We start from the raw sequence: 288358 nt of genomic DNA on the forward strand, positions 1-288358 counted from the left end.
GTATTGATGTTTATGCTGACAGAAGGTAGCCTCAGTTGAACTTGCCAGAAGAGTTTATTTGGTCCACAGTCAATCTTCCAAAAGGGACCTTTGTCACAGACTTTCCCTGGGAAACAGCACTGGCCCCTATGCTATCCTTTCCAGCTCCTCTTTGAGTGCATTGTTTTACGTATTAAAAAGCACTGTGATCCAATCACAACCCCCTCAAATTGCAGATGACAAACGGCAATATACTCATGTGGCCTGGAGGTGGGGATTGCTGGCGAGCGCCGAGTAGCCTGGCCTAGACCCGTGTGGCCCAACCGGGCTCAGCCCAAAGAGGCAATGTTGGTCCCCCTTCCCGTGGACTCACCATCTATGGGAGGGGCCAAAGGGGTCGGTTGCAAAGTGAGCTTGGTGCTGGCCGATGATGGGGACCTTGGCGGTTCAATTCCCGGCTGCAGAAGCTAGCTCTTGGCACTTGGAATGTCACCTCTCATGTAGAGAAGGAGCCCGAGCTGGTGTGCAAGGCAGACAAGGTCCGACTTGATGTCGTCGGACTTTCCTCACTATACAGACCCCCACGGTCTGGTATCACTTCTCTCAAAAGGGGTTGGACTCGCTTCCACTCTGGATTTGCCCACGGTGAGAGGCGCAGAGGAGGTGTGGGCATCTTCATCGTCATCATGTTCGATCAATTATCAAATAAAAGAGTGTCCATATGTGGCGGTAGTTCGATGATTGACTTTGTGGTCATACGTTTTGGACACCCGGGTGAAGAGATGGCTGGAGCTGTCAACTGAGCTCTGATGTCGGGAACCTGGCAAGCCGAAATGTATTGCCAGTGTTTGTTGGGAGAGTCCGACAGAATGGGTCTGTCGGGAATTCGAGTCTCAGATGCAGGATGAGCAGTGTGGTTTTCGTCCCGGCTTTGTGGACTTGGAGAAGGCGTTAGATCCTATCCCTCAAGGAGCTCTGTGGGTGGTGCTCGGGAGTATGGGGTACCGAAATCCCCTCCCCTGATATGGGCAGTTTGGTTCCTATACCACCGATGTCAGAGTTTAGTTCGCATTGGCTGCAGTAAGTCAAATTAGTCCCAGTGAGGGTTGGATTCCGCCCAGGTTGCCCTTTGTCACAGATTCTGTTCATCACCTTTCTGGACAGAGTTTGTAAATGCAGCGGAGGCGTTAAGGGGGCCTGGTTTGGTGGCTTCAGTGTTGCATCTCTGCTTTTTGCAGATGTGGTGCAGTTGGCTTCTTCAAGGCAGGATCTCCAACTCTCACTGGAGCGGTTCGCAATATAGGCGACAGGCGGATCGGTGCAGGGTGTGCTATGATGCAGACTTTGTATCGGTCTGTCGTTGTGAAGAGGGTGCTAAGCCAAAAGGCAAAGCTTTCAATTTACGGGTCAATCTACTACGTTCCTGCCCTCATCTATGATAAGGATCTTGGGCTGTGACCTAAAGAACGAGATCCTGGATACAAGCGTCCGAAATGAGTTTCCTCCGAAGAGTGTCCATGCTCTCCCTAAGAGATAAGGTGAGAAGCTCAGTCATCCCGTAAGGGCTCAGAATCAAGCCACTTCCCCCCCCATGTTGAGAGGAGCCGGATGAGGTGGCTCGGGCATCTGATTAGGATGCCTCTCGGACACCTCCATGGTGAGATGTTCAGGGCATGTCCCACTGACAGGAGGCCCCACGGATGATCGAGGACACACATCTCCTGGCTGTCCTGGAAATACCTGGGCTTTCCTGCTAAACCTGTTAAACCCGCGACCCAGATAAGCGGTCAAGAATGGATGGATGAATGTATGGAATACACCCAAGTGATCGACCACTTCAGAAGATTTATGTAAAGGGTTCATGAAATGATTGTTTGACTCTACTTTTGTCACAGTAAAATGAACGGCCACAACTTTTCTGAAATACCTGCGCCCTTGGGTTACACGGCTCAAATGTATTTTGTGAGAAACCTTTTGATGCCCCCCCGTTTCTAGATCACATCTGAGGGTGGCCCGCAGGCTCAGTCCAATATTCTGTTTTCGCTCACTAATGAGGACATCGCTTCTGTAAACGGCATTGGTCATATCAAGGGTATGACCACTGGTCATGTCACGGTGACGGGACTCATCCAGGCTGTCGATGCTGAAACGGGCAAACTGGTTGTTGTGTCAAAGGTAGGAAAAAGAAAACCAAAGATGGGTTCATGCAGAGTGAGTTTTCTTTGAACAGATGCTTGAACAGATGAATTCCTCACATCAGTCATGTGTCTTCAGGATCAAGTGGAAGTTGAGGTGTTGCGTTTGACTGCCATTCGAATTCAAGCACCCATTACACGAATCGAGACGGGAGCGCAGGTACAACCTTGTGAATGTACATTTAAGTAAAGACTATTTCCAAAGAAACAACAATTTGGAGATGATTGGCATTGGCCCTTGTTGCATCTTGCTTCCTTCTGTAGATGCCTGTATCTGTGATGGGTGTGACCAATCGTCAAACAGCCTTCACATTTGGTAATGTTCTGCCGGGACTTTGCTTCCACTGGTCCACTACCAAAAGGGACATCCTGGATGTGCAGTCGAGACTCTCTGTGGTATGTTTCTCTTTAGTGGTTCCTTTTATCAGGCTGACCGTGCTGTCTCTCCATTAACTGAAGTAGCTACCCTCACTGTTGTACCCCATGCACGTTTTACATGATTTGCTCTTGTAAAATCTCAGAATAACATGGAGCTCAACTCGGAGTACAATTTCGGCATGACTGTAACTGGTCAGACAAGAGGGTGGACTGGGCTCAAGGTTGTCCTCAGAGTTGTCGACCCTGTTCTTGGTCAACTTGCTGAGAATCAATTACAGCTCGAAGATGAGGTCCAAATTCAGGTACATCTCTAAAAATGGTCTTGTATTAAGATTTGACACAAATATGCAGTGAAGTTATTTGTCCGTGGAATATTATGAAGGGATAAGAGTGTATATTCAAGACCAATGCACCCAACTTTACAGTGTGTTAGACTCTGACGTGTTACTTGTGCCCAAATAATGATGTTGTCATGACGTTTGCCTAAAGGTCTATGACAAACTGCACATGCTTAATCCCAAAGTCCAGGCCGAAGAGATTCTCATGACCCCAAACGCAGTCCTCAAACTTCAAACAAACAGGTTAATTCAACTTGCATGTTTATCTTGTTGCTCAATGAAATGCTGAGGCAAATCAGATCTGTAATTATTGTTTTGTCTTGTGTACTAGAGACGGTGTGGGTGCACTGTCATACCGTATCCTGGATCACGCTGACCAGGTTGCTGTTGCTCAAGTTGATGAAAAGGGCTTCCTGGTCTCTGGATCAATCACTGGCATTTCATCCCTGCTCGTTACTTCCCAAGAGTCTTTTGGTGTCAATCAGACTCTCATCATTGCAGTCAAGGTCAGTTTGACCTGTGTGACCTGTTTCGGATTTTCGGATCACGTTTTCGGTGACCGAATTTTCACTACATCTTTAATCCAGAAAAAATACTTGTACTGCTCCAAGTGGACTAATTCCTCAAATAGTGGTCATCCATAATACGAGATGCATTGCCCCAGTTAGTTGCCACGAACATGCTTTCATAATTTACCCTAGTTCATAAGCCCCTCAAATGATCTTAAAAAGAAAGTTATCGGTGATGTTTTTCAGTTTTGTCTAGATGGCGTTTTTGACTGTGTTTCCTGTTCCAATGTGCACCCACGTTTATGTTCAAGGGAGCTTTGTAGGCCGTCTGCTGCGTGATAAACAGTTGTACAAAGTCTTGAGTTGACATTGTCTCTGAAGGCAACACTGCCCTCCTTACCCACCATCCTCATCCCTCAGGTGGTGCCGGTGTCCTATGTGCGCTTCAGTCCGGGTCCAGTGTTACATACGTACACCAAGGAGAGCCTGAAAGCCCTCCCTTTGGGCATAGTCCTCACCTTCACCGTTTATTTTCACGCCAGCACTGGAGAGGTCTTGCACAGCTCCGACAGCCATCTCACCTTCTCCACTAACAGGTCAGTTTCCACTCTCCTTGTCGGTGTTCGTGAATGTTTTCTCGCTTGTCGCTGAGGAGTGGTGCGCCAAAAGCCACAAGTCGCTCAAACGTGTTTGCTCGATGAGTCCGTTGTACGATGCCAACAACTTTGGATAATTAACATAATTATTTCTTTCCAAATGTCATTGAGCATAACAGTTAATTAATAACATAAATTCACTTAGTTGAATTGTCACTCTCGATCTTAAATGTCATTCACCGCAACGAGCGAGACCATGCACATTTGCAGGCCAGGAGGGATAGGGATTGGTGGTCGGATTTGATCTTGCACAAATGCTTCTGCATCTCTGCGCTGCGTTTGAGGGGACTCTGCGCCTTGCTTAAGTGCACAGGCGCCGACAACAGGCAGGATGCAAACTCGTGTCTCTCAAACAAGTCTTTTTGCTTTTGGTGTTTTCACAGCAGACTGAGCTTCTGTCGCCCCAATCTGTTCCCTAATTTAGCCAGTATTCAAAGAATCATGCCAATTACATTTTTAAAACATGGTTGATCATCATGAGTTTGTTTGATCTGATTGATACCTTGCTACCTTTTATTTGAAAAGACAAAACAAAAAGGACCAACAAAAATTAATTGCTGATGTTTGCTTTCCAATGTACAAGCAGATGTTTCCAAATCTAGATTTTGATTTGACACAAAGATTTTGAGTCTGCTTTCATGGAGGACAATAAAAATCTGAGAATATTTTAACCTGTTCGGTCTGAAATTCTGAGGTCTTGGACAATCTACATTTAAAGAAGGTCTCCGAACAATTAGTTGGTTTTCAAAAATAATTTTCACTTTATTTGATAATCGACCAGTTGTCGATTAATCATTACCCCATCTCCATGTATAATTTCCAAAAGGCAATCAAGCCAAAATACTGACAATTCAATGCTGCTTTCTCACACAAATTCTAACAAGGCTCTGTGTGTAATGAAGTCGGCAAATCAACATTTCAACACTGCCAATATGGTTTGGATTCATGAGGCAGACGCGCCTTGTAATTCACTAAGTTAATTTACGAGGCTGTTCCCTCTCCATGGTTTCAAACACAAGGAGTTCTGTTGTGGTGTGAGTGACTTCAATGAGTGGGAGTGTTTGGCACGGAAGGAAAGTCTCCTCATCGTTCTTCGCGACAAATTAATTCTGTTACAGTGCACTCAAGGTGCTGACATTCACTTTGACGGGAAACCAATCAAAATCGGTGTCATACAAGGCGTATACTCCAGAGACAAAAAGAATAGGCTGTGTTTAATTGTTCTAAAATCTTCAAGAGACACTCGGATTTGACAGGTACATGTAGTTCAGCTGGGAGTGCGATGCTCTTTCGGTGGAGTCAGACGGCAACACCTGTTTCAGAAAAAAATATCCGCAAAATTGAAACACTTCGCTGCTCGTTTTCTTTTCAAATATTATTGGCCACAGCATTTGGTCAGATGTTCAATTTGAGATTTCCAATGGAAGACTTATATGCCAAATATAAGCGACAGCAGCAGTTTTTTAAGCATGTTCATAAGCTAACTGCTTCCTGAGTTTAACTCATGTCAAATCAGAGCACCAATACGAACAGCGTGTCGAAATATGCTGCTGTATCTGCTTTACCACCAGTACAATCATGGCTTTCTCTCTTTTTTGTGCGCAAAATTTGAATCATGGTTTATGGTCAAAAAAGAAAAAGTTGAACAAGCCTGCAGTTTTTTAATGGCTATTTTGTTTCTGGCTGTCAGGGATGATCTGGTGCAGGTCGAGTTTGGGCCCAGTAACCATACTGTGACAGTCCGGACCGTCAAAACAGGTTTCACGCTGCTGTCTGTATACGACAGTGAGAATCCTCGTGGCAGACGCCATTGCACTTCCTGTGGAGCATGCCATTCAGCCGGAAGAGGCCCAGAGGCTGGTGGTGGGAGACGTCATTTGCTTCACTGCTCAACTAGACAGGCAGGACGGTGAGAAATATGTGTACAGTATATAATTATCTCAAGCCCCCTGAATAGTTTTAGTTTCATCATCTCGGGCAATTTTTTCAATTTCCTCTTCTCTGCAGGAGGCCACGGTATTTGGAGCTCCTCAGCCAATGCCGTACTCCAGGTCGACTCCCAAACTGGTGCGGCTGTAGCCAGAAACTCTGGGGCAGCGACTGTGTACTATGAGATACCTGGTGTTTTGAAAACATACAGAGAGGTAAAGTACGTTGACTTGATCCACCATAGCTACTTATTGTAATCCATCTGATAGAATTCACTGAAATACCTCATGCCAAATTAGCGAAATTTATTTATTTATTGATTGATTGATTATTTTATTTATTTATTCCTTCAGGCCGTCAGTTGTTGTGATGAAAGAGGTAACCGATTCTGTCTTAACAATGCATGGTGAAAATGCATTCTCAGTCATTTCATAAGCCCGTCAATGAAGTGGTATCAGTGTGCTCCCATTTATTTCCCTGGGACGACAATAATCACTCAGCTCAACACATTCAAATAAACTCAGTCTTTTTTTCTGATAAATACAGTTTACTGTATTTTGTTTGGATCAAGAGCATACGGAAGTTCATTCATGACTTCGATGTCATTTTAAAAAGAATATATGAACCTGTTTATTTTCAGTTGTGTTACGTTCTGCTTTTAGAAGATTATCAACTGAAATGAGTGGTGGTACTCATGGTATGACACAAAGGTTCAGGGGTACACAAGACAAAAAAAAGTTTAGAACCCTTGCCTTTGTGGTCAAGTGCCTCCTCATCAGATTTTGTCCAATTGCCTGACAATTTTTGTGCATCACTGAATGCAGTCCACTGTGTGTATTTCCCCAAAGATGATCACCTGCATATTTATACAGACACTGTATCTCTTATTTTATGTATTATCAAACCATGAGGTGTTTCCTCTTTTTTTTTTTTCAAATGTGCATCTGACCCTACCAAAACTGAGAAGGTTGTGATTGCTAATGGTATTCATTGATTGTTTTTCTCCTGAATGTTAGGTTGTGGTGAAATCGGCTACCAACACAGCTGCAAAACCACAACAAGCCTTGCCAGTGAAAATTGGCAAGCAGACTGAAGTCTTTCTCACGACCAGAGGACAAGGAGCCAACCTCATCGGTATTGAAAGGACCCAACTTTAGTCAACCTTTTGTCACTACTCATGTCAATAATCACCAAATCACCACACAAAAATAAAAAGTATCACTTCATATGATCAGTATGTAATTAAGCAGGGTCCAAGTACAAAACCATTCGTGTCCCCTGGCTTCATGCAAAAAAAGCACACTCTTAAAGCGAATAATATTTTTCATCATTGGACATTAAAACTGTTGCTATTTGTCTACTGATTTTACTGACCCAATACAGAGCACTGTGTTCCATGTTCATTGAACCTTGCAAGCCACTATCTCGGGTGAGGAACTAAGCATATGTCAACAACATATATTCACAACACTGCTCTCCGATGTGATCCCTCAGACTCGATGAAATGAAATACATGTACGGACTTACCTCAGTTTGCTGTGTGAGCCCTCAGTTTCAAATATTTATTGAACAGTGAAGCATATTAAATCTCTCACTCAAATCCTTTCTGCACAGCCCCTTCCGCCTTCCCGTCCTTCATCTAATTCATGTAACCGCGGTGTTGATTGTCGGCCTTCGCTCATGCCACTGTAATGTATCCTGCAGGAACCTGCTCCTCTGTCCAGACCGAAGCCATTGCGCAGCTGCAGCCAGAAATCTCCGTCGCTTGCCACCTGAGCTTTACAGGCTATGATGTTGATGTCTCTGCAAGCAGCGTCTTTAAAACGCACATCAGCTTTGACACCAGCAGTGGTACGTCTTTTCTGACTTGACATTCCTGTGGAAACAGCCAAAGACAACCCCCCCCCCCCCCCGCCACGTGGGTTTGACATGAGCGGGAGAATGCATTTTCATCACTCCATTTTTGATTTGTCAGTCTTCATTCATTTTAAATCCCACTATTAATTTCTGGAATATGAAAACAAATCATAACACATCAACGTACATCTTTTTGTACATATAATTATAGGTCTAGTAAATGGCTAATTGTTGTGACTTTTTTTGCCATTATTTTTTTTTCTGCTACGGAAATCCAAAGGAGACAAACGTGGTTGTTTCAAAATCTTGACTGCAGCATGTGCAACAAATGTAATGCACTCATTCACTTGAGGTAGGTCTGCTTAAAGTCTAGAATCCGTATCGGCGTGGCCCAAGGAGTGCTTTTAACGTTGCCCATAAAAGGCGCCAGGTTTTAAGTATTGAGCTCCAAAGGCTCCCTCATGCGTGAAAGCTTGTCGAATTGTGTTTCGGACCCCTCGGAGGGAATCCGCAACCTGGTCAAGGAGGCACCCATTTTGCTCATTCTAACGGAGTGCTGATGGGAACATGTGACCAAATTACTTTTCACTAAGAAATTCAGAGATGAGAGCAGAACAGAAATTGATGCGCTTTCTAATGTATTATGTTACCACTTGGAGGGGAGGATTATAACGGCCTTTTTTTAAACTGTCATTTGTTTATGCTAACACATTGTTTGTCATCATTTTGTCACCCAAGGCCTCCCGTTTCCCTTTTGTCCTTGCCATAGGTTTATACACGTGTTCCGTGACCTTGCAGCCAACGGCAGCCCTACTGACCAGAGTTTGCAGCATGTCCATGAGTAACCTGCTGGTGAAGGCTGCCCTGGAGGGCAGCGCCTTCTCAGGGAAGCAGGTCAGCGCCACCGCCGGCCTGTACTCAGACCTGACAGAGCTGACGCTCTCAAACCTGCGTCCAACTGCGGAGCTCACAGTCTTTGATCCAGCTGCTGCCCAAGCAGACATGGAGGTCAGAGGCAACTGTGGTTTTCAGAAAAATAACGATGCCCTGGTCTGTGTGAGGAAATCGAATCGAGTGAAATATCTTTGTTTTTCGTAGGTGGTCACCAGTTCTCCACTCATCAGTATTCTAAAGGCCGAGGCACAATGCGACTCCCCAAGTCTGTCAAAGTACACCATCGGGGCTTTGGACCTCCAAGCAGCCGGCTCTGCTTCAATTACCTTCAGCAGTGCCTCCTGGGGTCAGAGTCTCATCATCCCGGTCACTTTGATACACGTGGCTGATTCCGATGCAGACCTGTAAGGTCAGTAAGTTTTCCTCTGCGAGTTCATGGCTAAGGTTGCCTCTTAAAAATGTTTGACGCAGAGGAATACCTCAATTTGTTGTCAATAGTATTTGACTCGCACAAGCAAATTCTGAACTGTATTGTTTAATGACATAGTTGTGTGCTTCCCTTGCTACTTGTGCTGCCTCTGAGTGACCAATTGCTGTTGTCAAGCCAAGAGATTCCAAGTGTGCCGGTTGGGCACTTTTTTTGAAGTGTACTATTTTTGTGTTTGACTGAATAAACATGCATTCTGGGTACCCTGCAGCTGTGTACATTGGAAATAACTCACGAGCTGTCTTGCATGAGGCTGCTTTTGATTGTATACTCAAATGTTCGTTCAAATGTAAACAAATGCAAATCCCCCAAATTAGGACGTAGATTAGGGGTGCCCATTACGTCGATCCTGATCGACCGGTAGATCTAGGACTGGTCCGAATTAGATCCGAAAAGTGTAGAGGAGAAAAAACAAAAACATTGTGTGTCTTTGTATGTGTTAATAATATATTTTTTGTGTGAATGTACACTGCACCCTAATCATCCTATCAATCTCATTCCCCCAACCCCCAAATATAAAAAAATAAATAAAATAAAGCAGGTAAATCTTTAACCTACAGTGGCGCGTGACCTCCGTCACCGGAAGTGGTTCGCGCTCAGCAGTCTGCAATTGCTACTTGTGATCGGAGCTGTTGCGCTGTATCTTTTATTGTCATTATTATCATTCAGGTTGCTTAGTGCCCAATTCACAGAGGGCACGGGCAAAAAATAGGAGTCTAGAGGGCTGAGGGAAGCACTTTAAAACGGCACGTGTGAGCTACGATAGTCAACAGGCTGCAAAAGTGCATCGCTTGCTTCCGTGTTTGGCTTCTCATCATGGCGCACGCGTGTGCCTGTGTGTGCGTGTGCGTGTGTGTGCGCGTGCGTGCGTGGTAAGGGGCGATCCCGGGAGGTTGGTTGAACGAAAGGTCGATCTTCGGTCCAAAAACTTTGGGCACCCCTGACGTAGATAAACACCCACCAGAGGTTCAACGAAAAACCGAGAAGTGGCGGGAGGGTGATGTGGTTGTAACCCTGGGAAATCCGGGAAAAGTCCAGCCATTCCAGCCATCTCCGGGCAGTAACAAGGGGACACCCTGAACCGGTCACCAACCAATTACAGGGTACACAGACACAAGCACAACCACTCATTCCCATGCTCACACCTAGGGACAATTTAGAGTTTCCAATCAGCCCGCCATGCATGTTATCGCAATATTAATATTAAACAAATCAACAAACACACAAAACGGGAGATAAGACGAGACAAGTTTGTTGTACTTCCCCCTACAACCTCTCAAATCACTATTATCTGTTTACATTCCAACAAACAAACAAACAAACACCCATCAGGAAGCAATAACAAGGTAGCACGGTTAAGCACTGTGCATTTTTCCAGCGTTAAATGGGATCGACATAACATAGACACGCAAAATAAATGCCAACCAGGCGACAAAAAAACGTCATGCTAGTGTTTTTTTTTCCTAGCACTCCTCCAGCATGCAGAGTTCGCACCATACACTGCTCAAGGCTGCCAAAAGGCTTATCTATGCCACAACTGTCTTTGATAAACACCACCTAGGGTGCGTGATTCTCAGAAATGCCACTGTTGACCTTAAAACGTGCAGTCATACTAAGTTAACGAAGCCAATTGTAAATTATTCACACGTGACCCTGAAACACGCTGATTAAAGCTGGAAGATTTTGCTCTTGTGACAAATGAAATTAGAAATTCAGCCCGTGTATGCACAAATGAGACATGTCTTAAAATCTGACGGGTTTTTTTATGACTCAAACCAACAAGAATCTGTATGTTCGACGATAGCTTCAACTCTAGTCATTAAATTTCCGAATGACGGAAGGCACAACACAATCCACGGATAGCAAAGTTGTAACTGAATTTATAAAATTTCATGAGACAAGACCATCATTTCTCCGACATCAGGAGCCGTGATGGCTCTTCTCATGTTTCAAGAGAAATGTGCATCTTATGAACGTAATCTAAAAGACATTGGAACATAATCGGAACATTCTGGCAATTAGCAGCATAACAGAAGCATTGAAAAAACAAATAAGATAATTGAAACCCACAGACAGATAACATTTATAAATCATCCAAATCAAGGCCTTCACTGTATACTTACACATTCTAACTCCTCCCAGAAAGTTAACAACGTCCCACACACGTCCACTGACGACCACTCAACACAAACAAAAAATTGTGTTCACGACTTACAAACAACCATCTAAGCATCTCGTGACCTTCCGGCCCTTTTCAACCTAAACACACGGTGACCTCCTCATTCGTAGCATCGCTGTGTCAAACCTCACCTGCCTGCGCCTTTCTGTATTCTCAACATACTCAACCTCCATCATCACCTTACGTCTCACCATCAATATTTTCACTTGCCTTTCAGTGTTAAGTATCCAAAACTCTCTGCGTCACCACACCTATACTCAACCATTTTATTTTTTTACCTGATTTACACATACTTCATGTAGCGCCGGTTGAAATAATGAAGCTGAAGTGCTGTTAATAATTATAATAAAAACACTTACAATTACAAGTAATTATAAGAGATGCCATACAAACCTTCTACACTGCAAAAGCCAGAAAATAAAACAAACAGGACTCCATGAGTCGTGCCAAGAGTCACGCTTATCTACACACCCACACGCAAAGACTAATCCAACACATACTCGCAGACACAACTCTACAGACTAACCAAAATATTCACCTTGCTAACACTCTCAACCAAGTTAAGCATCTACAAACTTCTGTCACCTGCTAGAACACTTCACTACATCCAAATATCGATATACAACATCAATTTACCGTCAAACAGGCCGCTATCACGTTCCGTGTTCCTTCAAAATGAAACTTCCTTCCATCAAGAAGCCAACAAGGAAATTGCTATCTCTCGCTGAGAAGCAGGAATGTCTCGTCGTGCGCTTACAAATTTACTCTTGGGACAGTCACGGGAAATGTGGCCTTCTGCCCCACAACACCAACAAATAAGAATTATTACTTATTAAAAAATAATGGTGGAAAAGGAGATGTTGAAGTTGGAAGGGATGAATACAATGATGGTGTAACGGGATTTGTGGATGTCATCTCAAGCTCACTTTCGCTCTCCACTTTCTGTTTTACTCCTGTCCGTAAACCTACCGGTCCCAACTCATCATCCTCTCTCCTGTGAAACATAACGTTTCCATCGCTCTTGTCATGGTTAAATTCCATCTCACTGACGCGCTCCCTTCTTTCAACTTTCGCTATTCCCTCTTCCTCATTCACTTTCTGCTTCTTTTCAGACAAGAACATCCAGAACTCAATGTCTTCATATCCATTTTCTCTCTGTCATTTTCGCACATAATTCTCATATTATCCTGCAGGTGCAGTAATGTTTGCGTGTTCAGCCGGTCAGCAAAATTTTCCTTTTTATATCCACAAATTTAGATGTTTTATCTTAGAAGGACATTGGCTCTCCACGAATTTCCAGTCCGTACATGTTAACTTCATTTTAGGATCCATTTTATCCATTTGGTATCCCCCATTTCACAAATTTGAGAGTCAGCAGTTTACCTAGGGTAACTAGGCTGACTTTTCCCTTGAACAGGGTGGCAATTTCTCCGACTGAGGTAATTTCCAACCTTCTACCACCAAGGTGGCGGGAAATTCTTGCATCTGCTTCCTCAGACAGTTGCCACAACAAATGTCCTGTTCAAATGAGGTAGCGAACCTCCACTCACACAGTTACACAGTCATTCATTTATGCGCATTTAATTTGCTTTTATCCGACTACCTTCACCCGAGGTAACGCACTATATACACATTATTTATACCCGGAGTTTAATACACATTATTTACACACGGAGTTTAAGCACGTGCAGGACACCGTCGCCCTCACCAGTTTATGAGACTTGCCGGTCTATATGCCTGATAGGGACTAGTATGGCTCAGGGCTTTGCGGCTTAAAAAGACCACGTCCTTTTTTGCCGGTGCGCAAACACTCAATCAACGTTGAAAGAGTCCCTTCTCAACAAACCCCTCTCAGGCTCAAATAGGTTCTCAAACCAGGTGTAGTCTAGCTATTAGGATGTCGCAAATCTGCAACACCTGTCCTGAGAGGGTTTCAATTAAAAACAGATTTAAAGACCACCCCAACCTAGAGTGTTTAAGCGGAGTTTAAGTACGTACAGGACACCGCCGCCCTACTTACCACCAAGAGTAGTCCTCTCTCCTCTGGATTAGCTTCAACCCTCAGCCCCCAGACGAGGAGCCGAAACCCAGTCCCGGAAAGGGTGTTTTTGCCGTGGCCACGGTCTTCCTGGCCGTGGACTCAGCGTCTGGAGGCGTCAGGTGTATTGCGATCCCGGACGAGCCCCCAAAAATGTCAGGTTTGTCCAATTTGACACTCAGGAATAACCAAAAGGAGGAGACAGGAGGAGACAGGAGACTCGATTCTGGTACCAGGAGGGAACGAGGAGGAGCGTTCGGTTTCAATTCTCGGCACGTAACCCTAACGATCTCCCCCTTCACCTCCTCATTTATTGGGAACGCTACTACATAGGTGTGTCCAACCTAAAGGGTGGGGGCTGTTGAACACACACTGAACTTCTTTGACTATGTGTGTGTATGTGAGTGCAAATTACGTACATGTGTGCAATTGTCACAAAAACATAACGCCGCAGCTGGTGTTGATAGCTCCATTCACTGTTCACCCTTGCTCACTGTTTAGTCTTAACATTCATCTCTTCCCAACCACGTCCTCGGAAAGGTGGTTGCGTCCCTAAACTTCCACACAGTGCACCAAGCATTCTTGATTATAAAAGTGAGTATATAATGGATAAAATGTGAGTACATATCTTCCGTACCACTTGATCCTCACTAGGGTCGCGGGGGGTGCTGGAGCCCATCCCAGCCGTCTCCGGGCAGTAGGCGGGGGACACCCTGAATCGGTTGCCAGCCAATCGCAGGGCACACATAGACGAACAACCATCCACGCTCACACTCACACCTAGGGACAATTTAGAGTGTTCAATCAGCCTGCCATGCATATTTTTGGAATGTGGGAGGAAACCGGAGCACCCGGAGAAAACCCACGCAGGCCCGGGGAGAACATGCAAACTCCACACAGGGAGGCCGGAGCTGGAATCGAACCCGGTACCTCTGCACTGTGAAGCCGACGTGCTAACCACTGGACTAACGGGCCGCCCCTGTGAGTACATAAAGAATGTAAAAAATTGAAAAAATGTTAAAAGCAGAAGCGTTCTTCATTGCAGGCATAGTCAATTAATGATTGCAAGCATAAGCGTTCTTCTTTGCAAGCATAATCAATTTATCATGTCAGACATAAGCGAATGTATGATGACTAAAAATAATCAATCCAACATGTATGAACTTCCAAGTATGTTAATAACATACATGTGTGACAAGACAAGCAACAAAGTACAACAATACAGTATATTGCCCAAAAACAGCAGCATACAGTACAGGTATGTGACAAAATAGAACAAAGTTAGGACTATTTGCTACAAAATGAGATGAGTAAAAGACCTGGTGGCTTTCTTTCCACTCACTCACTGTCTCGAACTTGACCTCCCCTTGATCACCACACAAGACAGCGTCGCTCAGCTGATGTCGTGCAACAAATGTTTGAAGCCAGCCACGGGACTCTTCGACGTCTTCGATGCCCATAGTTAGCGCGATGCAACTCATCTCCTCTCTTATTAGTGGTCCAGTTTGCGGAAAGGTTTTAGCACAACAACAGTCAAACCATTCCAGTAAACGTTGATTGACTCGATCCTCAAGCAATTCACTCTGAGCATGGAAACAGCCAAAATCGGACTGAGCAAGAATCGCTTCCTCGTTTTACAAAGTCTCGTAGATTTTAGTCTTTTTGACTCCAAGCGTCTCCTGAATGTTTCGTTCTTTGTAACCCGCTTCGTTTAATCAGATACACTTCACTTTCTCTTCCGCAGCCATTACTGTTCCTCTTCGTTTGGATGCCATGATCGTAAAATGGACGTAAAAATGTTCGCGATTCCAGTAAAACGCACTGCATGTCGCTGTTTTGGATCCAATGATATAAAGTAGCGCCATGGACACACTTATTCCGTCGTATCGAGCGGGTGTTGCTTGAGTTGGCGGTCCTGCGGGCTTCCGTATCGTCTCCCCCTCCCTCCCTTTTTTCTGCAAATTCAAGTAACTGCGCCACCTGGTGTTGAAATGCCTGTCATTACAAGTCCAAATGAAATTAATGCAATCATTCATTCATTCATCTTCCGAGCCGCTTGATCCTCACTAGGGTCGCGGGGGGTGCTGGAGCCTATCCCAGCTCTCTTCGGGCAGTAGGCGGGGGACACCCTGAATCAGTTGCCAGCCAATCGCAGGGCACACAGAAACGAACAACCATTCGCACTCACACTCACACCTAGGGACAATTTAGAGTGTTCAATCAGCCTGCCACGCATGTTTTTGGAATGTGGGAGGAAACCGGAGCACCCGGAGAAAACCCACGCAGGCCAGGGGAGAACATGCAAACTCCACACAGGGAGGCCGGAGCTGGAATCGAACCCGGTACCTCTGCACTGTGAAGCCGACGTGCTAACCACTGGACTACCGGGCCGCAATCATTTACATCGAACTTTAAGTGTGTACCAACCTACGGCAGGCCGGATTAAAAAGACCAACGGAACCCAGTTTCTCTTGCCCGGACGTGGGTCACCGGGGCCTCCCTCTGGAGCCAGGCCTGGGGGTGGGGCTCGTTGGCGAGCGCCTGGTGGCCGTGCCTGCACTGATGGGGCCCGGCCCATGGGTGCAGTTCAGCGTACCCACCCTTTTTGGAGTCCTTGGAGGGTGTGCTGGAGCGTACTCCTGCTGCGGACTCACTTGTTCTGCTGGGGGACTTCAATGCTCACGTGGGCAACGACAGTGAGACCTGGAGGGGTGTGATTGGGAGGAACGGCCCCCCCGATCAGAACTTGAGTGGTATTTTGTTATTGGACCTCTGTGCTCGTTAAAGATTGTCCATAACGAACACCTTGTTCAAACATAAGGGTGTCCATATGTGCACTTAGCACCAGGACACCCTTGGCCGCAGTTCGATGATTGACTTTGTGGTTGTATCATCGGATTTGCGGCCGCGTGTTTTGGACACTCGGGTGAAGAGAGCTGCCAATTGATCACCACCTGGGGGTGAGTAGGCTCCGATGGTGGGAGAAGATGCCGGTCCGTCCTGGCAGACCCAAACGTATAGTGAGGGTTTGTTGGGAGCGTCTGGCGGAATCCCCTGTCAGAAGGAGTTTCAACTCCCACCTCCGACAGAGCTTTTCCCATGTTCCGGGGAGGCGGGGGACATTGAGTCTGAGTGGACCGTGTTCCGTGCCTCTATTGTTGAGGTGGCCAATCTGAGTTGTGGCTGTAAGGTGGTTGGTGTCTGTCGTGGTGGCAACCCCCGTACTCGCTGGTGGACACCAGCAGTAAGGGATGCCGTCAAGCTGAAGAAGGAGTCCTATCGGGCCTTTATGGCCTGTGGGACCCCAGTGGCAGCTGACGGTTATCGGCTAGCCAAATGGAGGCAAAAACTCAGGCGTGGGAGGAGTTCGGTGAGGCCATGGAAGCCGACTTCAGGACGGCTTCGAGGAAATTCTGGTCCACCATCCGACGTCTCAGGAGGGGAAAGCAGTGTACCACTAACAGTGTGTACAGCGGGGATGGGGCGCTGTTGACCTCGACTCGGGATGTTGTGAGCCGGTGGACAGAGTACTTCGAAGACTTCAACTCCACCAACATGCCTTCCTTGGAGGAAACAGAATCTGGGGACTCTGAGGTGGGCTCTCCTATCTCTGTGGTTGAAGTCACCGATGTGGTTAAAAAGCTCCTCGGTGGCAAGGCCCCAGGGGTGGATAAGATCCGCCCGGAGTTCCTCAAGGCTCTGGATGTTGTGGGGCTGTCCTGGTTGACACGCCTCTGCAACATCGCGTGGTCAGCGGGGAGAGTGCCTCTCGATTGGCAGACCCAATCCCTCTTTTTAAAAAGGGGGACCGGAGGGTGTGTTCCAACTACAGAGGAATCACACCTCAGCCTCCCTGGTAAGGTCTATTCAGGGGTGCTGGAGAGGAGGGTCCGTCAGGAAGTCGAGCCTCAAATTGAGGAGGGGCAGTGTGGTTTTCGTCCCGGCCGTGGAACAGTGGACCAGCTCTACACCCTTAGCAGGGTCCTCGAGGGTATGTGGGAATTCGCCCAACCAGTCCACATGTGTTTTGTGGACTTGGAGAAGGCGTTTGACCGTGTCCCTCGGGGAGTTCTGTGGGGGGTGCTTTGTGGGTATGAGGTACCGAACCCCCTGATACGCGCTGTTCGGTCACTATACCACCGATGTCAGAGTTTGGTTCGCATTGCCGGCAGTAAGTCGGAATCGTTTCCAGTGGAGGAGATCTTGCCCCAAGTGGAGGAGTTCAAGTATCTTGGGGTCTTGTTCACGAGTGAGGGCAGGAGGGAGCGAGAGATCGACAGGCGGATCGGTGCAGCGTCTGCTGTGATGCGGACGTTGTATCGGTCTGTCGTGGTGAAGAAGGAGCTGAGCCAAAGGGCGAAGCTCTCACTTTACCGGTCGATCTACTTTCCAACCCTCATCTATGGTCCCGAGCTATGGGTCGTGACCGAAAGAACGAGATCCCGGATACAAGCGGCCGAAATGAGTTTTCTCCGCAGGCTCTCCCTTAGAGATAAGGTGAGAAGCTCGGTCATCCGGGAGGGGCTCCGAGTCGAGCCGCTTCTCCTCCACATCGAGAGGAGCCAGATGAGGTGGCTTGGGCATCTGATTCGGATGCCTCCTGAACGCCTCCCTGGTGAGGTGTTCCGGGCATGTCCCACCGGGAGGAGACCCCGAGGAAGACCCAGGACACGCTGGAGAGACTATGTCACCCAGCTGGCCTGGGAACGCCTCGGGATCCCCCGGGGAGAGCTGGAAGAAGTAGCTAGGGAGAGGGAAGTCTGGGCTTCCCTGCTAAAGCTGTTGCCCCCGCGACCCGGCCCCGGATAAGCGGTAGAAGATGGATGGATGGATGGATGGATGGAGGTCTGTGTTCACTTACAAACATATTCCCGATGTGTACAACAAAACAAAGTGAGAAGTTAGATTACTGTGTCACTGAACAGTGCGCAAAGAGTTGCACTTACAGTGGATGGGTGGACATCTTGCGCTATAGATTCATATATATATATATATATATATATATATATATATATATATATATATATATATATATATATATATTATTTCATATAAGAAACTCAGTGAGAATAGTCTGTTTGTGTTTACACTATAGCAACAGCTGTGAGTCTCAGGTGCCAAATTGTTTACATTTCTTTGCACAAAACCCAATTGTGAAAGGGCTTAAATAAGTTGTTTTACAAGTTCTACTGTTTATAAGGAATAAAGTGGTATCCTTTTTGTAATACCAGACATACTGAATTCCATCTTTTTAAAAGCTTTTTTTCTTTGCTTATTTGCATCATGTTTAATTGCACAATATCGCAACAAATTGCATTGTATCGTATCGGATCGCATTGATTTGAATTTAATGTGTATCGACGGTGAAACGTATCGCATCGTATCGCCAGAAAATTCCATGTATCGTTTAAGTATCGCATCGCTGGCAGTGGATCGAGATGTGTATCGAATCGTCCTCAGTGCTGAGATTCACATACCTACAGCCCACGTGTTTTTCTCCACGGCTCCTTCGGGTATGCAGTGAGTAAGAATTAAGTTTGATACTAAAATGTTGGTAATCATCAGAATATAGTCGTTCTACTGAGTCACACAGACCATTTTCTCATCCGCTTATCCTCCAAGCGGGCATGCTGTAGCCTATCCCAGCTGTCTTCGGGCAGTAGGCGGGGGACACCCTGAACTGGTTGCCAGCCAATCGCAGGGCACACATAGACAAACCATCAGTCACACTCACACTCACATCTAGGGACAATTTAGAGTGCTCCGTTAACCTGCGATGCGTGTTTTTGGAATGTGGGAGGAAACCGTTGTACCCGGAGAAAATCCATGCAGGCATGCAAACCCCACACAGGAAGGCGGGAAGTGAACCCTGCACCTCTGCACCGTGAGGCCGACGTGCTCACCAGTCGAACACCGTGTCGCCTTGTCAACAGATCAGGAGTAGCGTTAATCGTCATGGGTTGGATTCGTTGCAGTCTGCAAGAACATCCATGGCTTGAAGATCCACCGAGCGAGGATGAAGTGCCCGTTGGGAGCAGAAACAACACAACGCACAGGTGTTACACCTGGTGAGACGCAGGAGGTGCCGGGCCCGGAGTCACCCCACAGTGCCCAGAACCTCCACGTGTTGCACACTAATCCCTCGAGCATCAAGTCTGAAACGAGGCGGATCAAATGGCCTGCAGCTAGCATGACCTCTCTCTGGAAGCAATTCGACGACGATGTCGACCAAATTCTGGAGGCTATGGCGAAGGGACACGCCGACGGGAAGCTAAAAGCTATGACAGCAGTCATTGTCAGCTTCGCAGCAGAAAGGTTTGGCGAGGAGGAGAAGAAAAGCCCGGGAACAACATACGCAAAGAATCAAAGAGCGGTAAGGATCCACAACATCAGGCAGGAGATGAAAACGCTGAAGTCCCAGTACAAGGCGGCAGGACAAGAGGAACGCACTGGCCTGGCCCAGCTAATGTGCATCCTACGGAAAAAGATTAGAGTTCTCCGCCGTGCAGAGTGGCACCGGAGGCGGCGACGCGAGAGGGCACGGAAGCGTGCTGCTTTCATCGCTAACCCCTTCAAGTTCACGAAGGATTTGCTGGGGCAGAAGCGGAGTGGCAAGCTGGTCTCCTCGCAGGAAATCATAAACCAACATCTGAAGCAGACGTACAGCGACCCCGCAAGAGAGCAGGAGCTGGGAGAATGCAACATCCTCATAGACCCCCCTGAACCTGAAGAGCAGTTCGACATGTCGGAGCTGCAGCTAAAGGAAGTCAGGGAGGTTGTCCGCAGAGCAAGGGCGAGCTCTGCTCCAGGACCGAGTGGCACTTCATACAAAGTGTACAAGAACTGTCCCAAACTCCTGCTGCGTCTGTGGACAATCCTGCGAGTCTTCTGGAGAAGGGGAAGGATCCCTGAACAATGGAGAATGGCTGAAGGGGTATGGATCCCGAAGGAGGAAAACTCCACTCAGCTAGACCAGTTCCGCATCATCTCCCTGCTGTGTGTTGAGGCAAAGGTTTTCTTCAGTGCTGTTTCCAAGCGGCTGTGTACCTACCTGGCAAAGAACTCCTACATCGATACATCCGTCCAGAAAGGTGGCATCTCAGGAATTTCAGGATGTTTGGAACATACCGGTGTGGTCACACAGCTTATTCGGGAGGCCAGAGAGAACAAAGGTAACCTATCAGTGCTGTGGCTTGACCTGGCAAATGCATTCGGCTCCATTCCACACAAGCTCGTCCAGCTCACTCTGACAAAGCATCATGTACCCAGCAGATGCAGAGATCTCATCGCTGATTATTACAGCAATTTCAGGATGAGGATCTCTTCAGGAGCAATGAGTTGGATGGCTGTCTGAAATCAGTGGACAAGTCAGGCCTACCGGGGAAGTTTAAAGCCTGGGTATACCAGCACGGCATTCTTCCCAGGATCCTGTGGCCCCTCCTGGTCTACTCCGTCCCCATCTCGACAGTTGAGACCTTAGAGAGGAAGGTCAGCAGCCACCTCCGGAGATGGCTAGGACTTCCAAAGAGCCTGAGCAGCATCGCTCTCTACGGAAACAGCAACAAACTGCAACTGCCCTTCAAATCCTTGGAGGAGGAATTTAAGGTCACCAGAGCCAGAGAAGTGGTTCAATACAGGGACTCAAGAGATCCGAAGGTGGCTAAGGCTGGGATCCAAGTGAGGACTGGCAGGAAATGGAGGGCAGAGGAAGCGGTTGAAGAGGCAGATGCAAGGCTCCGGCACAGGTGCTTGACTGGAGTGGTCACACGAGGTCGAGCTGGGCTAGGATCCTTTCCATCTCCCCAGCTGAACACCAAGGGGAAGGAGGGGCGACGTCTTGTCCAGGACGAGGTGAGAGCAGCAGTGGAGGACACAAGAACCTGCAAGGCTGTGGGAATGAAACAACAGGGTGCTTGGACAAGATGGGAGAACGCAGTTGAGAGGAAAGTGACCTGGGCAGAGCTTTGGAAAGCAGAGCCTCAACGCATTAAATTCCTCATCCAGGCAGTTTATGATGTGCTCCCAAGCCCGTCAAATCTGCACACATGGGGCATAGCACAGACACCGGCGTGCCCACTGTGCTCCAAGCGAGGAACCCTGGAACACATCCTCAGTGGCTGCACAAGGGCACTTGGAGATGGACGGTACAGGTGGAGGCATGATCAAGTCCTTAAGACTATCGCTGAAGCCATTACCGCAGGGCTGGCATGGGCTAAACAGTTCCGCACCTCCAATAAAACCATTGCCTGTCACGTCGCGTGTCCGCCAGCAGGTGGCGGGTTTTCTCCTCCACCATCGGCACACCTGCCCGTAATTTCGGGCTGATTACCCCCCTTTATTTAGAGACTCCGGCAGTCATCTCACTGCCGGAGAATTCCTCGCCGAGCCATTATTCGCTCTCGTTCTCTATTTGCGCTACTGCTATTTGCCTCGTTGCATACTTGCCTTACGACCTATACTTGTTGCCCACTTATTTCGACTTTCTATATTTCGTATTTTTCTACTATTACCACCAGCGCGATTATCTCCTCGCGTTTGCTTTGCCGCGAGCGTTTTCTGTTTGTTTCCTGATCCTTATTTGATCAGCGTTTTCTGTTAATTTCCTGATCCTTATTTGATCAGCGTTTTCTGTTACCGTTTTTCCCTGTCGGGCTCTTTCTGTTGTTTTTTCGTTCTGTCATTAAAAGACACCTTATTTTGTGACAATACTCTCTCTTGTCTGCTTTACCTGGGATCCAACTTATTTAATTCATTGTTCTGCTCGGAGCGATTTATTCCCCTCGAGCAGAACGTGACAGAATTCTCCGGCCACCATGGATCCCGCGGATGTAGAGAGAATATTGTCCGCTCTTACCCGAAAAGAGCAGCAAATGAGTCAGCAGGGCCAAGCCATTTCGGAACTCCGAGGCACGGTCTCCATGCTGGCTCATCGGTTCGATGAACTCGAACCTCGTTTGGTGCGGGTGGAGGAACGGAGACTCCTCCCCTCAGGGAGCTATCCAACCACTCCGGAGGCACCCCTCTCTCAGACCACTATGTCGAGGGAACCCTCGCTCCCACACCCCCCTCGTTACGGGGGTGAGCATGGGCAGTGTGGTCACTTCCTCCACCAATGCTCGCTCATTTTTTGCCAGCAGCCGTCTGCCTACGCTAATGATGCCGCCAAGGTGGCCTACGTTATGAGTTTGTTGACAGGTCCGGCGGCGTCATGGGCGATTGCGACCAGCGAGGCCAAGCCAAATCTCCGATCATCGTACCCGGAGTTTGTGACAGCATTCCGCCGGGTGTTTCACCATCCCGTGCGGGGTCGAGAGGCAGAGGGTCGGCTACTCGCCCTCCACCAGGGGAGACGATCGGTCGCCGATTACTCCATCGAGTTCCGGATCCTGGCGGCGCAAAGCGGCTACGAGGATCGAGCGTTGTGTGGGCTGTTTCGCCGAGGATTAAACTCCCAACTCAAGGACGAGCTGGCGACCCGTGATCACAGCACCGACCTGGAAGAACTGATCGATCTCGCCCTACTCATGGACAATCGCCTGAGGGAGCGAAGCCGGGAACGTGGGGGAGTATTCCGGGAGACAGCACCAGCAGAGGAGCCTATGCAGCTGGGAAGCGAGAACATTGGTGGCGAGGAGAGAGATTCCCTCTCAACCATCACCAATCACCCGGGATCATCTGTTTCCTTCGAACATGAGTACTGTGAGTCACCGTCACGCGCGTTAAACCCCAAGTCTGATCGAGTCGACACGCAACCGAACAGACTAGTACTTGAGGGAACGATATCTGGGGAATCCCGGTCTAAGCGGGTTCGGGCCCTGGTGGACTCAGGAGCGGACGTATGCCTGATTGACACCGAGCTCGCTTCCGAGCTAGGTTGTGCGTTAGAGAGACTGATCGATAGGAAGCGGATTCGCGATCTCGATGGGCGTCTCCTGGCGGTCGTAACCCACAGAACGGAGCCACTGAAGCTCCAACTTTCGGGTAATCACATCGAGCTGCGGCGCTTTCTGGTCATGCGGTCTCGCAACGCTCCCCTCGTCCTCGGGTTACCATGGTTACGAGTACACAACCCCGTAATCTCCTGGGCGCGCCCAGCAATCAACAGCTGGAGCCCTTACTGCTATAGACACTGTCTACAGTCGGCCGTCGGGGGGTACGAACATGTCACCCCCTCCGTGGAAATCTGCCTTGACGGAGTGCCGGATTGCTATCGGGACCTCGGGGAGGTATTTAGTGAGGATCGAGCGCGTTCTTTACCTCCACACCGCCCCTACGATTGCGCTATTGACCTGCAGGCGGGCGCTCCGTTACCGTCCTCGCGGCTGTACCAGGTGTCTCAACCTGAGCGCGAGGCGTTGACGGAATACATAAACAGCTCGCTCGCCGCAGGCCTCATCAGACCGTCGCGTTCACCGTTAGGGGCGGGTTTTTTCTTTGTGAGCAAAAAAGATAAGACTCTGCGCCCCTGCGTCGACTACCGTGGATTAAACGACATCACCATAAAGAATCGCTACCCACTACCATTGCTAGACTCCGCCTTTGCCCCATTGCAATCCGCCACTATATTCTCTAAATTGGATTTACGCAGCGCTTACCACCTGGTCCGTATCAGAGAGGGAGATGAGTGGAAGACCGCTTTTAAGACCCCTCTGGGCCATTTTGAGTATCTGGTCATGCCCTTCGGACTCACTAACGCCCCCGCTGTCTTTCAAAACCTCATTAATGACGTTTTAAGGGATATGATCAACATTTTTTGTTTCGTTTACTTGGATGATATTTTGATTTTCTCCCGGTCAGAAGAGGAACACCAGCAACATGTCAGGCGGGTGTTGCAGCGCTTATTAGAAAACCGGCTCTTCGTCAAGGCGGAGAAGTGTGAGTTTCATGTTCCCGTCATTTCCTTTCTGGGGTTTATAATCGAGCGGGGTAGAATACGAGCGGACCCCATCAAGACGCTGGCAGTCAGGGACTGGCCAGTCCCGTCTAACCGCAAGGAACTGCAGCGCTTTTTGGGGTTCGCAAACTTCTATAGACGATTCATCCGCGGCTATAGTCAGAAGGCGCTCCCCCTGACCCGCCTTACGTCAACTAAGACCCCCTTTAAGTGGGACTCTACCGCGGAGGCCGCATTCGTTAGCCTAAAGGCGGCGTTTACCAGTCCCCCCGTCCTTCAACATCCTGACCCTGATCTTCCCTTCGTTGTAGAAGTGGACGCCTCGGATTCAGGGGTGGGGGCGGTATTGTCCCAACGCTCTCCAGTCGACCAGAAGCTGCACCCCTGTGCCTTCTTCTCCCGTCGACTCTCTGCTGCCGAAGCCAATTATGACGTTGGCAACCGTGAACTGTTGGCGGTTGTCTCGGCTCTGCAGGAATGGAGACACTGGCTCGAAGGGGCAAAAGAACAATTCACGGTATACACGGACCACAAGAACCTTGCTTACCTCCGTACCGCCAAGAGGCTCAACTCCCGTCAAGCCCGGTGGGCCTTGTTCCTGACCCGATTCAACTTCTTACTCACATACTCCCCAGCCTCCAAGAACACCAAGCCCGACGCTCTTTCCCGTCTCCACGACCCCCCGGAAGTGGACCGACCCCCAGAGACCATCCTCCCGGCTCAGTGCATCGTGGGGGCCGTTCAATGGGAGGTGGAGCAGCGGATCCAGACCGCCCTGGAGGGGGTGCAGGTACCGGCGGGGTGTCCGGCGGGGAGACTGTTCGTGCCTCCGTCCCTGCGGTCGGAGGTTCTTCAGTGGGGACACGGGTCCAAGGTGGCATGCCATCCAGGGGTGAACCGGACGGTACAACTTGTCGCCCAGCGATTCTGGTGGCCGGAACTCCGGAACGACGTGACGGAGTTCGTCAGGGCCTGCACCTCCTGCGCATGCGGCAAGTCCTCCCATCGACCCCCGGCCGGATTGCTCCAGCCGTTGCCCATTCCACCTCGCCCCTGGTCACACATCGCGCTGGACTTCGTGACGGGTCTTCCCTCCTCCCGAGGTCACACAGTCGTGCTCACTATCGTGGACCGCTTCTCCAAAGCGGCCCACTTCGTGCCATTGTCCGGGTTGCCGTCGGCATTGGAGACCGCCGACCTCCTGGTTAAACACGTTTTTCGTCTCCACGGCCTCCCTACAGATATTGTGTCGGACCGGGGCCCCCAGTTTGTGTCACGCGTCTGGAAGCGGTTCTGCCGGTCCCTCGGAGCCACGGCCAGCCTGACGTCCGGCTACCACCCCCAGTCCAACGGACAGGCAGAGCGCGCCAACCAAGATCTGGGGTCGGCCCTCTGCTGTGTGTGCCTCCACCAACCCGCGACATGGGTCGACCACTTGCCATGGGTGGAGTACGCACACAACACCCTCGTCTCCTCCGCAACCGGCCGATCCCCGTTCATGACGGCGTACGGTTACCAGCCGCCGCTGTTCCCGTCGCAGGAGGGGCAGGTGGAGGTCCCTTCCGTTCAACACCACCTCAAGCGGGCCCATCGCATGTGGAGGGAGGCCCGGGCGGCATTGTCCCGCACGGCGTCCCGAAATCGTCAAATCGCGGATCGTCGTCGGCGCCCGGCCCCCTCCTATGTGGTGGGGCAGAAGGTATGGCTGGCTACTCGAGACCTTCGCCTGGCCGGCTCCTCGGCGAAACTGGGTCCTCGATTCACTGGTCCCTTCGAGGTCGAGGCCGTCATCAACCCGGCTGCTGTCAGGCTCCGTCTACCTCCTACCATGAAGGTGCACCCCGTCTTCCACGTCTCCCTTCTCAAACCCGTTTCTTCCAGTGACTTGGCTCCTCCTCCCACGCCGCCGCCCCCTCCGCGGGTCGTCGACGGTGACCCGGTGTACACGGTTCGTGCCATCCTGGACTCTCGGCGCAGGGGAAAGGGGTTCCAGTATCTGGTCGACTGGGAGGGCTACGGGCCTGAGGAGCGGCAGTGGGTGCCTCGCTCCTGGATCCTTGATCCGTCCCTTTTGCGCGACTTCCACGCTGCACACCCTTCCAAACCGGGTAGTCCGCCGGGAGGCGTCCGTTGAGGGGGGGGTACTGTCACGTCGCGTGTCCGCCAGCAGGTGGCGGGTTTTCTCCTCCACCATCGGCACACCTGCCCGTAATTTCGGGCTGATTACCCCCCTTTATTTAGAGACTCCGGCAGTCATCTCACTGCCGGAGAATTCCTCGCCGAGCCATTATTCGCTCTCGTTCTCTATTTGCGCTACTGCTATTTGCCTCGTTGCATACTTGCCTTACGACCTATACTTGTTGCCCACTTATTTCGACTTTCTATATTTCGTATTTTTCTACTATTACCACCAGCGCGATTATCTCCTCGCGTTTGCTTTGCCGCGAGCGTTTTCTGTTTGTTTCCTGATCCTTATTTGATCAGCGTTTTCTGTTAATTTCCTGATCCTTATTTGATCAGCGTTTTCTGTTACCGTTTTTCCCTGTCGGGCTCTTTCTGTTGTTTTTTCGTTCTGTCATTAAAAGACACCTTATTTTGTGACAATACTCTCTCTTGTCTGCTTTACCTGGGATCCAACTTATTTAATTCATTGTTCTGCTCGGAGCGATTTATTCCCCTCGAGCAGAACGTGACATTGCCTTTGTCAGAGCTGGGGACAAGCCTATCGCGGCCAGCAGAACATCATCTGCAGGCATCCTGACATCTGCAAGAGACTGGCAGTTGTTGGTGGATCTTGAAAAAAAGCTGAAGTTCCCCAGCCATATTGCAGTTACCACCCTACGACCTGACATTGTCCTCGTATCGGAGTCCACCAAACAAGCAGTGCTGCTGGAGCTGACAGTGCCGTGGGAAGATCGCTTGGAAGAAGCCTTTGAGAGGAAGCTCTCCAAGTACGCAGGACTGGTCAGCGACTGCCAGCTGGCTGGTTGGAGAGCAAGGTGTTTCCCTGTGGAGGTTGGTTGCAGAGGATTTGCAGCCCGTTCCTTGGCCAGAGCCTACTGTAGTTTAGGCATCGATGGAGAGAGGAAAAGGAGAGCCATCCGCAATACCACTGAAGCGGCAGAAAGAGCCTCAAGATGGCTGTGGCTCAAAAGAGGAGATCCATGGAGTCATGGTAGCTAGCTAGCTGTCTGGACACAAGCCGGGACTTGATCAACCCCGGCTGGGTCACCTGGAGGAGGGCGTCTGATAGTTGAAAGACCCGAAACGTCCAGTGAATCCAGGAACATCACTGATGATGTGTCCAGACTAGGCATCAGTAGATGTATGTACACAGCTTATGTTTCATCAAGAAGGCTGGCTCATTTATATTGTTTGATCGGAATGTCTTAGCACAGAAGTCAATTTCATCTGTGCTTTATGTGGAACATTTGACAATAAAGTTGTACTGAACTTGATTTGAATTAGATTAGGGCAGCTATTGTGTTGTCATTGATGAGAAACTAATTTTAACTGATGAGGACCTCTCAATTTTTTCTTCGCTACAAATTTGTATTGTTGGCCACAAATGAATATTTTGCACACATTATATTGATACTGTGACCATTGTTTATTTTTCTCCATGTCATATTAAGATAAGATAAGATATCCTTTATTCGTCCCACACTGGGGAAATTTACAGCCTCCAGCAGCTAGAATGTATGTAGAAAGAAGAAAGGAGAAAGAGAAAAAAAAACAACAAACATCTTTCAATTAAATACAATATGAACACAAATGGATAAATTGCAGTACTATTTACAATTTTCCTTCACAGTAACAGGGCAGTAACACAGAAGCCATTTCAGTTACACTATACAGACAACACAGTACAGTGACTTTCATAATAAAATATGTTTCTGTTCTTCCGTGTACTCCCTTTTAATTTTGAGCGGGCTTCCCCTCCAAAGGTTTCTACATGTGACAGCTGTACATGGTCTGGTTCAATTTTCCTGACAAATATTATTTAGGGCTTCGGGTGCAAGGAGTGTTTCGTCTTACCGACAGCACTTTGCTTGTGGTGGAACCTGCCTACTTAGGTTAGTTCAGTCACTCCTGCTTGCTTTTGTCTTGAAAGAGAAAAGTGAGTGCGAAAAGTCTTTTTCAAACCTGTGTGTTTGATTTCAGCTTTAAATTGGGTTCTGGAAATGGGTTGAGACTATGATATCCTAATTGAAGTACCGGTACTCAATAAATCTGGCAACAAGCTGTGCTGATCTGATGTACCGTAAGTAAACCTCAGTCGAAGAGCACCTGTCGATGACACTGTCACAGTAAAATGAATCTTGTTGATGAACTAGTCCATGAAAGAGGTTTGGAGTGATTGGAAAAATAGTTCCCTATGTCAAATCCTTTTGAAAGAACAGAATAAGGGTGCTTTTTCAGAAAGAGATTGCCTCATCATCTCACATGGTTACAATTTGATCTGTCTCTTATGGATGAGATCCCGGAGCTTGGAAGAAAGGCTGGCTTTTACACAATCGTTAGTTAATCACAAATAAGAGTGAGTAAATGTCATTCAAATTGTTCACCTGATTTATATATGCAAAAAAGGTTCATGAAAGACACTGGTGGGGCACTGGTATTCTATTCTGGCATTGTGCGTCAGTAAAATCTTTCTGGTGTCACCTATGTATTTTTGTGACAAGTTTTATTGAAAGATAACCTTTGGTTAATTTTAGAAGAATACACATTTTGGTTTTGCTGGCGTGGGGTGGGCTGAGCGAAAATCAAATGTGTAATCGGCTTGCCTTGAATCTTAGTATTTTTGCATACACATTGAATGTCTGTCATATTAGTTATTAGCCCCTTGGCGCTAAGTTCTTTGTGTCTGTGCAAATATGAAACGTACATTGTACATTGAAAATGTGAAATGAAGTTATGAAGAACTGTTTCCGTTCGTAACTTCCGGCTCCATCCTCAACAGCGGGAAAAATAACGGACTGAAAGAAAAAGAGTAAATGACATCCTTTCATCCATTTTCAACAACGGTTATCCTGAACGGTTTCGCTGGGAGTTGCTGGAGCCTATCCGAACTGAGTTCAGGCGGAAAGCAGACTGCACTCTGGTGGTCGCAAGTCAGTTGCAGGGCACATGAAGCGACTCTTCGCATCCACATGCACACCGTCACCGAGTCGGAACCGATCCTACGCTCCCCGCCACCAAGTCAGGCGAGTGGACCACCACACGGGCAAATATAAAAAGGTGAAATGTAGTTTTGACATCCAGCCGCTGTAATAGTATAATTAGCAGTGGCCATTTTCATACAGATATAATTCACAGCCCGCAGTGGACTGGGAACAAAACTAGGAGGGTGTTAGTTATCGAAGCGCTCTTTTATTTTCTGTGCGTTCTTCCCTTTGTTGCGAAGGAGCAAAAAGTGAACGCGGAAATTCGAAATGTGAAATTCACAAACGAGATCGGTAATGCGTCACGAATCCGATTGCCATATTCCATGACGGGATGCCAGCTATGTGATAACGATTGTTTCTGCTCACATATGACACACTTTCAAATTCAGCTCACAGCTTTACTGTGACCACCTTCATTACAATGCTACATAAAGCAAAGTTATTGACGTTGCTTTTCTACCTCCTCTTTTGGCAGAATATCCGAATCGATTCTGTTTTCCCTCTGGAATTCTTTGACATTTTGCACTCTTCCCTGAATGGATCTTACCATAGGGTCAAAGCTATCAAAGACGGCCTGAGTGTCTTTGATGCTACCTTGACAGCTGTTGAGGATGAAGTAAGTTTGATTTATACTTGTTCACATTTCAAAATGACAATAATCTTTAGTTTATCCCGAAAAAAATGTCGTCAACTTGATCAGTGACTCTCTTCTGCTTCTCGAAGGATGGGGTCCATCCACTCGCTAAACCAGTCCACAATGAACACGATGTGGACATCTATCAACCTATTGTTCTCAGTCCAAGTATTCTCACATTCCCATGGCAACCCAAGGTCGGACCTTATCAGTACACAATTAAGGTATAATTCATTTGGATGAGCAAGACGATGACTGATTATAAGCAAAGGTGTGTTTTTTTTTATTTCTCATACTGTTCCATTCAATTTCATTGAAAGGTTCTTGCTCTTTGCTTTGGATAGGCAACAGGTGGCAGTGGAAATTTCAGATGGTCCTCGTCCAACCCTAATGTGGCCACAGTGACTGTGCAAGGCGTGATGACGACAGTCAGTGACATTGGTGTCAGCGTCGTGAAAGCACAGGATATGCGCAAACAACTCCACTTCGGAGAGTTGAAGGTCTGGTGACTGACAGCATCATTGATAATGTCTGTCATTTACTCTTCAGCCAATTTAATTCAGAATTATGAATCTATAGTTGTTAAATGATGATGCATGGCATGCAGGTGATTCATCACCTTTTCAAAGAGATTTTTTTTTTGCCACACACAACGTTGGCGCATATCAGCTCTCAACTACGTTGCGATTTTTCTGCAGCAGTTATCACATGCATTTTTTGGGTGGGACAACTTGTATATAATGCTACGGTCGGTGCTGTTGGACAGTCTGCGGCTGGATGGATGCATGGCTTGAGGAGCCGACGATGAGAAGAAAGGAGCGTCAGCGCAGCGCGCCGGTGCGTTTGTGCAACTGGGAGTCGCGGCTTGGAATTGAAGCTGATTTACAGGGGACATGAGATGAGAGACAATCTCTTTTTCGTTAATGGATGCTGCAGGTTCTTGTTGCTTTCAAACTTAGCTTGTAGCTGACTTGTGCACATTTTTAGCATGACGTCTTGGATCACTGGTGAAAAGGACACTTTGATTCGCTCCTCTTTCTTTCATCTATAACTGCTTCAAACAACAAAGTGTATGCAGGAAAAGTGGTTCAGATGTCACGACTATCTGTGTCTTATGTGTTGTGTTGTATTATTTTGTCATCTTATGTTAACTTTTCTATTGATGGCGGCGCGGGCATCCGCAGCGGCTCCTCTTGTTGTCTTGTCTGGTTGAGAGGAAAGAAATTTCATCTGTGCTTTATGTTGCACAAACAGCACATTTGACAATCAAGTTGTACTTGACTTGACCTGACTTGTCTTGAACTGGTCCTTTTAAATTCACATTTTCCACTTTTGTTAGCATCAGCTGTCTTTTATGAAAAGGGCCGCTCAAGCCTGTTATCATTTTGATGTGCAGTGCGCTTGTTATTTTGCTGCTTAATACCATTAGATATGATGCCAATGACATGTATTACAAACAATGAATGTATCTCAATGCATAATCTGGGTCAGGTCTGGATCCATTTTTTTTTTGTTTGACACGACGGATTGTGATGCTGCCTTCAGTTCACAAAAAGTCACTTGATTTGGCACACAATCGAGCAGTGACATTTCCTACCATCCTAAATCAATCTTACAAAGAATCAAGTGACATTTTCTAAGTCTTTAAAAATGTTGTCAATGGATTCAACACCGAAATTTCATGTGAATGAAAAATCCTTGTCACAATATCCAAAAATGAGCCAAGGAATATGAAGTATTTGCAAAGTAACCGTGTTTTAATTACAAATGCAAATGATGAATCTTAATGCAGATGTTATTAGAATTGTTTCTTTTTATTAGATAGTTGAAAACAAAACTGTTTGGAGGCATCCAGTTTTAACAATGCACTAACTCACTCACTTCACTGGACACTCTGCGTTTTTGCCGACAGCAATTTTTTTAATGTATTAATCTAACATGTGCAGTATCAGATTTATAGAAAAATGTGTAGTATATTTTTTTTATCTTAAAAAAAAGACAACTCTTCCATTTTTGGGGCTGTCAAGGTTGTCAGTCGAATTACTTCGTGATGTTGTGTACACCTTGATCCCCAACTTTGACACTAATGTCTTTTAATATATTCATTCCCGTAGGTATACGTCGTTGAACCTGTGGCATTGGACTTTGCTCCTTGCCGAGTGGAGGCCCGAGTGGGCACGATTCTAGAACTACCGCTCAGAATATTTGGCGTATTGGAGGAAGAGGGGATGGAGCTTGTCATGTTGAGTGACTGCTCCCACTTTGACCTGCAGGTTGATGAGGAAAACCAAGGCGTCTTTCAGCAGCTTGAAGGTGAGTCTGCAAATGGATTCTGATGTCTAGCAGCTGCGTCAATGCAAAAAAGATAATTTTCTCCTCATGTTGCCATTTGCCTCACTCATCGGAGAATTGCCTTCAAGTGAAGGTCACTCACTAATAGATGCTCATTCGTTGATCATCCTGTTTTAGATAGTTTGTCAGTGCGATCTACTACTGGTCACAAGCTATTTTACTGGAACAGACCATTTAAGTATTTCATGTGTTTGAGGGTAAACGTGCCGTCTATTTTGCTTCTTCTTACATTCATTTGTCGGTTGAAGCAGTAAGGCCAGCGATACATTAATTCTACGTCAATGTTTTGGGTGGGACCCATTTATGGGGCTTGTTGAACATTGAAACAATGAATCTCTTCAAATTTCCATTTCAGATTCAATTCAATCTCGAATTGCTAATTGAAAAAGTACACTAGGAAAAAAAGTAGTCTTTTGTTTTTGTTTTGTTTTTTGGTGAACAATGGCGGATATTTGCATTCCTCTCTCCCCCAAACACCTCTCTTTATGCCTTGCAGGTCGACTGTCTCCCGGCGAAGGCCACTGCAGTGGATTGATGGCCAAAGCTCTGACCCCAGGCTACACCACGCTCTTGGTCAGCTACACCCATGGCAACGTTCACCTCAGTGCAAAGATCACCATTGCAGCTTATCTTCCCCTCAGCGTGAGTCTTAAAAAAAATAATTCTTGCTGCCATAATCCCCTATTAAAAATAAACTTCAAATTTAACTAAAATATAGACAAAAGGAGAGAAGTGGAACGATACATATGTTCATCTCCACCATAAATATCGTCACATTTCCCTGTGTCACGTTGAGCCCGAGGCGATGAGAAATCGCCTCGTGCACAACAGAAAAAAACGAGGTGGATCCCCGGAAAAGCAGACAACGAAAAGATCTTGTGAGAAACAAAGGGGTTTTAATAAAGAACAAAAGGAGCCCGAACAGGGAAAACGGTAACAGAAAACGCTGGTCAAATAAGGACCAGGAAAAAATAAGGAAGACAACCGAAAACGCTCGCGAAACGATAAAGGGCGAGGAACTACCGAGACAGGAGAACCGATGATAACAATTTGATCACAATATGAAGTACGCGAAGATTGAGGCCGTAAGGCAATAGGGCAGAGAGAAATTGTCAAGCGACGAGAATAGCAAATAGAGAGCAATGGCACGGTAAGGAATTCTCCGGCAGTGAGATGACTGCCGGAGTCGCCTAATAAAGGCAGGTAATCAGCCCGAAATAACGGGCAGGTGTGCCGAACAGGCGGAGGGAAAAACCCGCCACCTGCTGGCGAGCACGCGATGTGACACCCTGCTTGACCTGATAGTCTGTTTAAATAAATAATCTTTAAAAAGAAAAAAAAGACACTTTTCTGTTTTAAGGACGGCGATTGTCCCGATGATCTCATTTGTCAGGCTATTGACCCTGTGTCCGTGGCTGTGGTGACGCTGGGTTCCTCGAAAGACATGCTGTTCGAGGGAGGGCCTCAGCCTTGGGTTCTGGAGCCCTCTAAATTCTTCTGTGAGTTGAGAGCTGAGGAGGAAGAAGGTGTGAGCCTGACTCTGACCAGCCCGCTGTCCCATAATTCTGACCAGCATTTGGTCAGAGCAACTTGCAGGGCCTTGGGAGAGCAGGTAATTCCTCCATGCTGACCAAATAACAAACCGGATGTAGATCATTGGGACTAGATGGACATGACTTTTTCTTCATTTAACAACACCAATAAGTGCTCAACATTTTATTCTTCAAAGATTTCTAGGTTTATACTGTAGCATTGGGCACAGCATTGATGTCCCAACACACTACTAATCCAACAGAAAGTTAGTTCCAACAACTTTATGTTAACTGTTTTGTTGAGCCCTTTGTTACAGCTGCAGCTGTTGTGAAAGCACTATATAAATCAGGATGTATTGTATTGTATAAATTGTATTCTGTTCCCAGAGAAGAAATGTATTCTCCATGGTGACCCAGTGTCAGAGCTTTGCAGTGATCCTTCATAAATGTGCAGATGCTGGAGGTGAGGATGCGAAACAAGGCCAGTGTGACCAACCCTTACCCCGCTGTAGAGCGAGCATCAGTCAAGTTTGTTTGCGCTCCTCCGTCACGCCTCACCCTGGTCCCGGTGTACGTCATTCCGCAGCAGGAACTAGCATGCCGTCTGTTGCAGCAGAACAAAGACCCGGTACGCATGTTGTTTCCCCCTCCTCAATATGACAATCCCACCTGAGTATTGATAAAGTGGTATTTTTGTAAAATGATCAAATGTGATTTTGAGTGATTATGTTTGGGTTGTTCTTTAAGGTCCCAGTTTCAAATTGCCGCAACTCACTTCTGGACCTCGTAGCTTTTGACCACCAAGCGCGGACGTTTGACAACTTCAGCTCACTGAGCATCGTGTGGGAATCAAGCAAAGTGTCCCTGGTCAGTCTCGAGCCTCTGACGCTTCAACCCTTTGAGGATGAAAACAAACAGATGAAACTACACGGTAAAAGTGTCTGCGCTTAAAAGTTGTTATAGTTGTATACTTGAAGCGACCTAATCCCAAATATCTCTTGATGAGCTTTTTGGAAAGAAGCTTTCACTGAATTTTCATTGCTGTCGTTCTTTGATGTCCAAAATTATCAAACTGATTTTTGCATCGCAGTTCCTCTCTCTGTCATCTGTAACAGGCCGACAGACCGTTGTTGTGCATCATCAATCGGGGATTGTTGCCATCACGGCAACAGTGCTGGATTACCAGCTGTCACATATGAAAGCAGCCAAAATTCAGAGTCGAGTAAGTGTCGCATTTTTCAGTTGATCTGATCATTGAGCAGTCTGTTTTCTCTCCTTGCTGTGACTGTGACCTGCTGGCCTGTGCGGGGTGCTGAGAGATGTTAAAACCCTCCTTGGTACACATCTGCTATATAACTGGAACAAATTCTCCAAAGTACAGTGTTTTGTGTATTCACTTTTACACTGGCCTTTTATTGTCAAGGCCTCATTGACAGCAATGCTTTCTACCAAAACGTTATCAGCCGCTTGACAAGGAAAGGCGCATGTTAATGTTGGTTGTAAATATGAAGTGAGTGCTTTGGTAACCAACGGCACCGAATGTGGCTGCTCAATTCCTTCATGTTTTCAGCTGTTTGTTTTTGTTCGATTTTGTGCAATGCCTCACAAAAAGTAGAAATACATGAGTTTCTTTTGCCACAAGAATTTAGCAGCTCCCCATCTTTATGGCACAATTACAGTCAATATCGCTTGACTTTTGAAATGTATCAGATCATTCTGCAGATTCGGTCTGAATGCATTGTGATTATCTACCAGTACTTGATCATGAACTTTTACTTTTTACATAACGCATTTTTCTTTTGTGATGTTGTCAAACGTGTGGACTCTTTATGCATTTTATATTCATCCAAATTTGTACTTCTGTATATCTTCATTCTGTTTTGACTGTTCTTGTGATAGGTTGGCACATTTGCACCTGTGTCAGCAACATTGGAACTCATTTTAGTTGAAGATGTGCACATCTTTCCTGACACACTGACCTTATACAACCACCCAGATATGCGGGTAAGAGAGAAGTTTTTCTTCTACTGCTTGATTACTGTTTAGTCCATGCATTTGGTGTTAAGTATTCTTTCTTTCTGCAAATGACTTAATCTTAGCTCATCTTAGTTTGACCCTGCTCATTCTTCTGAGTGGGGCCCCGCTAGCCTCAGACATGTCTGGAGAAATAAACAGAATTATGGTGGGGTCCTGTTGATGCGACTAACACAACCATACAAGTGACCTGAAATTGTGCAATGAAAGTCTGATCCAATACCAATTTTGACTTAGCTCAAAAGCTTTACGTGTGTGTTTTCCTTGCAGGGTTACCTTACCTTGCGTGAGGGATCGGGCCAATTTGTTATTGAAACCAGTGTTAAAGATGTTGCAGAAGTGGTATTGCAGGACACCCAAGGAAGAGCTCTGGTATGTAGGGACATCTGGAGTTCTAGTCAAGTGAATTAGGAAATGGGACATTGAAATTCACAGTCTAGATGCACAAGTGATAAAGAATGATTACCCTTGCCAGTTTGAATTTCTCTCCTGAATTTCTTCATGTCCCCAGATTGCCCCCATCCACCCAGGTGTGGTGCAAGTGATGGTTCATGACCTTTGTTTGGCATCCCCATCGACAGCCAAAGCCACAGTGTATGTTTCTGAAATCCTGGAGGTGAATTTGAGAGTGGTCGACAAGGTCAGTTTCCAGTCTGATAATTCCTCTTTATGGTTGATGCTGGAGCCGCTCGACATGATGATCCTTGGTCCAGGATGAATAAAAACACACATTTGTGCCCAAGTGGCACTCGCTCTGTTTGTTCTGTCCGAGTGCTCAACTTTTAATCTTTATGGAGTTCAGTTGGTCTTAATTTCCCTCTTGAGTGGCCTCATTTGTCTCCTCTACAGGTGGAAATTGGCAAGTCAGTAAGATGTTATGTCAGACTGTTGGATGATAACAAGAAGCCTTTCCCAACAAGCTATTTCCACTTCCTGAAATTGAAGGTGAAGGCAGCGTCTTCAATCGTGTCATTGAAGTAAGGGCTGTGAGACTCTGTGTTTTTGTTGTTCAAAATATCTTAACCTTAATGGGCACGCCTTTATGTTCCTTTTCCAGACCAGTAGCAGAGTCTACAGAAAAGGACACTGCGGTTTACCTGGTAAAAGGTGTTTCTATTGGCCAGACAACCTTGTCAGCTGTTGTAGTGGACAGAAATGAGAGAAAATTGTCATCTGCCCCTCAACAGATTGAGGTATTTTGTTTACTGGCGTTTCTGAAGGAATAAAGGATTTTCCCGGAATTCCGGATTTTCAAATCTACATGAAAATTCCTCTGGAAAATTGAGGAAAAATTGCCTAAAATTAATCCGGATATTAGTTGACAACATTGAACGAACACGCGTTTGAGTTCGTTGTTTTGCTTTCACGAGCGTAGACATGTTGAGGCACGAACACTAGTAACAGAAAAGAGATCTCTACATAAACACAATTGCTAAACCCTAGTGGAACGAATAAAAGACACAATGGACAAGACAGTTGTCGTAAAAAATCTGTATTTGGACAAAAAAGGAAACGCACAGATTAGCAGAAAAACGTGTCCGCCCGACTTCGAGCGTTGTGTCGTCTCGGGTAGCTTAGCTCAGTTGTTGTCGTCTATCGACTGCTAAAGCGCGCTTCGCTCAAGTGGCTTCGCTACACCCCTCCCCTCGCATTGTCATTGCCTCGCCATGTCTGAGATTTTGAAATTTCGGCGAGAACGGAAGTCACAAATTGTGCACACAAAAGGCAGATTAATCATTGAATGTCGAGTATTTGAATAGCGTTTTGTGTAAACTAATTTATGCGTGATCGGACAGGTACGGCCCCGTATATATATATATCAGGGATGGCAATTTTCCACGGATACGCGGAAATCCGCCGTTTTATTTCTTAAATTGATCATTTTTGTGAATAGTATAAATCTGTTGAAAATTTTTTAGGGGGGTCAGGTAACTTATCGTCGAGTTTTCACGAGCTCTCCCGATCAGTCTTTCCATCTTCCGATTGTAAACAGCCCTGCGATTGGACGTGTATGATGTCTTACTTGTTGTGATTGGTCGCTATATCGGAAATGCAAATCACAACCAATCCGTGTTCGCCTTCCTAAACCCCTTTCTCGTGAATGCCGAATGTTATCGAGACTCGCGACGAAGCTAAAGTGCGTCAGATAGATGCGGATCTGAAAAACACGTTTCAATGGGACTGGTTGGATAGAAAGCTGACGGTGTCCCCAGTAAACAGTAAAGAGGAACCATTGTGCTTGTGTCGGATTTCGTGAAAAAGCTCGATGTCGCCGGGAAAGCTCTATGTACAGTGTGTGACAATGTCATTCTATCCGGATCGAGAGGATGGAAAGCTTTACAGAGTCACGCAACCTCTGTGAAACACCGAAAACAGACATTTCTACTGAAAAGTAGTACTACTCGATCTCAAACTCTTTTCGACAGCCTGGAGCAGTGGTCACCAACATGGTGCCCGCGGGCACCAGGTAGCCCGCGGAGACCACTTGAGTAGCCCGCCAGTGCCTGGACATTGTGATTTGCTAGTAGAAATTATGATTTAAAAATGCAAACATTGGCAGTACTGTGAGACATTTCGAAAAACGATCAAAGTCTGACAATTTAAATCATCAAGTATTAAAAATAACACATCCTCATATTATTGAAGGTATTTTGGACAAATATGTTATTTCAGACGTGTATCAATTTGGTAGCCCTTCACACAATCGGTACACATGAAGTTGCTCTCACCCTCAAAAATGTTGGTGACACCTGGCCTGGAGCATGTGTAAAAACAAGAGGAGTTGGCTAAAAAGAGAGTGGAAAAAGACGGAGAGGACCAATAAGCTATTAGCGCTTGCTAAAAATCTGAAAATGAAGAGAAAATAAACTATTCTACCTCATGAAACTGTATATTGTTATATATACTGTAAATAGACATCCACTTTATATAATAAAATACATTCATAACATGTACATAGTAAAGAGTGTGGGACTTCACTATCCCTGTATGAGATAAGAGTCAACAGCTTTTTATCACATTTACACAACACTTTATGAATACAAGTAATGAACAAATCTTAAATATGGCAGGGAATGTTTTCCTTTTTTAGTTTTGATTTTGAGCAGCAAATTTGAAGTTACATATTGGTGCTCACCAGGAATGCATAAGCAAAATTGCACAAATTTTCACTTGAAAGAATAGTGAACAATGTGTTCATTTTTTTCTGTTCAAGTTTCAAATAGTGTGGAAATTGAATACACTTCATCTTCAGCATGTTTCGTGCCACTTTTGTAAGTGGCCACGCCCCCGTCCAGGCCACGCCCCTTTCTCTATTTTCATCACTAGCCATTGCCATCCCTGATATATACAGTATATATATATATTTCCCCCCCCCCCCAGGAATTTTCAGGAAAGTTCACTTTCATCTCTGCTTAAGTCTCATTATCAGGACTGCTCACAACGACTGTATAAACTCTGTCACTGGTTTCTCTCAATAGGTATTTCCACCATTCAAACTCAGCCCCCGGAAAATGACTCTGCTGATTGGAGCAATGATGCAGGTGTGTTTGAATGCGGCGTATTGATGTTTATGCTGACAGAAGGTAGCCTCAGTTGAACTTGCCAGAAGAGTTTATTTGGTCCACAGTCAATCTTCCAAAAGGGACCGTTGCCAGGCTTTCTCTCGGCAACAGCATTGTCCTCTATGCTCTCCTTTCCAGCTCCTCTTTAAGTGTGCTGTTATGCTTATTAAAAATCACTGTGATCTAATCACAACCCCCTCAAATTGCTCAACATTACAAAGGGGAATATACCCAAGTGGCCTGGAGGTGGGGATCATTGGCAAGCGCCTTGTGGCTGGGTCTAGACCCAAAAGGGCCCGGCCGGCCAGGCTCAGCCCGAAGAGGCATTGTGAGTCCCCCTCCCCAGAGAAGTTCCGATTTGATATCGTCGGAATTGCCTCCACACACAGCTTGGGCTCTGGTACCACTTCTCTCGAGAGGGGTTGGACTCTCTTCCACTCTGGAGTTGCAGAGGCGCAGAGCAGGCGTGAACATACTCTTCGCCCCACCAGCTCAGCGCTTGTCATTTGGGGTGGTCCTGATTGTTTGTGCCAATGCACCAAAAAAACGTTCAGAGTCCCCACCCTTTTTGGAGTCCGTGGAGGGCGTGCTGGAGCACTCCCTCTCAGGACTTCGTCGTGCTGCTGGCTACTTCAATGCTCATGTGGGTAATGAAAGTGGGACCTGCATGATTGGGAGGAATGGCATCACCAATCAGAAATCGAGTCTTTTTGTTCTTTGACTTCTGTACTCGTCATGGATTTCCATAATGAACTGTAAAAGGCCTTTGTGGCTTGTGAAACCCCAGAGGCATCAGATGATGGGTACAGGCTGGCCAAGCAAAACGCAGCTTCAGCTATCGCCAAGGCTATACCTAAGGCGTGAGAGGAGTTTGGCGAGGCCATGGAAGCTGACATCCGGAGGGTTTCGAGGAAATTCTCTTCCACCATCCAGCATCTGAGGAATGTGAAGCAGTATACCATGAACACTGCTTAGTGCAGATGGGGCGTTGTTGACCGTGATTCAAAACGTTGTGAGTCGGTGGGCAAAATACTTCGAAGACTTCCTTCACTCCACCTAGGACTCTGAGGTGGGCTCTCCTATCATGGGTTTGAGAAGTGGATTAAAAAGTTCCTCGGTGGCAAAGCCTTTGGGGTGGATAAGATCCATCCAAAAGTTCCTCAAGGCTCTGGATGCAATGGGCTGTCCTGGTTGACATGCGTCTGCAACAACACGTGGTCATCGGGGAGAGTGCATCTGGATTGGCAGACCGGGTTGGTCATCTCTCTTTTTAAGAAGAGGGACCGGAAGATGTCTTCCGACTATAGGGGGATCACACACCTCAGCCTCCCTGGTCATTAAGGTAATTTCAGGGCAGCTGGAGAGGAAGGTCCATTGGGAAGTCAAGTCTCAGATTCAGGAGGAGCAGTGTGTTTTTTTTCTGGGACTTGGAAGAGTGGATCAGCTCTATATCATTGGCAGGGTCCTCAATGGTGCATGCGCTTTGTGGACTTGGAGAAGGCGTTCGACCGTGTCCCTCGGGGAGTTCTATGGGGGTGCTTTGGGAGCATGTGGTACCGAATCCCTGATACGGGCTGTTTGGACCCAATTGCATCAATGTCAGAGTTTGGGTCACATTGCCGGCTGTAAGTTAGATATTTTTCCAGTGAGGAGGGGACTCCGCCAAGTTGCCCTTTGTCACGATTCTGTTCAAAACCCTTATGGACAGACTTTCTAGGTGCAGCCGAGGCGTTGAGGGGGTCCGTTTTGTGGCCTCAGTATTGCGTCTCTGCTCTTTGCTGATTATGTGGAGCTTTTGGTTTCTTCAAACTGCGATCTCTAACTCTCACTCGAGCGAAGTCAAGTGTGAAGCAGCTGGGATGAAAATCAGTTTCTCCAAATCTGAAACAATGGTTCTCAGTCGGAAAAGGGTGGACTGCCCCCGACGGGTTGGGGATGAGATGCTGCCCCAAATGGAGGAGCTTAAGTACAATCTTGAGGTCCTGTTCATGAAAGAGTGCAGGATGGAGCAGGAGATTGTCAGGCAAATGAGTGCAGAGTCTGCTGTGATGCGGACTTTGAATCAGTCTGTCGTGATGAAGGCGTTAACTCAAAACGCGAAGCTCTAGATTCACGAGTCTAGAGTTCCGTCTACGTTCCTCCTTTCACCTATGATCACGAGCCGGGGCCGTGGTCGAAACAATGAGATCCTGGTTACAAGCAATCGAAACACGTTTCCTCTCCACGGTGCCCGGGCTCTCTGTTAGAGATAAGGTGAGAAGCTCGGTCATCCGGGAGGGGGGGCTCAGAGTTGAGCCACTTCTCCTCCACATCGAGAGGAGCCAGATGAGGTGGCTAGGGCATCTGATTAGGATGCCTCCTGGACGCTTCCACGGTGATGTGTTCCGAGCATGGCAGGAGGCCTCAGAGCAGGGGTCGGCAACAAATGTGTCTGGAGCCACAACAAACTAAAAGCCTCATAAAGAAGGTAACACACGCTGTATGTATCTATATTAGCCTACAGTCAAAATGACTAAGTTAGCTACAAACACACAATGAGCCTTCGCGATTAAATGTTTTTTTTGTCTGCAATGCATCCTGGAGAGCAGGGGGGCCCAACCTTTTTTGACCAAAGCTCTATTTTTCGATCAACCAGCCTCACGCGATTGACCCGTGGCTGCATACGCACATAAACACACACACTTACCATAATGAGCCAACAGCCAGAACGGCGGCTAACATGAACGATGCACGGGACACACTTTTCTCAGCATGTTAACTTTCGTAGCTGACATATACCATTTTAAAACGCTTCTCTCTCTTCTGATTGCCATTCTTTGCCAGTTCCCTTGGTGAATTGGACATGAAAGGCCGTTTCTTCTTGAAACAGCCACCTGTCTGGCATACCGCTCTGCCAAAAACGTGTGTCGCAGGCTATGACGCAAATATTCGTTCACAGAAATGTTGAAATGTAATATTTATTTGACATATTTTCACAGCATTGGAAAATGTTAAGAATGTTTGTCCTCCTACAGAAACCATATTCAAACAAAAAATATATTTTCACTCCCCCATCTTTTTGCATTTTCAAACATTTTAAAAAGCTCCAGGGAGCCGCTAGGCGGCGCTAAAGAGCCGCATGTGGCTCCGGAGCCAAGTGTTGCCGACCCCCGCCGTAGAGGGATAACCCAGGACACACTGAAGAGACTATGTCTCCCGGCTGGCCTGTGAAGAGCTAGATGAAGTGGTTGGGGAGTGGGAAGTCAAGGCTTCCCTGCTATTGCGCCGCAACCCAGATAAGTGTTAAAAAATGAATGGACGGAAAATACACAAGTGATGTACCACTTCAGAGAGTTTATGGAAAAGGTTCATGTAATGATTGTTTGACTGTAATTATGAACGACCATGACTTTTCTGAAATATCTTGGCTCTCGAATGACACTGCTAAAATCTCTTTTGTGAGAAACTCAATTATACCCCTGTCTCCAGATCAAATCTGAGGGTGGCCTGCAGGCTCAGTCCAATGTTCTGTTTTCTCTCACTAATGAGGACATCGCTTCTGTAAACGGCATTGGTCATGTCAAGGGTATGACCACTGGTAACGTCACGGTGACGGGACTCATCCAAGTTGTCGATGCTGAAACGGGCAAGCTGGTTGTTGTGTCAAAGGTAAAAAAACAAACAAACAAACAAAAAGATGGGGTGATGCAGGTGAGTTTTCTTCGAACAGATGCAATTGCTCATGGCAGTCCTGTGTTTTTCAGGATCAAGTGGAAGTTGAAGTTGTGCGTTTGACTGCCATTCGAATTCAAGCACCCAATATCCGAATCAAGATGGGAGCGCAGGTACAGCCTTGTGAATGTACATTTTAAGTAAATACTGTTTCCAATAAAATAAACATTTGGAGAAGATGATTGGCATTGGCCCTTGTTGCATCTTGTTCCCTTCTGTAGATGCCTGTATATGTGATGGGTTTGACCAATAGTCAAACACCCTTCACATTTGCGAATGCTCTGCCGGGACTTAGCTTCCACTGGTCCACTACCAAAAAGGACATCTTGGATGTGCAGTCGAGACACTCCGTTGTATGCTTCTCTTTAGTGGTTCCTTTTATCAGGCTGACTTGCAGCATGGTGTCTCTGCATTTACTGAAGTAGCTACCTTCACTATTGTACCCTCATTCATGTTTTACTTGATTTGATCTTGTAAAATCTCAGGCTAACGTGGCGCTTAACTCGGAGTACAATTTCGGCATGACTGTGACTGGTCGGACAAGAGGGCGGACTGGGCTCAAGGTTGTCCTCAGAGTTGTCGACCCCGTTCTTGGTCAACTTGCGGATAATCTTGCAGAGCTCGAAGATGAGGTCCAAATTCAGGTACAGCTCTAAAAATGGTCTTGTATTAAGATTTGACACAAATATGCAGTGAAGTTATTTGTCCGTGGAATATTATGAAGGGATAAGAGTGTATATTCAAGACCAATGCACCCAACTTTACAGTGTGTTAGACTCTGACGTGTTACTTGTGCCCAAATAATGATGTTGTCATGACGTTTGCCTAAAGGTCTATGACAAACTGCACATGCTTAATCCCAAAGTCCAGGCCGAAGAGATTCTCATGACCCCAAACGCAGTCCTCAAACTTCAAACAAACAGGTTAATTCAACTTGCATGTTTATCTTGTTGCTCAATGAAATGCTGAGACGAACTGATCTGTGATTATTGTATTGTCTTGTGTACTAGAGACGGTGTGGGTGCACTGTCATACCGTATCCTGGATCACGCTGACCAGGTTGCTGTTGCTCAAGTTGATGAAAAGGGCTTCCTGGTCTCTGGATCAATCACTGGCATTTCATCCCTGCTCGTTACTTCCCAAGAGTCTTTTGGTGTCAATCAGACTCTCATCATTGCAGTCAAGGTCAGTTTGACCTGTGTGACCTGTTTCGGATTTTCGGATCACGTTTTCGGTGACCGAATTTTCACTACATCTTTAATCCAGAAAAAATACTTGTACTGCTGCAAGTGGACTAATTCCTCAAATAGTGGTCATCCATAATACGAGACGCATTGCCCCAGTTAGTTGCCACGAACATGCTTTCATAATTACCCTAGTTCTTAAGCCCCTCGTATTAATGAAATAGTCAAATGATCTTAAAAAGAAAGTTATCGGTGATGTTTTTCAGTTTTGTCGAGATGGTGTCTATGACTGCGTTTCCTGTTCCAATGTGCACCCACGTTTATGTTCAAGGGACCTTTGTAGGCCGTCTGCTCTGTGATAAACAGCTGTACAAAGTCATGAGTTAACATTGTCCCTGAAGGCAACACTGCCCTCTTCAGCCACCATCCTCATCCCTCAGGTGGTGCCGGTGTCCTATGTGCGCTTTAGTACCAGTCCAGCGTTACATACGTACACCAAGGAGAGCCTGAAAGCCTTTCCTTTGGGCATAGTCCTCACCTTCACCGTTTATTTTCATACCAGCACTGGACAGGTCTTGCACAGCTCCAACAGCCGTCTCACCTTCTCAACTAACAGGTCAGTTTCCACTCTCCCTGTCGGTGCTCGTGAATATTGATGCGCCAAAAGCCACAAGTCGCTCAAACGTGTTTGCTTGAGGAGTCTGTTGTACGATGCCAAGTGCCAACAACTTTGGATAATTAACATAATTTTCTGGATTTCTTTCGAAATGTCATTTAGCGAAACATGTTAATTAATGATATAAAATTCACTTCATTGAATTGTCACTCTCGATCTTGAATGCCATTCACCGCACCGACCGAGACCATGCACACTTGCAGGCAAGGAGGGATAAGGATAGGTGGTCAGATTTGAACTTGCACAAATGCTTCTGCATCTCTGCAGTGTGTTTGAGGGGACTCTGCGTCTTGCTCAAGTGCACCTCGACATCAGGCAAGATGGAAACTCGTGTCTCTCAAACAACTTTTTTCTAAATTTGTGTTGACACCGCAGATTTGGAGACTGAGTTGCTGTCGCACCAATCTGTGTCCTAAATTAGGCATTATTCAAAGATCATTCCAATTAAAAATTTAAAACATGGTTGAACATCATGAGTTTGGGTGGTCGTATTGATAGCTGGCTGCCTTTTGTTTAAAAAAAAAAAAGGACCAACAAAACTTAATTATATTTCATTTGCTAGTTTGGGTCTTGATATACAGTGGGGCAAATAAGTATTTAGTCAACCACCAATTATGCAAGTTCTCCCACTTGAAAAGATTAGAGAGGCCTGTCATTGTCCACATGTGTAAAGCTCAACCATGAGAGACAGAATGTGGGGAAAAAACAAATCAAACAAATCAGAAAATTACATTGTTTGATTTTTAAAGAATTTATTTGCAAATTAGAGCGGAAAATAAGTATTTGGTCAGCTTCAAAAAAGCAAGATTTCTGGCTGTCAAAGAGGTCTAACGTCTTCGAATGAGGTCTAACTCGTTACCTGTATTAATGGCGCCTGTTTTAACTCATTATTGGGAGAAAAGACACCTGTCCACAACCTCAGTCAGTCACACTCCAAACTCCACTATGGCCAAGACCAAAGAGCTGTCGAAGGACACCAGAGAAAAATTGTAGACCTGCACCAGGCTGGGAAGACTGAATCTGCAATAGGTAAAACGCATGTTGTAAATAAATCAACCAGTGATGGGACGAGTGTCTAAATTGACACTGTTGGTCACCCAATGGTGACCCCTGCAGTCGTTATAAAATCATTGCAGGTAAAGAAATTCCTCGTTTGTGTAAATGCTAAACTGAGTTGGCATGTAAAATATAGCAAATGTGATTTACAATTCAGCTTTTATCTTATGTCGAAAAATTTGCTTAAATCATGTGAAATAAAAGACAAAAGTGATTCGTTTATGAATTTTTATTGAGCAACAAAAGTTTTTGGAGTGTCTCTGCTCCAAGGCAATTTCTCCTCTTCGACACCAGCTCTCCAGCCTCAGAAAATACTCTTTCATATGGTTCAGATAACGATAGTGAGCAGAGTTTTAAATAAAAGTTGATGCAGATGTGTATATGTTTTCTGGTTCTATTTCCTATATTGTAACGGGTCTTCTTTTCTGGGTGTGTTTGCCTCTGACAGTCAGCGTTGGACTTAATTTATGGAAGATCTCGCAATTATAAAATAAAATGAATAAAGCAACTGTAAAGCTCTTTAACTGACTATCATATGTATAACAGGTCATTCACTTGATAAACTGATAAAGTGGGTGCAATGTGCCACCGTAAACAAAAAACGGTATATAACAGTAAACAATGCTCAAAGGAGAAAAAGATTCACCAAGATCAAAATTATTCCACACTGGGGAAAACTTCTTAAAACGATCCATAATTTCTCAAAACTCCAGCCAACAAACCCACGACATGTTGATACAGTTTGTGTACTTATAAACACACTTTGGCGCAGCACATTCAAACGATTCAGTTCCCGGATTGGTCACGTGATTCTTTCTTCAAGTAATACACGCATGATACAGGGTTTCACTATTGAGCTCTCGGCACTGTGCTACGTACCAGTGTCGCTCGCCCCATCACTAAAATCAACTGTGGGAGCAATTATTAGAAAATGGAAGACATACAAGACCACTAATAATCTCCCTCGATCTGGGGCTCCATGCAAGATCTCACCCCGTGGTGTCAAAATGAAAACAAGAACGGTGAGCAAAAATCCCAGAACCACATGGGGGGGGGGGGGGGGGGGGGACCTAGTGAATGACCTACAGAGAGCTGGGACCACAGAAACAAAGGCTACAATCAGTGACACAATGCACCGCCAGGGACTCAAATCCTGCAACGCCAGACGTGTCCCCTTGCTGAAACCAGTACACGTCCAGGCCCGTCTGCGGTTCGCTAGAGAACATTTGGATGCTCCAGAAGAGGACTGGGAGAATGTGTTATGGTCAGATGAAACCAAAATCAAACTTTTTGGTAGAAACACAGGTTGTCGTGTTTGGAGCAGAAAGAATACTGAATTGCATCCGAAGAACACCATACCCACTGAAGCATGAGGGTGGGAACATCATGCCTTGGGGCTGTTTTTCTGCAAAGGGACCAGGACGACTGATCTGTGTAATGTATCGAGAGATTTTGAGTGAAAATCTCCTTCCATCTTTCAGCATGACAGTGATCCCAAACACACAGCCAGGGCAAGAAAGGAGTGGCTTCGTAAGAAGCATTTCAAGGTCCTGGAGTGGCCGAGCCAGTCTCCAGATCTCAACCCCAGAGAAAATCTGTGGAGGGAGTTGAAAGTCTGTGTTGCCCAATGACAGCCCCAAAACATCACTGTTCTAGAGGAGATCTGCATGGAGGAATTGGCCAAAATACCAGCAACAGTGTGTGAAAAGCTTGTGAAGAGTTCCAGAAGACGTTTGGCCTCCATTCTTGTCAACAAAGGGTACATAACAAAGTATTGAGATGAACTTTTGGTATTGGCCAAATGCTTATTTTCCTCCATGATTTGCAAATACATTCTTTAAAAATCAAACAATGTAATTTTCTGATTTGTTTGATCTGTTTTTTTCCCACATTCTGTCTCTCATGTTTGAGCTTTACCCATGTGGACAATTACAGGCCTCTCTAATCTTTTCAAGTAGGAGAACTTGCACAATTGGTGGTTGACTGAATACTTGTTTGCCCCACTGCATCAGTAAATTTGATAAAATGCTGATGTTCGCTTTCCAGTGTAAACGCAGATGTTTGCAAATTTTTTATTTGGGTTTGGCACAAAGATTTTGAGTCTGCTCTCATGCAGGACTCCAGAAATCTGAGAATATTTAAACCTGTTGGTTGGGTCTGGACGGTCTAAAATTAAACAAGGTCTCTAAAGAATTAGTTGGTTGATCAAAAATAATTTTTACTTCATTTGATAATCGACTAGTTGTCGATTAATCACTGCTCTATTTTCACGTGTAATTTCCAAAAGGCAATCAAGCCAAAATATTGACAATTCAATGCTGGAGCTGTGAGCAGTTAGAAATTTCTCACACAAATTCTAACAAGGCTCTGTGCGTAATGAAGTCTGCAAATCAACAATTCAACACTGCCAATATGGTTTGGATTCATAAGGCAGACGCACCTTGTAATTCACTAAGTTAATTTACAAGGCTGTTCCCTCTCCATGATTTCAAACACAAGGAGTTCTGTTGTGGTGTGAGTGACTTCAATGAGTGGGAGTGTTTGGCACGGAAGGAAAGTCTCCTCATCGTTCTTCGCGACAAATTAATTCTGTTACAGTGCACTCAAGGTGCTGACATTCACTTTGAGGGGAAACCAATCAAAATCGGTGTCATACAAGGCTGAGACTCCACGGACAAAAAGAATAGGCTGTGTTTAATTGTTCTAAAATCTCCAAGAGACACTCGGATTTGACAGGTACATGTAGTTCAGCTGGGAGTTCAATGCTCTTTCGGTGGAGGCAAACAGCAACACCTATTTAGGAAAAAATACCTGCAAAATTGAAACACTTTGCTGCTTGTTTATTTTCAAATACTTGTTTTATTGTCCACAACATTTGGTCGGATTTTCGGTTTTCGATTACCAATGGAAGATTTATATGCCAAATACAATCGACAGCAGCAGTTCTTTGAGCTTTGTTATGCTTCATATGCAAACTGCTTCCGGAGTTTAACTCATGTCAAATCAGAGCACCAATACGAACAGCGTGTCGAAATATGCTGCTGTATCTGCTTTATCACCAGTATAATCATGGCTTTCTTTCTTTTCCGTGCGTTAAATTTGAATCATGGTTCATGGTCAAAAAAACAAAAGAAATATTTGGACAAGCCAGCACAGTTTTCTAATGGCTGTTTTGTTCCTGTCTGTCAGGGATGATCTGGTGCAGGTCGGGTTTGGGCCGAGTAACCATACTTTGATCGTCCGGACCGTCAACACAGGTCTCACACTGCTGTCTGTGCACGACAGTGAAAACACTGTTGTGGCAGACTACATTCCGCTTCCTGTGGAGCATGCCATCCAGCCAGGAGAGGCCCAGAGGCTGGTGGTGGGAGACGTCATTTGCTTTACTGCTCAGCTGGACAGTGAAGACGGTGAGAGACTTTGCGAATGTAAATATGTAAACTCCCCTGAACGGTTTTAGTTTGACCATCTTGGGCAACTTTTTCAATCTCCTCTTCTCTGCAGGAGGCCACGGTATCTGGAGCTCCTCAGCCAATGCCGTACTCCAGGTCGACTCCAAAACTGGTGCGGCTGTAGCCAGAAACTCCGGGGCAGCGACTGTGTACTATGAAATGCCGGGTGTTTTGAAAACATACCGAGAGGTAAAGTATGTTGACTTGATCTACCATAGCTACTTATTCTAATTCATCTGATAGAATTCAGTGAAATACCTCATGCCAAATTAGCGAAATGTATTTATTTATTACGGTGCTTCAGGTCGTCAGTTGTCATGGAAGAGATAACAGTTTCTGTCTGAACAATGCATGGTGAACTCCGCAGAATTTGGACACCGAAGCAGATATGACACATGAGTGGCAAAGTAAATTGTTTACATACGAAACTACACGCCAAAGTCGCCCAACAGGTGGTGATCGGCACCAACAAAGTAACAGCATAGAACGCTCGACTAAGAACCATGGAAGGATATTAGACGTTTTGGAACAAGACCTAAAATATCGAAAGGCACCAGATCACGTCCAACCCCCTGACAAAATAAAGGGTCAAAGCAGTGCCTCAACACACTGGTTGCTTTTTCACTGTCATCCCACTTTTCTTTTCCAGAGACATTTGATGACTTCTGTCATTGTGTCCCATTGAGTGTATTTCCCCAAATATGAGTGTAACCTGCATATTTATACAGATACTGTATCTCTTATTTTATGTATGATCAAACCATGAGGTGTTTCTTTTTTCAAATTTGCATCTGACCCGAGCAAAATTAAGAAGGTTGTGATTTCTAATGGTATTCATTGATTGTTTTTCTCCTGAATGTTAGGTTGTGGTGAAATCGGCTACCAACACAGCTGCAAGAGCACAGCAAGCCTTACCAGTGGAAATTGGCAAGCCCAGTGAAGTGTTTCTCACGACCAGAGGACAAGGAGCCAACCTCATCGGTATTGAAAGGACCCAACTTTAGTCAACCTTTTGTCACTACTCATGTCGATAATCACTAAATCACCACACAAAAATGAAAATTATAACTTCATATGATCAGTACCTAATTAAGCGGCGTCCAACTACAAAATCATTGCTGTCCCCCGGTTTAATGCAAAAAAGCACAGTCTGTGGCCAAATAACATTTTTCATCATTGGACATTGAAACGGTTGCTGTTTGTCAGGTGAATTGGTTTGCTTTTCCTCAACCCAAAACGGAGCACCGTTGTTACATTGGTTCATAGAACCTTGAAGGCAACTTGCTCAGGTGAGGAACGAAGCATAAGCATGGTAGACTGTTGATGTGAAAACCCGCACAATACTGCACTCCAATGTGAGCCCTCATACTTGATGAAATGAAATACACGAACCAACTTCCCTCAGTTTTCTGTCTAAGCCCTCAGTTTCAATTCAAATAGATATCGAACAGTGAAGCGTATTAAATCTCTCAAGCCAATCCTTTCTGCACAGCTCCTTCTGCCTACCCTTCATCTAATTCATGTAACCACGGTGTTGATTGTCGGCCTTCGCTTATTCCACTGTAATGTATCCTGCAGGAACCTGCTCCTCTTTCCAGACCGAAGCCATTGCGCAACTGCAGCCAGAAACCTCTGTCGCTTGCCACCTGAGCTTTACTAGTGATGCTGTTGATTTCCCAGCAAGCAGCGTCTTTAAAACGCACATCAGCTTTGACACCAGCAGTGGTACGTCTTATCTGACTTGACATTTCTGTGGAAACAACCAAATGTAATGCACTCATTCAATTCAGGTAAGTAGTTTGCGATGACATATGCTTGCACCTCTGTGGAAGGAATTGGGGATGGGTTTGCAAAGTGTGCTCTTGCTGAGGACCCGTAGCACGCATGCTTTGAATTTAGGTCATTGCATTCTATTGGTTCACCACCAGATGGCAATTGCATTTGACACGCTGTGCCTTTAACATTAAGCAGGTCAGTCAAGTTGAGAACCAGTTCTCATATACAGTGATAACCCTGGCAAGAGACAGACAATTTTACTTCCTTGTGTGTCATAATTCAATTTTTAAAAAAAAGAAAATCTGAGGCTTTAATGTCCCCTCAGTCATAGTGCGTCTGATAACTTTGACATGAGGGCTCTGTTGAACAAGGTTGCCATGAACCAAACTTGTGCTGTGTACTCCATGTGAAGGTGAAAGGTAAATACTGCTTACAGTCTGTAATCAGTATTAGCGTGGCCCAAGGAGTGTTTTTAACGTTGCCCATAAAAGGCGGCAAGTTGTAAGTATTGCGCTCCAAAGGCTCCCTCATGCTTGAAAGCTTGTCTCATTGTCTTTCGGACCCCTCGGAGGGAATCCACAGCCTGGTCAATAAGGCACCCACTTTGCTCATGCCAACCGAGTGCTCATGGGAACATGTGACCAAATTACTTTTCACTTAGAAATTCAGAGATGAGAGCAGATCAGGAATTGATGCGCTATCTCAAGTATTATGATCCCACTTGGAGGATTATAACTGCCTTTTTTACACTGTAATTTAATAATACATTGTTTGTCATCATTCTGTCTCCCTCAGCCTCCCGTTTCCTTTTTGTCCTTGGCATAGGCTTCTACACGTGTTCCGTGACCTTGCAGCCAACGGCAGACCAACTGACCAGAGTTGCGAGTATGTCCATGAGTAACCTGCTGGTGAAGGCTGCCCTGGAGGGCAGCGCTTTCTCGGGGGAGCAGGTCAGCGCCAGACTGCCAATAGAGCCCGGCATGTACTCGGACCTAACTGAGCTGACGCTCTCAAACCTGCATCCAACTGTGGACCTCACAGTCTTTGTTCCATCTGCTGCCCAAGCAGACATGGAGGTCAGGGGCAATCGTGGTTTTCAGAAAAATAACGATGGCCTGGTCTGTGTGAGGAAATCGAATCGAGTGAAATATTTTTGTTTTTCTTAGGTGGTCACCAGTTCTCCACTCATCAGTATTCAAAAGGCCGAGGCACAATGCGACTCCCCAAGTCTGTCAAAGTACACCATCGGGGCTTTGGACCTCCGAGCAGCCGGCTCTGCTTCAATTACCTTCAGCAGTGCCTCCTTGGGTCAGAGACTCACCATCCCGGTCACTTTGATACACGTGGCTGAGCCTGGTGCAAACACGCAAGGTCAGTTTTCCTCTGCAGGTTTATGGGAAGTCACAATAAGGTTGCCTCTTGAAAATGTTCGACATGGTTGGGTGCTTGTCCCATTGCTTGTTCTCCCTCTTAGTGACCAACTGCTGTTATCAAGCCAAGAGATGCCAAGTGTGCCGGTTTGGCCTTTATTTTATTTTATTTTATTTTTATTTTTTTATTCCCGGTACGGGCACGTTCGATTTTTCCTCACAGCTCAAAGATGTTCTCGAAATGACGGGTCGACGCGCGCAGTAGATTAACTTGAAGTTTGCAAGTGAGTCTGCAAGTGCAGGGGGTTGTGCCTGGCTGACACAAGAGTTAGACCTACTCGCCAACCGATCCTTTTCATCAAGAGCTGCACAATAAATGTTCTGAAAATGACGTATCTCAAATAGGTTTTAAGATTTACATTGTACCTTGTTTTGCCTTTTTTTTGGAAATTAATTGAACCTTGCAAAATGGCTCTAAACCTGACACTACTTGTAATGTTTTATATACATTCATTCATTCATCTTCCTAACCGCTTGATCCTCACTAGGGTCGCGGGGGGTGCTGGAGCCTATCCCAGCTGTCTCCGGGCAGTAGGCGGGGGACACCCTGAATCGGTTGCCAGCCAATCGCAGGGCACACAGACACGAACAACCATTCGCACTCACACTCACACCTAGGGACAATTTAGAGTGTTCAATCAGCCTGCCATGCATATTTTTGGAATGTGGGAGGAAACCGGAGCACCCGGAGAAAACCCACGCAGGCCCGGGGAGAACATGCAAACTCCACACAGGGAGGCCGGAGCTGGAATCGAATCCGGTACCTCTGCACTGTGAAGCCGACGTGCTAACCACTGGACTATATATATATATATATATATATATATATATATATATATATATATATATATATATATATATATATATATATATATATATATATATATATATATATATATATATATATATATATTTACATTTTTTGTCCTATTTTTCACCCATTTTAATGCGCTCATCAACATGGAATCATGAATCAGTTTTCTATGTGCCAAATGCAAATATTTACTGAAATAACAATTTTGATTTTCAATTTTGCATGAACATTTTTCACTTGGAGCAGTTATTCACACATAATCTCTCACACAATATTACTGCCCATCAACAACAGTGAAAACAATATTTTTTCACACAACAGCTGCTTTACCAGCTTTTTTTATAAATTCAAAACAGAGCAATATAACATTATAAAGTGCACATCTAAGGTAAACTAGTACTCAGCCTATAGTAGATTTAAACCATGGTTGCATACTTCGTTTTTCTCAAGTTTACTTTGAACACAGCAGTCTGTTTCTGTATGTTTGTTGAAGAATAACGAGACACCGGACACCAGTGTTCATTATGTGCCGCTGTATTCAAAACTGCCCGCCGTACAAAAAAGCGCACGCACTTCTCCCGTGCTGCTGGGCCAAACCATTCTGAAAGGGGGACGGGGGGGTCACTCCCCCTAACACAGTCAGGCTATGTTGATTGTGTTGGTCCTTCTTGTGCGGAAGTCTCTCTACAGTTTTTGTGTAGACCTCATTTCGAATGACAACACTGGAGACGTTTTATTTTTGCTAGGTCGCTACCACTGTCAGACAAACACAGAGAAGCTCTACCCGCTCTATTTATATGGACGCAGAACAATGTAACCTTCCATACAAAATATTTCCAAACAAGTAACATCCGCTTGTGACGTGTCCCGCGTTAATCTCGCGAGAAAAAATTTAATCCCGTTAAAATTCATTTAAATTAATGCCAATAAAAACGCGCTAAACTGACAGCTCTAATATATACATATATATATATATACACTGTATATATATATCTAAGCTCTATATGTAACTTTTCCCAGGCCTTGGAAAACATTTAGTCTGTAATTTCATCCTGCTCTCTTCCCGAGCAGATGCGACACCACATGTAAAAGTGGAAGAGGGCCGTGCTTCCCACCTGATGCTGTTCTTCACGTTTGCTCTGCTCGCCTTGTCATCCATCGTCTTCCTCGGTAGGGTGCCAGTTATTACAGGACTGCCATATCGGTCTCATCTGGACATGTTCATCGTCATTGCAACACACCAGTACTGTATGGACTTGTTTTATAGCCTTTTGTGTACAGATTCCCGCACCCTTTCTATTTGAGCGCTCACCTGAGGCTCACGCTTTCATTTTTGAAGCACGTTTGTTGTGAGATTTATTTCAAAGAGTGGCTTTGTCGGTTCCTTTTGCCAATATGAGGTGGTAGTTTTTGTGTGTGGACAGAAAATGTTCGGAAGCGAACACGTACAGTACATTTCAAAGCTTGGGATTGAATGCCCTTTTCAGTATCTTATTTCTATGGTACCTACATATGTACATAATGCATTGTTTTCTCGATGAGAGAATTTCTGGTGGGCTACTTTGTGGCCGTCTCCCCACCATACATCTTCTGTTTTCCGGTTTGAACGCGGTGATTCTCAGCTCTTCACTTTTGTTCCGTTTTTGTTAGGGTGGTTCTGTTTGTGACCCGCAGGTGGCACTATGGCACACCTGCTGTTCATTTTGTCATTAGTTTGTGTTTTGTTAAAATGACTCCCTGCCCAACCAGTCTGTGTCGGATCATTGTTGCTGTTGTGTATTTCTCTGTGCATGTGTCATGTTTTGTTTTGTTTTCTGTCTCAGGTTTTTTTTTTTTTTGCTACTTTGGTTTCCTGTGATTTTCTGGACTTTATTTGAGTGAGTTTCCGAGTTAGTTTCTCCTGTGTACTTCTGTTTGCATTTTAGTTAAATACATCTCGGTCAGCCACCCTGCCTCTCCCTGCCTCCCTGCTTTTTAGTATAATAGTTTTGTCTCCCGCAGTTGTCCACGAGTTGTGCCCTCGCAAGCAGCAGCCGCACCCCTACTCTTTCGTCATCAGGAAGCCTCCGCCTGGTAGGACACACTCGGAATGATATATCCTGTCAGAAAAAACAATGAATGAATACCGTTGCAAGAAAAGGTTTCTAAGCTCTTTGGAATTGCCTGTGTTTATGATTAACTCCAGGATCAAATGTAATCTGACCTTCATCGCATGTCCCGAAAACAGATTTATACTCTGATGAAACTAATGCCATATTCGCAATTATCTTTTCACACACATCCATTTTGATTTTTCCAAAAGCATTTCCCGATGCAGACAAATGCCTCACAAAAAAGGGAGGGGGGGCTCTCAGCATACCTACAATTTAGAATTAAGAATTTGCCTCAAGATGGAAGGCATTGAATATGGTAACTTTTTAAAAGCTGTGATGCTGGTCACTCCATGCTAAGCTGAATGGTGTAGAAATGCAGAAAGTTCAGCACCTTTGCTCCTCTCTGCTAGGAGTGATCGTCCTGCAAAGATCACCACAAGAGCACAGTGATGCTCCTGCAGTCAAACAAACGTGTACGTGCTTTCTAAGCCACTTTAACTGAGTAGGTGTCAGTCAACAAGTCAGTCTTATGATAAATTAACACCAGAACTACGAGAGCCGTCATGTTGACTGTTTTCAAACTTAGTTGTGTTATGACTCTGCGTGTGTAGAGACACAATGCTTCTGGCCTCTTGACTTTTCCTAATCCTACATATATTGCATTCCCATAGTGCAATTTTATGGTATGAAGCAATATAAACGAGTCATTATTCCTTCATACAAGACAATACATCTTGATTGATATTGCGCTTTTACAACAGCTGCAGCTATAACAAAGTGCTTTACAGAACAGTTAACATAAAATGCCAAAACAATAGAACAGAACACCAAACATGGACAGTCATACAATCGTCACAACTTTTCCTGCACACACAGAATGCTTCCTTTCACCAGTGAATCAGAGACGTCATGCTCAAAATGGGCATAACTTGCCACACGTCGACTACAAGCTCAGTTTGAAAGTAAACCAGAAGCAGTCGCGTGCATTGACAATCAAAGAATTTGGTTCACTTCCGTCAAATTTAGCTGGGCTTCACTTCTGAGCAGCAACTCTCAGTTCCAAATATGCATCTGCGCTACGCACCAACGCTTCTCTCTCGTCACCCTCCACCCCACCAGCCATTCATCCAGGAGCACCAATGCAGTATGTCCAACAGCGCTGACATATCCGCTGAACAAAACGGGACTGTGAAAAATGCTGCCCATTACAGGCGCAAAAAACACCAGCGCCCGCAAGGCTGTCAAGCTGCGACAGTCAAATAGCGCCGGCATTGCCCTCATCAAAATCAATGCTGGTCCACCATGCATCATGCCGAGGAGACGCAACCAAGACACACATCTCCTTCTTTGACAAATGTTGTGGAAACGGTCCACAAGTGGCCCACACAAAGATTAACAAACACCATATGAAAAAAACAAAAGACAAAACTACAGGAAAAAACAAAAACAACTACAAAACCAGGGCGCCTGTCAATTTGACAGCTCTACTTCATTTTACGCACGGCGCCACTGGGTTTCCATAGCAATCAGTGGCTGCATTGAGAAATACTGTTGGTCACCATGATCTAAAAAAAAAATCTAGAGGAATCGAGAAAGCATTACATCTGCTTCAAAATATTGACGAGTCTTGAGGATGAGTTGCTCGACTGACACACCGCGCCTGAGTAAAAAAAGTCACCCCTGGCGGAGCCATGTTTTGTCTTGTTAAAAAAAAAAAACAACAAAAAAGGCTGTTAGATGTGATCTTGTGTGATGCTTGCTGAAAGCATTCCTTTGTGGAAAAAAGAGATGCAGAGTGCGCTCGGGACAGAGTTGTTTTTTGTGCCATACTTATGATTTTGATCCTCTACGAGGTGAAGTGCAATCAAATCTTTTGCGACACGCGTCTCCTTTCATTCGGCAGTAAACTATTTTTTATTTTACTCACAGCTGAAGCGCACGCAGCATGAAAGCCGCATGGGACAATAGGCACCCCACCTACTGTTGCTGATTCATTTAGGACATAAATGACATGAAATACTCCCAAAAGAATTCTAAAAAACAAGATACCCTTATGAGACACATGAGTGAGTAATTTATCATTTTAGATGATGCCGTCACAGTCAGAGCGCAACAGAGCACCATCCGTCAAACTGACAGCTCGAGTCGGCCTCAAAATCCCGGTAGTCCGAGCGTTTTAAGCACTTCTGTGAATTTAATCTGCTAATTTTACCCAGCGCATGCTTTGCCAACCTTTTCTCATCTGAGAAGTACCTTTGACTTTACCTGCACCCCTCCTGGCTCTTTCCTCAGCCCCAGATTCCGTCAGCCGCCCCTACTACCCTACACCCTGGTGCGATGCAAACAGCAGCGTCAGGTTGCGTCTCTATTCTACAAGACACTGACGAATCCCACATCATCCCTCCTGTCCCATAGACGGTCATCACTGAATGCACCTCATCCGCCTCAGAATGACAGCTGTTGGATGTGACTGCAAAATCGTTTCATCTTAATAATGGTGCACTTACAAAGTGCTTTTAATACCTGCTTGCGCAGGTGCGCGTGTGTGTATAAACCAAAGTTTCTTCAGCTGAATTGTCCTTGTGCTGTTATTTGCTGGATCCTGTTTTTCAAGCCCTTGTATGGAGAATGTCTTTTTTTTTTTGCTGCCTGACTTTGGTTCATTGTGTTAATTTGCCTCTTCAAATAAAAATGATTCATCAAAATTGAGCCTTTGAGTTGTCAAGGAGCAGCCATTCAATGTTAGAAATAGAGTGAACAAAGTACATACATTAAGCTCGATTGGCAATTGAGCTTCTCGATCAATGACAATTTTGAACATCCCAATGATCATTTGGCTTTTCCACATGGTGGCTCCTTGGCACCCGAATCAATTGCCACATGTCAGCAAGTTCCATACACAATATTGAGGAGAATAGTTACATTTGAATGTTTATCACATGGCGCATAGAAAATTTATCATTCATACTTGGTATTTTTTTCTTACAATTATTTTATTGACTCAAGAGCTTCTGGCAAATGACAAGTCAGTGAATGCTCTTTTTGGATAGAGATTCTGCATGTTTGCGCAGCTGACATGAAATACTTTATTTTCTGCACCGGCTACATTGTTTTGCAATATTACTGTCTTCCCCAGGGAAGGTGTAAAACCAAAAGAGCATCAACTCATGCATGGGAGGGCCTTTTACAGGAACGTTCAGGCACGTAACGCTGGAATAGCCACAACTGAGGCCCAAGGGTATTCTTAAGTGTAGTATTATCGCCAAATGTTGGCTGAATAAACATGCGTGCTGGGCACCCTGTGGCTGTGTACGTTGGCTGGAAATAACTCACAAGCTGCTTGCATGAGGCTGCTTTTGATTGACTACTCAAATCTCAGTTCAAATGTGAATAAATGCAAATGTGGAAGTGTTTCCAAATGACTGAATTTAATGCTTGTGGCATGTAGCGGTGTAAATGTGAGTGTACAATCCAACTAGGACTCATTAAGGCAGTCAATCCCACAAATTACGATCGGTTTATTCTCTCTGTGAAGGCACATAGTTTGCAGAAAGGCCACCTGTCCCCCCATCAAGCTGGAAGCTGTCGAGCGACATCCGAGGCGAAGGCAAAGTGATGCGGTTAGTTGAAAGGGGATCCATGACTCTGCGATTGATACCCGACAGGAATGGCAAGGCGGCCACAGCCGCCACCACTGGATTTTGCCAAATGGTTTTTGGCAAGCAGTTTATACCAGAGGTCCGAGATTGATCTTTTGAATGTAGATTGGGTATGGGCAACTGGGGGCCCTTGATTAATTACAAAAAAAAAACGTTTTTGAACATCCATTCCATCCATTTTCCGAACCGCTTGATCCTCACTAGGGTCGCGGGGGCTCACTAGGGTCGCGGGCAGTAGGCGGGGGACAACGTTTTTGAACAAATCCCCCAAATTATGACGCTGAAAAACACTCACTATAGGTTCAACGAAAGAACGAGGAGAAACAACTGATGTTTGTGATGTTTTTACTTGTGATGTGGTTGTAAGCCCCCGAAATCCAGCAAAAGTCCAAAATATTTAAAAAAATGTAAAAAGCAAATCTGCGAATATGCAGGGAATAACTGTAGATTGTAATATCAGCAATCACCATTAGATGGTGGGCTTGTCTTAGTTGCCCATACGCAGGGTCTTATATGGCCCTCTACATCTTGAGTCGGACTATTTTTGGGCAGATTTGGAATGATATGCAGAAGACAGCCCTTGTCTTAGAAGACAAGGGGGGGGGGGGGACACTTCGGTTATTTTGTTCTCTGCTGGGTTTGGATAGTGAATTCATTGAGACGTGTATTGAGAAAAGTAGTATGAAATTGCCCATATTTTTCAAGTGTGCGCACCTATTTTGTCCATATTGAAAATGGCCTATTCGCCGTACATCTGGTTAGGAAGTGGGTAGTCCCATGTGGCCCCCCGGTTGCATTGATGAAAAATGGTGGCCTCTAGCATTGAAGTTGCCCACCCCCTATGTCGAGTATCCGAATTTTGATCTTGGTGCGTTGTATGTGATAATAAACGGAAGCGAAATGTGGGTCACCGTGTAATCGTTCTTGAGCTATAATGCGCTCAACGCGACCTGCTGTCAGATTCATAAAACTTGTAAACTCCGCCCACTCGACAGCCGGCGTCTATTGACAGAAAGTCGCGGCGGCGGCGTGGACGTGCAATCCTCGCGGAGTCAGATCACCGCGTCCGCGATAAGCCCGTCACATGTGGCCACCAGCTCATTGTGACGTTGACACTTTTTGTACGTGACCGACAGCCGACAGTGTCGCGACCAGGCTGGCTCCGAAGAACGCCTCCATTCGGGATTCCGCTGTCACGAGCAATGGAGAGGCGTAAAAGGCGCAACAACCCGCCCAAGCGTTGTGCTTGAAGCTCCCCGGCTGGAGCGTCGCCCAAACACGCGAGCCGCTTCCTGCGCCACGACGACATGGACAACCCGGCCGCCGAGAACCCCGGCAGGGCTGCGGAGTATTTGCAAGAGCTCAACAAGATCATCGAGACCCAGCAGGAGCTACTGGAGAGGCAGCGGGCGCGGATCGAGGAGCTGGAGCGGCAAGTGTGCGACTTGTGTACCGAGAACGGCTGCCTGAAGGAGCGCTACCAGCGGCACCTGGCGAGCTGCAGGCTACTACAGGGCGCCGAGAGCCCGCAGTCGCTCGGGGCCATCCAGGAGCATATCGCACATGACAAGTAAGCCTTAAGCCTCTTTGCTTACCGGCTCAAGCGTTCACTGCAGCCAACAAAGATAAAGTTGGCCGTCGGTGTTACAATGGGAGCCAAACTACCTGCCTTGCGTTTTTGGTGGACATTTGTGCTCCAAATATGCTGTGCTTGCCCCCAGAGAAACTTTTTTTTTTCATATTTGGATTGGTCATGGCGTTTGTCGAGCCCCTCGTGGTACAGGCAACAAACAAACAAACAAAGCAAAGACGATGAATACGACAGGATATTTTTTTGTAAGACAACTGAAAAAAAATCTTAAAATCGTAGGTCTAAAAAAATATCTCAAATGTGCAACATTTTCAGAATAATAAAAACACGTCCAAGTTACAGTACTTAAGAGTTGACAAGGGGGTGGTTTAAAACGCCGCTTTTTAAAAAGCTTTCTGAAAGGTTTGGTCCAAACTTTACCGAAATTCACATGCACATCATACCCACTCCAACCTCTGCTGAAAATATCAAAATAATCACCACTGTATTTTTTTCATTTTTATGCGTATCAAAAGGTTTTCTTCCACATAGACACTCAAGATAGAAAACATGTTTCACGTTGTTTAATTGTGGAAAACTACGACCAAAAGTCACCAATATTCTCTGTCGATGCCCACAGCAATCTCTAAAAATATCAAAACTATCAATCGCCACAATATGTAGGAATTTATGGGCATTCATTGTTTTCCTCTCCATAAAAAAGCTTCACGTCACTTGATATCAGAAAACTGCCATAAAACGTTACCAAAATCAACATGGACATTTCTACCTACGGCCCAAATCAATCTCAAAAACGATCACACCAATATTTTGCACTTGGTGGACATTAAACATCCTCCTCTCCAAAGGTGGTCACCACAGCTTAAAAGCGAAGTCAACCCCAAAAAAATATACTTACAATGATAAGTTCTATTAGTCTAAAATTAATATTGTGTTTGTTGAATATGAATTAAGCCGCAAAGTCCACCCGTTTTTAATCCATCTGAGGGGGCGGCCATTTTGTCACTTGCTGTCCACTAAAAATGACATCACAGTTGCTCAGGTAATGACAAATCACGGCTCATCTTGCGAACGTCATCTGACCAAACGGAGAAAACAGCTTGTAAAAATCATTTATTGCTCTTCCGTACTTTCCTCTAATGTCGCTTAATGAGGAAAATCCCAAATACGGTGGCGATTGTTTTGATATCTTTACAAGCTGAAGTGAGGATGAGTAGAGATGTACATGGGGATTTTGGTGATGATTCATAGCAATTTCGTGACACTAAGCAATGTTAAATTTGTTTCATTTAGACTGTGCCATTACCAACACCCTGGTACACAGTGCAATAGTGGTGTCGTTTTTTTTAAGAGCTGCTGCTTGCAGGCTTTGCTTGGCCTGTGAAATGCAGCCACTACGTCTTCCATATCCAAGGACCTTCGGATCTTGCTTTTGATTGAAATCGGTTCCGGTCCCGTTAGCCTCTCCTAACACATGGTCGTGTCATGCCACTATCTATGGAGTTTTCCACTCGTGCTGTTGATATGGACTAATATCAGTCATTTGTTTGGGGTCCCGTACTAGCCAGCAGTAACTGACAGCTAGGGTCAACACAACATGTTTTCTTTGCGGTGCCATATTTTTATCACTAATATGTTAGTTGGCTCTCGGGAGCGCCTTCAGCTTGGGGCCTGAGGCAATTGTCTCTCTTGCTCAGTAGACACTTGGTGAGTGTAGAAATGACAGACTCGTTCATTGACACTGGCCACGGGCTATGTGGACATAGACATTTTGAGTGACAGTTGGTATGTGCTTCATGCAGCACTAAAGAAACAAATGAAGCCAATGCCACAAAATCCGGGAGAGGTCCTAAAAGTCCATTTCACATGCATGGCCAGCCACATTAATCCATGATATACGGAATGCAAAGGCTGCAACCTCGGGGGGGGGGGGGGGGGGGGGGGGGGAAGCATTCTCAGCTCAGATTTGTTATGTAACCAACAGGGCATTAGAAGAGTGCAAATCTCTGCCAAGGTCCATGTAATAGCCTCACAGACACGAATGAAATTGTCCTGAAATGACCACAAAACACAATAGAAACTTATGCTCCCCCTCAGCACTTTTGGATACATCCGTGAAAACCAATGGAAATAAAAAGTGATCAAGAGGTCAGGGCACTTTGACAGTTTTCATTTTCTCCACCCTTGTCCTCAGCCTATCCCCGCTGACTTGGGTGGGAGACGGGGTACGCCCCGGACTGGACGTCAACCAAGAACAGCCACTGGAAAGTGACATTTTAGAATCCGTTAACTTTCAATGACATTGTGTCCTTCTTTGGTGGCATTGTTGTTTGGTGGCCACGTCTGCAGGCAGCAGCACAGCAGTAGACAGGGAGTTTCTATACTGTCATGTTCAACGTGCCTTTCGCTTCACTCTCGCAGAAGACCGCAGCATTCAGATGATGTTTGACTTCTCTTCTGACTCTCTGCAAGGTCACATGATCGTTCCTTGGCCTTTGTGGCTGGTGTCATGAAGACGCATGACAGCAAATCCATAGTAGCGGTGACAAATGGACAACATGTTTTTGCTAGCTCATGATACCAGAAGGTGACTGAGCTTTCTGATATGGATCCGATTTTGGTCGCAGTTCAGATTTGTGGCCAAAGTTTGTGTCTACCCGTTAAACCGTCAAAACTATTAGACAGAGGGTTTCAAAGACTTCCATTCTCTGAAAGGGACCAAATACGAGCGCTGCAAATATAGGGTACATTGAAAAAAATCTCATCATCACCATAATGGCGTGTGCAGTATGCGAATGGCAAAGATAAATACGATAAATACTTGCGTACTTTGTATGCTTTTTATCTGACGTTGACCAATCAGATGCAACCCTAAAAGTGCATCGCCATCCAATAGGAGTACAGTATCTAGGTGCATTGCTCATCCGATTGCTAAGTTTGAAACAATCAAGAAATTAGTATGCAGAGAAGACATTTTGTTAATTTCGTTCAGCCCCAATTTCAGGGGCCCCCCAAAAGACTGAGATCAGGTGACGGGTCTTCCTACATATCAAATGTAAAATTAAACAACCAAGTCAATATTTTGTGATCCGTTCAAGTCCTGAAATAGTGTTTGCAAGCGATCTTTTCTGAATTTACAGAACTGCTCTCACACCGAGTTTCTCTTGGCAGCGGAAATGGGTGAAGATCCACAATTTTCAAGTGAGGGCCGGAGTCTTGTCGCAGGACTACACGAAAGCACGATTATATCAACACCAAAAGGTTGGCTTTACTTAGTCGAGTTTTGTTGGATGCATAGATTAGCGTTTGCTAACAATGATAAGTGGCACATTTTTGATTGCTCAGTGAAGGTGTCGCCACGGTGGTGGTGTAGGAATGCAAACTATTATTACGCAAAACCAATTATTTGTTTAATATGTTGTTAGAGTATGAAACAATTAGAATCGACATGGGCATACATGAAAATGTGCAAAAAAAACTGAACACGCATCTTGTCATCGGAAAATAGTCCGTTTTATGTAATAGTAAGATCATATTGTGAGACAAAATGGCTTTTCACCTCTTACATGTACACACAACCTCGTAAAGTTGATTATGTAACGATGACCCAGCAAGTGCTAAAAGCATAATGGGAAGCAACAACTGTGTTGAGGGCTGGTAAAGTCTGAAATAACAAATTTGCTGAAATTACCTTCAGTCTTGTTTGGCGTTAAGATTAGGGGATGTGATTAATATTTGTCTACTGTGGGCTTGTGAAGTCCGTTGAGACTCTTTTGTGATTAAAAGCGACACAAATACATTTGACTTGAGATGACTTAATAGCCTGTGTCATTCTTAAGAGTGTAGTGGTATTCATCTTTCAGACAGACCTTGCTCATGTTGATGAATTGTCAGAATAATTAGAAAACAGACGAATCAATAGGCGATACTATTTTCATAAATTTCTGCTAGTGTTCACATTTTGAAATGATCACTTCTAAAACATTCGTTGGAAATCACAATTTCCTATGCACCGTTTCCTATCACTGGTGAGCTCTTTTTGCAGCAGCCCCCGGGGCTCCTCATGTGGTCCTCATGGGCCCATGGGCACCACTTTGGAAGCCCCTGCTGTAACACACTGCAAAGTGTAACTTATTCTAAGCTCGAACATAGGTGCAGAGTCTTTTTTTTTTTTTTTTAACCACTGAGCAATAAAAGAGAACTACAACTGCTCGCCTTCTCTCACTGTGGGCAACTCCAGAGCACTGGAGTGTCCTGGTACCAGAGTCCAAATCGTGTAAGCTTGACTATAGCTAGTCCAAACTTCCCTGCCTCGCACACCAACTTGGGCTCTTCCCTGCCTGAGAGGTGACCATGCAGTTACCTAGAGTGAGTTTCTGTAGCCGGGCATTGGACCGTCCAGCTCACAGGGCAGCTGACCCCTTTGCCCCTCTCATGATGGGTGAATCTATTGGAAGAGGCACCCAAGTTGCCTTTTCGGGTTTGCCCAAGCGAGTCCCATAGCTGCAATCCTAGACAGCAGGTACTCGCCGAGCCCCACCTCGTTAGTTAAACCTTAACCTTGGGCCCCTTGAAAGGTGATCTAAATATGTTATTATTATTTGTTGTTGTTGTTGTTGTTGCTGTTATAGGCCTACTAGCAGTCGTAATGGTGACTTGTAGAAGTGGTTCTACTACACAATTCTCCGACTTCATGTTCCTATTCAAGGCAAAGTTAGAGGCTACTAGCTAACTTCAGTGCCTCCCATATTGTTAGGCCGGGATGTACTTTTCAGTTTTTTCTTTTGTGTGTTTGTTGTTTTGGGCTGGTCTAAAAGAATTGTGAAGCTAGCTACCTAGCTGGTTTAAAGAAACCATATCAGCGACGCAATGTTGTCTTTAGTGTCCTAGATCACTAATCTATCAAAAGTCAGAGCGGAAATAAAGACCATTTGTGAGGAGGTAATTCATCTTGTACATTTGGTTACATTAGGTTAATTGCTTTCAATCCAATAACTAAAGGAATCAATATGACTGTCATGTCTGTACGCCTCATTATCAGGGTGGCGTGCCTCTGGGAGATGGATAGCTTTGCTCAGAATTGAGGCTGTTCACTATTCAAGCTATCTGAATCTACTTCCACCTCTCAATCCTTCTAATTAACATTTTATATCCGATTTCTTTTCCTCCAGATGAGTTTACGGATGTGTCTTTCTTTGTTGATGCTGAAGGGGAAAATTAGACACGATGCATCTTGCTGTGAGGCAGAGAAATTATGAGCTCAAGTGGGGTATTTTATTTGATAAACAGTGCCGCTTAGTAGCGAGCCTTTAAGCTCAAACTGTGTATGAAACACTGTTCCATTGTGCAGTACAGTATTCCCATCTCCAAATTACCTCACATTACTTACATCAACACTGAACTTATTTTATGGCATCAGTCATATTTTTATTTTGACATTAAGTAGCATGTAGGTTGTTTATGATGAATCAAGTTTCATTTAGTGTCGAAAAACACACCACAATTGTGAATTTGGCTTTATACCAGGTCTTGCATTAAAGAGGTTAACGGCTTACATTTCTTTGTACCTTGGGTGCGATGGGTATTATGTGTAGATCTGGATCATCTAAATTGAACTTAAAAAAAAAACAAAGAAGAAGAAGAAATGTAAAACTGAAAAGATCAAGACGGTGATCTTTACGGTTTCAATTGGAAGCGCAGGAATTGCCAGGCATTCAGTGTGGCATACACATAGCAAAATTATTAGCAAAGTGGCATATCATTGCAAAAAAAATGCATGTGAATAATTCTCACTCGTGTTAAACATGTTTGAGGCTTGTCACACGCAGCTCTTCTTCACCCGAGCTCTTCTTGCCAGCACAGTGAATCCAAATTTAAGTCAGTCACCTGTATTGTGTGTGATATGAGACTCAATGATAATTTGCCACGAATGTAAGTAGGCACGGTACAAATACCACCGTTGCCTTTTTGCAAGGTGGTGTAGCATCATTTTGCATTGTCATTTCTCATAGTTGTAAGGAAAGAAAATGGTTGTTTTTAAATGTATTATTCCAAATACCTTTTAAGAAGTAGTTATTGACCATATAGAAAGGAAACAAGAAATTAAGAGAGGAGTCTTGGCCCAAGTTGTGAGGTGTAAAGAGTCCCACACCTTCTGCTTTAGTTTGCATTCTGTAATATATGGAACTGACACTTTTTCCCTCCTTTGCATCTCCTACGGTATGTCTGTAGACATCTGCATCCGCCCTCCTTTGAAATCTAAGTGCAGAGAGCAAAAAATTTGATGCACTGCTCTGCTGATCGTGAGTCCTGTAGGTGAGTCAAGAGATTGTCCTTGTGATTGCTGCACAACAGGAATTTGGCCACATTGCTGATCAGGAATTTGGACTATTCAAGTGCGGCTCAAGTCTCGGAATGAATGCCGACTGTTAGAATCTGTCCTCTCTGTTTTCTATCCTGTAGTTGTGTTGTGTTGTTGTGAGGGGCGTAGTATATGCCTTCCAAGTGGAAAATTCTGCTTTCCCAACTTCTAAATAAAGGCTGTGTAATGGAAAGTTGGCGTCAAACTCGGGTAAGGATTCAAATTCACACGCCTATCGGGTTTCCTGAGAGTAGAGTGCCTTATCAACTTTGGCTTGATAATATTTATGCTGACCCGAAAGAGGCTTCACTCCTAATGGCGTTTGTTTTAGCAGCTTTCTGCTGTTGGCTGCATCATGTTGGAATTAGCTGCCAGGCAACAGCAAATAGGCTGGAACATTCCTGCTCTTAACATGGGTGGCAAGTGGCATTTTTATGCAGTCCGCCTCCCCCACATGTGGCCTGCTCCATTACAGTCACTGTCAAGTGCTCACAGGTCACAAATGAATCTATGGATGAAGTATTTGTTTGATGAATGTTTTTTTTTTCCATGGCTCCGGGGAGAAAGGTGGTTTCATCAGAGTTCTACCAAAACGATCCTCTGGGATTTAGAATAGCGTCTGAGATGACTTTGATTTCATCTGGTTGTGCATGTTTGGCATTCAAAACTTGTCCCAGGCCTGGTAAGCTCGCTGGGGGAAAATATTTGGCATGCGAATGTGATGGCGAGACAAGTGATGCACCGATGTGACACTTCCCACTTTGCTTGGAGCTTACAAAAATATTTTAGCTTCTTCATGTTATTTATTTTTTCTGTATAATTTCATCTGTTGCTCCATCTGAAATGAGTTCTGGTGATAATGACAATGTGCTGTCTGCAAATAATGAATTTAATTGATAACACTGAAAGAATTATAGTGGTCAACACGTTTTTACAAAATTTTTGCAATCAGAGATGTAATTCGACCTTTTTTTGTGTTAAATCAGAATTTGCCCATGTTTTCTTCTTTAGCACTTCATGATTTCATAATAATATTAAGAATAATATAACAACAATTGTGTGTGTGTGTGTGTATATATATATATACATCATGTATGTATATATATGTATGTAATGTGTGTGTGTGTGTGTGTGTGTGTGTGTGTGTGTGTGTGTGTGTGTGTGTGTGTGTGTGTGTGTGTGTGTGTGTGTGTATATGTATATATATATATAGTTGTGCCTGTGGTGGTCGGAGCACTCGGGGCAGTGACCCCCAAACTAGATGAGTGGTTGCAACAGATCCCGGGAACAACATCGGACATCTCAGTCCAGAAATGTGCATTGCTGGGAACAGCAAGGATACTGCGCAGAACCCTCGAGCTTCCTGGCCTCTGGTAGAGGACCCGAGCTGAATGAGGGACGGACACCACCCGAGGGGGGTGAGACGAGGAATTTTATAATAATTTTAATATTGTGTGTGTGTTCGTATGTACGTGTGTCACACAGCATATCTTGAGTAATTTTTATGAATTGCGGGTTAGGTTCAGCAACAGGTGGATTTTTCTTCCTGAAAAAGTTACAACACAATATCTGTATTGCCCAAGTGTTTGTAGTCAAACTTCAAAACAAAAAAATATATTAATATCTCAAAAATCTGATGAGCTAAAAAAAGTAGACTTTTTTTATTATTTAAAAAATAGGTTAACGGTTTTAATCATCATCCAAAATAGTTTAAGGGACACATATAAAGCTATCGCTGAATAAAATTTGCCGTTGACCAATGTTATGAATTAAATAATTAAAAACTGTTTTTTGGGGGCCCGGGGGGGTTTGGAGCGCCTTTGCAAAAGTGATGATGCTTGACAGATATTCATTTCATAAAGTAACATGTGGAGTCTAATATTTTGGTTCCCTCAAAAGAGAGTCAAAGACATTAGGAACAGTTCTCAGTGTTGCACTATTCTGTTCTTGGTTTAGACTAAGCAGACGGAGGGGAAAAAAATCGAATCACTCAATTCAAAATGGAAACAGGAAAAACACCAACAACAAAGGAAGATTTCAACACACCACTGGTAATTTGTTGCACTACCTCAGATGGCAGTCTCAGAGGCAAGGACATCATGAGTGATCAACGTTACTCTTCATCAATCTGACTCCAACTTTAGCAGATTGCTTTTGCCAGATCAGGTTTGCACACTGGAGCAGGCTGCCACCTCCCCAGTGCCTGTCCCCGACATGCAGCCGCATATCATCAATGACTGTGGAAATTCTTCAGGCAGTCTTGTCCAAAAATCTCATTGAAACAGCACCAAACAAAAGTTCCAGCATTTTCACCTTACCCAGTGCAGATTCGCCATTTGTCACTGAATATGACTTTCTTCCAGTCATCCGCAGCTCACGATTGCTTTTGTGTAGCCCATTGTAATGACATTTTTTTTTCTGTTGAGGTTGATATGATGGCTTTCTTTGAGCTTTTCTGGACATAAAGCCCATTTCCTTTGGGGGCTTTCTCACAGATCGGTCACAGACGTTGACGATTTGTTTTGCTGTGCATTTTCTGTGTCAAGACATATTGCTCGAAGTTTTCTGCCTGGACGCTTTTGATGTCTTCCTTGGTCTCTCACTAAAATGCTTGCCTTTAACTGGCTCCACATGTGGTTTGGACTCGGTTAAGATTTTAGACACAGATGACTGTGAACAACCAACATCTTCTGCAGCATTGCGTGATGATTTCCCATCTTGAAGAAGTTTGGTAATCCTTTCCTTTCTTTCAATTCATCATACATCTCTCGTGTTAGAGCCTCTTTCATCTCGGTCCACTTGGTGCAACTGCTCTCTCTCCAAGGTGAGATCACGCCTGCTTAACTGCAGAAAAACAAGTAGATCTAAATTTGATGTAGGTGATAGTTTTGGGAATGGAAATTTCCATTGTTTTTTTTTTCCTCAGAATTGAGTGATTCCATCATTGATTCCTTCTGCTTGGTCTAAAAATGTAACTATAACCACCCTCCCTCCTTCCTGTTGATTTTGTTGAGTGTATCTTAACGCCAGAAGGTTGCCTATTGAAATTACTTTCATTTTGTGTCACGTCTGTGATAAAAAAAAAATTCTCACCAATTTAAACAACTGAATGAACATCCTCTGAGACTAGAGATTGCATCATTTTTGCCAGGGTTCGTAGTTCAGGCAAAGCCAGGTTACGACTTCAGCATGTTTTGGTCCTCCATGGTAATGAAGGAGAGCATTAAGGAGAAGGCCCTTTCTTGTGTCCGGCAGCACACACTCATGATGTGCTGAACAATCAGTGCGTCAAAGCATATTTACGAGCCCATGAACTGCCTCTTGCCACCGGAGCCCCCGTTAATGAAATACTCCTGCTAGATTAATGTCTTCACCGGGATGATTTGCATTCAGGCGCTACCAATAAATCTCAAGCAATGGGCAAATACAATTTTCAACTTACACTCCAAAACAACTGCAAGCGTCCTGTAGCTGCGCCGCTCCTCCTGAACTCTTCCTATTCTATTTGAGCCTATTAAGAGGCCGCCTGGTGGGTGTTCATTGATGCGGCCGGTCGTCTGAAGAGGATAGTCATGATTTTAATGAGCACCGTTATCCCCCCTCTGATGGCTCTACTGGTAAAGGCCAGCACACTGAGGGAGGTCGGAAGGTATGCCACTGACCTCGTATTAGTTGATGTCACTGTACTCATTGTCTTTGTGTAACTTCTAATGAGAGGGAGGAGAAGAGGAAGGCTGCGTCGGTAATTGGGGTACCTCAGAAACCAGGGGACTTTAAAATTTGGCCTCTGTCCCCGGTTTTCCTCCGCATGCCGTTTTCCTGTTGGGCGCAGTGCTCCAATGATGAGTCCTTTCAACCTTTTTTCACAAGGCAAAGCAGGACTCGATTCACCTTATTGGCGAAATGGCCGAGGTGACTGAGCTCACCGCCCACTTGGGTTTGATTTCTTTGTCCAAACACATTCATTTCAAAGTAGAGGGATTCCAAAGTGCCTTGCCACTGACGGCTTAGTGATTCACATGCGTCATTTTTGTGCAAACAGCGCGGGTCCAGTTCCCACTCAGGGATGATGAATGCTTGTGTGTTTTCGCTGGATGTGTCCTGTGACTGACTGGCAACCAGTCCCAGGTAGAGGTGTGCAGCATCATTGCTCTCACACTTTCATTCGATTGTCAGTATCATGGCAACAATTGGATATTATGCTTGGTACTTGTATTATTCGAGTTTTGTTTTCATCATAGTAACTATAAGCAGTTGGATGCAAACTTCCATCTGTCCAACCATCCATTTTCCAATCTGCTTATCCTCACAGGGCTCTGCAGGCGTGCTGGAGCCTATTCCATTTATTGTTTAAAATAAGTGTAACAGAAAATTTGACCAAGGCATGAAATCACAACAATAATGAATATTATTGGTCTCGGCTGCTTTTAGTGTAATCATGTTCAAGTTTCCAAAACAAAACATACTGCTTTGCACGAGTCAGTGAAATCGATACAATAAGTACACAGGGCACTTCCTGAAATGAAAAACTGTTATTATGATTATACACCCCGTCTATTAATGTTTGAATTGGATTTAAAAAAAAAAATCCATCCTGATTTAAAAAAAAAAGAACATGTTTAATTGACACCGCAGAAAATGCACAAACAAAATGAATTACGGTTGAGATACTGGTTTGGTCCATGCCAGAAACCGAAACATGCCAGAAAATAGACAAAGCTGTTGATCGTTTTCCAAAAAGCAAAAGCAGATGTTTGCCAATGTTTTATTTTTATTCAACACAAAGAGAAGTCTGCTTTCATGGAGGATCGACAGAAATCTGAGAATATTAACTGTTGAGAGGCTGATATTCTGAGCATTTGGACTATTTTCAACTAAACAAGATCTTTAAACGAACTTTATCCCAAAAAATGATTGATTCATCTGTTTGATCGATTACATTACTCCACCTCTCATACAGCGATGAGGGGTGGGACAATTCACTTTCCTCCCGATTCGATTGAAGTCACAGTACTTGTGTGACGTTGAGATTTATATCACGATTATAGATGACACTGCGGTTTGCGATTCCATATCATGGGCATTGGTAATTTTCTCCAACAATACATTGTAAAATAATTCTAAACTGTATAAACCATCAGCAGTTTCTACGTTGAACTTTGATCAATGTGGCCAGATGAAAGTCAGTCATTCTTTTTGACAGTTTGGTTTTTCTATTTGTTTTGCTCTGGCTGATTGGCTAAGGCACTGCCTCATTAAAATGATGTAGTGTGACTCTGCCGAATGCTTCAGTCGACTGACTCATTGCCAACAAATTTGCTCAGCGCTGCCAACTGCTGGAGGAAAGCGGTAGCTTCAACTTTTGCTTCTAGAAAAATCATGAAAATTAATTCTGAACTTTGACATCGATTCATTGACTTTTGGCATATATAATCCTGATAGTTGAGTGACTCGATTTTCTTTTTTGCACCCCACTAATAGTGCCCATACTTCTGGATTTTCTCCACTTGATGGTGAAAATCTGCTCTGGAAATTCTATTGTGAAACATTCAAAATAAGAACTGTGCAAGTATTATTGTTCAAAATCTAACAATAAATGCTATTTGGCAGGATTGGTGACCCATCAGGTCTTGGCTGCGTTGGCTGTGCACTTCATGGTGGAAATGGTTCACGTGAGTCTTAAGGATGATGAGCTCTGAATTTAATTTTAGTGCAACAGGCTTTAGGGGTTGCTGTCCTTTCAAAAATTGGATTGCCAAATGTGTTCAAACATCAAACATTGTCTGGGGACCAGTCTAAGTTGAACCCCGCTTCTCAGCCAAAGTCAGCTGAGGGAGGCTGCAGCTCAAGAGCAACCCCGTCGGATAACAACTGAAGAAAATGGATGGATCGATGCTGTACGACGACTGCTTGCAAACTTTGTTCGCTTGTGGCCTAACATGGCCTGTTTGTTCTGTCACTCAGGCACCGAATGACAACACTCAGTTGAGACCAGAGCACAATGCTGGATGACAGCCTTTGACACGAGGGAATGACAGATGAGCTACCAAGAATTTTGATGTTGCAAGCTGAAAATCAACCAGCAATGTCATTACTTCTTAATCAATTATGATCTGGCACAATGTCCATGCCGAATCTTTCATGTCCGGATGATCATTTTCCGGATGATCATTTTCTTCACCCACATTCCATCTATTTTATACTGTACAATTGTGACCGTCCCAAATAACAGATGTACTGTCGTGCGAAAAAAAAAGGGCCAGTGTGACTCACCTCCATGTCTGTTTGTAACACGGACATCTGAAGTTGGCCCCTTTTCCTCAGTCAGGAACGTGACCCCACTTTTAGCTTCTCCTTCTGCTTCTTTTCTTTTTCAACCCCCAAAAAACACCACAAAATTCCAGCTCGGTTGTGTCAATGTGTTCGTCTTACTGCAAAGATGTTTGTGTCAAACAGGCTAAAAGCAGAACACTGGAAGGTCAGGGTCAGAAGGCTAAAGCTGCCTTTCATCGTTTTGACTTCCTCCCTTTCCAATTATTCTCCTCACATCTGGCAAAGCAAGAAGACTCTCAAGCCAAATTGGACACGATGTGTCACACGCTACCTACAGTGAGATTCTTGAAAAGCTGCCGCTTGTTGTCTGCCGGGTGGGATTGCAGCGTGGTTATGTGGGCCACTGACGATGAGGCGGAGGCGGTCGACAGCGGAACACACAAACGCAGATGAGAAGCTTGTGGTCACACATCTTGGCCACCACAGACGGATGGCCAACAAACCTCGCCGTGAGCCAGCGTGGCTCGTGACAACCAATGCCTGATGGGCTCGGCATTTTCCGAGATGCAGATTAACTGTGGGCGCTGGCTTGTTTTGTAAACATTTCACATAAGCGACTGGGATGAACTGAACGGCTGGTGGATTCTTCTTTTTCATATGCGGCAACCGCACATAAATGGGGAGTGCGGCTGTGGCGCGGCGTGTAGTTTGAGTTAAACGTTTGCAGACTTTGGTAATCGGCAAAGTCTGAGTTGATCTTATTTTAATTCAACGTGATTGAGGTATTTGATTAAAAACTGGCTGTACGTATGAAAATGTAAAATGTTGAATGAACAAAACCAGATTTTCCATATCTGCTTCTTAATATCACTTTTTAAAAATGTTTTATTAGGAATCTGTCGGATTCAGCAGGCAGTATTGTATAAAAAGCTTAAGGCCACCTCTAACTTGGTTTTAACTTCTCCACAGCAAAATCTTTGAAAACATTAAGAAAAAAATAAATAAAGAGGCTCACAGCCTCAAATCCTCAGAGATGCAAATGATAAAAAGACATTTTTGTTTGCGGTGACTCCTGGATCTCCGCGTGTGGGTGGGATGTCACCCTGGCCGAGGGAAAAAACATGTTGGGCCGCCAGAGATCCCTTCAACTTGTTCACTTGCATTCATACAAAGTGCACAAAACAGTACTGTGAAAAAGTGTTTGCCCCCCTTCTTGATTTATGTCTTGTTTGCATATTCATCACACACAAAGGTTTCAGATCCAGGACGACTTGCTGTAATAGATAGAAATAGATGATACATAATTCTGCTGTCTACCAGAACATCCTGAAGGAGAACATCCGACCACTAGTTTGCGCTGTCAAATGCAAGTGCTCTTAGATCATGCAGCAGGACAACGGTCTGAAATTAATCGGCTAAAAAAAAACAAAATTAAGGTTTTGGAGTAGCCAAGTCAAAGTTTAAATTGGAATCCAATAGAGACGCTTTGGTGTGACCTTAAACGGGCAGCACATGCTAGAAAACGAGTGGGCCGAAATTCCTCCACAGCGATGTGAAAGACTAATCGCTAGTTAATGCAAATTCTTGATTTCTGTTATTGCTGCCAAGGGTGGCGCAACCCATTTCTAGTTTCAGGGGGCAATTACTTTTTGACCGAAGGTCAGAAAGGTTTTGATTTTTTTTGGGGGGGGGGGGGTCTTAATAAATTGATGTGGCAATTAGCAACCGCATTTTGTATTTCTTTGGGTTGTTTCTGTGTGATATTAAAAAGGGTTTGACGAACTGAAGCCTTTGTGTGTGACAAATATGCAAAGAACGCAGAAATCAGGAAGGGGGCTAATGCATTTACACGGCACAGTGTCCATATTGGTTGCTGCTGTTCATCGCGTCATGGGGTGTGCATCACCCCTGAAACTTTAGGATGTCTAAAAATCTAAATTAGTGAATGAGTGCAGAGTCAATGAGAAGTTTCTTGATACAGTGTCTACCTTTCTTCAGCGTTGAGCTGTCGGAGTCGAACTTTGATTAACAGATCTGCCAGTGTGAAGAAATGCCACAGGGAATTGTAATGTTCGGGACACCACTTTAAAGTGACTTTTAAAGTCCAACTCTTTTGTATGTTAAAAAATGTCATTACCAATCAACTTTGCTGTCAGCTTTGCCACGGCTTTGACAGAATTCCCGGGTCACGTTCGCTGCACGCATTTTGTTTTCAGTTTGCAGCAGGAAGCAGACACGGCGAGTAATCTGCTAGAAAACACGGCCCCCTCATGCAGGAACTATCAAAGCAAAGCAAAAACACAAATGAGACAGACAGAGGATTCGGTGGCCAGATATCTGGCTTTAGCGAACGAGTCTAAGATAAAATCAAGTGACTCAGACTTGAGTGCAAAACAATGTGAGTGGGACGTCATAATTGTAGTTTGAAACTTGCGATTTGGTGAACACTGAAAAAAAAAGTATTTCATTGAAGAAATGCTCAGTAAACAAGCAAGGCTAAAATTTCGACATAGTCACTGACCACATGGTGCGGTTCACTCACACGACTTCCATGTGGGCAGCGTGAGTCGTCTGAATGATCGTCTGTGTTTATCTGTGCCCTTTGAAGGACAAAAAACAAGTCCACGGCGCGTGTCTGCCTTTCGTCCTACGTCAGCTGGAATAGGCTCGAGCTCACCTGTGACCTTGAGCAGGATAAGCCGCAGAGAAAATAGACGAATGGATAATTGTTGCCGTAACCGTAACGGAGGACTTGACTAACTCATTAGAGCTGCTTAAGCGCACACATTTCTTCCTGTAATTAGAAGCTGATGAATAAAGTTCATTTACATCTCTGGAATGCGCCGAGAATCCTCACACATGATGGATGCGCTCCATCGATGCACTGGGCCAAGAAACGGAGGCACATACTGTATGCGTGCGCCTCATCAAAGGCGAGGTGCAGACTGCAGCCCTTTGGTTCGGATTCGATACCGACAATAAACATGAAATGGTTCCTGAGAGCGTTGCGCTTCAGATGATGCCGTCAGTGTGAGTGAGCTGTTGGAGTTGACCACAACTTCAAGTCAGTGATTGTTTTGTGCCACTCTTGTGGAGGCAGGCGCGAGGCACCAACATTTTGGCTGAGATGTATTCTTTTCCATCACAGCTTGAAGCGTAAAGCAATTCATGGCTGTCACTCAGTGAAACTAAATGCCTTCCTGTTGGAGTCACTTTGAAAAGCATGCAGGAGGCTGATGTATTGATCCATCGCTACTGATTCCCTGCTGTAATGCGCACTGTAATACATTGAGAATGTACATATTTTCCAGTTTACCTGAAAACGTAACACGCCGTCCATGCTCACATGGAGAGAGAGCAATATCATACGCAGTGATAACCCATGCAAGTAGAGCGGGAACATGCAAATCCATGACTGAAATGTCAGAGCTGAAAGATTTTTGCTCTTCTAATGGGTTGGCCCTTCCTCCTATATTTGAGCAATATAGGCCTGTTATGATAACTTTTATTTTGCACAATATATTTTCCCAGATGCTACCACGATACACTTCATTTTTTTAAGAGCAAAGGCGCAAGCATTTTTCCAATTTTCAAGGATACTGAAAATTTGCATTGAAATGTAGGACAATAAAATATATTTGATTAAACAAAAGTAAATAAAAACCGCTCAGCCTCTGTTAAAAAAAAGTGCATTTCAACAAATATTAACACAACACATACAACCACACTCGACGTGTAAGTGGAGTAAAATGAGTTGTGTTTTATCTCCTTGTATGTCCTCTTTCCCCTGCTTGTAGAAGGCTGCAATGGCTGTTTGGGAAGTCCACATTTCTTCGGGCAATTTGTACTGCCTAGAAGGTCTACGGTTCAGTTAAAAATAAAGAATGATCACAGGAAGGATGGTATATTCACATAATCATCATTGTCATCATTATTGTTATTGCTGATTGTGTATCACTGGACAGTGATTTCAAACTCGATCGGCAAATTGGTGCCGTTGTTAAATTCAGCTTCTTTCACCTTAAACAGCTGGCCAAAATAAAACCTCTCCTCTCACATGAACACTTTGAGACAGTAATTCATGCCTTTGTCACATCCCGGCTGGATTACTGCAATGCCCTGTACTTTGGAGTCAGCCAGTCCTCCATTAAGCGCCTTCAGCTGGTCCAGAATGCCGCTTGATTGGTACTCGTAAGAGGGAGCATGTAACTCCTACTCTGGCATCCCTTCACTGGCTCCCCATTCATTTTAGAGTTATTTTCAAGATCCTCCTCTTTGTTTTCAAATCTCTAAATAATCTCGCACCATCTTACCTCTCTGAGCTCATCCGCCCCTACACACCTGCCCGGCGCCTCAGGTCTGTGGACCAGTCTTTGTTAGAAGTACCAAGAACTAAACTGAGGCTCAGAGGGGATCGAGCCTTTTCTGTTGCTGGTCCCTCTCTCTGGAATGACCTCCCACTAAACGTTCGGCAAGCCTCCTCGCTGCCCATCTTCAAAGCCCTCCTCAAAACTCACTTGTATTCTTTGGCATTCGACTCAGCATGACTTAGATTTGTTCTTGGTTTTACTGTTTGGTGCTTTCTACCGCCTTTATTACCGATTTGTCTTACTGTTTATTGTGCATGTTAAATCGCTCCATGTACAGCACTTTGTATGCAGCGATGGCTGTTTGAAAGTACTCTATAAATACTGTTGACTTGACTTGACTTGTATTGTCGATCCATTCGTTATCCGAGCCGCTTAAACTTCATCAGGGTGGCAGGTGTGCTGCAGCCTATCCCAGCAGTCTTTGGGCAGTTTAAAAATATATACAGTATTTTGCTTCCATTGGACAGCAAAAAGTATAATCAGCCAGCTGTGGATCCAACTGTTGCCATTCATCCAACAGGATTAGACGTGGCTCTCTGCAAATATCTCAGCTTTGTGGCCAATTTAACAAGCCCCAATTTCACACCGAGTAAGTGCATCCCTTCGTAATTTTTTTGTTTGTTGCACCAGCAAGACTGGCATTAAAACACAGCAAAAACAGCATGTTCAGTGAGCATCAGTATGCCACTCTATGCTGGGTGCGGTTGGAATTGAGTTGTGTTTTTTTTGTCACAAAATTAGGAATCAAAATCATGATTTCTGTTTAAATAGTTTAATTATTTTGGTTTGGTGCTTACCTATGATATTTTTCTCAAGTAAAATAGTTACCTTGGCTCAATAGGCTGTTTGCCAACTGATCTAATCATTACTCTCCTAAATTAAAGACTAAGTTTTAACATAAGTATTACATGATGAACATAGATTGACATTTTTATAATCATCATTTATAGAGGACTGCGGTTTGAAAAATGAATGCGTGAATGGATGTAATCTCTCAATGTACCAGAGAACTTGCATTGGAGAGATACGAATTCTCAGCATTGGTCTCGCTGTCAATTCAGACACTCGAAATGGTTGCTGATTGTCAGTCTTTCCATTTCTGGAGGGCGTAGCGCATGCTTCTAGGATCGATAGCCCACAAACAAGCAATGAAATGGTATAAAAAAGAGGACCGTCGCGCCGGCTAGCATTAACACTGCTTGGCTTTTATTCGAGCTGCTGTCCTCTGCTGCGCCTCATTGAGAAATGAGAAAAAGAGCTGCACGTGCCTCTGAACCGACGCGACACACGCGAACCGAACTGAAACAGTCGAACCGAACCGCTGGAGTCCTCGTGTGCATGCTTGCGTGTGAGTGTCATCACTTGCGCAGAGGCGAGCTGGAAGTAAAATGATTGACAGCAGAGCAAAGGAGGCAGCGCGACTGAATCTTCATGCATTATGTAAACCAACACGCATGTAAATTTATTGTGGCTGACCCCCCCCATAGCTCATTGAGTCAATATAGTAATTACCGCGATGGGCCCAGTTATGATAAAACTGGAATGGCATCATTTCCTACTGCGGTATCATTTTTATGATACTGCGCAGCACCTTTATTAGCAGCACGCAAGTGTTTCAGCTCATTTAAACCGCAGCCATCAAAGGATGCTTCAAAAATAGGCTTTGACAATCCAGTTTCCTCACAAAGTTCAATGACATTCGGCCCTGTGGTTTTATGTAATTGCCCTGAGAAACGGATAAGACTCTTCTTCCAACTTAACTACATTGTATATAATTTCCGCTTAACTCGGCAGTGCAAATAACAGCAGATGCATTTCACTTTATGCCCCAGCTATCTGCCTTCCGCTTTATGCAAGAATAAGATGGAAAGTGACTCCGCAAGTCCCATCACTGCTCGCAAACAGAAACAGCGGGTTTATAATTACAATGAAGCAGGTCTTCCCTGGTGATAAAAACGCTTTTGGGGAAAGTGCCTGCACCTTCAAGACCACTCAGTTGTTGCACAGTAGATGTTGTTCCAGTTTATTTGAAGCACGGTAGGCAGCTATGATTAAATGAGCGGTCCTGTCCATTATGGGACTTGTGTCCAGTTGCACTCAGTCTTGCAGAAACGCAGATTGATAAACTCTGAGTCAGCATCTTTCAGGGGCTAGGAGTGTTCTCTGTCCGTTTCCTCCCCCCGGCAACAGGAAACAGGCTGTCATCCCTGCAAGAGACTCAGGAAAGGGGCAGTTGCATCAATGTGTGCGCAACGAAACAGAGCTTGATATGTCACTACAGATGTCAATGTCACATTTTTTTCAGAAAGCAGCTGAGATGCAGATGTGCCACAGATACGCGGTGTGCAAAACGGCAGGGGACCTTGAGTGGGCCTCGCAGTGGAGTCATATCTCCACTGGGATTTGGCATTTACATCATGATTGAAATGGCTTAGGGAATGTGATAGATTTAAACCTCAGCAGCCCGTGCGTATTTTCAAAAGACCTCAAAAGTTGTTTGCACATATCCATCATCTTCTAGATAGATTCTGTTTGGGTCAAGCCATGAAATATGGGAACCATTTATTTTACGCCTCGACAAATGAGCTTTGTCTGCTCTACAAGAATGCTTGATGAATGTGCAATACAGTTCAGGAGGAGCTTTTTCACTTTGCGACCATTGACAGCAACTTACTGTCTAGGTCAGACGGGTCGATTGATTCAGCTTCGCACAAATGCAAACTGCATTTCAAGTATTACGACTTCCATGGTGTGGAGTGTGGAGTAGAGGACGGATCCAAGTGACTCTCGGACAGAAAGGACATGAAATGATGACGGGTGATGCCACGGAAATTTGTCACAGTAGATGGAGCTTCCTCCTGAAACGTTTCAACATTGCTGAGCAAAAAAAAACATTGCAAAAATGTGGACATGCATCGCTGTCCCAACATATGCGAGAAATGGTTTGGTCCAGTCTTTCATTAATTTCAGTGATGCATTGTATACACAGCAATCGATAGCTTCAGTAATTGGCTTTGGCTCTGGACTCTGGCTTGTGTGTCAATGAATCTCATTGCGTTCTATTGACCCAGCTCTAGTTTTCAGCTTCAGCCCTGCTGCACCCTTGCGAACGGGCTTGCTCTGATGAGAACGCCAAAGTCTGATGTACGCTTTTATGTCATAATTAGGACATCTTTGTTGATATTTGCTGAACAGACAATCACTAGTGGATCCTTTGCTGTTACAAAATTCTGGGTCGAGAGGAGGTTCACAAAGGCAGAAATAATACAGAATTACAAAGAAAAAAAATCTTCACTGAAAGTTGTTTGTAGCTGTAGCTTATTTGAAGTTTATTAAAGTGTGAGTGTGTGTGTGTGGGGGGAGGGGGGGGGGTGATGAGAGGCGCCAGTCACTGAAGGTCTTGAAGGCAGACAGTTAACAGTGAACATTGTGATGTTTCTCATCCGGATATTTTTCCCACATGCATCATGAGGTGGGTCACTGCATATGTCTTCCGTTTCAAATCTATTCAAATATTTTGCTCTGGAAATATTGCAGTCATTTTAACGATACAGTAATATCAATCTGTATATCTTTGTTCTAGCTTACCCGTAGCAAGACAGGGATGCAATTGTTTGGGCGGTGTAGCCTTTGTTCCACCACATCTGTTAATGGTGTCCATGTTAAATGTTGCTGCTGGGCCAGTGAAGCCTGTTAGCCTTGTCAGCAGTTGCTATGGAGAAAAGGCAGGTTACTCGATGTTTGCCCACAGCCATTATGTTGTCTGCGGTCTCGTCCTGGAATGTCTTCAGTCATCGGATGGTTTTGCACGCTTTTTAATGCCCAGCATTGATTAGCTTCTCTTGTCATCCACACTCATTATTGTAATGAGGCATGATTGTCATTCAGATTTATTTATTTGTGTGTGTGTGTGTGTGTGTGTCAGTGCTTTAGAATGAGCACTAATGCCAATGTTGGCGATGGCAGAAACGACACAGATTGTGACGGCGGCATGCACCCGTTATTCTTGAATGAAAGAGTTTTACATTTTGTAATTATAAAAAAAATTAAAAAAGATAAATGACTGGTTCAATCAAGATGATGTCCAATGTTAGGAATGGAGAGTGAGTGGTATTTTGATCCTGAGGTAAAAATGGACTTCCAACCAAATCAAACTGCTATATATAAAAGTCAACACAAACAGCTCATCTGGCAATTTGCACTTAGACAGCAGTCTTTCTTTCTGACCCCCAATATTCACAGAGGATAGTGACTGGGCCAGCCCATGAATTGCAAAAATCTGTGTATAATTGACGATCAATATAACATCTATTCATCCATCCATCCATCATCCAAGCCGCTTGTCCTCACGAAGGTCGCGGGTGTGCTGGTGCTTATCACAGCTGTCATCGGGTAGTAGGCCGAGTACACCCTCAACTGGTTGCCGGCCCATCGCAGCAATCAATATACACCCCCCCTTCCCCCCGCCCCCCAAAAAATTAAAACATTAAAAAAAAAACGTACAAACTGTGAAAATAAATTGACTGCAGTATCAATAGGAACCATTCAGGTGCTAGATATTGACGTGCCAATGAGTTTAACACCGTGAGGGCTACATTTGTATGTTTGTGTCTGAAAAACAACACTTCAAATAAGTTGTGTCTTTGAGCCTGCATCAATCTTCTCCATAGAGTGCCGTCTTCTACCAATCGGCTACACCTGGCTACTTGAGTAGAAAAGCGACTGATTTAAATGAGGCGGTGAATGAAGTAAGGCATTTTATAATGCTGCATGCTTATAGCTGGATTGCTGCGTCATCGGGATTTCCACATGCTCAACAGAAATCATTCAGCCACTCTCTTGTTTCTTCTCTTTCAGGTCTGATGGTGATGCATCCAGGATGATCAGGTACACTTTGCACTTTCCTTTCATTCAAAAGCAATCTCTCCATTTTAATTGAATTACGGCAGCATGATGCTTAGTACAAATCTGTCTTGCACATCCTACTTTTGAGATTTTTAAAAAAATCCATCATAATGTATTCATTTAATTCCACAAAACGATTGTTTCCCAGTTGATGTTAATTCTTCACGAAAATACAACGTTATATCCATACCTGAAATGTGGCGAAACATCAAAAGGTTCAAGGGGGGCGGGGGGCTAATAGTTTTGCAAGGCACTGTCCTTCATTCATGGAAAGGAAGTTATTGACTGAATTTATTCTGCCCAACTTAAGCACCACTTCCACACTTAAATTTGACTCACTTGTCAACAAAATGACGTTTCTAGGGTCACACAAATGATGTATCATCGAGATGCGTCGTATGCATGAATATTTTCACCAGTATTCCACTACACGCCACACTTCCCAATGGACATTGAAATCCATTTGCACATCCCTGCTGCTTTCGTGTGCTATTCCTCAGGTCTGAGTACGAGCGTTTCCGAGGAAAACGGCGGCACCGCTTCCAAGTGGAAGTGCAGACAGTCGCCGCGATGTGAATTTCTCCATATACGGCTTGCCTTTCTGTTTTTGTCGCCTTTCATCACAGCTCAAAGCTGAAATCACTGGAGCAGATAAACAGTGCTCTGCACACAGTAGACCTGTTGTCATGACATCATCACCGTGCTCATATGCCACGTTGTGACACAAGTCGGACCGCCTGGTTTAACGTTTTCAGTGTTCCATGCACTGCTAGCTTTCCTGATCATTAATAATGAAGAAGCAACTGAACTTGGCACAGGCCCCACAAATTTAAACAATTAAATAAATAAATAAAACACTGCTCTCCAAAGAGTCGTGGTGAGCAGATTTTGTTGAAGTGTGCATGTCGGGAGAGCGAGAAGGCCATGGCCTATAATGGCGGATTATTCTCATGCACACGCTTTGGCTAATGATAGAGGAATAACAACAAGGCGCTGTTTAATTGGTGTGCTGTTTTGTAATCAGGATGGAGTGCTTCATTTAGATGTGATTAGAACCAAGGCGAGGGTGTCAGGGAGGCTCTCGACAGCCTCGCTGACCAGCTTGCATCGGATTGTTCTTCAGAGACCGTCGAGCAATAAAGACGCGCATCTTTTTTTTAGTGGGTCATTCACAAAGTCCAAAAAGGTGACCGATCACTATGACACTGAGGAGAATTGAGCTTTATTTGTGTGTGACAGCTGACCAAATTTCCACTTGGTTGAGATGATTTATGGATGATCGGGGTTCTTCCGAGCGGTGCAAATTCCATAATTCTTCAAAAACGTATTTTAGCCCCCTCAACATTCCTGCAGACAGTTGTGGAAAGAAGCACTAGGCCCTAGGTTTTCTTTAAGGAATGCATAGCGATGAATAAATCCTTCCTTTTGAGGCTCAAAACCTCTTTCAGCATTCCTCCAAAGAATAGAAGGCAACACGTTATTCAATTAAAACAATAACGGGCTAACTTGTTGATGTACTTAATGCAAAGTTACAAACAGGGTTAGACCAGAGATGCTCAAATTGAATGAGTCTTTGCTTCCAACTGGTCGTATTTGCTGAAAACAAACTTACACAGACACACACACACACAAACTAAATAAAGCTTGTCCGATTGTCAACAGTTAAGCTCTGCCAGCCTGACTTGAAAACTGATTTCAACTCTGCAACTGTTGTGGCACCCTGAAAGCAGCACTCAAACATCCCAATTGCTGCATGATTGGCGGTGAGTCTATTTGCGGTCCAGTGACAGTCACATGTAACGGCCATGCCTACAGAGACCAGACGTGACTGTTGTTTACGTGTGTCAATGTCTGTCAAGTGCCGCCTCCCTCTCTGTTCTCCTCAGCTCTCGGTTGCCATAGAGAGCAGTGCTCCTCTTCGCAGAGGTGGGAGACTGAGCCTTCCAGCTTGTCTTGTTTTCGTTCCCTTTGACCCACTGAAATGGATTTCAAGTCGCTCTGATCAGGCATTACTCTATAGACGCTCTGCAGAGATTAAACAATACAGCGTATGAGTGTGAAGTAGAACGAGAGAACAATAGAACCTCCTGGTGCTGGGACATCATTGTTAATTGTAAACAAGGACTGAGTGTCTCACTCTGCTGGCCTTGGCTGATGTCAGACTGATGTCGTTGATTGAGCTCCTGAAGAGTGACTTGCCCTAATGCAACCATTTCTATTGAATTAAGTGACGTTTTCAGCAGAGCCCATTTTAGCGCCTACATCTGATGAGTGCGTATGTGTGTGTGTGTGTGTGTGTGTGTGTGTGTGTGTGTGCGTGTGTGTGTGTGTGTGTGTGTGTGTGTGTGTGTGGCCTAAAAACACCCATTATGAAAAAAAAAATATTGACATTTGTACATTAGTACTGCTTTTGGGGCCGAAAAATGGCCTATGGAATAACAAATAATTGTCGCTAATTTTAGACTGTATATATTTTAAAAAGCTTGATACTGAAAAGTTTTCAGCTTTATCCTGATTTTTCTTGCTCGCCCTTCATGGGATGGGGTAATAGCAGGAACGTCTGCTATTACCCCATATATCACGTTCCCAAGCCACGATATTAGCACGCTTCCATTTTTTTTTTTTAACCTTGGATGCTAAGGCTTAGGGCTTGACAAGAAAAAAAGCTGTTTACTGTAACAAAGAACATTCCGTGTGAAAGTGCCTTAGCATGAATTAAAAATGACTCCCGACCCACACCCCATCACTAACCCACGACAACACAGTCCCGCATAGCGGAGCTGAAGCTATTGAATGAAAAACACTGAAACCATTTATTTCCATTCTAAAAATATGAATGCTAGAATGATCAAACCATTCATAACAGACCGAAGAATATCAAAGGAACATGTGAATGGGAAACATAATGAAAAGTTACGGTCTTTAAAAGTAGGTATTATTTTTGTTACTTTATGTTAACTGTTCTATAAAGCGTTTTGTTACAACTGCAGGTGTTGTCAAAGCGCTATATAAATAAAGATGTATAAATAGAATAAGCAGGTATTAGTGAGAAGCTAACTGAAAACTCAAATGATATGAACAGGTAGACGTGACACACTCTTTCTGAACTGCGTGCCTCCGGCGATGCCAAAAGCTAACGTCCTTTACATTGCCTTTTCTGGAACTGTTGGCCCTGCCAACATGACTGTCACATCTGTCCGCGCATTGCCTTTGATACGAATGTCGCCCTAACCAACATAGCAAGAATTCGGGATTCAGCGACCGAATTTTCATATTTGGTTATCCCACTATTTCTCTAGACCAGGGGTGTCCAAACTTTTTGCCAAGGGGGCCAGATTTTATGTGGTAAAATGTCGGGGGGGGGGGGCCACCTTGGCTGACATTCTTTACATTGAACAACAATATTGTTCTACAAATTTTAGTAAGCCAGTCTGTTTCACATTTCCATTTTTATTTTAATTTCAACAATCTTAAGAATTTCTTTTGGTTCATTTGAAACAGGTACAGTGCACTCCGCTTAATAGAACACCATTGGGCCGAAGCGCTTCTGTTCTACTAAGCGGAGTTTCTATTAACCGGAGACACTTTATTAGGTACACCTTCAGACACATCGACGACCAAGTTATGAACGCAGAAAAACCCCTGCTGACGAGTTAGAAGAGATATTTCGACTGTGGACGTCCATTTCTTTAATCAAACAACAAAACAACAACTTTAATCAACTTCAGGCAAACATCTCAAATCACGAGAAAAATTTCGTTACTTTTGTCTGGAAACAGGAGTCCGTAATTTTGCGGTTGACTTCCCTCTCAATGCGCTGGATAAGAGGGAAGTCCTGGAAACCGCGGGCGTACCTTCTGAGAATCCGGCAATGCATCGTATCGTCTGAGTATGTCCTTCTTCTCGCCTTCGTCTCTTGAATGAAGTTGAAGCCATTGTGACATGCGTGTGTCTATGTGTGGAGTGACGCGTGCTACCTGTTACTGTATACGGCTAGAACTACCGCGTTTTCTCGCGATAGTGGTACAGTATCGCGATAGCTACACTTCGAAAACCACTAGTTTACAATGTTCATTGCTTACGGCCTGTTCTATTAAGCGGAGATCTGTTCTACTAAGCGGAGTATCTTTATAGGAAATTGCATTAGGCAAATCCGTTCCAGAGCCTTTTGCTCTATTAAGCGGATTACTCTATTAACCGGTGTTCTATTAAGCGGAGTGCACTGTATATCACATGCAACTGCTTATTCACTTGACTTTTTCTTAAACAGAAGTCTCCTGAGTGCAAATTGATTGATTTGAAACATAAAATGTATCACCATGACTTTTCAATAGTCACAAAACCTTTGAACAAGCAATACACATTTCCACAACTGCAAGGATCATTTGAAATATGACGTATCAGTCAATATTTAAACACGGAGTGATGTCTTGTTAACTCGTGAGTGATGCCCACTAGTGTCTAAATGCTATTACTCATTTAGCCACTAGAGGGAAGCAGTACTCTATGAAACATCATTCACCAGTCTACGAGACCTCAGTCAATGCAACACGTGTTCCATTGCGCCCAACCTGCGGGCCAGACGTCACTGATTTTATGACAGGGGCCGAGGGCCGGATGAAATTCGACCGCGGGCCGGATTTGGCCCCCGGGCCGGACTTTGGACATGCCTGCTCTAGACTAATCACGTATATGGATAAAATCAAATCTATATTTTCTTGGTTAGAAGTATGGAAGACAAAAATTACATTTCCACTGGGAAAAAAATGAAAACTAGATGTATGTTCTTTATTAGGTATTCACGATTTTGTACTTAAATTAAAGCAGCATATTGTTTTCCTCTCGAGACACATTGCTGAGATTTTAGACAAATCTCTCATCATGAGACCAAGTGACGTCATAACCTCGAAGAGATTTTAAAACAACACACTTGAGTAAGTCTGGTTTATTCAAAAATGATCTGGTGGAACCGTAACTGTGTCGGGCTGGCGCTTGCCACGAAACACTGGCAACAGGCACCATAGAGTACCCTATCAGCATTATTAAGTTGTTGTTGTTGTTTTTTTTTTTGACGGGCTCTTAATTGGCGATTGAACGTTATTTCAAGGGGCGGCACGATGTCGACTTGATCGCAAGTTCGTCTCACAGTGCAGATTCCGGCTGCGGCCTTCCTGTGTGGACTTTGCATGTACTCCCCGTGCCTGTGTGGGTTTTCTCCGGGTACTCCAGTTTCCTCCCACATTCCAAAAACATGCGAGGCAGGTTCATGGAACTTTCTCAATTGTCCCCAGGTGTGAATGTAAGCGCGGATGGTTGTTGGTCTATGTGTGCCGTGCGATTGGCTGGCAACCAGTTCAGGTTATACGCCTACTACCCGAAGACACTCGCATTAGGCTCCAGCACACCCGCAACCCTTGTGAGGAGAAGCCAATTGGAAAATGGACGGATGGATGTTATTTCAGGACGTCCTCGTGTTGAAGTCGGTAGGGACATTTTAATGGCAAACGGTTCCAGAGTCTGGAATGTGAGTCATGTCAGCCGTTACGCCATGACATGCTTCCGGGGAACAACTTCAAAATAAAAGCTTAACCTAGAAATTGATGTCCCAAATGGTAAGGTATGGTTTATTTTGAAATTGGCCTTCTTACTGCATTGGTGGCATGTTACTGTCATGGACAGTATATGAACAATGTTGATGCGGTTGTTCCTCGAGCATTTTTTTAAAAATTGAATGACTTGAGGACTCATTTCAGCTCGAGTTAGAATCCTCAGTGGTTGGCGGGTCAGAGCCAGAGTCCAATTCCATGCAGCCTTATCTCTTAGTAGAAATCAGAATAAAGCTCGAAACACCAGTCAAAAACAAAAGCCAATGCAGCAAATATGTGGATCAGCAAGCAATTTCCTCTTCAGTGGCTGCAGCCCTGTTTTGGAAAAGCAAGTCTCATTGAAATTTCTTGTTCATTTGGTACATTCACTCTGGTTCCTATCACTTGCTGGTACTTTTCTCAGTTTTTTTGCAGCAGAATGCCATTCATGTAAAATGAGGGGGGAAAAAATAACTATTACTGTAATTAATGCAAGGCAGGAAACTACTTCAAGCTCCTTGCATTGTAGCTGAGAGCAGACATTTGCAGTTCGGAAATGAATTATTCATTAAACCAAAACAACAGCAAACGCCGGCAGCTGTGGCATACTGAACTCAATGATATGACTCAGTGCCTCAGTGCAGCATTCATCAAATAGTAGCTGATTACAGCGTGAGCCGCACGAAAGAAACCTCTGCCGATTGCTCATTGGCTCGTGGAAGCTTGGCAAAGCCACAAACCAAATCTTGAAGAAAAAAAAAAAAGCCACCGTTGTGATTTGTGTGCTGTGCTGGGCCGGTGACTTGACCAGGGTTGCCCGAAGTCACCTGGCGCAGACTCCAGCTCACTCGCAAACCATAATGATGACAAAGCAGGAATGAAAATGGAAGGATGGGCGATTGGGTATTTGAATGACCATGCCGCGTGAGCTTTCTTTTGTTTTTATAGAGACGTAACTCCTTTGAGAGAAGCCGGTAGACCGTGGGAGTGGCAGTGCGCGTGCGCGTTGACAGTTGGAGAAACATGCCTGCTTCGTGTCTGATGGGGGCACGGCTCAGGAGTGTCTCTGGGGAAATAGTGTCCAGTGAAAGAAAGAAGATGACAAACGTCACAGCTGTGATCAGGGGAGGACAAAACTGCTCACGATGCATCGCGCTGAACATCAACTATCGTCACAAAGAGTGTTTTTGTCGCCGCTGTTGTATTTCCACAATGTCTTTATTTTGACATGAGCGCATAAACATGGGTTGAATGGAGGATGGAAAGAAGTGCGGTTGCAAAAGAGGATTGCTGGTCCGGTTGGTGTGTTGTGTTTGTGTGTGTTCAGCAGTTTAAATTGACTTCACAACAGTATGGCGTTCATTGTTATTCATCGTGCGGCGCCGTTTTGCAACAAACACTCCCTTGAGGCAGACATTTCGATTCAGTCTGCACAAGTTTAACATTAGAGTTGATTTAACGTTGTCATTTTAGAGGTTAATCATGGCACCTCCTTTGCAAATTACTCCAGTATTCCGTGTTGCAAAGTCTTGTCAAATGTTGTTGTGCTTACACAAATGGAATTCAAGCACCTTGGAGTGTAACCTGGAATGTTTTACTTTCCGTATGCGATTCAAAACAAATAGAATGAATACAACAACTTACCACAGCCGTGCCTCACGCAGCTTCAAAATCTTGTTACCGGTGCACTGGCTTGCCACGAGGAGAGCAGTTTCTCTGCCGTTGCCACGGCGACCCCAGATCAAACACTTGAATGGCCTTAATGTTCGCAGACCAGCCAGTACGCCGCTCGCGTTGCATGCACCAGCTTACGTGGGAGCGTCGCTGCTATGACAAGAGTCTGAGTCTGAATGCAAATCTGTACAAACAAACAAGTGGTGGTACAAAGGAAAAAAAGGACTGAAGGAATGATGCGAATGAAACATTTTAAAACACAATGTCGTCGCCGCATCACCTCCCGGTGGAGGCGGGCTTTTCACTTATTTCCTGAAGGTGATCAGACTTTTTCGGCTTCTTTTAAAGCCCGGAGCACTGGGCTCTTCCGGGATGAAATGCACAGAAAGAGCACCATTTTTTTTTTCTTATTTACATCCACCAAAAATCTGCCTGGACTCATTCCTTGTCAGTGCATACCTTGCTATCGGACTCCAAACTGCAAGTCATATTCATAGTCCTATTCACAGCTACCCCACAAGCAACCCGGACCTATTCTCCCAGTGCAACCAATTGCAATTCAAAGGTGGTCCCTAGGCCAGGTTTGAGACACTGAAGGGCAGACAGTGATTTAGATAGCGTGTCGGCATATATTCAGTTTCTTTACAACCTGTAAAATATTTTGGAACTCCATTGTGCGGAATAATTTGAATAAGTTTTTTGTGAAAAAAAAGGACTGTTATCACGATGAGGTTTGTTCAAAAATATTCAAATCTTCCTCTAACAGTGATGGCAAAATTATGCCGAGGGTCTTTTTGCATTCACTATTTTGTGAAAATGATAGAAATGTCATTAGCATCATTATTTGGAGCACATAAAAGTGAAAACGGACTTAAAGGATCAAATTTGCCTTGTTTCCTCAAAGGGAAAACGAATGATGCGTGAATGAGGCGGAATCACATTGTTGGCCTTTTTGTAGCGGCCCTTCCACGCTGACAGTTGAGTTATTCTTTCCTGTGACCTTTGTACCCGTAACCTGTTGTCACCTGTTCTCCTACAGGCGACACGCCTCCCTGCCTGTCCAAGTCTCCGAGCCTCCTGGAAGCATCGTGTCTGTTGGCAGCCGAGGAGTCGTCCCATGTCGCAAGTGGAAGTCTGCTTCCTTTGGGTACAGTACCATTTGACTTGTTTGTCGCCGTGCGGCCACAGGAGCATGGCGCAGTAGCGTGTTCCCCACTGTTGTGTTGTTAACTTCTCAAAGTCACCCCCCCCGACGCATCAGCCCGAGTGTGGCCGATGCGTCACTTTGTTGTGTGGTAACGTCCCGAGTCGTCACCAGCTGTTCCTCAGCCTTTTATGACCCAAAGCCGCATCGCGACTTGTGTGATCAAATGCGCAGCGAGCAGAGCTTACTAAGCTTGGTCTTAATGAAATATGACGTTCATGGTGACTGGATGTGCCCGGGAGCTCTCCTCACCCATTAGCCCAAGCCGAGCTGCGAGAGCGTCTTGCGGCAAATGCTGAGATGTGAGCGCAGGCGGCGCCATCAGTGGGGACAGACTTAGGGAGGCTTCAAAAGGTTGGTGATGGTTTTCAAAAGACGCCTCCCAAGGCTGCGTGCTTCGTCATCAAACAGCCAGCGACTAATCCATAACCCACTTTTGGCTCGTGCACAGCACAGCCCACAAATAAATCCCAGTGTATAATAGGAGCTTGTTCTATTTTTAAACAGCGGCGTTCAGAAGTTTCTGACGCGTCAGATCATGGGTGGTTTGTTTTTGGTAACGCAGCAGCAATGAGGCCTGCTATTTCTGGCGCATACCTCGCTCATATGTCTTCCTTCCATTTGATAAGCTTCTATTTGTGATTGTTTCCGAGGAACTCGGTTGAAGCACGTCAATGGTTTACAACGTTCAAAGACATAGACTGTCGTTTGATTTGATTTGTTGTTGGCTTGGATTGTTTGCTAATGGAGGCAATCAATCCTCCAACAAAGAAGAAGAGGCTTCACCCCAAGAACAAAGCTTTTGAAAATATTTGATCATAGATTGGGGTCTTCCCTGAACACGATCCCTCCCGTCCCCAGAATAACACTCCACCCAGTTCATCTGATATTTTTTCACTTTTAACAAAATGTAGTTCATATGATTGAATCCACACTCTGCATTTGATGCAAAGTTATGAAGATTTAAGCCCCCCCCCTGCCCCCCGTCCTCCCACAAAAACACAAACTTTCCTCTGATACAGATTTTTCAACAGATAACAATTGCTAAAATTTGCTGATTCACAGAGCTACCAATTTGACTGAACTAAACTCCCTGGCGGCACTTTGGGTGATTGGTTAGCACGTCCGCCTCACAGTGCAGAGGTGCGGGCTTCGATTCTGGCTGCGGCCTTCCTGTGTGGAGTTTGCATTTTGATGGCTGTTATGTGCATGTTCACAACAGAGGTGAACTTGTGGCATATTTGAATGTGGAATGTTAGCATGGCTTCTGTTGTAGGCTGGACAAAGCAAAAGAAAACTCGGTGACGAAGGGAAGTGAATTAAATAATGTCGGTTGGCAGATTGTCGCACAATTTACAGAATGAGGTTGGATCTTGGAACTGCTGCGAAGCCTAAAACAGAGCATATGTGTGTACTGATTTACATGGTTTTCATCGCGCTATTACTCAAGCCTTCCGTTGCCTCGTGTGCTGTCAAGGAAACGCTGAAGATGCGTTTTGCAAAATTGCAAAGCAATGAGTGAATGTGGTAAATATTGCAGTCCTACAGATGGCGGTAATGTGCGTTATACTGTAAAGAGCCTGAAATTGTTCAAACAATTTGTAGAAAACCCGTACCTTCTCTCCGGGATTGAGATTTTCACAGCTATGAAAGGAAAAAAAAAGGATTTAGTAGTTTCTACCTTTGCCCCAAAGTTTATGCAAATCCGCAAAGGAATATTTGCGTGATGCTGTAAACAAACAAAAAATAATCTTAGCTAGGTGCTGGAGAGACGCGAGATGGCTTCTGAGGACATAGCAAGACAGCCAATGCCTTCCTGTTTTTTATTTCTCTGTACAGAAAGGTTAGCTGGACCAAATGCGCGAAAATACCAATTTATGCTGGCGGTGTCGAAGGTATGAGTCTTCGAGTGCATGCGGGAGAGGCGCAGACATTGTTGATTTGTTTGGGACAGGCCCCTGCCGTTTCCTTCGCTCTGAGAGATGTGGTTTGAAAATGATAGAACGTAGTAGAACCAAATGCTGTTCAGACTCGATGCAATCTCAAGGGGCACATTCATCGCTATCCGCGCAGCTGCAAAACTGAAATAGTCAAACATTTCCCACAGGGCTGACTTAAATCTGTACCTCTGTTCTTTTCTTGTCTGCCTCCACGCTTTCTCACTGAGCTGATTTTTTTTTTCCTTTTCACTGTCTACCTTTCAACTCCCCTGTACTCTAATAGTTGCATTTGAAGAGCAAGTGCTGCATGATCACCGTCGTAGCCTCACGATGCCCAATAATTTATTTATTTATTTATTGCCGCCCAAGTCTGTTTATTAGAGTGAAGTTTGCCAGCGGGATTGTTCAGCCAGTGATCCTGCTTCCTGCTGATGTTAACCCCCCCCGATAAATTTGGATTCATCTAGAGCTCAAAATTCAATCCACTATTTACGCACTCACCTGGAGAGTGAAAACAAAAATGCTACACAAAGTCCAGATTGATCCTGTTTCCTGCCGTGAGCATGAAGCAATCAGCACCAACCCTACTAATAAATAATAAGCAGCTTTTCTGCGTTGATTTTAGTGTGTGTGTTTTTTGACTACCGCTTGCCAAATTAAGAGCATAAATCCCGCATCCGTGTGCCTCTCTCAAATCAAAACTGCATGTGACCTGCTGGAGCCCGTGCAAGCGTAACGTTATTAGCTGAGGTGATTGTGTTGACCCAGCACCGGTAGAGCTGAAAGCACTGCAAGATTAACGTCAAAGACAATTACCTAATAATCTAGTTTGGCCATAGTGCCAATGTGAGATAGCGAGTGGTTACAGTTTCTTTGAAAACTTAATATTGGAAGACTTTTTGCCCTCCAGACCTGAAAACACACAAACTATCAACTGGCGAAAGAAATGAAAATGATTCTTTTAAACAAGTCCAAACATCCCCCCCACCCGAAACAGAGCAAACTATTTATTTTAAGAAAAGGTTGTACGGATTTGAGTCTTGTTGCGTTAAGTATGTTCTTTAATTGGCTTTGGCTCGTTAGCCCCGTTGGTGGAATAAAACACTTAACAGCTGTTGGGGGAGGACACAGGCACAAAACATATTGAGATTGAGAAATGTCATTCTTCTCATCTGTTTATTAATGATATCATTTGCTCCTTTTTGGCTCTTCCTAACCAGGCTGTAGAATTGTCAGCTCTGGCTGTGCATTTCCAGTAATTGGGTTGCTCATTTCCAGCAAATTCAATTTAGCTGTCATCAAAAGCGAGTCCAATGCGGAGCGGCCGACGAACCGTTGGATACATTTCCAATGTGCTCTCGCTTCTTCTTTTTGTCTTCTTTCACAACCCTGTTTCTGTCTGTTATCTCAATCACGGATATCTGTGAAATGATTCATCGCTACATTTCGTGGGATTGGCAGAGAGCATTTACGTTCACCTCTGAAAATCCCTGTTCTAAGGTCATAAAGCCGCTAATATCGAGCCGCCCTGTTTATTTGTGTTCAGGGCTCCTGATTTTGGCCAATGGCCAATAGGTTGAATCGAAAGAAAAATTTCAAATTTAAATTCCCAAGCTTTATGGTGCTCATTATGGAGAATGTGTGCATCAGAACCTTTGATTATCTACATGTGGTTTATTAAGACTGCAAAGCCTATTAATTGCATGGAGCAGATCCCGCAAGCGTGCCCTTTGCGCCAGACTCAAGGAGGCAAAAAGGCAGCAATTATAGAGTGTGTATGTCAACAAAATAATAATCAATAACTCTGATGAAGTTAACTTTATTGTGTTCAACTTCGCACATTCCGCTGCAGTGCATTAGTTGATGGCCGTGAGCTCCAGGGGTCGTCAGGTTGTTTTTTCAAAGTAATTAATTAATTACTTTTTTACTGGCTCCTGTTTGTTTACCGTTTTGCCATTAATTCCATGTAGCAACAAATACTCTGTCCTGTGGATGACTGAAAAAGGAAAGGATAGAAGGCCTTCCTTTTTACTTACTGCTCTTGCCTATTTGTAATGTTTTGACTCCTCTAGATAAGAACTCGCAAATGTTTTAACAGAGCAGTAAAGGAGAGGCTTCACTGCCAAAATGTTTTGGAGTGTCGTTAAAAGCATCCAGTTGTCTTTGCAGCTTCAGTTTCATCATTCTTTTCGAGTTAATTACAGGGCCCGCTGGAACGCAGTTTTGATTGCAGAGTAAAAGCGGTCGTGTGGCTCATGAGAAGTTGCTTTGGCTTCAGAAGAACGTGGCTCTCTCTGTGCCCTTCCTTATGCTGAGTTCTGTTGCCAATCCTTTGGCCAAGAGACAAAGGGGAGGGATGTGTATATTTCCTGTCTGCTCTTCCTGTGCCTCCATTGTTTTGCATTCAGAATGCTGCGCTGCACATTAAGGCTCATGATGTCACACTGTAATGATGCTCGGGCACACATTTGTTGGCGTGGTTTGGATTTTATAACTCAGTTTGAAACAATTATGTTAGTAAAAGGACAATTATGTAAATATAGTGGGTCACTCCCTCAAAAAACGTTTGGTTTTCCAAAACAGTGTTGTCGTGTTTGATGCCTTTGAAAACTGTTGAGGAGGATAAAAACACAGTTTAATGCATTCACAACAGACATCTTTGTATATATATGTCACCTTCACAAGAGCTGCAGCATTTAGAAACAGTTTTTGACCACTTGACGCACACACAAAAACAAAAAACGTTCTTATACTGTTACTGCTCTTCCTCCTGTTTCTCATATCCAAAATGCCTCTCGTCTTTTTTTGGAGAGGTTTCTTGGCAGTCCGAGGGACGGACGAGAATCGCTTCCATTGGCACTTATTCTGTCAGTGTTTCAAAGTTTCCGTCAGTTGTCAGACATTGAACAATCCTGAAGTGGCCTTCTGTGAGACTTGATCGAAAGCCTTTTGAATATCTGGGGAAGGAGATAAAACATGACGAGTGGAAAAAGCTCCCTTCAAACCTGGGTCCAACTGGGCAGTTAGCTCTCAAAGAGAAGACCATAATACCTGTTGAGAGGTGCACAAGTCTGACTGAAAATCACATCAATTGTTTGATTGCAGTAATTCCCCCAAAATAGTTTTGAACCAAAATGTTAAGTTTGGGTCACGTTCTGGTCTTTTTTTTTTTTTTAATAGTAACTTCAAAAGCAATAACCGGCATGTTGCTAGTGTTGGGAGGAGTAGTGGATCCTTTCACATCATTTGAATTTGGGTTGAGTTCATGTGTGAAATCAGAGGCTGGAAATGGAGAAGTTGTTTCATGAAGATTTTAAGATTTAATAAAGTGTGCGTTTTTAAAAAATAACACCAAAGCTCTCCCTTTTTCGGCCCTGCAACAAAAACTTATTTAATAAAGCAGGGACACAGTTCACCGAACCGACAGCAAGTTAATGTCTCCAGCAAGGAGCCATCTTGGGGTCGACATATTGCCGTAATGACCATACAAAAGGCCCACCGGTTTTTAAGGCGCGCTGTGAGCTTTGAAGAAAATGGAAGGCTTTTACGTGCGCCTTTTAGTGCGGAAAATATGGTAACATTTGTTGTCAAATGTTGCTTTCTAATTCATGCATCTCTTTGATGATAAAATATGGTGGAACCTCGATTTAACAGACCCAAAACCAACGGACTCTGGATTTAACAGACAGAACAAAATGTCGATGGCCACCAAGTCGGCCACGGCAACATTCCCAGAAAAGGCAACGGAAAGCGTGGACATTCGCTTGGCATTGCTGTATGCACGCAGGTCAAGAGGAGCGCATCCTGTCTGCCTTTTCCAGTCTATGGCTGCATGTTGGAATGAATTCTAATTATGTAGTACTGCACGTCTCTCCAACATCTGTTCTTTTTGTCAAGCCTTTCTCGATGACATCCACTCGTAAGAGAGGTGAAAAAAAAAGCAAGCGCAGTTTTACTAAAGCTAACTAGTGAAGCCATTATTTAACTATGTGCATTATCAGCTTGAGGACATATTACAAACAGACATACTTTGACTATGGCGTGACCTTGCTTTGAACTGCCTAAGCAACGACCTTATTTTTGAAAACTTTGCAGATGAGTACCAGACAACGCTGTGCATGCATCCTCTTTACTGACTTGCGGTTTCACACCCAAGGTCTTATTTGAACCTGCTAGAGACGAAAGTGCTGCAACGGTTATGTTAATCGTAAATGAAAGTATTGGAACCATTTTTGGAGAAACGAAAGTGCTGCAACAGTCATTGGGAAAATGAAAGTGAAGTATTGATTGAAAGCTACGCCCCGTTTAGAATATATAAGATTTGCCTTGAGATATTGCTTTTGCGCATTTGTGCTCTGATCACAACCATTTTTTGTATCACACTTAATGGGTTTCGCAGTCTCAACAAATACAGGTATGTCTTTGTCTGTCTCCTTGCCTTCTATTCTGCCATTCGACTCGAGAGGCGTTCATGACCATCTCCGAAAAACGTAAATTAAGGATTCCTTCAATGAAACTATTCATTCATTCATTCATTCATTCATTCATTCATTCATTCATCTTCCGAGCCTCAAGTGAGGAAATCACAAAATAAATTCTATATACCCCCGACAGAATTTATTTCGTGATATCCTCGTTTGTGAATACACAACAAATGAATAAATAACAAACACTTATGAGACAGTCCAGTCTCCTACATTTTACTGATCGTTCTGTTGGCATTTCCTTGAGTGTATCTCCATCTAGTGGATGCATTTTAGATTGCGTTTTATAATGTGGTGCTTTTAATATATGAAAAACATTACAAAATAGGCCATTCATTGAAGGCGAGCCTCATAATCCAGTGCGCCTTTTCGTGTGGAAAATACGGTATTCATCATTGCCAACCCCCCCCCCCCCCAAAACAAAACAGTGTTGTGTATTCACGCGATTGGCAAAAACACGAGTGTAACAGTGTTTTAAATTAAGCTAATAGTGATGAAGATTTGGATCAGGCAAAGTGTTTGCATAACACTCGCCGGAATAATATAGAGATCATACTCCATACGTTTGCGTTCATATTTCAAAAATCTCAGGGCTTTGCTCTGTGATTTAATGTCATTGATGTGTGAGGTGGTCACCTTCCTCACAGATGCACTATTATGTCGGCATATTTTCTAGTTTTTCATCTCGTAATGCGGTTAACAGACGTCTTCGTTGTGCTTGCGAGAAGAACTGCGAGGAAGCGGTCAAGACACGAGTGATTTACGTGGCTCGTCATTTCACAGCAAGACCAAATTAATCCACAAATTTTTGCCCAAGCGACGTCAAACCCGGGCAACTCCCTTGGAAATAAAAAAAAAACTTTTTCAGAGACGACGCAAACAAACAACTGAGATCATGAATATTTATCAACACGGCCACATGAGCAGTTATAAGAGGGTGCGCGCATGCCCTTGGGCAACACATTGTCACTTTTGTTGCACAATATGTCGCAATAAGCGTTGAGCGAGTGCACATGCGTACTGAAAACAGGCTGCCGGTACCAGTCACCGGTGCCGCCTTCTGGCCATTCTGCTCCAAAAAAGTAAATGGCATGGATGACAGAATGAACATTTTACAAAGTGGTAACATATGAATAAGGTTTATATCAATGCTTTGGGTCTATTGATAGTGTTTAGCTTCAAAATCTACTGCATACGTGTATTTGTGAACGCAATTTCCACGTGGCTGACATAAATTGTTCAAATGCTTAGTTTCCAGCTTTGCTGTGTCACACTTAACAACTAACATTTGAACCTGTATTATTTGCATGAAAGATTTTCAACATAGACTAAACAAAATATCTTTCTTTAAAATTATTTGACATCGCTTTAATAGAAACGTTACACTGTAAATTGAAAATTACTAGTGGCATCGATCTGAAAAAAGTGGGATCGATCCTCTCTTATTGTGGGTGTGTTTTGCTTTTTATTTGGATTTTGGTGAAAAAGATTTAAACAGCCTCATGACGCATGATGTCAACTGATACCTCTTCTGCCGAAAGCACAAGCAGACTAAACAAGAAGTGGTCAGGCAGGCAAGAACGTGACAAATGGGGATTTGCGTTGCGTAAATTGTTGGATTCCGAAAGCGATATGCGTGCAAGCACAACATCTTAGCTTGACAACGTCCTAAGTAAAATGAGATTACAATAATGAGCGCTTTAAAGATGAGCTACTACTTTTACTTGCGCTGACACAGCTTTACGGCGTGCAGCACACTGCAGTTGCATCACATATCAGCCAAAAGGGCACTCTGCGAGCACGATGTATGATGTGGTCAATAGTCAAGACATGATCCAATCTTCTGTTTGATCTTCCATGCCAAGGTTGAAGTTGACGTTTGTTTCTTTCGCAGTTGGACAAGCCCAAAGTCCCTTTCGCAACGTCCTCCCTCCAACAGTAATGCAAGGTCCAAAGATTTGTGGCAGCGGAACACAGGTGTTACATTTCCACACAAAATCATGTGTGACATTAGTGTGACGCTTGAGCCTCCACTTGTTACAATCTCTGCCCATCCTTCGGAAACCTGTCGAGGCATCCTATTCACTTGCAACCTGGGTTTTGCTTCCACTCTTGTTATGCGTTGCCACTTTTTCGGGTAAATTAGGTGTATAGAGAGATTAGTGATACTATGTGACCCTTTGCACATTTCATCCTTTCATCAGCTCCCTGCCCCTATAAGAACAGGAAAACGGGCCTTGGAGCACTTCAAATCTATCTCCCTGTCTGATAGGTTGCATTTGCAATTCCGTAGCTCCCCATGAAGCCTCAGATCAAGCCGGGGGTGGAGTAACGGGTGGGGGTGGGGAGGGGTGGCGTCTGCCTTTTGGGGAGCTGAGAGGTGATGGAGGAAGATTTGTGTGCATTCCTCTGGGCAGGAAAAAAGACTGGGGAGTATGATGGCTCGTTCTCAGCTGCTTTATACCACTCGAGTGGAGGATTTTGGCTGCTTATGCCGGCGATGATCCACTTGCGTGTGCAGGAGAACTATGCAAATCTGCAATGATTGTCAGATTATGGGGCAACTGGGTTTAGATGGAGATAATAGAATGAGACCTAATTTGGAAGATATAGGCATGAATTTATTCCATCATTTCCAATCAAATCACTCTCTCATTCAACTTTGACCTAAAATGTACCTAAGATGTGTAGAGAAATTTAACTAGTTTGCAAATGCTGATGGTTCTTCCCAGTATCATCAGCAAAAAACACATAATTCAAGATGTTGGAAACATAAGTAATATATACTGTATAAAATAAAATCATTCCTCGTCTCACCCCCCCTCGGGTGGTGTCCGTCCCTCATTCAGCTCGGGTCCACTACCAGAGGCCAGGAAGCCTGAGGGTTCTGTGCAGTATCCTTGCTGTTCCCAGCACTGCACATTTCTGGACTGAGATGTCCGATGTTGTTCCCGGGATCTGTTGCAACCACTCATCTAGTTTGGAGGTCACTGCCCCGAGTGCTCCGACCACCACAGGCACGACTGTCACCTTTACCTTCCAGGCTCTCTCCAGCTCCTCTCTGAGCCCTTGGTATTTCTCGAGTTTCTCATGTTCCTTCTTCCTGATGTTTCCATAACTTGGGACCGCTACATCCACTACAACGGCTTTCCTCTGCCCTTTATCTATGATCACGATATCTGGTTGGTTCGCCATTACCATCTTGTCAGTCTGGATCTGGAAGTCCCACAGGATCTTCGCTCTGTCATTCTCCGCCACCTTCGGAGGTGTTTCCCATTTTGACCTTGGGGTTTCCAGTCCATACTCCGCACAGATGTTTCGGTTGACTCTGCCAGCCACCTGGTTATGGCGTTTCATGTAGGCTTTCCCTCTTCCAGCGCCTCATCTTCTGTTCCCCATTGTCTGAGACATTCTCTGAGTACGTCATCCATTGGAGCCTTCTCCTTGATGTATTCATGGAGCTTGGATGTTTCATCCTGGACAGTGGCTCTCACACTCACTAGTCCCCGGCCTCTTTCCTTTCTGCTTGCGTACAGTTTCAGGGTGCTGGATTTGGGATGGAACCCCCCATGCATGGTTAGGAGCTTTCGGGTCCTAACATCCGTGGTCTGAATCTCTTCCTTTGGCCACCTTATTATTCCTGCAGTGTATCTGATCACTGGCAGGGCATAGCTGTTTATTGCCCGGGTCTTATTCTTTCCATTGAGCTGGCTTCTTAGGACTTGCCTCACCCGCTGGAGGTATTTGTCCATAGCCGCTTTCCTTGTTGCCAGTTCGAGGTTGCTATTGGCTTGTGGTATACCGAGGTACCTGTAGCTGTCCTCAATGTCTGCTATTGTTCCTTCAGGGAGTGAGACCCCTTCAGTGCGGACTACCTTTCCTCTCTTAGTCACTATCCGACTACATTTCTCAAGCCCGAATGACATCCCGATGTCGCTGCTGTAGATCCTGGTCGTGTGGATCAGGGAGTCTATGTCCCTTTCGCTCTTAGCATACAGCTTTATGTCATCCATGTAGAGGAGGTGACTGATTGTAGCTCCATCCATAGCCTGTCTTGGTGATTACTTGGCTTAAGGGGGTTCAGTCCTATGCAGAACAGCAGTGGGGAGAGTGCATCACCTTGGTATATGCCACATTTGATGGACACTTGGGTAAGTGGCTTGCCATTGGCTTCAAGTGTGGTTTTCCACATCCTCATCGAGTTCGCAACGAAGGCTCTTAGGGTCCTGTTCACCTTATGCAACTCCAAGCATTCAGTGATCCATGTATGTGGCATCGAGTCATAGGCTTTCTTGTAATCAATCCAGGCTGTGCACAGGTTGGTACGTCGGGACCTGCAGTCTTGTGTGACTGTTCTGTCAACCAGGAGCTGATATTTGGCTCCTCTGGTATCTCTACCAATGCCCTTCTGCGCTTCGTTCATGTATTGATCCATGTGTCCACTTATCTTGGCCACAATGATGCCTGACATGAGCTTCCATGTTGTGGAGAGACCGGTTATTGGCCGATAGTTGGATGGGACTGCACCCTTTGAGGGATCCTTCATGATCAGGATTGTTCGCCCTTCGGTTAGCCATCCTGGGTGAGTCCCATCCCTCAGCAGCTGGTTCAATTGTGCTGCTAGGCGCTCATGGAGTGTGCTGTGAGTTTCTTTAGACAGTAGGTGTGGACCATGTCCGGGCCTGGTGCTGTCCAGTTCTTCATATCTGAGACTCTTTCATGTATGTCTGCCACTGTTATGGTAACTGGGTTCTGTTCAGGGCGGTTGCTGTGCTCCTCCCTCAGGGTCACCAGCCATTGTGCATTGCTGTTATGTGCAACCTCCTTCTCCCATATGCCTTTCCAGTACCTTTCAGTTTCCAGTCTTGGTGGGTCAGCTCTGTTGTTAGGACCCTGCCACTCAGCGTACACTTTCGCAGGTTGTGTTGTGAACAGCCTGTGTATTCGTCTGGCCTCATTCTCTTTCATGTACCGCTTTAGGTGGCTGGACAGGGCTTGGAGCCTTTGTTTAGCAGTTTCGAGTGCTTCAGGTATGGTCATCTGGATGTACCTCTCGGGTATCGGCCTTTTCATCACACTTCTCTGGGCCTCCGTCAATTGACTCGCATCTTTCCGAGCCGCCTTGATCTTAACCTCCAACCGTCTTTTCCATGGTGGGTAACGTATCTCATGGCTTCCATGGTTGCTCTTATAGCCAAGCATCTCAAGGATCACTGATGCTGAAGCGTATATCATCTCATTGGTTTCCGTGATCGTTACGGTAGGGATCGCCCTCAGTGCTGCAGTCACACTTTCCATGAGACTTTTAGGTGGTACTTCACATAGCCGTTGTAATCGGTTTCTAGGTTGCCCAGCTTTCATTCTCGCCATGATCTTAGCTTTCAGGTCAGTTGCTGCCTCGCTCAGCATTTCATTCATTGGGGCTTGCCTCCCAATCTCTGGTATGACCTCCTCCTCTGATCTGGCAGCCTGGGGCCCTTCACCATGGAACCTGCGTAGTACCGCATCAATCTCAAGTTGTGACAGCAGTTGCCGTTTGTGAATGTTGGAACATGGAGCTACTAGTTGTTTTGTGGTCAACCGTGACCGTGGGTTTCGAAGTAACCATTTAGCCCACATTCTCTGCATGTAACCCCTCTGACTAGGGTTGCTTGAGTAGTAGCATTCCAACAGAGCCAGGTTGTCGCATCTCGCCCATCTCCGCTTTGTTCCAGTAGCCCATTTTTCATCAAGCTGCTCTGGTTCCCCAGCACCTGACGCAGACCTTGTTTGGCCGGGCGACGTATATACTATATATACAGTATATATATATATATATATATATATATATATATATATATATATATATATACTGTATATATAGTATAAATCATTGGATTCCCTGAATTGACGCTTGTGGTACCGCACATGTGATATCTGGAAGTGTGGATTTAAATATTGAATTTAATTGAAAGACATTTGGCCAAATTCCTTTCTGATTAACATGTCGCAACATTCCAAAAAATAAATAATTCCCGTGGTATTTAGTGGGTGAATAAGTCAGTTATGTTGAGTTGGAGTTTGTCCCGTAAGGATTCCCGGGAGGCACAAGTTTGCAAAACTCATGTCTTGAAGTAATGAAGACACTAATTGACAGAGATGCCGAGGAAATGTAAATAATTTATTGCTGAATCTCGAGGCTGCACTTTTCTTGTGTTATTACATTTTGTGCATTTCAGTTGCGAAGGTGTTTAGCCCAAAGTTGATCTGCCTCTCTGTCTGCCATTGCCATCTGCTGTTTCACTCGAATGCCCTAATTTCACCCCTCTAAATGCCAGAGTGGCACTTCAGAGAAGAAAGTCAAATAGTGGAAATCCACAATAGATTATCCCTTAAGGACGCTGCTAACAAGAGGATGGCGATGGTGTGTAAGTGTGGGTGATCACTGTGGAAAGTTGCAACCAGTCGTGATGATGACAAATCACACAAACGCACACGCTCACTCGTAAGACCTCTGAGCTGGTGTTGTCGAGGCTCACATGTCTGAGTTCCTTTAAACCCTGCATGGATGCCGTTTTCAAAAAGCTGTTGAAAATAGTGACTGGCAGAACACACGTGTCTCTGTAACCTTGTCAGATCGTTTTTATATTCTGATCCCTGGGAGTTTGCAGTCATTTGAAAATTGAGACTAAGGGAAACATGAAAATAATCCTTGATTGGCTATTACTTAATGGGGATGACAGTAACACAGGTGCATGCTGCGTGTGAGTGTGCGAATCGTGTGTGTGTTGGCTTCTCTTTATCGAAAAGTCTTATCTTTTGCAATCAAGTCTCAGCACAAGCCTGAGGGGGCCCAAGATATGGTTCTTTCTCTCCGTGACAGTTAGTAGCTATGAGACAGCTCTTTGTTTAGGGCTCCTTTGAATGTCTCGTCTGTCTTTTCTCGCATGTTCGACGGCTCGAGGCCAAATCGACCACAGCAGGTAACCTTCGCACTGTGCCCTCTATGCATCATGGTTCAGAGTTGTGCAGCATGACATTTTTTACAAAGCATTTTACTGTACGAAGACAGCAAAACCTCTCGCATTGCATTTCAATTGAGGTTTCCTAGCCAGTGTGACGATTGCACACATCAACAATGTTGTTGAACAATGGCGCTGTGGACAGATGTAAATGGACCAGGACACTTCTACACTTCTTCACATCAACTAGAAGTGTCAATAAGAAAAAATATATATACTGTGTGTGTGTGTGTGTGTGTATATATGACGGAAAAGTGGTTAGGACTGCACGACTGTCCGTGTTTTATGTTATGTGTTGTGTTTATTATTTTACTTTATGTTAACTGTTTTGTAAAGCGCTTTGTTACAGCTGCTGCTGTTGTGAAAGCGCTATATAAATCAGCATGTATTGTATTGTATTGTATTGTATGTATATATATATATATATATATATATATATATATATATATATATATATATATATATGTATCTGTAATTGATAGCTTAAAAATGATCTGAAAAGTATTTCTTGGTTTAAAAAAAAGAAGCATTGGTTAATGTTTATTTACTGTCTGCAAACTGAAACGGATGAACAATTACAGTGATTGTGGAGAGGTGATGCATTGCCACCTTGTGGAATCTCAGCACAACACTAAACAAAAATATCACAAAAGCGAGTGTGAAAACTGGGCATGTTCATTTGAACACAAAGCTGATTAACCTGCTGTAAATCATGACTAATTCTCTTTGATGAATAACACAAGTGGATGTGCATCTTGTGGAAGAGCATTTTGTTGTTCTGCCTGGCTGTAGCGCCCCCCCCCCCCCCCCCCCCCCCCACACACACTTCTGATAACCTATTGCACCAGGGTGCAACGCCACTCTGTTGGAGAAATCACAGTTTTTTCCTGAGCGTGTGGCTTCCCCCCCCACACACACACACGAAGCAGCCTGGGAGAAGAAAAGGCGTGCGAGTCAGATTATTGCAGCAGGACTCTTGCTCGTATGCACTGAGCAGAGGTATGATTGTCAACACTGCAGCGTGTCTCGTCTCGGCTTGATAAGAAAGACCCCAAACAAGAACAAGGACACGTGTTCTGTTTGGAGGTGTCAGATTGTCCAGAACTTGCTCTTTGGTGGCCAATCGAATGTGTGAAATCAATTCAAAAGAGTCTGAGCCACTTTACACCACTGCACATTCTGTTCAGGGTCGCTGCTTGTTCTTGGTGACACCCGGCAAAAGTTAGAAAAGTACATCATGGAGTAGTCAGCAGTCAATCACAGAGTGTTGAGCTGGAAATGAGTGAGAATGCACCCGACAGCAGCTAGTGAAAAATGATGTGAACCGTTTCCAAGATCATTATTGTCATTCTAAATTTGAAAGGCCTTCATGAATTTGCTCTCAGCATTTAAACCGTCAGTTTCAATGTTTAAAACAGTATATGAGGCTCATAAGAATATGAAGGAAAATAATAGTGAGAGGTGTGAAGTTCTGCCATCTAAACATAGAGACAAAAGTTATATTCAAAAAGGTTATTACATCAAATATATTAAATTATTATCATTTTATAATTATCATTTTATAAGAGAGTGATCTGCAGAGTATATAATAAAAAAAAAGATTGATCATGTATAAAGAGAGACTCGACGGAAGTATAAATGTGAAATGTATTTGATCTAAAAAGAGATTTATTTTCTCCTCTGCTCCTTTTCATTTGATTTAGGATAATGTGTGGATATGTTGCTTTTTCTTTTGTAATGATTTTTTTTTTTTAAACTGTGAAAACCGACTGAATTGGAGTCTTGCAGCATTTCTGCTGGCCGGACTGTCCATGTGTGACGCGCTGCATTCCTGGCCTTCTTTTTATTTCTTAATTTTTGTCTTTTTAATAATGTACTTGATTCAGGAATTTGACTACAAGCCGGCTTTCAGTGAGACTTATATGAGCAAATCAGCTTGGAACTCATTTGCAGTTTGAGGTCTGCACTGGTGCTTGTGTCCTAGTCATGTGCCACAATATGTACAGTCGAGGAGACGCGCAATGTATTTGTTGCCGTACAAACAGATGTGCAGCCTGTTGGCCCAGATCTTACGTGGCCGGTGGGATTCAAGCAAGCATATGGTGACTAAGGACTGTGCACAGGAGGCCAATGTATGTGATACTAGGATGAAAAAAAGGTCACCTCGCTGCATGTCCAGGTGGGCAGGGCCAGAGTTGGGCAGAAAATGTGCTGAGAATGAATTTAACCACATAATTGTGTTTTGTACACGCGTGCGCACTCATGGTTGCCTCGGAGCTTGAGCTTTAGTGTTGAAAGGTGTTTCAGTTAAACCATGAATGTACGGCTCTTTTGTCAATTCGAAACAGCATTTGAGCCTCACCGCTCCTCCGTGTGTGCCCTGACTGCTAACTCATCCAGGTCACTGTCAGCGACTCCCGCTTCAGACTTTGACCAGGGAGAAACTCGGCACCAAGCTGGACAGCTTACATGACATGCAACGTTTCACAAAAGTTGTGAAAAAGGAACCTGCATGTAAGATATACTGACAGCTGGAGATGGCCGTTTTGCTACATTTACATGGTTGTTTACACTGGTTGACAAATGTATGTAAATTTGTAAAACCTTTCTCAATATATATATATATATATTTCATCATTTCGAATCTGCGCTATTTTTTCTAGCACATCGGGTGATCGTAATCAGCATGATAATAAAATAACAATAATATATCTAATATAGTAACAGGGTTTTTTCCATGCTCCAATTGAGGCAGAGGTGGACAGTCCTTGCCATGCGCCATAACGTACTTTCAATTGAGGGTTCCAATAAGAATATGACTATCATTGTGTTTAAGCATTCATTCAATAAAACTTGCTTCGAAGAATAATGGGCTCATAGCTTGTGTGGCGGGGCCACCTTTGTTTGAGACACTTGTGCCGGTATATTATTTTGAACCTTGAGTTCTTGCGCCTACAAGCACTCTGTGGTCCATGTCCACCTGTGCTGTATGAGCACACAGTAGGTAGGTAGGTAGGGGGCGGGGGCAGACAGAGAGAGAGACTTTAGTTTTTGTAACTTTTCTTAGTTGAGTGTTTTTAGGTACTACCTTTAGGTACTCCTTCTCTTCTGCTGCTTTGTGAATACCCGCCAGCTCATTTCTTTTTAATGTGACCAGCCTGCAGCTGGTTGGTGGCTGTCTCACAAGGGAGACAGCGATTGCGTGCTGTGTTGAGGTGCAGTGCTTTTGGCATCAGTAACAGTGCATGCATTCCTCAGTATGCCTGAGCCAGGTAAATTGGTTTCGCTACTGCTTGTCAAAGCCACTGGCTCATGTGTTTTTGAGAAGATATGGAAAGAGGAATGTAAAAAAAATAATGTTCCAATCACGTACATGTTGGCTTTGTATTGTTATGATCCTAATTGGAAGCGGATTTATGTAGCCTCGCCTCGCCGACTCATCCTGTTCCGCATTCTGACCCTCACTTTCGTCAGTGAGTGAATTCTTACTTCTTAACTGCTTGTTGCGTTGATTTCTCTGCTCTGTTTCACCTGGACCCTTGACTTTCCTCCTCGTGTTTTTTTCCCTGCCATATCTGCAACGCTAAAAATCGTAAGCGTCACTTTGATACGAAGGAAACTTTTCTTTATTCAACGCGACATGCTTTGATGGGAGGGAGGGGGGGCAGGCAATATTCACCTGTTTGTACAACTGGCCAGGGAAAATCAGGACTACGATATAGCTGACTACTGACTAGCGGCAAAAAAACCCTTGATTTTTTTCTGTTTCTTCTTCGGCAGTCTCTTAAGTTCTTTCCGGTGCACTGCTGTTGCTATAGTGCCTCCAGAGTGGTGCAACGCTGCATATGCAGTTAAAATGCGTTTCTGCCACATAGGGACATTATTCGCTCAATCAGCACAACTGGCACTTTACGCTGCGTTGAGCTATATCAATCGGTCCGGCTTCCCTACTTCAAATGAGAAAAACAATTATATTAATTAAAGATAAAAATATTAAACATTTACAATGATGAAAAGGTACCAATTAAACAAAAATACAAATAGAATACAATACATTGCAATTGTAGGACAAACCTAACATCATCATGTCACCTCTGCCTACAGTGCGCAGAATGTCGGGGTCGATATGAGTGCAATTTCTATTGATTCTGATCAAGCTAATGTCGTGCTACCAGAATAGTCAGGAAATGGTCCACGGAAGCTGAAGTTGCTCTGCGGGACTGCTTCGACACAACCAGGTGGGAACTCTTCAGCGATGTTCATAGGGAGGACATTGATGCACTCGCTGATCACCATCACGGACTACATAAACTTTTGTGAGGAGAACGCCGTACCCACCAGAACTGTACAGTGTTTTTCCAACAACAAACCATGGATTAATCCCGACATAAAGGCCCTCCTGAAGGAGAAGAAGAGAGCTTTTATGTCGAGAAACAGAGAGGAGCTGAAGGCCGTGCAGATTCGGCTGAGAAGAAAGATCAGAGAGGGGAAGAAGACATACAGGATGAAATTGGAAGGACCAGTTGCAGGCCAGCATTGTCACTGGTGTCCGTTAGGGGCCTGAAAACCATCTCAGGCCATGACATTCCAAGAAGGACAAGGACTGGGCAGATGGACTGAACCGTTTTTTCAACCGTTTCGACCAGTCGTCTGTCCCTTCCCCCAACCACCAACTGCAACCACTCTCAACCAACTTCTTCTCTTCCCCCTCCTCTTTCGACCAGCTCTCAACAACCCAATCTGTCACCTGGTTCCTGCCTGTCCGTCACAACAGAGCAGGTGAGGAACCAACTGAGGAAGATAAATGTGAGGAAGGCAGCAGGTCCAGACAAGATCAGTTCCCGGCTCCTCAGGACCTGCTCTGACCAGCTGTGTGACATTGTCCAGCACATGTTCAACCTGAGCCTGAAGCTGGGCCGAGCTCCACAGCTGTGGAAAACTTCGGCCTGGTCCCATTGCCCAAGACCCCCCACCCTAAGGAGCTGAACAGCTACAGACCGGTGGCGCTGACGTCTCACCTGATGAAGACGCTGGAGGGACTCGTCCTCGCCCACCTTCGACCGCTGGTGAGCCCGGCACTGGACCCGCTGCAGTTTGCCTATCAGCCTGGCATCGGCGTGGAAGACGCCATTATCTACCTCCTCCACGCAGTGCTGTCACACTTGAAGAAGGCTGGGAGCACTGTGAGAATCATGTTCTTTGATTTCTCCAGTGCCTTCAACGCCATCCAGCCCAACTTACTGGGAGGCAAACTGCAGAACGCCGGAGTGGACCACCATCTCACAGCATGGATCATAGACTACCTCACAAACCAGCCACAGTATGTGAGGTTGCAGAGCTGTGAGTCGGACAGGCTTCTCTGCAGCACTGGAGCTCTGCAGGGGACTGTTCTGGCTCCATTCCTGTTCATCCTCTACACCTCGGACTTCAGACACGCCACTCCAAACTGCCACCTTCAGAGGTTCTCCGATGACTCTGCGATTGTTGGCCTCATTACAGAGGGGGACGATCGGGAGTACAAGGGAATGACGAAGGACTTTGTGGACTGGTGCCAGCAGAATCTCCTCCAGATCAACCCTAGGAAAACTAAGGAGTTGGTTGTGGATTTCTGCAGGAAACAGTCCTCACCAGCAACGATGAACATCCAGGGTATGGACATAGAGAGGGTGACCTCCTACAAGTACCTAGGTGTTCTTCTGAACAACAAACTGGACTGGTCTACATACTCGGACACCCTGATTAGGAAAGGACAGAGCCGACTCTTCCTACTCAAGAAACTGAGGTCTTTTGGGGTTCAGGGGTCACTCCTTAAGCCTTTCTATAACTTGGTGGTGGCCTCGGCCATCCATTATGGCATTGTCTGCTGGCCAGGCAGCATCTCGGCCCGGGACAGAACGAGACTGGAGACTTTGTCCCCAGTGTGGGACAAATAAAGCATATCTTAATTTTATCTTAATTATGTTTCACCAACTATTGACTTGTGATTGGACCGAATGAAAGAAGTAAATAGCTGTAAAAATAAGACCCGCTGGTCTTGCTCCGCCTATTTCTAGTCTGAGGTGCCCGAAGCGGGCTAGTGCTTCTATAGTCCCGTAAAAAACAGGTTTCGCTGACACAAACTTTTTTTTTCATTTGAAATGTTTACGTGTCCGTAAGCTTCTGACCAGGTAGCGTTTCTCCCATCTCGTAACCAACGACGCAAAATAAAAGTCAAGGCTCACACGCAGCCTACCAGCAATGTGTTGCCTTTATGTCACACTGGAAGTCACCACGGGTTACAATCACACGACAAAGAATGATTTTCTCATGCTAATTATACTTGTGCGCATCAGTTGCACAAAATTATGATCTCCGCTAGTAATCATTGGCTCAAGACATTGTTTATGATGCCACCATTTTTTTCTCCATTCTTGTCTTCATTCGTCAAAGCAACAACCGTGTTGCATTGATCCCGTGAGAGAAAACAATCACAATGTCAGTGTTTCATCCCACACCTAATGTGTAATGGAGGCGACACATTGCCACTGATAGCGAGCTGTCGTATCAAGATAATCTGCCAACAATTAGCTCAGAGATGAAGAGAGGTGTGTGGATGCATTGTTTTGTCTCAAAGAGCTATGTAATATATGCAGACGACGCACGCATGCAGATTTGTTCAACTGCGCACGCGCAGCTCATCAGAGCATGTCAGAGCTGGAGGGATCAACACTCTTCCTTGATAATTAGGAGTACAAGCGGTGTAATTGCGCTTCGATGACATACGCGTACAATTAGCCACTTGCAGGTTCATTAAAAAAACAGCAAAGGTCTGAAAGCCAGAGTTGTTGTCTCAACTCTGACAAAGCAGAAAGACTGCGAGCCCCGGCCCTGATGTAACGCATCCTTTTGAGACCGTTTATGTGTTTGTAGAAGTGACCCTTACAAGGTTTTTGTCCATGGGGCCATTTGTCTGCCTGCCACGCTGCATATAGGATACTGGTGTCAAAACTGAGATGCAAAGATGAGATGCATTCCAGACACATTTAGCATTTTGAAGACTCTTGCCTTAAATCTCTCGAACTTGAAATTCTAATATTGCGATACCTTGTGCGAGATACAATAGCCGCGTTGTATCGCACTGAATTCTGATTTCTCATGGTTTCCAACTTTATTTTCCCCCACAAATATCTTTGATTGCTGCATATTCATTGTTGCTCTGCAGACATCATCAACGGTGTTCATGGGGCATCTTTACAATCGTCCTGAATGGTTTGGACAGCCTTGTCTGTTTTGAATGACACTACAGAGAAGGTGCATCGATTTGTGAAATGATATGGATTGGGAGGTGGGGGGCGGGGGGTGTAGTCTCTGCAAGGAGATGAGAAATGGGCAAAGAGAAAGAGGAGTGAAAACAAAATAGGATGGTGAGGAGAGAGAAGGCATCGTAATGAGCCCTACCTCTGACACATCCTCCTGTTTCTATGGAGACCAAAGAACCAATCCAGTGGCCTTGAAGAGGACTGTACTACTGAGTGGAAGAAGAGGGTGGAGTGGGGCGTACGCTGATGCGTACAGAGGCCAATACATCTTGCTGTAGTTGTCGCGGCAGGGTTTCAAAAAGCTGCGTTCCTGGCCACCGTCTCGCATCACCCAACATGCTTTAAAACTGCACTCTCATCAGGCCGTGACAGTCGACAACACACCCTTCCTACGGCAGTATCACGAGATCCTTACCCCCGCCCACCTCCATGCAGCTAGGCTGCTCCTCGTTACATCACACACACACTGCTCCCTGGCAGCCTGTGTTTGTGACCGGACGAGTGAGAGGGGAGAGTGAACGTGAGCGAACCTCGTGTGCGCACGCCGCCCAACCATCACAGAGTCCCATTGACCAGCACGCAGGCAGGATGGACAAACCAAGCGTGTGGCGAGCCGTAGTGAGCAGCACGGATCCTCGTCGGATGAGAGAGCCCGGATCTCACCCCAGCAGACCAGGCTCCGCCATCGGATATCGGCTGTATGACATGTGAGTAGCGTACTCAGTGGTCCGCATGGCGCGGCGCTGGCTCATTCATGGAGGTGAGGGGGTAGAGGTGGAAGCCGTCCTCTGTGTGTGGTGTCAGTGCTGAGTCACGTATGGCATCCGGACTCTGTTCTGTCCTCTCACGTTCCCTCTCCGTGCTTGGTAAACATCGTTGCTTTTCCTGGGGAGGGGCAGCAAGGTGGAATATATGGAAGTGAGACAATATATGGAAGTGAGACGGAAGGATTGAAGAATTCATGACACATGACACGTGTGGTGACATTGTTTTTTGTGAGCATGACAGCTGTTATGAGGGTCATGCAGGTGATTATTGCTTAAGTATCGGCTTGCCGCAGAAAATGTCGATGAATGCTTCTTGCACCTTTTGTGTTAGTGTGTGTGTGTGTGTGTGTGTGTGTGTGTGTGTGTACCCCCCCCCCCCCCCACACACACACACATGTTATAACCCTACCACCTAGAAATGGCACCAGGTTCTCTGGGTCCAAGTTCATCAAAGATGGGCTGGCGCAAAATGCTAAACCGTGCTGTGGTCTGATGAGTCCACATTCCAAATTGTTTTGGGAAATTGGGGATCTCCAAAAGGAACATATGGACCGGTATCAGTGCAAAGCCAGTGCCCATGGCATGGAGATCTGTGAAGCACGATTAACATGGGATTTACAATTTGACAGGTTTTGGAGCAATGTCTGGTGCCATTCAAGCAATATCTTTCTCAAAGATGTCCCTGCTTATTTCAGCAAGCCAATGCAACGTCACATTCTGCACATGTAAAACAATGTGGCTCCATAGTAAAAGTCTGAGTCTGAGTCTGCCAGTCGCCCAGACATGTCCGCCACTGAAAATGTATAGTACAATATTAAGCCCAAAATATGACAAGAAACCGTGCTCTTGAGCAACTGAAGTTGTACATCGATCACGAATAGAAAATAATATATATGTAGATACATCCTTCTTTTTGATTGTTTTTGTGTTATTGTTTCGGTATGTACCTTTTCCAGCTGACTGGCGTGTGTGTGTGCCCCAGTGTCTGGTGCCCACATCTGAATCAAAATTTTTTCCCATTGATTGGAAAAAAGCCACAGTAAAAAATCTTGTCTTCACAATGATGAGGCTTTAAGAGTTTGGTGAGGGGTGATCTTGAACAAAATCCTTTGAAGAAATCATCCATATTAGCCGGATGACGCGTTCTGCTACCTTATTTGCCTTTATAGAATTTTCTTGACATGCAGTGTGCCACTCACCGCCTGATTCCTCAACAACCATGTAGTATCTATGTGCAATTATTGATAAATGTTCATGCTCATACTTAACAGCTTGTGCATCATGTGGAGCTGGATTACCCACCCATGTCTCAATCTACAAGTAATAGCATATAATGGATGGCCTTCAGCCATCTCAATGAAAATGAGACCTTCACGGGTCTCCACAGTCCTTCACAGTAAATGTTATTTGCTGGTTTAAATCTCCCGTGTTTCCATGCATGCAATCATGCGGACGGTCAAGTTCCCTCAGCGATTAGACTTTAATTATAGGCTTGATTAGAAATACAGTACCATTCCTTTTTTTTAATTTCCACAAATCATGATAGAACAACTTGTATTTTCTTCTGCACTTGAATATGTTTGTCATAAGCATCACTCACAAACTAATGTTGTCCATCGAAACTTTGTGGAGGGTGTGGCATGGGCAAAGAAGACAGTTACATTTTAGTGCAAATCAATTTATTGATAACTTCCTCCAAGCATGAAAGCATGAAGCAACGACCTTAATCCATTTGCCACATGATTTCAAAAGGCATGGAAACGCAAAAATAAATAATGACTGAATTTGATTTTCACAGTCGTGAGTCCAGCAGTCCACTCTGAAACTAAAAAACGGCAATCTCCTTTCATCCATCCATCCATCCATTTCCGCTTTTCCTCACAAGGGTCGCGGTGGGTGCTGGAGCCTATTGCAGCCGTCTTCGGGCAGCAGGCGGGGGACACCCTGAACCAGCCACTCGCATGGCACACAGAGACAAATAAACGTCCGCGCTCACACTTACACTTAGGGACAATTTGGAGTGTTCAGTCAGCCTGCCACACATGTTTTTGGAATGTGGGAGGAAACCGGAGTACCCCGAGAAAACCCACGCAGGCCCAGGGAGAACATGCAAACTCCACACAGGGAGGCCGGAGCTGGAATATAACCCGATACCCCCTTTCAATTGTACCATTTTTGTGTCGACTTGCAATCAACCAGGAAGTAGCTTCCTAAATACTATTCAGCTTTGGTGTGACATTTTGTTTATTAAGATAAGATAAGAAAACCTTTATTAGTCTCGCAATGGAGAAATTCCCAATTCACAGCAGCAAAGTTATGAAAGGAAGAAGTAGAACAACAAAATATTGGAGCTGCTGGAAAGGCAGCCACTCATGCGGTACCATTTTGAAGTCAAAATAACAAAAATAACACAACACATTTTTTTTGTGTGAAAACGCAACCAAACACATTTTTTTTTGTCTTTCAATATCAGTGATATGAACCTCTTTTGCATTGGGCTCCCCACCTACGGGAATGGATGGGGAATAATCTTGAATCCATTTATGACTTTTCAATTGTCCAACCAGGCGGGACTTGTTTGACTCTGTCATTGGTCAGTGCTCTTGTGAGTGCTTTTTAGTTGGATTTGGTCCCCGCTGCAACCCTAAAAGAATAGTAAGTAACAGCAATGTGCAAATTGATGATTTTGTGTCTTCTCCTGTTTAAAGGACAAGGGACATATGCTGCTCATGCATTGGTTTCGCTTACAGTCAAAGTGACTGCGGGGTGCTGTGTGTCTGGCCAATGGTCCTTTAATGAGGAACAGAAGCAAGAGGAGCCCGATTTGTTCTAAATGTCATTTCATGTTCATTGGCTGGCTCCTGGGGAATTCCAATGCTTGGCCTACAGGACTGCCAGGATAAGACCAGGTGTCTACGACTTATCTGAAGGCCATCTATGCCTAGTATATTAGGCATAGATATTGCCTAAATATTCGAGTATATTTCGAAACACCGTTGTGTATAATTTGTTGCGCTGAAAATGAACGTGTGGTGTGCAAAGTTAGGTGTACAAACCTTTGCAAAAAGTAACCACACCGGGTGCACAAGTCAGATCATTGATTCAGTCACATATGGATTCAAAATAGACGGGGTTTGATTTAATTGAGTTAACAGAGGGCCTATTTTGCTCTTGCCATTTTACCAAGTTATGAGGCTATAGTTTGAAGATAACAGAGCAGACTTTAGGAATAGAATTTTCTTTGTGATGAGTATCCGTAAAGTTCTTCATTCCGCGTGCCGAGGGTCTTCATCTTTGAGGTGAGATCTTACCTTTTCTTTCTGTAGCTAACTTTCAAAGTTTGACATAAGAATAATGGAGCAAGGAACACCAATTGAATTATGCTGTGTCAGAGTTTTTCTCGGACACAGGGAAAATTGTCTTCCAGATCGGAGGGAGTGATCTCTGAGAGCGAACGACGCTAGTTGCCCCGATGATCACACTCTGCCGCTCCCTTCCCGCCAATTCAGACTTTTATTTTAACAGACAAGAAAAAACTGCCCACGATATTTGAATACCGCACCCCTGGTCCGGCCCCTCGGTGGTGATTGGTTACTTTGGTTTGAGCTTTGAACCACCGGTACGTTGACGCCTTTCAATCTGGTCTACGCTGAATCAACATGTTGCAGACTTTGCAGACGACGAATGTGGCCTGTGGGCGACAGGTGTTCTCAAATCGTCTTTTGTTGTTTAACCGCTGTTCCCCCTTTGTGACCGAGTTTAGCCTTCCCTCCTCTGATTGCCCACCTGCAATGACGTGCTAATTGTGGACTTCAACAGCCCTCCGGCCAGGTGGCTGGCGCCTTTGTGCACAGGCATTTGGGGGTGCTGGATACGCACCCAAACGTTTTGATGTGCCCAAATTAAATTAATCTTTAAACGTGATACAATTTTGCTCATAGATTCCTCTAACACGCTGTCAGTTGAATTCTTCTGTGTAGGTCACCACACATTTCCCCCTCCAAAAGTAAACACAACAGATATTGAACAAAAAGCGTCTATGTACCCTGTTATTGGCTGGCAACCAGTTCACAGTGGGCCCCCGTCTTTTGGCCACAGTCTGGAATAGGTTCCAGCTCACCTGTGACCCGAGTGAGAAGAAGCAGTACGAGAAATTTGATGGATTCTGTCAATTCATTTATCTGTTCATTCCTTTTCAAGTTTCCCAAAGTTAGCTGGGACAGGCTCTCGCATGCGGCGGAATCGGGACAGGATGAGAAGTATTGAAAATGATGGATGGAAACCGATAGTAATGCCAGTTGTCGATGAACACACGCAACAGCTTGATGGCTTGAGTGTCATGGCTGTGACATTGCCGTCAAGGAGGCTTTATCATTGCGCACAAAGGCTCAAATGAAGGTTACTTTTCCTACTCACGGTGCCAACTGAACACCGTCGAGCTTCATTGACATTCCGAGAGCGTGTTCGTGTCAAGAAGCTGCGACAACAGAAATGCCCATGTCCCATGATTAGCTGAGAGGGTTTTTGTACGCCGCTCAAGCTCAAATGACGCCAGCGCTGACGAAATAGTCAGTGCGTCACCACAGCTGTCTGAACATTCTCCTTTTCAATCCCTGAGCCTTTTCAAAGGAAGAGCAATGCACGTTGACTGTAAAGCTCCCACAGTGCTTCGTGCGCTTGCGTGGAGCAACGTCTGCATTGCATCGCCAGCACATGGGCTGGCACAGAGCCTGCTGTCAGCACACATGGCGTCAGTGCATGTGGGCAAAATGCTGCAGAGCTGGAAGTGAATCATTTGTTGAAGCACCGAAACAGGCAGTGTGTGTATGTACAGCCGTGTTAGCCTTTTTGATCCCCCCCGCCCCCTCTCCGTCTGGCAATCGCTCTGACAGTGCAATGCCAAACGTGACTACAGCTGACATTGCTGCTGACATTTTAGAGTCATTATTATTCAGCGTCAAAATTCACAGGTTGCATCGAGAAACTTTATCCATGACTGTACATTGATGATGTGATTTCTTTTTTCACCTTCACACATCTGAATGTGATGCACACTTTTTTAAGTTCAAGTTGTTCGTTCATAAATCATTCAGGTTACAAGATGTTTTGCTGAAGCTTCAGCATCTAATCAGTTTTTTTTTTTTGTCCACTGTGAGCTGCTTAATTTCTTTGCACATTTGAATCTATTTTGGATTGGTCGGAAATCATGCAATGTGGATTGAAGGCTTCAAGAGCATCAAATGTTTCAACATTTGATGTTGACACATCTGTATTGTGATCATTTTCAAGCCGACATTGGATGAATTCATCCCAATCACTAGAATTGAACACTCCTTTTTACGATTATTACTCAGAGCTAATTTATTTGTATTGACTTTGAGAAATTAGCAGCCCTTCAAGCGTCAGTATTTAACCTGAAAAGCTCCAACAGAACAAAGTAAGGGGAAAGAAAAAACACCCCGTGGAACATATGTCTATTTTCTGCAATGCTCATCGTATTGAGGCTTGCGAGGAAGGAGTGTGCCCCACCTGATTTAGGGGTAGAGGCGGGATGGACAGATCACCTGTCAATCACAGGACCGACACGAAAAGTCAGACAGCAGCCTTTAACACTCACATTGACACACATGGCCAGTTTAGAGTAGGAGAATATGCAACGGCAAGACTTGCTAACCGCTGGGCTGTTGTGCTGCCCTTCAGTAAGCAGGTTAGAGATCACGCAAGGCTTTCTGTTGCCATATAAAGCTAGCGTCACCCAATCGAGGGAGCGCTAGTCCCTCCCCCCCCGAGTACTAATGTGACAGTAGCTTTTTGGCGTTGGCAAACAGAGGTCAGTCAAGCTTTGGCGGAGGCTTTCCTCAGTTCACGCAGCCTGTCGCTGAAACATCAACAGCTGGACATTTGTGACGTTTGCCTGAGCGTCGGCTCCTGAGTTTCGCCGTCATTTTCAAAGACCATCAAGCCGGCTGGATGCGCCGTGCTCTCAGCTGCACGTCTCAGTGAGTTAAAGTTTCCTCGGGGGACCTGCTAGTGCTGAGGCATCAGAAGCTTGAAACAGACCATAATAAGGCGCTGCCTTTGCCGACAGCAGATGCACAGAGGAGAGCTTCAGAAACAGATGCACCTCCGGAACATTCTGTTCCCCCGGCAGAAGAAGTGGATATGTTTATCAGGACGGATGTTGTGTCACATGCAGTACGACGACACACTATCTCGTACATCGGGCGCAAAGTTTTCTTACATGTGCTGAATTTGCTTGTTCCACACTAGACGCGCTGATTCCTCCCACAGATTTGAATATGTGAGCCACACCGGGATGAGAAGAAAAAGATTGTGAAGTGTCCATAAGGTTCTGTGTTACCGGTACTCATTGACAGGGATCACATCACTCTCCCTCAGTTGTATTGCTTTTAGCCTCAAGGTATGAAAGGCCTTCAAAAATCAAATAAAACACTTTGCAGAGGCTCCATGGCATGTTACCCACCTCAAGCCAGCCAGTGGAACGTAATAGCCGCTCGGTAGTTGTAACTCAGCTTGCATGTGTTTTTTGATTATACACAAAGCCTCAACCTGGAATAGTTTAGAATTGACCTCTGCATCCTGAGTCCACCCACCTTTTCTGCTATTCTATCTTTTCTTTCACTTCACCTTCTTTCTGCGTGGCTGCTCTCAGGCTGGCGGCGAAACAGCTGTACTCGACCATATTAGTCCATAAAATGCAGCCCTGCCTTCCGTGCCGGATTATCTCCTCATTGCTCCTCTCTGGGCGGACATGAAATTCTATTATCTGCTCTCTAGTCTATTCCAGCAAGCTACTCCACACATCTGAACAAAGCCAGGAGTCCTTCTTACAAGGGTTTTATCGGGGGGAAAAAATACTTAAGATGACATTTGACCGATCCAGCAAACATAATCCTTGTTTAGCTGTGCTGTTGTACCACGTGAATGTTTGATAAATTCAAAGGAAAATGTGGGTTACATTCTGCTGAATTCCCACTCCTGTCCGCCCTGATTGTGGGCGATACCCCACTTTGCCACCAGGGGGAGAACTTTCCCATGGCATCCTTTCAGGTCTGGCCTTCATCCACGTTTAATTATGACTTCATTTTTAAATGGCTTTATCAAGGATTTCGGTGGGTGTGTTTCATTGGGGGAGGGGGGAGTGGAAGGAAATTAAAAACACTCTGACTGTCGTGTTTTTCGACTCCGTTCCATTTTGCCTTTTCACTCTGCTCAGAGTATAGGCCTGCTGCCAGCTCGCTGTGAGGGGATAGCTGTCTGCTTTGAGTGGAGACCCAACTTCCAATTACCTGTCACTATTCAAATCAACCAGTGTCAGGTTTCTAAAGTTTGCAGCTTTAAACTGCAAATGCAAAGCAAATGAGCTTTGTGAAATCCATTCATAGTGTTGTGTCGTGACATACCTAATTCCGAATAACATAATAAATACAAAAGTTAACATTTTTCTTGAAAGTCTTTATTTGTTCAGTCAACAACAACAGCCAAAACCCTGAAACCAAATTCTTCTAGTCGATAAGCTGTAGCCTATTCTCCTCGACCAGGATGTGTGGCCGCATCCAAGTGAGTGAATTTGTCAATTAGACATGGTAAAATGTGCTGGAACACAATGCCCCCTCAAGGTTTGTGGCTGCCCCCTCATACATGCCTGTCTAGATCCGGCCTTGGCGTGCTATCCAAAGTATGGGACTACTTGACGACACATGCGACATTTTTAGAACACAATAGTCCAGGAAACAAATTCGGAAGGAACAGTCTCATTCGTGTACAGCACGGAACACGTCGCACGGATTATGTCAACTGCTCAAAAAAAAAAACTGTCCAGTATGCCGCATGAAGACTATTTCATTATTTTGATACCTCATCAGCATGAACTTTATTTATGGAATCAGATACCATCAAGATTTGTACTTTTGTTCTTACTACAGACTGACTAATCCAACGCTGTGCAAGATATTGAGCGGTGTGTTGCTTTAAGAGGCAACGCAATTATAGCAGATACAACGTAAACAGCAGTGACCCCAAAACTGAACCCTGTGGAAAAACGTACATCAGTGGGACTAAGACCAACCGAGGCTAAAACAAAATGTCCTGCCTGCCAAGTGGGATCTAAACCACTCTAGCGCGCTACCACTAATGCCCACCTGGTGCTGCAAATGAGCCAATAGATTACTGTGATCTACCATATGAAATGCTTCAGTCAGGTCCAACAAAGCAACACACAGTCTCTCGTGATATCAGCCAAGAGGATGAAATTAAAAAGTCATAACAAGGCCGATTCCGTGTACCAAACAGCTGCAAACAACGTGTTCAGACATCAGGGTGTCCATATTTGCACTTGGCACCTGGGCACCCGAGGCCACATTTTGAGGATCGACTTTGGGGTCGTTTCATCAAACATGTGGCTTGTCTTGGACACTTGGGTGATGAGAGGGGTTGTGCTGTGAACCGTACGCCGCCTGTTGGTGGGAAACGATGCCAGTCCGACCTGGTAGACCCAAATGTCTTTTCAGGATGTGCAGAGTCAGTGGTTGGCGCCTGTTGTGGCGACAAGCCCTGATCCCGATGGTAGACACGGGTGCTGTGGGGATCCTGAAAAGGCCTGAAAAACAAACAAACTGGGTACCAGATGGCCAAGTGAAACACGACTGAGGCGCTGGAGACAAGAGTCCATCAGGAAGCTGAATCTCAACTGAAAGAGGAGCGGTGTGGCTTTCGTCCTATACAGGGTATTCGAGGGTGCATGGGAGTTTGTTCAACCCGTCTACATGTGCTTTTATGGACTTGGCGTTCGACAGGAGTTCTGTTCCTCTGGGAGTTCTGTGTGGCGTGATTCGGGAGTGCCAAACCTCCCGATGTGGCATTTTCTGTCCCTGTACAACCGATGTCTTGGTTGGGTTCGCATTGCCAGCAATAAATTCGATTAGTTTCCAGTGAGGGTTGGAGGCTGCCATTTATTACCGATTCTGTTTCGAACTATGATGCACAGAGTTTCTACGCGCCGCCACGGCATTGACTGGGTCTGGTTTAGATGTCCCCAATATTGTAATTCTGCTTTTTTCCGTGGTCCTCAGTCCGAAAAGGGTGGAGTGCTCTCTCTGCGTCGCGATTAAAGTATTGAAACTTAAATCATTTTCTGTCGGAATGAAAATGAAAAAAAAAAAGTATTGCGACCACACTTGTCGTTGGTACGTTTGTGTATTTGTATGTGTTTATGTAGGCAGGATTTGTTTCTCTTTTACTTGGTGGTTTCGCTCTCTCGCAAATTGACTTGTCAAAGCTGGTGTTTAATTAATTTACTGAGTAGTCATGTCGAATTAGGGACCCGTTTCTAATCTCCTTGCTGTGTCATAAACATTGGCATGCTTGCGCCGACCCTCGTCTTATCATCTCTGCGGCACGCAACCTCCTTGTGCTCCTTGAGGTCGAGCAATGGCAAAGATGATTCTCTGCAGCTGGCCAATTTCTACTCAAGTATTTATGGACTGCACATGACTGAGGGAAGGTCATGGCGAGATCCTTGAGGGCACTTTATCAGTGATTGACTGCGTCAGTCCCAGCGAGTAGCGGGGTCCCCGCGCTGCAATGCTCCATATCAGCCCGTGTTAGAGTGCTCCAGTTTAATGCTGCTGCGCTTGCATTGAAACCAGAAGAACCCGTCAAAAGGCTCTTCAGATGAGCTCATTTCATTGGATGGCTGCAGGGCCGAAGCCTTTTTATGGCCTTTCGATTTATGCTACATTTAGGCCGGTATTGATTAACGCCACATTTGGCAGGAGGTATTTTGATCTTACAATTGTATTGTTGTCAATCTTTTATGTGATGTGTTCGGTTGTTTTATGTGCTTTGTTGTCTTATTGTTATTATTGGAAAGCGCTTTTACATAGCTGTTGCAGCTGTTCTGAAAGCACGATACAAATAACGCTGTTTCGAATTCTTTGACCTGCAGATGCATGGTCAAGGAACACAGCATGACTCAATCTAACTTCAATAATTTTTGTAAGTTATATACCGGTATGTGTGTGTGTGTGTGTATATATATATATATATATATATATATATTTTTTTTACCTCTGCCAATGTAAGAGTCTTGCCACCAAGCAATACACTTTGATTCCATTTCATCTGATGCGCATTTCAGTCACACGCTGTGAAGGGTACGGCAAAAATTGAGCTTTGCATACAACTCTTCGAGACATGTCTGTTGGCGTAGCGACGATAACAGTACTGTATCTTTACTGTACTTTTTGCTGGGGCAGAAAAATCTTTCTCTGAGGGTTGTGAACTTCTGCTTGGATGCCAGTCATATTGAGCAGATTGATGCCGTCCTCCAGAAGAGGTCTGTGTTGATCAATAGTCAAAGAAGACTTTGTTCAGGCTAATGCAAGTACTGTGCTGGAATGTAGCAGTAAGCGTTGTGATCATCGGCGGTGTCAAGCAATTTTATTTATTTATATACCAACTGGCCACTCAAGTGGACATGTATGCCAACTGAATCATCTTTTATGGTAGTGTGTGTTCTTTTCCTTTGCCCTGCCCTGTAGACTCTAAACTTAATTAAAGCCCCGTCATTTCTGTTTGAGAGCCGTTTGTTTGCATTTCATGGCACCTAATGCTGCACTAATCGCTCTTCCTGACGGGCTCTTTTGCGTTCTGAAGAAAAACTGTTTCCACCCACACTTTGCCACTGAATGTCATGTTCCATTAATCCAAAAGAAGGAAGTCGCTTGAAAGCGTCTTTTTAATGGGGTGCATGCTTGTGTCTCTGTTTATTATTGACGACAAAAAGTCAGTAAGTGTGATATTTCCGGGACCAAAGAAGCCTATAGGGAACCGGGATGTAGAAAATAGCTTGTTTACTGTGAGGCTCATGAAAATGAGGAGGTGTAAATTGTGAGAAAAAAGCTGATGAATGGTGTGTAGATTAATTCATTCCTTTGTGTCCCTCGCTGCCATTCAGGCTTTCTGTGCGTCCTTTGTTGACACCCAAGCTCCTTCTATATTTTGCGAAGGTCTGATCCGGTGCCAGGAGGTTCCGAAAAACAAAACAAAAAACGTCACGTGGAACGCTGTTGACGGATGAAACGGATCAAACCACATTTCGCATGTTGATAAGCACATACTGTATGCATGTTTATTTGCCTTTTGTGATTTGAGCGCAAAGGCCCACTTGTTTGTGTAACTATGCATCATTCTCATTGTTTGTTTGCTTTGACCCGACTTGGACCGAATATTGATGAGATGTCCGGGTTGAACTGCTGCAGGGAAACAACAACACTGCCTTTGTGTTCAATGGCAAACAATTGGCCAGAAGATGCTTTGATTGGCATTCAGTTTTGGATCGCTCAGCCAAACACTACAGCGATAAATTGAATCCCAAAATGAATTCATTCCTTCCAGGTTTATGATGTTCCTATATGCCTGACTTCAGTTTTTCTTCTGACATCCTTACGTGACCCCACTATTAAATTGATTTCATGAATCCCTTATTTGTCAAGTGTCTTTCTGCTTGACACATGCGTGAACACATGTGGTCACACAGCATTGCCGCAGTCCCGCCCATCCGCTAAAACAGCCAATCAAAGGCGTTGCTGCTCTGCTTCCTTTTGAAGCTTCACGAGTACGCTAGTGTTGCCCGGCAACCGCATTCGGCACATTTCTGGGAGGTTCTCTGCAGATGGCAGTGCCTGTCTGAGGGAGACTGATAGGGCAAGAGCGAGAGGATGACGAGAAGCGAGGAAAATTTGGCTGGATAGGACACAGTGCAGGAAAGTTTGAGCACGACTGGGAACGGCAAGATTCTTCCTCCCGAGCCCCGGGCACTCCTCCACATTCCGGTACCTGTGCCTTCTGGAGCTGGAGCCGCGGCCATGAAGTCTCCGAGGATTCTGGGCTGACGCACTGTGTGGAGCCAGCCTTCACAGAGGACACACTGACTGACCTGAATTGCTGCGAAACACAGCCAGCAAAGCTAATACTGGACTTTTTGGGGGGCCTGGATCTCAAGCATAAATTACAGGTTCAAACAAGTCCAAAAGGGGTTCCCAGTCCGCCTGCTGTTGTGGGCTCATGTTGACAGAGACGGGTCCAGGAGTGGGGTGGTAGTTACTGGCAGGTTAGAGCAGCTCCGGCTGTCATCCAGTCATTGAGGTTGCGCTCCAGTAGGAGGATAAATCTGATTTCCACACCATGAATTCGTTGGCTGAAGACATGAGCAAGATCCTGCTTATTTGCTGCCTTGTTGATGTTTAGATTAGTGTCGTAGGATTCCGTGTTGCCGCTTGATTGTCCGTGCCCAGGATGTGGAAGTTTAAAGCCTTTTGCATGGACTACTGGCACGTGCTGTGCTTGCACCCCAACAACTTTTACAAAAGGTAGGTCTGAAGACATCCACAAGCGTGCTTCCTCACGTCTGTCCGGTTGTGAGGGAACCTGTGTATGAGGCGAGCGTTAGTTTGGTGAATTGCGAGCTGGATGAACTATTGTTCATTTCTCTGAGAAATCCTGATCTTGTCCATCATTTAAGACAATCAGCCGTTCAATTGACTTTGTAATGGTTTGTTTATGTGTGTTCAGCATTGACTGAAAAGCAGGCGATGACTCAATGTATCCCATCTGGGTCCCACTGGGGAAACTGCTCTGTTCACCTCTCACCTCCTGCATAATCTCTCCCTCATTAGTGGCCCGTCCATTTTAGCAGCTCACATAAAGCATAAAGCCACAATTTATTCATCTTTCAAGTGCTTCAGGATTTCTCCGCCTTTCACGCAAACACGGCAGTCCTGTCCTCAGATGAGATTAAAAATCCTTTTTGAGGAAAGTGGAAAAGGGAGAGCAGTCTAGAACACTCTCCAACATGTTGTCTTGTTCTTTGATTACCAGATATCAGATTATTTTAACCACTGCTCTGTGTGTGTGTGTGTGTGCGTGTGCGTGTGCGTGTGCGCGTGCGCGCGCGGTATGCATGCTTACATCTGTGCGCCCACGCAGGGCAGGTTCCAAGTGTATCAAAACGGTTTTCTATTGCCCTGTGTCATGCTGTATAAATTACACAGCCCATCCCCCTGCTGCTGTGTTGGGACCATAAAGGCAGCCACATGTCATTCACAGCCTATAATGACAGAGGCCTCAGATGCTCCTTATACCGAACAATCAAACTCCAGCTGCTGAAAAACTGAAATGCAGCTGAGACAATTAATGCAAAGCCACCCATGTCAGTATGTCCTAATGAAGCTTTGTCTCCAACACAGGGGCCGGGCAGCAAGATTATCACATTGGCCTCACAATACTGTGGTTGCAGATTAGAATCCGGACTACGGCCTTCTGAGAATGAGCAAGAAAATCTATGAAAAAGTGGGAAAAATCCAAAAATGAAACAAAACAACATCTCCAAATATGCAAATACACAGGTGTGGAACTGCAAATATGCAAGGCTCAATTTTAATTTGAAGTTATAATATCAGTAATCACCACTGGATGTCAGACATGTCTTTCTTGCGCTTACTTCAACGTTAGTCGGCCAAATATTGTTTTGCGGATTTGGAATGATATACAAGTTAAACATGGACCTCAATAATATTATAATTTCACGTTAATTTTATTGAAAATTGGACAAAATTAGTTCTTGAGTTTTGGTTTGCTGTTCAGCAGTTTTGTGCCGTCCTTGAATGCTACCTTTTTCTTTTTCTTTATGCAAGAGCGCCCTTTTTATGGTGAAGGAAAAAAAGTGCACTTGTTGTTTGTGTCAAGCCCATTGTTGTTGAGTTACGATCGTGGGCCTTTTCGACATGCATTGAAAAATGTATGACCAAAAATGGACTCTGACCTCCACCCCCATTCCAAAAATATGCATGTTAGCTGCTTTATCTTCTTTTTCCTCATTTGAGGTCACCCAGTAGTTCACAGTAGTAATTTACAATGTCAATTATTCGGATCTGTGTCAGATTAGAGCTGACAGACATAAACAGCTGTTTAGTCCAGGTCTGATAGTCCAAGACAAAATGAGTTTCAAAAATAAATAAATAAATTGCACATTTTTGCCTTGGTGACTTTGAATGTAATATCATTGTATATGTACTCCTTCATTTTTTGTGGGGGTAATATATCACAAAATCCCTGTCGAATGACCATGATTTTTGTTTTTGGTGGAAAAACTGTCCTGTTTCCCTTAGACTCAGCGCAACATTTTTGTGCCCTGAACACAGCACATGCTTTTTATTTTGAATTGCCATTCCAAGGTTAGTTAACAGTTTAATTTCAGCTCACCTTATTCTTACAACCTGGTTGCTTTATTGCTTCAGCAATATCATTATAGCCTGAGAAAATGACATTTGGGTTGTCTACGCCAAGGATGAAGGAATGTATGATCTACTTTATACAAATGCAATAAGTGCCTGTCTGGACGACCTTGGGGGGTGGGGGGTCACATGTCTACAAGATTATAAATTGAACATTCTTTCAGCGGCTTGTGTAAACATCCACCATGAAAATACTTAATTACTTCAGTGGCCTGATTGTCTTTTGAACTTTGCCTTTGTCTGGAATCGATCTGTTTGTTGACTAGAGCATGGATGGGCAGAAGCACTAGAAGAAGTCTCTTCACAACTGCGTAGGGCTGTTGAGTGTGTCATTTAGTGCTATTATTTTCCTGCGTGCTCCAAAAAGATCTGAGTGTCTGAATTCATTGGAATATTCCGATCATAGGGGTGTAACTCATTACATCTCCTGACCCTCGCTTGCATGTCGTCATATTATCTCCAAGCCTTTTCCCCCCAAACAGCCCCTCCCAGCTGCTGAACTGGCCTTCACCCTCTCCCGAGTGCGGCCTTCCCTTCGCGAGCTGTGTGATTGTTGGACACGAGCCCACCTATTACTTGGGCCGTATCTCTATCTCTCCGTTTCCCTCTCTTTCTCTGGTTGAAACTCACAGCATAGACCCTCCCCATCACGGTCAGGGGGCATGCATGGGAGCGCCGCAAGAGGAAAAGTTGCTTGGCTTAGAAAGAACAAAAAAGAAGCGAAGTTGCACAGGGCTGAAAAAGTTGTGGTGGGTGGAGAGCTTTTGTTCAGAAGAGGCGTCATTTGTCTTGCGTTCTCCATACTGGGCCTTTACCTTACTTGGTAATCTGGCATCAGCTGGTGAGGGCAGCAACTTGAAGTGGGACTGCAGCTTCAAGACTTGAAGCACAGATGGAATGAATCTCTCTGTGGGATTTTGCACGGAAAGTGAAGGATGAGGCCTGCAATTTGCGGTGCCAGGGAGTGAACGCGGAAGATATTTCCGCTGGTCACTTCTTTTAGTAGCCAGTTTTTCGAAACGCCGGGCCGTGCGCATTTTTTTCGGGCATGTCTGAGGTCTCCGCTGATGTCACTACCGTGTGGAATGCGATGTGGAAGTACTGCATCTCCAGCCGGACTATAAGGTAGGGGAGACTATCTGCTGTAAGGGCCTGTGTGGTTGCTCTGCATCATGAGTGCTGGTTGTTTTCTGACTGACCACAGCAGTGTGGACAGACAATTCTCAAGTGACAGAGCAAAGTGGCACGTCCTGCGCATCGCTCAAAACATTTTGCTTTCCTATGTGGGAATATGTTATCACAGCGTATACAGATACTGTACACAGTAATTATTATTGACATTATCTTGGTCTTTTGACAGTTTCCCTAATCAAAAACATCAAAAATGATTTACCATGAGCTTAAAGTCTTTTTGTTGTTGTTGTTGTTAACATTGAACTTTGCTTCACAATTTGTAGAATGAATACATCCTGGTCTGGTCAAAATATAACTTCATCCCCCAAAACAGAAATGATGTGAAATCAATGTCCAATTTATCAACTGTAACATATTAAGTACAATGCCTTGTTTCTTTTTTCTGCTCCATTCAAATGTCTTCTTATCAATACATTTGCAGGGAAATACTCATTTTTGTTGTTTAGGCTAATCCGACCTTATTATTTTTGTTTATACATGGACATACTGTATAGTTCGCAGTGTTGCGCAATAATTCAGCGTCAATAATGGTACACCGTATCATGGTCAAGGTCTTTAATTTACCATATACGGTGGTGGTGACAGAGGAGGTCAATGATTTTGCGATCATGATCTCTCTGGATCATGAAGCCTTCCTGACAAGAACAATAATTAAAACGATTCAATACAGACGAACAATCATGCACAATATCTCCACCAATCACAGTTGCTGCCGTCGTCGCACAAGATTGTGGGTAGAGTGGTGCTTTTAAATTGCAAAACAGTTTTGGCAAGCATATTGTTTCAAAGGATTGTAGGTAGAGCAGAAACGATCAAAAGTTGGCCCACACTTTTTCATACGACTGAAGGAGAAAATGTGTATCTGAGGTGTTCGCCTTCTGACAGTGTTTTAAGCTCCCTTGCTAAAAATAAGCTGGTGTTAACTTTTGACCCAGACGGGACTCCATAGAAACCGGGCTGCATCTGATACCATCTTATGCATCTTATTTCTAGTACGTCAGCAAGCATGACTTATTTATTGCCACCTTATGCCACCTTATCCCACGGTGAACGTGTCAGGGGACAGAGGAGTGAAGCAACATGTTAAGTAAAGTCTCTTGTGAAGGGCCTGGAATACTAAACTGACCTGTCAGCACTACTTCATCGGTAAATGGCTTACAAGAAAGACCTCTGGGGACGCTAATACCGGAGCGTAGTTGATCAATGAGAGCAGGCGGCAAGGTTGTTGATCTTTTGCTTTGTTGCTCTGACTCGAACAGACTTTTTGAGAAAGGGGAAGGGGGCGAGGAGGGTATGAAGAGGAACTACTTGTAATGGAAATGCAGTGATCTGCCAAAGCGAGCCTCCGGTTCCGCTGTGGTGAGTGAAAAATAGTCTCTGCGGTGGAAAAGATTAGACGTGTCTCGGATGGAAGCCGTATCCTGGTCAGAAATGTCAGCTGGATTCTGACGTGAAACGGCCGGAATGGCGATTCTTGATTTGCGTTTGCATTGCGCTTGTGGAATTGGTGTGAATTCAAATTTATAGTCATGTTTCTGTCAAATGATAGTGTTTATGTCTTGCGGAAACCGCAGTGGTTCGAAACCCTACGTTGGTATCTCGAGAGGAACATTTGTTACTTGTATGATCTGATGCACTCATGGATATACTTATCTGGTGGAAAATAAGTCTACACTGAGGATCCGCTGGCTGTTTGCTGATGCGCCTTTCCTTTTCCTTCAACATTTTAATGCGCGTCTTATTTTTCAGCCAATGTCTGAAAATATTTGTTTGATTAATCAGCATAGGCAAGCATAACTATTATGGCGTAACAATGCAATCCAAACCAATAGCGGCTAGTTTGTTGTGCATGTGCAAAGTGTTTGCCACTTGCAATTGCCAGTTTTTTTTTTTCTTGAAAAGTGATAATGACTACATTTGGCCAGCTTATGAACCAACAGCCGATCTACTACTGCTTCAGGCTTTCTTTCTTCTGGATCCCTGCTGCAGTATCTACACTGTTCTCGTTAGACTTGACACTGTTTGAAATGGTCATTATGGAAGGATGCCGGTTTGCTTACATGCACAAGAATGATGCCCCATAGAGACATCGCTTTTTATGTTGACTTTGATTATGGTGGGGAAGAACAGGCACACTGCCTGGGGTGGTCCTGGATTCAGTGTCACCATGTGCGAGGACAGCCTTGTCATGTCATTTCACATTGCCATTTTTAAAATGTAAATTTGGGTTACGTTGTGACAAAGCAGCCGCAGGTATTGCACGTGCCAGAAACCACTGCAAGTCGCAATCTCAGTCATAGCTCCAATATTTCCAAATATGCTGTTTTTGTTGTTGTTGTTTTTTGGGGGTTGGGAGTGTGGGGGGTTATCACGTGACAAAAAACTGGGAATCTCAAACCAGGGTCTCTTTTCCTGCCTCTTTGGGCTCTCATTTGACTTTTAATGGCATCCTGTATTCCCTCGCATCTCCTCACAGCGCCCGCCTGCAGAATAATGAGGGTGTGTGCTGCATTAACTTATGTAATGGTGAGCAAGGGGAGGAGAGAGGGATTAGGGGGTTAGTGTGATGGTGGTGGTGGCGGGTGGGGGGGGGGGCATTACAGATCCAGGGCGGGAGAAGAGAAGAGTGATGAGCTCACTCTACTGCACTGCAGCTCTTCTCTGTACAATGCTGCCCCTTGTGGTCTCGCTGATACCATGCAGCCCCTTACACACGAATAGATGAATAATTTACACTCAGATGAACTATTTCCAACTCACTCTGTGGCTGCGTATATGTTAGGATGGTGTATTTACCCGTTGAAACAAAGCGGTCCTTCATGGGGGACCTTCATCATCTGTGATGACGGTGTTGAATGCAGGGATACAATACTGGTGTGTCATCCAAGTATACAATCAGCTGTGTAATGGATTATTACAGTGACAAAAAGCATTCTGTCTGATAATTTGGTTGTTCACATAGCTTTGTGAAAAGCCTGATGGAGAGAAGTGGAAAGTGGCATGAGTAAGCAGTCATTAGACTTCAATTTTTTATTCTGGTCTTGCTAATTGCAGTGTGCAGGCTTGTGTGTTTGCCTGCATCCACACATCCATATCTTCTCATGCATTGCTTTTCTTTTTTTGACCTGCCGTAGCTGTTGCCTTGACAACCGGCTTCTGAGGTCTGTGCACGTGCGTGCAATTGTGATAAATCTCGCTTTCAATATCGGCTGGGCCGTCCTCGGAGACGCACCTAATGCCTGCATCACTCAGCTGTCCTCCATCTGGAATTGATTTTCTTATTATGTCATTCACCAATGCTCGTCGTGTAATGTCTCCTGATTATTCTTTTTTTTTTTCCTTGAGAATTAATACATTGCCACAGAGGATGAATCAGAGGTTCACACAGCTTTTGGCTGTGTGTACAACAGGCTTTATGTGACAGGGATTTTTACACTATCAAAGTAAGAGCCAGTCAAAGCTGAAACGGGCATTTAGTGACAAAGGAGAGCCAACGCTCCTCAGTTGGACTCGGATACGTCTGCCTGAAGTTGAAATGAGTTCCCAGAGAAGCTGTCCCTGGCCAGTGGTAATCCTTTATTCCTTGCTGTTATTAAACAATAACCTCCCGACTGCTTTTCTGCTTTACATGCACCTGTTTGCACATCCCTCATGAAAAAGAATTGTTTTGAGCTTGGTCGAACAGTGCTGCATTGACTGCGCACCAGCACCATCTGTTGGTGGATTCAGGGCAGAGAACTGCCTCAAGGGATGAAAATCTCCCGAGCCTGCCTTTTGGTTGACGTTCGATGTTTATGTCCTTCCTATCGCGCGAGCAATCTGCCATTCTCGTAAAAGAGATTCGAAAGTTAGTCATCAAACTTGTCTTAACTGCTAATGGCCACCCAGCCGGTCAAATGATTTCAAGGTTTGCGCCGTGAGGAAGTCAAGGGCAGAGAGCGAAGAAATGAAACAACCGCACAAATGAACACGACTGTGCGAAAAGACAAATTGAGGCAGGGAGTTACCACGAGGGGGGCTCAGGAACTCCTGCAGCTTTCTCAAAGCCAATTTTAGACATCCAATGTTCATATAATGATTCTGATGCAAAACCGCGACACCTGAGCGTTACCTTGTTTGAAGTTGCTCTCGCACAGAAAAGGCAGCTCTTGACAATTCAGAGAACAGCTCGTTTTGTTTATCAGATAGGAATCTGATATCAAACTCAGACACGATTCTTTCATTCAAGAAACGGATTTAGTATGAAATGCCACCATTATTCAGTTCGCATTCTGAAGCTTTGATGTTATCCGACCACATCTTGTGTTGTTCTCCATCTTTATATGGGTTCTGGTCGAGAGCTCAGATTTCTCCCCCCTTGGCACCCTGTGTCCTGAAGAGCGTGGATAAATAACACGCACACACTCTCGCTCGCAATTGTTGACCTTGCTGAGCTGCGACTGCTACATGCAGCCTCTGTGTGGACGTGTCCAACACTGAAGCACATAAATTAAGGCAGCAGCTGAATAAATGAACAGGAAGCTACAAAGAATGGAAAGGAAGGTCGGAGAGACATAGCTGAGTCACAATGAAGAGTGAGAGCTCTTTATGAGGGGTGGTGGGGACGGGGGGGGGGGGGGGGGTGCACTCCTCATTCATTGACGTTTTCATAGGAAAATGTGCTGATTAGCGCAATACGAACCAGTCCAACACCGCCGCTTGCTGATGGGGCACAGTGTGTATGTGTGTAGCTCTCCTGTAACGGCGGTCACCTTGGTCTCGTCTCGGACTGGTGACTATTTGTCATCAAGGCCCAGATCAGGTTGCACCGCTGTCTGGTTCAACCAGGAGACAGCCTAGTGGAGGTAGGTTGCGTGTGTGGGTCTGCGTGCACGTGTTCTTTGCAGGTAGGGGGAAGTAGTACATCGTGTTGTCTGACTGCTGGGCGTGCATAATCGGCAAGTCCATTTCTGTCTTCATGTCATTGTGAAGCAACTATGGTGAAATCGATTTCTGTATTTGACTTTCCTGCATACTAACAGTTTTAATTGTCTGACGATAACAGCTTTATATTTCCCAACAGCATCCTATTACTGTTCCACTACACACACATTTATATATAGATATATTAGAGCTGTCAAACGATTAAAATATTTAATCTAATTTAAAATGCAACTGTCATAATTAACTCAAATTCACTAAGAATTAATCGTGATTTCTCACGCATTTTTGATCATTCCTGAATTTCCTTTTGATATTTTTTTGTCCTATTTTTCCCCATTTTAATGCTCTTGTCAACATGGAATCATGAATCAGTTTTCTATGTGCAAAATGCAAATATTTACTGAAATAACAATTTCGATTTTCAATTTTACATGAACATTTTTCACTTGGAGCAGTTATTCACACATAATCTCTCACACAAAATTACTGTCCATCAACAACAGTGAAAAAATATTTGGGCACAGAACAGCTGCTTTTTTAGCTCTTTTTATGGAATCAAAACAGAGCAATATAATATAGATATTGCACATCTAAGGTAAACTAGAACTCGGCCTATAGTGGATTTAAACCATGGTTGCATACTTCGTTTTTCTCAAGTTTGCTTTGAACACAGCAGTCAGACTATGTTGATTCTGTTGGTGTTTCTTGCGCGGAAGTCTCTACGGTTTTGTGTAGACATCATTTCGGATGACTACACTTGGTTCGATGACAACACTGGACACGTTTTATTTTCCCTAGGTCGCTACCACTGCAGTGCACTGTCACTGTCAGACGAACACAGAGAAGCTCCACCCGCTCTATTTATATGGACACGGAACACTGTCACCTTTCACACAAAATAGTTCCAAACAATTAACAATCGCGTCAGTGTCATACATCGTATACTTGTATGATACAGGTAACTTTGGTCTTGTCAGAGGAGCAATCTGGCAACTTTTTAAAAGTGAACTTTACATTCATGAACTCCTTAAGTATTCGTTTTCGGCGTCTCGCACTGCCATGGCTGGCAAAACAAAGTGCGTGGACCTATGCAGCGCACTTGCTGTTTTGTTTGTGGTTTATTTTTAGAGCAATGTAACATCCGCTGTGACGTGTGCTGTGTTAATCTCGCGAGAAAAAAAATTAATCCCGTTAAAATTCATTTAAATGAATGCCAATAAAAACTCACTAAGCTGAAAGCTCAAATATATATGTATAAGTAAAGTAGCAGTATGTAGGCGAAACCTTTCTACCGGCGCCTAATTTTGGGGGTTTTTGAGCCTCGTTCAGGTCCTACTACACAATCATGTACAGTAAATTTGTCTGTGATTTCACTCTGCAAATCCCCCGCCCACCATTTGAAAAAACCACTGGGCCATGGGTATGGTGTCAAGATTTGCAACTCCAATACTGTTCAAGCAACAGTAAAGTACAGACAGAAGTCTTAAAACAGGAAGCCCCGTTTGATGCTAATTTATTCATGTCATGTTCTTTAATGATACAAAATACATGATAAAATAAGATACATGTTTATGTGCGCATGCAAGAAAATGTTTGCACTTGAACAATGTGTTAGACTTCACGAATAGTAATGTGCAACAAAATGAGATACTGTATTGCAAGGCAGTTTTGCAAATCATTCACTTAATTTGAAAAGCAACTCTTTCATTGAATGCAAAATTTGGCCTGCAATTTGGGCTTTGAAACATCTTAATTGAAGACTTGCATGATCACTGAACTCTTTGCCAACAGATTTTTTTCCCTCCAGTCCTACTTTGCCCCGGGACATTCCTGCTGATTGTTCCTGTTGACATATTTACAGTGAAAACTGTTGCATGATGACCACAGGTCCGTTTGCGGCAATTGTTTACTGAAATCTTGGTCCAACTGGTCCTGCTCTGATTAGACTTGAATTGAGGGCCCAGCGAGCAGAAATGCGAGAGAGGCCAAGGACCGGCTCGAGGACCGAGGGGCGGTCCTTGGTCCTCGGACGTGGCCTCGGGAGTCAAGTCCTTGGCCTTGGCCTCGGATTGCCGGTCCTCGGACACAATGAGGAATTAGAGCCTCGAATCCCTTGTCAAAAGACCGCTAAAATCACGAAGAATCTAATAAATTCCATCGAAGGAAACCCTTATTGATGGATTAACTCTATCACTTTAAGAGGAGCGGGTTAGCAGTTAGTTTCAATCACGGTTTGTTGCGTTCGCGATCGGCAGTTTAAACAGCGTGTAAACCTTTCTGTAACAGTGGTGTCTTTTATTTTGTTATTTTTGCACAGTCGTCACGTTTGTGCGGTCGCACTGAAATGTTTGTTTGAACCAAGTAATGTGCATTGCAGCTGGAGTCGGCAGTTCACGTCCGGGTTTGGCCTTTGGGATTTGGAGTCCTTTTGCTCGATTCCAGTTATGTTTGCTGAATGCTTTCTCGTGCTTGGAATAATGAATATTGATAATACATAGTTTAAAATCATGGTTGATTTAATTATTTATTATTATATTGTGAAATTGAAGGTATTAATTAATGTAGTATTAGTGGTAGTGGTAATAATAGTCGTACTCAGAGAATGGTTAGAGATTCAGCCATCTCGTTACCTCTGCGTGCCTCGTCCTAGACACATAATTTTCCCACGGGACGCACAGTTCTAAACAATGTGCGTTTTTGGGACGCAAGGAAATTTCTCAGTCAAAACAAACAAACAAACAAAAAACTACGGCAAGCCTGAGGATTTTACAGGAACAATCGTTACCGGTAGCGTGTCATTTCCGTGGCGTAATTTTCACGGTACCGAAAAATAGTTTCATTATAAAAGTCACCGCACTTGAATTGACTGTGTGATCCATACGATTTCACTGCGCCTGTATGTGTGTTTGTGATGTGGTGTGGTGTGTGAGTGTCTTTCTTCTAATTTACTTTTGTTTTGTTTTGTTTACAATGTTGGGGGGGGGGGCAGATGACGTTGGGTGCGCATGCGGGTTGTTATTTTAGTCCGCAAACTGAGGAATGGCGCGGATGAAAGTTTGAAATGGCGGCGAAAACAACTCACCAAGGTCTACTAATTGCGATATTTAAGAAATGGGAATGCTTGTCTGATTTTTCGTATGAATCGTCCAAAGGGCGTATCACTAAACTCACCTGTGACGTATGCACAGAATGCGAGAGCGAAATACGATGCGAGGCACAATTACGAGGCAAGTTGGTCATTAGATTTGTAGGCTAATAGCTGTGAAAAATATTAGGAAACAGGATTGATTATTCTATAATTTACTGGTTGTGGCATGGTAACTTTATGAATAAAACATTCGTCACAAAGTGTAGTAATGCTAATGTTAACTGTTGGTAGAACTCAAGATGACGTGTGTTAAATTCTTTCGTCAAATTGATCGTAGATTACACATGCATCATCTTGGGAAGAGGATGTCAAGCCACATCAATACTTACCTGTATTAATGATTACCAGTAAATTAATCTTTTCAGTGTGAAATTGGAAAAATAATCTGTCACGTTGCGCCGAGGCGATGAGAAATCGCCTCGTGCACAACAGAAAAAACGAGTTGGATCCCAGGAAAAGGCAGACACGAAAGGATCTTGTAAGAAACAAAAAGGGTTTTAATAATGAACAGAAAGAGCCCGACAGGGAAAACGGTAACAGAAAACGCTGGTGAAATAAGGACAAGGAAATAAGGAAGACAACCGAAAATGCTCGCGAAAAAACAAAGAGCGAGGAAGTCCAGAGATCGGAAAACTAGAGTAATAACAATTTGGTCGCAACGCGAATAAACGATGGTAGTGGCCGTAAGGCAAAAAGGGCAGCGAGTATTATCGAACGACGAAATAGCGAGAGAGAGCAATGGCACGGTAAGGAATTCTCCGGCAGTGAGAGAACTGCCGGAGTCACTTAATAAAGGAGGGTAATCAGTCCGAAATTACGAACAGGTGTGAAGAACAGGCGGAGGAAAAAACCCGCCACCTGCTGGCGGGCACGCGACATGACAGTACCCCCCCTCAATGGACGCCTCCCGGCGGACTACCCGGTTTGGATGGATGCGCAGAGTGGAAGTCGCGCAAAAGGGACGGATCAAGGATCCAGGAGCGTGGCACCCATTGCCGCTCCTCCGGCCCGTAGCCCTCCCAGTCGACCAGGTACTGGAAACCCCTGCCCCTGCGTCGAGAGTCCAGGATGGCACGCACCGCGTACACCGGACCACCATCGACCACCCGCGGAGGCGGCGGCGGAGCGGGAGGAGGCGCCAAGGCGCTGGAAGACACAGGCTTGAGCAGGGAGACGTGGAACACGGGGTGAACTTTCATGGAGGCCGGTAGCCGGAGCCTGACCGCGACGGGGCTGATGACGGCCTCGACCTCGAACGGTCCAGCGAATCGGGGTCCCAGTTTGGCAGACGTGCCGGCCAGGCGAAGATCCCTCGTTGCCAGCCACACCTTCTGTCCCACCACATATGAGGGCGCCGACGACGATCTGCGATCTGCCGGTTCCGGGACGCAGTGCGGGACAACGCAGCCCGGGCCTCTTTCCACACGTGATGGGCCCGCTTAAGGTGGTGCTGTACAGAAGGGAGGTCCACCTGCCCCTCCTGGGACGGAAACAACGGTGGCTGGTACCCGTAAGCCGTCATGAACGGTGATCTGCCTGTGGCGGAGGAGACGAGGGTGTTGTGGGCATATTCTACCCAGGGTAAATGGTCGACCCAGGATGCGGGACGGTGGAGGCACACACAGCGGAGGGCCGCCCCCAGATCCTGATTGGCGCGCTCAGCCTGTCCATTGGACTGGGGGTGGTATCCCGAGGTTAGGCTGGCCGTAGCTCCGCGGGACCGGCAGAACCGCTTACAGACGCGAGACACAAACTGGGGCCCCCGATCCGAAACACAATGTCCGCCGGAATGCCGTGGAGACGGAAGACGTGTCTGATGAGGAGGTTGGCGGTCTCCACCGCCGACGGCAACCTGGACAAAGGCACAAAGTGAGCAGCCTTGGAGAAGCGGTCCACGATCGTGAGCACGACCGTCCGACCCCGGGAAGGCGGGAGGCCCGTGACGAAGTCCAGGGCGATGTGGGACCACGGGCGAGGAGGAATGGGCAACGGCTGGAGCAGTCCCGCCGGAGGTTGATGGGACGACTTGCCGCAGGCGCAGGAGGTGCAGGCCTTGATGAACTCCGTCACGTCGCGGCGGAGCTCCGGCCACCAGAAACGCTGGGCGACGAGTTGCACAGTCCGGTTCACCCCGGGATGACACACCACCTTGGATCCATGTCCCCACTGCAGGACCTCCGATCGGAGGGCAGGAGGTACGAACAGCCTCCCCGCTGGGCACCCGGCCGGCACCTGAACCCCCTCCAGGGCTGTCTGGATCCGCTGCTCAATCTCCCACTGGACGGCCCCCACGATGCACTGGGTCAGGAGTATGGTCTCCGGGGATCGGTCCCTCCCCGCAGGTTCGTGGAAATGGGAAAGGGCGTCAGGCTTAGTGTTCTTAGACCCGGGGAGTAGGTGAGGACAAAGTCGAACCTGGTGAGGAAGAGGGCCCACCGGGCCTGACGGGCGTTTAGTCTTTTGGCGGAGCGGAGATAAGCAAGGTTTTTATGATCAGTGTAAACGGTAAAAGGCTCCTTTGCCCCCTCGAGCCAGTGCCGCCACTCCTGTAAGGCGGTCACAACTGCCAACAGTTCCCGGTTGCCCACGTCGTAGTTGGACTCGGCGGCACTGAGTCGACGGGAGAAGAAGGCGCAGGGATGCAGCTTCTGGTCGACTGGAGAGCGTTGGGACAGCACCGCACCCACCCCTGAATCCGAGGCGTCCACCTCTACGATGAAAGGGTAGTCAGCGTCAGGATGTTGCAGTACAGGGGGACTAGTAAACGCCGCCATAAGGTTGGCAAACGCCGCATCCGCGGTAGGGTCCCACTTAAAAGGGATCTTAACAGAAGTAAGGCGGGTTAAGGGAAGCGCCATGTGGCTGTATCCGCGGATAAAACGCCTGTAGAAGTTGGCGAACCCCAAGAAGCGCTGCAGTTCCTTGCGACTGGTAGGAACCGGCCAGTTAGTGACCGCACCGTCTTAATGGGGTCCGCTCGTAGCCTGCCCTGTTCTATAATGAACCCCAGGAAGGAGATGACGGGGACATGGAACTCACACTTCTCTGCCTTGACGAAGAGCCGGTTCTCCAGTAAACGTTGTAGCACCAGCCTAACATGTTGCCGGTGCTCATGTAATGAACGGGAAAAAATCAAAATGTCGTCAAGATAAACGAAACAGAAAAGGTTAATCATGTCCCGTAACACGTCATTAATAAGATTCTGGAATACGGCAGGGGCGTTTGTGAGACCAAAAGGCATAACTAAATATTCGAAATGGCCCAGGGGGGTCTTAAACGCGGTTTTCCATTCGTCGCCCTCTCGGATGCGAACCAAATGGTAAGCGCTGCGCAAGTCTAGTTTCGAGAAGACCGTGGCAGATTGCAGTGGGGCGAAGGCGGAGTCTATCAAGGGTAAGGGGTATTTATTCTTGATAGTGATCTCGTTCAATCCCCGATAGTCCACGCAGGGTCGCAGGGTCTTATCCTTCTTCCCCACGAAGAAAAAACCCGCCCCTAACGGTGAGCGTGATGGTCTGATGATACCTGCAGCGAGCGAGCTGTTGATGTATTCCGTTAACGCCTCACGCTCGGGTTGGGATACCTGATACAGCCGCGAGGTCGGCAACGGGGCGCCCGCCTGCAGGTCTATAGCGCAATCGTAGGGGCGGTGTGGGGGCAAGGAGCGCGCGCGATCCTCGCTAAATACCTCCCTAAGATCCCGATAGCACTCCGGCACTCCGTCAAGGCAGATTTCCTCGGGGGGCGCGACGCGTTCGTGCTTCCCGACGGCTGATTGTAAGCAGTGCTGATAACAATATTGGCTCCAGCTATCGATTGCTGGGCGCGCCCACGAAATCACGGGGTTATGCGTCTGAAGCCAGGGTAATCCGAGGATGATCGGAGCGTTGCGGGACCGCATCACATAAAAACGGCGATGCTCAATATGATTACCGGATAGTAGAAGCTTTAGCGGCTCCGTTCGATGCGTTACTACCGCCAGGAGACGCCCATCAAGATCACGCACCCGCTTCTTTTCAACCAACTCCTCTAAAGAGCAACCCAGTTCGGACGCGAGATTGGTGTCCATCAAACAGTCATCCGCTCCTGAATCTACCAGGGCCCGAACCCGTCTTGACCGGGACCCACCGAATACCTCCCCCTCGAGCTCAAGTCTGTTGGGGTGTCCCGGTCGCTTGTCGACTCGCCTAGACTCGGGGGGTGACGCGCGAGGTCGTAACTCACAGTAATCGGGGGGGAGCATGGAAAGACGACCCCGGATAGCTGGTTGCGGCGTGAGGGGGTGGTTGGGCGCTGTCTGTCGTAGCACGGTCACGGAGACGGCGCCTTCCTTCCTCCGCACCAACGTCCTTGCCGCCCAGCTGCATCGGTTCCTCCGTGGATGCTGTCACCGAACCCACGATATTCCTCACGGTACATGAAGCGTCGAGACGGATACCGATCACCTCCACGCTCCCGGCCTCGCTCCCTCAGGCGATTGTCCATGAGGAGGGAGAGGTCGATCAGCTCCTCCAAGTCGGTGCTGTGGTCGCGGGTCGCCAGCTCGTCCTTGAGTTGTGAGTTTAGGCCACTGCGAAACAGTCCACACAGGGCTCGATCGTCGTATCCACTGTGTGCGGCCAGGATCCGGAACTCAATGGAGTAGTCAGCGACCGACCGCCTTCCCTGATGAAGGGCGAGTAGCCGACCCTCCGCCTCTCTTCCCCACACGGAATGGTGGAACACCCGACGAAAGGCTGCCACGAAGTCAGGGAATGATGAACGGAGATTCGGCTTAGCGTCACTGGTCGCAATCGCCCACGACGCCGCCGGACCTGTTAACAGACTCATGACATAAGCCACCTTGGCGGCGTCATTAGCGTAGGCAGACGGCTGTTGGTCAAATATGAGAGAGCACTGGTGGAGGAAGTGTCCACACTGCCCGTGCTCACCCCCGTAACGAGGGGGATGTGGAAGCGAGGGCTCCCTCGACATAGTGGGATATGAGGAGGGCGCTTCCGGGGTGGTAGGACGAAACCCGGAGGGTGGTGGTCTCCGTTCCTCCACCCGAACTAAGCGAGGTTCGAAATCATCGAACCGATGATCCAACATGGAGACCGCGCCGCGGAGTTCCGTAAGGGCTTGGCCGTGCTGACTCATTTGTTGCTCTTGTCGGGAAAGAGCGGACAATATCTTTTCGATGTCTGCGGGATCCATGGTGGCCGGAGAATTCTGTCACGTTGCGCCCGAGGCGATGAGAAATCGCCTCGTGCACAACAGAAAAAACGAGGTGGATCCCAGGAAAAGGCAGACACGAAAGGATCTTGTAAGAAACAAAAAGGGTTTTAATAATGAACAGAAAGAGCCCGACAGGGAAAACGGTAACAGAAAACGCTGGTCAAATAAGGACCAGGAAATAAGGAAGACAACCGAAAACGCTCGCGAAAAAACAAAGAGCGAGGAAGTCCAGAGATCGGAAAACTAGAGTAATAACAATTTGGTCGCAACGCGAATAAACGATGGTAGTGGCCGTAAGGCAAAAAGGGCAGCGAGTATTATCGAACGACGAAATAGCGAGAGAGAGCAATGGCACGGTAAGGAATTCTCCGGCAGTGAGAGAACTGCCGGAGTCACTTAATAAAGGAGGGTAATCAGTCCGAAATTACGAACAGGTGTGCAGAACAGGCGGAGGAAAAAACCCGCCACCTGCTGGCGGGCACGCGACGTGACATAATCAGATTTTGTGCTATGCTGTATTCATGATCCATTAATTTTTTGGGAATAAACCTGGAGTACACAGCTGCTGACTCTCAATGCATAATGGGACTCATACCTTTCTGATCAGCGAGTCCCTGGGACCGCTTTTTCTGCTGTCAGTGATTGACTTCAATGCAAAGTCATTTCTCAACTTGTGTTCCGTGCCACGTCATGCCTGTTGAGTGTTGATTTACTTCATATTAAGAAAGTACTGCACTAAAACATTAATTCATAAATGTATACCATATGATTTTATTGTTTTTTTTCTCAGTATAAATAACACGTACCCTGACTGTTCTACTCTTTGAATAAAAACACTTCATTCAAGCGTTATGGAGTGCAAAGGGTTATGATGGAGGGGTGTTGCAAATCATGAAGACCTGCCAAGTGGTATGATAGCATTGTTTCATACATGTCCTCGGCTAGGCCTCAGTTTCCAAATCAGTCCTTGGTCCTTGGCCCTGGCCTCGGAAAATTTCTCAAGTCCTTGGCCTTGGCCTCGGGTTGCCGGTCCTTGGACATAACACTGCCAGTGAGGCAGTCATTAGAGCCAATTAGAAGTAAAAAAGTGTTGAGAGTGACTGTACCACATATGCATGCATGCCCCCTCCCCTTTGGCTTATCTCTTTTTTTGTGTTTGTTGACATTACATTCGGCGGCCCGGTAGTCCAGTGGTTAGCACGTCGGCTTCACAGTGCAGAGGTACCGGGTTCGATTCCAGCTCCGACCTCCCTGTGTGGAGTTTGCATGTTCTCCCCGGGCCTGCGTGGGTTTTCTCCGGGTGCTCCGGTTTCCTCCCACATTCCAAAAACATGCATGGCAGGCTGATTGGACGCTCTAAATTGTCCCTAGGTGTGAATGTGAGCGTGGATGGTTGTTCGTCTCTGTGTGCCCTGCGATTGGTTGACAACTGATTCAGGGTGTCCCCCGCCGACTGCCCGAAGATGGCTGGGATAGGCTCCAGCACCCCCGCGACCCTGGTGAGAATTAAGCGGTTCGGAAGATGGATGGATGGATGGATGACATTACATTCAACTCAGTACAATTGTACTTTAGCGATTTCAACATGCCCGTTCTGCAGGGCCTGCACCAAATCGAAGTTTTGTAACGCAGTACATCGAGTTTTAGTGATGCAGAACTCCGTGAAATAAATACTGAATTGGTTCTACCATAAAATGCAAAGACGAGCCTCTCCCTAGGATCTCGTGAACACATTCTCTAAGGGCAAATAGCTCATCCTGTCAGGAAGATGTAAGTAAGTTGCTGACTCACTATGTTCCGTGTGAACTGGCTGACACAACATGTACAGTATGAGTACTGGTCAATTTCACTGGTGAAAAAGTTCAAGTCAGACAACCGACGTGATAGAAACATTAATCGAGAATTGCTTCCTGTCACGATTGAGAATGGCCACGAGTGTGAATTGTTCTGACCAAGCTAACGGGTTTTAGGCACGTATTCAGCCCAGGGCCAAACCAACTTAATCAAAGTATAACTTCAACAATGTTGAGGCAAGATGACATCTAAAGGATTTTCATACCCTGACCACACGGTTCCCATCATACATGAATTTGCGAGTGCAGGATTCTCGACTCAAACGGAGTTAGAATCCAAGCAGTCAGTTCAGACATTGAGGGAAATGGACGGCACTAAGAATGAAAAGCTTCGCCCCTGTCATGAATGGCCACGTGTGCGAAAACCTTTTGACTGACAGCGGGTATGTTTCGGATGGCTACGTACAATGACAAATTAAGGCCCATGTCCTGCACACGAGTTTTGTGAAGTTGGGAGAAACATCCTGCCACATATTTCCACATCTGATCCATATTTCATCTGAGAATAACCAACTCTCCCCTTTCACCACTAATAAATTGCTCATCTTTGTTACAATTGATGTTAAAAATTCACTTCTAATACAATGAGCACATTCCCGGAGGAATTGTCGTGCGGGCTGAGAGAGAACGGACGCTCTAATCAGTAACTGAAGGCTCTGCAGATCGATGGCGCGGCATAGGCCAGGGCTGCGCTTCCAGTCAATGATACGGAAAGCGTTGCTGGGGCAAGTAGAGTGTTGGCCCGTTCCAGGCTGGCTAGCTCACGTGCATCTACGGATGTGGAGGACTGATTGCCGAGCTTGCTCCAAGTGAGATGCAGGTCATTACTGACATAGTCATACAACTTCTGTCAATCGATGAGTATGAGCCGTTTAATCAGCCCGACAGCTGATCAAATAAATAAGGGGATGTGTGAAGGGGCATCAACGGGCTTATATTCAAAAAAGGAGTCCGGCGCCCTTCTGTAGAGTTCACAGTCACATCCTTCCTGGTTGCACATGTTGAAATCGAAGAGTTGCTGACTTGCACCAACCGGCGCTTGTGGAAATGTGGAATGAATGGAACTTGCACATTCAGGATATCTCCTTTGACTGGAATAATTTCTCAGCACTCAACTCGAGACCTCCGCAGGAGGAGGGGTTCCTCCTCTTCTTGCTTTGTTCCTGTTCAAGAACGTGGGGTGGGATTAGTGCTTTATCTTTCTGATTTTTGTTCTCTAAGAAATTAAAAGAACTCCTGCCTAGAAGGACACTTCTTTCCTCTTCTTATTCCAAACTCTGCCCTTCACTGGGGATGATTTCGTGTGTAACCGGTGGAGCCGGCTCACTTCCTTCGCACTGCAGAGGTGCCCCTGAGCAAGACTTTGAGAGTTCAGGGGCGAAACACGGTTGTATAGGCTCCTCATTTAAACATATCTCCAGAGATTGGTTCCTTGGGCATCAACACATTTCTAATGAATACATCTCCCAAGTGTCCATTTTGGGAGCACATCATCAGGAGAGCTGCGAATCAGAAAATAGTTTGCTTATGAATTTAGCTCGCTTTGTCAAGGAGCCATCAACCGCGGCTTTCAATGAGTATGTCCAAACAGCTGATTAATTCTCTAGTGTAGCAGTTGAAACTTCTTGTTTCTTTGCCAGTGATGAGTTCTGATGTGAAAGAAATCACAAGGCAGCAAATGAAATGAAATGACCAACCGATAATTATGAACATGTGTTATTACCGTTTTATTTAAATCATATTTTGCGTTTACAACAACACTTGAAGTAAAGGTCATTCAAAGACAGTTAACAGTTTACTTTGAACTGATCTTGTCTTGTAACTTTTATAGTACATTTACAAATATGGGGAAGTGTGTCCGAAGTGTGTGAGTAGAGAAAATTGTGCATGTCCTAATGCATCTCACATGAGACTATTTTTTTGACATTATGGATGGATAATGAAAGCTAGAAAGGACACAAGAGAATGGGCAAAACAATGCAAATTGGTTTTACAAATAGTCATGAAAAATAGCTCAATGTAGTATTTCACAGTTCGGAAAGAAATTAGATGTCTAATTTGAGAGCACAATTTTGAGGAAACGATTTAGCACAATATGCCACAATATTTTCTAGACGGTATTTGTTTACCTTTCAAGCAGGGATTTCAGATTCATGTGCTGTACGTACATCGTATCCGAGTTTTTTGGGTTTTGGTGGGTTTTAGTTTGGTTCATCAATTGGTGTGCCAGCTACCATACATAAGTATGCACATTTTACTACTGACGTTTTTTTTGGGGGGTGGGGGGGATTTATCATTTATATTCATTCATTCATTCATCTTCCGTACCGCTTGATCCTCACTAGGGTCGCGGGGGGTGCTGGAGCCCATCCCAGCCGTCTCCGGGCAGTAGGCGGGGGACACCCTGAATCGGTTGCCAGCCAATCGCAGGGCACACATAGACGAACAACCATTCGCACTCACACTCACACCTAGGGACAATTTAGAGTGTTCAATCAGCCTGCCATGCATATTTTTGGAATGTGGGAGGAAACCGGAGCACCCGGAGAAAACCCACGCAGGCCCGGGGAGAACATGCAAACTCCACACAGGGAGGCCGGAGCTGGAATCGAACCCCATTTATATTATTAATCAGCAATAAATTCTGATACGTTGGATTTTTTTTTCTGGGAATGGAGATTTAGAATTCACCCACACCCCACCCAATTGAGTACCAGCCAATTCTGGACCAAGTTTGAAAAGACGTTTAAAAACGTCTTTGGGAGGGAATGAGTTAATAAATAATATAATATCATTCTTTCATTTCTGTCCTGTGCTCTTTTAATAGTAACATGTTGTCTCGTTAACCGAAACTGCTGCTACGGCAGCATCTGTGGAAAAAGTGGAGGCCGCCATTCGTGACTGGCTTTGAATCATCTGTTTCCATCCCATAAACTGCCACATAGTTTTTCCACACAGATTAAATGGCAATGAATTGCTGCAGGTTCTTCAATGTGGGACTTGGTGGCAATCGCGCTGACAATTTACAACCTTTTCACTTTGCGTCCAACCCCTTCAAATTAAAGCCTCTTTTTTATACTGGCTGATTTCATTCTTGTCATCTTAATGAGGTCATTAGGATGGAATTCATGGTGTGCTTTCAATTTTAGAGGAACGGAAGCTGAAAGTAAAGTCTCTTTGTGATGCCCGAATCACGCAGCGACAGGCCAAGAGTGATGACAGCCATTTGTGCCTTCTGCCCAGATCGTAAATCTGACATGTTTTCCGTTCTCTTGTGTCAGCCCCACTTTCTCCCCCAGTGCACGTGTTACACCTGATCAAGGACTGAAAAGACGCGTTGGTGCCGCTGTGAGAAAGACTTGCCTTTATTTGCTGCGCCGACACAAACAATGACTTCCGCCAGAGTGGACAACGGAGCACGAGGTTCTTGAGATGTTTGCCATGTGGACTTCTGATGCCACCAAAGCACTGGTGGCTTTGCCAGGAAAAAAAAAAGCGAGACTGAAGAAACAGTTGAGAGCAGCTTTGCTGTCGCGCGTCAGGCAAAATTACTGGTGCAATGTCTCAGCAGCATTATTATCTCTCTACTACGGCTATGCCGCCGCTCGTTGACAAATTCGTTATTGGACGACAAGCAGTTAAAAACGTTCCGTGATCATATCACGTGCGCGTCTCGCATTTGTGCAGCAGTCAGCGCTCAACATTTATTCATATTTGGCTGCTCATGAAATCTTGTGAGGGATTTGCACTGAATGAGCTGCAACAAGACGTTTCTCGTCATTTGCTGTTTATCTGATTCCCGTTGTAGCAGCTAGTGAATGCAATTGGAGCGGAACAGCAATTATTCTCCTTCTAAGCCTTCCAGTCAATATCGCTTGCTTATTGATATCACTGAGTTGGGCCTGGATTGATTGCATTGCCGAGCGGTCACACACTTTCCCGCACAAAAGATGTCACTTTGACACACTGGAGATACAGTATGTTTATTTCTGACTGGGATTCTGCTGACAGACCACATTGGCTTGATCGTCATTTGGGGTGGGATCAGAAACTGACTGTAGGGAGCGGGGGGGGGTTGTTTTTTTTTTGTGCTTGAAGATCATCACAGGACAATAGAACAACTGACAAAGGATCGTGATATTTGAATCTTTCCGACATTGTGTGTATTGCTATCCTTTCGCTAGATTTGTTCTGCTGGCTCTGCACAATGTGGATACTCTTGCTAAATATTTCCACAGATTGTCTGCTTACTGTGATGTGGCATTTTCATTTCTGGTGTGTTGTGGCATTTGTTTGACCAGACTTTTGTTTTCTCAAAAGCACAAAATACAAACAAAGGTTTTGTAATAATTTGAAAAAGCTGAAACGTGTTAGTGTTGTAGAATTCCGGGCCCATCAAGGGCCTGCACTTTGAGCGTGCACGTGTTGCTCAATCGGCTGATTTTTTCATGGGCCGATGACCCACTTTCCCGCCCCGGCACACATTCAATAGGATCAGCTGATCCCAAGTTGTCTTCATTGGCAAATATCACCGAGGGCGTCTGATTTCAACTGCCGTCCACTTCCTGCGCACACTACATTGCACAAAACATCAGCTCCCTTGATTTTTCTTTGTTCAACAATGTCAACCAGTGTGCTTGCGTTGATTGGTGCTTATTTTGTTAATGCTGCACTCCTCAGCTTGGATGTAAAATTCCAGAACAGCCGCACGTCTGAATAAATTGGCTACAGATGGCATAATTTTTTGGAATACCGGTCTTGACTGAATCAAGGGTAGGCGGGCAACTCGTGTCCTCAAGAGCCGCTACCCTGCATGTTTTGGATTTCTCCCTCTTCTAACACACCGTATTCAAACGATCAGCTCATCAGTAAGCTCTGCAGGAGCCTCGAAAACAATCCCGATCATTTGAATCAGGAGTGCTGGAGGAGAGAAACATCTAAAAATATGCAGGATAGCGGCTCAAAGTGAAACAGGTGTGATGCTCTCACTGTCACTTAAATAGACGCACCCAGGCCCACACCTTGACCAATCCCATCTCCCCAGCCGAACCCAGGTTGTCATTTTACATCCCGCCTCTTTGAATTACCCAGCCACCCTCCCCGCCCACAGCTATTATAAACACGCCTGACCGCAGTACTCCCAAATGACATCATTGCACATTTCTTCCTCCACCTCGACCGATTGTGTGCCTTCAGAGTTACTTGTTATGTCACTTTCTGACCAACGAGTGGCACTGTTACTCCTGAAGCCCCCCCCCCCCCACCCCCCCATACTTCCCATGGTCCGTTTTGTCTGCCGGCAGTGGCAGGGCCTGGCTCTTATACCCGCCTCAGTTATTTATACCCGCTGTGGTGTTTATCACATTTACAGACAAAGCCGCTCTGAGCGAAAACCACAAGAGATGCTTGTATTGTGACTGTAAAGACAAGACAAGAACATGCTGATTTGATCAAATTGCACTCGTAAATTGACATCAGCAGTTTATTCCCGTTATTCACGGTTTTTTTCACTGCTCATCACTGCATTGTTAATGTCACTCACAGAGTGTTTACCACATTGGGTCACCTCACGTGCACATATTTTTAGATCTGACGAGTGTGCTGTAGTGTATTTCTGTGTCGGAGGCCGGGCTTTGGACAATAAGCTTCAGAGTAATTTGCTGGCTGGCCAGCAAGCAAACTACGAGGAAATTGTTTCAAAAGGACAAACAGTTGCGGCGCCTAATAATGGTAACAGTACACCGTACATGACCCCCATATGTCTTTTATGGAGTGAGGCAGATCACATATGCATGCAATCAAGGGTACAGCTTTGCCAGAGTTCCCGTAAAAAACAACTTTACTGGATTGCGAGAAGTAGAACGCAAACGTGGTTAGGTTGTAATAGTGAAATTCTACTTGGTTCGCCTGTGTGCACCCAAGAAGATCCAGACAAGACAGGTCAGCGGATGTCTGAATCCCGTCCATGTCCTCCAAGCGGTTCCATGCCTTCAGCCCACCTGACGGGCATATGTGTTTGGAATGTGAGAGGAAACCAGAACAAACTTGTTCAATCTCCAAATGAACATGCATAAAAGTCAAGAGTGGATAGTGTTTCGGAGCCATTCAGATGGCGTTTCATCAATCTTGCCGGTTGGTTGAAATGATACTGGTGTAATGTCAGTGGACTAATACATCTTTATTTTTTATAACGTCTTCACAACAGCTGCAGCTGTAACAAAGCGATTTACGCATCATTAAAGGAGGACAAGGCAAAAAAAAAAAGAACTCAAAAACACACTAGCTAAAAGAAGTTTTTCATAGTTTGCACTTGACCAGTGTTCAAAAACACATCACAATCGATGGATGAGCTTTGAGCAGTCCTTCAGGCAGCTCATCTGCACAAGCTTTGCTGACAAAACATGCTCGGCAGAGGCGACACATCCTTGAATTACCTTTTTTTCAGGGCCAAATTAAAAACCATATTTGCAACCAGATGCTTTTTGGGCAAAGAAATGATTTGTTCCCAAGCAAAAGAATCATTCCCCCCCCCCACCCCCCCTAGACAAAGTCGTCTGTATATGCTTTTGTATCAAACTATGACATCAGTCTGTTCTAATTGTTTCCAGACCAGGCAAGGGCTGAGTTTTCCTTTTATTTTTCGTTTCTTTGCCCAGAAAATGCCGATTATGTTAAACTGTGTATGATGTCAACGTAGACTGCGGGCGACATACCAAAATCTTGTGACCCAAGTTTCCAGGAAGCGATCCGTTTCCTCCGTCATTTCGTTTGCTCTCCTTCTGTCCTGTTGTCTTTTGGAAATCTTTGCAGTGTGCGGGAAAATCTTTCTTTCTTTCTCTCGATAGCGCGACATCTGTTTGTGTATTGCTGACCACCGTGTGCCTCTTTGACCTTCTGCAATGTGTCATGCGTCGAACTCGAAAAAGAAAGGACTTTAGAACTCGGGGAGGGTGATGGAGTAGGAGCAGAAAAGCAGAGCGACCATATGTATTGAGTTGAAGAAATTGTGTTTTATGAGCAGCGAGAGGGCCTCTGCTTGGAATTTTCAATGACATCATTCCACAGCAGAGAAGCATGCGGGTTGAACACAGGAGATGGAGTGGGCCTTCACCAGACAGGATGACTAGACGGCATCGTAACACAAGAGATCTGGAGGCAGCCAGAGGATTCCACTGGATCGGCTCCTAGAGTTGTCATTACCAGTGGAACACGGCACTTTTACCTTGGATTTCAGAAGTATCGGAGCCTCGTTCTTATCTCCTTCCCGCACAAATAAACGTTGCTGCTTCTCTGATCCTGCCGGTCTTTTAGGATTGCAACACTCGCACTGAGACCGCTATCATCGCGCGGATATTGGAAAATCATTATGAGATAACTCCGAGCAAAGCGTCATCTTCAATATATTTTGTTCCCTAATGGCTCTGTTTTGTTTCCTGGCACTAAGGAGGAAAGCGATTTTTGTTGTGCGAGTGGCTCGGTTGCAACTAGAATCTGTAAGTTGACTCTCCAGAGCTTTAGCATTCACAGCTGTAGGCACTCGTGAGCAGGGCCGGGATTCCAAACCAAAATAGATCAGTCGTCCAGTCGCGACCGTGGTCATCCTTCATAATTGTGACTCCTTTGACGAACTTGCTCTGTCTGCCTCTGATGAAAGGACACCGGCATCTTTTGGTATGGACTGTTCCGATAAAGGTCTCCTTCCAGTTTCCTGTGTCTGTTGTCATTAGACAGAAAATCCCTCGAACGGAGAGCAGTTTTACCCCAACCCCGCTCTCTCAGCGGGGTTATTAGTCTTCAACTCTGTCTGCAAAACAGACTCGGTTGAAGGGTCAACTGCAAGCGTGAAGCTGGCTGGAAATGGAACTGGGAGCTTGTCGGCGGTAAATATCATCTAGGAAATTGGTCAGAGGGGAAAAAAAGGCAAAAGAAATGTTGAAGATGCTACCATGTGCTTTATTTATTTAGTATTTTGCAGACGAAGACACCGAATCCCCTGTAGTTCTTTTCTTAGTTCAAGTCACTCCATGATCTTGAGAGGCTCTATTAATAGATGTGCTCTCTTACGTCTCGACTCACTTAAAGATCAGCTAACAGAACATTTGTCGCATCCTCTCTTCATACTATTCTTTCCTGTTTATGTACTGCAGTCATTTATTCCTAAGTAACTGTCCTAGCTCCTAGTCTTTTTTTTTTTTTTTTTTTTTTCGATTTGCTGATAACACTCCGGAACAATGTGATTTTCTTACATCCTTTGCCTCGGGGTCAGTTTTGTGTCCCTTCCCTGCAGCATGAGTGTTTCACAAGTTTTTTCCCCCCCATCCTCTTTTTTCTGGTTCTACCCAGCTACACTAAACCTCCTCCTCCTCCTCCTCCTCCCCCACCACCCCACTCGCCACAGCCCGCCCTCTTCCACAGTGCTCAGGGTCTGGCAAAAACCCACACTCCCCAGTGTCCAAGCCTCCGCCCCCCTCACACTCTTTGCAGCCCAGCACAACTAGAACACAGAGGAAGAAAGAGCTAACCAAAAACGCTCCACTTGTCTGTCAGAGATTATTACAGCCTGCCACTTAGCGCTGACCATGTCCGCCTACCTTCCACTGAATGCATTTTTTGGCAGACCAAGTGATGCAACCGACTGCACGGCGCGTGGCGATACAACCAACAATCACAGATGGCGCTTTGGAGATGACTTTGTCCATTAGAGAACGCTTCTAGGCATCCATACAGACAGTGGAGACTGGCGGGACCGCTGATGTTGGGTGGCGTGTCTTGCTAGTTGGTGGCCAGCATGTGGTGTTTGCAATGTAACTCAGAGAAGACTCAGTCCCTGCTGGAGCTGGAGCTGAATGGCTGGTAAGAGTCAGAGGAGAGTTTCAAATGGGAGCGTGTTTGTTTTGGGTCTGCTTGTGTATGTGTGTGTGGGGGGGGGGGGGGTGAATGCATGAATGTTTTGTCAATGGATGAGGTTGAGCTCATAAAGCTCTGTTTATTAAACAGCAGAGAGACGCCTTGTGTGTGGTGTCCCCTCATGTTCTGCACTTATTTGCCCATAATCCACATCATAGTTTACCAGTCTGCGGCTTATGTTGAAATAGAGTGCCAGTGCACTTTAAATGGTCTCTCTGAGTCACTTCATGTCATCATAGGGTGTATTACTTCCCATTGCACCGACTATCAGTGAGTTGTGGATTGTTTCCCCGCCTTTTGACGGGCATTCCTGTGGTGTGTCGCGGCCCTCCGGCTTCCTGGACATGACTGTGCTCTTTTTTTGTTAATTCTTATTTTAAAAAAGCCGGCTCAAGGGCAGGTGTTGAGTGCGCACCGGAGGGTGGTTGAATCAGTCTACACTGGAAGACAATGAGATCGACTCGATTGCTGTTGTTGTGCTGTTTTGTTGTTGAGACTTGACAGCAGAGAGGAGGAGGGCCGCCTTGATTCAGACAGAATGAGGTCTGGAAATATACAAGGGAGCCATATTGATTTGCGATGACTTTTAGTCCTGTAAGCACAGCCCACTTTGCACATTCAGTCACATTTTCTGCACAGTGGTTTTGTTTCAAGCAGCACTGAAATACCCAAAAATCAAAACCATCCTTGGCCAGTTGTAGGTTTCATCAACCAGTCCAGTAGACCTCTGCAAATATTCACGGTCCGGCATTCTCCAATTCACCTATTTGTGGATTTTTTGGGGTGAACATATCCCCCATTATTCATGGGGCAAAAAACACACCTATTTGCAATTTTCTGTCATGTGTCGTTGGAACAAACACGCCGTATGGATGTGCAGTCTTGTGTTTATTAAAACTGAACTGCCCTGGAAGATAAAAAGTCTGCACTTTACCATCAGCACCTCACTGTCCGCCGAGCAGTATTTCTCCATCACCTGAACATCTGCACACAAACTCTGTAGCTGGATGGCTGAGTCTGGCGTGTTGTCTCTATGGCTATAACCTTTAGCTTAGCATGTAAACCACCTTTAATTTATACTTTTCTAACTTTTTTTTTTGTCATTACAAGTTGATGTTGCCTTGCGCAAACCCCTTGTGGGCTGTTTGCAGCACTTTTGAGCAAGGCATTCATTGGGGGAGTTTATCAGCGCTTGCTTTTTAGCGGCAGCATATTTCACAGTTTTTATTGATCGGAGAAGGTCAATGTTGTTGGACACTCGCGATGGTATGGCTTAGCGGAGCTGGGGTGAGAAGACATCCTCGAAGGAAATTTGGACGTGGATGAAAGTCAGTGAGAAAAAGGGGGAGCAGGGGGGGTGGGGGGTAGAAATATAAATGGGCCATATTTAACCAATCTTTCACACAGGCAAAAAATCTATTTTCGGGTTATCAGTGAGCAAGACACAGCCACCGACCATATGTCACCGCCCGCACTTCACATATTGTTTTACAGTAATATTTAACCATATTTAGAATTTCATATGTATGAGTCGATGAAAGAGCATAATTTAAAGTAAAAAATATATATACCTGCGCTATATTGCGCCAGTTATGTCCAAATTAAAAGCACTTCTCTGTAGAATTCTATCTTTGATTGTTTGGTGCACTTTTATTTTTAAAGCCTGACTTTTCCCAGCTGCAGGAGGTTTTTGCACCGATGGTGCCCAAGTGTTGCCGACGAGACCCGCCAGGTCTGGTTGCCTTCTGTTGTGATTAAAAGTTACACCATAGGCTGCGTCATTATCTGTTAAGTTGGTGTTGTGTGAAATATTCTGAAATAATTATTTGGTGGATTGAACACGGAAGAATCTTCTGTATGTGTTTCTGGAAAAAGAGTGGGAGGTTAACACAATACGTAGTCAGATTTGGAATAATTTGAAGAGGCCTATTTTTCTGCCTCTGCGACATTCAACCTTCGAGATTCCAGTGTAGATAGTGCTGGTAATTACAGAAAACTTGCAGACATACAGTAGGCCAATGTAGAAGCCTTTCGAATTTAATTTGGGCAGATTGGTCGGGAAAAGTTGCTGGTCATATGGTTTGAAACATAGTGTTTGTCCTTTCATGTTAAACATCTGCTCATGCCCCTAGTCAAGTACATTGCGCTTATTAAAACCAGGCTAGTGTGTATGGGTTTTCCAGTTGTACGGTTTACAATAAGATGAAACGGTCCTTCAAAGCGTTTCATGTGGGGGACAGTCGCATGCAGACGCATACAAGCGGGGAGGCTTGAAGACAGTTTGTGATTTGTGGAGAATCCAAACCCCACAGCTTTTGAACCCAAATGTTTTATGATACTCTTGTCAACTTTGTAACAATCGCCCACTGAATGACTGTCAGGCTGTTGGATGTAGCAGCATCCCGGTTTGCAGCCATGCCAAACGGCAACTTGCTCATCTTTGAGTGTTTGGTGCCAAAAGATTCCATGAACGCAAACGGTTGACAGGTCGGCCATTTGGCCACCACACGACCAGCTCCGGCAGCTAGCATGTTGCTGTGTGGTCCTCCAACCTTCTACCTGAGGAATTCATTCATTCCCCTGAATGTGTGCTTGTGAGGGCTGTTGCTTGCATCTGTATTTATGAGCCCTCTGCAGAGCGAGAACATCTGCTTTTGTTGTCTTTGGTACACTTCTCGTCTGTGCGTGTGCGTCGAGGGCTGTGATATTGAGGTGTTGCCAAATATCATGGAAAAATGTCTTGGGTGAGCAGACAGATGAAGAAGGCAGCGGGGCTGTATTACACTGGGATACTGTCTGCTGCTTTTGAGTTCTTACTCATAGTCTACTTTAAACCCGAGTCAATTTGTGCCCCCTCCGGGAAAGCATGATGCACTTCCTTAGCAACACAGACTGACGCCAACAAAATTTGCCGTTTTTGCGTGCATGCCATGACGAGCTGGAAATCGTAATGCTTGGCCATTTACACTATTTTCTTGACTCTTTAAATTGTGAGGGAGGGGGAAAAAGTTTATTTTCCAGAATGCAATTAGTGCTGTAAATGAATACTAATCAACTGGTCGACATTTGATCAGACTGCATATTAAAAAATATTTTAGTCAAGTATTCAAGTGGGAAGTTCAGCTGATTCAACCCACTGCTTCTTCATTTGAGAGGCAGCACCTCACGGCAGTCTGCTCTTCATTAACCTTCCTCTATTCCCAGACCTCCTATAGATGTGACTCTGCTTTTCCGGGATGGAGGAATGTTTCTCCCACAGGCCCGCCTGGGGGAATAGGCTGAGGGCTGTGCAAAGGTTTTTTTTTTTGGAGCAGGGGGGAGGGGGGTGCAAACTGCCCTCCAGATCCCTCAATCCCGTTGCTGCAAATCACTGCCAGCTGAGCTGCTTATCCATGCCAACGTTGGCGCTGGAGCTCCCGGTGGATAAAAGCGAGCAGAGTCGCACGGCACCGGGTGGATATCTTTTGCCACTTTTTGGCGGACGGAGATGACACATTTCTCTCATATTTTGATGTTGGTTTATGTGTTTGGATAGTTTTCTAAAGTATAAGAGAAAGATAGTCTCTGGAATAGTTTACTGTGAGTTCCCACCCTCTTTCCCTCTCAACATACATTTCACTCCCGTGCAGGCTCATGGCATGCTGCAAGCGTTTCCCTTTTTTTTCTCCACTTTTCACCACTCTGAGCTACTAACCTCGGAGACTGTGCTTTACCCCCCACCCCCAGCACAAAATGGAAGGAAAGATGCCAGTCACCCACAGAAAAAACAAATGAACAAACAATGTCCTATTTTTTTAAACGATTAACAAAAGCCACCAGCTCCCATCAAGATTGCTCCGCTAAGTGCTTGTGTCAAAATTGAAGTCACAATGCTTTCTGTAAAGTGTAATTTGACTTTAAGGTACATTTTCAAAATAACCCCAGATGACCGAGTATGTGCGTACTCTGCAAACGTAGTTTGGGTTCATAATTGAATTGAATTGAATACAACTTTATTGTCAAAGTTGTATTCAATTCAATTCAATAATATGTGTTCGGTCCTTTCTTTATCTGCTGGCCATGTATTTGTGAGTTTTCCACTCCTTTCCTGTTGTTGGAGATTTGAAATGAGGTGTTTGCTACTCAGCCAATTCTCATTGAATTAATACAGTGATCAATGCTTATATGTATGCTATATATTGCTTCAGGTTTCCAGGAGGATGTTCAGCACTGTGTGTTTTGAATTCATACTCTCAAGTAGAAACAATAGTAATCAAACCTATGCAAGTGTTTCAAAATTCCTATTTTAAAATTCTTTTGAGTCACTTTTTTTCATAGTTAGTACTTGAAGCACTGAGTTCTTATTTTAGTTGTATACTGTTCCAATTGAGGTTTCACTTTGCCTGGTAGGTGAGACATGTTGGCCTTTCAACTCGTGTTTGCTCACAGATAACATTTTGTAAATTCCGTGCCACACTCGGTTTTGCATCCGAGTTCATTGGTTGGCCCAGAATTGATGTCCTTTGACAGCAAGCTGTTATAGTGGCGTGTTGAAGTCAGGCTGACTAATAAAGGAAGTGGGTTGTGTACACTACGCGGGTGTGTCGAGTCACAGCTCGGATGCATTTGCTTACCAACGAACAGGGGCCGCTCTGTACCGTGCAGCAGAAGAAATGCGAACGTGTAGCCCGCTCACGACACATCGTAGCTGCCTGCAGAAGTCGTATTTGCTCTGCCGTTGTGTATGAAAGTGGACTTTGAGACAAGTGCCTCGACAGTGTGACGTTGCGCCGGCAAACATCATGCAACTCCCTGCGCTCACTGATTGGCCCTTGAGCTGGCATAAAGGGAAGTTTCCTGGAGCAATCTGTGTACTCTGGACCTGACTCGGCTGTAAGAATGGTGGACAAGATGTGGAGGAAGAGTTGGCACTTTATAGAAAATAGAATGTCCTTTCGCAATAAACAGTCGCCTCGTTATTCAGCCGAGTGTAAGAGTGAGTGAGTAACCACGGTTTTTTTTCTTCACATTAACTCTTGCCACATCCAGTGAGCTCGTCGGCCGACTCTCTCTATTAGCTCTTAGTTTGATTGTTTCTGTAACATCGGTGCAGATGTTGGGCCATTGACTTATTTCTATAATTAAAACCAATGTGGAGACATTTCTGTCTCAAATGTCTGCCATTCAAAATTAGAATCCTACTTGTACACGCAGTCATTATTTGTCCACGAGAAGTAGAAGGAAGTTGCACACTGTACTGTCTTTTATGGCATAACACTTGCAGTATTCAGCTCTTTCCACCTGATAAACATTAGAATTGTATGAATATTGTTGAGTAAAGTCTCCCCATCCTTTTTTCTGGTTGCAGTGTGGAAGGGGACGGACGGTCCAATGAGAGCGGCGCTTCCCTAGATCCAGGAGCAGGATATGGGCCAGGTCCGGTGACTCACGGGTCGGCCATCAGTCCCGATCGTTTTGAGAGCTCCCTCTACGGCCACGGGGTTCAGCCTGGCCCTCAGAGACCCCGTCGGCCTAAGCTGCAGCACTCACAGTCCATCCTTCGGAAGCAGGCGGAGGAGGAGGCCATCAAGCGCTCTCGCTCGCTCTCGGAGAGCTATGAGCTCTCCGCCGACCTTCAGGATAAACAGGTATTGGTCAAATGAACGTGGACGTTGTCGAGCATCCGTGCCAAAGACGCATCAGATCAACAATGGTCCAATTTCACTGCGTTCCGTCTACTCTTCAGGTGGAGATGCTGGAGCGCAAATATGGCGGGCGATTCATAACGCGGCACGCGGCTCGCACGATCCAAACCGCCTTCCGCCAGTATCAGATGAACAAGAATTTTGAACGTCTCAGGAGCTCCATGTCTGAAAATCGCATGTCCAGACGCATCGTTCTCTCCAACATGAGGATGCAGTTGTCGTTTGAGGGTGCCGAGAAAGTGCACAGCTCCTACTTTGAAGGGAGGCAGGTGTCCATGACGGAGGACGGCGCCCCGTTGTCCATGTTGCAGTCAGAATGTGGGGATATACAGGTCCACCAGCAGGCCAATATGGCGTCTCATCCGCCCCCACAGGGTGATCTGACGGATGCCATCACGGAACTCGAGGACGCCTTCTCCAGACAGGTCAAATCCCTGGCCGAGTCGATAGACGATGCACTGAACTGCCGCAGCCTTCAGGGGGATGAAGGTCCGGACCCTGAGGTGGAGAGGGAGGTTCCCTATCGGCTGAAGTCGCACTGCAGGGCAGCTGGACACATTCACGATGACTCGGTGGCATCGTATAGCGATGTTACTCTGTTCATTGACGAGGACGACATGTCACCTCCCATTGCTCTGTCGAGGGCGGGAGAGCAGGCCCCTAGCACGGAATCAGACTTGCGCTTGCGGTCAGTTAACTCCTCCCAGGACTACTGGCCTATCGACCCTAAAGATGAGGGTCGTGACACGGACACGAGCTGCCGCAGCACTCCTTCTCTGGAGTGCCAAGAGCAGCGTCTGAGAATGGACCACCTTCCTTTGTTGACGATAGAACCTCCTAGCGACAGCTCCGCCGAGTTAAGCGATCGCTCCGAACGGGGCTCGGTCAAAAGGCCGCCTGCGTACGAGCCTCACGGCCACATTGTAACCTCATCCCAGGCAAGCCCCAAACATATTTCCCACGGACCTCCGCCACGAGCGCCGTCACGTGATGACGATGCGCCTCTGCGTCACCGCCACCGCCAGCTGGAGAGCCACCTCGCTATCAACGGCTCAGCCAATCGTCAGAGCAAGTCCGAGTCCGACTTTTCGGATGGGGACAACGACAGCATCAACAGCACGTCGAACTCCAATGACACGATCAACTGTAGCTCCGAGTCCTCGTCGAGGGACAGCCTACGAGAGCAGACCCTCAGCAAGCAGACCTACCACAAAGAGACCCGCAACAGCTGGGATTCTCCCATCTTCAGCAACGACGTGATTCGCAAGAGACATTATCGCATCGGCTTGAATCTCTTCAACAAGTAAGAACCAGGCACAAGTACATTGTAAGACTAGCGTTTGCGTGTATGTTGGAAATGGAAACTGTACCATAGCGACACCGTATATTGCAAGCAGCACATTTCTTTCATTTGAACACAGACGACATGTTTTACTTTGGAATTGTTTTCAAGTATTAATATATTTTCCTCTTATCAGGAAGCCAGAGAAGGGCATCCAATACTTGACCGAGAGGGGCTTCATCCCTGACACGCCGGTTGGTGTGGCTCATTTCTTGCTGCAAAGGAAAGGCCTGAGCAGGCAGATGATCGGCGAGTTCCTCGGAAATAGACAGAAACAGTTCAACAGGGATGTCTTGGAGTGAGTATGACCCTGTGGAAGCACTTATGCCAGCATCATTCCAGGGATGTAAGGCTATGATGTACATTGGTTCAATAATTAACAGACATATGCACATATTTGTCCGTTTTTAAAATGGCATTTTGGTCAAACATCTTGTGAGGCAATGTGTGGTCCTGATGGAAAATTGTGTCCACCTCCATCATTTCAATTGCACATCCCTGTCCTGGACTGATCACCAATCAATTACACAACAGCCGAGGGTCTTCAATGAATCGCACAACAGAAGATCCAACATGGCTGCACTGCACTGTGCTACTTTGCTGGCCGATACAGTCAATAAAAGACAATCCAAAGTTGGGCCCGCATCATTGTTACTTCAAATTCATCTGGCGATCTCAGAAATTGTGTGATTTCTGTAACAAAGTCATGCTCATGTGACCTTCTCTTTTGCAAACATGACGTTGTTTTGCAGAAGATAATGTTATCCTAGTGATAGTTATGTGAGCCCTGATGTCATTGCTGCGTGACGTACATGATCTTGTATATTTTGCCCTCCATCTATCTGTATGTGTGTGCTTTGTAGCTGTGTGGTAGATGAAATGGACTTCCAGAGCATGGAGCTGGATGAAGCCCTCAGGAAGTTTCAGAACCACATCCGTGTCCAGGGAGAAGCCCAGAAGGTGGAACGACTCATTGAAGCCTTCAGGTACACTTTTATAACACTGCGGCACAGCATTCTGCATAGGCACATTCTGACGACAAATATATCCTCTTTACAACGTGGATGAGCTTGATGGTGACCTACTGTAAAATCCCATGCATAATACAAATCCATCCGTCCATTTTCCGATCCGCTTATCCTCACAAGGGCCGCGGGCGTGCTGGAGCCTATCCCAGTTGTCTTTGGGCAGTAGGCGTGGGACACCCTGAAGCGGTTAATAAGCCAATCGCGGGCCATACATTGACGAACAACGATCCGCGCTCACACTCTCACCTTGAGACAATTTAGAGCCTTCCTCTACAATCACTTGCTCGCACAAATACCGGTAATCAAATGCCATATTGGTTTAGCACAGTTTAATCAACTGTGCAACTGATGTACATCTTCAAATTAAGTAAATCCAATGGATATTTTTTTTCTGTCTCAGTTGTCCCTTTGGCGGTCTATTCAAAACAGAAGAGGTGCAAGTGGAGGAGCTTGATCCAAAACAATGAATAAGGGGGCGACTTTCAACCTTCATGTTTTGGAGTGCACCGTGAGAGTGTGTTATGGAAGCATTAAAAACATGGACTTGAACAAATCCGATCAGATGATAATCATGAATAGCAGCAAATCAGGGCATAGCATTATACATGAGTACAGAGGAGAAAACAATACTTTTTTAGGTGGATTTTAGGGCGGGGTCGCATTATACATGGGGTTTTACAGTAGAACCCCACAAATCACATAACTGTCCATTTTCATAAAAGTATGCTAATTGTGTATTTGTTGTTCCTCCTCTGGATAAGGGTATTGCTGCAAACCAGGAACCATTGGTGGCACATACTTCCTATTCCCTTGAAGCAACATTTCCTCACAATTTACATCATTTCCCCCTGCGTTATGTCATCCCGTACCGTGTCATGTCATCTCTCCAGCCAGCGCTACTGCATCTGCAACCCGACGGTGGTGCGGCAGTTTCGGAACCCGGATACGATTTTCATCCTGGCCTTCGCCATCATCCTCCTCAACACAGACATGTACAGCCCCAATGTCAAGCCTGAGAGGAAGATGAAGCTGGAGGATTTCATCAAGAACCTAAGAGGTTAAAAAAAAAAGAACTCATTTGCATATTGCACATGGAATTTATTGAAAGGTAGAGCAAGCAAAACATGCAGGCTAATGGTATTTGTTTCATTAAGTTTGGCGTCCATCTACCAAATGTTTGCCAGTCATCTCCGGGCTTTTGTCAGACTTCCAGAGATCATACGTGGATTCGAAAGAATCACTTTGATTAATCCAGAAAATGGCTGACGTCAAGTTCAAATCAGTGCATATGTCAGTAGATTCTTTCATAACTTCTCCTCTAAGCCACAAAAATCTGTCGATTTCAAAGTAAACTTACCCCACAGGGCTCAGGTGCAACCCTTCAAGCAATATTTTCGGGAGGCGTTTTCAGTCAAAGCAGGAACCCGACTGATGCTTGAGGGACCTGAGTTTGAAAAGTCTAGCAAGTTTATTGTGTGGGTCACTCCTGCGCTGTGACCCACACAAATTAAATGTTCAGTTGCTCCAGTCAACAAGAATAATTGATTGCAATTAATTCCTAATTCCTTCTCTTGTTGACTGTATAACTGTGGCAGGCGTGGATGATGGGGAGGATATACCCAGGGAGACCCTGGTTGGAATCTATGAGAGGATCCGAAAGCGGGAACTCAAGACCAATGAAGACCACGTGTCACAGGTCCAGAAGGTTGAGAAGCTCATTGTTGGGAAGAAACCAGTGAGTAGCAAAGTCAAGGTTGTCAGTTGAAGACACACAAACACACGTTGGGCTTAAGATCAGCCAGGCAATCTTATAGAATCACTTTGCGTGAAGGTTATTCTAAATTTCTCCTAAAATTGAAGTGGATTTTTTCATCCAAGTAGGTAAATAAAAACAAGTCATGGGGGAACCTTTCACACCTTTCCACTCAAAGCCCTCCAGAGATATCACCCGCTGCTTGTGTCCAATTAAAACCCGCGCACGTTCACATCCGTACCTCGGGGAGGGAACACTTTTAAAACGTAAACGCTCCACTGCCACGAGCTCCTTATTGAAGTGACCCACCAGCCAGTTGTCGTTTCATACTAACGATCAAAGTTCCTGCCCCAAAGTTGCGTTTCAAATGCCGCATGCTGAGTACCTTTCTACGGGGTCTTTACTATTTTGTGTCCACCATTCTCTGACGCTACCGCTGCATACAAAATGCATGGTTTTGCATACGGTTGCAAGGCAGCGAGTTGTAGAAATGAGCATACCGTAAGTACATTATGTTCTGATGCTATTAACATTTTTTTTTGTATGCTTTGCTTTTAGATTGGATCACTCCATCATGGCCTGGGATGTGTAAGTTGCCCAAACAAAATCTACACTGGTCACCCTAAAGAGGGGAGAGAATCACTCACCGTCTATGCTCTATTAAATTCTAAAGGGGAGGGGAAAAAAAATAATTGTGGTAAATGGCGATTTCTTGGCCACGCGAAGTCTTCACCTGATTGGTCAAAAAATGATATTCATAATTTTTTAATGAAAAATGTTTTACAAAATGATACTGTACACAACGGGCCCATCACCAAAAACAAAATAAAAATGCATATATTTTTTGTTACCACTGACCACAACCTGAACGGTTTAAAAAAGGCTGAAGTGACAATGTGGCTGCGAGAGCAATTTCATCTTCGAAAACAGTCAGTTATACTATAAATAGTTCCTTTACACTGTATGTCAAAATGAAAAGAACAGAGGAGTTAGAATTTAGACTGTGCATATCCACACAAAGCTTGCACGATATACAGAAGAGCTGCAGCAAATAATTTGCCTTTGCAAAGATGTTCAGTTGTTGTCGCTGGGCGATGTAGAACAAGGGTCATCATCAACACAATGCTCTCTAAGCCCCGCATTATAGTAGCCTGTGGGACTGTTCTAAAAATAGCCCACCAGTTACGAGATGCAAGCAGTGTTGTAGTAGTGATCATTTGAAAATATTAACACTCGGAGAGATTTAAAGGGAAAAAGTGTTGAATAGTCTTGTTTCCTATCTTGCAAAATTGCTGGTAATAGCGAGAACTCCTTAACGGGATCCGTCCGTGTCTTTACAAAGATGAATCTCATCAATTATCGGCAATGGGATATCATTACAGGTCATTTGCGTGGAATTTCTTATTGCAGAAATGTGTTACAAACTGGTAGCACTTTGCATTAGTCAGGCGCCGAGAAGTTGCTCTCAGTTTCAACAAGCTTGCTGACCTCTGGTGTCAGGTGGAAGCAAAACAAGTCAGCGTTTAGTCCTTGACTTTCATCTGGAGTGATTCATCCCAAGGGCGGCCCGGAAGTCCAGTGGTTAGCACGTCGACTTCACAGTGCAGAGGTACCGGGTTCAATTGCAGATCTGGCCTCCCTGTGTGGAGTTTGCATGTTCTCCCCGGGCCTCCGTGGGTTTTCTCCGGGTCCTCCGGTTTCCTCCCACATTCCAAAAACATGCATGGCAGGCTGATTGAACACTCTAAATTGTCCCTAGGTGTGAGTGAGAGCGTGCATGTTTGTTTGTCTCTGTGTGCCCTGCGATTGGCTGGCTACCAATTCGGGGTGTCCCCCCGCCTACTGCCCGAAGACAGCTGGGATAGGCTCCAGCACCCCCGCGACCCTAGCGGTTCGGAAGATGAATGAGTGAATGAATGATTCATCCCATTTGACTAGAGTGACCATTGATGCGTTGATCCGTGTTCTTTTTTTCCTCTCGTAAGGTTCTGTCACTGCCCCATCGCCGGTTGGTGTGTTACTGCCGCCTCTTTGAAGTGCCAGATCCAAACAAGCTCCAGAAGCTGGGCCTACATCAGCGGGAGATCTTCCTGTTCAATGACCTACTCGTGGTAAATGTCGCCCTCATCTCTTTGCCTGTTTCCTCTTCTTTTCTGACATCCAATTCTCACCTCATCGAGTCTTTGTATGTTTTTAGGTGACAAAGATTTTTCAGAAGAAGAAGAACTCTGTGACGTACAGCTTCAGGCAGTCCTTCTCCCTTTATGGCATGCAAGTCATGCTATTTGAAAACCAATGTAAGTTGTTTGGATGGGGTTTGAGGTTGTTTCCCTCCCAGGCTCCACTCACTTGCCAAGCGCATGTTTTTAATGTTTGCGTGGCACAGTGGTATAGTAACACCATGGGGTGTCAAACTAATTTTTGTCACGGGCCATGTTGTAGATGCGGTTTCCCTTGAAGGACCATTATGACTTTTGTGAAACCATATAAATGTCGATTACATAGACAGCAAACAACAAATTGATGGATAACTCGTTTTGAAATCAGAAGTCAAGAATAATGGATTATTCAAAAATTTTAATTATTACATTACATATGACAATTTTGGTTCAGACTTCAGCAAGCATCATGGAAGTTGACATGCTTGAATTGCTTTCGCGGGCCACATAAAATGATGTGGCGGGCCAGATCTGGCCCCCGGGCCTTGACTTTGATGGCTATGCACCACACACTATAAAATATGCCAGTTGAAAGGTGCCCACTTTTTTACTGTTTTAGCCAATCCAGATGGTAGAAAGTAGGCCTCTCACTGGTTTTGTCAAGCTCCTCCACTTGTACCACTCCTGTTTTGAAGAGAGCGTAAGGAGCGTGTAAGCAATTGAACATTCTTTCAGGACGCTGTTGGGTCCCGAAAGTCGGTTGCAAGTCGCATGAGTTTGTGACGGCATTGGATCAGAGTCTGGAAAACAAGTCAAGTCAGCTGTTATGACACAACGCGCTGCCGGGTACAACTTCAAAAGAAGAGCTTACCAAGGCATTGATGTCTGCATATTGTTGGTTGGGTGAGGTTTATTTTGAAATTGGCCTTCTTAGCACGTTGGCGCGTGAACTATTGTTGCTGCCGTGCCGAGGTACAGGTCGACGCACTGGTGAACAAGGTGTACCGGTACATTGTTTTTGGGGTTTTTTTTGGTCACCTGTGTATAATCTCCCCCACCCCCAGATTTGGATTTGGGATCTTTTTTAATTTGGGGGGGGGGGTGCGAATGCTTATTATGCACAAATTTTACAGTATTCTATTCTTCGAAGGTGCAGTGGGAAATGATAAGATTATTTTTTATCCATACTATTATCTGTCTACTCTGTGTGCCCTGCGATTGTCTGGCAACCGGTTCAGGGTGTCCCCCGCCTACTGCCCGAAGACGGCTGGGATAGGCTCCAGCACCCCTTCGTAACCCTTGTGAGGATAAGCGGATCGGAAAATGAATGAATGACTGAATATTCTCTGTCTAAGCCAACGATGTAAGTTGATAGACAAACCAATGAAATGCCCTTCCATTCAATGGTGAAAGGTACAAAAATGCTGCCGTTTCTACAACAGAAGAAGTCAATTCCTGGAAGTATGTCAGTTTGGTGTTCAGTAAATTGAGATGACATGATTATTTTTGTGTTTTTGTTTTAGTGGTGTCCTGTGAGATGTCCTTTACGCCAAATGGCAGCCCTACCCTCATAAAGTTTGGGAAACAGTCCATTAGACCACATGTCGTAAGAAGAAAGCGTGATTAGCATTTTGAAGTGTTTTAATGCGCACTCAGGGAGCTCTCCATATTTTTTTTTCCATTTTCAGTAGGAATGAGCAATATCAAACTAAATTCACCTTTTTATGTCCACTTTTGAGCTGGCTTCGTGAGCTTCTTTGAGAAATCAAAAATTAAATAAGGTTAAAGAGTTGTTCTTTTACATCGGTCCTAGTGACAGAGGTAGTTTTTCAACTTTGAGTCAACTCAGTTCAAATCAAGGACGGGTGTATCTCCTCTCTGCAGATTACCCAAATGGAATCAGACTTACATCAGCCATCCCAGGTGCGGACATCAAAGTCCTCATCAACTTTAATGCACCCAACCCCCAGGACCGCAAAAAGTTCACAGACGACCTGCGAGAATCCATTGCTGAGGTTCAGGAAATGGAGAAATACAGAATAGAATGTGAGCTGCTGTTTTCTTTTTTTCACTCTACTCCGCCCCTCTTGCCCCCCTCTCTCTTTCTCTTACCAACCTTTCTCATTAATCTGAGGCTGCGAAACCAAGTGGGCTTCGCATGATTGCTACTAGGGGGGAACTTTTTTCTGGACATTCAGTTAATGCTTCAATTGTAACTAAATCACACTTGTAGATTCAGGCGTTGGCGTTTTCCAAAAAAAAGAAAAGAAAAAAAAACCACGTTACAAATGTGTTTGAATCATTGACTGTGTGAATACGCAAGCCACCAAGCACTTAGCTCAGTCATTTTTGGGATCCTTTTCACAGCCGAGCTTGAGAAGCAAAAGGGGGTGGTGAGGCCCAGCATGTCGCAGAGCTCCGGCTTGAAGAAAGAGACTGGGAATGGCAGCATGAATCGTGCAAGTCTGGATGACACCTATGCCATGGGTGAAGGTCTCAAGAGGAGCGCCCTCAGCAGCTCCCTGCGAGATCTCTCCGAAGCAGGTACCACCAGCATGCGCACCCTTGTCTTTTCCAGATGTTTAGTTGATCACTTATTCGTGATAGCAAAATGTTCTTTCACTACACGCTACATTCATTGGCTTAGGAGCCTCCTCACCTTTAAGTCCAATCTCCCACCCATTGAATAATTTGCTTTTCCACGAATGTGTCGTATGACCTACAGTGACAAGAGACTATATTTTTTCTTTACCGACCATTTTGAAGGTAATGTTGGTTGTACTGTAGTTACATGATACTGATTAACTTTATTGGGTTTTCTTCTTGCAACTTTGTATTTGCTGGGACAGGGACATGTTTACCACTGAATTACGCCGCATTTCCTTTTAACAACACTTACTGAGCATTTGGGAACAAGGGCACTCAATGCAGAAGCTTTGCAGGTGGAATTCTTTTCCATTCTTGCTTGATGGACGGCTTCAATAGCTCAACAGTCCGGGTTCTTCACGTTTACGCTTCATAATGGCGCACATTTCCAAAGGCAGACAGGTCCGGACTGCTGGCAAGCCACTCTAGACCTCGGCGGCTCTTTTACTATGAACCCACGCTGTTGTAACAAGTGCTGAATGTGGCTTGGCATTGTCTTGCTGAAATAAGCAGGCAGCACCCATGACCACTAACAAACTCCCGTACCATCACAGACGCTGGCTTTTGAACTTCGCGCTGATGGCAATCCGTATGGTCCTTTTGCTCTTCGGCAAGCAGAGGACGACATCCATCATTTCTAAAAATAATTTGAAATATGGACTCGTCAAACCACAGCACACTTTTCCACTTTGTGTCAATCCATCTCGGATGCCCTTGGGCCCACAGAAACCGGCAGCGTTATTGGGAAATGTTGATAAATAGCTTTTGCTTTGCTTATGGTCGACTTTTTACTTGGCATTTGTCGTTGTAGCAACAAATTGTGTTAAGTGAGAAGAGTTTTCTTTCAATGTTCTTCATCCCACGCAGCAACATCCTTCACACAACGGTGCCTCTTCTTAATGCAGTGACGCCTGAGTGCTAAAGGTCACGGGCATTCAGTGGTGACTTTAGGTCTTGCCGCTTGCATGCAGAGATATCTCCAGATTCACGGAATGTTCTGATGATATTTTGGACCACAGAAGAAGAAATCTCAAAATGTATTCAATTGTACGTTGAGGGACATAGTCCTATAATTATAACGTGTGACTATTTTCTCAGGCAATTGTTCACGAAGAGGTGAACCTTGGCCCATCATTGCCTGCCAATGACTGAGCAATTCAGGGAAGCTCCTTTTATACCCAGTCATGGCACCCACCTGTTCCCAGTTAGCCTGTTGACATGCGGAATGATTCAAACATCTTTCCCAGCCGCTTGTTGCCTCCGTCCCAGCTTTTTTTGAAACATCAAATTCAAAAAGAGTAATTCTCGGCAATACCGTTTAGCCGTTTGAACATCCAGTATCTCCGTTGCCGTGTGTTCCTTTGAATAGAGTGAAAAAGATTTGCAAATTATTGTATTCTGTATCAAAGTTTTGCAAAGCGTGGCACCTTAGAAAATTTGATTCGATTTGGGATTTGTATATACTGTATGTGTGTATTAAGTGTAGACTGTATATGTATCGATATGTATGTGTGTAAGTATGTACACTGTGTGTGTGTGTTTATGTATACTGTATACAATATATACACTTATACAAAATGATGCAACTACATTCAAAATCTAGAAAGCAAAGCATGAGGAGACTGTTGTGGAAAAGCACAGGTGCAGTCAGTGAATGGGGCAATCAATCCTTGCCCGACATCCTCTCAAAATCATCACACTTGCCTGATTTTCCCTAGTTTCCTCTTCCTTGACAATTTTGCCATGTTCTAGTGATTTTGTAATAGATTTTTGAGTGGCAGCTGCATTGGTAGGTGGATGGTGCTCAATCGCTTCGTGTGCAGGGAGGGGGGGCGGGGGTTTCCTGTTATTTTTCACGCTGGTCCTCTGCAGTGGGTTTCAACTACGTTGCTCGGTGTGAGGTGGACCTTGTATATATTTGAAAAATAATCACCTTGATGTTTAAGACCAGCAATTTGTGTCGGATTCAACATTTTCTGGGCACAACCAAGAGACCCATAATCTTTGTGGTTCCTTTCTTTTTAGAAACTGTCATCAAGTATGAGAAATATTGCGGTAGTCTGCCCATGAATGCAATGTTTATAGTAATGATCGAATCCCACGAGTCATAGTTCTGTAGCCATAAAAACACAGTCAAGTCAAGCCTGCTTTAAACTGTGTGGTTTTACAATAGGTGAGTTGTTTAATAATTTTTTTCAATAATTTCTGCTGTGATGAATGAAATTGTCAGGCAGCCCCCACCCACTGACTGAGATGAGGAGCAAGTTCATTCATGTTCACTTTTTTTTTTTCCTAAACACTTTGCATCTTTACATTTTCTTTCATCCAAGCACATTGTCATGATAGATTGGGTCGCAATCACGTCCCCATTTACTCTCATGAGTATTTGTCACGCAACCAAATCTGCCCTGATGGCTCCTGTTCTATAGTGCAGTAACAAGACTTACAATCAAGGGTTGCGATTGGAGGACGAATAACAGCCGTGCCGAACACAACTGCTCTCTCTTTGCCGCAGCGATTCACTTCTTCCACTAAAGATCGAAAAAGAGCTACGTGAAGTTTTCAAGTGATTCTCTTGGTAACTAAATGAAATCAAATCCAGGGTCTGTCTCACTCTTGCTTAAGATGTCATGCAAAGTGATCGATCCGTCAATAGAGAAGTTTGTTCCTATCGCCCTGATTTTCCATGCAGGATGTTGCTTGTCATGGATTTCTTTGATTTCTTTTCTTGCCATACTACATTCCATGTGTATTTACCGTTACTTCCATACACATCAGGTATTTTCCTGTTTATGTGTAATTAGCGGTCATGTGTCATTGGCTGAGTGTGCCTACCGACAGCCCTCAGACCTCTCTATGCCTGTGCATCCCATGTATAACAGCCACCGTATTGCTTTGGATGTATCCCCTCCTTTGTGACTGTCACTGAGGCTGCTTTGGTCATTTGGGACTGAAAGCTCGTCACGTTTAATCAAGACAGCTTGGGGGGGAACGTTGGTACCGTGCAAGAAACTTTTTGGGGGAGTGGGGATGGGGGGGGGGGGGGGGTGCTATCTGACTTCACCCAATAGTGTTCAAATTCAAACGATTTGTCTATTAATTGACTGAGCCTGTAGTCAGACATTCGCTTTAAATTCTAACCTGTGCAAGGAGGCTACTTCTCAGGAAAGATGTGGCGCTTTGTGGCTGTTTCTCAATACCAGAGTTGAAAGGAAGTAACAGGTTGAAAGACTGCTCTCCAAGAGCAGCCATGTAGACCACCGCAATACTTGGTGAAAGGAAATGTTGGGATAGCTGGCGATCTGAACTCCCCACCGCACGAGTCGGCACGAAGAGCACATCCCAGTCCTTAATAGAGCTCGACTTTGATTTTGAATTGGAATAGTACGTGGTTCTTGGTCCAAAGTTTCTCGAGTACACAAGAATGCAATATTGAGAAACAGCCAGCGTACCAACCATCCGGCCACTTCCTGCCCATACTGGGGCCTTACTCACAGTCACAATACGCCGCGCTGCCCCCTACTGGAGCGGCAGGCAGCCTAAACGTCTGCGGTTGCTCCAGCAGTCGCTGTCCATCTCTAATCTGTGGTATTGCATGTCTCGGGCAGGCAAGCGGGGGCGTCGCAGCAGTGCAGGATCACTAGACAGCAATATGGAAGTAAGTTGGAAGCAGCTGGTCTCCAAGCTACTCTTCATGTGATGATGTGCACTGTGAAAACACACCATTTCTTTTTCTTTCTTTTTTTTTGGTCTGACACCTCCTTTGCTTCATAGACTCAGTCCATTTGTTTGGATCGTGCATTTTTTTTCTTCTTCCTGGGATGACCTATATTGACCTGCTTGCCTCCGTGTAGTGTGCATGCCTGGGTTACCTGCCTCTAGTCCCGCCCCCTTTTTTTCGGAAGCCCAACAGCCCCAATTTTGGTCGTGCCATTTGACCAAAAGTCATATCCTCAGCAAAGCATGACTCGACTAATCCTTTTCTTGTCGCCTGTCTCTGTCTTTCATTCACTCCCATCCAAGCGGTTTTCATTTAGTTGCTCTTCTCTCAGGCGGGTAGCTGAGGAAGACGCCAGCTAGTCTTTTGTAGACTCTCTCGCTGTCCAGAGCTCTCTTTACCCACAATTTCTCAGTCACATATACGGAAGGCTGCAATCGTGGGGCTTTCACAGTCCGAAATCTACTGCCAGGCAGACTAATAATGACGTGGATTTCATTCACTGATCTCTCGCTCGCACCATTTGCCTGTGAGTTCCTGTGTTGTGTTCAAGTGTGGAAGTCTGAGAAAAGACATTCGGCTTTCAAAGGCATCACGCGGTCTCCTTGAGCCTGAGCGGAAGCATGAGTCAGAGGATGAGAGTTCAGGCGTGCATATTGACAACAGGGGCAGCAGTCAGGCCTGCCGTCAAGTGTCCTGCCCTTATAAGGTTGATCCAAATGCTAAACTGTGAATGACGAGTCCGCCTGTCACGTCCTCTGCATGCGTACGGGCGGTGACCTCTGTTTACTTTAACAAAGATGCATGTGTGACTCTGCCACACGTCCTCTCGAGACCCTTTAGTTCTGTGACATTTGTCAAGTTGGCTCTGACCCCCACCCCAAGTTGAACTATTTCTGCTGCGCACCATGAAGACATTTCAGTTTGTCATTTGCATGCCCAAAAACATTTTGCTACTTGAAATAAGAAAAGTCCAAAAGAGCTGATGATGTGCTTCATGTCTGACGGACGTGCTGTTGCCTCTATCCTCCGCAGGGGTCCATCATTAGCAGCCCACACACACGCCGAAGGGCCACCACCCCGCGTGAGGTCACCTCACGCGAGCATCCCCCCCTCCCCACTTCGGCATCCACCTCCATCCTGGGCTCGCTATTTGGCAGCAAGAGAGGCAAACCGCCCTCCCAGAGCCACGGGCCTTACCCGCCGCCTGGTCACCCCACGCTCATATCCCACAAGCCCCACCCGACCAACCTGCACCACACGGCGCAGGTGGTGCAGGGCGGGCCGCTGCCTCACCACGGCCACCACCCGCAGTACTGCCAAGTCCCTCAGAACCCGCCGCCTTACCACCACCACCACCACTACCACCCGCCGCCGCACACGCAGTACCACAAGCACCCCGCCTACTCCTCGCACGCTCATCCGCACGCCCAGCACAGCCACTTCAGCCAGCATCCGCATCACAGCTCCCACTCGCAGCACGCTCCCCACCACCACAGTAGCCAGCAAGCAGGCGCGGCACCCGGCGGACCCAAAAGCAAACACAGTGGCATCAGCACCGTCGTGTGATGACATGGCGGCGAGGAGGGACTGTTTCTGGCACCAAAGGGACTTGATCGACGGCGCGGCTTGACGGCCTGTCCACTGTGTTTTACTGCTGCTGCCATGAAAACCTACCTGCAGGCACTGTTTCATCTCCACGTCCAACTAAGAAGCAGGATGGACACTTGGACCACAACTATCCCACCAGGGGCCTTTATTAATAGTTTGTTTCATTCCGGGTTTGCCCCCACTGCCTCTTCCCCCCCCCCCACCCCCACCCCCTCCATCACCAGGGTTCAGCGGTGGCGGGTGGGTCTGTGCAGGGAGATGCCCTTTGTTGTTCACAACACACGCACACACATTGCCGGGCTGCCCCCCCCCCCTCATGCCCCCCGCATATAATCTGGAGGACCAACACCCTGGCACATCAATGATGGGGCATTGCCGTGCACAGCTTTTTCAGTTTGCAAGTCCCACAGATGCTCTTTGTCCTTGCCTCCGATAGAGCTCACATGTAATCAAGCTATAATCATTTGACTCAAACCGGAGGACAGGTAAGCAACGTCCGAGTCATATTAGTTCTAGTGCTGTATTTACTGTAGATGACAGCTGTACGTGTTGTCTCCTAGCGCTCATACATAAATGTGCCAATTATTAACACAATCTATTTAGTCAAGACTTCCTGTACAGTATGTCGTGCGTAATTTGTAAGATTATACTTACAATCATTATTATCAGCAAAAAGTATCAGTATTATACTGACTCCGGGGGTAGCGAGCTTGTAGATGCGGAAGCAGTGAATCAGCCTATCTTGGCCTTTCCAAAGGAGGCAAAGGAGCTTTGAGATGGCAGCTGTCGCAAAGGCACAACATTGACTCTTCTCGTCGACGGCCCCTTGGAAGTACAACTTTGTCATTGTAACTCACAAAATTAGATTTTCGACGGAGGCGACTGTTAAAACAAATGCTCGCAACAGGTGCCGTTGCCACTCGTTAAATCCAACTCGAAACCTTTTTGTGAATGTTTTTTTCCTTTTCTGCTTTTACCCGTTTTTTTTTTACCCTCACCGACAAGTTTTGGCGAGTGACTGAAATCCGTTCATACACAGTGAAGTCTTTTGTTTTTGGATCAAATGTGCAATATCTTTGTACTGATTAGGAAAAGCAAGCAAAGTGTCCCTAAAATTTGTGCAGTTTGTTTGTTTGTTTGCTTGTTATTTATTTTTGTTTTTTGGGCCCCTCTCAGTCTAAATTAATGATCGCTGCAAGGCTCAGAGCCCGGTGGAATGTCTCGTGATTTTTTTGCATGTACTGTTAGTGATGTGAGGTTGTCCTCTGCACATTGTATAACAAATCAGTGTTACCATAGCAAGTTTAAGTGCAATCATGTTCCCAAATGCAGACTTGTACTGAGAGCAAAAGTCTTCTGTTATCCAGAATGAAATTCGGGTGATAGATAAACCTTTTTTCCTGCCTCCATTTAGGAATATATTAATACCTACAAGGGGACTATAGAGAGAGAAGGAATGTGTGTATATATTTTATTAAAGGAATTTTCTTGGGCTGAGCAGATATATTTTGCTGGACAAGCACATAAAATAACTTGTTTTGTTTCAATAAATGCAGTTATACCGCAGAAATGTAAAGTGAACAAAGAAACTTGGAGTATGTAAAGAATAACTTTGTACATTCAACAAATAAGAGTCTATTCTGGTGTGCACATTGGTGACAGTAGACAATTTGTTCCAATATTCAGGTTGTACATGCATATTAAGAGTCACAAAGAAATCCATGGCCAGCGATCAGGCTTCCTACCTTCCAGGTTCTCACATATCGGACGGGAGCGATCAAACTGAATGTCTCTTTCTTTTGCGTTCGATGTTCTGCTATGATTCGGACCCTCAAGTCCCTTTCGTGTTTGCTGTGTGTTGTCTACAGTCAATTCTTTGTGAGACGGAACCCCAACAATGCACTGCATGAATCTGATGCATCACAAGTCACTGTGAGCTGAATGGTGGGTGGGGGCGGTGGAGGGGGAATTCAGCCAATCATCGAAACTGGCTTCGTTTTTCTTTTGTTTTGTTTTTGGGTTGTTTGTTTTGTTTTATGGTTTGGAGTTTGCCAGTGTTGCCGTGTTCTTGTTGTTTTTGGTGTTCGGCCGGTTAATATTGAATGAAGCTCAGCATGCATTTCATCAACAAAGCCATTGTGTGTACATTCGAAACCTGAAGAACATTGCACTTCCTTCGCTGAGGGCTTTCGTTGTGTAAATATGAGATTTGGATGTGCAAACTGCTTGGAAGGAGGATTTATCTTTACGAAGGTGTAAAGGGACCAAGTTGGTGGTTATATGATACTGTACATATTGTGAATATGATCCATACTTTATTCTGATATCTGCAGTTTTGATCAGGATGTACAAACATCGCCTCATAGAATGAGTGAGGGTTCAACATATCGATTGTCTCGGGAACTGACATTTGCTGTAGAGATCAAAAGCAGACTGTTAGAAAAGTTCGCTGCCATTTTCATCACTCTCCTTCCGTGCAAACACACACAAACATCAGACAAATGCATCTTGACGCAAGCTGTGTAGTCTGGTGTGAGAATCATCAAAAAAAAGTGGACACGCAAAAAAGGAAAACACAAGAATGGCCTCATTTATGTGTGCATTCTGTTTGTACAGTGAGTAGTGAGTCAGTAAGACCCCAGTTATTGTAAAACTTCAACTGTGACAATGTTGAGAACGCAAAATAAAACAAATATATGACTTATGGTAACGGGTTTTTGTCATTTCTACTCGCCCGCCATGACTGATTTCGTTTACAGTATAATACAGTGTGCGGTCGTCGGTAATTTGTGTTGCGGCAATTTCACCCGAGGACAGTGCCAGTCCGCCACCTACAGGTCAAAGGTATACCTGCAACATGAATGCAGTACAATCCTGCTGTACATCAAAATGGCTCTTAGCCTCTTACTATATAGTCACTTTTTTTTCTTCTTTTTTTTAACCATATAAATGACGAAACGTTTTTGGCTTCCACGCGTTTTTACTGTTCGCCTTGTTAAGTGTGTCACTTTTACATTCTCATAGGAGTACTGTACGACTGAAAATTGCTGTGTAATGACCATCCAGCTAGTGGACGCAAAAGTCAGTAGCATACTAGTAAAGACTGTGTGAGCGCATCTTTTTGCCTGCGCTATTTTTTTTCCTTTTTTCTTAAGATAACTCTTATCTCATCAGAACAGAGGGATTTCCTCCACCGTCGCCTTGGTCATTGGGGAACACACTGCGGTTGCGTAAACAACGCGTCAGCTGAAGTTTGAAACTTCTCAACACATCGCTGGACCAGAACAATAAACATATCAGAAGAATTCGAGGATGACTACAGAGATCATGAACAACGTCACTGGTGGTTTGACCCTGAAAGGTTTGTTTTCTTCCTGTGATTGTAACTTTTGGCTTTACGAGTTCAAATATCAGAAGGCTTCAGGATTTCTGATTACACTTGCATTCTGACGGCTGCTTCTTCTGTATCAAATAAGACCTGAAAAGTGAATTGTGTAGTTGAAGTACAATTTTGAAGTGTAATTTAGCTAATCCAAGGCCAAGGTAGGTGAACAAACGTTTTCCTTACAAAAATAAAAACAAAATGATTTAATAAAAAATAACTGAAACTATATCTTATGTTTGTAAAACTAACTAGAATTATTATAGTATATTACAATGAACATGTTCTCCGTTTAAGCTTTTGTCAATTAATACATTGAGCATTCTGGGGTCCTCTTAAATAGAGGTACCATACACTATTTTGCTAATGATGTACTTCCGTCCAGAAGAAGGAACATCAAAGTTGTTTCAGAACAATGAGTGACTTTTTTTACCTTGCATTCGTCAAATACTGTACTCCCTTAATTAAAAAAAAAAGCTCTGACAAATAAAACCTAAACTGCAGAATTGTTGACAAAAATAACAGCTGACTTTATAAAAGAAAATTCAAAACCGATATGCAAATTCAAATATTGCTCAACAGAGTAGCTTTAAAAAAAAAGTCTGGATTTTTTTTCTGTACTACTTATCCTCACTGGGTTCATGGGTGAGCAGTGAGCAGAAGCCGACAGGATATGCCAACTGACTTTTGACAGAGGCAGGCACACTGGACTAGTTGCTAGCCAATCGCAGACGGAGCTTAACGAAATATTCATGTCAAACTTGATGATTGTATGTTGATCTTTGACAGGTGGAGACACTCACGTTTATCAGCTGTTTCATTAATCAAAACAATATGAGTTTTGCCGTTTATCTGTCGTCCTTTGCATGACTGTAGATTGTTTTCCCTCCCTGCTCATTTTGAATGCGCACGACTCTCTACAGTGAAGAACCAAACACCCCGACGGGTTTGACTGGGTCGGACAAACTGCAATTTACATTCACCGGCTAAACTTGAGCTGCTGGATTTCTTCCATGTTTCCCGTAAATAGGGTCCTTCAAAATGTTTCTTCTGTGTGAGGCTGTAGAAACGTTATACCTTTGGATAAAAAGTGAGCAAAATGTAAGCTCATTGTAACAGAGTTAACCGCATTTCTTTGCAAAAATGCACCTGTAAAAGTCAACTGGATGTTGCGTTCAAACTACTTTGATAAATAGGTACCGTACTTAAAGAAACTCGAACAGTGTTACTACTACCCACATCTGCCATGATGATGTTGTGCAGTTAGTTCTATAGCAATGAAAACTGCATCCACAATATGTTTCGGTTTTAATGTCTGTGAATTCCTTTCGTAAACTGACCGAAGACTAAACCAAAACTGAGCAAGGGATTTTGTTTTTGTAATGCAACTCTTTTGGAAGCCATTCGATTACGTTCCGGTCATGTTAAGCTCTGCATTTTCACTGTGATACAGACATTTTGTTTTTGTCATCTTTCAGGATGCTCTCTGGTCCAGTACTAGCGCGCCTCCTGCTCTGGGCCACACTGCACACCGCACCCTCTCTCGGTCAGGCCTGCCTGTGCACAGCCCTCCAGCCTGCGGGTTTGCTAGTCAACTGCACCTCTTCTGACCTGCGGGCGCTGCCTCCTCTGCCATTAGACACCACAGAGCTCCTCGTGCCGGACAGCGGCCTCACCACCATCCCCTCTGGCCTGTTTGACAAAGCGCCGAGACTTCAACGTGTCTCTCTCGCGGGCAATCCTTTCCACTGTGACTGCAGTATTGAGTACGTAAGGAACTGGCTTTTGAGGAACAGGGCCGCAGTCTCTCGGGAGCCAACGTGCTTCAGTCCCAGCTCAGTGGCTCAGAAAGCTATCACAGAACTCACTGATGACTACTTCATCCGCTGTGCCCCGAGAGGCTGCGGTAGTCTCACCTCTGCTGTTGTGATGGGAGTAATGCTCTGCGGCCTCATAGTTCTGCTCCTGTGGAGTCTGAAACTCGCCAAAAACTGCAGCTTCACCCTTAGTATTGAGGAAAAGCACTCGCGACTTAAGGCTGACTCTTTGCGTGCGCTGAGAGTGAGACACAGGAGGAGGCAGTCAGCTGGCAATGAACATTGTCAGCTACTCACGGAGGATTTGGAAAGGCATCCTGTCAACATGGAGTTACTGCCGCAAGTGCTTGATGTGTTGCAAAAGAAACACAATATTAAGATTAAGGCTATCTGAGGCACCTGTTTGAACACAATTTATGCAAACACTACAAAAGGCAGAGTCTTCGATAACAATAAAGTTGGATTGTAAATTTAAGATGCTCCATTATTTTCTTTTACTCCATTAGCCAGAGAAATCCAGACAAATGTATATGTTCTAACTGCTGAGATGACCAATAGCACGATTCAAAATGCGTTATGATTTAAAACCTGTCATTGAAATGTTGAAATGGAATTTTTCATAATCCAAGTCAAACCTTTATAAGGCAAAACTCTTCTTTGCAAAAACATGTTGTGTGGCCCAACTAGTCTCAAAGCGGTTTTCTGATTGTGTCATATGACGTACGCAGCAAAATCAACCAGTTTTTTTTTAATCCGTCCCAGGACGCGTCTGTGCGTGTCAAATGTAAACGGCATCACGAGTGGCTCAGGGCTCAGCTTGTGAACGTCACATGACCAAACCCAGAAAACAGGTGAGACGTGATTGGTCGTGACCTGAGCCTCGAGTGACCGATTGTCATTTTCACTCGACAGCCAGTGGCAAAATGGCTGCTCCATCTGACGTGGACAAAAACAGGTGGATTTTACCGCTAAACCCATATCCCATAAACACAATATTGATGCTGTGTTTGGACTAGGAGGGGCTCAAAGAAACATGATTGTCAAGAAAATGTTTGACTTGTCTTCCCTCTCAAATGATTCCATACCAGATAAATAATTACAGAACCACATATTGGCTGCTGAAAGAACACAGGAATTCACACATTAGTGGTGAGTCCTTATATTTTGGGGGAGTATTTACATTGCACAAAATACAACAGAGGGTCAAATATGGATTTCTCAAAAAACATTTTTGACGTTAAAGGTAGCAATGGTAACTGTGAACAGGGAAGTGAGAAAGATGAAAACACTAGTTAAGTCTCTCACAAGTATGCACAATGCTGAACTACTTGGGAACAATATTGCACGTCCAACAGTTTGTTCATACAGTACAAGTTTCTCACCGTCATGCATAGATTTGTAAGCGTTAAAACATGTCAACGGTTGCAGTGCTCAAAGGTGGCCCTCAACAATGGGCCAATGTTTGAAATGCTTGATAAAGCCTTCTTGTAACAAATATAGGATGAGCTCAGGGTTGTAATAACACCAACATCAATGTGGTTTAAAAATATACATATTGAGCAGTGTAAAACAAGGCAGTTCCCTGAAAGAAAAAAATGGGCAACTATCACAAAAGCCAGACAAAACATTAGCATTTTTTTTTTCTAAGATCTGTCCCGCTGCTGAGTATTTTCAAGAGCGGGTCAAAGCCCTCCGTGGTGGTCGAAGAAAGTCCACAGTGTAACAGGTGGGAGTCCGCCCTCCCTCAATCTCATCCTTTACTGAGGCACAAACGTTTCCTTCTCAAAAATGAGCTCAACAGCTTCAGCCACATCCTGCACAATGTGGCCCGGCTCCACCAGGGCTGGGTCGAAGCGAAAGTCCCGGTGGCCGTGGAAAACCGTCTCTTTGATGAAGCGGCTGGCGTCGCTTGGCACCTGAGCTGTGGGGTTGTAGACGCCCGTGCAGACTAAAACAGACTTACAGGAAGTGGCGGCGGGCAACGCCAACTCGCTCTCCCACGTGTTGTCGACGTCGTACTCCGCGGGCACCGCCGTGGTGGAGCCTGTGGCGGCCGCCATCTTGGCAACGGCTTTGGGGTTCTTTCTCGCAACTCTCATGTCCAGGTAGCGGTTGTACAAGTTGGCGCCATAGATATCAGTCATGAGGTTATCCCTGCAAATAGAGTTGCATCTATTACAAAGCAGTAACTGTTAGATTAACTTTAGTCAATTTATATAAAACAAAAGCATGATGCTTCATTTGTAGTGGTTTCACATGTAGATAATATGAACTTTTTTTTTTGGTTTGGCTTTTCACCTGGTTTTACCCATTTGGAACTGCACAATGGCAATAACAAATGACAAGTACGGCACATTTGCGGGATCAAAGGTGATGGCACTTTGTTACCGCCGAGTGAAGGACAATTAAGGGTGAAACTCGGTTTAAAAGCAATCTGAAGCATGTTTGTCATTTCAGGGGTGTTGTTTGGCTTGTTCGTTTGTGTCTGCCGCCTGTTACTGACCGATGACTTTTCAGCCTGTCACTTCCGTAACCCTTTCATGCACCCTGTAACTTGATAACATGATAAGCTGTCCACTGAGGTAACCCGCTGTCCTTGAAAGGGTTAAAGCCACGTACGGCGCTTAACATATACAACTAGATCCCAGCAGATTTGTGTGAAAATGTTGAGTTGTCTTTCAGTCTTTCTTCTTCCAGGATATTCCTACCGATTTGCCTGGGGGCGGCCACAAAAATGTAAGCAAATTCATTTTAAGTTGGCTGCAATGCGACAAAAATTTGTACATGCCAAGGAAAGCCGAACAAGGCAAACTTTGAGATGAAACAATTCTAATTTCGGGCTTCACCAGTCACGCATCCTGGGGGATGGCACAAACATGAAGCAAAGAGTCAACTTCAAACTGCCAGTTCCTGCTTGGAATCCAAAAGTTCACCGAGTTGTTGCACGCTGTCATACGCAGGAGGCTGCTCTGACTTGGGATCATCCTTTGCCTTGTGGAGAAAGGATTGCTCAAGCATTTGTGCCACTCATAGATTTTCAGCCCCAACACTCGATTGGGACCAGAATCAGGAATTTCAAATTAGCCCCCACGTTTGTGACACTTTGACTCGGTGAGAGCAGTGTGCTACACAAAAAAAGAAGCATCAAGTCAGAAAAGAGAACAATATCATCACAGAATAGTCTCAAGGTGTTGCGCAACGTCACCAGCTGGCAATCAGCCACGGACGGACGGGCACGGCTGCCACCGTCTTGTTTATGTTTTGTCACACCTTGTAAACAGATCCAAACTATGACATTTCAGAGGTACTTTTCAACATTGTATTACAACCGCATCAGTCCTTATATGGTAGAGATCCGCTGCTTTCCATCCATCTGAATTTCTGCCAGTTGTTTTGTTTTTAATGCTCGCTAAACTAACTTCAACTGTCAGAAGATGGGATTTTCCTCGTTAAGACTCTTTTAATGGTACCAGACGATTGAAACACAGGCCCGTGGACCCTTATCACTCACACATACAGTATATGGAAAAAGGAGTCAAAGATGAGCCCCTATTCATATACTATCTTAGTCACGCCCCAAACACAGGGGAACGATCAACAATGCGTTTGCATTTTCCTACGCATGACTCCACGTGCAAACTGGTTTGAACTGGTCTGAGTGTGCAAGGGATGGAAAAAGACATGAAAAGGGGCCTGAGCAAGTGCTCTCGCTCAATAGTTATGGGTGCCCTAGTGGCCACAATCTAACGCATCCACCCATTTGTCTATCTATCCACAAGGAAATCAAGAGTACCTGTGGAAAAAACCCACACAAGCGTGGAGAGAACAAGCAAACTCCGCGTACAGAAAGGCCTCAGTTGACACCCTAACGTCTTTTAACTGGGAGGCAGGTGAGCTCAAATGCATGGCTTGAGGCAAGGTAATTTTATTTACAGTGGCCCCCTCAGTTGTTTTATCGCAAGCAGGAAAATTCGGTATCGTTTGATGCTGAGGCTATTAAAGAAGTGAGAATGCTCTTGAGAAAGGCTATTGTCTGTGTATGGTGTTCCCCATTTGCAATACATTGGTTCGTTTGTGTCTTACCCTATCGCATAGAGCGAAGTGATGGGGCGTTTCCACTGCCTCTGCACGGCCTGCTCCCGGATGAGGAACTCGGCAAAATGGTAGGTCAGCGCACTTGGTTTTCCCATCAGAGCCTCGTACTTGAGGTCTTTACCTGTGATCTTCTTAAAGATATTCTCCAAGCACACGAGAAATGTGCCGTGGCCAAATCTGACACAAAACATGGAGAAACAAAACAACAGATGCGTGAAACTTTGAACAACTGCTTCCAAACAATCAAACATTCCAAGACAGGATATTGACCTCGGAGACTGTGCTTCGGCCATCCACATCAGGTCCATGTTGCAAGCTAGCAGTGGCAGGTGAGGTATATTTTGGCTTTGATGATGGCTACTGAGATTGCCGTTGGTGAGCAACACATCAATGATGAGTTGTAGATTGGTCTCCCATCGAATTGGCTCCCCAAACAGAACTACAGCTGCATGGTTGGAATCGTATCAGCAAAAAACAAATGAACAAAAAAAATCTGAACAACCTGGCATGGTGGATGGATCCTCAACACGTGTCCTCAAAATATTCAGAGGTATTTTTTTTTTGGGGGGGGGGGCTCTTTCAGAGAAGTAAAGCATACTCACCCTCAACCTTGGGAAGGTTACCTACAGGATTGGACTGCAAAGAAATAAATGAACCTTAATGTGCTGTCGAATAATACTTCAAAGTTTATTTCTATATCCGTATCTCTTTTCAGGGACACTTTGTGAAAGAAAAAGTTCATATGCTTACAAAAAGACACCATCATCCGAGATACAAACCCCAGCTACGATGAAGTAGGGACATTTACAAACATGACCTGAGTGAGGAGGATCAGTGGTCTGAAAACGGATGGATGGACGGATGCACAGAATTACTTCAATCCATCAAAAGCTATAACTAGTAACACGCAAGGACTTTAAAGAGGCCATGTCCGCAAAGGCACACCTAGTTTTAAATCAGCTCAAAGAACAAAGCAAAGCAAAGTAAGAACTACTGTTTTCTGTCACGTGTCAAAAAGAAATAACAATCCAACATGTTTTCCATTTTGCACTCATGTACATTGTACATAAAAGTACAACGCATGTACAATATGTACATACATTGTTTTTCAGAGAGTTTCTGCTTCAAATGGAGACGGAGCGCTGAAGCATATGAACAACCAGGGTTATAGTGGCACCGAACAGTATACACTGCAATGTATACTTTCTGAATGGGTTATTTAAAAGCGAAAAAAAAAAACAAAGATAGAACATCATTTTGAGATACATCATTCGGTCACTCCCAAAATTCAGCAAACTCATCATTCTATGGTGTAAAATAGTGCAAACAAATGCAAATAACATTGCTGATATTATTAACATTTAATATACTACTGTACTTTTGACCTTAAACGCTTCACGTCATGGCTGGTGTAGAGGATGCGTACTCACGGGGGCTGTGCAGAAATCGGTGGCGATAACAAATTAACCGTTAAAAAGGAACGGCGAGTCACAATTTTCAGATTTTAGTCAGAACACGTCACAACTTATTGTTGTCGCATCTTGTCACAGAGCAATGTTTGGCTGGCAGCATTCATGTGTCACTATGACTTATGTACGTGGCAAGTGCATATGCATGAATGCACGTGACATTTGTACATAGATATGTCTGCAAATGGGTAATTGAATTGAAACGCTAGTTCACATTGAGTTTTTCATGTTATTGCACCATGAAGTGTTTCTTGGGGGAGGAAAGTGTAACAAGTGTCACAATCGAGTTCATTTGATACTAATCTGTTCATGTGTACACGAATAGCGAATGCAGATTTTGGGTGCGAGTCTTCTAGCAAAAATGCCAATTTGCTGTTTAAAGGTGGTTGCTCGCCTCCCTCCTTAATACAAGCCAGTGTATCATGAACATGGCGATGCTGATGATCTAATGTTTCTCACCGGTAGTTTGGGTCTCCTGTTGTGGTCCACCATGTCCAGAAGCGGGAATGATTCTCTCAGCATGTCAATACTAATGACGTTATTGAAGCCAACACTGGGGAGCGAGAGAGTATTAAGGACAAACAGTAGTGAAACTTCAATTATACCAAACAACAAAAAGTAACAAAAAGTTCACAATCCCCAAAACGTTGAAAAAATGATCATAAATTGATACTTTTTGGCAATTTCCAGAACTGGTCCTTGACCCGACACCAGCACACACTTGTCATGGAATTTCTTGAACATCCTCAATGGACTGTGAGACATTATGACTTGATTGTGTGTGATCTAAAGCATAGATAAAGAATAAGTGGTTAATAAATGGTATGGATATTAAAGGATAACAATCATTATTTCAACATGGGCTTTCTTCAGAACTTACCGGTACTCCAAGGATGTGCGAGAGTTGATCTGCTTTTGTTTGTCTTAGGCAATTCCCTGCATTTGTCACAAAAACCAGTGGCACCACAAACTGTCCCTGTGAATCCACCAACTTCTCAAAGGCCTTTTTGGCAGCAGGAATCAGCATCCTTCCCCGCAGGAGAACGCCATCAATGTCAAACAGCAAGCCAAAGTTTGGCTGCGGCTGAGAAAAAAAACATTGGGAACAGTTCATCATATGATGCACTTATATGTCCGTTATTCGCAAAAGTGCGACATAGGGTTTTATTTTTTTTAGGCGAAGCATCGTACGTTCGGAAACAAATATTTGCAACGAGTTCGAATAATTTTAAGATGTGTGACAATAAATACCTGTACACATATCAGAGGGTGTTTCGATATATTGACTGACACTGGCTTGTATTATTTGGATGCAGGAGGTACAAGACCCGCATCCTCGAGTGCGATAGGGCTTAAGTGACATGGCAGTGCATATTGCTGCGATACACCAAAACAACTTTGACTACTTGACTGTGTGCTTCAGTGTGACTATCAAAACTGGGAGCAGCACATTCTAGCAGTGCCGCTGATCGCATTCTAGCAGTGCCGCTGATCGCATCCGGGGAAACAAGTTGTGTCCCTCTTTTGTGATCCCAACCAGCGCACATCCCCTAAACACGCGTCACATTTAACAGAGAGTCGGTTCGATAGTGAAGGAAACGGAACCACACAAACCCACAATCTCCTGGTCATTATTTTAGTATTTTTTAGGCTGAGACCGAACTCAGAACCCGTTCCAACCGTACCTTGCTAATGGTTCCGCAAAAGCCGCAGCGAGAACCGACAACCGTAGCGTTTGGCCTCGCGTGGCGGCCGCCCCCGGAGGACAGGCCCCGGCACAATGGTAGGAGACCCCTCATTTCACTCCCGTCTCGCTGAGCAAGGAGGATGTTTGAGCACGAACCAGCCGGCTGGCTCCGGCCCCTTCTTTTCTCATTAGACGTTCTCTACTCTAATGTGACTGGTTGAAGCCCTGTGACGTCAAATTACGTAGGGTTAGGCCATCAGGAGGGGCCTAACTGGAAGAAAAAACCCCGCTGCCATTTTAGACACCAAGGCTCACTAGCGAAAATTTTATGGTTCTCGCATTTGAAGCAACAGAAGTAAAAGATAGCCCCACATAAACACCTCATGTTCGTGTCTGTGTGATTTTACGTGAGCGCTTTCTTCAAGTCACCAGATCGACTTGTAGCGATTGTTTTTGCAGCGTGCGCTCCACCGTGACTCCTTTCGGGTTCTCCATTTTACTGCTACGGCTGCGCCGCTCGCTTATTTGCCGCAGGGGATGATATTTGAAAGGGAAACCTGAGATACTCTTGTCTACAAGCTCCCGGGTCCACGTTCAAGTTGGACCGAACTTAGTTGCCTGCGACTGTACTTCCACAATCACCTCAAGTGTACTCCGTCTATTGCAGCATACCCAAAGAGTAAATGCTTCACTCAGGGAACTCTTCATACCATAATGATCAATAAAACGAGACACGATTGTCTGAAAAAGAAAATGTGACGCAAAGAATTCAGTCAGACATGCTCCTCTCCGTGCTCCTCCAGCTTTATTGATAGCTTAAAATTACATTTCTATTTTCTAGGACTTCAGTTGCACTTTCCTTCCGACTTAAAAACTGAGTACAAGCAAATGGTATTTATACAGTAGTCTAAGTGATATTGTACAAAAATAACATTTTGATTTCTGTGAAAACCGTTTCATTCCGAAATAACTCCAAATTCACCTGTTCTGACAACTGGTCATGGCGGCTTTAAATTTGTCAAGGTAAAAAGAACAAAAACAATTCCAAGGCCATTTTAAAGGAAACACCTACCTTGGCCTACCAGGTCGATTTTTTTTAATTGTAAACAGAGTACTATGATAGAGGTTGCTCTTTTTCTACCTCCAAAATGCTTTGTGTCTTTGCAAGAGAAAATGTCGGCTCCTGCTTAGCTGCGTGTAGTGCTGAAATGCATCATGATATGAAATGTTTCCATGTCATTCTCCCTTGGCCAACTCAACCCACTAAAAACAAACCAAAAATACCCATACATGGAAGTTCGGTTGTCATTTACTCCCTTTTATCTCTTGGCAAGATATTCACTTCCACAAGCTCAGAGGTCCAACAGATTCCCATGTTTAGTCCCATCGATTCATCTCTGATCACCAGTGGCTTGGAAAGGGGGGATCCTTTAACAAAGCATTAAACATAACACCGCTACAAAACTAAAACATTTTTGCGTTGAATGCGGAAAGATTTTTTTTCACCCCTTTCATTACATGTCGAGAGGCTCACTGGCCGGGACTAGCCTCTATTGGCCAACCTTTGGCCAGTGAAGAGGATTCAGAGAAAAATAATACAACCAACCATCAATCTGAAAAAAAGGAGGGGCAACAGAGGGCACCGATTATGCGGTGTCTTCGCAGGTGCACTCTTTTGCCAGGTGGCCCGCCTTTCCACATTTGTAGCAGTTGGTCTCGCTGGCTTTAGTGCAGTGCACCGCAACGTGACCAATTTCTCCACACCTAGAGAGGACAATAGCTCGGTTAGGGCCATGTGCAATGGTTTCACCAAGATAATAGCACAGCATAGCAAACACTCACCTGTAACATTTCACCTTGTCACAAAGCTTTTGGATGTGGCCAAAGCCGCCGCAGGAGTAGCACTTTTGCTCGTTGGCGTCACAATCCCGGGCCATGTGACCCGACTTGCCACAGGTGTAGCAGAGTTGCTCCCTCTCCTTTTTGGGCTCTTTGCAGTCACGAGAAATGTGGCCAGTCCTGTGGCAGTTGTAGCACGCTGAACAGGAAGGGAAAGATGAGGGTCAAAGTGTCAACAGCTTCCCAACAGATATTAACTGATCATGGCGCTTCAATTTGTGATCTAATCTTCAATCGCGACCTCAACTAAGTAGAGCGCAATGCTCACCGTCCTCAGGCTGGTCACAGTCCCTCGCCAAGTGCCCTACGTCTCCACACCGATAGCAGGTCATGTCTGAATTGACACACACCGGCAGTTAAGATATTACAACTTGCAAGTGCTACCATGAGTTATGTTAAACAAACGCAAGCAAAGACGCCAAATTAAATGTGCAATGGAAAGATCTTATTCAAATCCAATTGCAGGAGTGGTCTAAATAATAGTACCCTTGCCTCGTCCCCTGCCCCGGCTACGTCCTCGTGAGCCACTACCACACACATTGGGGCAATGTTTGATCCAGTGCCCTGAGCGGCCACATCCGAAGCACTCGCTGCTGCAGCTCATCTCCATAACCTGAACAGACAAAACACAGCATTTCAATACCAGCATTCTATTCACACAAACATCACTTGGAAAATTGCAATCAAATCCACGGCTTAGAATCCAACTTTTGACTTGAAGGCCAAACTGAATTTAAAACTAAACATATCTGGGATGGACACATCTAGCACGCTATATTATCCCGGGGCAAGGGCTGTCTAATCTACAACCACCAAAGGGGTTGCTTTAGCATGAGGGATTCAGCTTCAACTACAACTATGCAGCTAACTTACAGTATGGAATCATGCTCTGAACGCCATTGGCCGTACATCAGTTTGCAGACGGTGCTGAAGACATCAAGTCAGGAAGATTATGGGTTAATGTGTAATCAAGCCCCTCGTTTTAATACCCAACAGTAGACATGCGGTAAACGACGCATTGTGAGGCGTGTTTTTCAATTACCTTTGTTGTCAGAGAGCAAACAAACGCGTTGCATCAAACCTAAGGTAAGCATGACTACATTTTTCACGTACTGACAAACTAACTGCAATTCCTAACACACGCTTTGGCATCACTTGTTCAAGGCAGAGCGTCACATAAAATGGCTATGGCAGGAAGTCGTGGTTTTGTGAGCGTTCACTCCGACAACATTGTCACGATAGCCTTTTTTCACAGAACTAAGTCAACTTGAATAAACATTTTGGCCTGTCTGAAGGATGATCATAACGACTCAACTGCTTCGTTGAGTCTGGAAAACAATTCCGCGCGAAAGGCTGAAGCTACGCTAACGTGGGCCTAGTCACGTTGACGTTCGTGCTAACCCACGCTAACACAGCAGCGCACGCACGACCACGACCAAGAGGCACGCTTAAGTCGACGATACAGCTTCCGCCCCCGGCAAGAAAAAGCGTTCACCGGCAAATAACGCAACAAACGACTTTCGCAAATTATTCAAGATGAGCTTCTAGAGGAAATCTACATATAAAACGAAAATTTCCCGTGCAGGAAAAACACGCCGAAGTCGTTGTGCCTACTATTAGCAGGCCTGTGACGAGGTCCCCATGCTCCGTAAACGAGCCCCAACCGGACAAGTTGCCGGAAACAAACCAACCAAGTGTCAATTTCACCCGGTAAAAGACTTCGCAGTTGTTATGCTTTCGACATAAGTCAAAATTAAATACCGAACGAGCAGTTTACAGTTTGGGTTTCTTGCTTACCTCGCTAGTTCGAAGCTCTGTCAGTGTTTACGCCTCCTCCTTTGCGCTACATGCAGTGTGAGCATGAGCAGAAGTTCCTCAATTGTCATTCACGGAAATGAGTACAAAAAATCGCTATGATTGGCTGAATGCTTTGATAGCAACCAATGAAATGCGACAAGCTACGGACACCGCCTCTATGAATGAACCAATCAGTTGGATAAAACAGCATTTTCTTCCTTAAATTGACTGACAGTAGTAGTAGTAGTAATAATAATAATAATACCGTAATAATTATTATTATTAATAATAATAATAAAAAAATGTTATGTTTAACGTCATGGTGGCCCGGTAGTCTGGTGGTTAGCACGTCGTCTTCACAGTGCAGAGGTACCGGGTTCGATTCCAGCTCCGGCCTCCCTGTGTTTGCATGTTTTCCCCGGGCCTGCGTGGGTTTTCTCCGTGTGCTCCGGTTTCCTCCCACATTCCAAAAACATGCATGGCAGGCTGATTGGACGCTCCAAATTGACCCTAGGTGTGAGTGTGAGTGCGGATGGTTGTTCGTTTCTGTGTGCCCTGCAATTGGCTGGCGACCGATTCAGGGTGTCCCCCGCCTACTGCCCGAAGTCAGCTGGGATAGGCTCCAGCACCCCCCGCGACCCTAATGAGGATCAAGCGGCTCGGAAGATGAATGAATGAATGAATTTTTAACGTGATTGAACTAATTGTATTCTTTTATAAAAAATCAGTGACAATGTGATTGGAATTATAGTAGTCAACACAGACTCACACCACGTTTACATTGCTTTTATTAAAAAAAAAACATTAACATTCAAACAGCGTTATTCAGTCTATTATTATTAGTTTTGAAGCCATGTTCAGATGTAAGTGGAAAAAAAGCATGATGTAAATTCATAAAACGATACTGTCATGGGAGGCGGCCCGGTGGACCAGTGGTTAGCGCGTCGATCTCACAGTCCAGAGGTACTGGTTTCAATTCCAGCTCCAGCCTCCATGTGTGGAGTTTGCATGTTCTCCCCGGGCCTGCGTGGGCTTTCGCCGTGTACTCCGGTTTCCTCCCACATTCCAAAAACATGCATGGCAGGCTGAGTGAACATTCTAAATTGTCCCTAGGTGTGAGTGTGAATGTGAGCGCAGATGGTTGTTCATCTCTGTGTGCTCTGCGATTGGCTGGCAACCGGTTCAGGGTGTCCCCCTCCTACTGCCCGTAGACAGCTGGGATAGGCTCCTGCACCCCCTGCAACCCTTGTGAGGATAAGCAGATCGGAAAATGAATGAATGAATGATACTGTCATGGGCTGCCAATGCCAGAAGCCCATTCACTTATCTTGTCATGCTTTTCTGCATTCGGTGGGTCCATGAATAACTGTGCTGTCAAATCCTAGACCTGAGCCTTGGTTTATAATGACAGAACCTGCGCAGCTAAGCAGGAGTGCCGTAAAGCTGAATGTATGTGGAAAAAGGACAAGCTTCAAGGTCTCTTATCAAATCTGGAAAGACTGCTTGCATAACTACAAGATCACAGTTGGAGAGGTCAAAAGAGAACATTTATCAAAACGAATTCAGGCTAACTGTCAAAACCCACGTGTACTATTTATAACTATTGATTCTGTACTTAAACACCGTCAGCCAATTTGCTCAGACTCTTCACCCGAAATGTGCAACAAATTCCTTCAGTTTTTCATTGATAAGTTTTCTACAGCTAGGACTCAGCTAGGACTCTTGTTTAAAATACCACGTATGACCCCTCTGCCTTTTGAAGCCTCTCATTAAGATAAGATAACATTTTTTTAATTATTATTATTTGAGGCCACTTTTATCCTCTCTAGAGGAAATCAAAAATTGGATGGCACTGAATTTCAATGAAAAGAATACAGAAGTGGTGGTGTTTGGTCCCAGTGGCCCTTGTACACCCAATCCTGCGCCCCACCTTACCTTTCTGAGATCCTCAGCCACTACGCACCTGCCTCAGGTCTGTGGACCAGACACTATTAGAGGTACAGAGAACTGAGCGGAGGCTCATAGTGGATTGAGCCTTTTCCTTTGCTGGTCCCTCACTTTGGGATGAAATCCTGCTGAACGTTTGGCAAGCCCTCTCGCTGTCTATCTTTAAAACTCGTCTTAAAACATATTTTTATTGATTGACTTTTGACTCAGCCTGAGCTGAGTCAAAAGCCTCAGCCTGTTTTTTTTAGTTTTACTGTTTTCATGCTTTCGACTGTCTTTGTTATCAATTTATTGTTTGTTATTTTGTCTTAATTATTTTTGCTCCATGTACAGGACTTTGTATACAGCGGTGGTTGTTTTAAAGTGCTCTATAAATACAGTTAAGTTGAGTAGTTCTCCACCTTTTTGGCTTAGGTACAGTATCTCCAAGCCATTTTTTAAAAATTAGCATAAGTACCCCTTACTCGTATGTGTAGATGATTCTCCAAAGGTGGGACGGAACACAACTGAGTATTAAATGAAAATCATTTTATTTCATTAACTGAACATGAATATTTATTTCTTGAGTATCGTCATTTTTTAACTCAAATGTAACATAAAAAGAAATATGTTTTCTTGAAAATAAAAAAAAACTACAAAAAATTGGAAAAACAGAAATAAATACTTTCATTTTTTTAAAGTCTTTGCCATATATATAACTCAATATTTTACAATATTTACCTCAAAGGAAATGGATCCCTTAAACCTGGCTTTTAAATTCTGAATATCAGGAACAAAACACGGAACCATAATAATATTAAGACCCACAAGAGCAGTTTTGCTTTCTTTTCATCAGTCATATGAGCTTTCGTGATTTTGGCGTGGCTGTGCCACACGTTATTAATCTTGGAAATAAATTATTGCATGTCTCTGCATACCCCTCTTATGTGCTCAAGTGCCTCCACGGCTGGCTATGCATACCTCTGGTTGGGGAAACACTGCTTCAAGGCTAAATACAGCATTTTGATTCAGCGTTCAAACAAAAATGAATGCTTTTCAATAATTAATCCTCTTAACATGACATTTACTACAATACAATAATTTAGTCACACTGAAAAACATATACAATAGAACTCCAAACTGCTCTTTAAAATGTAACTAGAGGACTTAGACAATATAGAAGGAAATGTGTCAGCGTGTGAACATATAATTTTGACATTATCTTTCTAAACGCAAGAGAACAGTGGCAGAATAATCAAATTAAGTGGAATGAATGTCTGCAAGGATCCCAACAAACAAACCTGAGTGCTCAGTCAAAATCAATATGAGAGAAAGATGCAGTCTGCTCCACACTTAAGGTGGAATGCCATCAACACTCAGAGATGACATTTACTATTTCACATGGGCTGTATACTATATTATAACCATAATCAAATCAATGAAGTAACATGTGTCATATACTTTAGAAACAAAGAGGTGACATTCTCCATGTTGCCATAGAAGAGAAGTACTGTATAGTGTACAAATATACACAGGGTGGAGGGCCTTAAAATATTCCACCGTGACTAAGCCCCGCCCTTATTTCACAGGAGCAATATTCACATTTTAGACATTTGATAGATGGAATGCCATGTTTCTAAATGTAGATGACAGTGATTTTTTTAGATAGGTGGAGATAAAGTGAGCAGTTATTTTGAGGTTTTTACATCACCAGCTACTTCCACTCCTCAACAAAACAATCAGGATCAATGAAGACATTGACGAGGATGCTGATGCCATCGTTTTATGCCAAAAGTCAACCCAAGTTTAGACTAGCTTCCGGACTCATCGAACATATGGGCCTCTGCTCTCGCTAAGCAGAAGTGGACACTTAAGAAATGGTGATCAGATGGTGAGTGTGCACTTCTGCCATTTAAAGACATACACAGTTGTATTTTATATGTTTAAAAAAATGTTTTCACTTAAAAACTCGGGCAGTAACATCAACCACTGTGGGACTATTCCACATGGGGAGGCAATTTACCATTTAAAATCCGACTAACAGGGAAATTGCTACTTGTGTAAGTGTCTCCTCTTTACAAATGTAATTGACAAGGAAAATTCAGAAAACCTGGCCAAATCAGGATGTTTTAAAATAAAGGCGCTTGAGCAATCCAAGCAACAATATGATTGTCACTGTTTTCTATAATCAATGAAAGTGTTACAGCACATTTGCTTGACTTTGGTGCAGGCAGTGTGGGCTGATTTCCCACTCAGGACTGATGTGAATGGTCATCCGTTCCCCCAGATTGACTGGGCACCAATTCCGTGTGCAATTTTAGCTTTGTTTAAATCTGCTGTCTGCTCAGCAATGAAATTGAAAATGTAGTCTAAATTGCCTTACCTGGATAAATGTGAAATAAAAAATGTATTAACCCAAAGTCATCTGGGATATGCTGCAGTTCACCAGCGACCATGAACAGGAGAAGCTGTATAGTACAGAAAATGAATGGATAGACCATTTGTATGACTGATTTAAAAAAAAAATCAGTAAAATGCACAGTTATATGCAAAAAAAGTGATGAAGTGATTCCATTATGATTGGAAGTTACAATGGCCCTCTGACGGGAATCAGCACTAATGTATCATTCGTGATGAAAATGACTTTGACACTCCTGGCTTATACATGACAGAAAAGTGATAAAAACATACACCTTAAAAAAAGTTGGGCGACCTCAAAATTTCAAAGCAGCAACCTTCAATAAAATTTAAAGTTGAGCGATTCAACTACATATTTTAAGTTTTGCTGTTGTGAAAAATTGGCCTTACAGCATTTCACAATAGAAAAATGAGAGTTTACAGTTGAATTGGGTGCCCAGGTACAAAAGACTCCGCTAATTGTTTTGGATTTGGATGGTTCTAATTAAAACTGTTTCCATAAATGTAAATAGTTTATATTTTCAAATTGTTTCAACTGAAATGACAGTAGCGCCACTCCACCCATAAAAAAAAAAGTCTATTGTGTTTGTTTTTTTACAGTGTACGACAGGGGGGTCCTTGACACCCTCTATCCAGCCTGTTTTAGATGTCTCCCTCCTGATTCAAATTACTGGTGTGTTGGTGGGAGACATTTAAAACAGGGTGGATAGAGGGTCTTTTGGACCAGACTTCGGGACCCCTAGTGTACAAGAATTTTACAAGACACTTCGAAATTCCACGGGCTACTTGAATCCATCATCATGAAAATCCCGTTGCACTGCCCTCAAATGTCCAGATGGTGTCGCACTTACGTTGTTAAGCGTTAATGTTGCAAACGCTGATTCTTGTTGATGTTTTAAAACTACGGCGTACAATACACCCCTTTTTTGTTTGCTGGATTATTAATTGGTGTAATATACAAGCTCGAAAATACCCACTGATCACCCCGGCCTGGTACGCAATACTGCATAAGCTTTTGTTCTCTTATTTAGCTGTGTTTCTCTGGTGCTAGGGGGCATAACATTACGGTTGGCGTGGGAGGGCCTTACAGCCGTGGGACTGATTTTCGTCGCTCGTTTTGATTGCGGGCTCTTATTTCAATCGCTGTCGTCAGTCGGACGCAGGACTCCGCGGGTCAAACCCTTTACCTTCCATTGAAAATAAATACAGATGATCAGACGAAAGTATTCAGGAACGGGTCGGAATGAAAACGTAGAAGTGCCTCGCTCATCCCAACATAACAATGAATGCAACTCATCGTGTCACTTTTCAAATGACCGATCAAGTTGGACTTCAAAACCAGACGGTCGTGGATCAAACTTTTCTTAGCTTTTGAGGCGAGCAGCTTGTGACCTTCACGCCGTCCATTATCGCGACATTTTACGGGATATGCGCATTTTGTGTCAGTCGCTTGGTCCTTTTTTTAATGCGTTGCAAATATGATGATGTCACCGACGCCACTTTTTCCTGAAGTTATGGCGGAGCACAACTTTCCCAACTTCTCTTGGTAAGCTCCCACACACCAAAAACACAGTTTGCTGCATACAGGCTGCTACTCTCGTAGCTATGTGGAAAAGCTAACTACGAATGTTTGAAGTGCGTCTGCAGAAAACAAACGGAGTGTTCAAAGCGTATGAGCGAACATTGTCGTCCGCATTAGGGGGGCCTACATCGGCTTCCACTGTAGAGGCGTCAACTGTGTTCCGAATTATTTGACTTTCCTAGTCGCCCTTCCTTCTTTATTCAACAATGTTAGAACAATGGACACTAATGTCATTTATCTCTCCGATTTATGACTTGGCAGACGACGATTGTCTTCGTTATGCTGTTTGACCTGTTGGGTATGCAGGACATAAGATAGAAAAGACAATTATTTCGAGCTACCTTGTTTTAAAAGCGATCGCACCGGATCAAATGTTTCTAGCTGCGACAACATAACTCGACGTTACATACTATACACGGACCGCCCGCTTGTCTGTTTATATGGAGAGTCGTGTATGACAAAGCTTTCTCAAGAGGGAACTATATCCGCTTCATTCGAAAAGATCTGTTTAAAAAATCCATGACAGAATTTGGAAGTGATTTGCAACCTCCTTACTCTGCAGAATGATAGAGAATGTACATTGTAAGAGTAACCCCTCTTTCCCTTGTCGGGAAAAAAACAAACCAACTTGAATTTAGTATGAGACACATTCCTTTCTTCACCTAATATTCTCGGTGTGATGAAGCAGACCTTTGCGGGTGCACAGTCACTGCAAAGCGCTGTACGTTAGCAAGATATTTGATTTCTTTCAGACAGGTCACGTTACATGCTAGATGCAAACACAGCACTTTTCAACGACAGCACAACCGAAATGCCTCGTGTCGAACAATCCGTCGAAAATATTGTTCTCATTGGAATGTTCACCTTTTTTTCTCCAAACCATACATTCGTGTTTTTTGTCATGTACCTCAGAATCAAAGATAGGAACTATACAATTTGCCACTATATTACATTGGTGCTAAATTGTGAGAATAGAACTGGAACGTGACATTCTGCAGTGAGGATGGAGCATCGAAATTGAAAAAAAAAATGTTGCAAATAACTGGCATCTAAAACCTGTTCTAACTGGAATTATGTAAATGCATAACTTGGCTGCTCTCTGTTATCTTCATTTGCTGCAGTAGTATTCATTTTCACATATCCTTTGCATTTCACTGAGGTTTCCTGACATAGTTGTGGAAGGCTTCATTGCCACGTTGCTGTAACGTAGAGGGTTTATGTCAACACGGTGCCGGAACCACAGTTCTTTTTAGACTGCTCTTTAGCCCGAAGGCAACCACAGTGATAACATTAAGACAGTATAGGTTCTGTTCAACGTTATCAAATTAATGGTTAATTATCAGATGTGCAAAGCTGTGACAGAATATGAATTAACAGAATGAACCACAAATTGTCATTGAAAGGACCATGTCAAATTCACATGAGCACATGGTTATATAGATGGAAGCTATTGGACGGGTGTTTTCACACACATTTCTCTTGAACTATTTTGGGTACATTTTGTGTTGGTCTGGGTGACTTGTCTGTCGAGTAGAATGGATTCAAGTGTTCACAGTGCAGTGAACCTTGAAGTGACATGTTTACGGCTGTTGAACATCACAGCAACATAAACATGGCCTGGTATGTGTGGATCATGGCTGCAATTTGGCATTTTGTGTGCAAATGGCTCAAAAGCCAGAATCTGTCATGGCCTGTCTGTCAATCTTTCAGGTTGTTTTGTGGTGCTGTGGGTTCAGTAGCTTGCCAGCACCGTTTAGCAAACTCAATATTCAACGGCAGCCAACCATCTCATGATGCTCTGAGCGTGTTGATGTCACATCACAATAATAGTGTGAATAACAATAATAGTGTGAATGCAAAGGATGAGCCTTTGCGTTATTCCAGTTTTATTTCCTAGTTCTAACTGTTTTAACATATTCTCAGTAGATAATGGGGCGCCAGGAAAAGGCATTGGCCTAGAGTTCCTTGAGCACCGAGGGGCAAAATTCACAAATTAATCAACTGTTGTCATTTTATTCAAGTTGTGGCACCAAATTGCCTCAATATTTCTTGATTAAATGTAATGTCTGAAGTAAAACCGGATTTTCCTCACTGGTGTATTTTTATTATAGAATATTGGTAAAAGTTGTCTTATGTGTTTAATGTAGAAACACAACAGCAGACAGGAAGACGGGGGAGTGTGAGAGATTAAGTGTCCCCACTTTGAACTACCAACAGCTTACTGATTCTTAATAGTGAATGTGAATAGAAATATGAGCATATCACTGTAATGCAGTTCAGCAAATGTAAGAGAAATGCTGCCCTGCTAACTTGTCATTATCCAGTCGGCCAGTTTATAACCCTTGCTGATGTCAACTTGTTCTTCGGGATTCAAATTAGTTGCCATTTAATAATCACCAACACCACTGCTGGTTTCAACCAAACCATGTTACATTTGCATGCAAATACGTGTTTTGTTTTTCTACTTTCTCTTTTTCATAATTTTTGCTGCTGTAAATTGTGAATTTCTCATTGTGACACAAATAGTTTTTTTCTTCTTTTTCTCAATGCACCCAGCATTGACTCAGAGATTTCTATTTACAGTATTTGCTTTTCACCTGGCAATGGCTTTGTCTGGTGTCCTTGTGGTTTTGGCAGTCAAATCAATCTTTTTTTTTGCCGATAAACTGTATAAACCAGGGGTCACCAACGTGGTGCCCGCGGGCACCAGAGAGCCCTCAAGGACTACGTACTTGAGTAGCCCACGGGCCTATTCCAGAAATGGCTCACCAGTGATGAGACACTGTGACTCTTCAGGACTATTGTAGAAGCGATCATTTCAAAATGAGAACACTAGCAGATGTGTATAATAGAGTGTGGCCAATTTATACGTATCTGTTTCACAATTATTGTGAGAAATCGCTAATGTGATCAGTGTCTTCTCAGCAATGAATATCAGTAATCATGAATGAGGGTAGTTGGAGGAAAGGGAAAAAAATAAAAATACAATGGGGAAACACTGTCGTCTTGTGGAGCGGCAAGTTTGTAAATGAAGAAGCAGAAATCTTCGGCAACAGATGTCAGTTGGAACAAAAGTCCCAATATTTCCATTTCTGAAAGACTGACTATGAAGAGTTACGACATCTGGGAGCAAATCTCGTGCAAGCTATTTCCTATAGTTCAGCAATGCTCTCTAAAATTAACCGGGCAATAGACTCGATAGAAATACCTCCCTCTTGTTTCGCTGCTGCCGGTGAGTTTCATACACTTCGGCATGGCGTCTCCACTGTGCATCCCTCTCATTTAGAAAACAGACTAATGTAATATTGATTGTGTCAGCTGATGATGAGAGCTTTTAAAGCATTCAAAGTTTGCGCTTGGTTCATTTTTTCCAGACCATTGATAGCACTTGGCTTTACTGATGGAGCACCTCCAGGGAGCATGGAAGACCCTGAGCAATGGCTTTGGAATGAAAGACTCTGCCTTTGAGGGCCCGTGCCTTTCGCCGACTATGGTCCAGGGATTTCCCTGCCAGCGTCGCTCCTCAGACGACAGCAAGATACCCGACTCGAAGACGAGCAGCACCATCCGCGTCTACCTCCCAAACCAGCAGCGCACAGTGGTGAGCCGATTTCTTTCATGTTTATAACAAACGGCACCTTGGTGCCGCATCGGATTTCCAGTTGAGGAAATTCAAACCGTTTGAAGGCATGCCGGAAGGCTAAATAATTGCTAATCCACTTTGCTGTCTCCTTTAGGTAAATGTACGGCCAGGTATGACTCTGCAGAGCTGCCTGATCAAAGCCTTAATGGTGCGAGGCCTTCAGCCTCAGTGTTGTGCTGTGTTCAGACTACACCCTGGGCAGAGGAGGTGAGCTTCAAACCTTTTCATGTAGCGTTTGAAAACGGGCAGATTTCCGTGCTTCGTGAGATACCCGTTTTCCTTGATATAAGCAGAGTATTTCGCTGTTATTTGTCACAGTAAAAAACTACGGATGGACTGGAATACCGACTCAACCTCCCTGATTGGTGAAGAGTTGCTGGTGGAAGTTTTAGATCATGTTCCCCTGACCACACATAATTTTGTGAGTGCCTGAAGTGTTTAACGCTAATCCCTGAATAATCGTCTTTGCCTAAGAAATAAATGCAGAAATGTTGCTCATGTTTTAGGTCCGGAAAACATATCTGAAGCTCGCATTCTGTGACATTTGCCAGAAGTTTCTTTTGAACGGTTTCCGTTGCCAAACGTGTGGCTACAAGTTCCATGAGCATTGCAGCACAAAAGTACCCACAATGTGTGTGGACTGGAGCAATATTCGACAACTCCTGTAAGTGTCCCCTCTAGATAAGGTCACTGCAACCAAACTGTTTGTGCACTCAAGCAACAATTTCACATTTAGTTGCCTGATGCCTCTTTCTTCAGTTTGTGTCCAACACCTGGTGAAAGTGGCGCCCCATCACTTCCCCCGTTAACATCTCGGCGAATGAGAGAATCGTTAACTCGCTTTCCAAGGTATGTCTTAGCACACAGATGAACTGGATCAGTACATAGCAGGAAACAATTCTGATCATAAAAAAAAAAGAACACTGTAGCGGTGCGGTCCGGCGTATACGGTGAGCACTTGCCGCTTGCTGTCGACTGAAAATGACATCACAGTTGCTCTGGGCTCAGGTAACAACCAATCATGGCTCATCTTCAGAAAACAGGTGAGCCGTGATTGGTTTACCTTTTTTGTGGCTCAGCTATGACATGGGGAGCAGGCAAATTACTCGGTTGACCATCAACATCTCTCTCTCGCACTGGCATCTTGTAAACAGGAGCGCAAGCTGGGCGGGAGAGAACAACATTACTGGCTTAGATGACCGGTGTATAAGAGGCCATAGATGGCACGATTCGGTTTTCAGCCTCTTACTATCAACCAATATCCAGTTAGACTAAGGTGTATAACATACTGTATCTCAAAAACCGTTACTGGATGTAGTACACCTCTAAATCAATTTGACACATTTGATGATGTCATAGTGCCCGTCGGTGTGGCCTCAGCACCATTTTTTTTTTGCAAACTGTCATGTTTGCTACACAGTTGGAGTTGTGTTCTACTTTGCCTAGAGCCTGAATAGGAATTGGATAAAATCCTGCTTGTAATGACATTCTCAGCTTTATGGGGGCTTACCAGTCCAAGGGCTGATATAACAGGTGTGTGAAAAGAGCCTGTTGTTTCAGAGGCACTTCAAACTGTTTAAAAGCACCGGGAGCTGCCAAATTATCACCCTTCCAGTGCACCGTGTGTTCCATGCAGAGCAATCCAAAGTACTGTTTTGAAACGTAATTTTCTGGTCGTGGATGACCTGTCGTCCAGTCTCTGGATAGCTCCAGCAGTGCGGTATCATGTTGGAGGCATACCAATATGTCAGAAGAACAACACAGAAGGCTGCAGGCTTGTGCTGGCACATGTGTGTGTGAATCTTGTTTTTATTGTTTGGTGCTTTCTACCGTCTTTATTACCGATTTGTCTTACTGATAATTGTGCATGTTAAATTGCTCCTAGTACAGCACTTTGTATGCAGTGATGGCTGTTTGAAAGTGATCTATAAATACAGTTGACTTGACTTGACTTGAATCGTCTGTTTGTGTGAATGTAAGCGCGTCTTTCAAGAATTGGGGGATATTTTGCCTTCAAAATTCCTGAAAAATAAATCTTACCATTTCTGATTTTCGGCTACATATTCATCAATAAGAGGTGATAAACGATCAAAGATTGGATTAACTCAGCTTTAATCAATGGTACCAATTATTATTACTTGATTTATTAGGTGTTTCCACTATCTTTCACTCTTATCAGAGTTACAAGTGACATGGTTGCAAATCCGAATGAATGTTGGCTTTCTCTCAGGAGTAGTCTCTATTTTTTTTTTTTACCCCCTAAAATTGTATTTTAGGGGGTATTCCAGACTTATTTGGTCTTAGGAGCTGGAAGTTGATCATTTGCACATGCTCATTTCCCTCTAAATAAAAAATGACAGGAGTCACCATGTTCAAGTGAGAAGAAGCCAATATTTCCAGTTTTTCTCCTTCAGTAGAAAGAGTTTCAATCACACATTGTGGTGGCATTAATTGTTAAACATCAGAAAGTAAACACAGATTTTTCAGGCATGCTTGAGCCTCTCAAGACAAGCTAAACGTCAATCACAAACCTTGGAAGTGGATAGTCCAGTTGTTGTGCACAAAACACTGCTGACATCGCAGCATTCCGAAAACCAAACTTGTTCTGTCGTCAATAACAGCGAGACTGTGTCACGTTTGCGATGAAGAGATCAGATACACGTACAGTAGCCTGTGAATCTTACGATTGCATTCTCTCCCCCTCTCAGCTCTGCCCACAGATATTCAACGCCACATGCCTTCAACTATGCCACGCCCTACTCGCCCACAGGCGGCGGTCTTTCCCAGAGGCAACGCTCCACTTCAACGCCAAATGTGCACATGGTTAGCACAACACTGCCTGTAGACAGCAGTATGATTGAGGTAACTACACACAACGGGGGACTCTTGGTGTACCGCTAGGATCAGTCACCGTCCCCTAAAAATATTTGACTCCGATACAGATCTTGGGCATTGCGACGATCCTCCTGCCTTTGATTTTTCTAATGATGCGTTTCTGTCTTAAGTTGCCTGGGCAAGGCTAATCCCTAACTCCTCCTCCCTTGTCCCAGTTTCCCCTTTTACACCTCCACAGTTTTCCTGCAAATATTTAATTATTCTCTTCAGTTTTATACCTGACATTACTCTTTTCATTCCTGTTGTCTTTTACTCATTTCCTTCCCTGTGTTCCTTTTCATTTTCCTTGCTGCCCTCACTGATTTTGTCATCCCCTGTTGGGGAGTAGCTAGACTGCCTGAATACCTTCCCCACCTCCTGGTGCCATAGATTCTGGCTGAAGAGGAAAGTAGGTATTGTCCACTTCTCCCAGTCTTTTGTTGCAACCTCATCTGAGAGTCCAGAAAAGGTTAGACAGCAGAACGGCGTGTGTTGTGCTGGTCTGTACAGCCTGACCTCCGAACATTCATACCTGCTTTTACATTGCGGCTGTGAAGGTCAGCCTTATGTGATAGGTTCTGTTTTTGTTGTCTCTCTAGGATGCAATGCGGAATCATGACTCTGGTAAGTTGTTTGTCGCATCACAATGTTTTCCTTCTTTTCGTTGGGTGTAATTGATGTGAACCTCCCGACAGCATTCAAAGACTATGCCCGCCTAATTCCCTGTTGTACTTTCTACAGCTGGGAGTTCCCCCAACCAGAGTCCTACTGGCTGGTCCCAGTCCCAAGCCAAAATCCCCGCCCCAGCCCAGCGAGAGAGGGCCACGTCCTTCAACACTCAGGAGAAGAATAAAATTGTAATTTCTTCTTTTGAATGTCTTATTCACTTTGTTATGTGTTTAGTCAGAATTGCACCTTTTTGAATTTTGTCAACATCCAGAGGCCTCGGGAGAAACGTGATTCCAGTTACTACTGGGAGATTGAAGCAAGTGAGGTGTATCTTCAGTCCCGCATTGGTTCAGGCTCCTTTGGAACTGTATACAAAGGGAAATGGCATGGTAGGAATGATGGGGGCAGAAGAGGCAGGGCCCGCTCTAGGGCAGCCACGAATGCTCACATTTTTTCCCTCGTCACTCTGCACGCTGCATCACAGCAAATGCAAAAGTACACACGTCCATTTTGTTTGTTTAATCAACTAGGTGATGTAGCAGTGAAGATTTTGAAGGTTACCAACCCTACTCCAGAGCAGCTGCAGGCATTTAAAAATGAAGTAGCTGTCCTAAGGTGAGAAATATGGCTTGAGCTCATTTGCTGCGCCATTTGGTGACTCATCTATTGCAATCTTTGATCTTATCTTGTTTCGCCCATCTCCCCTTGCTCACAGAAAAACCAGACATGTCAACATCCTGTTGTTTATGGGCTACATGACAAAGGACAAACTGGCCATTGTGGCCCAGTGGTGCGAGGGCAGCAGCCTCTACAAACACATTCATGTCCTGGAGACGAACTTCAAGATGATCCAGCTTATAGACATCTCCAGGCAGACGGCTCAGGGCATGGAGTAGGTCATACCAAAAAGCTGTTTGTGTGATTTTTAAAGTCGGCACAACCAATTTCATTCGGCGTATTCCTTTTCAGCTATCTGCATGCAAAGAACATCATTCATCGTGACATGAAGTCCAACAGTATCCTTTTCAACAGCTGCGCATTTGTCTCAAATCTCTGACATGTTGCTCAAGATGTGCATTTTCCCAGCGTTTCAGTGATGAATCCTTGACAGCAAGGAAGACATCTTTTTGCATGAAGGACTGACGGTGAAAATTGGAGACTTTGGTCTTGCAACGGTAAAGGCCAGGTGGAGCGGCTCGCATCAGGTGGAGCAGCCATCTGGCTCTATTCTCTGGATGGTCTGTGAACAAGCGCTCTCATTCGTACAGTAATGGCATGTTTGAAGCATACGCTTGTGACAAGAAATTTGTTGCCTCTTCAAAGGCTCCTGAAGTCATACGGATGCAGGACAACAATCCCTACAGCTTCCAATCAGATGTCTATTCCTATGGAATTGTTCTCTTCGAGCTCATGACAGGAGAGCTTCCGTACGCCCAGATAGCCAACCGAGATCAGGTAGACTCCAGTCATCAACGCATGCTGCGTGTAAAAGGATGCCTCTTGTTCTCGACTGTTACACTTTAGGGAATTTCCACACAGCCGATAACTCTCGGTTCCTGGCCGCGTATTTGGTGCTGAGCCAAAATGGTGAGCTTGTGCTCTGAAAGCACGATTCCCAGGCCTGTTGTTGCTGTGACACGCAAGTCCTCCTCACACCAATCATTTGGGAACCGAGACCACAAAAGTCAAGCTAACCTCGAGGAGGATGATCACAAAAAGTCTAGTCCAACAGTCATGGCGCATCTCTTTCCTCCAGATTTGAAAAGGAGAGAAAAGTGTACAATGAAAATGACTGTATAACACACACGTTTGTCTATTGGCCAGTTATCGCTGCATCTCTTGCCAGGCTTGTCAAATGGTTGCTATATGAATAGATGAAGTTGTCTGTCAAAAACGTTGTGCCCTGTTCCGACTGGGTCCAGGTGTGTCGAGGAGAGAAGATGGTGGAAAAACTCAGACATGCTGTCTGAACGGGTTGTGGTTGTGGCTTTGCGCTACGTAGCCATTGACCTAACTTTAGAATCAGTAACACGACTCTAAGATGTGTGTGGTTTTATGTCCCTTCTCAGGTCACACTGCCTGCCCTGGATCGTGTATGGCTCCCTACGCACAGTACCGACACATTGTGTTGTTATTTTGTATTCAAATTGGAATATCTTGCCCAATGCTCCCATATTTTCTCCTTCCTATGTAATGTTTTCCTACTCAGATGATTTGTTGAGCAAGAATCTGCAAACAAAAATACAATCCAAAACATCTTTATTGATATGATATTAAATCAGACATGGCAGGCTGATAGTAAAAAAATAGGATCTTGTGAACAAACAATTTTGCCGGAGTCATACAGTTGTGGCAGTGTAACAACTAAGAATGATATGGTAGAAATAGTGGGTGCTAGAATGAAGGGCCCCATCTAGGCCCCGGCCAGCTTGTCCTTTGACCTGCTGGGCGATGTGTGCATTCTTGTATGGGTGAACCACATCGTCTCAAAATGGTATTTCTGTTTTTTTTTTTTTAAATAAATATCACAATATCAATATTGCCATCCATCCATCCATCCATCATCTACCGCTTATCCGGGGCCGGGTCGCGGGGGCGACATCTTTAGCAGGGAAGCCCAGACTTCCCTCTCCCTAGCTACTTCTTCCAGCTCTCCCCGGGGGATCCCGAGTCGTTCCCAGGCAAGCTGGGTGACATAGTCTCTCCAGCATGTCCTGGGTCTTCCTCGGGGTCTCCTCCCGGTGGGACATGACCGGAACACCTCACCGGGTAGGCGCTCAGAAGGCATCCGAAACAGATGCCCAAGCCACCTCATCTGGCTCCTCTCGATGTGGAGGAGAAGCGGCTCGACTCTGAGCCCCTCCCGGATGACTGAGCTTCTCACCTTATCTCTAAGGGAGAGCCTGGACACCCTCCGGAGAAAACTCATTTCGGCCGCTTGTATCCGGGATCTCGTTCTTTCGGTCACGACCCATAGCTCGTGACCATAGGTGAGGGTTGGGACGTAGATCGACCGGTAAATTGAGAGCTTCGCCCTTTGGCTCAGCTCCTTCTTCACCACGACAGACCGATACAACGTCCGCATCACAGCAGACGCTGCACCGATCCGCCTGTCGATCTCCCGCTCCCTCCTACCCTCACTCGTGAACAAGACCCCAAGATACTTGAACTCCTCCACTTGGGGTAAGATCTCCTACCCGACCCGGACGGGGCACTCCACCCTTTTCCGACTGAGGACCATGGTTTCAGATTTGGAGGTACTGATTCTCATCCCAACCGCTTCACCTCGGCTGCGAAACGCTCCAGTGAGAGTTGGAGAGCCCCATTTGAAGGAGCCAACAGCACCACATCATCTGCAAAAAGCAGGGATGCAATACTGAGGCCCCCAAAACGGACCCCCTCAACGCTTCGGCTGCGCCTAGAAATTCTGTCCATAAAGGTTATGAACAGAATCGGCGACAAAGGGCAGCCTTGGCGGAGTCCTACGCCCACTGGAAACGATTCCGACTTACTGCCGGCAATGCGAACCAAACTCTGACATCGGTGGTATAATGACCGAACAGCCCGTATCAGGGGGTTCGGTACCCCATACTCACAAAGCACCCTCCACAGGACTCCCCGAGGGACACGGTCAAACGCCTTCTCCAAGTCCACAAAACACATGTAGACTGGTTGGGCGAATTCCCACATACCCTCAAGGACCCTGCTAAGGGTGTAGAGCTGGTCCACTGTTCCACGGCCGGGACGAAAACCACACTGCTCCTCCTCAATTTGATTCTCGACTTCCTGACGGACCCTCCTCTCCAGCACTCCTGAATAGACCTCACCAGGGAGGCTGAGGAGTGTGATCCCTCTGCAGTTGGAACACACCCTCCGGTCCCCCTTTTTAAAAAGAGGGACTACCACCCCGGTCTGCCAATCCAGAGGCACTCTCCCTGTTGACCACGCGATGTTGCAGAGGCGTGTCAACCAGGACAGCCCCACAACATCCAGAACCTTGAGGAACTCCGGGCGGATGTCATCCACGCCTGGGGCCTTGTCACCGAGGAGCTTTTTAACAACATCGGTGACTTCAACCACAGAGATAGGAGAGCCCACCTCAGAGTCCCCAGGCTCTGCTTCCTCCAAGGAAGGCGTGTTGGTGGAGTTGAGGTCTTCGAAGTACTCTGCCCACCGGTTCACAACGTCCCGAGTCGAAGTCAGCAGCGCCCCATCCCCGCTGTACACAGTGTTAGTGGTGCACTGCTTCCCCCTCCTGTCGGATGGTGGACCAGAATTTCCTCGAAGCCGTCCGGAAGTCAGATTCCATGGCCTCACTGAACTCTTCCCACGCTCGCGTTTTTGCCTCAGCGACCACCGAAGCCGCGGTCCGCTTGGCCAGTCGATACCCGTCAGCTGCCTCTGGGGTCCCACAGGCTATAAATACAATACAATACAATACAAAACATGCTGATTTATATAGCGCTTTCACAACAGCGGCAGCTGTAACAAAGCGCTTTACAAAACAGTTAACATAAGGTAAAATAATAAACACAACACATAACATAAAACACAGACAGTCGTGCAGTCCTAACCACTTTTCCGTCACACGCTTTGTTGACCTTTGTATAAAGGCTCGATAGGACTTATTCTTCAGCTTGACGGCATCCCTTACTGCTGGTGTCCACCAGCGAGTACGGGGGTTGCCGCCACGACAGGCACCAACCACCTTACGGCCACAACTCAGATTTGCCGCCTCAACAATAGAGGCACGGAACATGGTCCACTCGGGCTCAATGACCCCCGCCTCCCCCGGAACATGGGAAAAGCTCTGTCGGAGCTGGGAGTTGAAACTCCTTCTGACAGGGGATTCCGCCAGACGCTCCCAACAAACCCTCACTATACGTTTGGGTCTGCCAGGACGGACCGGCATCTTCCCCCACCATTGGAGCCTACTCACCACCAGGTGGTGATCAGTTGACAGCTCCGCCCCTCTCTTCACCCGAATGTCCAGAACATGCGGCCGCAAATCCGATGATACAACTACAAAGTCGATCATCGAATTGCGGCCTAGGGTGTCCTGGTGCCAAGTGCACATATGGACACTCTTATGCTTGAACAAGGTGTTCGTTATGGACAATCCGTGACGAGCACAGAAGTCCAATAACAAAACACCACTCGGGTTCTGATCGGGGGGGCCGTTCCTCCCAATCACGCCCCTCCAGGTCTCACTGTCATTGCCCACGTGAGCATTGAAGTCCCCCAGCAGAACAAGGGAGTCCCCAGCAGGTGTACTCCCCAGCACACCCTCCAAGGACTCCAAAAAGGGTGGGTATGCTGAGCTGCTGTTTGGTGCATATGCACAAACAACAGTCAGGACCCGTCCACCCACCCGAAGGCGGAGGGAGGCAACCCTCTCGTCTACCGGTGTGAACCCCAATGTAGAGGCACTGAGCCGGGGGGCAATGAGTATGCCCACACCTGCTCTGCGCCTCTCACTGTGAGCAACTCCAGAGTGGAAGAGAGTCCAACCCCTCTCGAGAGAACTGGTACCAGAACCCAGGCTGTGTGTGGAGGCAAGTCCGACTATATCCAGTTGGAAATTCTCTGCCTCACACACCAGCTCGGGCTCCTTCCATGCCAGAGAGGTGACATTCCATGTCCCAAGAGCTAGCTTCTGCAGCCGAGGATCGGACCGCCAGGGTCCCCGCCTTTGGCTGCCGCCCAGCTCACATTGCACCCGACCCCTTTGGCTCCTCTCATGGGTGGTGAGCCCATGGGAACGGGGACCCACGTTGCCTCTTTGGGCTGTGCCCGGCCGGGCCCCATGGGTGTAGGCCCGGCCACCAGGCGCCTGCCAACGAGCCCCACCTCCAGGCCTGGCTCCAGAGGGGGGCCCCGGTGACCCGCGTCCGGGCATGGGAAACCTAGATCCATTTATTGCAATCTTAAATGGTCATTTGATTAAAATGATAGTTTTGTGTATTGATGTTAAACATGTTTGTCTTCGAAGACGCTTTTAAGAATGTCGCCAGAATCCAATTCACTCAAGTTGGGACGTTTTGTCCAAAATTGTAAATAAAAACAACGCATTGAGTTGAAAATCCTTTTCAACATCTATTCAACTGAATACACTGCAAAAACAAGATGGTTACATCTTACAAGCGATGGGAAAATGAAGCTTCACGAACCGGTTGTTGTCGTTTTTACTCCTCTAGTTGGCACTCTGTTCACCATCAAGCTGGAAATACAGACTTCCAATTTCTTAAACCCCTTTATTTAAACCATCTGTGACTAGAGAAGTCAAAAAATAATGTCAAGATGTCCATGAGACCGACCATATTGCGTGGTTAATATTAATATTGTGATGTGACATTTTTGTATCATGTGAGTTATGTTGCCTTAGCATTGTCGCTCCTGTAGTGAGTAAAAAAAAAAAAAGTATTTTTCCCCCTCAGATTATCTTCATGGTGGGACGGGGCTATCTGTCACCTGACCTCAGTAAACTCTACAAGAACTGCCCCAAAGCCATGAAGAGGTTGGTTGCTGATTGCATCAAGAAGTCCAAGGAAGAGAGGCCGCTCTTCCCACAAGTGAGCTGCTGCTTTTTTCTTTCTCACTTACAACCGATTTCAAAGTCAAGGTGGAATGAATTCTGTTGACTTTTTTTTTAATATACATTTACAAGATCCTGTCCTCCATCGAGCTTCTTCAGCACGCCTTGCCTAAAATAAACCACAGTGCCTCAGAACCGTCCCTGCACAGAGCCTCTCACACCGAGGATATCAACACTTGTACGCTGACCTCCACCAGACTGCCTGTTTTTTAGAGCAACGGACAGCTCTGCCCCGTCGACTGTCCCAACAGTATCCCTACTCATCCAACTCAGCAGTACAATGCTCACTACACCCAAACCTGCAGCGTATACAGTACTTTAACAGCATTACACAGTATGAAGAGGAGGGTGCAAACGGCAATGGCGACACAGTAGGATTTACCGATAAAAAGGATGGAGACAGAGCCTACCCTGTTGCTGCACATTAGACATACGCAGGTGCCTCTTTGTAAATATATGCACAAACGTCTACCTAAAATGACAACAAATGGACATTGAAGGAAGCTCAAGACAATTGCATCATCTTGGCTTGGAAGTAAAGCACACAGCAATTTTCTTTATAGAGAACTTTTTTTTTAACTCAGCTGCTCTCAGAAAAAAAACACTTTTTTTGGTCTTGTCTTGAAACACAATGGAGTAGATATGGAAAACGTCTTTTATTTCTTGGTCATTTGGCATCTTTTACTTCTGTACATTTTGTTTTCAAGTCACATTGACGCAACATAAGCCTGTCAAACGATGAGCAAGGCTAACCACGGAACTCGATGAATTTGCACATTTTGGCAAAAGCAGTAGTTTCCTTTAACAGTCTCCACAACAGTATCTGAGCTGTCCAAACGCTTTGAGCACTTGCTGTAATGAGCTGGACATTTTAGGTAGATGTTTAGAGTATTTAAAGTGATTTGGGAATTAATTTGTATTTGTTTATCATGTCTCATTCAGCGGGTCAAATGTTTTGTCAACTTGACAAGAAAGTTGCCTTCACTATTTTAATAAAATTAAGTTAAATTCTTTGCCAAACTTGCAAGGATTTTTTTTTTCGTTCAAAGATATTTGGAAATTAAAAAGGTAATGAATGAATTGTGCGGTTGTCTTATTCACTGATTTAAAAATCCCACACATCGCTGTAGATCTTGGAGGTGCCGTGTGATGTTTACTGCACCGCATTGGCAAAGTGGTGTAACCTCTCTGGGGAATCCAGCTCAGACATGCCACAGGAGTATTCCACTTGGTGGAACAACAATGAAACCACCACACAGGGAAGTGGTGGATTTGCTCTTGCTCATTGAGTGAAAGTGGACTTTCTCTGTAAATGTATTTGCTGGGGCTCTTCACACAAATGAATGATCCAGTTTAGTTTTTATTGAATGTCATGTACGATTAAACTGGCCCGACCCACGTGGGTTTATCAGATTCATATATACACACACACACACAACGACACGATTTAGAGAATTCCATTAACCTGGCATGCATATTTTTGGAATGTGGGAGCACCCAGTGAAAACCCACGCAGGCACGGGAAGAACATGCTAACACCACACAGGAAGAGCGTAGCCTCGATTTGAACCCACCTCCTCTGCACTGATACATGGCCGTGCTAACCAGTTTTCCACACCATTCTGCCCTGTGTTGTTTAGTCCAATCAATTTGACTGGCTACACGATTCCAGTATTTTGATGATTATCGGATCACCGAATTTACCATCAATACCCATTTTCAAGAGCAAACAGCTCAGCAATTTGCGATTAAGACTGTCAAAAGCGTTCTGAAAATTGACAGAGCATACAAAAGTAGACTTTCCTTCTTGTTTTCGAGCATTTGCCTTGGTGACGAGAGTAAATGTGATTGATACAAGCTCTTTTCTTTCGAAACACGTTCTGTTCATCAGCAAGTAGATTATGGAATTCCAAGTACCACGACAGTATATCACTAAGAATGCTGCAGTACAGTTTATCGACACAGCTGAGGAGAGTTATTCCTCTGTAATTCAGCAGTTTGAGGTGACTGACTCTTTCGAATAGGCTTGGTTATAAAAGCAAATCACAACTTATAAAGTAATGAAAACAAACCAGGTTGTTTCAGCAACTCTTGAGTAAAGTATTAAATCCAGTCGCCTTCTTTAATACAAGTTTGTCCACAACCTTTCTGATTTTGTCTTCTTTTCTTTCCGAATTAAGGTGTGCATCAGCTCGAACCTCAGCCAACAACTCCATTTCGTGTTTGAGAGCAACTTGATTTCAAAATAACAATCTTCCCAAAATGGCTCTTCCTGGAAATAAAGCTTCAAACTTGGTTTACAACCTTTTTTTTCCAACTCCATTTCTATCTCATGACATAATGATCCATCCTCTAGGGCGGTGGTGTCAAACATACGGCCCGCGGGCTGGAACCGGCCCGTAAGGATGTTTGATCAGGCCCACAAGATAATTTAAAAGTGAAAAGATGCATAAAAGACACACAATGAGTATTTAAATAAGGTGAAATTCATGGAGTATCCGTTAGGGGGGGACACAGTTATGGTCAGAGTAAAAGACAACATTGTTTTGATCAGAGAAGACAACAGCAGCCTCAGTCTGTCACTGAGACAGACCCAACACAGCAGACGCTATCAAGGACATGTGAATACTTTATTCTTTACACATTTAATAGCACTCTCCTTATTGTGTAAGGTGTAGGCAGGGATTACATTCAGATTTTATATACACGTGTAAATGGTTTAAAATTTTCTTTCTGTATAAATCTCATTTAATCTTAAAGTGCATGACTACACTTTTCAATACCAATTACTTGTTAAACGTTTTGTGCCTTTGTACAATAGGTGGGATCAGTTGCAATGCATATATGTGAAAGATAAAAGTGAATTGCACATTTGTCTAAGGAAATCTAAGGAGCTTCATCAAGTGTTTTGGAAACGATCTGTTGATTAAATTTCAACATTTTCCTAATGTTCTTGTGCTTCTTTAGACCAAAACAAAGGAAATACATTATTTTGGTTATGTATAGCAGAGTATGGTATAATTTTAATGGTCCGGCCCACTTTACATCTACCGAGGCCGTATGTGGCCCACAATGTGAAATGAGTTTGGCACCCCTGTTCTAGGGTTACCACAAGTGGAATATTTTTAACCCTCCTTGGACCCAATTTTTCCAAAATCCCAGAATGAAACATGAAACTAAAGGCAGGGAATATTTTGAGATGACATGCCTTCAAGATGAATGCATATTATGCCTGGTATGTCAAAAAATTGACATATTGAGCGGCAGCATTGATTGTCAGAGCCGAGGAAAATGAAGGCAACGGGAACTCAAATGTTTGAATGTACAGCTCACCTTGGTGCCATTCCTGACTGCAAATAAGATGAAACTGGAGTTATATGTTGCACCGAATGACCACATCTTTATGGTTCATGCGTGTGAAAAGTCAGTTCCTGTAATGTTCGGGCGTTAGTGCCAGAGAGCATCCAAGAAAAGATCCATCCTCTGCTGTGTCAGTTTTCATGACTCATTGATGTATTTTTGGGAAATTGACATCAGCCTCTATTTTGAATCTTTTTTTTCTAGCCCTGGATGCGGCGAAAGACGATGGTGATCTAATTGGAACCACGTTTCCTAAAAGGCATAGCCTGATGTCATCCAAGGTGATGTCAGCTCTACTAACTGGCAAACTGACACATGTTTTGCTCTAATTGCTTAATGTTCTATTTCTGCGTTTTGCGCAGCCACACTGACTGGCCAAAATGAAAATCAACTGAGGCCAAACGTTTTGCATGACCTGGCTGACATTGAGCGGGTGTCGCTTTTTCCAAAGTGACTTCAGTACTCACACAGTCTAGTACACCAAGACATCATTTCATTTTTGGGGACAGCATTGTGGTTTTCCATCCATCCATCCATCCATCCATTTTCCACTGCTTATCCGGGGTCGGGTCGCGGGGGCAGCAGCTTTAGGAGGGAAGCCCAGACTTCCCTCTCCCCAGCCACTTCTTTGAGCTCTTCCTGGCTGATCCCGAGGTGTTCCCAGGCCAGCTGGGTGACATAATCTCTCCAGCGTGTCCTGGGTCGTCCCCAGGGTCTCCTGCCAGTGGGACATGCCCGGAACACCTCACCAGGGAGGCGTCCAGGAGGCATCCTAATAAGATGCCCGAGCCACCTCATCTGGCTCCTCTCGATGTGGAGGAGAAGCGGCTCTACTCTTACCCCCTCCCGGATGACCGAGCTTCTCACCTTATCTCTAAGGGAGAGTCCGGACACCCTGCGGAGAAAACTCATTTCGGCCGCTTGTATCCGGGATCTCGTTCTTTCGGTCACGACCCATAGCTCGTGACCATAGATGAGGGTTGGGACGTAGATCGACCGGTAAATTGAGAGCTTCTCCCTTTCGCTCAGCTCCTTCTTTACCACGACAGACCGATACAACGTCCGCAATTGTGGTTTTCCACCACAAGGAAAGTGTATTTATCTTTGCTGCTTGGGCCTCTGGGTTTTTCATGTGCCCCTACGTCACAAGTGTCAAACTCCAGTTCTCGATGGCTACTATTCTGCATATTTGAGAGTTTTAGCCTTCTCCAACAAGCCTGATTCAAATGATCAGCATCGTTATCAGGCTCCTGCAGCGCTTTGTGAATATTGTATATTTTGCTACAGTATTATCAGGCCAGCGGCCCGGTGTGTAGCATATGGGCCTTTACCATACTGCTACACGATGTTACGGCAGTGTCGCAAAGCATTGGTTGGTTGGGTGACAACTGACACCTGTTACGTCAGTGGAATAAAAGACCGTTGAAAAAGCAAGTGGTGTCTTCACGTTTTTCGGACACAACATTTTGGCGACGAAGATGGACTTTAACGCAGCTCCCCTCGTTCCTTGCGCTCCCCGGTGAGCCACCAGTCCCGTGGTTCTGCTGGTATGACTCTTTTACAACATATCTGACGGCGATCGGACTAAACGAGGCAAACCACGCACGGCTATGCTAGTGCAGAGCTTGGGCGTCGAGGGGCACCCCGTTTTTCGTACTCTCGGACCCGCATGGACTTATGCAGATTGTGTCGTTTTATTGGTTGGACATTTCGCTGCTCCGCAGAGTGTGATAGTCCGGCGCATTACCTTTCGCCAACGACGGCAACACACGGGCGAGCCGGTACACCACTACATTGCCGATTTGTGGTGCTTAGCGGGCCTCTGCAAATTCGGCCGCTTGGAGGAGGAGATGATTCGGGACCAATTAGCGGAGCACACGATTGATCCCAAGCTCCGGGAGAAACTGTTACTGTCGCCGGACGACCTCCCGCTGTCGAAGGCTGTGAAATGGAGTTCCAACTCGAGAATGCAGCACACTTGGCAGCGCGGCTCACAAATCCAGACACACCGACCGCTTCACGCTCTCCTGCTCTGGCTCAGATTGTCGCTCCGACCGCTCAACCCTCAGACTCCACCTCCACCTACGACGGTGCCGAGGTAAATGTGGCTGGATGTCAAGGGGCCGTCACACGCAGACCTTGTGCCAACTGTGGCTCGGCCTCACAACCCACGCGTGCGCCATCTTGCAAGGCCACCGGACAAAGATGCCAGCGCTGCGGGAAGATGAACCACTTCTCCAGGATGTGCCGCTCTGCCCCCACACCGACAAACCCCTCATCGCGCTCACCTGTCTGGTCGGGTCTAACCACTATTTACTCCGTGGTCTCCGGCGCCAAGCCATTCAAGTGGTGCACAGTGGAACTGGACGGCGTGAGCTTGCCACTCCTACTTGACACTGCAGCCTCCAGGTCTCTGTTGAACGTGTCCACAGTTAGACGCCTATTTCCCCGGCTCTCGATTAAGGCCAACGCCAAAGACTTTTTTTTGGCTATGGCCACGTTAAAATTGGCATGGTGGGCACCGCCACCTTCACCGTGCGCTATAGCTGTAAAACTCTCCCTGCTTTCACCTTCCAAGTCTCCCGTCATGGCGCCAACCTCTTGGGCCTCGACTTGTTTTGCGCACTCGGATTTTCCATCACGGACAACGTAGGCGCCGCAATTCTGACGGTGACTACATCCTGGCAGCACCGTTGGCCATCGCTCTTTACAGGTTTGGGCTGTCTCACTGCCTTCCACCATCAGCCACTCATTGATCCTACTGTGCCCCTCGTGATCAAGCCTCTTCGCCGACTGCCCCTCGCCCTGTGTGATGACATCTCGGCCGAGCTACAGAAACTCCTCGATGCTGGCATCATTGAGCGGATTGACGCGTCCCCTTGGATCTCCAACCTGGTGGGAGCAAAGAAAAAGACGGGTGGTCTCCGACCCAGCGTTGACCTCAGAATGGCTAACAAGGCAGTGATTCCTGACAAATACCCACTGCCCACAGCGGAGGAGTTGGCTGCCAAATTCTATGGGTCCACCGTGTTCACAAAACTGGACCTGCGCCAAGGCTATCTACAGGTTCCCCTGCACCCTGACAGTCGTAACCTTACAGCCTTTGTGACCCACATGGGGGTTTTCCGCTACACCCGCATGCCCTTCGGCCTCAGCTCTGTCCCCAGCTGTTTTCAAAAGATCATGGCCACCATCTTCGCAAGCATCCCGGGGGTGGTTGTTTACCTGGATGACATTGTAGTACATGGTGCGACGTGTGACTTGCATGATGACCGCCTCTCCAAGGTGCTCGATGTGCTGGCGAGCCACAACCTCACCCTGAATGGGGAGAAGTGCATCTTTTCGGCATCGGCTATTGAGTTTGTGGGATTTCGCCTGACCGCTGATGGCCTTAGTCCCCTACACTCCAACGTTGATGCAGTATTGCGCCTGCCAGAGCCCTCGTGCCCCGCATAACTGTCCACCTTTCTGGGCATGACGGCTTTTTACTTGCGCTTCCTCCCCAACTACTCTGATACGACCGCACCAATGCGTGCTCTCCTAAAGCAGGACGCGTTGTGGTCGTGGACGCCGGTATGCTCAGCAGCCGTTCGCCGGCTCAAGACACAGCTCACCTCCCCACCAGTACTCGCCCATTTTGACTTGGAAAGCCCAACGTTTGTGACCTGTGACGCATCCAACACTGCGGTTGGGGCTGTGCTGTGCCAGCTCAATCACAAGACGGAGCGCCCAGTAGCCTTCGCATCAAGGTCACTCATTTCTGCTGAGCAGAAGTACTCTGTTGGGGAGAGGGAGGCTCTGGCTTGTGTTTGGGCATGTGAGAGGTGGCACATGTACCTGTATGGCCGACACTTTACACTCCGCACCGACCATAAGGCTCTCACAGCCTTATTAGCTACAACCGGGTCAGGGCACAAGCCGCTGCGGTTGTATAGGTGGACTGAGAGGTTACAAGCTTACTGTAGCAACCACAAATGCCCTCTGAGAACTCCAACATTTGAATTTCGCGCCGTGAGACTGATCAGCCAATCGGCGGCCCCCGCTGCCGCTCGCTACCAACCAATCACAGCCCCCGGGTGGGCTGGACGGCCGCCCTCGCCAAGGCCGCGACATTGACATTCCCGAAGCCGGCGGCTCCGCTTCAACTGACGACCGACGCAAGTAACGTTGCTGTAGGAGGTGTGGTGGAGCAGGTCATCAACGGTATCCCACAGCCTCTGGGATTCTTCAGTCAGAAGTTACGCCAACCTGAAACCCGATACAGTACGTTCGACCGCGAACTTCTCGCCGTATACCTGGCTGTGCGACATTTCCGCCACCTGCTGGAAGGAACGCCGTTCAAGATCCGTACCGACCACCGCCCCCTCGTACACGCCTTCACTAAAGCTGGGGACCCATGGTCCGCCCGTCAGCAGCGTCATCTCTCCGCCATCGCAGAATTCGGATGCGAGATAGAGTACGTCCCTGGTGAAAGGAATCCAGTAGCCGACGCCCTGTCACGAGTGGAAAATCGACCCCGTCCATCTTGGCGTCGACTACGGAGCCATCGCCGACGCCCAAGTGGCTGATCAGAAGGGCACCGCTGACTATCGTCAGTCCGTCACAGCCCTGAGATGGGAAGACGTAACGTTTGGCGACGACGGACGCGCCTTACTCTGCGATGTGAGCAGGCAACGCCCTCGGCCACTCATCCCGAAAACGCTCCAACGTCAAATGTTCGATATCATCCATGGTTTATCACACCCGTCTGGAAGATCAACCGCCAAACTGATGACCGAGAAGTTTGTATGGCATGGAATCAACAAAGACGTACGAGCCTGGGCTCGCAACTGCCTCCAATGCCAAGCCAGTAAGATCGGCCAGTTTCCACAACCCCGACGTCGCTTCGGCCATCTTCACGTCGACATAGTTGGACCGCTGCCACCTTCAGACGGCTACCAGTATCTCTTCACGTCCACCGAGCGGTCGACTCGATGGCCTGAGGCGATTCCAATGAAAGGAGCCACTGCACAAGACTGCGCCGCCGCCTTTCTCCAAGGCTGGGTCAGCAGATTCGGAGTTCCTGACGATATCACCTCCGACCGAGGTTCTTCATTCACGTCACAGCTCTGGACCGCCCTTGGTCAGCTCATGGGAACGACTGTGCATCATACGACTGCTTTCAACCCCGCCGCCAACGGAATGGCCGAGCGCACTCACCGCACGTTGAAGGCAGCGCTCATGGCCCGCTGCACCGGACCAGACTGGAGTGCCCAATTGCCCTGGGTACTTCTCGGAATGCGGACGACTCCGAAAGAAGGTCTCGGTGTCTCCTCAGCCGAGATGGTATTCGGTGAAACCATCGCCGTTCCCGGGGAGTTATACCCGTCCAGCCAAGACGCCGCCGACTCCACGGCCTATCTCGCCGATCTCCGACGCACCGTCGGAAAGTACCGACCCGTACTCCAGACCTACCAAGACCAGCGCAGCAGACGAGTACCGAAGTCGCTGTTAACCTGTACTCACGTTTTCGTAAGGAACGACGCCCATCGCCCGCCTCTAACTCGACCATACCGCGGCCCGTACGCCGTGGAGCAACGTAACGACAAGGCCTACCGCCTCAACATCCATGGTCGACAGGATTGGGTCTCAATCAACCGCCTGAAACCGGCCTACCACGACGACGACGAACCCGCACCGCTGACCATCACTCGAGCCGGACGCGCCGTCCGCCCGCCCGACCGCCTGCACGCCCAACCATGAACTTTCATTACCATCCTAATACGGACTCTCGGACTCAGCCTGCCAAGGACTTTCTAACAGGGGAGTATTTGTAGCAACCACAAATGCCCTCTGAGAACTCCGACATTTGAATTTCGCGCCGTGAGACTGATCAGCCAATCGTTGGCCCCCGCTGCCGCTCGCTACCAACCAATCACAGCCCCAGGGTGGGCTGGACGTTTGTTTACACTAACGTCCGCTTTGCTGGTATATAAATGATCGTATGTTTGCTAAAATAAAGCAGTGTACCACTGCTCTTCGAGTACTTCACTTCGCCGGGCCGTCGCTCCTTACATTACAATTTCACTACCCAATTCACACCAGGTAGGGACAACGTGGTGGCGGATTTGCTTTCCCGGGCCACGCCCAGTCCCGCACCGGACACAGACCATGACACCTTGGAACAAGGTTTGATCCTCCATCTCCACACATCCCTCCAAGCTGCCGTCTCACTGCAAGACCTTCAGGCAGCGTCCACCGTAGACCCAACACTAACCAAGCTCCGGACCTTCATCCGTGAGGGCTGGCCCGCAAAGGCCTCTGAGGAACTTGCACCTTTTCACCGGGTGAAGGGTGAGCTTTCTTGTTGGAACGATGTCTGTGTGGCTTGGGGGCTCTGTACTGTAGTTCCTTTCACCTTGAGACCCCGCATCCTGACCATGGTTCACGAGGGACATCTGGGTATCGTGAGGGTCAAGCAACGCTGCAGGGGCCTGGTCTGGTGGCCAGGTATTGACAACGATGTGGAGACCATGGTCAAGGAATGTTCAGCGTGCCTCACAAGCTGCAAGACTGGTCCCCCCCTCCCTGCAGCCCGTGGCGTGGCCGGCCAGCCCATGGACTCATATCCAGGTCGACATTTGCGGTGAACTCCATGCCATGCCTCAACACTAGCATTTCCTCCTGGTGGCATATGACCCCCACTCAAAATGGCCCGAGGTTCTGGCTGCTGGGTCTATCACAACCAAGTCACGGACTTCCTATCCTCTCTTTTTGCACGATGGGGCGCGTGCCTGACATTATCACGACGGATAATGGGCCTCAGTTCATCTCAGCTGACTTTGCAGCTTTCACAGGAGCGAGGGGGATAAAGCATATCAGGACCGCCTTGTATCACCCCCAGGCCAACGGGGGCGTAGAGAGATTCAACCAAACCCTCAAGAATGAACTAAGAGCACACCTGGCTGACGGGCCTTCCCTTCTCTTCCGCACTACAGGGCACTCTGTTGCATTACAGAGCAACACCTCATGCCATGACTGGCACCTCCCCAGCTTTCCTTATGCTGGGACGCGAATTGCAGCTGCCCCTTGATCGCCTCCGTCCTCCAACAAGAGCCACTCCAGTATCAGCATTCTCTCCAGCCAGCAGGGTGGCCAATGAGCAGCAGCGGATGAGGCGGCGATTTGATGAGAAGCGCCGGGCGAAGCAACCCGCACTTATTGTGTCAGATTGGGTCCGCATTCGCCGGCCCGGCCGTTCACACAAACTGGACTCATTCTGGACAGCGCCGGTCCAGATTACTGCTCAACTTGGACCAGCCAACTTCCTTCTGGCCGACGGGTCACGTTGGCATGCCAGCCGCCTCAGAAGAGTGGCATCACCTACTCCTTTGAATGAAAGAGCTGTAGCAGATCTGGACCTCTCAGACAGGGACTACGATTTTCCTGCTGCTTGTCCTGGGACACCGGTGAGGCGCCTTCAAGAACATGGTGAACCAGCTGTGCCCGAGGGACCGGGGCCTCGTCCAGCTCGGGTCCGCCTCCGACCTCGTTATTTAGACGATTACGTGACTGAGTTCTAGCTAGTGCTCAGCCTGTTGCTTGGCAGAATACCCACAGGGCTAAGCAGGTAAACCGGCAGTCTACCCGGTTTGCTCAGCTCAGGAAGGGCTTTGTTCTATCCCTTGTCTAGTTGTTTGTGATATGAGAAGTTTTCCAGATTCCATCAAGGGAGGGGGTAAATGTAGCATATGGCCGTTTACCATATTGCTACACGATGTTACGGCAGTGTCGCAAAGCATTGGTTGGTTGGGTGACAACTGACACCTGTTACGTCAGAGGAATAAAAGACCGTTGAAAAAGCAAGTCGTGTCCTCACGTTTTTCGGACACAACACGGTGGTCTACTGATTAGCACGTCGGCCTCGCAGTGCAGAGGTGCGGAGTTCAATTCCAGATCCAGCCTTCCTGTTGTGGAGTTTGCATGTTCTCCCCGTGCCTGCTTTGGTACGCCTGTTTCCTCCCACATTCCAAAAACATGCAAGGCAGGTTAATGGAGCACTTTAAATTGTCCCTAGGTGTGCGTGTGAGTGTGGATGGTTGTTTGTTTTTGCGTGCCCTGCGATTGGCTGGCAACCGGTTCAGGGTGTCCACCGCCTACTGCCCGAAGACAGCTGGGATAGGCACCAGCACACCCCGTGGCCCTTGTGAGGATAAGCGTATCTGAAAATGGATGGATTATTCGGCCAAATGCTTTTGGCCCTGTCCCCACCCCAATGCAGTAAATAGTAATTTTGCTAACATTAGGACCACTGGTGTCGTTTTTGCCAACGTTCCTTTTACTTCTACATTGACTTCACTACTGAGGGCCGGTCAGAGACTGTGGGCGGGCCAGATATGGCCGCTAGGCCGCACTTTGACTGTTTGATACGACTCTTTACTTTTGCTGTAGTTTCACCTTTTCACCTCTGGCAGGTTCTACTGGATCATCAGGACTAAGGCAAAGTGGTCTTCTTGAAAAAGCCATAATAACAGAGGAATGCAGTCAAACGTGCATTGAATTCAGACACATTAACAGTTGACAATCAAGTACAGTGCAGCCACAGCACTTTATTACCATACATAAGCATGCTGACACACTTTAGTGTGTCCACCGTACCAGCAGGTGGCAGACTGTATCTGTCTTTTTCCACAAGGCTGTAATTACGCTGTTTTCTATGCTATTGCTATTGCTATTTATTATTTATTATATTCTACAAATATATTGCTGATGGTAAATTTATATTGCACTTATATTGAACTGTGTACAGTTCTTCTGAAAAACATTTGTGCAATGAAATGCTGAACACCCCCCCCTCACCCCTCCATCTTGCTGCTGTCGACTGCACGTTTCCTCAGTGTGGGACCAATAAAGCTTATCTTATCTTATCTTTATAATAGATGTTCGTTTCTAAACCACAGGAAGGACATGCTGCCAATTCTAATTAATGATCAGACCCTTTAAAAGTGTTAATTGCAGCTTTCACAGTGGCAGTCAGATGCTCCATGAGCCATTTGCAATAAATTCAACTCCTCTTTCGGGCCCTTTTAGTGAGTCGCGGTTTACAAATGTTTGAATGGTCTCTCATGTCATAAACATTCAGCAGTGGTCACCCAGAGGGTTCCAAGATTAGAAAAATGAAAGCAACTCCATGTGAACATATGGGATCATAAATGCATTGCATGATGCTTTTGCGTTACTGATAATGTGAAATGTACGGAATCTATCAATCTACCATCGATCACAAATTCTCCTGCTTCTCTTCAAGGAGTATTCCTATGTGGGATGCAGTTCAGCAAACAACCTGATTGCTTTAAAGGGCCATCAGGGAAGTGGTCATCAGAAAAACGCTATAAACTGTAATTGGTGTCTAGGGGTGTGAATGCAGCACGCTGGAGACATTTCCCCATCCACACTATCTGATGCATGTAGCCCCTAGCGGAATCTCTCCTTTATTGTTTGTTTTCAAATGATATTAGACATATTTGTGTGAGATTTTGCCCTTAAAGGTTGACAATCACGCTCCACGGGTCTTTCCCACACTCTCCTGTTATCATCTCAGCCTCATGTGCAACCATGGGGGCAACTGCGAGAGAAAATGGATCCATTTTTATTTTCCTCCAGTGCAAAGGAACCTTTATTGCCATTGACAGAGGGGACTAAACTTTATGGATCTTTCCACAGTATATTGTCTTCCAGTCGAGGTTTAAACAGTCCAGCAGCACTTTTTGCCAACGATGACCCTTCACATTTGCAGTCAGGCAGGTCTGAATAGCTTTTATCTGAACAATTAGGCCAAAAAGCACATCCGCTTTCATCAGTCGGACTCTTGGGACTGCAACGTGTGCTCCCATTGAAATCAATGTCATGGCATATTCCCTAGTAAAAAGTACGACACATCCATAAAGCCTCAGGCATGGCTTGTACAAGGATACACTCACAGAAACACTTGATACAACTTGGAATACCACTGCACACAGAGCTTGCACAACAGATTTCTTTTTATCATGGTAGTTCTCTGTGCACATTTCTTTGTTCAGGTTGCAATTTCAGTTGCATCACCATTTACTTTAAACGGAATGGGCCACAGGACAAGAAACAACCAGTTGTGACATTTGTTACAGCTGCCGCTGTTGTGAAAGCGCTATATAAATCAGCATGTATTGTATTGTATTGTATTGTATTGTATTGTATTGTATTGTATTGTATTGTATTGTATTTGCCAGGGAATGCTTTGGATGGCAATAGCTTTTGGAATCAGTTGCATGGAAGAGATTGATGATGATTTCAAATTAATTATATAATAATAATAATAGTAATAAATATTGCACTTTGAATCCACTCACGGGGGAGCGGAGGGTGGTAAATTGAGCAGAAACAAGTCAAAACTAACGCTCAGAGCACTTGTGCTGTTGTCATGGAAACGCCATTACAGATACCCAGTGCATGGCCACAGAAGGCCATTTTGTGGTGGATTTTACTTTGGACACATTCTAAGAAGCTGTAAACAGAGAAGACCTATTGAATACAGCTTTATTTCCTTGCTTGTGGGTGTGTCTGTCATTTCGAACTGCAGGATTATTTGGAACCTTACGAGTATATTTGCACCATGGGGTAAATACGGACTAAAGTAATTCAAATCATATCTTTGGTTCAAAATTGTAAAAAATATAATGAACATTTCTGTGCAATGACACCTGCACAACCTCCTTCATGATATAATCTAACATTTTTTATTTTAGTTATATATTTCATTTTTAATAAATAATCTTTTTTCCCCGCTCCATCAATGTGACAAGACAATAGAAGTGATAGACTTTTAAAAAAAATCCAAACTGTGTATACGTTTGTTGGAGATCAGTGTGTTAATGCATGTTTGGTAGTGAGCGTGTATGTACTGGCTATGACACATTTGCAAGTATTACAGGTAACCACACTGTTACAATAATTTCGCTCTTAAGTATCAGTCATGCAAAACAAAAATAAATATCTATAGTTATATGTATGAAAATAATAACCAAAGCCATACCGTATGAATATTAAGAACTATGTTCCACAGTTTGAACACTACTGAAAGATACAAGGCCAAGTATAAAACAGAAAAGGTTTAAATCAAAGGCTCACAGATGGTCAAACAAGTAGCACAGAGCGACACTGAACTCAGTGTAGGCACAATTTGCTTCTTACATCATCCACAGCAGATCTAAAGAAAATCCACAGCTATTGAAACATAGGTGACCGATACAAGCACACAAATCAACAAATAGACAGTACATTAGAACTCTGCATAGAGTTAAAAAGACAGTCCAGGGCACCATTCGGCTGCAATGAGCCGAGCACCCCTTCCCCCAGTTGTGATCCTAGCTATCGGCATCCACACACGTTTGTGTTCATCTTAAGGTTGATTCTGAGAGCTCCCTGCGTCTCCTCCTGGCTCACTCAGTTGGCCTGCACGGGTTTCGGACCCACAGCTACACCATTACAGTCGAGGATGTACTGCAGACAACCTTGAGGGGGACGGCCAGCACCGTTCTTCATGCTCTCACCGATTATGTCCCCTTTTTGCCCAGTACCCTGACAGGATCAAAAACATTTTCTCATTGTAAGAAATAATATTTCATATCAGCCATTACCTGCAAGTACACTGAAAAAAAACCACAACTTGTATTCATTTATTTTTTGCACTAAAACAGCAATTTGAATTGGAGGAACTTTAAAATGTAATGTGTGACATTTATGACAGCAATGTTAGCACAACAAAGCAAACAAGTACCGCAGTCTGCTCCCAAACAATTTGCTGAGTTGTTTTGACTTTTATCTTTAACATGGGCAGCCAATACAAGTGCCAGCAGTTTAAGCAGTTCTGTAAACCGTAAATATTTCGTGAATTGCCCAACTTAACATTTTATCACGGTTTGCTGCCTTGAAATGTTGAGTGCACCTCAGTTTTTTTGTTGTTGTTTTTTTTTCAGTGTGTATGCGAGATTATCTACCTGGGACGGTTGTGTGGTCATGGGTTTTCGGGCAGCGTTTGCCTCCCTCTCCACCATCTGATTCATTTTAGTCAGCACCACGTCAGAAATGAGCTGTCTGTCCTCGGATTGGTGCTCCCCCACCAGGGGCATGGATGAGCCCACCACCTGCATCACATTGATTGGATACGTCATCCGTTCCCCTTTGTCCACATGAAAGATCTTATAACGTGGCTGACAACTTGAAACACTTCACAAGAAGCAACAACAACAACAAAAATTCGATTTTGCAGGGGATCTGACTGAAGACGTGAGAAGTATATTTGAAAGGAACTTGGATCTAATACTTAGAGGGGCAGATTGTCCCTAGAGAGTCCTACACTGCATGTGAACTTGTACATAGTAAATCACTCTTATTAACTCTTGAGGCAACTTGACATTAGGTGCACGTTTAACCTCTAAAGGACCCAAAATGGTCCGAGTGTAGGACAATATCACATATTAGATGTTTGCAACAACTTCCCGAGATAACCGTAGCTATAGTTTGTAAATTAAAAAAAGAAGAAAAAAACACATAACCTCATCCTATTATGCTACAGCCTCAGTGGCATGGTGAATGAATGAGTGGTTAACCCATCGTCCCCACAGTTCTGAGTTTGTGGGTTCGAATTTGGATTCTGGCCTTCCTTTGTGGAGTTTGCGTCTAGTCCTCAGACTTGCCTGGGTTTGAAAAGGATTCTGCAGCTTCCTCCTACGTTGCAAAATCAGTTTACTATAACACCATTTTTGGAGGGATACGTTGGAGGTTCAAGAATTTTCATGATAACACATGTTAAATGTTTCATAATTCGGCTATGTGGCTCCCCCTTGTGTTTGACTGAATTGATTTTCCTAGCACAGCTTGTTGAATTGTTCAGAAAGATTCTCAACATGTCCTGTCAGTTGTGGGACTCCTACCTCTGTGATGTAATCTCTTCCATCCTTCCCGTGAATGGCCTTGACTGCACAAATATCCAGACCTCCGAAAATCTCTGAGCATGTGTCAACCCACAGCTTGTATCTGAAAGGTGTCAAGGAGACACAACTCAAAACGTCACTCAAGTAACTAAAGCTTGGGTTTCTGACTGCAATCTAGCTTCATTTTCGAATCATACTCTTGAAGAGCAAATTTAAATCAGGGATGGCTTTGTGTTCCTCAACGTATTTCTGAGACAGATCCAGACAGATCAATTCCAGATCCAGCCTTCCTGTTGTGGAGTTTGCATGTTCTCCCCGTGCCTGCTTTGGTACCCCGGTTTCCTCCCACATTCCAAAAACATGCATGGCAGGCTGATTGAACACTCTAAATTGTCCCTAGGTGCGAGTGTGAGCGTGGATGGTTGTTTGTCTATATATGCCCTGCGTTGTGCAGGCAACCAGTTCAAGTCAAGTCAAGTCAAGTCAACAGTATTTATAGAGCACTTTCAAACAGCCATCGCTGCATACAAAGTGCTGTACATGGAGCGATTTAACATATACAATAAACAGTAAGACGAATCAGTAATAAGTAATAAGTAATAAGGCGGTAGAAAGCACCAAGCAGTAAAACCAATAGCAAATCTAAGTCATGCTGAGTCAAACGCCAAAGAATACAAGTGAGTTTTGAGGAGGGATTTAAAGATGGGCAGCGAGGAGGCTTGCCGAATGTTCAGTGGGAGGTCATTCCAGAGAGATGGACCAGCAACAGAAAAGGCTCGATCCCCTCTGAGCCTCAGTTTAGTTCTTGGTACGTCTAGCAAAGACTGGTCCACAGACCTGAGGCGCCGGGCAGGGGTGTAGGGGCGTATGAGCTCAGAGAGGTAAGGTGGCGCGAGATTATTCAGAGATTTGAAAACAAAGAGGAGGATCTTAAAAATAATTCTAAAATGAATGGGGAGCCAGTGAAGGGATGCCAAAGTAGGAGTTATATGCTCCCTCTTACGAGTACCAGTCAAGAGGCGAGCAGCGGCATTCTGTACCAGCTGAAGGCGCTTGATGGAGGACTGGCTGACTCCAAAGTACAGGGCGTTGCAGTAATCGAGCCGGGATGTGACAAAGGCATGAATTACTGTCTCAAAGTGTTCATGTGAGAGGAAAGGTTTTATTTTGGCCAGCTGTCTAAGGTGAAAGAAGCTGGATTTAACAACGGCACCAATTTGCCGATCGAGTTTGAAATCACTGTCCAGTTTAAGTCCCAAGTTTGAGACCGTTGATTTCAGATAAGGAGATAGGGGGCCCAAGTCTACAGGATGGAATGTACAAGGTCCACTGGGGCCAAACAATATCACCTCTGTCTTCTTTTCGTTGAACTTCAAGAAATTTTGTGCCATCCAGGTTTTGATTTCTTCCAGACAGGATAGGAGTGGCCTTAATGAGAAGGTGTCTTTCTTGCCCAGTGGGACATAGATCTGGCAGTCATCTGCATAGCAGTGGAAAGGAATACCATGTTTCCTTAAGATGGAACCCAATGGGAGCAGATACAGCGAGAACAGCAGAGGCCCCAGAATTGAGCCCTGTGGAACACCACATGACAGGGGAGCAGTGCGTGATTCAGAGCAGCCAAGGCTGACACAAAAGGTCCTGTCAGCTAGATAGGACCTAAACCAATCAAGAACACTCCCGCCAATGCCCACCAAGTGCTGCAAACGAGTCAGCAGAATACTGTGATCCACTGTATCAAATGCTGCAGTTAAGTCCAATAAAACCAGACACACGTGGTCTCCAGAGTCATTTGCCAGGAGGATGTCATTAGAAACGCGTAACAGGGCTGACTCCGTGCTATGCATCGTCTTGAAACCTGACTGGAAGACCTCCAAGATGTTATGTTCATCCAAGAAAAGTTTCAACTGCATGTGCACCACTTTTTCCAGAATTTTGGAAATGAAAGGCAGTTTGGAAATGGGTCTGTAACTTGACAGCTCATCTGGATCAAGACCAGGTTTCTTGATCAAGGGTTGGACCACAGCATGTTTAAACTGTTGGGGAACTACACCAGAAGAAAGGCTGCTGTTGATGATATCCAAGACCGATGCACCAACACTCGGGAGAACCTCCTGAAAGAAGCGTGGGGGAAGAGAGTCGCAAGGGGAGCCAGATGGCTTCGTCTGGCGAACTACATCCTCCAAAAGCGCCAAGGACACAGTATCAAAAGAATTTAGGACAGCTGAACATGGAACATGGACAGAGGGGTCAGATGCGGTATTTGGGACCGGAATCCTAGCTGTAGAGACCTTATCAATAAAGCACTGAAGGAATCTGTTGCACATCTGTTCAGGGTGTCCCCCGCCTTCTGCCCGAGGAGGACAGCTGGGATAGGCTTCAGCACACTATCGTTGTAAGGATAAAGCTGGTCAGGAAGTGGATGGATTTAAAAAATGTCTACTTGTTTCCAGAGCACATCAAGTTTTTGAGCTACGTATTTTCTTTTTTTTCCTTTGGAAGATTGACCTATAAAAGCTGTGCAATACAGAATACATAACCCTTAATTCATAAAGATGACTAAATATATGTGCTGGTGGGGGCGGGGTATTGGACATCAACACAAAAACGAAAATCACCCCAAAAGTTTACTTACATCTACACAACTCAAAAATGATGTCCAGCTGTGTAATGTGCAAGTATCTGTTCATCAGTTGTGTTTTCTCCCAGAAAAATAATATAAAATAAAATAAAAAAAAATTCTACATGGCCATCTTTGTGTTGAAGAGTTGGCTTCGTTTTTGAACACCCACTTGTCAGTCATGGCCACCTGTTCCAGCATCGCCGAGCCGGTGTTGGTCTTCCAGTTGCCTGACATAGATGTTCTCCTGGGATGGGAAGGCCGAAACATTAGAACAATTCCCATCCCATCCCCTTGGTGGGATGGGAATTGTTGGAGTTGAACCTACATGTAGGCTTTGTAGTCTGCACCGATCTTCTGGATCCTGATGTCATACTTGGACTCAATGAGAGGCTCAGTGGTGCTGTATGTCTGGGTGAGAGCCACGACACTGGCTATGTCCTGGAACTTACTGTGATTGTCAACCTTTACCTGCAAAACCACACACAAATAGTTCCAACGTCAAATGTTTACAGCGCATCACCCCCTTGCCCCCCAATTCAATTAAATAATAATGCAGTGTCTTAAACTGTGTAATGGCCAAACCTTTCCAATGCCAGAGTGGGCGTGTCCAATCTTGACAACCACAGGGAAGGACGGCAAGCTCGCCTATAAGAATGAAAGGTATCATTTATGTGTTCTGATCGGTGGCAAGATAATGGTGAGTGTCACATAACGATAAAAGAAAGGGTTGCGGCTCTAGTCACCATCTCTTTGTAGTTTGGGTAAAAGGTCTGCTCAATCAGTGGAAACTTATCAGCACCCAACTTTCTGAATGTGTTGATCAGCTGAGCAAACTGGACACAGGGAGAAATAAAGACAATATTTTGAAAAGTCAGACAAACCACAGCAAAACGATCTCCCTGCTGCTCTGCTCTACAGCAATGGCGTGCATCACTGCTGAAGAGCCTTACCGCCCAGGGCTTGTCACACAGATTGTAGATGGACTCCAATGAGTTAATGCTCGGAACACCTCCGTACTGCAGACCGATTACGAGGTTGCGGAAATCTTCATTCTGGGTCATACTGAAGGCGTGCTGGCGAATAAGCACAAAGTCTGGCTTGAATGATCTAGAAAATAAGAGAGACCAAAGTGACCACAGATAGTCGACACAGACAAAAAAAAAGTCATCAGCACTATATTTCGAGCTCTGTGGTAAATTCTCATACCTGATAACCTTGGTGCCATTTCTGAAAACCTGCATTGTAACACTGCATGTCCCATTGGCCTGAGCCATGATGCTGAGCTCACTGAATTCCGCCTGAAGAGTTCATGGTGACATTGGCAGTTGAGGACTGGCTTCTCAACATTTTTTTTTCCAGACAGAAAGATGGAGACAAACTGACCTGTTCCACTTTGATGTCATAGTCTCCATAGATTTTCTTGCCTCGGAATAACTTGGCCCTGAGTTGAAACACATGGCAAAAATGAAGAACTATGAAGAACAACTTACCATAGTTATAGACATGACAGAGTGGACCACAGCAAATATAACACGAACAATTATTTCAGCTCATTTCAACCGACAAAAAAGAAGAAATTGCATGGGTTCATATGCAAAATTCCACACATTAAAACAATCATAAGCAGCGGCTCCCTCTTGTTTTATTTTGAGAGGGAAGAAATTTCATCTGTGCTGTATGATACACATACAGTACATTTGACAATAAAGTTTATCCAATCCAATATTTGCAGTCGACGTTGTATACAGAATGAGTGATTCATTGATTCCAGTGTTAGTATAATAGTCCCACGCAGAAGTGGCAGTGGAAGAGAGGAAGACACGGTAAGAAAATGAAAAAACAAACCAATTCAAGGCCAGTCAAGTCGTATTGATGGTTGTGCGAACACAACATGGAGGCCTTCCTTTCTGGTCCACCAAGATCGACCACCAGAGCAGGCGACTGTAAGTAATGGCAAAAGATGTCTTGCCTTTTTTATAGACTGGTCCCCCAGTACAATGATTTGGAAATTTTTATTTCAATGTATAATATTAAATGCATTTATTTGCTCTTTAGTCCGATCAGATTTCATAGCATACAGAATTTTTTTTAGGGTGATGGCATGAGGCCAAATTCCCAATGTGGACTGTTATGTAACTTTAGAAAACGCTGCGCCTTTCACGATTAGTGAATAGGATTACTTCGTATTTGCAGATAAACATACAGTACATATCTTTTTGAGAACAATTTAGCTGTACAAATCTTCCGTATTGCAAATGACAGTACAAAAGAAGGACCTTTCCGAGATATTAAAATTAGTCAAAATATACAAAAGCCACAAGGAGCGTGTCAAATTTATAAGTGTACTACTATATGTATCTTTGGCTTGATGTACAGTCAATACATGGGACCCAAATGCAGAGGCGATTCCGCGGCTGCTTGAGAGGTGCCATCTAGTGGTTCATTCCGGTATAATTGCGATCGCCTTTTGAAAGTGCATCCCACTTATCCATCCATGCATCCATTTTCCGATCCGTTTATCCTCACAAGGGTTGCGGTGGGGCTGGAGCATATCCCAGCCGTCTTCAGGAAGTAGGCGGGGTACACCCTGAACCGGTTGCCTGCCAATTGCAGGGCACACAGAGACGTACAAACATCCGCACTCACACTCACACCTCGGGACAATTTAGAGTGTTCAGTCAGCCTGCTATGCATTTTTTTTTGGGAATGTGGGAGGAAACCGGAGCACCTGGAGAAAACCCACGCAGGCCCGGGGAGAACATGCAAACTCCACACAGGGAGGCCGGAACTGAAAGTGATCCCGGTACCTCTGCACTGTGAGGTCGACGTGCTAACCACTGGACCACCGGGCCGCCTGCGTCCCATTTATTTTTCTGAAAATCGTGCAAAGCAGTCCTGTTCCTCGAGGGCTGCCGTCCTGCCTATTTTGCACCTCTCCCTGCTGCAACAAACCTGAATCAAATGATCAATCCGCAAGGTCTGCAGATAATAATCCTAAACATTCGAATCAAGCGTCTTGCAGCACGAGAGGTGGAAAACAGGCAGGACAGCGGCGCCTGAGGAACAGGATTGATGACCCCTGGTGCAAAGTAATGAAAAGGAGTTTATTTTTTTGGGATGTCTTTTTTTTCGTACCGAATAAGTATGTTGTAAGATAAACGACACACACACTACCACCTTCGCCAGCAGTGAAGGTGGTAGTGCATGTGGTGCATGTTTACTGTTCGCCACACCCTTCGCTACATATTTCCCTGCTTGAAACTGCACTTACAACCCATTGTTCCGCTTGTCGTTTTAATGAATCCCCAAATGTGGTGATCTGTATTTACAAAGAGTAAAGAGGAGCCGAAAGGAAAAGTGCCACTTTAATGTTCTCCTCTTGCTATAGGGAAGATTTTTGAGGTTTCCATCTTTTGCATACAGATGAGCACTGACAAAAGCTCTCATAGGAAACATTATGTAATCCTTATCCATATGATGCGTCAGAAAACATGTTATCTGTTCTGGGAGTGCTCACGATCCGCTCTGCTCTTCCTGCCTAATTACTGTGGTTCTAAAGCTGAATAATTCATTCAGAAAGGAATTGCAGTGTGGAGATTTGTTTGACTTTGGTGGCAAACAAACCTTAAACAGGGACTCATTCGGGGTAAAACAAACAAACAAAAAAACTACTGTTCGCGGGGAATTAAATAGATAAGAAACAGACTGTGTCATTTCTAAAACTTTGAAACACAGTGATAATGTATAGCAAAGGCTGTTATTTCTGCTCAGCAAAGGAATTATTTCATTCTGCACTTCCAGTCGAGTTACTGAACACAGATAGGGCCAAAAGTACGGAAGAAATATTTTCCAAAAATGCTGCTTTCAAGTTTAGCCACTTATTTAGCCATCAAACAATATTACATTTCTTTGCCTTGATTTTCTCTTGCAATATGTCCAGTGTATGTGATGATGATATGATATGTTTCGGTCTCCATCTGCGCTGTCCGACAGGTTTTGTGTTTTTGGTTCAATGTGAGCAAACTGAAAACTCCAATGCACCTCACAGTTTATCACATCACATCACCAGGTACTGAATAGTTTGAAAAAATAAGACCATGTCATTAGCAGTCAGAGGAGGAAGAGCGTTAACTCATCAAGAAGGGTGGAGGGGAAAAAAAAGAATAATGACTGAATAATTCTTTTTTTCCCCATTTCAATTGTCTGTTGTTGAGATTATCTTATTGTCTTCTGAAATTCATTAAGGATCTCATAGTCAAAAATGCTAAATTTGTGGGTTTCCTGTTCCAATACACAAGTTAGCACATGTCAACACCCACCACCACCATCTGTTGTACTACAACAGAGATGCTGATTGTCAAGTGTCTATTTCTCACTTCTCCAATACACTATCAGACAATTGGACATGCATTCAGATTTTCCAAAGTCAGGCAAATGAAATTAGTGGTGGTGGGTGGGTCGCTATTTCGTTTTGCTGATTGCATAAAACCATGCAGCGACAAAGTGTGAGGTGAGGCAGATGGGATTGCACAAATCATATTGAGCCCCTGAAAATGGGGGGTGCAATGCAGAAAAGGGCCAATCCTTTCAATTCCTGTTACGAACCTGACTGCATGCAGGACGAACATCACCCAGTGTATTAATATCCACCACATGACGAAAAGCATTCTTGGTCCAAGCTTTCTCACTCTCCTCGTCATGGCAGACATCCAAAAACCATTCAAGGGGTTATAGCGCCGATATATTTCTCTACATGCCGCTTGCGCCGAATTTTCTCCTGCATGGTGCCGAAGGCACCTTTTGCATGCGCGCCAGGGGAGAGGAGAGAGCACGATTGCAGCTGTTTACTTGCATTATTTATTTGCTGGAAGAATCAATACGGCTTCATTTGACCTGAATCAAACGTGAGATCATAAACAAAAGAAGCTGGGACATGATTTATCGTGGTTTTGTGAGTACATTTGACAAGCCAGATAATCAAATGTTGCAATTTAATTAAAGGTTCTTATGATCTAGTACTGACATAATTTCTAGGAGGGGTTGGTCAGCGATAATTTTCGTTGAGGTGTAAAACAACCCACTTAGCCGATCGACCATTAACTCTTAAGCATGAGTATTGGTTGGATGAAGTCAAACTTGATTTCAGACGACACACTCCTCTGCGACATGATCAAAATACTGCAGTCTCGTTTTCCCCCTCATTGTGTTGTGTATAAGAAAAAATAAATACCAACATTGGCAATCAGTTTAATGCTAAGTGAAAGAGAAACATGTTCTCCTCCCACCACAAGAGCAATTTATAGCACAGTCTCCCTGGAACAAAACAAAGATCCGTAGATGACTTGCAGAATAATCTGAGCTCATAATTTGATCTAAGGGATTTTATCTTGACGACAGGCTGCTTAGCTACATCACTATGAATAATAATATCTTGCGGTTTGTCCAAACAGTATATTTAATTACAAAGCACCACAGTTTGGAGTGTATGCTGCCTGTTATAGAACAACAATACAGTTGGTGCCAATCCAGTTTCCCATTTAAAAAAAAAAAGGGAAACTGGATTGATGATTATTTAGAATCACCAGTTTATGTAATGTCACTGTGAATCGTAGGACTTTGTTATAATTATGATATACTATAGATAATAGGGCATTTTGCCACAAAACCCTTTCAGAAAATCGATTTGGCTGAATAGAAGCCTACAGTGTGGTGTATTTTAATCCAAGCAGGTCTCATTTTGCATCAGCCTAATGACACACGGCACTGCACAAGCGTGCCAGCGTTACACAGAACAGAAGCCACTCAGCAAAAGTACCGGTCATAAAAATAAATTCCTTCACCTCCTTTGCCAGCAGCTATACTGTATGTACCGTGCTTTCTGTCCTGTTATTTTACGACCAGAATACAAAGTACTGCTCATTACTCAACATTACTCAAACCATTTTAAGACAACAGTTTAAATCAACACTGCCCTTGCAATACAATGCACAGAGAATGATGTGCAAACGGAAGAAACTGAGGCAGGCTTCGAGGCTAGCATACTGTGTGCACCGGGTTAAAGGTCTCACAAACAGCACCAACATAGATGTAACCGGGTGACTCGACATGAAGGACTCCCGCTCTGAAATGCAGAGCGTCCATGAAAAATAGATGAGGAGAGGAAGTCAGTGAATGGAGTACCCACATCTCATCCCCCAAGTAGTATAGCTTAGTATGGGGGATAGAAAAACAAAAAGCTGTATAAATTGTATGGAGTATGTTGTAAAAAGACAAAGACGTTATCTCACCAACAAAAGTGACTTGTTTTGAGCGGAAGCATTTCAGAAATGTGCTTTGATTTTGGTGCGCCGTGTTGGCTTCGATGTACGGTGGATAAAAGTCGAAAGGAAGTCTGATGGAAAGCAAAAAAAGGAAAAGGTCAAGAAAATCCAAAGAGAGTAGTTTGAATTTAAAATGGTTGCTGACTCCCATTTAGCATTAGATTGGATGTGAATGTGAATGTGAAGTTGCTTCAGCATTTTACTTGTCTAAAATATAATAATGAAGGATTTTCTCAGCCCCCAATCCCCAAGTATCGGTCGAGCCCCCCTTAAAACCCCTGGGAGAGAAATAATCCTGGAGCCGTTCCTGCACTTGAGAAACCATCCACTTGTTTATTTTTGCTTCCCTTGAAAAAGGGGAGGCATTTTGTCGTTTTTTTAAGAAGTTACAGTACTTGTCACATTATATGTGGAAACAGTGTTGAAATGATTTCCTCTTTGTTTTATTCTTTATCTTTCATCACAAAAACCTGACATCTTGGAGCCATTTTACAGTATGGATACTTGGGATGTGAATCTCAGCACTGAGGACGATTCGATACACATCACGATCCACTGCCAGCGATGCGATACTTAAACGATACATGGAATTTTCTGGCGATACGATGCGATACGTTTCACCGTCGTCACGATGCGATACGATTCGATACACATTAAGTTCAAATCAATGTGATCCGATACGATACAATGCAATTTGTTGCGATATTGTGCAATTAAACATGATGCAAATAAGCAAAGAAAAAAAGCTTTTAAAAAGATGGAATTCCGTATGGTATTACAAAAAGGATACCACTTTATTCCTTATAAAGAGTAGAACTTGTAAAACAACTTATTTAAGCCCTTTCACAATTGGGTTTTGTGCAAAGAAAATGTAAACAATTTGGCACCTGAGACTCACAGCTGTTGCTATAGTGTAAACACAAACAGACTATTCTCACTGAGTGTCTTATATGAAATATAATTTATATTTCATATATATATCCATCCATCCATTTTCCGAACCGCTTAATCCTCACTAGGGTCGCGGGGGGTGCTGGAGCCTATCCCAGCCATCGGTAGTCCAGTGGTTAGCACGTCGGCTTCACAGTGCAGAGGTACCGGGTTCGATTCCAGCTCTGGCCTCCCTGTGTGGAGTTTGCATGTTCTCCCCGGGCCTGCGTGGGTTTTCTCCGGGTGCTCCGGTTTCCTCCCACATTCCAAAAATATGCATGGCAGGCTGATTGAACACTCTAAATTGTCCCTAGGTGTGAGTGTGAGTGCGAATGTTTGTTTGTTTCTGTGTGTGCCCTGCGATTGGCTGGCACCCGATTCAGGGTGTCCCCCGCCTACTGCCCGAAGACGGCTGGGATAGGCTCCAGCACCCCCGCGACCCTAGTGAGGATCAAGCGGCTCGGAAGATGAATGAATGAATGAATGAATGAATGAATGAATGAATATATATATATATATATATATATATATATATATATATATATATATATATATATATATATATATATATATATATATGAATCTATAGCGCAAGATGTCCACCCATCCACTGTAAGTGCAACTCTTTGCGCACTGTTCAGCGACACAGTAATCTCACTTCTCACTTTGTTGTACACATCGGGAATATGTTTGTAAGTGAACACAGACCTGTCTGGTATTTTATACCTGGGTTCCAAAACGTGCACGAGCTGTCTGAAACCCTCGTTGTCCACCACGCTAAGGCTGGAGGTCTTTGCATATGAAATAAGCAGTGGCCTTAGTTACAGTATAGCCATTGCGCGGTCACAGTGAGTTGCAAGGGGACTCCCAAAATAAGAGGCAATTTTTTTCTGGTTTACCAAGAGTTTCTCCGGTGTCCGACGAGGAACTGGGCGTGGAAGCGGGGGAGCGGGAGGGAAACTTGTCGGTGATCTGGTGCCATCGTTTTAAGTGGGTCTGCATATTTGTGTTTCTGCCGTTGTATGGCTTCTTAGTGCGACATTCCTTGCAAATTACGGAGGTTTTATCAAGCTTTCCGTCTTTCTTTTCGAAGCCGTAATATTTCCAAACATAAGATTTGAATGTTGCGGCTGCATTAAATATAGTAGTTTCCTCGCCTCGCCTTGCGCTAACTTCCATAATGTTTCGCTAGTTGTGTACTGGACTGTATGTGACGCACGGCTACCGTCCGTATTCAACACAAAACGCAAAGCAATGATGGTGCATTCATTGCGCCTAGGAAATGACTGATAGGTGACGTTTAACATGAATAAAACGGCGCTTGAATCGGATTTTACCGATACCCATCAATGCATCGTGATGAATCGCGATTTCACCCGTCAATCGCCTCGTACCCAGTGAATGAGCCGATGCACTCGGATCGCGCACGTGCGCATCGATGTATCGATTAATATCGATTATTTACCACACCCTTAATGGATACTGTATTATTCCCTTCTCAGCAAAAGTGTGGCTTTCTACTTGCAGCCAAATTGTAGCTAGCTAATGCACAAGGTTGGCCTGATCTTATTAACATTGATCCAGGTTGGTTTAAGACTCTGCTAACAGGGAGACTGCCCCTCAGCCTCAATCAAGCTGCTTCCTCACATTTTCAAGACATGCCGTGGTCTGAATGCCATCCTATTGTAAGGTCAAAATAACTGTTAGGAAAAAAAAGAAAAAAAGCCAGACTACAAATTATTGTCATGCTGACATCCTTCCTTTTAGATTGCACATCTAGAATTGATGCAGTAAAAGAGAGGGCGATAAGACGATGGTACGTTTGTAAAAGTACAGTATTGTGCTGCAGTGTAGTGTGTGCTTTTGTATGTCATGCGGAGCAGGTCATGTGGTCTGCGTGGAGGGAAACCCCATTGATGGGCACAAGCACTGCAGTATTTTATCTTGTTGCAAGCATCGATGCAACCTGTGGAGCATCCATTTTAAAAACAGACATGGTAGGGAATGGGTTAGAAGACTGCAGAAAATCACCAGAATGGCATGGAGAAAAAAAGCTCCTCGATCTTGATGTCAGTGGTGGTAGGATGAGAATCAATTTGCGTTCTAGTGCCAGCACGCATTAAATCACGAGACCATCTTGCACTACCCGAAGACAGAGAAATGCATTTGTCTTACCACTCTTGCTGCGGTTCGTCAATGACCAGCAGAATCTTGAACTTCTTGGGTGTCGTGACTGAGCTCTGCTCCACCAGCCCCGCTGAGGCGGCCGTCTGCTTGACGACGTTGGTGATGGAGCTAAAGAAACCAGCTCCGCTCGATTGAGCTGGCGGAGCTTTTTTCTCCGGAGCAGGGGAAGGGGCTGGAGGCGTGGGCCCGGCTGTGGGGGACTTGGCAGGGACGGTGTTGGCGGCTGGAGGAGTCTGAGCGGGGTCAGGCCTCTGGAGGTCCGTCATGTAGCCATTGGGCAGGTTGGAGATAAAAGTGCTGTCCGAGAGACGCCGTCGCAAATAATTCATGGCTGGAGCTGGAGAAGGAATCGGCGGTAGGTTGTGGAAAAGCTCTCCCTCTGCTTACTGCACAGCTGACAATGGTTGAGCTCCCAGCGTAAATTCCCAGTGAATGTGCTCCCTTCCAGCTTGCTGGAACATCCTCAGAGCTCCCACTCACTGGCGGTGACGTTTCAGCCTCGCTCAGCCAATCTCCTCACTCGGCACCCTCCTCAGCCATTGCACAGGATGCTGAAGCTGTGCCACTCCTCTTCTCCCTCTCTGCATAGTGTGCTTCTTTGCCACCCCTCCCCCCACCTTATGCTGCCTGTCGCGCATGTTTTCTTTTTCTTTTCTTTTTCTTTTATTTTTTTTCACGCCAGCTGTTGGAAAGAAAAGTGTTTCGAGTGGAAGTGTGGATGTGTTTGGCGAACACTCAGTCTCACACCTCTCCATGTGTCCTTAAATGACATTTGTGTATGTCTGTCAAGCTCAGATATGCAATCTAAAATGGCTGGTCGGATATGTGGCCACTGCCCTGTGCCGTAGTCGCCTACCGAGATACAAATGCTGTCAACTAGAGCTCCATAATGAATTTATTGATCTTCATTTAGGGAAAGAGTATATCATTTTCAGGGAGCACATTCTTTTTAACCTCCCTCATTGTTATGTGCTGTTTCAATGCCGTTAACATGTGCACGTTGAATAAACAAAATATATGTACTTAAAAAAAGAAAAACAAAAAACAGCTAATTAAGTTATGTTGAAAAGCAACTTCTTGTCCCATTTTTAGAATGTTTTAAGAGTTTAACTCGGCTATTTTGATTCTCTGTTTTGTGTTTCACATTTTATAATGTGGTGAATTTACAACTGCATTTTGCACATTACAACACACACACAAGTAAAGCTTTTTCTTTAGATTCTGTTTTAGATTAAGGTGTCACGTTATTGATGCTGTTCTTCCAAATGATACAATAAGCAACTCTTTTGACTGTGTTTATTGTCACATTTCGGTTTTTCGGTCTGGCCAGCAGGTGGCAGGAGCGGTCTCTCTAGCACACCTGCTGGCAATCATTAATCTATAGAGACACTATTTAAGGACTCCTACGTTCGACACCTGTTGTGGGAGTATTGTTTATGGCATTGCTTACCTTGTTGCTCATTGACTGGTGGCTTTTGACCTCGTTGTGTTTTCGCGTGTAGTCTCGGTACCAAGTTTGTGTGTAAGTACCATTTTGTTTTGATGATCTGGCTTTTCTCGCGTGTACAAAGTGTTATAGTTTTTCGTTCGTAGTTTGTGGCTTTACTTTCCTTTTCTTGCTCTTTTGTGCAAGCTCCTTTTGTTAGTCGTTTTTGATTTACCTCCTGGTCCTCATTGTGGACCAGCGCTTTATGTTCTCGCTTATTTCCGATTCGATTTGGACATTAAATTGTCTTTACATCGGAGACCTTGTTTTTGTCTACGTTTTTTGGATCCCCCTCCCTAACTCGGTTTACCCGAGTTCGTAACAGAATACTCCCACCAAAATGGATCCTGTAGACATTAACAAGATCATGACCGCCTTGACCAGCCAGGGGCAATTAGTGGGCCAGCAACAACAGGAGCTCACGGAGCTCCGGGAGGCAGTCGCCGTCCTAGCCCAGCGGCTGGAAATATTGTGTTCCCAAGGGGAACACGCGACCCCCCGAGAAACGCCACCCCCAAGGGTCCTGGCGGCTTCATCCGGGACACCCCCTTCCCTGATCATGGGGCAAGAGCCCAATCTCCCCCATCCCCCTCGCTACGGGGGAGCGCAGGCTCTCTGCAAGCAATTTTTACACCAGTGCTCTCTAATATTCGACCAACAACCAGCTACGTACGAAAGAGATAGCACGAAGGTGGCGTTTATTATGAGCCTGTTGACTGGTCAGGCGGCGTCTTGGGCAGTAGAGATCAGCAATGCTCAACCCGGGCTTCGGTCTTCCTACCCAGAGTTTGTCGCCGCGTTCCGTCGCGTATTTCAACATCCGGTTATGGGAAGGGAGGCCGAAGGTCGGCTATTAGCTATTCGGCAAGGACGACAATCCGTTGCCGAATATTCCATCTCATTTCGCATTTTGGCCGCCCGTAGCGGTTACGGGGACTGCGCCCTGTGTGGTTTGTTTCGCCGCGGGTTAAGTGCTGCGTTAAAGGACGAACTGGCAACCCGCGACGATAGCAACAACTTGGAGGAGCTCATCGATTTGGCCCTCATTGTGGACAACCGCATGCGAGAGCGTGAGAGGGAACGTATGGAAGAGCGAGGAACTACCCGTGTTCCACCCCGACGTACGGGTCGTCGGCCGGCTGAGCACAAGTCCTGGCGACCACCCGGACCCGAGCGTCATTCGTGTTCCGATCCAGCCGACGCAGAGGAGGAGCCCATGCAGCTGGGAGGCGGACGCCTGGGACCAGCGGAGAGAGAGCAGCGGATTCGGGATCGAGCCAGCTACTACTGCGGCCAACCTGGACACCGGGTTTCCAACTATTCCTCGACACCGGCCCGCCCTTCCGGGCGCCCCGAAAACTGAGTTTGTGCCCGATACTGCGTCACGTGAGTCGAGACGGGAGGAGATCCATCCTGGACATCCACCAAGACTCGAGTTGGACGGAACTCTTTACGGTCCGTTACGGGTCATTTCTGTTCGGGCCTTGGTGGACTCTGGGGCGGACAATTGTTTTGTAGACCCCAGCCTAGCTAAGGAACTGGGTTGCCAGGTTGAGGTCCTAAGAGAGACAAAGCGGGTTCACGATCTTGACGGGCGACTCCTGGCGGAAGTGAAAGAGATCACAGCGCCGGTGAAACTAAAATTATCAGGCAATCACATTGAATACCGTAGATTCTATCTCATGCGGTCTCGATCGGTACCGTTAGTGTTGGGGTTGCCGTGGCTGCGCGAACACAACCCTGTCATTTCCTGGGAACGTCAGGCAATCGAGAGTTGGAGCGCATTTTGCTATACTCACTGTTTGCGCTCGGCGGCAGAAAAGAGGGGGCCGACCCGTAACGAGCCACCAGAAATTATTTGTTTGGACAAAGTTCCGCGTATTTACCATGACATGCGCCCAGTGTTTAGTAAAGACCGTGCCCAGTCATTGCCGCCTCACCGGCCGTACGACTGCGCCATCGACCTGATAGATAACGCCCCACTCCCGAATTCCCGTTTATATCAGGTCTCTCAGCCGGAACAAGAGGCGCCCAGAGAATATATTGATGGTTCACTCGCGGCTGGCCTCATTCGGCCGTCTAAATCCCCACTGGGGGCCGGATTCTTCTTTATTGAGAAGAAAGACAAGACGTTACGCCCGTGTGTTGATTATCGGGGCCTGAACAAAATCACCATCAAGAACAAATACCCACTTCCGTTATTAGATTCAGCGTTCGCCCCCCTCCAATCCGCCACTATATTCTCCAAACTCGATTTACGAAGCGCTTACCATCTGGTCCGTATTCGTGAGGGGGACGAATGGAAAACAGCATTCAAGACCCCATTAGGGCACTTCGAATACCTGGTCATGCCATTTGGGCTAACGAACGCGCCCGCGGTAATTCAGTGTCTCATTAATGACGTATTAAGAGATTTTCTGAACCTGTTTTGTTTATTTAGATGACATCTTAATTTTTTCTCGGACTCTAGCAGAACATCAACACCATGTCAGGCTGGTTTTGCAGCGTCTACTAGAAAACCGGTTATTCGTAAAAGCAGAAAAGTGCGAGTTTCACGTTGAGTCCATCTCTTTTCTGGGTTTTATCGAGAAGGGTCAGCTGAGAGCTGACGAGGCCAAAGTTAAGGCCGTAGTAGACTGGCCCACTCCGACCAATAGAAAGCAGTTGCAACGTTTCCTAGGTTTCGCTAATTTTTACCGTCGCTTCATTCGCAACTACAGCCAGAAAGCCCTGCCTCTGACCCGGTTAACCTCTGTCAAGATCCCCTTTAGGTGGGACACTGATGCTGACCACGCGTTCGCCGAATTAAAGAAAGCCTTCACGAACCCTCCAGTATTACAGCATCCTAACCCCTCCTATCCGTTCGTCGTTGAGGTGGACGCGTCGGAGTCCGGCGTGGGGGCCGTCTTATCGCAGCGATCCCCAGTCAACCAAAGACTTCACCCCTGCGCCTTTTTCTCTCGTCGCCTCAGCCCAGCAGAAGCCAACTACGACGTGGGGAACCGTGAACTGCTAGCCGTCGTATTGGCATTGCAAGAATGGCGAAATTGGCTCGAAGGCACTGAAGAGCCATTCATGGTGTACACTGATCACAAGAACCTTGCCTACATCCGGTCAGCCAAGAGGCTAAACTCCCGCCAAGCACGGTGGGCGCTTCTCCTCACTCGCTTCAACTTCACGCTCACCTACTGCCCGGGCTCTAAGAACATTAGACCGGATGCACTCTCCCGCATCCATGACCCTGCGGAGAAGGACAACGAACCCCAAAGCATTGTTCCGGACCATTGTATCGTGGGGGCACTGAGGTGGGCCGTCGAACGTAAGGTCAAGGAGGCCCAGAACGGAGTTCAAGTCCCGGCTGGTTGTCCGACCGGGAGACTGTTTGTGCCCCCACCTCTGCGCGCCGATGTGTTACAGTGGGGGCACACTTCTAAGGTGGCATGCCATCCAGGGGTGAACCGGACCTTGGACCTCGTGTCGCAGCGGTTTTGGTGGCCGGAGCTACGCAAGGATACCCAGGACTATATCAAGGCCTGTTCCACCTGCGCATGCAGTAAGGCGTCCCACCAACTGCCGGCTGGTTTGCTGCAACCGCTGCCTACCCCTTCTCGACCATGGTCCCACATTTCCCTGGATTTTGTCACCGGCCTGCCTCCTTCCCGGGGAAAATCCGTCATACTCACCATAGTTGACCGCTTCTCTAAATCTGCCCATTTTGTTGCGTTGTCCAATCTGCCCTCTGCTCAGAAAACCGCCGACCTCCTAGTGAGACGTCTTCCGTCTTCATGGAATTCCGGTGGACATTGTGTCAGACCGGGGCCCTCAATTCATCTCCAGAGTATGGAAACGTTTCTGCCAGGCCATGGGGGCCACGGCGAGTCTGTCTTCCGGATACCACCCACAGTCCAATGGTCAAACGGAGCGCATGAACCAAGATTTGGAGGCAGCTCTGCGCTGCGTTTGCCTCGATCGCCCCTCCTCGTGGTCGGTCCACCTGCCTTGGGTGGAATACGCCCACAACACCCTCGTCTCATCAGCGACCGGTCGGTCTCCTTTCATGGCAGCATATGGTTATCAACCTCCTCTGTTTCCTTCTCAGGAGGGTCAGGTGGAACTCCCTTCCATACAGCTGCATCTGCGACGGGCCCATCGCGTATGGAAGGAGACCAGAGCAGCACTCTCACGCACGGCTCAGCGGAACCGGCAGATCGCTGACCGTCGCCGACGCCCAGCACCCAGCTATCAGGTGGGACAGAAGGTGTGGCTGGCAACTAAGGATCTACGACTCGCAGGTACATCTTGCAAGTTGGGGCCACGCTTCACTGGACCGTTCGAGGTGGACTCGGTCCTCAGCCCCGTCTCCGTCAAGCTCCGACTGCCGCCCACCATGAAGGTCCACCCCGTGTTCCATGTTTCCCTGTTGAAGCCGGTGGCCACCAGTCCCCTGGCTCCTCCGCCCACGTCGCCGCCTCCTCCACAAATCGTTGACGGTGAACCAGTGTACACCGTGCGTGAAATCTTGGACTCTCGGCGCAGGGGTAGGGGTTTTCAGTATTTGGTTGACTGGGAAGGCTACGGCCCAGAGGATCGGCAGTGGGTCCCCGGCTCCTGGATCTTAGACCCCTCCCTGCTTCGGGCATTCCATGCAGCGCACCCGTCGAAGCCGGGTGGTCCGCCAGGAGGCGTCCGTTGAAGCGGGGTACTGTCACATTTCGGTTTTTCGGTCTGGCCAGCAGGTGGGAGGAGCGGTCTCTCTAGCACACCTGCTGGCAATCATTAATCTATAGAGACACTATTTAAGGACTCCTACGTTCGACACCTGTTGTGGGAGTATTGTTTATGGCATTGCTTACCTCGTTGCTCATTGACTAGTGGCTTTTGACCTCGTCGTGTTTTCGCGTGTAGTCTCGGTACCAAGTTTGTGTGTAAGTACCATTTTGTTTTGATGATCTGGCTTTTCTCGCGTGTACAAAGTGTTACATAGTTTTTCGTTCGTAGTTTGTGGCTTTACTTTCCTTTTCTTGCTCTTTTGTGCAAGCTCCTTTTGTTAGTCGTTTTTGATTTTCCTCATTGTGGACCAGCGCTTTATGTTCTCGCTTATTTTCGATTTGGACATTAAATTGTCTTTACATCGGAGACCTTGTTTTTGTCTACGTTTTTTGGATCCCCCTCCCTAACTCGGTTTACCCGAGTTCGTAACATTTATACAAAGTCTGAAGATGAAATTAAACTCATCTGGTGAAAGCACTTCTGGCTATTATGTTGCCAAGGCGAAGAGGGTACAGATCAATAAGTCAATAAACTGTAAGCCTTACACGTTTCTAAAGGCTCAACTGAGATTGAAAGAAAAACAAGAAAGTGTCCTCAAAAAGGTGTACAGCTGAGGCATAAATGAGTACCGGTACATAGAATCCAATTCAGGAGTTTACAAATGCCTTTGCAAAACCAGCAATTCTCAGTTTAGGTTGACAGTTATTCAGTTAACAATGTTTTAATTGCTTAAATTCCGTATAAAGGATGATAATTCAAAGGCGGCCGGTGGGCGACTAGGAGGCACGTGTGCCTCACAGTGCAGAGGTGCAGGGTTCGGTTCCGGTTCCGGCCTCCCTGTGTGGAGTTTGCATTATTTTCCCCGTGACTGCGTGGGTTTTCCCCGGGTACTCCGGTTTCCTCGTACATTCCCAAAACATGCATGACAGGCTGATTGAACACTCCAAGTTGTCCCTAGGTGTGATTGTGAGCGTGGATGGTTGTCTGTGTATGCCCGGCGATTGGCTGGTGACCGGTCCAGGGTGTCCCCCGCCTACTGCCCGAAGACGGCTGGGATAGGCTCCAGCACCTGCCGTGATCCTTGTGAGGGTAAAGCAGATCAGATAATGGATGTATTAGATGGATGTTTTCTGTACATTTTAGGTCAGTACCCTAAAGTAACACAGACTTATAACATCGAGGGGGTGCAGCCTATCCCAGCAGACGGAGCACACCACACCCTATACTGATTGTCAGCCAATCGCAGGGGCAAGGCACACATAGACGAACAACCATTCACACTCATAGTCGCACCTAAGTACAATATAGCAGTGGTGTCCAAACTCGGTCCTGGAGGGCCGCTGTCCTGCCTGTTTTCCAGCTCTCCCAGGAGCAACAAACCTGATTCACATCATCAGGATTGTTTGAATGCTGCTTCAGAGCTGGTGGATGAGCTGAACATTTGAATCAGGTGTGTTACAGCTGGGAGAGCTGGAAAACAGGCAGGACAGCGGCCCTCCAGGACCGAGTTTGGATACCCCTGATATAGAGAATTCATTTAACTCACCAAGCATGCTTTTGTAATGTGGGAGGAAATGGGAGTACTTGGAGAAAACCTGTGTACCTGAACGCATGGGGGAAACATGCAAACTTCATAAAGAAAGGCTTCCAACGGGCAACCTCTGCACTCAGAGGTAGATGTGCAAACCAGTACTGTAGTCCACCATGCTGCCCTCCCATTCATTCAAATCATATCTGAAAAGCTCAATGACACAAAAGTCTCTTAATTCTGCACAAATTCTAAATGTTTCTGCTTATTTAGTGCTGTTCCTGCTTTTTTGACACACGTGTGTGTAGGATGGTTTCTGGGTCACCCACCCCAACCCACTATGAGTCCTTTGCCATGTGTGCTTGCTATGGTGTGAAAGTAATGATTTTGATTAAATTTGAGTGTAAATATTGATGATCCATCCCTCAATTTTTGATTCTGCTTATTCTTATGAGGGTCTCAGGCATGCTGGAGCCTATCCCAGCTGTCTTTGGGTAGATGGCGGGGGACACCCTGAACCGGTTGCCAGCCAATCGCAAGAGAATTGAATGTTTGTTACTTAAAACACATTTTTTAGCATTTAGACCGAATATAACAATTATTCTTTAAATGTGCAATTAGTGTGACAAAAAAGCGCTTGTTGCAAGATATCAAGGGGTCTTAAGAACACTACATCCATTTGAAAATGGTGGAAAAATTCCAAATATCAACATTTTCACTTGTGTAGGAGGGTGGCCGGGGTGGTCCTAGCCTTCTCTGTAGCATATACGTGAAGTATCTTTTTACGTTTTTTTCCAATGGTGTAGAAAACACTTAACACCCATTAAATTCAAAATGTTGCGGTGATCATTTTTAATATTTTCATAAGGCATGAGTAGAGATGCGCACATGATTTTTGGTGATGACTGATTACGGTTTTTGGACATGAATACTGTACTGTACGTAAAGCTGATCAATCAATCAACCAATAAATCAATCAATTTATTTATTTATTTAACCATTCAAGCGTTTTAGACTGACACACATTATTCACTTGTTTACCCACTTTTTTGCGACATTTTTGTTCAGTGTTGTGATTGGGATTTTTATGTGATTTAGATCAAACAAGGTTGGGAAACATTGGAGCAATTGATCAAACCAGACATAACGTTAGGTACACTTGTATAATTGATGAGACCAGTTCAAGAGCTGTGATTAAAAAAAAATATTCCTCAAGTGTAGCCGCAACTCATTTTAGCCTCTTATTTGAGCAGCGGGTTATATTACCAACTATAACAATCACAGGGAAAGTCCAATTGTGAGGAAGCTGTGCGGTTTCTCCTGTAGTAGAGTGACGCAGAGCTCTTTGTCCACTTACGGAGATAGACGCAAGTTTAAACGGCTGATCATGTTTTTGTCGTGCCTGGGAAACTTGACGCTTTTGTACAAGTTCTACTGACGGCCAACGCTACTGTTGCTGGACACAGTGGACGCACCGCATCTTAACTGTAAATCGTCGGGTGTGTGTTTAGTTGTGTGGAATAACAAAGGCAACGACAAAGTTGGCGACGAGCTGGCGGCTAGTTGGGGCGCATGCTAAAGTTAGCTCGCAAGTTTGTCACCCGTTGTAGACCTTCGACCGCTAACTGTGAAACCGTTTAAAACGTTTGCTCCTTAAAATGGCAACGAATCGACTACCAGTTTAACCTAATGGGTTGTGAAGTGAAACTCTTGAGCTAGTGGATTAGCTATTAGCCTGTCGTAGTTTCGTTGGGCGCCTTTAAAACACAGATAATGCACACTTCTCGTGTTTAAAGTACTGTATTTATTTTGTCACCTCCACATCATGTACACAACTAATTGTACAACTGCAATTCTTTAGGAAAGAAGTTTGTTGGCTTCGCCGGTGTTGCTTGCTAGCGTCGATGTTAGCAGCTAGCCTGTTCGTGTAAATGCTGTTGCCTAGAATGGACCTGTTGAACTCTCAGTACCTGGACAAGATGAACAACAACATCGGGAGACTGCACTTTGGAGGTGGATTTTTCATCATATAATCAGGAAATAACTCAATTTAGTCAGGTTTTCTGGACTGTTTTATTCTTTGCAACATGACATGCTACGTAAAAGAAGAATTCTCTTGATCTTTGCAACGTGGGTTTGTGTATTGCTCACAAGCTTCCACAGAAACGTCACGCTTATGATTTATGTCTTGGAGTCATATAACCTGACAGACGTAATGCTTGGTTCCACAAGTCTGGATCCTATTTCCGATTGACTTTCCCGCTGTCAAGCGCAGTGTGAATGTTTTGCTGTCAGTCTCCTTTTCAGTGTTCTGTTAGTCACCACAGTGATGTATTGTACTGCATTCATCTATTCTAAGGTGACGCTTGCCATTGATGTTACTACCACCTTGTATGGAAGAGACTGTTGGGTAAAAATTGCATTGTGGGGTACACCTACCTCTCCTTTTGTAGACTTGATTAGTTGATTTTAAGCTTATTAAATGCAGCATGTGCTTATGCGCCTGTTGTATTATTTGATTCAGATTTGATGATTTATTTCAACAGATGAGTCCAGGACACCCTCGCTGCCCTGTGCTATATCAAATATAACCGGGCCGCCCCCTCTCTGCCCCAGTAAACGCAAGTACGGCGATGAACAAACGAAGGACCAAATGAATTGTGACGACGACCACATGACTAAAATGAGCAGATTGTTTGCAACTCACCTGTAAGCTCCCCCTCTGCTGCAATGTTTCACAACCTAAATGTACATCACCAATTTAAAGCTTTTGTTAATATAGCTATACCTGTGAACCTGTTGAAGGAATTATTCTTGTCCTATTGTGTATAAAACAACAATAGAATTTACCCCCTGACAGATTTATAAGTTAGTGCATTTTAGGGCTATCAGCCCCATTGACATCTCATTGATTTAACCCTTCTCTACACGCATGAAATTTTTCTTGTTTTTATTCAGGGCTCGTCCCTCTGCTGGGGACAACCGCAATGAACACTGGAGCCTGAGCCACAGTCCCGTGGAGCACATCAGCTCTTCCTCCAACGGTCTCCATGGGAACCATCTGTACGCTTCCATTTCAGGCTACGCTGTGGACCAGCCGCTGGCTCTGACCAAAAGCAGCCTTGACAATGCAATTGGGGGCAGCGAGAGGTCCGCTGTCAGTGCAGCTGTCGAGCGGCAGCAGGTACGATGGTCAGCATGTCTTCCTTACTCACAAGTGTGTGAACACATGTTTTATGGGCGATCCAGTATGTGCTTGAATGACTCAGTCATACTGAGATAGGTCACGACCTTCCAATTTTGTTTCCCCTCACACAATAACGTCCTTCATTAAGCCACTACTCCATTAAGTGCCTTCAGCTGGTCCAGAATGCCGCTGCCCGCCTCTTGACTGGTACTCGTAAGAGGGAGCACATAACTCCTACTCTGGCATCCCTTCACTGGCTCCCAGAGTTATTTTCAAGATCCTCTTAGTTGTTTTCAAATCTCTGAATAATCTCGCGCCACCTTACCCCTCTCTGAGCTCATCCACCCCTACACACACCTACACGCCTCAGATCTGCGCAAGAGACATTAGAAGTACCAAGAACTAAACTGAGGCTCCGAGGGGATCGAGCCTTTTCTGTTGCTGGTCCCGCTCTCTGGAATGACCTTCCACTGAACATTCGGCAAGCCTGCTCGCTGCCCATCTTCAAAACCCTCCTCAAAACTCACTTGTATTGTTTGGCATTCGACTCAGCATGACTTAGATTTGTTCTTGGGTTTACTGTTCGGTGCTTTCTACCGTCTTTGTTACCGATTTGTTTTACTGTTTATTGTGCATGTTAAATTGCTCCATGTACAGCACTTTGTATGCACCAATGGCTGTTTGAAAGTGCTCTATAAATACAGTTGACTTTATTTATTTATTGATTGATTGATTGATTGTCCACTTTCAGAATCGCCCCTCTGTTATTACCTGTGCTCCTACAAGCAACCGCAATTGTAAACTCTCTCACTGCCACATGAATGGCTGCTCTCCGAGCTCAACCTTTGATGAGAGAAAGACCAATGGTAAGCCCCTAGTCATCACTAACATGTGCCCAGAATACTGCTCGGGTATACACGGTGTCATTGATTTAACCCAGTCGTTCCTGAGATAGCATGCGGCCTCTTGCCGAATGAATTAAAATTCGGTGGGCTTGAGCTCTGATTGATCTAAAATTTGAGTTTTATTGTTGTGCCCTCAACATCAAAAAGTACCGTAAGCTTGATTAAAATCAAAATCCATGTGGTTACAGTTTTCATATAATTTTTTGTTTGTTTGTAAGTGTTTTGGAACGGAATGGCCCTCGAACATTCAGGCGGGAACTCAGTGTGCCTTCTTGTGCTGGGTGGCATAATATTATTCTTCAGCCGTTGCGCAAACTAGTTCATAGGGTGCAATTTGTAACCTCAGAACCACCTTTGTCGTTGTAAATTGAGGGCCCTCTCTGTCTAAATCAAAAAACTACTGTATCTCGATATCTAACAATGCAAGCAAGTGCCCTTTTCTGACACTGAAATTATGAAATATTCTCATAATATAATAATTTTGCAGGTTGGAAATGTTCTCAATGACTAGGTTGACTTTGGATGATGAGGCCAAAACAGGTCGGATGTGTATTTTACCACTAGGTGTCACACTTGACTCACCGCTATGCTTCAGGTGTTGTTCATGTCTGTGTTGTCTTTGCCCACATCCAAGGAGAACGACTTCTTGCGGCCCCAAAAGTAATTTGAAGAAGTTAAATTTATCTCGAAAATAGAGAAAAGGAATATTCAACATATGTGTGTGCATTTTTAAACGTGTGTTTTTTTTGTGCATGCTGTCCCCTCCCAAAGGAGGATTATTGGAACTGGAAAGTTAATTCCTTTGTTTTTGTTGTATAAAAGATGAACGAGGCCAAACTGCAGAAGTCCAAGTTTTATTTCATGCTATTTACACCGATACGCGTTAACTCGGCACAGGAGCACCTTTTGTTTGAAGCCATCTACTTTTTATGTGAGCAAAAGTAGTGGAACAGACATTATTAAATGAACGTCAAGTGATTAATGTGGTGTTTTCGGTGGCCAAAGCATCACTTGCAATAAACTCATCAAGCCTACGACCCGTTGATTTGACCGGACTGTTGCGTTCTTCATTTGAAGGGCTTTTCCAGGCCTTGTTTCTGGGTGCTTCTCACTCCAGTGTACTCTTCAGGAGCTAAAATGTATGTTCTATTGGGTTACGGTCCCGTGATTGTTGTGTTGGCCGTGCATTTGAGGTCATTTTCTTGTTGCATGATGAAGCTTCTAGTAAGGTAGAAGGAAAGCACCTGACAAACTGGTTTGTTGAACTTCAGAATTCATTCTGCTGGTATACCATCACAAGTTAGGTCTTCAATAAAGATGAGTGAGTGGATTCCAGAAGCAGCTGTGCAAGCCCAAGTCATGGCATGACCTCCACCATGCTTCAAAGATGAGCTTGTGTTTCTTTCTCTACACTTTGGCCGTTGAAACTTTGTTCCCAAACCTTTGTGGCTTATCTTCTTTGCAAAATCCAATCTGGCCCCCAGATTCTTTTTGGGGTGGTTTTCATCTTCAGTATGGCCGGTATAGTTCTTTTCTGAAGTCTTTTTTTGAACAGTGTTTTGTGATTCCTTCAGCCTTGCTTTTTGGAGGTCGGCTCTGATGTCACCGACTGTTGTCTGTGGCTATTTCTTCACAATTCTTTCACAATGCTTCTGCCATCAACTGCTGTTGACACGCTTGGCCAACCTCTTTCATGTCTGTTGCTCAGTACACCAGTACTTTCTTTCTTTTTACGGACATCCATATTGTTGGTTACTGGTTGAGAGTGCCACCGAGTGGCATGAGCATCTTGCAACAGACATCCAGAGCTGAAAGAGTCACAGAAAGGCTTATCAGTGGATGTCCTTGGAACTGTTCATGACTCAAAAACCTGTTGTGAATTTTGCACCTTGTTGGAGAACATCAAGTAGTGCAAAAAGTACTGAAACATTGAGCGTTCAAAAGTTTATATATGATTGAATTAAATCCACCTGAAAAAGAGTTAAGGTTCATCCTGAAATGTCACCCAAAAGCCAATTAGCATTTTGTCTCTAGCGTGTTTGTGTGTGAATGTGCGTGTTTGTGGTTTTCAGCACACATATTTTCATTTCAGCCAACACAGTTTGCGATCCTGTGATTGAGGAACATTTCCGCCGGAGCCTCGGAAGAAACTACAAAGAAGCCGAGCCCTTGACCAACCCGGCGTCCAACTCCATCTCCATTACAGGCTCAGTTGATGACCACTTTGCCAAGGCACTGGGAGATGCCTGGATCCAGATTAAGGCCAAAGGTGGGGGTCGCCAGACCCCAGAAGCAGATTCATGAAGAGGTGAAAAAAGGTTCCAATAGTCACTCGTGGATGTCATGTTCATTCTCTTTTCGAGCCGAGTATCAAATCTCGACAGCCAAGAACAATATAAGACATGGTTTTCGCATTACCTCGTCTAAGGTTCACCCCCCCCCCCCCCCCCCCCCCCCCAACGCTTGCCTTGCAACAAAACGTTTACCAGAAAAAACAATGGTGGCTAAATTTACTCAAGCCAGTGTGGACAGATTTTCACGTTGATTATGAGAAAAACGGAACAAACAAGAAACAATTGTCCCTTTTTTCATAGCTGAGATTACGTTTGTTTACCTGCCGCTGCGGTAGCCAAAGAAACGTCTCCCTTGCCTTTCAGCACGCAAGCTGTACATGTTTTAGCAAAATGCGTTTAGATTTCAATTTGCGCCGCTTTTGCTTCTGTACTACTTGATACTACGTTCCCCATCTCATTTGCACTATTACAAATCTAATGGTTGATGAAACAGGCTCCCAGTTTGTGATTCGGAACCAGATAATCTAATTGAGACTCCTTTCCCTTGCTTTCTTAAATACACAAAAATAATACAGTATTCGAATCCTATTCAAATAGCTGGATTCTGTCACAAACCTCGCTAAATATTTTCTCAGAATTTATTTTTATTCTAACATTGTAGAAAATACTCACTGCTGGTCCAGTTGTACTCACTTTATTTTTTTGTATCTGTTTGAGACATCCTGTTAAGAGGTGTGCGTCTTGGCATCCTCTTGAAACCGCAGCCTCTGGAAAGGTCTGAACGCGGTTTGCTAGGCGACATTGCTTCATTACTCCTCATAGCTGGAAGCTACAGCTTTGCATGAGATTGCAAGTGACTAAAACGGAGCTTCTGTTCGTGTTGAATGTATTTCACAGTTGTTGAGCTCCAGTCCTTGACGGCCGCAATCTTTTTGACGTTTCCGTCCTCCACCAGATTGAATTGAAGTGATCAGGATAGCTATCAGGCTGCCGCAGAGCTCGCCAAAGTGTTGGAAGAAGGAAACACTGAAAACAAACAGGATAGCGGCCCTCTCGGATCGGAGTGCGGCAGCTATGCTTTACTCATTATGAGCACGTTGGTTTTTTGACCTTTTTGAAAAACCACATTCCCAATTTAGTTTGACTCCCATCTTCATTGACCAGGAAAAAACGAATGGAGGCATTTTCTTTTAAACAGAGCTGGAAATGCAAATGCAGTGTGGCGCGTTTAGCTCACAATTCGGCAACAGACCTGACAGAACGTCACTACCTACTCTCAATAACCTACTGTTAGTGTTCTTGGTGGACTAAACGGACGAAAAGTGAGTTAATGGTTTGACCAATAGTAAAGATATGGTCCGAAAGTTTTTTGTTTTGTAGTTTGCCAACACTTATTGACAGGGGATTGTAAATTTGAGTAATTATTATTTGATTTAACAAGAAACTGTATATATCCTGTAATGTTTAGTGAATCCCCTTACATTTGTATTAATCCCCATTTTGGAGCTGTTACACGTTTTCTTGTCTTCCTATTTTACTGTACTCTTACGTGACCATCATTGCGCAGCGCGGAATGATCCTGTGTATTTCGTTTGTATTGCGTGAGGCATATTTGTATGTAGCGTGGAAGTTCCCGATTCTTTTCCCATCCAATTGATCTTTTCTATCCCTTGATTCCTTTCCCCACCGTTAAGAGATGGTGCACGTGCAGGAACACATCAGTCTTTTGCATGCAGAGCTCGGCCAAGATTCACATGTCTGCGAGACCAGTTAAGAGTCTGACATTTCTGTGCATAAATACATTGGGCTGGAGGGAGGGATTACCACCGACTTTGACTTGTTTGACACAAGCGGATTTTTCACTCGCATATGTGCGGTATCAGCCCGTTGGTATTTAATTCCTTTATTTAGACAGAATGTATCACAAAGACTTTTTACAAAAACCTACCGTGTCACGTATCACCGCATAGATGAGGAAAAACGATGCATTTGTACACACGGTTACGTATTTCTCTGGAAGAAAATGCCAGTGTTTTATATTCAGTGTCTTCCAAATAAACACAGAAAAATAAAACGTAACTTTGTGCGCTTGTTCTTTCTTCAACTGATGTGACCGTGTTGTGATGACGGCAAAACATAAACTTGGCATTCAAGGGTGAACTATTTCTGGACTAAGTGCTTCTGATTGAGAGCAGGCTTTTACTCTTGATTGTGCACCGGCAATTTGGCAGAACAAATTAGGAACCCAGTATGTCATCATCTTCATCTTTCTGCCTCTCTTATCGGCAATCAACACAAAAGCTTACACTGAGAAAAGCACATGTACAACAGAATTTCACTTGTCTTTTTATTGGACACGTGCAAGAGCTTGTGCGGCTGATGGGGGGGTTTAAGACCTCCATGTGTAAGCTACCCCAACGCCATAATGGTCACTAGGAGAACTGCAATGCCCTTTACTTTGGAGTCAGCCAATCCTCCATCAAGCACCTCCAGCTGGTCCAGAATGCCGCTGCTCGCCTCTTGACTTGAGGGAGCACATAACTCCTACTCTGGCATCCCTTCACTGGTTCCCCATACATATTAGAGTTATTTTCAAGATCCTCTTATTTGTTTTCAAATCTCTGAATAATCTCGCACCACCTTACCTCTCTGAGCTCATCCGCCCCTGCACACACCTACACGCCCCAGGTCTGCGCAAGAGACATTAGTAGAAGTACTGTACCAAGAACTAAACTGAGGCTCAGAGGGGATCGAGCCTTTTCTGTTGCTGGTCCCTCTCTCTGGAATGACCTTCCACTGAACATTCGGCACGCCTCCTCGCTCCCCATCTTCAAAACTCGCTTGTATTGTTTGGCATTCGACTCAGCATGACTTAGATTTGTTATTGGTTTTACTGTTTGGTGCTTTCTACCGTCTTTATTTCCGATTTGTTTGACTGTTTATTCATTCATTCATTCATCTTCCGAGCCGCTTGATCCTCACTAGGGTCGCGGGGGGTGCTGGAGCCTATCCCAGCTGTATCTGTTAAATTGCTTTGTGTGCAGCGATGGCTGTTTGAAAGTGCTCTATAAATACAGTTGAGTTGAGAACTGGGCACTGCGCTTTTTGTGGACCAACAGATTTGGGGTTAATACTGCCCTGCACGGAAATGGTCCTATCAATCATTTGTTGCACAACTTTTTGTGGCAATCACAGCAATCCGCTTGAGTCTTTCTCAAGCGCTCAATTGAGACAGCCAGTATTTTGGTCCACTCACGGTGTCTTAGGTTTGAAGGGTGCCTTCGCTAAACTGGCGTTTCAGCCCCTTCATCCTCATAGAGGTGTAGATTGGGCCTCTTCATAGAAGGCCACCTGAGACCAGTCCAGTGTTGTTTTTCCTGTCGCTGTTCTCGGGTTTGTAGCTGTACTTTCCTGTAGGGTACAAATCAATGGCTCTCTTTTTGTAGTTGGTTACAGTCACTCTTTGCGGGACGCTTGGGTCTTGATGGCAAGTTCACAGAGAGAAACCGTTGATGGCCCAGCGTAAACGGACTCAGTTTTTGACATTGTCTTTGCTACCAGCAGATGACAGTGTACACACACGATTCAGACTTCTCTGTCCATTCAAGATCAAAGAAAGACTTGTGCATCGCTATTCAGGTGAGATTGGTGTGGATTTAGTCTATTCTCAATGGTGTCTCCTGGTAATGTGCAAATGCGCGCTGCATGCTAACGAGATGTAGAGGTAAGAAGACGTTGCGTAAATGCTCAGCACAATGTGTCTCTGTTCCCATCTCAGCCTTTCAGGCTTCTTATATGCCGATTGGAGACATGGAGTTCACGGTCTCTGGATCAAAATCGTACCTGCTGAAAGAAATGTAAACGAGTATATCTATACTCCATTTTAGCTCATTTGAATGCGCTCGGCATCATTCACCAGGAATATTGTCAAACTAGGGAAATATTTTTTCCCACTCTCTTCAGTTCATACCCCCCAGGCTAGAATCTGCTCCAAACCCCCTCAAATAGACCACTGCCTCGACACGATTAGAATCGGCTATACTAACCGCAATAGCTCATCTTCTGATGCATCATGCCTTTCAAGGAAGCCTACGTTTCTGTAAGATTATGACTGAAACTTACACATTTTACTGTTTGTGCAAAACCAGTCCCTGCATAGACCACCGCAGACGTCAGGTTTCATTGGCGGTCTGTCTGGAAAAGAGCGGCTAAATCAAGATGACTCAACAGGGTCACACCAATTTCACCTTAGCCTCTTGCGGTGCATGGCGGCCAGCAGGAGCATGAGATCTTGACGACCGCTTTACATCAGGAACAGGAGCAAGCGATTGTGCCGCTGTGAGATGTAGTCAAGACACCGACCTCTCGATTTTCTCTTCATGGTTACGTAAAAGGCAAGGGCCAATGACTGGGTGCCGACACAGCGCCACTTTGCACGTGCTACTGAGTTCTAATTAATCCAATTGGATAAAGGCAAGATTTTACTATAGGCTCAAAAGGGAATTGTTGTTGCCTCATACATACTGCTGATATCGTAGTCTTCACAAATGGATGATGGAACACGGCTGTTCCGTAATTTGTTGTGCCCGAATAGAATGCACCCCTATCCACAGCATCCGCAAGCACTCGACGTCTGGGGAATTTGCATGATTGCCTGTAGATTATTTGAACATTATCTATTCCCCCTCCTTGCCGTCTTTCTTCAGTGGCTCTTTGCTGTGATGATGCACACACATCCTTGGGCTAAAGAATCTAAAATAGATCATACAAGCAACTGGAGTAGATGCACAGGGAGAGGAAGTGGCTCACGGGCAGACTTGAGTCATGCTGGCAAGATCATGCACCCAGAGCTGACAGCCTAACACGCCAGATTACAGAGTACGCCGTCTCCAAAATGTAGCCTCAGCCTCACAGTTGGCCGCAAATGTTCAGAAGCACAATCGATTTGCCAACATATTCCTCTTAAATGTGGATCCGGTTGGTCGCGAGCACAAAAATGGACCTGATGACCATCTTGAGCTCAAGACATTGTAGATCATTCTTTGTGTCACGTGGACTGCTGGCAATGGCATAACCTTTGTGGAGGGCAGACAAGATGCGGTCACTGTGGATCACAGTCTCCCACGGAACAGAAGCAGACCCTGTCAGGGCGTCTCAACATCAGCTTTCAGCCGCACACCACCACCAACTCACTACTGATCGCTCTTTTCCCCTCACATCCTCCCTCCACCAGCACAGACGGTTCCTTCTTGATGAGTCCTGCTTGCGCCCCCCTCACACATGTTACATGGATGTACCGATACATTTCTCCTTTATGCTGATCGCTGCCTCAGCTGTCACTTTGACCTCTTTAGTTGTGCTCATTTGGACCACCGTATGGCGCGGCGCACTTGCCTGTATTTCCCACTGATAGACTTGGCTGGGATTGCAGTAGGATTGCATTTATAATTGACTGATATGTCAATGATTGATTTGTAGGGCCATCTGGTGCACAACAACATGCAGCCAATATCCCTTCACCCTTATTCTTTGTGTTTCACAGCAAATGAAATCGGCATGGTTTTAAGAATGAAATTATTCAGGACCTTGGGGACGTTTAACAATAATCCTAAAAAAATATTTAAAAATCATCAACACACAATATTACTGCAGCATTGACAAAGTTTTGCAGTGAGTTTTCGCGATTGTGGAACCATTGGCATTCTAGTCGTTTTAAATGTTTTTGTTTTTTTTTGTCAAATAACTTTTTAAGGAAACACATTCTCCATTTTTGCTCGGTATTGTTTTCTTGTCCACGCATTTCTCCCCCATTTCCGTTGTAAAACGCCACCTTTTTAACATTCAAGGCCAAAAAACAAATTTGACCACCCAGATGTGAAGGCATCTCGCCCCAGAGTAAGGGCTAATGACTACACACACCCTTCATACCAATATAATGACTACATGCCGTGCAATATTGTCTGCCCCCCCCCCCCCAAATCTGTGCAATAACCGAATGAAAATTGCTCTAACCCATCATAATGTAGAGACATTCCCCCAAAATATGAAACTGTGTGAAATAAGTGCATCTTTTTTACACTTGCATACTTTTATTTATTTATTTTTATAAGATAATATAAGAAGACCTTTATTTGTCTCGCAATGGAGAAATTCAATCCATCTTTATTTACATCACAATTTCACAACAGCTGCAGCTGTCACAAAGCGCTGTGCAAAACATTTTCATTCAGTGCTGCAAATCGTTCAATGCTGGCCTGTTTTTCTTTGTTCCTATGAACATTTGATTGTATCATTTCTACAAGAAGTGTTTTTTTTTTTAAATTAAATTTTTTCCTGTACAGTCGACTCGCACTATTCACCCCCTGGGGATTCGGACCGTCTCGGCCAACAAATAGCCAAAATCTGCCTGCAATAGACGGTCATTGAAATGCATTGCAAAAAAATAACAATTAAATTCCCCTCAAATTGCTGATAATATTCAATACGCATACGATTGACCCAACAACCCAACACCGGTCCCCGAAATAAATAAACAAATGAATACATAAATAAACATTAAAATATTGGACCAAAATCAGACTGTATATGCTGAGAAATTTTGGATTGGCAGCATGGAACATCCCTGAAGTGAACAAGATTGTGTTTCCTGTGATGTCTTATTTTTGCTGGTCCCATTAACAACGTCATATAGCTCATGCGGCAAATTATGACATTACAACCGAGCACGTGTTCTGCATAAAAACACAAAATATGACCCGATCCGATCCAGCCGACGAAACCTTTGTAAAGTCTAAGCAAAAACTCCAAGTGGGATTTAACATCAAAAGGATCATGATTTTATTCACCAACCTGATTTTGCAAATGAATCACGACTTTTTACTGTAATTTAACAAGATTATTTCACGCATGACACCATCCATCGAATAGATCTGGTGGGCCACTGCCCCACTTGCCCCCTCATGCTAAATATTCACTGATGGAGATGAACATGAACTAAATGTTGGCATCGTCACTCTGGGGCATTTTCATGTCTCATTAGGAGGTCCGTTAAGGCCAACGTTATCTCTGCTTGATTGAGCCGCTTTAATAAGGAAAGTGACCCTACATCAATTTGAGCAGCAATATTTTCCTCTCCCACATCCAATCTGCTGCTGCCGTCTGTGGTCATATCTCGTTCTCCTTGCCAGTCTTGACCAAACACACGCGCGCACACACACACACACACACACGCTCCCTTCCCATTTACCATAGCACCCCATAACCCATTACAGCACCCCCCCCCCTCCTCCACTCTCTGTGTGTTTAGCAGTCACACAGTCAGCCATGTGTGCGCCCAAGACGTTACGTAACGCTCCCTTTCCTACATTCCAGATCAAAAAGAACAGTCCAGAACAGGATTGTTCCTTGCTAACTTGCCTTCTCTTCCACCATGCCATTGTTGTGTCACATCCCAGTGACCAGAGCTGGAATAGTGGGCCGACCGATAAATCCGCTTTGCTTCAGCAAATCAATTTGGAGGCCAAATGTAACCAATCTGAGAGTGATTACCGGTTCAATGTAGAAGATTTGATGCCTCAAGCGCAGGGATCTTAGACTCGACTTTTGGATGGACTTGCTGTCAGTTACAGTTACATACAGATTGATGTTAACACAGTCACCTCAGGAAGCGAGCAAGTGGCGGGCAGCGGCTGATTTTAATAAATGAATATCCAATTCCCCCTCGTGAGCAAAGCGACAAAAATATTTCATTAAACTCAACTTTGATATTTCATCTTTGATGTGCGTGCCTCTCTTGAAACCTTTTTGAATAACTGATGCAATCATGACGAAATATATATATTTTTTCGCTCCACAGGGTTTCCGCTCAGCATTTTTCACAAGAGACGGCAGAGAGAGAGAGAGCGAGAGAGAGAGAAATGGCACAGCTGAAAAGCTTTTTGCAGGCAAAAACAAAGGTCTCTATTAAGTGGAAGACATTGTAACCGAGAGGAAGGAGGAAGAGGGTAAAATAGAGAAGAAGAGTATCAAATGCTGTCAGAGGGCCTGTCTACTGCAGAGTGAGGATTGAAATAATGAGTTTGTGCTGGAGGAAAATTCACCTCCAATGTCAAATGCAGAGTGGAGCACCAAAGGGTAGCGATGACAGAAGAAAGAACAACACATTGTTCAAGCCTTTGTTGTGTACCAAACTATACAATAGCTGTGAGGGGCAAAAAAAAAATCAAATCAAATAAACTTACTACTCTTATTCAAGTAGTCAGTCACTCTCACCTGACCTTATCTTGTGTTTGCTGCACATACGGCTAAACAAACAGGCCATCACAGGGGAGATGTCTTTGATTCGCTTGAATAGGCACCACTACTATCTCCGTTCAACCCTCACTGACTTCATTGGTCCAAGGGGACAAAGTGGCTGCAGGATCAGTTGTGCACTGTTTGGGTCAGAGCAGGTAAACCAGGAGTGAAAAGCAGCTCACAGCGGTGCTACACAACCAAAATGAGGCTGCGGCATCAAATTCATTGATGGGGTGGGGGGAGGGGAGGGTGACGGTTTCAGAGGCGTCACAGTAGCTTTGCCTCTCATGCCGTTATCACACCTGACAGTGTCTGGTTTGGGATCCAGCGGTGCATGCGGCATACGCAAGCGGCTGGTCATCTGTGAGGCAGAGTGATAGGGTGTGATGTGTCACACGCTACGGTAACCTGCCCTTGGATGTGTTTGACAGTTTGCAGGAACTTTCAGCACACAGATTTGTCCCCTGCACTGGAGTCTGAAATCAAAAGGAAATTTCTATTGGAGTCACGCCATGCTCCTGTCATCTCGATCGTTTCGTCAGGTAGTAATCACAGCCAATTTAGATCGGCTGTGAAAAATTGCATTGTGGGGGGAGGGGGGGGGGGGGGGGAAATGACCCAAATAATCTAGTTGTAGTCTTCACAATATTGACTCTGCAAAATTTGCACTCCGAGAATAGGCTGTGACTAAAAACTGTGTAACAAGTCTCCAAATGGGAGCAAGTGAAAGACGCTAATTTCCCAAAGGTCTTTTCCAAAACTTGTCAAAGTCGTCTGATGCACAGGCTGCTTTAGTCTGCGCTTTGCGCTCGACTTTCGCTGGGCCCGAAAATAAAGCCCTTCTTGTGTATGTAAATATACAAGTTGAATGAGACTTTTAAATAGAATGGCTAGTTATAATAAATAATTGTTGATTTTACCAAAACAAAAAAAAACCCCATCCCTGAAATACTTGAATTAGCGTTCCCTGCATATGCCAGCAAGCATAATTGGTGAACCCAAGCATTACTTGTCTAATTGATTTTTTCTTCGTTTGTTTTTTTTTTGGAGGGGGGGGGGGTTGTGAACGAAGTTTCCACCTTCATCACTCCATTGACCCTTCACCCTTGTCTGAGGTCTGCGCTAGTCCTGGTGCCATTTTAGTATGTATTTAATCAATTTTAATCCTTCCTGTCTCTTAGCCCCGTGGTGTCTTTTGGTGTTTTCCCTGTAAACTCCAGGAAGGGGGACAGTAACGCCTGTTGTGGCACTCCCTGGCCTTGCTCACTCATTAGTGAACCTGGCTCCCAAACTTCCCTGACAGATCAGAATAGAAAGCATGCGCCACATTATAGCTATGATTCACAGCAGCCTGGAGTCTGACTCTCCTCTGGGGCTCTTCAAACCTCTTAATCATCGTGTGTGTGTGTGTGTGTGTGTGTGTGTGTGTGTGTGTGTGTGTGTGTGTGTGTGTGTGTGTGTGTGTGTGTGTGTGTGTGTGTGTGTGTGTGTGTGTGTGTGTGTGTGTGTGTGTGTGTGCGCGTGTGTGTGTGTACGTGTGCATGCATCGTTCAAGGAAGAGAGCGAGATGCACAAATGAATGAGCTTGCTTGCATATGACAGTGCTTCTCTAAAATTGGCCTGTGTGTGTGTGTGGAGACCATGTACCATGTATCAGGCAACGTGAACTCGATCTTATCGGATCTTCAAGAGTTTTTGGAGCGGGAAATAAAATGAGTCTATGGTCAAACTGCAACCATCATAACCTTGAGTGTGCATCCATCCATCCATTATCCGAGCCATTTATCCTCACAGGGATCGCGGGCATGTGTTAGGAATGTGGGAGGAAGCTGGAGTACCTGAAGAAAACCCACACAGGCCCTGGGAGAACATGCAAACTCCACACAGGAATGCCGGAGCCCGGATTGAACCTCACGATCTCTGCTCGACCGTCGTGCTGCCAACCGTTAACATATGTATGGTAAATTATTAGGCAGCTTGTTATCATTCTTAACCTATTTTACTGTACAAGTATCAAAGTTAGCTCCTGAAATAAAATTTAAAACTATAAACAATTCAATTGTAACTTTAATGACGAATAACAAAAGCAGAATGGGTTTATGTTGCAGATGCATCTCGGGCTATTCACTTTTTCAACATTTGTGGTACACAAGTATAAAAAGTCAACTGCCATAAGAGATCAAAGGAACAATCCACAAAGAAACGGTGACCATGCGTATGGTACATTGGTACATTCGGCAACGTCCGGTGTATATTCTCCTACCTCTCTCTCTATGGTCTTCTCTGAAAAACATAGTCCATTCTCTTGCAATGAATTTTGAAAAAAATAAAAGAAATCCCCAAAAGTCAAAGAAAAAGCAAAAATCATGGCCACAGTTCTCTTTTGACGTGTGCTGAACAAAGACTTTTTTAAATTGACTTTGGTCAAACTCTGTGGCCGCAAGGGAATTTGGCTATTGATGTTGCAGTATAATCAAGTTTAAGTATATTTGGCTGTTCCTCTGCTTCGGTTTAGTTTGTTTTCGCTCTGATAAAAAACATAAGGGACCCGAGACCCTTGGGCAAGGAATCAAGGAGGGATCCATTAAAAGAGCCTCCCTGCCGACGTTGAGATCTTTCCCTGGGTTGATATGAGGGCACAATGTGCGTGAGCAACACACCATGTGGAATTTTTACTATATGACAGGCATTTTGAGCTTGATTTCCTGAAGGTGTGTACAAACTGGACTACTGACGCAAACAAAGAGGGAAGCTCATCTACCAACCAGGCCCACTCAAGATTGGCACACGATTGCAGCGCGTTTCCATCAAATCCCATGTATAATATGCACTTGTGAATAATATTTGACCCTCCAACAGTACCCTGATTTGCTGCTGTCCTTTATTATCATCGGGTCGTTTGTGAAACTGAAATGTTTTTAATTCTCCCACAGGACAGTGTCACTATCCACAAAAAAATATGATGGTTGTTGACAGTTGCCCTCATTTTCATTGTTTTGGTCAAGTTGCTCCACTTGCACCTCTCCTGTTTTGAAGAGAGCACCAAGAGAGTGTGCAGCGACAGAAAAAAACAAAAAACACTTAATTTGGCCATATGCATCCATTGCACATGATTCAAGTCGAGTCAAGTCACATACAGCACAGATGAAATGTCTTCCCTCGCAACCAGACAAGGCAACTGTGTTTAACTGGGATGTTATGTGACTATTTGTATAAAAAAGCTGTAGAAACAGAAAAAAAGATAAGCTATGATGGAGGAACAAACTGCTTTCCATTTTATTGAATGTTGTGCTTGGAACGAGAATGGCAAGCGAAGTGCTGTAATTTACGAGCTCATAAACGCACCACTTGTTTGCGAAATGACGTCACACCGACAGTCGCGACTTCGCAGGCGAAAACAGCACATTTGAGTAAGCCTGGTTGGTTAAAAAGTGAACAGTAGGAGCGGCAACTGAGTCAGGCTGTGTGCAAAAAGTGAGCAGTTATTTACATCTAATACACTGCCTTTGAAAAGTAATCCGACAGCGCTCACCAACGCTGCTAGCCGCTGCATATAACAAAAAAGAGCGAAAGAGAGAGAGAGAGAACATTTATTTGAGCAAAGTTTATACACTATTCACATTGGGAAATGATACCCGATTAGCATGTATGCACTATGCAGAGCGGCTTTGCATGCTTGACATCCTCTCAGCCCCTGTGCTGCAAATAGCCACGCACACAACATCCTCTGATTACATTGATATGGAGATTCATGCATCTGCAAAGATTAGTTATTCACTTATGTATTTGTTTGGAATTCTCGGGTGAGCGTACCCCAGACAGAAGTCTTGGCCAAATTGAACGCATGAGAGCAAAAACGTCACAAACGATCACATAGAATCTTCACTTAGATATGTGCAGGCTCAGTGACCCACACCATGGTGCCAATAGAGCATTAAAATAAAGAAGAAGGGGGAAAATTGCCTAGCATCGGGGCAATAACAGAGAGGTATAAACTGGAAATGATTATCAGTCTCACTCTTTTAAAGTTTGCAGCAGAATGAGTTTATCTTGCTCTAAGTGAGCTAAAGATTTAATCACTGCAGCCTGTGCGACTTCATAAGCGGTGGTGTTCTGTCATCCTTTCATAAAAGCATCATGGATCACCAATTTGCTTCTCCAGTGTCCTCTCTCACGGCCACACTGCGAGCACTTTTTAAATTTAAAAATAGGCTTCCAGCAGAGTGCCAAGAAATCTCAAACAATGTCCCCTCACTGGGATCTGGATGCAAAATGGACCTGAGCAGCCCAGTGAGAAAAGACTGAGTCACATTGATAAATGATTGTCAATTAACACGTCTTATTGTGCACCTATAAATCCCACCTTGTCACAGTCAGTTGATGATGAATTGTTTCGAGTGTGAGTCATTGGGTGAACATGATTTATCGTTGATGAATACAGACACCACCACAAATTTCCGGCTTGCTCGCTGAGAAACAGTGGACACAACCTGAATGGCAAGAAAATAAAGAAAAGAGTTGTTGAATATAGCTGTGCTGGCTGAAGTTTAATCATTGTTGGAGACTGATAATCACTTTCTTTAATGTATATATAACTTTACATTTTTTATATACATTTTAGAATGTAGCACAAAGGCTTCTGAAGCGCTATCGAACTGTCACCAATTTCCCGTGAGTGGGGGGAAAAACCCAAACAAAATCATGATCCATCCCTCCAGTTAGCAACAGTAATCCAGCAGAGGCCAACCAGTCAGAGACGAAGAGCCAATTTTTTTTCACTGTGTTACTGCAAAGAGCCACATCACACCCTTCCTCGCGTGCGCGCACACACACACACACACACACACTCACACACACACACACACACACACACACATACTTTTTTGGCCAAAGATCGACTTTTGAAGCAACCAACTTCTCACGAACGACCCGATCGCGCACGTGCAAGCATACACACACACACACGCTCTCTCACGCACGCACTCACACGGGTGCCCACCAGTGCACTCGCACACATATGCACGCACATCACGACGAGCAACAGTCGGAATGGGCCGAAAATGAACGAAAGCTAAAGATACAAACAAACAGATCTATTTTTTCCCATCCATTTCCTCCTCCCATCCCTTGCAGTTGACTTGGGAACAGGTCGATTCTGATAGACGTATTGGGCAGCCCTGCCTTAAAATCAGAGTTATTTCGCTGAGTAGCTTCGCGCTTAGCGACGTTGTTTACGCATGAGCGGTGATGCAGTCATCTGATTGGTTGCCCTTTATGTCAATCAAGTAACGGGATTGATGATAGGCTGATTTAGTACGTTCTGTGTACTGAGCGACTTCGTTTGAGTGGCCTTGCCACTGCCGAGGCGTTTTTGACGCCTGTCCTGCGAAAGCCCGGGAGGCACATTGAACCAGCCAGTGAGCCGCATGCGGCTCGCGAGCCGCGGGTTGGCCACCCCTGTAGTAATCATTTAAAGATGTGATGAACAACTACACAGATACACCAAAAAATAATAGGTAAACAAAAGGAGTAAAAAAATATAACGAAGAGGAAATTATCTTATGAAACTATGTATCAAATTGAATTAAAAGCCAGACTAAAAAGAAAAGTTTGCCCTAAAAAATAAAAATAAAAAGCTCATCAGCAGCTGCTCTCGGATCTTCAGGAAACATGTTCCACAAGCGTGGAATATATTAATGAGAGTACTGGATGAATCAAAAGTATAGCAAACGATGATTTTGCTGGTCGACTAATCGGGAAATGTCTTATCGCACCAGCAAGCAGCTGCTTATATAGAGCCATCATTAGCTAACAGCACAGTACAGAGGTCGTGGGGCAACAAATCCAGAGTGTACCCAACCAGCTGCTGGATGACAGGTGGGATGGACTTCAGCATGCCAGTGACCGTTGACAGACTGAACGGATCAGATCATGGATGGATACATTGCTTCCAGCTTGAATTCTTTAAGTTATATACAAGTTAGATACAAATGAATAATAAAGGCAATTAAGGTGGTAATACATGAAACATTTAGTAGTGCCTCTACCTCTGTGTTCTTTCGGTCCAGGATTTTTCTCAGTGTCATTTTTTCAGTTTGCCAGTGTAACATGCCATGCAGTTCATGACAGTGCATCTGGCTCCTTCCTCTTACTGTTCTTCATTCACTATACACGTTGTCCCTGGAGGCCATCGTCTTGACCAATAGTTTCTCCCTTGATAGTACCTATGTGCCCACTACACAGAGATGTACAGTAAGTTCCTCCGCGTGTTCATTGAATTCCGGACGGTGAGGATGTTGGTTGTCCAAATACAGGCTGGAGACGTTGAACAGTACCTTCCAAGGTTTTGTTTCTCTTTTCTGCAGTTTACGAATCGATTCGGGCGCCTGAGAGTTTTCAGATCTTGTCAGGAAGCGTAGAAAAGAATACAGTCATGAGAATATATAGCGACATTGAGATAATGAGAGGCGGACACTTACGCCTCCATGCAAATCCCGGAAACCTCGAATGAGAATAAGAAATGTCGATGCAATTCAATCTTGGCATGTTGGGAAAGTCCAGACCTATCCCGCCGTGCGTAAATCTTGAGATGAGAGTCCCTCCCCGGGGGAACTTGACGGCCTTCAGGGACCCTTCCCAAGGTAGGGACACGAAAGAAGACACTTCATTCACGGGGGAAGAAGACACAAACTTAACACTCCATTCTTTGTTTTAAGATGTTCAGGAAAGAGGCTAGGATCAATAATAGTCACAGTAAGGCGAAGTACCTCAACATCAGCAACACAGATACTTAAATAAACATGTCCTCTGGAGAGGTCCTAAAAGTGCTGGGGGTGATGGCGCACTAAAGGTGATTGTAAATACCTTCGACAGCATACTGCATTGTGTCTTCCAAATCCAACTAAGAGAGAGGAATGATTCCATTCATCACACTTTTCATCTTCCACCTTCACTGGGACCCTCAAGGTGGGTTCAAAAAATGCTACAACAATCTAAACATACTTGTGGAGAGATTCCTTTAAATTGAGTTATTTCAAGATTTACTGGAGTCTCGTGTGAAAATTGAGGTGGCATTCCGATATGTAAAACAGCAGGTTCGTTCGATTTAAGAGACCTCACTGACTGTGTTGTAAATAACAGTAGTCAGAAATGTAAATCCATTTGTGTGTCCCAACCAGCTCCGAGCTAATCCTGACCTTGTCAAAGAAAATGAGCTATAAATGTGGTGGACTTGACACATCGGTTCTGGACTGTCGAATTGGAGATTGCTGCATGGGTGATGATCCTAAATAATAACAACACCGGGAAGAAAGACAGCAAATAAATCATACAGCATCTGATGGTCTGGATTAGCTGCCATTAGGGGCTTTATTCGAACCCAGGTCAACTCAAAGTCATCTTTCTTTCCATCCTCTCAGCTCACAGGCGTATACACACACACGATTTGCCACAAGCAACTGAGGGGACGTCTCATTCTTTGATCCATGGCGAGTCATTGTGGTGGTGTCAGCTGGTAGCATCTCTTTTATCGCACTGGAAACTAATGGGAACAGCGACTGCGACTGCAAGAAGTGGGGGAGAAGACTTAAACGCGCGCACGTACATACACACGTGCACATAAGCTCACACGGCGGGCGGGGGGTGGTGGGTGGCTGTGAGCTCACCAGGGCCGGGGGGCAAGTGATGTTTTGCTTGTTGGCCTGGGACTCTCTGCTTGACTGCGGCATACATATTTCTCCTTTTGATAGTTGTTTATTTATTTATTTATTACTTTATTTATTCTTTGCCCATTACCTCATTTACCCCTGTAGTTCAAGTTAAGCATTTTCAAACAAAATGTCCTTGTTTCTCAAAAAAAAAAAAAAAGACCCATACACAAGGGATTTCATTTCCATTTAGCGGCGTATTGTGCTTTTATTCTTCCCCACATTTCCTCAAATGTTGAGTAGAAATACTTTAAACATCACGCAATGGAACAATGGCCAATTACTTCAGGATTCAGCAGTTCATCTGACTTCCTGACAACAGTGTTCATAAATCATGGGACTGCTACGGAGCACACATTATCGTCATATTTTCTATAACTCTTTATTTTTTTCATTCTTTTTCTTTTTGTCGAACATAAACAATCGTGCTTTATCATTTGACACCATTTAAATACATATCATGTCTATATAATGATTTACATTTGGCAGTGAGACAGTTAAAAATATACAAAACAATAGTGTTTTACGAGACATAGTTTCTGTTTTTTTAATATAATCATCGGCATCTTCATTGTCATTTCGTCCTTCCGTATATTTCTGTCAAATATGTGCTTTAGCTTCTGTGACCAAAATATTATTGCAGAAAACAGCAATTTTTTTTCAACATTTAGACATTAACTTCCAATGTATTACAGACATTCACAGTTACATGTTTACACGGTACGGATTTACAACAAAGTTCCAGAGAAAACTGTGGTAGAGTAACTTTATACAAATAAATGAAATTTCACAGGACATGAACTGTAGCCATTTCACATTTCCACTTTGTTGTTTAGCTTTTCACGGTCAACCTGTTACTTTCACACCTCCACACGTTCCTCGCAGTAGCTGCCGCAGAAGCTAACTAGCATTGTGCTAAGCACGCTATGGTAAACGTCTGGGCTTTTCACAAATAAAGCAAAGAGACAGCGGAAACAAGAAGAGAAACAGACCACTTGCTTACTGGCCTGCGCTTAAACATCTACATATGTATTGCTGAATACATGTATTTGTCAAAATATAATTGATTGATACACGTACTGAAAAGTCATGACTCAAACACAGACTTGATCCAGGTTCTTGTGCTAGCATATGATGTGGTCCTTTTGTTGTTGTTGTTGTTGTCATTATTCTTGCGCTCAGTCATGGAAACAGTCCATGGCTTGCTTAAAATCGATGTTTTGGCTTAAGGCCATCTTTTTTTGGTCAGGAATTTCAGACAATTTTCACTGATGTTCCTGAGGAAATCATGCAAATAGTAAACAGCACTGACTGTCAGGATTAAGGGATAGTCTGCATTTGTAAATCATTTTCTCTCGCCCTGTGCTTTTTTACATTTGTTCTTTTTGTTGTTGTTGTTGTACCTCTTCATACCCTGTGCTTCTGCCAACCAGATGCTCAAACAGCATAGTTTTTGCATGTCTGCCTATTGATTTGGTCCTCCGTCACATCAACAACATAGAGTATAAAACCTCCTAAAAATAATTCTAAAAATGTGTCCATCACACAAAAGTTGTTTTTGTTTTTTTTTTCACTGGAAAAAGGAAGGGGGAAAATAACAGTCTCTCTCACACAAAACATGACTGGATTGCTCCAGCTGACTTCTAAACATGAACTTCTTATTGGCATTGTGCTTTCTCACAAACTCCTCAACTTCGCTCTGGCCTTCAGTTTGCCGTGGAGAGTGCAACGTTTTGAAAAAGAGACAACTGTGTGAGATTTAGTAAACATCCACGAAAAAATTGACACAGCCCTTGCTGTCGTCAGCGATGTCAATTTTGTTCACTACTTCATCTACTATATTCACACAGGTATTTACTGAATTCATGAAGATATTCAACATATTTCTAATCTAGATCTCTATTTATTTTTATTTTTTTCTCACAGTATTACACAGTATGTTTATTTAATTGTATTTTTTGTATTTTTTTTTTTTTTTTAATAGTCAGATTTATGGTTGTACCGGTGCACACTAACAGTCTTTGATATATTCGGAATGCAAACCAACAACAGGACATCGTTGGCTTGAACATGTAAGAAAATGTAATATGGTTGGAAAATCTATTGTATTTCGATCAGGTATTGCCCTCGGAGGTAGGTGAATCAATTGAAATCTTGGAAGTAAGTCCTTTATAATGTTCTCTTTTGTCTACATGCTCCAAGAGGGTTTCTTTGTTGTCTACACGTTGGCCTCGGCAGTGGTCAGGTTAGAGGTCACGCTTGCTGGGTTCCGCGGGTTCACGGGCTCCATTGGATTCGCTGGGTTCGGGGGAGGGATTGTTGGACTGACTGTTGTTGTCGGTGGGTTGGCCGGACTGGCCGTGGCCGTGGCCGTGCCCGTGGCGGTTGTGGTGATGGTGGTCACGATGGTGGGACTCGTTGCTGGGCTCACAGGGCTAGCGGGGGCAGCCGGAGGGTTAGCCGGCGGTGGAGCCGGGTTCGCAGACGCTTCGGGGCTGGTTGCGTTGACGGGAGCCGGGTTGGCCGGGACTGGATTGGTCGGGCTGGAGGGGTTAGCTGGATTAGTGGGGCTGGGTATGTTGGCGGTGTTTGTTTCCAGCTGCTGCTCAGGTCCGTTTTCCTGCGGTCGCCTGACAACCGCCGGAGGCTGAAGCATGATCCGAAGTCGCTGGCAGAGAAATGCGCAGGAGTTACCAACAGTTGTGCAAACTTTAGCCCAGCAAATTCCCAAATGCTCATACCTCTTTGTAGGTGCCCTTGAGGCCAAGGTACATATAAATCATGTAGCCCGGTATGAGGACCATAGAAGACAGAGCCATGAGCCAGCCCACTCCCTGACCCCAGCCTGGGAACACGTATTCTCCCATGGTGAGAGGAACCATTTGTACGGCGCTGAACAAGAACACTCCCTGTGGGAGACAGGAGTCACTTTATGCATCACGACACCGATGGCTCGTGGCGGCGGGTGGCTAATATTGATTTTTCACGTTTCGTTTTTCACATCAAGTGCGCTGATCTCACGCACAGCGACAATGAGAGGGGTGAACACCACCCAGCACATCTTCCACCACACGCAAGGCTTGTAGCCGATCATCTCCTCGATGTTCTCATAGAACTTGTTCACACCTGCGAGACAAATAAAGGGAGGGTGAAAAATCCATTCCAATTTGCTGCAGGTTTGCCGTGCATGATGATGAGGGTGGCGAGGACACGAATGAGCGCTCGCGACCTTGACGGTGAACAGCGGCGCTTCTGACTCGCCGAGCGCTCTCCCCTTTTCAAGTGTCCTCCAGCCTAGTATGTTGCCGAACGAATGAGCGAGCAACGCCCTGGTTTAGTGACACTAGAGTGATACACACCGTAGCACCAGGATATGGAGATGCATTCAAAGAAGACCAAGAAGAGCAGACACATTCCGCTGGCGGAATAGTAGTCAAACAGTTTGAACACGTAAATCCCTCCCTGGTGGCAGAAAAATGGATGGAGTTGCTCCATGTCAGCATGATATCACGCAATAACAGTTTGGGGAAAAAGCCGCCTGCTGTACCTGCGTGATGTTTGAAAGGCCGATCGCGTAAGACACCAGGCAGACGACAGCGATGAAGATCTCTCGTCTGCCTCGGAGCGCTCTGGGAAATTCATCTACTAAAGCAGTAATGAAGCCCTCCACAGTGCAGAACTGAAGGACGAGAGCAGCAGGCACGGAGATAAATATGAAAGGCCATTACGTACCACCGTTAAATCTTGCGGTGTGTTTGCGCTTTATTGCTAATTGTGTTTTTTGGCTCTCTCTATTTATTAGCTGCCATTGCGGGGCTCGTATTTTAATTGCAGCATGCATGTTCACAATTATGTTTTCTAAAACTGACTTATGTGGTGTTCTGGCTCAAGGAGGATGACAAATCACGATGACAAGTGCAGAGAGCATAAAAGTGTCCAAAAATGCCGCCATCTTCTGAATGATCCACTTCTTGGGGTCCATATTTGGAAAAATTTAGAGATTTGCATCATCAACGATCCTCTAACACCAATGGTCATAGGCCAACGTGCGGCTGCCTCAGCGCTTTATTTTGCCCGCATTTGAACTGTGACGTCACAAAATGTGAAGCAAAACAAAGTGGAGAAATTGCAGGCAGTGAACCCCGCAGGCACACAGAGGTGATAAAGTTGCATTGAAAAACCTTGACAGCTCGAGTCGAAACTGGGTTCTCACCGCGCGCATGAAGCAAATTGCATTCTTATCATGCAGCAAGCGGCTGCTGCCGTGTGGTATGCAACTGCATTTGGTTATTTAGGTCAGCCCAGGAGCAGCTCGGGAGTGAGCCCACTTACCTGGCTGTCTATCCCCAGCATGAGCAGCATGGAGAAGAACAGAATAGCCCACAGTGGAGACACAGGCAACTGGGTTACAGCCTCTGGGTAGGCCAGAAAAGCTAAGCCGGGACCTGGAGTGCAAATAGCAAAAATCACCTCCCGTTCAATCACACGCAGAAATTGACGGTGAAAACTTTTAAACGGGAAAGCACCGTTGGTGCTGCAGTTTAGTTTTCTCACTCGCGGGCAGAAGAGTGGCAGTTACCTGAAGCCGCTACGTCCGCAATGTCCTTCTTGGTCACGTGTGCCATGAAGCCAACGATGGAGAAGATTACAAAGCCAGCAAACATGCTGGTGCATGAGTTGATGCAGCACACGATGATAGAGTCTCTAGGGAAAGCAAGTGGGGAAAATTCACGTTTTGCATGTGGACATGGAGTGGAGGGCCGGTAACTTTGAAATCATCAAAACTGCTGCTGCCATGCTGCGTGGGGAACAAAAACAAAACAAGTGCCAGCCTTGTTTTATTTTCTCTCAGTGCGCAGACTAAGAACAAATGGTATTGTTCTTACACGCCAACGTCATTCCCACACTTGTTCTTGACATTTGCCACTGTCTCACCTGTAAACATTATTATTGAATGGGTTGTAGCTTCCAAGAGCTATCAGTGAGCCCAGTCCCAATCCGTAGGAAAAAAAGATTTGGGTTGCGGCGTCCAGCCATACCTGACGGGAGGAGCACAAATGTTGAGATGCAGCGGTCAGTGCTTTGTCCACTCACGCATGCGAGTGGGGATCTTTTTTGGGACGAGCTTGTCGTTACCTCCGATGCTTTGAGCTTTTCGAAATCTGGGGTGATGTAGAACAGAATTCCCTCTCTTGCCCCAGGCAGAGTCACTCCACGGATGAAGAGGATGAAGAGCATAAAGTAGGGATACGTAGCCGAGAAGTAAACCACCTGTGAAGTGGCAAGCGGCAATCAGCGAGGTCTCCCCAATGGATACCTCGCTGTCAGAGATTTTCTCTGACAAAGTTAAAGAAATGACTCGTCACACAGGAAAATTGTCTTCAATATCAGCGGGAGCGGATCTCTGAGAGCGAACGACGGTTTAGTTGCTCCGATGATACACACTCAGCTCCCTCTCCGAACTTTTATTGCAAAAAGACACTACGCCAGAGATTTGCATACCGCGCCACCCAGTCCGGCCCCTCGGTGGTGATCTGATCTACCCGAATACACAAGTCACAGACTTTGCTGATGACAAATGTCCACCTGGGCGCGACAGCTATTCCCAAACTGTCTTTTGGTATTCAACAACTCTTTGTTCCCAATTTGTTTAGTCCCACTCTGTGATTGAATCTAGCCTTCTTCCATCTGTTCGCCCCCCTTGCTTTGACGTGATTACTCAAGAAAAGGCCCTCCGCCCAAACGGCCGACACCTCTGCGCTGAGCATGTCCAGACATGCCCAAATTAACCGAAACATGATACCATTTTGTTCATAGATTTCTCTGTCACTTGCAAACTGGCCCCATCCAGATAACATCATTTATATGGCGGCTCAAAACTTGGGATGGACAGTAGGAATGAATTGATTGTCAAGAATTCTGTAAATGGAGAGAAACTGATTATGACGAATGATTGACACCTGTCAAAATATCTGTTGATTCAGTTTCACTTGGTTTCGGCCCATAGACACAGACGAAGGGGCGTAGCCTGCATTTGGGAAGTGGGGAGGCAGAGGTGGCGTGCCTTACTCATCATTTTAAAAGTGAGGGTTTCTGGCAAACTCTTCGAGAATAAGCCAACGATGTAACAGGCTCTTTCATTTAACTGCTAGTCTATTTGGTGGCCAAAGAACGAAATCACCATGCTGGCGACACTGAACAGATAAATTCAGTAAACAACATTCTTCTCAGCAAGCTTATTGGACACAAAATGACCGTCCAAATCCTAATTTTCAGCCTCGCAAAAACGAATAGTGGCTGCATTTCCTTTGCTTGGCATGAAAGCAGGCTTACAGTTGTGCCCATAGATTTACATGGCTATTACCGTATTGGCCCGACTATAAGACAGTGTTTTTTGCATTTAAATAAGACTGAAAAAGTGTAGGTCGTCTTATATTCGGGGTCGAGAGATTCTACCCATTCGCCACGCTAGATGGCGCCAGATATCATTGACGCGAACGCTGAACTTGACTCTCCAGGCCAAAGTTAACCCCTGCCACGAAGAATAAAAATAAAAATAGCAGTAGCACGAAGAAGAAAAATAAAAAATAGTGGTAAGAAGGAAAAGAGAAGAAAATAATAGAATAGATAACAGAAAATGGAGAAACATAGTGACAATCTGGAGAAAAGTGGGTCGAAGATGGGCCAGGTTAACCGGCAGCTGAGGAGAAGTTATGATGTAATTTACATTTCAAAAACCAGAAGGCATTCATTTTCGAATGTGATTGCACTTTAGATTTGAATGAGGCAAAATAACATGCTTTTTTCTCTCAAATATATTGTTATAATCATTTGTTTCAGATGTACTGTAATTATTTTCTGTCTAAAAATTAATTTGTTGTTCAAAAAGTCTTTTTTCCAACTTGAGTCTTGAAAAAGAGGGGGTTGTCTTATAATCAGGGCCGTCTTATATTCGGGCCAATATGGTATATTCTGTGTTTTAAGCAGAAAAAGACATTCATGACTCTCAACTTGGATTTAGGAAAACTAACAACATTTCTGTCTGTTTTCTGGTACGGTTTAATTCAAACACTACCCCAGTTATTTCCAAAAACTTGGAAGGGCACTCGATCACATTTTAAAATTTGAAAATGCCGAAGCCCACCGAATACCTATTTTTCATGACCGGAATAAATATACATGAACATGGCGATATAAAAAGTGCAAACTCATGATAGGTCCATTTCATTTGTAAACACACTCTTTCATCAATCCACATAAATAATATTAAACAGATTGAAATACAGTATGAGCAAGAAAATGCGAACATTAAATCGGCCTATTTACTCACTACACATGGCCAAAAGATGGATTTTCTAAATTGCATTCACGTGCACCTTTATGATTCCTACATAGGAAATATGCGCAAAGCACCAGTGAGTTTCAGTATTGTAGAATTAAAAATTGAAAAACATTTTGAGCAGAATTGGGGTTCGGTCAAGCACAGTCCTTCTCATTGACCAGCCACTCGAGTAGGTGGCATTGGCACTCTCAGTTTTATTTTATTTTTTTATGGTGGGGGGATTTAAATTGGGGCATTTCAAGTTTTTCTGAGATGAATTGAAAACATTAAATTTATTCTTTGTTCATAACAATATTATTCTTTTTGTCTCATTTAATATTAATAGATGTAATAATATAGCCAAATAACAACAATAATCATAATAAACAATCACTAGCAAGTAGCAAGTAAGCTAACATACTGTAAGTAACAATACTCCTTTAACCCCCTCTCCAACTGAGCTGCGAACAGTACTCTTGTCACGGTTCGTTCAAGGTCTCAAATGTTCGCCAAACGGTCACCAGATGTTCACCAACAGTTTTACTGTTTTTTCTTGTTGCGCCAATAAAAATACAGGCGATGAGAATCCAACATTCACACAACTTTGAAAAGACTCGCAATCGTTTGCTATTAGTATTGGCGTTAGAGCTCTTGCACGACAGTTTTCTCATAAGCAAAAAAAGCCAGCGATAGCAGCCTCACAGATAACCCTTTTTTACTTTGCTCAACATTTTTTCAGCAGTCATCCATCTGATCTGCTCCGTGTGCGATTGATCGTTTGTGCGATGACTGCTCATTATGCATTCTAGGACGGCTTGGAAAAACATGTTACATTTTAAATAGTATGAGAATTTTGGGTAAATGTCGGTGATTGTCGGGGATAGGCGTGGGTGGACAAATCCCTTCGTCTTCCCACCTCGACAACACCCCTGACAAAAACACAAGAAACTGAGCTACATAGGCAGCAATGTCTCCGGGCAACAGTGGTCTTGACTCTACACGAAATGCCCACTTTCATGCCAGAGAGAGTTTCTGCCATCCCTCGGAAAGTAACCCTAAATCCGTTAATTCTTCCCCAGTTGATTATGTGCCGTAAATGAACACTCCTGCTCTTAGTGTCTCTTGAAGACCGAACGGCCAGTCGGCCGGCAAAGCTGCTGAAGCCTCACTGAGCACATCTCCTCTTCTCCGTGTGCACTCATGACAGCGTGCGAGCTATTTCTTTGCCAAACGTGCAGAGGAAATATGATGTTTTGTGACCAAGTCAAATTTTATTTGCCATGGCCACGTGACAATGGCTACGCGTGCCCGCGAGGGAAGCCGAAGAGCTTTGAGAGAAAGGGCACGACAAACCCAGATTGCGACCGATGGCTGTTTGTTGCTGCGCCTATCATGGATCCACACGCGCTGCTACTAGTGTCAGGAGGCTTTCGAATGACAGGAGCCACTGTCAGGCACACTTAAACTCTGAGCACCACTATTTGCTGTCGCTGATGTTGAAATCCACATTGACAATGCTGACTGAATTGTAAATCCTGCATGAGGCTATATTAGACTGATTAATAATGCATTCCGGTCCCACATATCTCCTAATTGGAACTCATGCGAAAGCTCTTGATCTGCAAATATGCCAACGTCTTACCTTCCCTGTCCAGCCGACCCCTTTCCAGATACAGAAGTAGACGAGGACCCATGCGATGGCCAGCGTGATTGCGAGTGGCACCCGAATCTGGCCCGGTTTTTCCAAGCCATCGGTCATTTCATGCACATTGCGCCTATAAATCAAAGCAAGTGACACTATGACTGTTAGACGGCCTTTGTTTTTTTGTTTTTTTTTAAATCAATGGTACCCAAATCCGGTCGTTGAGAGCCACTATCCAGCCTGTTTTAGATGACGCCCTCTTCCAACGCAGCGGATGATGAGCTCATCGAGCCATCTCAAACTGGGAGCATAGGGGCTCTCGATTACCAGACCTGATTGAAGGGATTCATAGAGGGCAACACGAGGATGGTATCTTACTCCCAAAATTCCACCACTGCACTGGTGAGATTGGTGGTGTCTGCGATGGAGTAATTTGTATAGCACTTCTCTGTGTTCCATAGATTGTTGCATGAGCTCCATGGTAGTTCCTGGAATAAAACAAACACACACACACAATCGTGTTTGTGATTCAAAAACGTGATCCTTTAACGAATGGTTGCTATCCTTTCTCTTTATTTTGTGTACTTACAGCGGTAAATGAGTTGTACAGGTAATAAATAGCCCAGGAAATGATTACAATGTAGTATATGTTAAGCCAGAAGGAAAGGACAGCAGCTGCAAGGCCCACACCTGTTTTACACACACACACACGAATATGCCATTTCAACGATCAGTGTGTGTGTGAGTTGATTTCTTATTTAGATCAATTGGACCTTAAATATCTTATATCTTTGCATATGTATCGGGAAAGGAGCTCTACCTTTAAACATCGGAGCCAGTTTCCACACACCAAGCCCTCCGATTGAAGTGTATTGACCCAAGGAGCATTCCAGAAGGAACAAGGGCATCCCAGCAAATATGAGAGTCAAAAAATAGGGAATCAAGAAGGCCCCTGGATGGAGATGGAAAAGTGGATCAAGTTCAGACATCAGCACAACATCACATCTTCATGTCAGTGGGCGTGAAATCAAGAGGCGGAAGTTTGGGGCGCGAGAAAAAGGTTGTTTACCTCCGCCGTTTTTGCCACAAAGATATGGAAACCTCCACACGTTGCCCAGTCCGATTGCATAACCCACACACGACAGGAGAAAATCAAATTTCCCTCCCCACGTTTCTCTGTCTGGCAACTCCTTTTTCTTATTTTCGGGCTTGACGTCCAGCGACTTGGGCTTGTCATTATTGGCGGCCACCTCGTTCAGTTCCGTCACTTGGCCATCCGTTTTGGTGCCGTTTGTCGCCATGTCTCTGGCTTTGGCGCAGGCCCTGGCAGTCGGACGGGAGGCTTCGGCACCGGTCCACGTAGACAACAGCTTCGCGGTTTTCGCACCAAACCTTTGGAGCGAGCGTGCAGGGGAAAAGAAGCCCGCGTACACACGGAATCGTCAGTCGCCGTGAACCTGCAGGTATGGGAAATAGAGCAGTTGGTCCCATTTTTCAGGCGGCCCGAATCGGCTCATCATGAGGCAATACGCCGTGTGCACATTTTGCACCGCGTTCATTTTTTACTCCGCGTTTGGCGCAAAAAAAAAAACTCATTAAAAACCGAGTAGATCTGCTTTGCATTGATACGAGCGTTTCAAACGGACATGGAATATCAATTAATATCAATGTCAATTAGGACCTTTGACAAGAAAATGGATCAATTTCGATCAGAATCGAACACTTAAAAAAAGTCATTTCGGACTCAACGCAGATTGCGCGTAAACGATCGGCGGTCAAAACCAAATTGTTTTCACAAGACAAACAAAGTCGGGCATTTAATTCACCAAACGAACAAACCCATTAAAAAACACCTACATGAAACAAAAACGAGGTGGAAAAAAAACTTGGATGAATCACTGCAAGGTCAAGACGTGCGGCAGCAAATCGCCTCTGAGCGTATGGGAATCAAAAAGCAAGAGGTGTCCTCCTATTACCACCTGCAGATTCTCCTGACGCTTCTTGCAAAAGTGTGCACGCAGAGAGGTCTTGCACCAGCTGTGAGACACAACACACCGTGGAGACAAAGGGATGTCCAATGCGTAAAAGCCTTACGCAAATGTCCAAGCCGTCCACCCCGTCTTCGTAGCAAAACATGCACATTCATATGATCGCACATTTGCACTTAAAAGGACGTGACATTTCTGCTCATTTGTTCTTCTTTATTCTTTTTTTTTGGAGGGGGGGGGGGTGAATTTAGCGTGAAAACGCACAGCACTCACACGCACGCGCGCGTAAACACGCCCGCGCACACACAGGCACACTAATAAACGCATTTGTTGTGCATTCGCCGCCTGCCGCAAAATCAAAACGATAAGAATCATGCATTGAGACATTTGTTGTTTGCAAACACGCGCGCGAGCACGAGCCAACACACGTACGCGCGCACGCACCGGCACCTGGCGTGTTTAATATACTCACCGTGGACGTGGCGTGAATGTGGAGGATGCGCAGCCTGCCCCGAATCTGCGTGGATACCTCCTCCTGTGGATGAAGTTGTAAACTCCCAATATGTCTTGGAACATCAATCGGTTTTACTTCCATTAAAAGCCTTAAAGGGACCATGCAGCGTCCAAGGGGTCCAAAGCGCAAGAGCTATCCACTCGGGGAGCGGTGCTGAAAAAACCAAGAGGAGGACGGAAAAGAAGAGAATGCAGAATAAAAAGAAGAGCTGGCGTAATCAACACGGGCAGCAGCCGCTTTGCCTTCTTACGTGACTGTCTAACATCAACAAGCAGAGAATCAACTCCCATCGCACACCCTCAATGTCATCTCAAAGTCGACCCCCCCTTCCTCTTCATATTCATCTATAGGCTGCACTGACGTCAAACTTGCACCCTTTGTATTTTTCATATTGTTGTGCTCCTCAATCCAATCACAACAATTCACGCCCTTTTGAGCATTTTTTCTTGAAGACAACATGGTCAATAAATATGAAGACGTCCATATTACAAGGCTCCCTTCCTCATTGTAAACGTGTTTGCTTTATTTCCCCTGATACTCATTTTACAATGAATGGCTCCTGCGCCTGTGCATGTGTCACAAAATATGCATGCGGCTCCCCTTCCAGCAGCAAGCTGAATTTTACAGATTAAAAAAAAAAGGAGACTCGTGGGGGCAATGCAAACCTCGATATTTAGACTGGGTGGCCAGTCGGCGGCTGTCTGCAGATTGAGATGAAGGCAGCCGGTCGATAAAAGGAGGGGACACAACAATGCCGTCCAAAAATGAGGTGATGATGAGGAATGAGGTCTTGGAAGGACATGTCTAAAATATTGTAAGATTGAGTTTTTTCACCCCAAAAGTGGATCATGCACAGCATTTAAACGTGACTCAAACAATCAGAAATTGTCATTTGCAGGGCTGCGTTGTGCATGTGAATCCCTCGTTTATTGCATTTTGTAATTTGTCTCTATCTTTGTAGCTTAGTTTCCCTCACACTTGTTGCCTGCGTGCACGTTTTCATCAATTTCACGCCAAAAATAAAAAGCCCCACCCTTGAAAAAGAAATACCCGATTTGAGTTGGACTGAGTTGCAAAGGTCTTGGCAGTAAGGTGAAGAGTGTTTCCTGCATCACAAACTGAGGGGAGCACCAGATGGTGAAAGCAATGAGGGGTGAACGAACCTACTAAATGATAGCACATGAAACGCAGCATTTAAAACCCCATCTGGGGTGGCCGTCGGCGCTGCCGCCCTGTGGTGTGAAACATGAGACATGTTTACACCTGCTGATGATGCGCATGGTCATGTCCAATAGGCTGGTGACATGTGACCTTCTCACCCTGCAGCCTATTTGTTTCCCTTTTCCACCAGACACTCGCTCCTGCTCTCTACCAAGCTGGAAATGTTCATTTGGCTTTCCATGGGTACGCTGGATTTCAGCCTCATTAGGCCCCGATGACTTGTTCCGTTATGTTTTGGCTTTCTGGGAGCACACTTGTGTCGCCTCTTTCCTGGGCCACTGGCAGTAAAATCACTTTCATGTACTGCGGGGCTTTCCAGTGTTGCAATTTACACACTCGACTATGTATGGAGCAGAATGAAAATGCAAGAGGCATGCTTGAATTTCACATATATTTAAAAGGTCATTTCGTACTTCACAGAAGTACAAAAATAAAGTCTTCAATGAGATTAATCGGCACGAGGCTACAATTTCAGTCGTTCAGTTTTAATAGTTGAATAAATTCAGTACCAAGTTTTAAAAATCAACGAATAATTGTTTTATTCATTGTCATGTCAATATCAATCAAAATAACTGATTATTATTTTTCCAGTGGCGGGCTGGTGACTTATCCAGTGTGTACCGGCCAAATCTCCCAGCTCAACCATGACCTTTGTGAGCAGCAAGTAGTACAGAAAATGCAGGAGACTGATGGATGCCTCACCGCAACTTTTCAGGTGGTACTTTTGAAGCTTTGTAACTTCATGTCAGATCCAATAGAAGAGCTAGAAGAAAACATTGGTTTTTACAATAAGATTGCTCACGTTTTAATAGCCGTGGTCAGAGGCATTGCGTTTACAAGTTCAGTATGCTGGTGATACGTTTCAAATCAGATTTTTCCTCTTTCGGGGCGCTCGGTTCGATAACTATCACTGCGCTCCAGTGCAATTCTACATGACAAGCCAAATAATAAACTCACTACTAAGTGACTATCTTGCAGGTAGTGTTAATAAAATACTATTATGTTATGCATTTCCATTTACGCGGCTTTTGAATATTCAATTTTGAGGCCGGTCAGTGTAAGATCGTGTATGTTTTAAATGCCACACATTTCCCCAGAAAGTAATACAACACATGAAACAGCCCTAGTGCATATGTCGACAGACTCTGAAAAAAAAAAAACATTTGAATTAGGATAGCTAAATTAACAATGACCCCTCCGTGAGTCGTCACCTTACCGTGGTGGAGGGGTTTGTGTGTCCCAATGATCCTAGAAGCTAAGTTGTCTGGGGCTTTATGCCCCTGGCAGGGTCACCCATGGCAAACAGGTTCTAGGTGAGGGGCCAGACAAAGCACGGCTCAAAAGACCCCTTATGATGAGTAAAATTAATGGATCTCAGTTTCCCTTGCCCGGACGCGGGTCACCGGGGCCCCCCTCTGGAGCCAGGCCTGGAGGTGGGGCTCGTTGGCAGGCGCCTGGTGGCCGGGCTTACACCCATGGGGCCCGGCCGGGCACAGCCCGAAGAGGCAACGTGGGTCCCCCTTCCCATGGGCTCACCACCCATGAGAGGGGCCAAAGGGGTCGGGTGCAATGTGAGCTGGGCGGCAGCCAAAGGCGGGGACCCTGGCGGTCCGATCCTCAGCTGCAGAAGCTAGCTCTTGGGACATGGAATGTCACCTCTCTGGCAGGGAAGGAGCCCGAGCTGGTATGTGAGGCAGAGAATTTCCGACTAGATATAGTCGGACTTGCCTCCACACACAGCCTGGGTTCTGGTACCAGTTCTCTCGAGAGGGGTTGGACTCTCTTCGACTCTGGAGTTGCTCACGGTGAGAGGCGCAGAGCAGGTGTGGGCATACTCATTGCCCCCCGGCTCAGTGCCTGTACATTGGGGTTCACACCGGTAGACGAGAGGGTTGCCTCCCTCCGCCTTCGGGTGGGTGGACGGGTCCTGACTGTTGTTTGTGCATATGCACCAAACAGCAGCTCAGCATACCCACCCTTTTTGGAGTCCTTGGAGGGTGTGCTGGAGAGTACTCCTGCTGGGGACTCCCTTGTTCTACTGGGGGACTTCAATGCTCACGTGGGCAATGACAGTGATACCTGGAGGGGCGTGATTGGGAGGAACGGCCCCCCCGATCAAAACCCGAGTGGTGTTTTGTTATTGGACTTCTGTGCTCGTCACGGATTGTCCATAACGAACACCTTGTTCAAACATAAGGGTGTCCATAGGTGCACTTGGCACCAGGACACCCTAGGCCGCAGTTCGATGATCGACTTTGTAGTTGTATCATCGGATTTGCGGCCGCATGTTCTGGACACTCGTGTGAAGAGAGGGGCGGAGCTGTCAACTGATCACCACCTGGTGGTGAGTAGGCTCCGATGGTGGGGGAAGATGCCGGTCCGTCCTGGCAGACCCAAACGTATAGTGAGGGTTTGTTGGGAGCGTCTGGCGGAATCCCCTGTCAGAAGGAGTTTCAACTCCCACCTCCGACAGAGCTTTTCCCATGTTCCGGGGGAGGCGGGGGACATTGAGCCCGAGTTGACCATGTTCCGTGCCTCTATTGTTGAGGCGGCCAATCTGAGTTGTGGCCGTAAGGTGGTTGGTGCCTGTCGTGGCGGCAATCCACGTACTCGCTGGTGGACACCAGCAGTAAGGGATGCTGTCAAGCTGAAGAAGGAGTCCTATCGAGCCTTTATGGCCTGTGGGACCCCAGAGGCAGCTGACGGGTATCGACTGGCCAAGCGGACCGCGGCTTCGGTGGTCGCCGAGGCAAAAACCCGAGCGTGGGAAGAGTTCGGTGAGGCCATGGAAGCCGACTTCCGGACGGCTTCGAGGAAATTCTGGTCCACCATCCGACGTCTCAGGAGGGGGAAGCAGTGCACCACTAACACTGTGTACAGTGGGGATGGGGCGCTGCTGACCTCGACTTGGGACGTTGTGAACCGGTGGGCAGGGTACTTCGAAGACCTCCTCAACTCCACCAACACGCCTTCCTTGGAGGAAGCAGAGCCTGGGGACTCTGAGGTGGGCTCTCCTATCTCTGTGGTTGAAGTCACCGATGTTGTTAAAAAGCTCCTCGGTGACAAGGCCCCAGGGGTGGATGAGATCCGCCCGGAGTTCCTCAAGGCTCTGGATGTTGTGGGGCTGTCCTGGTTGACACGCCTCTGCAACATCGCGTGGTCAACAGGGAGAGTGCCTCTGGATTGGCAGACCGGGGTGGTAGTCCCTCTTTTTAAAAAGGGGGACCGGAGGGTGTGTTCCAACTACAGAGGGATCACACTCCTCAGCCTCCCTGGTAAGGTCTATTCAGGGGTGCTGGAGAGGAGGGTCCGTCAGGAGGTCGAGCCTCAGATCGAGGAGGAGCAGTGTGGTTTTCGTCCCGGCCGTGGAACAGTGGACCAGCTCTACACCCTTAGCAGGGTCCTTGAGGGTATGTGGGAATTCGCCCAACCAGTCTACATGTGTTTTGTGGACTTGGAGAAGGCGTTTGACCGTGTCCCTCGGGGAGTTCTGTGGGGGGTGCTTCGTGGGTATGGGGTACCGAACCCCCTGATACGGGCTGTTCGGTCACTATACCACCGATGTCAGAGTTTGGTTCGCATTGCCGGCAGTAAGTCGGAATCGTTTCCAGTGGGGGTAGGACTCCGCCAAGGCTGCCCTTTGTCGCCGATTCTGTTCATAACCTTTATGGACAGAATTTCTAGGCGCAGCCGAAGCGTTGAGGGGGTCCGTTTTGGGGGCCTCAGTATTACATCCCTGCTTTTTGCAGATGATGTGGTGCTGTTGGCTCCTTCAAACGGGGCTCTCCAACTCTCACTGGAGCGTTTCGCAGCCGAGTGTGAAGCGGTTGGGATGAAAATCAGCACCTCCAAATCTGAAACCATGGTCCTCAGTCGGAAAAGGGTGGAGTGCCCCCTCTGGGTCGGGGAGGAGATCTTACCCCAAGTGGAGGAGTTCAAGTATCTTGGGGTCTTGTTCACGAGTGGGGGTAGGAGGGAGCGGGAGATTGACAGGCGGATCGGTGCAGCGTCTGCTGTGATGCGGACGTTGTATCGGTCTGTCGTGGTGAAGAAGGAGCTGAGCCAAAAGGTGAAGCTCTCAATTTACCGGTCGATCTACGTCCCAACCCTCACCTATGGTCACGAGCTATGGGTCGTGACCGAAAGAACGAGATCCCGGATACAAGCGGCTGAAATGAGTTTTCTCCGCAGGGTGTCCGGGCTCTCCCTTAGAGATAAGGTGAGAAGCTCAGTCATCCGGGAGGGGCTCAGAGTCGAGCCGCTTCTCCTCCACATCGAGAGGAGCCAGATGAGGTGGCTTGGGCATCTGATTCGGATGCCTCCTGAGCGCCTCCCTGGTGAGGTGTTCCGGTCATGTCCCACCGGGAGGAGACCCCGAGGAAGACCCAGGACACGCTGGAGAGACTATGTCACCCAGCTTGCCTGGGAACGACTCGGGATCCCCCGGGGAGAGCTGGAAGAAGTAGCTAGGGAGAGGGAAGTCTGGGCTTCCCTGCTAAAGCTGTTGCCCCCGCGACCCGGCCCCGGATAAGCGGTAGATGATGGATGGATGGATGGATGGATGGATGGATGGATGGAAATTAACAATGAATATAACCCCCCCACCCAAAAAAAATACCCCAACAACAAACTATCAACATCAAACAACTAAACATGCAATCAACATTGATGTACACTTAAATAATAGGAAATTGAACATTCAATTCAATCAGTTCAGTTGTTATTCATATCAAATTCCAAGTAATGCTATGGAAGCGTAATAACATTCATCTTCATTCATTTGATTCAAGCATGCATGAGGAGCCTGTGCAACAGTCGTAGGCCACAGATGAGCTCATTTGCATCATGATGTGCCATTGGTATGCTAATCAAAAGCTTATTCACATATTTTATTCATATTGTGAAGAGAGATTGTTTTCGTCCTGCTAAAAATGTGCGCACGTCTCTTAATTTTCCGTTATTTGTGTTATCGACATGGGAACAAGTAAATGTGGAACATGACTGTTCTCTTCGACTCTCGACACTCACCTCGATCTGCTCAACAGCGTTAAGAAAGGTATTGAGAATAAAAATATGTCTAATGAAGTGATCCCACACAGAATGATGCCGTCCTTGTTGTCGTCAGCCTCAAACCGCCATTGCAACTGTGCACGGGCGTATAATAACACTGAAGTGGCCCGGTTGCGTCTTCACAACACCCATTTTATCATCGGGGAAATGATGCATAGCTCACACTTGCATATGCTGAAAGGCGTCGTTGTGGTGTGCGTACGGCGTCCATGATTGGATGTGGCTCACAGTGTGATGTGCACATGGTATAGCATGCTCTTACGTGCCCGCTCTCCTTTGGCGGAGCGTTTGTTTAGCATGACCTAAATTGCTATGAAGCGAGTGTCCCAGCAGCTCCGTCTCGCCTTTTTCTTTGTACGCCTGGTCTCGCGTTCTCACTCATATACACACGCGTGCCACAATTTGCAAGCGTGCAAGTTTTTTTGATAATAAACAGCTTTTGCCAGACACAGTTTGCAAATGTGGCAAAGTATGGTAGGGTTCAATGAGGTCAGCTGTCCTCTGATATTTTAGAAATCTTTAGTGATTCACCTGCCAAATTAGTGGAGCATGCTGTGTTTGCTTCTTTGCACTCGTGGTTGTTTGATCAACTCTGATGTTACATCCTATTCTCATATGCAAAGGACATAAATCCTGCTGTTGAAAAAGCCAAGCGTCTTCCTCTGCTGGGATGTAACGTTTGCTGGTGACTCCAAAGAATCGCACTTTGCACAAATCCAGAGACATGAGTAGCATCATATTCGAAAAGGCTTGGCATGAACACGTGTTGAGGAGCACTCACCTCCTCATTAATAAGCCCGATGCCACAACAAATAAAAAAGTTTAATTTGACCTCAATGATAAACACTATGGGGGCACTAAATTGCTTCAAATGTTGTACTTGGGTTGCTAGGCAACAGTTTAAACCAATCTCCATCTCTTCACTCGTCCCTTCGACCCAGCCCTACCCCCCACCCCAACCAACGTGGCTCTCCTCTGGGATCACTCCACTGCTACCATTGAAAATGGTTAATTAACTTCTACAAAAAGTCCATTAACGACGTAAATTAGGTTTCTAGGGCTTAAAAAGCACAGTAAGAGACCCAAGAATATTTAGAAAGACTCATATCAGAGCCTGGAAAGGTGTCCGTCATCATTTAACTATACATAAGGAGAATCTTAAATATGTGTCATTCACAATTATGGGTAAAACACATTTAATATCCGGGACGCTGTTAAACAGCACACTGAGGTTGTAGCATTGTTGTGCAACAAGTGTCGTGATGTTTGTGGGTTGAAAATGTAAACAGTTCTTGTTAACACATATTTGTTGTGTGTGCGTAAGACATAACAACGTTCAATTTTTCCTCGCATTGCTCGATGAGCCACCAGTCCTCCGGTCCTGCTGGTATAACAGTATAACTGGTAAAACATTCAGAGCAGTGATCGGACGAGCCGAAGCTAGCACGGCGAGGCGATCAGCCACGCTCATCTAGGCCCAGCGTATTTTCTGTACTTTCAAACCTACACAGAAGTTTGAAGAGTCTGCCTAGTTGTTGGCTGGATATTTCGCCAACATTTTCCCTGCTAAACAAGGAACAGCGGATTATATTTCAATGCTGATGAGAGCAGACGAGTGAGTATGGACACCACTATGTCGCAACCCCATGGTGCTTGGCTAGACTCAGCAAATTTGGCCGATTGGAAGATGAGATGCTTGGCGACCAGCAGGGAGAGCACACAAGAATGATTGCAATGTACAGAGGACGCTTCTCTTTTCACCTGACAAGCTCCCACTGTCCAAGATGGTAGATACGCTGTTATTGTTTAAAAATGCTGTCCCGCCGCCACTAGATCTGGACTGAGCAAGACCGACAGCTTTTTCCCCTCCTCGCAATTATGACTGGCACCCAAGAAGTGTTCGGTCCCACTAAAAAGACTCTCCGTATCTTATGCTTCTCAAAAGCACCACACCACTGCATGCCCACCTGAAACAGAACATCCCCAGGTTCTGGAAATGAGTGTGCTCTGCTGTTGCATGCTGGTTAAAGACACGGCTCACATCCCAATGTTGCTTGCCCACTACTAAAGATTGACAGAGCTCCATTTTTGTGACCTGCGAAGAGCACTGCAGGTGGGGCTGTCCTATTCCATCTCCAACTTGGGACAGAGAGCCCAGTGGCATTCACATCAAGGTCACTTATTTGCTGCATAAAAGTTCCCCATCGCGAAAAGATAGGCTCTGGCTTGTGTTTGGAACACATTCCCCTATAGATGACACTTTACATTTCAGGCGAACCACCAGGCTCTCAAAACCCTGTTGATAATGATATGTCATGTCACCAGAACTGCACTAAGAAGACACTGCAGCCTTACAATTTCACCACAGATTTCACAGCAGGCAGAGATGATGTGGGCAAGGATTTACTTTCCCAATCCTCTCCCAGCTCTGCACTGGACATCAACCAGGGCACATCCTCAAACAGCACATGACTCCTCAAGCTGTTCCTGAACCCCAGCTCAGCACTGTTCAGGACGGCTGTTAATTTTGTGTATATATATATATATATATATGTATATTAGAGCTGTCAGTTTAGCGTGTTTTTATTGGCATTAATTTAAATGAATTTTAACGGAATTAATTTTTTTCTCGCGAGATTAACGCGGCACACGTCACAAGTGGATGTTACGTTGCTCTATAAATACACCAGAAACAAAACAACAAACGCGCTGCAGAAGTCCACGCCCATGTCTGTTTTGCCAGCCACGGCAGCGCGAGACACCGAAAACGGATACTTAGAGTTTATGAATGGAAAGTTTACTTTTAAATAGTTGGCATATTGCTCCACTGACAAGACCAAAGTTATCTGTTTTTCTCTCTCTCTCTGTATCATACAGGTATACGATGTATGCCACTGACGCGATTGTTACTTGTTTGGAACTATTTTGTGTGGAAGGTTACAGTGTTCTGTCTCCATATAAATAGAGCAGGTGGAGCTTCTCTGTGTTCGTTTGACAGTGACAGTGCGCTACACTGGTAGCGACCTAGCGAAAGTAAAACGTCTCCAGTGTTGTCATCGAACCAAGTGTAGTCATTTGAAATGAGGTCTACACAAAACCGTAGATAGACTTCCACGCAAGAAGGACCAACACAATCAACATAGCCTGACTGTCTTAGGGGGAGTGAACCCCCCCCTTTCAGAATGGTTTGCCCCTGCAGCACGGGGGAAGTGCGTGTGCTTGTTTGTACGGCCGGCAGTTTCGAATACAGCGGCACGTAATGAACACTGGTGTCCGGTGTCTTGTTATTCTTCAACAAACATACAGAAACGGACTACTGTGTTGAAACCAAACTTGAGAAAAACGAAGTATGCAACCATGGTTTAAATCCACTATAGGGTGAGTACTAGTGTACCTTAGATGTGCACTTTATAATGTTATATTGCTCTGTTTTGATTTCATAAAAAAAGCTGTTAAAGCAGCTGTTGTGTGACAAAATATTTTTTTCACCGTTATTGATGGACAGTAATATTGTGTGAGAGATTATGTGTGAATAACCCACAAATGACTTCCACGCGGCTATGAAATGAAGACAAAAGACTGTTAGAAATAAATAATTCCCACTTCATTTTATTTGTAAATCCGTGCTTCTGATTGTGTTTAGGCCCGCAGAGAAGGCTTATAAGGCCCTGACAGAATGCCTCTTATTCATTTTGGAAGAGATATAATAAATCCAAAAGGAGTGTCAATATTGGTGGGCAGAACTGGAAACCAAATACAAATGCACTGAAATGCAAATGAAAAACAATCCAAG

General features: G+C 45.2%; 9 protein-coding genes across 27 annotated transcripts; 5 read left to right on the forward strand and 4 right to left on the reverse strand.

The window, feature by feature from the left end:
• The first annotated feature begins 8981 nt into the window (after positions 1-8981).
• LOC127596241 (nuclear pore membrane glycoprotein 210-like) lies at positions 8982-58513 on the forward strand. Of its 2 annotated transcripts, none has more exons than XM_052058503.1 (32): positions 8982-9144; positions 29977-30117; positions 30225-30359; positions 30480-30635; positions 32250-32448; positions 32984-33129; positions 33881-34099; positions 34474-34647; positions 34767-34950; positions 35135-35241; positions 35919-36023; positions 36324-36425; positions 36565-36693; positions 36903-37030; positions 37111-37246; positions 39533-39595; positions 43085-43264; positions 43360-43440; positions 43549-43680; positions 43813-43971; positions 44159-44250; positions 44338-44512; positions 44952-45127; positions 49433-49653; positions 49748-49884; positions 50559-50676; positions 51274-51420; positions 52297-52547; positions 52638-52842; positions 54787-54885; positions 55717-55788; positions 58101-58513. In XM_052058503.1, the coding sequence occupies exons 1-32, from the start codon at positions 9130-9132 to the stop codon at positions 58190-58192; spliced, it is 4476 nt and encodes a 1491-aa protein (XP_051914463.1). In that variant the 5' UTR covers positions 8982-9129; the 3' UTR covers positions 58193-58513. The 2 variants fall into 2 exon arrangements, with proteins under 2 accessions (XP_051914463.1, XP_051914462.1); XM_052058502.1 differs by lacking the exon at positions 8982-9144 and adding an exon at positions 29351-29574.
• A 1869-nt stretch (positions 58514-60382) lies between these two features.
• LOC127596242 (IQ motif and SEC7 domain-containing protein 1-like) lies at positions 60383-175128 on the forward strand. 9 transcript variants are annotated; one of them, XM_052058504.1, is made up of 16 exons: positions 60383-61037; positions 82920-82949; positions 91266-91373; positions 157825-158104; positions 158203-159464; positions 159640-159801; positions 160367-160489; positions 161422-161588; positions 162127-162266; positions 162843-162872; positions 164270-164395; positions 164482-164581; positions 166328-166489; positions 166811-166987; positions 170698-170747; positions 171843-175128. In XM_052058504.1, exons 1-16 carry the CDS (start codon positions 60775-60777, stop codon positions 172374-172376), a joined length of 3714 nt encoding a protein of 1237 aa, XP_051914464.1. In that variant the 5' UTR covers positions 60383-60774; the 3' UTR covers positions 172377-175128. The 9 variants fall into 9 exon arrangements, with proteins under 9 accessions (XP_051914464.1, XP_051914465.1, XP_051914473.1 ...); XM_052058505.1 differs by lacking the exon at positions 82920-82949; XM_052058513.1 differs by lacking the exon at positions 170698-170747 and having other exon boundaries at positions 60385-61037; positions 171843-172009.
• Positions 175129-175315: 187 nt separating this feature from the next.
• Positions 175316-178092, forward strand: gp9 (glycoprotein IX (platelet)). Of its 4 annotated transcripts, none has more exons than XM_052058540.1 (3): positions 175316-175779; positions 177302-177346; positions 177440-178092. In XM_052058540.1, the coding sequence occupies exons 1-3, from the start codon at positions 175731-175733 to the stop codon at positions 178009-178011; spliced, it is 666 nt and encodes a 221-aa protein (XP_051914500.1). In that variant the 5' UTR covers positions 175316-175730; the 3' UTR covers positions 178012-178092. The 4 variants fall into 4 exon arrangements, with proteins under 4 accessions (XP_051914500.1, XP_051914501.1, XP_051914498.1 ...); XM_052058541.1 differs by having other exon boundaries at positions 175319-175779; positions 177279-177346; XM_052058538.1 differs by having other exon boundaries at positions 175322-175779; positions 177302-178092.
• A 668-nt stretch (positions 178093-178760) lies between these two features.
• Positions 178761-185092, reverse strand: LOC127596253 (haloacid dehalogenase-like hydrolase domain-containing 5). Its single transcript, XM_052058528.1, has 8 exons — positions 184867-185092; positions 184062-184265; positions 183855-183967; positions 183641-183734; positions 182315-182348; positions 181983-182157; positions 181701-181889; positions 178761-179771 (listed from the first exon to the last, which is right to left on the reverse strand). The coding sequence occupies exons 1-8, from the start codon at positions 184978-184980 to the stop codon at positions 179375-179377; spliced, it is 1320 nt and encodes a 439-aa protein (XP_051914488.1). The 5' UTR covers positions 184981-185092; the 3' UTR covers positions 178761-179374.
• A 544-nt stretch (positions 185093-185636) lies between these two features.
• cnbpa (CCHC-type zinc finger, nucleic acid binding protein a) lies at positions 185637-188698 on the reverse strand. 2 transcript variants are annotated; one of them, XM_052058552.1, is made up of 5 exons: positions 188565-188698; positions 187260-187380; positions 187036-187101; positions 186711-186906; positions 185637-186632 (listed from the first exon to the last, which is right to left on the reverse strand). In XM_052058552.1, exons 2-5 carry the CDS (start codon positions 187375-187377, stop codon positions 186515-186517), a joined length of 498 nt encoding a protein of 165 aa, XP_051914512.1. In that variant the 5' UTR covers positions 187378-187380; positions 188565-188698; the 3' UTR covers positions 185637-186514. The 2 variants fall into 2 exon arrangements, with proteins under 2 accessions (XP_051914512.1, XP_051914511.1); XM_052058551.1 differs by having other exon boundaries at positions 187254-187380.
• A 5286-nt stretch (positions 188699-193984) lies between these two features.
• raf1a (Raf-1 proto-oncogene, serine/threonine kinase a) lies at positions 193985-209291 on the forward strand. Of its 2 annotated transcripts, XM_052058516.1 has the most exons (18): positions 193985-194454; positions 197865-198091; positions 198228-198340; positions 198452-198554; positions 198640-198797; positions 198893-198982; positions 200842-200995; positions 201357-201476; positions 201607-201631; positions 201749-201864; positions 201948-202065; positions 202207-202291; positions 202392-202568; positions 202646-202692; positions 202796-202914; positions 203000-203131; positions 208114-208248; positions 208344-209291. In XM_052058516.1, exons 2-18 carry the CDS (start codon positions 197891-197893, stop codon positions 208482-208484), a joined length of 2034 nt encoding a protein of 677 aa, XP_051914476.1. In that variant the 5' UTR covers positions 193985-194454; positions 197865-197890; the 3' UTR covers positions 208485-209291. The 2 variants fall into 2 exon arrangements, with proteins under 2 accessions (XP_051914476.1, XP_051914477.1); XM_052058517.1 differs by lacking the exon at positions 201357-201476 and having other exon boundaries at positions 193987-194454.
• Positions 209292-221256: 11965 nt separating this feature from the next.
• syn2a (synapsin IIa) lies at positions 221257-237142 on the reverse strand. Its single transcript, XM_052058523.1, has 11 exons — positions 236627-237142; positions 228585-228642; positions 228408-228499; positions 228152-228308; positions 227945-228034; positions 227784-227846; positions 227527-227669; positions 227371-227445; positions 224579-224681; positions 223643-223789; positions 221257-223223 (listed from the first exon to the last, which is right to left on the reverse strand). The coding sequence occupies exons 1-11, from the start codon at positions 236965-236967 to the stop codon at positions 223089-223091; spliced, it is 1404 nt and encodes a 467-aa protein (XP_051914483.1). The 5' UTR covers positions 236968-237142; the 3' UTR covers positions 221257-223088.
• Positions 237143-245705: 8563 nt separating this feature from the next.
• On the forward strand, positions 245706-252887 carry LOC127592902 (transcription cofactor vestigial-like protein 4). 3 transcript variants are annotated; one of them, XM_052053984.1, is made up of 7 exons: positions 245706-246014; positions 246284-246435; positions 246969-247131; positions 247381-247639; positions 248361-248475; positions 250607-250822; positions 251706-252887. In XM_052053984.1, the coding sequence occupies exons 2-6, from the start codon at positions 246354-246356 to the stop codon at positions 250816-250818; spliced, it is 831 nt and encodes a 276-aa protein (XP_051909944.1). In that variant the 5' UTR covers positions 245706-246014; positions 246284-246353; the 3' UTR covers positions 250819-250822; positions 251706-252887. The 3 variants fall into 3 exon arrangements, with proteins under 3 accessions (XP_051909944.1, XP_051909937.1, XP_051909953.1); XM_052053977.1 differs by having other exon boundaries at positions 245707-246014; positions 250607-252887; XM_052053993.1 differs by having other exon boundaries at positions 245715-246014; positions 247381-247606; positions 250607-252887.
• A 14285-nt stretch (positions 252888-267172) lies between these two features.
• LOC127595828 (sodium- and chloride-dependent GABA transporter 1-like) lies at positions 267173-278779 on the reverse strand. 3 transcript variants are annotated; one of them, XM_052057718.1, is made up of 15 exons: positions 278233-278779; positions 276842-277229; positions 276593-276724; positions 276362-276462; positions 276151-276260; positions 275773-275905; positions 271946-272080; positions 271745-271848; positions 271389-271513; positions 271142-271254; positions 270357-270488; positions 270169-270271; positions 269835-269935; positions 269551-269718; positions 267173-269477 (listed from the first exon to the last, which is right to left on the reverse strand). In XM_052057718.1, the coding sequence occupies exons 2-15, from the start codon at positions 277071-277073 to the stop codon at positions 269028-269030; spliced, it is 2139 nt and encodes a 712-aa protein (XP_051913678.1). In that variant the 5' UTR covers positions 277074-277229; positions 278233-278779; the 3' UTR covers positions 267173-269027. The 3 variants fall into 3 exon arrangements, with proteins under 3 accessions (XP_051913678.1, XP_051913680.1, XP_051913679.1); XM_052057720.1 differs by lacking the exon at positions 278233-278779 and adding an exon at positions 277752-277959; XM_052057719.1 differs by lacking the exon at positions 278233-278779 and adding an exon at positions 277630-277959.
• Positions 278780-288358: the final 9579 nt, after the last annotated feature.

The sequence above is a fragment of the Hippocampus zosterae genome, chromosome 2, assembly GCF_025434085.1.
Source record: "Hippocampus zosterae strain Florida chromosome 2, ASM2543408v3, whole genome shotgun sequence".
Classification (NCBI taxonomy): domain Eukaryota; kingdom Metazoa; phylum Chordata; class Actinopteri; order Syngnathiformes; family Syngnathidae; genus Hippocampus; species Hippocampus zosterae.

Coding starts and splice junctions, on each gene's coding strand:
- LOC127596241 (XM_052058502.1), top strand. CDS start 29,464: ATGAAGCGACTCTTCGCATCCACATGCACACCGTCACCGAGTCGGAAC. Junction 30,360..30,479: donor CTTATCAGTACACAATTAAG/GTATAATTCATT, acceptor TGCTTTGGATAG/GCAACAGGTGGCAGTGGAAA. Junction 34,951..35,134: donor CAAACAGATGAAACTACACG/GTAAAAGTGTCT, acceptor CATCTGTAACAG/GCCGACAGACCGTTGTTGTG.
- LOC127596242 (XM_052058504.1), top strand. CDS start 60,775: ATGGACAACCCGGCCGCCGAGAACCCCGGCAGGGCTGCGGAGTATTTG. Junction 159,465..159,639: donor GGCTTGAATCTCTTCAACAA/GTAAGAACCAGG, acceptor TCCTCTTATCAG/GAAGCCAGAGAAGGGCATCC. Junction 164,396..164,481: donor TGTTCAATGACCTACTCGTG/GTAAATGTCGCC, acceptor GTATGTTTTTAG/GTGACAAAGATTTTTCAGAA.
- gp9 (XM_052058538.1), top strand. CDS start 175,731: ATGACTACAGAGATCATGAACAACGTCACTGGTGGTTTGACCCTGAAA. Junction 175,780..177,301: donor TGGTGGTTTGACCCTGAAAG/GTTTGTTTTCTT, acceptor GTCCAGTACTAG/CGCGCCTCCTGCTCTGGGCC.
- LOC127596253 (XM_052058528.1), bottom strand. CDS start 184,980: ATGAGGGGTCTCCTACCATTGTGCCGGGGCCTGTCCTCCGGGGGCGGC. Junction 183,735..183,854: donor GTTCTGGAAATTGCCAAAAA/GTATCAATTTAT, acceptor CTCGCTCCCCAG/TGTTGGCTTCAATAACGTCA. Junction 179,772..181,700: donor ACTTCGCTCTATGCGATAGG/GTAAGACACAAA, acceptor CTCTATTTGCAG/GGATAACCTCATGACTGATA.
- cnbpa (XM_052058551.1), bottom strand. CDS start 187,377: ATGGAGATGAGCTGCAGCAGCGAGTGCTTCGGATGTGGCCGCTCAGGG. Junction 187,102..187,253: donor GGGCAGGGGACGAGGCAAGG/GTACTATTATTT, acceptor GTGTCAATTCAG/ACATGACCTGCTATCGGTGT. Junction 186,907..187,035: donor CTGTGACCAGCCTGAGGACG/GTGAGCATTGCG, acceptor CTTCCTGTTCAG/CGTGCTACAACTGCCACAGG.
- raf1a (XM_052058516.1), top strand. CDS start 197,891: ATGGAGCACCTCCAGGGAGCATGGAAGACCCTGAGCAATGGCTTTGGA. Junction 198,983..200,841: donor TCGTTAACTCGCTTTCCAAG/GTATGTCTTAGC, acceptor TCCCCCTCTCAG/CTCTGCCCACAGATATTCAA. Junction 201,477..201,606: donor CATCTGAGAGTCCAGAAAAG/GTTAGACAGCAG, acceptor TTGTCTCTCTAG/GATGCAATGCGGAATCATGA.
- syn2a (XM_052058523.1), bottom strand. CDS start 236,967: ATGAATTATTTGCGACGGCGTCTCTCGGACAGCACTTTTATCTCCAAC. Junction 228,309..228,407: donor AATGGCACCAAGGTTATCAG/GTATGAGAATTT, acceptor CTTATTTTCTAG/ATCATTCAAGCCAGACTTTG. Junction 227,670..227,783: donor CCCACTCTGGCATTGGAAAG/GTTTGGCCATTA, acceptor GTGGTTTTGCAG/GTAAAGGTTGACAATCACAG.
- LOC127592902 (XM_052053984.1), top strand. CDS start 246,354: ATGCTGTTGCCTAGAATGGACCTGTTGAACTCTCAGTACCTGGACAAG. Junction 247,132..247,380: donor AGATTGTTTGCAACTCACCT/GTAAGCTCCCCC, acceptor GTTTTTATTCAG/GGCTCGTCCCTCTGCTGGGG. Junction 247,640..248,360: donor CATGTCTTCCTTACTCACAA/GTGTGTGAACAC, acceptor GTCCACTTTCAG/AATCGCCCCTCTGTTATTAC.
- LOC127595828 (XM_052057718.1), bottom strand. CDS start 277,073: ATGGCGACAAACGGCACCAAAACGGATGGCCAAGTGACGGAACTGAAC. Junction 271,255..271,388: donor TGCGGACGTAGCGGCTTCAG/GTAACTGCCACT, acceptor TTTGCACTCCAG/GTCCCGGCTTAGCTTTTCTG. Junction 270,272..270,356: donor GCCTTTCAAACATCACGCAG/GTACAGCAGGCG, acceptor TTCTGCCACCAG/GGAGGGATTTACGTGTTCAA.